Consider the following 254,360-nt stretch of genomic DNA (forward strand, 5'->3'; position numbering starts at 1 on the left):
CAGTGGTTAAAGCAGTCGAACAAGAAGTCCCTTTTCTGACCACGGCTGTATCCTGTATTTTCCAATTATCACCTTTTAAAGGCCAGCTGGGTGCATTCCAAACCATCAGGGGGCAATTCCATTTGCATTGCTCTGAGACAAAGTCATGCTCAAGTACGCTCATAGTAAAGTTCATTACGAGTGGAGAGACACCATCATTGCTTTCATTATTTTGGGAACAGGTTTCCTCATTTTCTGATCCTGGACCCACTTTATTGATCCAATCTTTCGCGCTCTCTCAGCTATGACACCAATCAGAATCTGCACAAAATCAGAGTGCTCAACGTGAGCCACAGGGAAATACACTTCATTACAGAGAAAAAAATGTCTGTGAGGATAAACTAGGCAGTTTGTTATCTCTATATTAGTTTTCCTCTGCCCTTTACTCTTTATCATCTTCATAAAAGCTTGTCTGGTCTATATCTAACTAACTGTGAAAGTTTCCTTCGTCTGGGTCATTGGTGCACATCATTCTTTCTCCTTAATACAGCATATATCATATATATATATATATATATATATATATATATATATCAAGTTTAGATGGACCCCAGTTCATTTGGCATTCAATTGTGATACATTTGACCTTACTGCCATTGTGGGTATTTTTACAGCATAATGCTGTGTCTGTGCATTTGGCACCAAAAGCAGTGGGACGGGAGCATAGCAAGGAAAGGAAAGTCAACAGGAACACAAAAACAGCATTATGACAACTCTCGGTTAACATAATGTCAGATCAAACAGCGTAGCAAGAAAAAGAAGCGGACAATGGGCACCCGTTCTCACTGGTGGAGATATATCTAAATCAGGAAGCTACTGTGTGAATGGAGGTGGGAGAATGGGGGGGACAAAGTACAAAGGCCTGCTTAGAGCTTTCGCAGTGTCATGGCCCCTGATCTGTCCAGACAGAGCAAAGGGGGTGAGGTGTGAAGGAGGAGAGAGACGAGGGCCTCTGGGACACGCACCCACCTCCACACCAGCAGCCCCTTAATGTGCTGTGTCTAATTCGTCCATTTAGGTTTTGGGGTGCAACAGTGCACAGACTCAGGTTTTTGGGCGGCCTCGGGGTGAGGAGCACGGCTATCACCTATCCAAACAGCTGGGGCCCAAGAGGGTAAACAAAGGCCTGTAGGAAGTAGCGCATGGCTGCGGCCGGGCCTGAAAGGCATGGCGATGTGTCTGAGAGACGGTTACTGTGGTCTGACTACAAGGTAGAGGTTTGCACGGGATGGATTATTCCGCTTCCGCACCAAAAAAAATCCGATTTTATCCCGCTCGTGCCATAAACATATACGTTTTGTCCCGTTCCCACCCGCAAAAGTGGTCTACGCTGATTTTTTTCAGTTAGATTCTGTCTCGGTTTCACACACGCACAATGCTTCAGATGTCCAGAACAGCCTTTGCGTGCTGTTATTATTAGATAATTATATTTTGCGGAAGCCCATGGGTCATTTAATTCTCCCGCTTCCCACATACATTTCAATATCTTCCTTCCCTCATATGCACTCAGCAATTTAAAACTTGTCCCGCGCCGCACTCTGTTGCGTCGGGTCCTGCGGATATCGAGGCCGCAAACCTCTACTACCAGCAGTGAGAGATATCCTGTTCCCTGGAAAACGGTTACAAAAAAACCCAAAAGGATGACCAGAAATTCGACAATCAAAAAGTGAGCCCACAACAGGTTTTTCCAGTAATTGTGAACACAAACAGTCCGTTCCAAACACAAGAAAGACCCCCAAATGTTATTTTGTTCCATTTCATATTTAGCGTCCAGTTGCCTTAATTTGCAATTTTGTGATGGGCTCATTGTCAAACGGACAGATCAAAGCTGTGCCAACTGGACTAAGGGGGGGTTGTGGGGACTATAGCCAGCAACGGCATTAAAGGGAAAAGGCCTCAAAAGGCTGTTCCTCTAAAGGCTTTGGTGCCATTCCCAGGTCGTCACTTTCAAATGACCTGGTCTGTAATTCACACGTCTTCATAATCATGGCCCTCCGTGTCGACTGAATACAAATCCATGCGGATCAGACAAATAAAAGGGCTTTGCTTTTTTTAAAAGGCCGGCCATGCCACCACCAATTTCAGCCTATCTGTTTGTTGGGCCGCTCGGGAAGGTTAAACCGTTTAGAGGACCTTTTCAGCTAAACAAACCATTCCCCCTCAACCCTTTCAGACATGAGCACAGAAAAAAAAAAAATGCCGTGGGCAAACTCACGAGGCTGCTTTTCTTTGTTCGGAAGTAACCACAAACAAAGAGCGTCATATGTTCTTAGGTACGGATAAACCAAACAATGCCAATCACAAACGTTTTCTTTTCTTCCTCTGGTAAAACAAGTAGGCCTATTTCAGTCGCAGCAAAAAAGCCAAAAAATGAGCCGAGACACTCTCACCTGTTACTGTTAGATCATTTTGCAGCTGGGGCAGATTCTGATGAAGAACGCTCTTCTGGGGACATTTACAAAGGTGTTAAAATAATTCACTTTGTGCTCTCACGGAAGCAGAATCAGAGAATAATTAGCCTAGTTGTTTGTTGGCACATCAGCTATTAAGTGATAATTAGCCTAGTTCAGAAGCGAAGCGTTTGAAAATGACTGCTTTATCTACGTACTCGTTCCCAAATGAACCTCTATGTTTTGTGTAACAATTAAACCTTCACTTAGACACATCTCTCAAGTCACCAAAAGAGTTAAATATTTCTGACCTAAAGCCCATCAGTTCAAGAGGTGAAAAAATTGAGGGATTTTAAACATATGTATGTACTACAAAAAGCATTTCATATTGGATTTTTTTAGATCCTGTGTAGACTCCTCTCCCAACGACAAAGTGAAACATTGGAGTATGAAACATATGGATCACACAAGGGTTGTCACCAATCACAAACTGGTGTTGATTGATGGGTATATTATGTGGCATCCACAATCACCCCCTACAGGTATATGACAGATATCTTTGTCTCCACAATACGCAGCACACACAAAAAAACACTTTCTATTAGATTTTTTTTCAGAAAACCTACATAAATTCCTTTCTCAACTGTGGATGTTATGTGATTGCAGAGTGCAAAAACAGTAGAACAATATTTTGGTAAAGAGTTTGCAAAATTTAGCCTTGCACTACCCTTAAAAAACATGTTGTTTGGCCCTAGTGTGACGTAACCACTCATATTTAGTGCTCAACCACTGCAAAATTGAAAAAAGGCCAGTCGTCAAGGACTTCCTGTATCACACCCTGAAGTGCCAGAAATAGGTTAGTGTAATGAACAGCATTTAATCAAAAACAATCTAATCAAAGACTTAACATGCATTAACCACAGTGTACTGTGAGTACTACTTAAAAAAACTATTAGAGCACAACACTATTACATTATTGTCCTTTGGCGTCCCTTCTTAATCACCTTAAATGCATGAGGCTTCCCTGCTATTTAAAGAAAAGTATGACATGATAACTCAGTTCAGAAAAAGTGCAGCCAAGAGTTGTTGTGCTCCTCCCAACCCAAGCTGCCGAGCGGTCAGGGAAAAGATTAAACAGACAACAAGGTCCGGAGAAAAAAATAAAGCTTATACGTCACGGTCACACTCATCCCAGGGGTCAGCCTCAGGCCAGACCGTGTTGCAGAGCAACACACGATACAGTATCACAGCTTTCTCAGCACCTTAACATGATGATCCCGTGATTAAGAATGACATGAGCTAAGCCCTGTCTGACACAGTCATCACACCGTTACCATGACGCCTCGGTGCTGACACAAGCTGCGTGCAAAGGGAAACGGGTCTCCAGTCGTTTTAGCAACGCAAACATACAGTCGCGACAAAAGAGACTGTAGTCATTGGAGACTGTGGTTAAACCAGAATGGCATTCAGAGTAATCAAGAATCCTCTGGATTAAGCTAAATCAACAGTATTTGTGGCCTAATGTTTGTTACCACAAACATGTATTTTCACTTGTCCCTTGTATATTATTTTATTTTATTTATTTATTTTTAAAAAAGCTCAAATTTGGGCTTCAGTGAGGCATTTACAATTGATATGAATGGTGTTTAACATTTGTTTTAGAGCCAGACCGATTTATCGGCCGATATTAGGCATTTTACAAACTATCGGTATCACCAGTTATAATGGCCGATAAACGAATATTTCAAAAATAAAATAAAAACGGACGAAACACACTTGAACGGGCAGAGAGAACCAGTTATCCACAAGTGAGATCATCGGTGAGGTGTGTTCATGGTGAGTTTGTCACAATACATACATTGCTTGAATAAGAATTAAAAGAACATCCCCACCAGTTATCTTAACTCAAATAAGCATGACAAAATTTGTGACCACCATGTCCAGTTTTGCTGCTGTTAAAGAAGCCGAGAGTGAAGCGGAATTAGCTAGTAATAATTACGTTATTTGTTACAATGTGACTAAAGTATTTCTTTAATAGCGCGTGACAGTTATAGCAATGAGACCTTGGCCTTGGCCAATCATCTCTCCTTGGCCTGTTATATTGAAAGTATGTTTTACAATTTGCAGTATGACGTTATCCATTGCTAAATTATGGCTCATCATAGACTAACCACAAAGCTAGCTAATGCCACTATCATCAGTCTGTTCTCTTGTGACAATAAAAGAAACAAGTTTCAAGTGTCTACTTTTTAAAATGCATTATCATATTATTTTAGTTAAAACTCATAAATAACTACAAATAACTAATGTTAGGGAAATCTGTCAATGTTTTGTTGTGCGTTTCTGAAATTAAAAAAATATCAGCCGATATATATCGAAATTTTTAAACCGGATTTTTAAACCAACAAATATTTATATCGGTATCGGGCTTCAAAATCCTTTATCGGTTGTGCTCTAAGTTAAAACCACTATTACAATACTATGGCCACTATACATACATATATATATATATATATATATATATATATATATAATTGTTTTCTACAACTTTGTCACTATGACAGTACAGTTGCCATTAACACAAACAGCTTAACATTTATGCCTTTAAATTCCCCCAATCTCTTCCATTTGCAAGTGCTGTAAAGTTGCAACTAGTTTTTCATGTTAATCAACATTATGCTACACAATTATGTTGAATGAGGCATTTAAATAGTGCTTTACGTACTACTGTACACCCAAGGCACTTTACAATCATATTGTATCAATCATATTGATTGAGCTCAACTTGTATTGAACCCTGAGTTTGAGCTGCCCCCTGCATTTAACCGCATCCGAAGAGCAAGTCATCTACCCCCAGTTTACAGCCGAGACTGACCTCCTGTATTCCTGTAAATAAGTGACGTGGCTTTAACGGTGCCCAGATCCAGCCATGGGAAAAGGTTTCCAGCCTCATCAGTCCTTCCCATAACAAAAGGACCACATTTCACTGCACCTCCACGAACAAAGGAATTTGGCCGGTTCCCAATAAGGAACTAAATTACGGAGAATGGCACACTACCTTCACAACTGACCCTTAAACTTAGGGTAAACCTTGTGGCGTCAGAACCAAGCTACACTGCACCATTTCACGGTAGAAAAATACAGACAGCTTTTGACAGTTGTTACCAGTTTCGAGGTAGGAAAAAAAAAGTGCCATCATAAAGCAGGGTCTAGGAAACAGGATAAGCACTCCAGCCAAGACTATAAAACGCTCGCTGGGAACTTGAAAGCCACGCAGGCAAAGTTGAGGTCTGCCATCTGGAAACAATAAACAAACAAAAACTAACCAAACAAATATTGCATGTACTCAGGAGGCACTAACTGTAACTGAACAAAAGGCAGCTGAGCCTGGAAACTAGCATCTTAAGGGGGTCAGTGATGCGTACAGACGCGTCCTACGAGGACAGATTTTTCTCTTGAGTGTGATGAGGGGAGGCGTTGAAGAGGGTAGTCTTTGGCTCGGTCGAGTTCCTGTTTGTGGCAGGATCTTGGCCTTGTTCTAATGAGCTGCAGCACTAGCAGGGCAGTGTTGGCCCAGCGATGTGAACAGGCTCCCATCACGCTCCCCATTAAGGGGCGCAAGTAAACGGTCTCGCTTGCCTGCGTGCTCCCACCTCCAAAGGCCGTACCAGTTCACCCCCCTGGGAAAAGGACAGGATACATGGAACAAGAATTTCAGGAGCAGGCGTTCTGCCTAGAGAGCTTTCGGAAGGGCAGAAGGGGACACAGTGGAGTAAGCAGTAGTTATGATATCTATTCAAAAAAGCTAAAAGTTTTCAGAGTACAAGAATCCTTTGGGGCCCTAGGGATGGGTTATTATGCTTGGCTTGTCGTCCAACATTCTACTAGCCAATTAGTTACTATAAGGCAACGTTCACACAGCAATATGGATGTCAGTCCTGTATCTGAGTCCTTAATACGTTCACACACAGTTTAGTTACGGGAGTGACAACCGCATTCTAGAACCACTCATTTACAAAAAACCCATACATTTTCAGGACTCAATACCAAATTCTTGAAAAACTCGCACTGTACGTTTGGAACCGGACTGGACAACTAGTTGTGTCACATCATTCAGTGCGAGAGAGCTGCTTCTGTGCTGCACAAACCCATGTCTACCGTCATTATTCTTGTTCTAAGTGCAACTCAAATGCCCCGCTTTCCACCTAGATATAAAAGCTGCTGTCGTTTAATAAAGATTTGAAAAATTAACTCGAGGCTTGATTTGACTAGAGTGATTTTTAAGTTTTATGGATGTCGCCGTCTTTGATATTGCTTTGGTCACTGTCACTATAGTTGCTGGTAAGAGTATAAGGGCATGACTTCCATTGCATATTCATACAGACATTATTCAAGACGTTAGTGACGTGTAAGTTGCTGTGCGAATGGAACATTTCGAGACTCACTCCTATATGTGGTTGCCAATCCCAAAATCTGAAAATATGAATAAGTCATGTTTAAATTGTATTAATATATTACACTGGCGAACCCAACTTATTTTGCTAGGTCTGTTGTTAAAAGTACTGATACTTCGGTCGATACTAAAATAAAATAAAAACAATGATATCCGGCTTTCTGCAGTACTAGCCTACAGTTTCTCTACTGAGTACCGCGTCCTACGGTACCTGCTGAAAGCCGGCAGTTTTCAAATCTCTGTCTGTATTTGTGTGAGCGTGCTGTTAAGAGTCACAATTTTCTATTTACAATACGCTTTTGCAGCCTTGAGCACTGTAGCCAATCACAGCCATTTCTGTTGAGTGTGTAAATGCAATAGCCAATCAGAGGCATTTGGTATTCAGAATCTGCTCAATTCAGCACAGTTTGTACCTGCAGTGTGTATTGTTCGATTTAGTTAAAGTCGGCACGCTCGTAAATCATTTAGTTATAACCAAAAAAGTATAAAGTGTATAAAAGAGGCTGTGGCTGAACTGAAGTGACATCAGCTTCATTGATTATAAAGGGAGTAACCTTTCATTAGTATTAACCAAGTCTTACCTTATACCAATAGAGCTGTATTTCTTTGTTTTTCATTTTATTTCTAACTTTTTCTTTGATCTTTTTAATGCAATGCTACTTGTTACTTAAAGTAACACTATTTGAAGGATACATCCTAATGTTGTGATGTGTTATTTACTCATTATTATTAATAGCATTAATAATCATCTGATTTCATTTATTTAATAGTATTCAAATAGTCAAAAAAACTATTAAAATAAAACGGTAACAATAGCTTTATTGTACTGAAATTGGAAGAACCATGAAATGTTACTGGTATTTACAGACTACTTAAATTGTGACAACCCTAATTGTTACATGAGTGGTTGATTGTATTATATCCCCAGTGTGTGTGTGTGTGTGCATATAACATGAAACATCCCAACCAACCTGAATTGATTTCCCCGCTATATCTTGTACTTTTTTTTTAAAGATGCGGTTTCAATTTGAAAAACAGTCCAACTTTTTAAAACAAGACACTTTCTGTTCCATGTCTTGCATATAAAAACTGCATTCGATTAACATAAGGTGAAACTGGCCGGCCTAATTATACAGGGCTTCTGTCTAATGATAACCTAGTGGTTTAAACATTTTTAAAAATACATAATTTTGTACTTCTAGCTGGTACAAATTCACTGTGCTGAATATAAGCATCTAAAGTACATAGCTTCTGACATTGGGACAAACTACTTTCTAGCCAGAAGGTGAAGCTAAATGACACACAAGTAGCAATAGGGAAGAGGAAGTAAGGTGTAATAATTGCGGGAGTGATATTCATAATTAGTAGGTTTTTTTCAGGTTTGTCATTTTCCTAACACATATCTGCTGAAAGCAGAGAAAACTGATTAACTCTCTCCAAATCCTACAGACGTGTGAATACCTGGAAAAAAAAAAAAAATCAGTTTCAGCCAAACCTTGAAAATCAAATTGGAGTGATGGTAATGCATTTATTGCATTCATAGAAAATACTAACCTGCTAATTTAAACAGGCATGGATACTTTAATAAAAGTGCTTGAATTTGCTTTTAGGGTTAGCATATTAAGCATATTGGATTAGAAAAATAATGTCTTTTTTTTTACCTACAAACACGTTTGGCAAAAAATTCAGAATATTTTTTTTTTTTTCCGTTTAAGGAACATTATGCATGTTTATATTAACATTTTGGCAGACCAGTATTTCTGTGAGAACAGCTGTCTTACTTTCTTATGATAAAAAACTGTGTAAAACAGACATGAATCCCTGAGAGAGAAAAAAAAAGAAAGAAAAAAAAAATCAGGACTCGGGAGCTTTGTTCTCCACAAAACACAAATCCCGAGCATTAAAAGCCTGTTATGAAAAAACAAGTCCAATAACCTAATTTTGACATTTAATAGTTACTATAAAATTAACATTTAATCACTCATTCAAAGCCATAAACAAACTTCCTAGCAACATAAGCCAAACGTTCATTTTGGGATTACAATAATTCATCCAACACAGTGGGAAAAGAGCCTTAAACCAACATGAAAATTACAAAAACATTTATAGAAACTACAACTGGCGTTTTAAAAGTCCAAAGCACTTTGAAACGCAGTGAGAGTATACAGCTTGCCCGGGTTGTAAATAAGCTACAAACACTATTCTAATATCGAAGCTATAAGACCGGTCAAGCAAGGTGATATATTTAGGATCGCCAGCGCCACCTATCCTCCAAACACTGTCGAATGCAGGGCTCGAACCTCCTGCTGCGCAGCCTGAACCACGACGTGCACATTTCCAAAGCTAATGAGAAACGGTAGAACGTTGGCTGGCTTGGTGGGGCCTCGCAGACACAGAGAGAAGGAGCCCGGCCCAACCTCAGGGCTCCTATCTCCCCATTTCCATGTGCTGCACCATGGGAAATCTGCTCCTATTATTATTTCTCCTCTTATTGCTTATGTTCTTTTAATATTTAATTCAGTCATTAAAAAAAGGGATGGATATGATTTCATTGCACGCTTCATCGCCGGAGACTAATTTTACTGTAAGTGCTGTTTGCTCTGGCCTTTAAATTAGAACTTAAGATCCGTGTTTCTACATAAAATAAACTGCCTCTGGTGATTTAGGTGGAGAGATAGTAGATTTAGGTTTGGCATATGTCAGCCATACACTTATTCAAATATATGATGTTTAGTAGTTGTATGGTTGTACTTTAGACTAGAACAATATATTTATAGGACAAGACTATACAGCTTATTACCCTTAAAATGATAAATCAACAATATTAAATAAATCACTGATATCATGCAGGATATATCATGTAGGGTATTTTTCTTGATAAGTATTACTATTATTACTTAGACATTTTATAATCGTGGATTTCGTGGAGAATCGTGGAGTCGTTTTCTGGATAGTATATATTGTAGCATTTTAATGTAATGCATTGTTTAAATGAATATTACTATTATAAATAAATTGTATATTTTTTTTTTATTAATCATGAGGTTAATGCTATTTCCAAATATTAACCTAATATGTTTTTATTATTCGGCTATTGCTATAAATGGGTATTTTATTGCTATATAATTTCTAATAATAAATGATATAACAACAATTTATTTTTAAATAAACAAAAAAAATACACATATACTGAAAAAACAAATACAAGTAAAGAATATAAGTGTATTTGTGTCAATAAAATAGGAACCTGAAACTTTTCATTGACTTTCAGGCCCTGCACTGCCTAACTGGTGCGTGACCAAAGGGCAATAATCAAACGTTGCAAACACTGACACCATGGGGACTTGGAGAGAACTGCTTCCACAAACCTGAGCATCTAAACCACTACAAAAATTCCTTCAGCTGCCATCCAAAAACTGATGTATAAGACAGAAAATGCATGTTGATTACGGTTGATCTTGGCACAGCTTGGCTCTCCCAGTCCAGGTGTCTCTCCAGACCTCTGCCTGGAGTATGATGAACTAAGCGTGGCAGACGCTGTGGCAGGAGATCATGCAAGCCAACGCACACACCTCACACTGCAGTCAGTTCACCTGATGCAAGCAGTGACTCAGTGGTCTCTACGTAAACGTTTGCAAATAATTGTTCTGTTCGGTTTAGTCACGCACACAACAAAGTTGTGGAACACCAAATTTTAAGAGCTGTTTTTTTTTTTTTTTTTTTTTGTGAAAAAATGCTGCATTTTTTTCTATTTTTTGGGAGAAAACACGTTAATTATGCATCTAAGTCAAACGAATTTCAATTTTAGCAAACTGGCTCTATGGTTCTCATCATTTTCGTGTCACTCACACGTTTAAACTCGTGTGAATCAAAGGCAAAGTTTCAACATCCCATCGCTGTTATGTCTGAAAACAGTGAATATTCCCAAAACTGTTAATTCAATCCGAGCACAAGCTCGATCGGTGAACCGCACGAGTCCAGGGGTCTGGCTCAAGAACAAGATTCTATTGTTGCATTGTTCACACATTCCTGAAAGGCCATGTTTATACAGATGCGAGTCCACGGCCTATCTGAGGAGCCGCTCTCTGGCCGAGACCCTCCGTTGATCAAAGCATTTAATGCAAGAGCAGAGGCACTTGTTTGGGTCGGTGGGGACTCAGAGCACAAATCTCCATCTGTTGGCCGTATGGACCTTCTCAGTTACCTCCGGGACAAGAACGCTGCTCCGAACTGCCATCCCTCTAACATTCAGTTTACTCAGCTGGCTCCCAATCCTGTTACCTCCCCTTTGTTTTCCCCCAGAACATGTGTTAAGTTAATGCTCTGTAACAAATTTCAAAGGCCCAATTTAGGGGGGTCAACAACAGGTAATAGACCGATATATTGACGCACTGATCTGAAATGCGAGAGCAAGACGGACGCAAAACCGATATCTGTTTTTTTCTTTTTTTTCTGGTTATACGTGAAGTGCAGAGACAAATAAACACGTCTCCCAACCTCACACACTTTATGAGGGAGCGGCATAAATAAATACAGCTTATACTTATTCCACAGTAAAACAACCTCAGGCTTGCTTTGATCACACTGGGTCAGCCGGTTAACCCACATTTCGGTTACTCGGTTCTCTGTATAGTCCGAATTTCGTTACAGTGTGGCTCTGGTTTTCCTTCGTAATTGGATTAAGGCCACACACCTCTGCTCCTGTTACCGGCACCAATCAATGTGGAAATGAGTTGTCAACACATCACTATTTACTCAGCACTCATTTATTTTTCTATGGGATGCCAAAGGCTGCACCTACACTAAAAGGCACCAGATGAGGGGGGACCGACGTCTTTGAACATTTAAAATGATCTGTCCTGTCCTGTTGACTTTGTTCGGAAATGTCACAGTCCTTCCACACACACACACACACACACACACACACAAGGAATATTAGAACAGGAAACAACAACCTAATTTATCCCTTTCATGCGCTGCCAACGCAGTTGATATAAAATTCTAACTCGGGACAAAGACGTATATTTGATCCAGTAGTTTAAAAGCAAATAATATGAACAATTAACTTGATGGCGATGGGCACAGTGGGATATTTTAAGGAATGGCATTTAGCGTTTAATAATAGTGAAAATCTTATTATATAAGCAAAAACCCATCAAGCTTGGATTCCCGAAGAGAAGTTCATTAAAAATGTTTCCTAAATGAAGGCATCTAGAACGGCACCTTTGATTTATGCTAACAAAACCCTCTAAAATCACTTTCCAGCGCTTCCAGGTATCCGAGGGCATTTGCACAGTTGCTCCTAATTGAAAAAGTTATAGTAGCACATTACACTTCATGGTTTTATAACCAGTACTATAAAGCCTTGGCAGGCCTCAAAAGGGGAAGCTGCCCATTAACTTATAGGGTCCAGGCTAGGGAAGTGTAATTGACAAGCTCTAGGCTACTTTCATCACTTGTCGAGTTCATAGCGTCAATCCATGTTTCCACTGGGATGCTGTTGCATCTTTGACATGAGGGTGTTTGTGACATATACCAGTCTGCTTCCAAGCCAGTGGCTCTCGGCTCTCCATAAAACACACACACACACGCTCACGGCCCTTGGAATTGGGTCCAGCCTGTGCAGTTAGCCATGTGTTCAAATTTCCTTCCAAGCCAACTCAGTTTGCTTTGTGGCTTTTGTGGAAGGAGAAAAAAAAAAAAAAAAAAAACACACTCACATCAACTCCCACAGTTATTAAACAAATGGGAAGTTGATGATAATCCAGATCCTATATATGTGTGCTCAGGCAAATTAATTTAACAGCGAACGTGTGAGAAATGCATTCCTTTAGAGAAGCTGAACAAATGGATTTGTCTTCAAGGGATAACAAACATGAACTGCTGGTTTAATTAACAGAGTTAAACACATCCTCCTGGATGACCTCAGGCACCGAAACTATCATTGGACGCACCACATATTCACATAATAACTGCAAATATGACAAACCCTGGCGTGACAGTCACAGTTCACACTGTACATTAGCTGGCCCATCAGTGGAGCGCCTCTGGAAATTCATCTGCTATGAATTACAGCCACCTGGCACCATGTCCTGATGACCAATGCCCAATATGGACAGATTACTGGGACCTTAAAACCATGCCTTCTTTGTAATTGACATTTAAACTGTTTGAAGTCCCTCATTAAAGTCTCTCAAGAGGAATTAGACACAGATGTACCATGTAGAAATACAGTACTAATTTGCTTTAGTGATTTTGACTGGTTGTTTAAAATACCAAAGACAAGCTTGTCGTACCTTTTATTTTTATTCTTAAGCATAGAAAATGTAATGTAATTTAACTCATCGCGTCTGAAGAATGGCGAACACACTCTATCAAAATAACATTTAAGCATGTTTTTTTTTTTTTTTTTTTCGTTTTCAGAGATTTTAGACTGTATTTACATGTTGAAAAGTGTCTTACAACCAAATAAATAAATGCATTCAATGAGAATGCTGCACATTCTATTGAATTAACCACAGGTAACTCCGATAAAGATATATAAATGGTTAAAAAAAGTTCTAGAATAATTCATTATTTTAAGTACAGTATATTAAAGAGAGAGCTGTGTAATATTACATTTTTATTTTTTTATGCAAATAGCTTATTGTTCAAAGGTTTGGGGTCTGTCTGTAAGATTTTTTTTTAATGTGCATGAAAGAAGTCTCATATGCTTACCAATGCTACATTTATTTGATCAGCAATACAGTAAAAACAGTGATGAACAATAATGTTGTAATATATTTTTGTAATTTATTCCTGTAATTTATTATTTATGTAATTTACTATTGTGATGCAAAGCTTCAGCAGCCACTGGTCAGTGTCAAATGATCCTTCAGAAATTATTCTAATATGCTGATTTGCTGCTCAAGAAAAATGTCTCATTATTATCGTTGAAAACAAGTGTGCTGCTTAATATTTTTGTGGAAACCATGATACATTTTTTTTTTAATTCTACTTTGATGAATAGAAATTTCAAAAGAACAGCATTTTCAAATAGAAAACTTTTGTAACACTATCTTAATCAATTTCATGCATTCTCATTTTCTTATAATTGCTTTTTTATTACAGTGATTTGAGAGACTTAAAACAGTTTGAATGTAAATTGCAATAAAGGCATAGTCAGGTAATCTAGAATCAGTATGGCATGCCCATGTATTTATCTATTATTTTAAATAGTTGTGTATTAAACAGGATAAGTTACAGGCAGATCATGAACAGATGACAGGTGTATTAGCAAACTAAGCGCTACTCGACACCTTACTGTCTATTTCTTCTTACATAGCTATAGAATAATTTCAACTCAAAACAATATTTGCTTTGGATTTTGCAAAGTAAGACATGGTCCTGGATCAACATATTTTGTTGATCCTGGATTCCTGTCCCAAAATGTAGTCCTTACCCAATCCCTCATAACTTTTCCCTAAAATCAGAGGGTAATGAAAGGTGAATAGCAGCACTGATGCTAACATTACTTCACCCTTCTAAGCCTAAACTTGACATAAACTGTAAAATTATCCCTTAAATCTGATTGGTTGATTGGAAAGATGTTGATCAAGGAACATATGGTACTTGGTGAAATCACGTTTACCTTTTGATAACGCACTATTCGAAATAGGGATAGAGTTTCCATTCTGCATGTCTGATTAGGAAACAGTCCGTCAAATTGACCAATAGTTTTGAACAATAATAAACCTCTGCTTTCACCAACCAATTCACATTATCTGGTAAGACATGAGCAAACGAGACACATGGAGGATTAACTTAGACGTTAGGCGTTTAATGGCAGAAACAATTCATCAGAAAGAAACAGACAAACTGTTATTCTTGTAAAGGAAAGCATCCAAAAAGGTGTCAATGTCATACTCATAAAATAGCAGTTTTGTCATGTTCTCATTTAATTTTCTCCGCTTGTTATGAATTATTAATGCAAAACCGAACAGTGTCATTAACACACAACGTATAATGTAAAGAGGGGAGAAATCTCCAGCAAGTTCAAACTTACAGCACAGATGCTCTTCTGTGAGCAGCACGTCCTAAGCGCAGCGCCATGTCTTCGGCTTCCTCACATGAGCTACTCTTATTGGCTGCCTGCGTCGTCATGTGTAAAAGTAATGATTTTGATTGGCCAGAGAAAAATGGGTGCCTACATAAGAACCGCCCTTTTCTGATTTAAAGTGGCAGGCAAACGCATTCATAAATATCCCTATAATGTTCCTTTTTTTCTTTTTCTTGTTGAATATTTACTCAGCCTTTTATATACATTTTTTTCCACCTTTTAATGTGATCTATATTATCATGTCTAGACTAGAAGTTAATGTATGTTTGGAGACAATGTTCAGGAAATACTGCTGATATTATTGCTGCAATCTACAGTATACACTGTGCACATTATGGTAAATAAAATATATACATGACTTACTACATTATGCAACTAATGCACAGGATTAATCCAGAACACAATGTGTGGGATTATACCACAATGCAATGCATTAAACTGAGCTTCCATATACAATGTGGTGCATAAAGTAAAATCAAACTTGAATTTTAACAAAACTTGACTCATTACCTAAACTCACTGAGTTGCATTTTTTTTTAACCCAGAACTGGATTTCAATTCAAAATATTTTTGTTTTATTTAAATTTTTATAGTAGAATGTCACTCACTAAATGTAATACATATTACATGACAACAATTTAGGCACACTACTGTTAAAACTTTTTTTTAGCATGTCGTGTATACCGAGTTAAGCTGTTATTCCGTCCAAGCATAGTCTCAGTTTGGTGATGATCCTGGTTGTCATGTCTATGCGCTGACGTGCACGACACCATGACTGTAGAGCACTCCAGGAACCAGCGCACAGCGGTGGTGAATTACTACTACTACCATCAGCCAGGTCCATGCGTGGCAAACAAATGACACGCAATATTTGCCATGATTAAGTCAGCAGGGGACTCTGAGGAAATGTCAGGTTTCAAAAAACCTTTCTCTGACGATATACAGTACAGTATATGTGATGGTTGTGAACAGCATTGCTTGCAGGAGAGGAACGCTGTAAGTGCCAAAAAAATACCAAAAGAAAACAACAACAACTGTGGCACAGTCCTTCATAAGAATCTAAAATAAGTGAGCAAACCATGTCAGGATTTTCAAATATTAAACTATTTGGACAACTTAAAATTGTCTATTTTTAATGAAGATAGGCCTATACCTCACATATAGAATCTATACTACTACACTTATTAATTCATTTGATGCTAACACAATGAAATAAATTGCATAGAAGGACAGAACAGTAATGTAACGATCATACCAACTAAATAGTCTACAATATCACATCATAACAGGTGTAGAATGGGAAATCATAATCAACATATTGCATATAGGTTGAAATTCCATTGATGGGTTCCTTGGAAACTCCCTTTTTCTTGCCCAGTGCCTTTCATCAAACTCAATTGTCGTCTGTTAATCCAGTTTTGATAGCATTTGGCACACTTTCTTTGGATCACAGCAAGATCCACGACTTCTATTCTGGTCTCCCCTAGGAACCATAGAGCCCCCGAAAGAAGCCAGAGTTCGGTTGTCCCAAAAAGGGGGTCTGTGCCGTCTGATGAAAGTCGCTCAGATATGCACACGGCAAAATCATAATCAGACCATTTATTTCACTTTCTATTCCAAATCTGATACAGCAGCACCGGCATTATTTGATGCCACTGTAAATCATGAAAAGTGGATAATGGCTCAATGTTATGATTTGATGTAAGAATATATCGAATGCATATTAACTCTTGTCCGGCTTTGTTCTTTTTGGTCTACACTGGTACAAAATGGACAATGAATCAGCAGGGTTTGGTGTATTGGATGTCTGGTTGATTGGAAATCTTGAAATAGTGCCAAGTCTCAAGCTGGAGATTATGGATGGATGGAAAATCACAATCTAACTCTGCCATTTCATACTTTGAATTCTAGTATATCGGTTTTGATTTATTTATTGTCCTTGCAATTCTGTTTAGTTCATAAAAGTTACTTGGCTATTCGTCTTTGATGTTATTAAAGAAACAAGAATGAGTAAGTGATACAACAGACATCAAAAATTAATTTAATACATGATAAAAATGAATTTAAGTATGTATTTTATGGAGCCTAACAAATGCAAATCACAAAGCTTCAGTGCCATCAATGCTCTGCCAGAGTTGGCGATGTTCACCCAGGGGTACATCCCATCACAGAAATGTCACTGGATTTGGTATGAAACCATGACATTTAGATCTAAGATATCCATTGTGATTTCCAGGAACATTTATTTTAATTATAACTTTTTCAGACACACACATGCAAGTTAATGTTAAAATAATACCTGTATGCGAATATGTATATTCTATATATATGTGTGTGTGTGTGTGTGTGTGTGTGTGTGTGTGTGTGTGTGTGTGTGTGTGTGTGTGTGTGTGTGTGTGCGTGTGTGTGTGTGTGTGTGTGATTTATTTTATGATTAATAATGATATCAAAACAAAATTCAGTAAATTAAAATATATACAATGGTTTTAACACAACAATGATTTGTCAGAAGCACAACATAAACAAAAGAAAGGTATTTTCTTGATATAACTTAACAGATAAACATAAAATTGAATATTTTACAAATTTGAGGAAAGGAAAAAAAATGATTTTTTTTTTTTTTTTTTTTTTTTAACTGGCAAGCAACAGCAAATGAGACTTTCAAAGTTATGTTTCTGGGGTTTGTAGGGTAAGGAGGTTCTGAAACCTGCCAAAACAGTGCTGTGCTATGCAGCGGTAAAGACCTAACTCAAGACAGCAGCAATTTGTGACATTATCACTGTTCATTTATAATGAAGAGCCCAACCCAAATTTAAACCAGGGCAACATGTCACAAACAACCCATGTCACGGTCATAACACCTACAACCTGTAAAATCACGATGCCGAGACTATTTGTGCGTTGCCTTCTCGCATTAGGAATAATCTCAATTTTGGATGAGGTAGAGAGTCCCTTCGAACTGTACCGCCTTCTTCCGCAATTCACATTAAGTATTACAAATGATATCATGGCAATTTGTCACGCTCCTCAGTTCAGTGATGTTTTACCGACTCATTTACTATGATACCTTGTTACGGATCCAGCTGCGAATCAGAGGCTTGTCATGGGGCTTGGGGCAGACCCCCCTCTGCGGCTACCCAATGACCTGGAAGGCAATAGGGGATGCCAGTGCCTAGAGCATGTGCTGCACTGACAGAGCAGCAGGGCTCTGTCAAAAGGCCTCCCATACAAACTTTCCAGATCACTCTGTTTTTAACAGATGAGTAAGCAGCCACGGAGCGAGCCTTCGGATTTGTGAATCACTGGTTTCTTGTTTGGTTCTGGTGGCCCTTTTTGACACACCCTGTATCGCCTGCCTCCGAGGGGGATCGTGCACTGGTGAATCTGGGCAGAGGGGGGTGGGATTGCAAGTGGCAGGGTCACTGGTTGGGTTAAGCAACAATTCAGATATGTGCTTTTAACAGACAACTGCCTGTGAAGGTATCTTGCGAGATTTTCTAGCACAAAGATGGCGATATTGATATGTGCTGGTCTGGAGATGCTGGTCCCATCTGCTCTTTTATTGCATAATGGGCAGCTTAAAATCAGGCAATTCTTCATTTTAGGTTTATGCATAACAAAATATCAGCTTTAACACTAAATCTATCCAGGCATACAGTTCGAACTTCAGTGATTTGAGCATAACTGGCAATGTCACTAAACATTAGCCCCTTGAGGCCCAAAGTAAATGGAGTACAGGAAAGACTCTGAGTGGGATTGTGGTCATTGACCCAGTAGCTGCTTGCAGTCAGGGTTGGTGGACCTGATCTGCACATCAACAAAATCACAGGAAATGCTTTCATGATCGCCCAACCCCCCCACCCATCTCGAAAACAACTTTCTCACCTCATTTAACTAAATTAATGAACAGGTTCAGGCCCATTTCAAACAGAAAGAAAATAAAAGAGCCAATGAGAAAAACGGACAGTTCTGCACCTGCCGCGTTTGAAGTGAATGAGCATGTGTCGCATTTTAAATGCTCATGCATTTGATGGCATCATTTATTGTTTTGCATATGCTTAGATAGCATTGATTGTTGTGCTACTATTTAGTTCTCATGACCTCCTCTTTAGATAAACTCACTTTTCTCATGTGCCGTCTCTCTTTTCTGCTTTTTTTTCCCTTTCCCCCTCCTCTGGTGACCTTCCACTCTCCTCAAACAGACAAGGACAATATGTTTGCTTATGCCATGGTCATGTGATCTGTGAATTGATATGAGTTCATCCATTATTCATACGCAGTTTTGCATAAGCATTTCCCTATCATGCCTGTCACTTAGCCTACATAGTCAAGATTATGAAAGCGGCTCGTCACCGACACGGCCTCACAGTGGTCACAACTAGCTAGTTAGTACAGACATGACTTGCACAGGGGACATGCACCAAATGCCACTCCACTGACCCGTGAACTATAAAAACAAGCAAACAGCGACAGCAAGACATGCGGTGGCAGTATCTGATTATTAATATATTATTGGGGCGAGGAAACATGCACCACTGCCAAGCCCATGGGTAACATGAATTCATTGGCCCTCAAGTGCACGCCGGTGATGAGGGGAAAGGTGAAAACAGGTTATATTCCACTCACTGGACACATAAAAGCAGGTCATGTGACAAATTAGGTCTAATTATTGTAGCCGCCAATGAGGGCTTATTCTGCTCCATATGTATTCTTTGAATTGACACAATATATCTTCAGCTCAAGAATGCCGATAATTGTTTAGCTGAAACTGTCTAATGTAGAAAACTGCATGTAGTGTCAAACAGTGGCGAAAAAATTAAGATACAATTTATATTATAAATACATTTAATGCATTGTTGGAGTTTTAAAATGAGTTTTTAAAACTTTTTTAACCTTTTTATCAATAATGACAATAAAGATCAGGTCATCAAAGGAAACATTTTGGTAATACCTCTATAAGATGCATATATTTTTTAATAAAAAGTAGGCTACATAGAGATTAACATCACAGTAAGCTAACTGCTGCCCCAGTACTGAGGATGACTGGACTACCACCAAAAAAGTTATCATTAAAAAGTGTTTCTCTTGCAATCTACCATGAGTTTAATCTGTCAACTGTGTGAAAATATACATATAGACACCACCCATAGTGATTTCAATCGTTCAATCCTAAATCTGTTGCTTGTTGGCCTGTTAATGTTACATTAACCTTCAAATGGTCTTCGTTTCCTGTTTACACTTCTGGGCTTTGGGGTCTATTCGACCCCAACAATTGATTTATACCAAAAATATACATTTTTAATCATACAAATAATATATCATTTTTTTTTATTACTTCTCATCTATTCAGTAATGCTGTGTTTTTGGAGATATAAAGTACTTATATATACCACAAAATTCCTCAATTCCTGCACCAGTTTGAATATGAAATATTATTTTTTTATGATACATTGCATTTATGCTCTAGTACTAGGCCTTCATTTCTGTGTAAAAATTTTCAGATTTATGCCGTTTATTTTTTTTTGACACATGAAGAAAATATATTTAGTTTGTTTCACATTTCCCATTCATTTCAATGTGAGTTCATATTGACCCCGAAGACCAGAAGTGTGAACATTTTTTTTTTACATACCTTCAGAACAACCGAATCAAGCCCAGTTTTAGTGTGTATAGATAGATAATGTATGAAAAGTCATAAATTCCACTGAGATGAAGGGAACCTTTTTTTTATGAAGTAAAAGTCAATTGGGGTCGTATAGACCCCATGACCCGATTGAGGACTACCATGGCAGTTCTGTTCTGTACGAAAGAAAAGTTGGAAAGCACAGGCATGTATTCCCACATATCAAGGGAAGAAAGGTTGTGTCCAGATGTGCAGTTTATTTCATGAATAAAGGTATTCATAACAGTTTTAGTGCTTCACAAAAGTAAACATAATGCTATAATACGATTTAAATAAAAGTAGTGTTAAATAAATGAGGGACATTTTGTTATTGCCCCATCTAGAGGAAAAAACATTCAGCGGTTTTATGTTACTATAGCTTTTCCTTTTCCTCAAGCCAAACAATGACCAATTCACACTATCCTGACGCGTTTTCATTGTGTCCATCCTTCGGCGAATAAAATAACATAATTAACACTTTAAAGTGCTTAAGGTACCAAATTTGCACGAGTCCCTCTACACACCCTTAGCACTGACTAGCAGGACTGTAAAACTCTTTATGTTCGCACCTTTTTGATATAAATATATCCTCCCACCCTGGGCATAGGAAAGCTGTCAGTAGAACATTTGTTTTCCATTTTTCACCACTGAGGGCTGTTCAGAAGGCAGAAGTTTGACAAGGCGTTAAAAATGTACACCAACACTTACTATATGCCCTTCAGAAAATGTTAGCAGCTTAGCAGATGGGGTTTAATCTGGCACCATTTATTCTCTTCCCATTTTCTCTCATTCTAATCAATGCACTGAGTGTCCACACATTGCATGAAGGTGAGCACTTGAGTGCACTGACAAAGAGAGGTTCAAGATGGAACAGTAGCATCCTGCTAACTTCACTAAATACTTGTAACAGTTTTAAGATGCAGAAGTCAAGAGTATATTTTGGATTGTATTATATTTGAAGTTCATTTGTCACAGTGAAATTGTAAGGTCAAGTTGTGCACTGCATTGTGGGATACAGCATTTCTGTGTATTGCACATTTTGGCGAATGTATAGATTTCTCCTGCATACACAAAATTTGCATTCTGCACACCACACAGTATACAAACAGCATACTGCAGAGACTAATTTGGGGAGTATTTACACTACTCCACACAACCAAAAACAGGAATGGGAACTAACAATAAAAATCCACTTATAATAGATTGCACAATTTTACGAAAAAAAAAAAATTGCTATGTTTATTTTAAAATAAGGTACTGGTTTAGTCTCATTCCAATGTCAGCATATAAAAAGTGGTCTGTTTATATAACCCAAAACCATGTGGTTAAACCTCAGAAGATGTTACATGAAAGAGCTTTAGTCAAGAGGAAAGACAGTGAAGTTGTTGCTATTTTTCTTAAGAAAATGTTATAGCTTTTTTGCTTTATCACCAACCTTAGCATGTCCAAACCAATGCAATATGTTTTCAGTGACTATCAGTCTATCAAGAAATCTATCAGTCAGTACTGAAAGCAAAAAATTGTGTGCTCTAATGTGTTCTACATTTTATTGGTGTAGGGTTGGTTATGTGTATTTTGTAAAACATTTGATTAGACGCATCAGTTAATAAATTGTGTCATCTGTTAAACAGGGTCTTCAAAACTTTAAAAGTGCGAAGTAGCCTACTGAGAATCAAACTATATACATAAAGCTCTGTAAAAAACCTTTACTTAAGTACATACTTGCAGTCTTCAAAAATACAGGAAATATGTCATAGAGATAAGTATTCAAGTTAGCCTGACTTCGTCATACACATATTCTTGTCGGAATATGAGTCTGAAACTTCTTCATTGGGCTTTGATTATGAGGCGTGTCTTAATCGAACCAGGGGAAAAAAAAAACTCTGCACTCAATTGGATAGTCGGTAGACCTACAACTAATCAGAGCAACGCAGTAAGTCAAATACTTTGCATAGCGCAGTTTTCAACTATAAAACTTATTTTAGAAGTTAAATAACGAGTGTTGCTTCTTTTACTTACTCCTCCATGAGTGCGACCAAAAGAGAAACCACAACGACCACAGGCTTTTCATTACGTCCCATCTTCTTAGCGACCGTCAGAGCCAGCTGATAAGTTACGCTTTTGCCGAATCATGTAGAAAAGACGGCAAGAATATCTTTCCGAAAGACAAATGCCTTGATTGCAGTTTTCTGTTTGTCTATTAAAATTAATGCGCTGTCGATTTATTTCACAACAGACGCGACAGCGGAATCTATACATATAAATTCTCCAGCTGCAGTCATCTTAGAGGGAAACCAGTTAAGCGCTCTTTGATAACGTGATGATTACATCCTTGCAGATCATCTGTCCATCATCGTATAAAGCCCGCCATGGCAATTTGATTGGCCCAAACGTTTCTTGTCTGATCATAATTACTCCTCAATGGATCGAGTCCAGACCGAACTTCCCGACCAAAAAATGTTGTGGGGGCGGAGTTCAAGTGCAAATACGACCACAAAATGGCATTGGGACAACCTATAAAGGTCTGTGTCTGTGGAGAGAATTTTGGACAAATTGAGATTTCAGGAACATTTTCACTGGGCTTAAGAAAAAACTAGCACATTTTTGCGTTTAATGCCCACTTTAATGAAGCTATATCAGTTCTGTGCTCGTAAAATAGAGCAAATATGTCATGGAAACACATTTACATTTATTTATTTAGCTGACGCTATATATGTCAGAGGTCGCAAGTACGCGTTTGGAGCAACTAGGGATTAAGTGTCTTGCTCAGGGACACATTAGTGTCTCGCAGTGGATTTGAACCCGGATCTCTCACACCAAAGGCATGTGTCTTCACCTTATGAATTCACTTATATGTTAAATAAAAGTTCAATCTTACTCCGTGTGATATGACGACACACCGTAAACACAAGTCCTACACAGACAAAATGATATAGCACCCTATGAATAGATGGACACACATCTGTTACTTCAGTGTCTGAACCTTCAGAAATGAGACTCGCTATGGCTCAGAGCGAGCCCGTCGGAAGCTAAGCGATCTAGACGCGGGAGATGCCGCAACACAACCGTGTTGAAAGCACCCTGGAACACGTGGAATTCCGCGTGTCATGTGGTAAAGCGGACTGAAATAGATATCACCAGCACAGCCCGGAGAGTATAACCTATGCCCGCTGTTGACCTGATACCAGCAAGGAGAGCACAAAGAGTGGCCGAGTGACCGGGCAAGGCTCGAGTCGTCCAGTTGTCACCCCCTGATGCTGATGTGGTTTAATGAGCGGCGTGCTGTCACCACATATCTCTCCACTGCGTACGCTTGTACAATCTGGCAGCTGCAAAACCTGCTGGAGTTCGTGAAACTCCTCTCTTCATTATTAGATAACCTCCAAGTACATTACGTTCGTTTCACAGAAAATAAACACACTAACAAAACGGATGAGCATTTGCACGCAAGCCTTAAGAGGCCAGTCACTTCTCTACAATCGAATGTTGCCTCAACCTGCCCTGTAACAAGGTCCGTGGATGATGATGTCATTACAGTGTGTATATTACTCTGCTCTTCCGATAGTGTGTATGTATATTACTCTGCCCCCTATTAAAATATTCAATGGCCTCTTATTTATTTAGCCTATTTTAAGAATTTAGCCCCACATGAGCTTATGAAAAATCAACCTGTATTCAATTTAGTGTGGATGGTATTCTCTTTTACCATAATTGTGTAGTTTGTTCACAGAAAATGAGTCCTTGTCACAGAACCTGTCAATTTAGACATGAAAAAGTGTTGTCTCATCCATTTTTAAAAGTTGATAAGCATATTTATTTTGCTAACTATGCACAGCCATATGGTTGCATTTTATAATTAGCATTTAGCATTGTTGACTGTGACTGTCAGAATAGACCCGAGCCCACCAGATGAGTAGGTAAATCCAGGATTATAAAATTAAATACCTCTTTTTGCAGGAAAAGAAAATCAAAAATGGCTGTTGTGATTAAAAATAGACAGGTCACAGATATAAAATAAACAATCCACCTTTAGATTAGTGTTTGTTTGTGACCAACCTTTAGGACAGAGGACAAGTGTGAGCAGACGAGCACAGAACAGAAGACTACATTCATAGAGGTTCAGGGGGAAAAAAGTGCATTTCTGTAGATTTGAAGACGTCTTTACGGACCAGCCTCCACCCTGCATTCCTCATGGGCATCCTCCTGGAAAATGGCATAAGGTTTACAAAACATCATTGTGGCGGTGGCACCAATTACTGTTAATATATGTCAAATGGCTAAAGCAGAGGCTTAGAAGCAGACTGATCACTCCGATAACGCCAACTGTCACTCTGTTAGCCGAAGTGCAGCCCCACTGGAATAATTAGTCCACTCTCTGTGAATAAAACAATATGAAAACAGCCAAAATGACATCCAAAATATGGGCTTTGCCTCAGATGACCTGAAAACAGGCTATCCCATATAGACCGAGTACAATGACAACATCTTCAAACACAGAATTATATCAATATTGATTCCCCATATTTTTATTTTTATATTAATTTCATGGAAATCGAATTGGATCCTATCCTATAGTGAGGATAGTATCACAGTGCTTTGCTTTTAAATAGGAAGAAGTTGTTGGTATTATAACTTAAAAATGAACATAGATTTGATATTTCTTGAACAAATGCAAAGGAAATGAAAAAAGAATGAGAAATTAGTAATCCACTGACATAAAACAGTATAAAAACAATGTCCTATGCCTAAAAGGCTAAGATAAATATTTACAACAATATTGAAAGTACGTGTGAATGTAAAGGTGAATATTAATTGATTAAAATGAAAGCTCTAGCACCAAATATTGTACATACATGCATACAAATTATAGCCGTTTTTCATTAGTAGATTTTTCTACCTTTACAATTTAGGATGCCAAACACAAGGCAGTTTTTCAAATTAAATCATACCTCATATACAGCAAGTTCAAGGATTAAATTAAATGAGAGTGACCTGACCTCACTGCTAAATTCAACATTAATCAGTTTGCAGTTTGAACAATCAATAGAATGCAGATGTTTGAATCTGCAACCTGTTCAAAGGGTTTTGACCAAACAAACCAACACAAATATTTTGACAAAAATAATAAAAAATATAGCTGCAAGCAGCCATTACCGGGGCCAAGCGCAAGAAGCGGCAACATATGCCAAAATGGCAAGGAGTGGCAGACCAACTGCAGCAAGGAGCAATTAAGGGCATTTTGAGAGAACTTTGGGCAAATGGCTAAGAAAATCACATAAACATTAACTTATAAGATGATTTAATGGGTTAAAACTTTCGAACAATAGGTGGCGCAGTTACGAAATAGATGTGATGTGGTCAGAGTGAGGTGACAATGACACATGCAAAGTTTGGTGTCAAAGTGTGAAGGCATTGCAGAGATAAAGCCTAAATAGTAATTTTGGCAGCATGCCTAAACTTTGATGCTGTGGTATACGAAAACGGTTTTGTCTATCATCGTGCAATTCATAACTTTTAGTCGGCACGGTCTGGAGATGATACGATTCAATTTTCGTGAAAATCGGACAAACGGTCTAGGAGGAGTTCGAAAAAGAAGGTTTTTCAAAGAAATAAAGATGGCGAACAGGAAGTTTGTCTGATTATGGAAAACCTGATATCTATGTTTTCAGGATAACCCAACGAATCTATTAAGATCAGTTTCATTGCAATAGGAAAATGTATTCAAAAGTTATTAGCGTTCTCAGAAATTAATTATAACTTTTGACCAACAGGTGGCGCTGTCTCAAAATCTTTTGAGTACCTTCAGGGCATGCTGCTTATGGCACACACTGAGTTTTGTAATATTACACCAATGCATTTGTTTAGTATAGCATTGTATTTCACAAAACTATTGAAGTCAATGGGAATTTCACGTTTTGTTCTATTATAGCGCCACCAAGAGGCTCAGTCCCACAATTTTTTTTATGTGTCCTCAGAGTGACCCCATACATATGTGTGTCAATTTTGGTGAAAATATCTCAATTTGCTTCCGAGTTATAAACATTTATATGAAAAAACACGTAAAAAATGACTGACACATGACTTTGTTTGAATTTTACTACCCCTTACTATCAATATTTTCGCATTTGGGCATTAGCGTATAGTTAACAAGCTATGATTCCGTGTTTCTGGCGGTGGTTTCGTCTCAATCGGAACAGCGGTTTTGAAGATATCGCCAAGTGTTTTTTTCGCGCTAAATCGCTACGCTACGCCATCCGTGAGACGAAACCGGACATATTTGGTATCGTTGGACTCGGCAACGATTCAGGACCTCAAAAATATGACTCCCGTGAAAATAAGTGTACCACACCCAAAGTTATAAGCGTTTGAATAAAACAATTCACCACTAGGTGGCGCTGTTTCGAAACTTCTCAGGCTCCTTCAGGGCATCGTACTGATGACCCATACCGAGTTTCGTAACAATTCGTTCATGCGTTCAAAAAATACAGCATTTTAGCACATAATTCAAAATGGCCGACAGCCAAAATGGCCGATCTGGGAAAATTGGATATCGGTCGACTCGGCATGATGCCCTGAATCTAACGAGACCAAGTTTTTGATTTTTGGACAAACCGTTCAGAAGTTACGAGCAAAAATAGCCATTTTTCATATCTCCGGACCACTAGGTGGCGCTGCGCCGAAACGCTGCATGTAGCCTCAGGTCATGCTTGTGATAACATGTACCAAGTTTGGTCTGAATAGGATTAAGCGTTGCGGAGATACAGCCTCACGTCTGTTTTTGCAAGCGCTACGTAAAATTAGTTTGCGCGTTTATCGACAACGGTTCTTCGAATCATCTTGAATTCCATAACTTTTTGTCAGCACTGCCTGGAGATGATCCGGTGCGATTTTGGTGAAAATCGGACAAACCGTCTAGGACGAGTTCGCAAAAGTAGGTTTTTTGGAAAATTCAAAATGGCGGCCATTTTTTTATGACGGAAAATGACGTCATAGGGTGCGATCGAATCGGCATGAGCTCAGGAACAAGAAGAAAAAAGAATTTTGTTGATAGGCCTTACGGTTCAAAAGTTATTAGCATAATAAAAGTGCAACTTTGGACAGTTGGTGGCGCTAGAGGGAATGAGTTAGAGACACCAAAATTGGTGTATTTAAAGTTGGGACTGTCCTCTATCAGAATGTCAAACCAAAACAACTTTCCCGCAAACCGGTCTATGGGCTGCCATAGACGCCCAGTCGGAAGAAGAATAATAATAATAATAATAATAATAAATATAGCTGCAAGCAGCCATTACCGGGGCCAAGCGCAAGAAGCGGCAACATATGCCAAAATGGCAAGGAGTGGCAGACCAACTGCAACAAGGAGCAATTAAGGGCATTTTGAGAGAACTTTGGGCAAATGGCTGATAAAATCACATAAACATTAACTTATAAGATGATTTAATGGGTTATAACTTTCGAACAATAGGTGGCGCAGTTACGAAATAGATGTGATGTGGTCAGAGTGAGGTGACAATGACACATGCAAAGTTTGGTGTCAAAATGTGAAGGCATTGCAGAGATAAAGCCTAAATAGTAATTTTGGCAGCATGCCTAAACTTTGATGCTGTGGTATACGAAAACAGTTTTGTCTATCATCGTGCAATTCATAACTTTTAGTTGGCACGGTCTGGCGATGATACGATTCAATTTTCGTGAAAATTGGACAAACGATCTAGGAGAAGTTAGAAAAAGAAGGTTTTTCAAAGAAATAAAGATGGCGGACAGGAAGTTTTGCTGATTATGCAAAACCTGATATCTATGTTTTCAGCATAACCCAAGGAATCTATTAAGATCAGTTTCATTGCAATAGGCAAATTTATTCAAAAGTTATTAGCGTTTTCAGAAATTAATTATAACTTTTGACCAACAGGTGGCGCTGTCTCAAAATCTTTTGAGTACCTTCAGGGCATGCTGCTTATGGCACACACTGAGTTTTGTAATATTACACCAATGCATTTGTTTAGTATAGCATTGTATTTCACAAAACTCTATTGAAGTCAATGGGAATTTCACGTTTTGTTCTATTATAGCCCCACCAAGAGGCTCAGTCCCACAATTTTTTTTATGTGTCCTCAGAGTGACCCCATACATATGTGTGTCAATTTTGGTACAAATATCTCAATTAGCTTCCGAGTTATAAACATTTATATGAAAAAACACGTAAAAAATGACTGACACATGACTTTGTTTGAATTTTACTACCCCTTACTATCAATATTTTCGCATTTGGGCATTAGCTTGTAGTTAACAAGCTATGATTCCGTGTTTCTGGCGGTGGTTTCGTCTCGATCGGAACAGCGGTTTTGAAGATATCGCCAAGTGTTTTTTTCGCGCTAAATCGCTACACTACACCAACCGTAACACGAAACCCAGCATGTTTAGTATCGTTGGACTCGGCAACGATTCAGGAACTCAAAAAGATGACTCCCGTGAAAATAAGTGTACCACACCCAAAGTTATAAGCGCTTGAAAAAAACAATTCACCACTAGGTGGCGCTGTTTCGAAACTTCTCAGGCTTCTTCAGGGCATCGTACTGATGACCCATACCGAGTTTCTTAACAATTCGTTCATGCGTTCAAAAAATACAGCATTTTAGCACATAATTCAAAATGGCCGACAGCCAAAATGGCCGATCTGGGAAAATTGGATATCAGTCGACTCGGCATGATGCCCTGAATCTAACGAGATGAAGTTTATGATTTTTGGACAAACCGTTCAGAAGTTACGAGCAAAAATAGCCATTTTTCATATCTCCGGACCACTAGGTGGCGCTGCGCCGAAACGCAGCACGTAGCCTCAGGTCATGCTTGTGATGACACGTACAAAGTTTGGTCTAAAAACGAGTAAGTGTTGCGGAGATACAGCCTCACGTCTGTTTTCGCAAGCGCTACGTAAAATTAGTTTGCGCGTTTATCAAAAACGGTTATTCGAATCATCTTGAATTCCATAACTTTTTGTCAGCACTGCCTGGAGAAGATCCGGTGCGATTTTGGTGAAAATCGGACAAACCGTCTAGGACGAGTTCGCAAAAGTAGGTTTTTTGGAAAATTCAAAATGGCGGCCGTTTTTTTATGACGGAAAATGACGTCATAGGATGCGATCGAATCGGCATGAGCTCAGGAACAAGAGGAAAAAAGAATTTTGTTGATAGGCCTTACGGTTCAAAAGTTATTAGCATAATAAAAGTGAAACTTTGGACAGTTGGTGGCGCTAGAGGGAATGCGTTAGAGACACCAAAATTGGTGTATTTAAAGTTGGAACTGTCCTCTATCAGAATGTCAAACCAAAACAACTTTCCCGCAAACCGGTCTATGGGCTGTCATAGACGCCCAGTCGGAAGAAGAATAATAATAAATATAGCTGCAAGCAGCCATTACCGGGGCCAAGCGCAAGAAGCGGCAACATATGCCAAAATGGCAAGGAGTGGCAGACCAACTGCAGCAAGGAGCAATTAAGGGCATTTTGAGAGAACTTTGGGCAAATGGCTAAGAAAATCACATAAACATTAACTTATAAGATGATTTAATGGGTTATCACTTTCGAACAATAGGTGGCGCAGTTACGAAATAGATGTGATGTGGTCAGAGTGAGGTGACAATGACACATGCAAAGTTTGGTGTCAAAATGTGAAGGCATTGCAGAGATAAAGCCTAAATAGTAATTTTGGCAGCATGCCTAAAATTTGATGCTGTGGTATACGAAAACGGTTTTGTCTATCATCGTGCAATTCATAACTTTTAGTCGGCACGGTCTGGAGATGATACGATTCAATTTTCGTGAAAATCGGACAAACGGTCTAGGAGGAGTTCGAAAAAGAAGGTTTTTCAAAGAAATAAAGATGGCGAACAGGAAGTTTGTCTGATTATGGAAAACCTGATATCTATGTTTTCAGCATAACCCAACGAATCTATTAAGATCAGTTTCATTGCAATAAGCAAATTTATTCAAAAGTAATTAGCGTTCTCAGAAATTAATTATAACTTTTGACCAACAGGTGGCGCTGTCTCAAAATCTTTTGAGTACCTTCAGGGCATGCTGCTTATGGCACACACTGAGTTTCGTAATGTTAGACCAAAGCATTTGTTTAGTATAGCATTTTATTTCACAAAACTCTATTGAAGTCAATGGGAATTTCACGTTTTGTTCTATTATAGCGCCACCAAGAGGCTCAGTCCCACAATTTTTTTTATGTGTCCTCAGAGTGACCCCATACATATGTGTGTCAATTTTGGTGCAAATATCTCAATTCACTTCTGAGTTATAAACATTTATATGAAAAAACACGTAAAAAATGACTGACACATGACTTTGTTTGAATTTTACTACCCCTTACTATCAATATTTTCGCATTTGGGCATTTGCATATAGTTAACAAGCTATGATTCCGTGTTTCTGGCGGTGGTTTCGTCTCGATCGGAACAGCGGTTTTGAAGATATCGCCAAGTGTTTTTTTCGCGCTAAATCGCTACGCTACACCAACCGTAACACGAAACCCAGCATGTTTAGTATCGTTGGACTCGGCAACGATTCAGGAACTCAAAAAATGACTCCCGTGAAAATAAGTGTACCACACCCAAAGTTATAAGCGTTTGAAAAAAAAAATTCACCACTAGGTGGCGCTGTTTCGAAACTTCTCAGGCTTCTTCAGGGCATCGTACTGATGACCCATACCGAGTTTCGTAACAATTCGTTCATGCGTTCAAAAAATACAGCATTTTAGCACATAATTCAAAATGGCCGACAGCCAAAATGGCCGATCTGGGAAAATTGGATATCAGTCGACTCGGCATGATGCCCTGAATCTAACGAGATGAAGTTTATGATTTTTGGACAAACCGTTCAGAAGTTACGAGCAAAAATAGCCATTTTTCATATCTCCGGACCACTAGGTGGCGCTGCGCCGAAACGCTGCATGTAGCCTCAGGTCATGCTTGTGATGACATGTACCAAGTTTGGTCTGAATAGGATGAAGCGTTGCGGAGATACAGCCTCACGTCTGTTTTTGCAAGCGCTACGTAAAATTAGTTTGCGCGTTTATCGAAAACGGTTCTTCGAATCATCTTGAATTCCATAACTTTTTGTCAGCACTGCCTGGAGATGATCTGGTGCGATTTTGGTGAAAATCGGACAAACCGTCTAGGACGAGTTCGCAAAAGTAGGTTTTTTGGAAAATTCAAAATGGCGGCCATTTTTTTATGACGGAAAATGACGTCATAGGGTGCGATCGAATCGGCATGAGCTCAAGAACAAGAAGAAAAAAGAATTTTGTTGATAGGCCTTACGGTTCAAAAGTTATTAGCATAATAAAAGTGCAACTTTGGACAGTTGGTGGCGCTAGAGGGAATGAGTTAGAGACACCAAAATTGGTGTATTTAAAGTTGGGACTGTCCTCTATCAGAATGTCAAACCAAAACAACTTTCCCGCAAACCGGTCTATGGGCTGTCATAGACGCCCAGTCGGAAGAAGAATAATAATAATAATAATAATAATAAGAACCGGCACAGATACAATAGGTGCCTCCGCACCTTCGGTGCTTGGCCCCTAAATATAGCTGCAAGCAGCCATTACCGGGGCCAAGCGCAAGAAGCGGCAACATATGCCAAAATGGCAAGGAGTGGCAGACCAACTGCAGCAAGGAGCAATTAAGGGCATTTTGAGAGAACTTTGGGCAAATGGCTAAAAAAATCACATAAACATTAACTTATAAGATGATTTAATGGGTTATCACTTTCGAACAATAGGTGGCGCAGTTACGAAATAGATGTGATGTGGTCAGAGGGAGGTGACAATGACACATGCAAAGTTTGGTGTCAAAATGTGAAGGCATTGCAGAGATAAAGCCTAAATAGTAATTTTGGCAGCATGCCTAAATTTCGATGCTGTGGTATACGAAAACGGTTTTGTCTATCATCGTGCAATTCATAACTTTTAGTCGGCACGGTCTGGAGATGATGCGATTAAATTTTCGTGAAAATCGGACAAACGGTCTAGGAGGAGTTCGAAAAAGAAGGCTTTTCAAAGAAATAAAGATGGCGGACAGGAAGTTTGTCTGATTATGCAAAACCTGATATCTATGTTTTCGGCATAACCCAACGAATCTATTAAGATCAGTTTCATTGCAATAGGCAAATTTATTCAAAAGTTATTAGCGTTCTCAGAAATTAATTATAACTTTTGACCAACAGGTGGCGCTGTCTCAAAATCTTTTGAGTACCTTCAGGGCATGCTGCTTATGGCACACACTGAGTTTCGTAATGTTAGACCAAAGCATTTGTTTAGTATAGCATTGTATTTCACAAAACTGTATTGAAGTCAATCGGAATTTCACGTTTTGTTCTATTATAGCGCCACCAAGAGGCTCAGTCCCACAATTTTTTTTATGTGTCCTCAGAGTGACCCCATACATATGTGTGTCAATTTTGGTGCAAATATCTCAATTTACTTCCGAGTTATAAACATTTATATGAAAAAACACGTAAAAAATGACTGACACATGACTTTGTTTGAATTTTACTACCCCTTACTATCAATATTTACGCATTTGGGCATTAGCGTATAGTTAACAAGCTATGATTCCGTGTTTCTGGCGGTGGTTTCGTCTCGATCGGAACAGCGGTTTTGAAGATATCGCCAAGTGTTTTTTTCGCGCTAAATCGCTACGCTACGCCATCCGTGAGACGAAACCCGACATATTTGGTATCGTTGGACTCGGCAACGATTCAGGACCTCAAAAATTTGACTCCCGTGAAAATAAGTGTACCACACCCAAAGTTATAAGCGTTTGAATAAAACAATTCACCACTAGGTGGCGCTGTTTCGAAACTTCTCAGGCTCCTTCAGGGCATCGTACTGATGACCCATACCGAGTTTCGTAACAATTCGTTCATGCGTTCAAAAAATACAGCATTTTAGCACATAATTCAAAATGGCCGACAGCCAAAATGGCCGATCTGGGAAAATTGGATATCGGTCGACTCGGCATGACGCCCTGAATCTAACGAGACCAAGTTTTTGATTTTTGGAGATACCGTTCAGAAGTTACGACCAAAAATAGCCATTTTTCATATCTCCGGACCACTAGGTGGCGCTGCGCCGAAACGCTGCATGTAGACTCAGATCATGCTTGTGATGACATGTACCAAGTTTGGTCTGAAAACGAGTAAGCGTTGCGGAGATACAGCCTCACGTCTGTTTTTGCAAGCGCTACGTAAAATTAGTTTGCGCGCTTATCGAAAACGGTTATTCGAATCATCATGAATTCCATAACTTTTTGTCAGCACTGCCTGGAGATGATCCGGTGCGATTTTGGTGAAAATCGGACAAAGCGTCTAGGACGAGTTCGCAAAAGTAGGTTTTTTGGAAAATTCAAAATGGCGGCCAATTTTTTATGACGGAAAATGACGTCATTGGGTGCGATCGAATCGGCATGAGCTCAGGAACAAGAGGAAAAAAGAATTTTGTTGATAGGCCTTACGGTTCAAAAGTTATTAGCATAATAAAAGTGAAACTTTGGACAGTTGGTGGCGCTAGAGGGAATGCATTAGAGACACCAAAATTGGTGTATTTAAAGTTGGGACTGTCCTCTATCAGAATGTCAAACCAAAACAACTTTCCCGCAAACCGGTCTATGGGCTGCCATAGACGCCAAGTCAGAAACGGAAGAAGAATAATAATAATAATAGGAAACGGAACAGATACAATAGGTGCCTCCGCACCTTCGGTGCTTGGCCCCTAATAATAAGAACCGGCACAGATACAATAGGTGCCTCCGCACCTTCGGTGCTTGGCCCCTAAATATTGTCTGTTGTACAAATATAGTTTGATCTTTATATATATATATATATATATATATATACATATATATATATATATATATATATATATATATATATATATATATATATATATATATATATATATTAAACAGCTGCAAATGCAAATGCAAATGCAAAAAAATAAAAAATAATAATATGATGGTTATTAAAAGGTTAAATGCATGCAAAGGAATCAAAGGGACCCGTCTTCATCTCCCAGAGGAGCATACACATTTTCTTAAATAAATTATGTCACTATATGACAAGTAAATTAAGATGCTGTATGATCTTAATTTAACTTTATATTAGGTAAACCATAATTGTACAAGGTAGAAAAAATAATCATAATTTTAACTGTAAAAATGCTACAGCGCAAAACTGTTAATTGGTTAACAAAAAGTTTCCATACTATATACGGTAAATAACTGTGATAGATCGCATGGTACTGTAAAATTATACAAACTCATTGTATAATTTACAGTGAAAACACTTAAATTGACATTCCGACAATTCCCTGAGTGACGCTTCACATTTTATGACTTTTTGTTGAAATAACTATAGTTCCTCATAATTTTCTTGTTTTGTTTTTGTATAGGGTTTTATGTTGAATTTAATGTTAATGTTTATTGCATTTTATTAATTTCATTTGTGTTATCACAATGGTGTTTACTCTCACTGTGCAGCTTTTATATCTAAGTATTAACCTTCTTATAATAGATCTGCTTGTGATGAGCTTTGTTTGACATGTGACTCATCTCTGCTGTGTTGATCCTTGATTGTCAGTCTATTACATAGATACAAAACAGATATCAATACTCCAATGGGTTGGTAAATTAATATTATATCAGATAATGAAATACGGTTTATTACTGTAAATTTTAACTTAAGTCTGTAACATATTGTCTGTAACATTTTTAACAGTGGGCTACTCTCTCTCTCTCTCTCTCTCTCTCTCTCTCTCTCTCTCTCTCTCTCTCTCTCTCTCTCTATCTCTCTCTCTCAAAAAAAAAAAATCCTCTTGATAGATTTGTAGTTCCTATAAAAAAATGTAGGAAACTCCTTTATATACGACACACACAGTGGAAGAATCAAACACATTTTCACATAAATAGGGAAAATTTCTCTGTCTCCCTCTCAAGTGTTTCTCTCTCTCTCTAACTCACACACACACACACTGCAGGGCAGACAGTCGGGGCACGGCTCATCTATGTGAAGCCAGCTGGCTGTGGCGTCCCTGAGAGCCGAGCACTTGTCCCCTGCTGAGTGCAATTGAGAAGCGCAGACCTGCCTTTACTCTGCACACAGCCCAGAGCCAGGCCTGACAGACACTGTCAGTCTGAAACACAGCGACGCAGGGCCCGCAGCCTTATCCCCACTCAAACAAGCAAACATCAGGCCTTCGCAGGGCACTTTTACCTTTGTGTGCTTGCGTGTCCCACACTCCCTACACATTTTTGTTTTCTTTTCTGAAATGAACTCTGAGTGTCGGTTCCCATAAGAGGGAGGCAGCAAAACGGGAGTGCCAAATTTGACAAGCGGCTAAAGGTACGCAGGGCGTCTTCACACGAGTGTAAATAAGTGACACCACCAGAGATGTGCGTCCGAGAAAGCCACGTGTAATTGGTGATGATGGGAATGGACACAAGCCACATGAGACCGCTGACAAAGAACCAGCATCGCCACCAACAAAGGGCTGGCGGGAGAGATGACGGCTCTGAAAGGGGCAGGGCAGCTTCAAAGCCCGCCAGAGTCGTTCTTTTCTTCTTCACACACACCCAGAGAGCCTCTAAAAAGTGATATTTCAGCATATCATTATCATTCAGCCTGGATGAATTCACAGTCGAAGATCAAAAGAACAGTTGCATTAGAGAGAGATAGCGATATATCATAATTACCCCGGGTGGGCCGAGACTCGAATCTAAATGGGTCACATCAGACTATAGGTGGACAACATTACGTTAGAAGTTAAGGTACATTAGAACTGCACTGGGGAAATGTCCAATAACAGAGGGTTTACCAAGGTAAAGCGAGTTGTATTCGGCTGGTCATGTGATCTCCAACCCGGTATCACGACAAGACGTGAAATAATCACGTTGGTCCACTTTGGAAAACGTGTACGGTGTAGATGTCACGGTTTAACAACCTCAAACGTGAAACTTACACGTTTGCATTAACACGTTCCAGTGGAGAGATAGGATGTTGACCTACACGCAATGTAATATGTTGTTTTAGCGTACCTTTTGCTTAAACGAGGAGCTGGGGACGCCGGAAAAATAGACGTTTTACTCATTAGGCTACTTCGTTAAAAACCTGACATTTAGACGTTTTTTTTTTTTTTTTTTCGGCGTGGGTCAAGGCAAATGAATCCTTTTCACCTTGAAAATAATAAATGTTTTTTTGCATTAATAGAACATTTCTCAGTGATCGTCAATAAAACAAAATTCAATTTTCCTCGGTTTAATGAAAACCAATAGGTCGTTATGGCAGAGGCGATTGCCTGTAAAATAGGTCAACATCCGAATATCTCTCCACTGGAGCGTGTTAACGCAAACAAAGACGCAAACGTGTAAGTTTCACGTTTGAGGGGGTTAACCCGTGACATCTACACGTTTTCCAAAGTGGACCAACGTGATTATTTCACGTCTTGTCGTGATACTCAAGACTGAGACAACCTGCTCTAAGCAGAATAAAAATGAGATGTGTGAATGTAAAAAGTTCTATTCATTTCTTTGTGTAAAATTTTTTAATGTCCACATTGAACCTAAACCGACAATTTGGACTTTCACCATGCAGCTCATAAAGCCTGTAAACCATCAGAATTATGCCATCTCCTAAAATGTTATTGGTAAATCAATTTAACTGATAATAATCTCCACTGTTTAAATAATCGAATTAACTATTCAAATAAGTAAATGCTGAGTAAAAGCAATATTTATTTATTTCAATTTAATTTTTTTAATTTATTTTTTTATAAAACATCCATATAAAGACTAATAAAAATTGAGATGCACTTTTTATTCATGCATATGTCACTTGCACATTTTATATATAGCTATATTTTTCCGTATGCAACTTTTTGTGCATTTCTGAATTTATCAGGCAGGAACTCCTTTAAGTGATTTGATGGTACTTGGTTCCCTCTAGTGATCAGAGAAGGGATTATCAAGTTTTATTTCAGTTAAAATGAAAGAACTGATTTATCTTTTTAAGCAGTATGAACCTGCATGTCTTAACCTTCATTTTAGCGTGTCTTGTCTGGCTAAACAAACTACTGTCAATAACATGCACAAAGGCTGCACCTGGTATAGCCATGGCATTTGGCTTGGCATTTTCACATCCATTAATAATTACTGTCATCTGTGTCTTAGGTACTGGACCCCTGTGTAGATGATTGAGACCATTTCACTGAAATAACTGCATCGAATTTGAAATAATACTCAAATACAAATCTGGAAGATTACAGGTCACATTTTATGTAGTAGCCTAAAGTCAAAATTTGTCATGAATGATTAATAAAGTGAAATAATTCACTTTCTTAATTGCTTACAGCATTTTCTTTAAAATACACATAACATCCTGTTTAAGTGAAAATAAAATTAATATAGTAAAGCCTTTTTAATATCAAATCAATTCCAAACTCAAAAGTGATTTGAAATTTGCAGAAAATCCAGTGACTGCCTATATTCAGTTTTACCTGTTTTTCTTAAACTGACTTTAGCTCAAAATCTCAAAATGCGTAATTCCCTCCAAAACGATTTAATCTGTTTCCCCTTCTAAACCAAATAGAAAAAGGTCAGACTCCTAAGAACTGACTTTCATGTTGAGTCTCACGCTGGTTCATCACTTTTAGTGTTTTTAAAAACACTTAGGCTACTGTCACTTGCCAATGCTCGCAAAGACAACTGTCTTTTGTGAGCTTTTCCCATTCAGTCTACAGTATCCATCTATCCATCTCTGTCTGTCTGTCTGTCTGTCTGTCTGTCTGCTTAATCAGATATTTCTAGTGTACTTATTTCTGGTCCAGCATAGATATAATTGGACAATTGTCCTCAGCGTTGTAAACATGCTTCGAAAGGCCGAGGTGATGAGCAACGTGAAATTGAAATGTTTGAGTCAAGTACACTTTACAAAATCGTGCAGCATGGAGTAGAGGGGACAGGAAGAGTTCTTTAACTTTGTGTCTGATTATAATGAAGCATGCAATGCTGACCTACATCTGACACCGTCCACACGAGGCACTGGTGTTGTGAACTGTCTAAACTATATCATAACTGTAAGTGACTGATGATTATGACCTTTTGCTGCTACTAGCAACTAGTGTCGAAACCAGCTGGTTTTCATGCCTTTTATTTGGAATTTTTTTCACTGGCACGTTCCTGGTTGTTATGTGATTCCCTTCCTGCTCATGTGAAAAAAAAAAAAAATGGGGTTGTGGGCTACTATTATGTTTTACCTAATATAACATTTAAGATCCTTAAGATCCAGACATGAACATCTTAACTTACTTGTCATATAAGGACATAATTTATTTAAGAAAGTGTGTATATTCCCCTGGTAGATGAACATGGCCCTGTCCCAAATGTGCCTAAAACACTCGCGGTCTTCCTCTGAGTTTGCACTTTCGCAGGGCAGACAGCAAAAGTGCGTATTGAGGGTGCACATCGTCCGTAAAGGGGGCACCAAAGACCGAAAGTGCATAATAAGTGTGCCATTTGGGACAGGGGCATCATGTTGTGTGCTATACTTTTACTCAATGAGTGTGTTTGAAATCGCCCCTTTACTTTCATTCACTATTCCCTATCCACTAATACAGTCAACTTGAAGGAGTGAATGAAAACGAGTGAGCGAACTCGAACAACGAGTGCACAGGAAGGGCTGCAGCTTTTGTAGTTTGTGGTTGCTGTTTAATAAAAATGTGAAACTTGTCAAACTGGCTCCAGTAGTAATGAAAAGATTTATCTTGAATTCTATCATGGAAGCATGTAAGCTTTTTAAACTATTCAATTATCAATCAAAATGGAATTTATACCTGATATTACGCTGTACCACGTTGGACCAGCGGTTTGAAAATGGATAGATGAATGCCATCTGGTGAAACAAGGGAATTCATTCAGTATAACCCTCACAGTGCATTATGGGTATTCTCTTGCCATTGAGCGTACATCAGTTGTACACTCGTTACTGCACTGCATTGCTGGATTGAATGAGTTGGATGACATACACTATGGTTTCGGACACCAAATGGCTGGCTGCCTCAAATAGTGCAGTATTTAAAATAGAACTCTGGCGCAAAATGAACCTTTGGTCTAATAAAACATCATTACCTAGTCAACCGTTCTCTTAGATTTGTTTTCATGATAATCGAATGTAAAGAGTTTTATCTCTAAAAAAATGTTTAGTGTACAATGCTTGTAATGGGGGCATTTACTAAGTAAAAAGAAATCGCTAGTTAATACCACTAACAAGACTCAAAATAGCCCCACACTAACACAGTAACATAATGAGGGTCCGTACATGCAAAACGAAGCATTGAGAACTTTGTAAGTGTACAGACCGTTTAATAAGACAGTTCACTTTGTGTAATCCACGAACGTCGTTCATACAGTTCAGAAGTTTACTGAACTTCATACAGTTCAGCTCACTAAGCACGACGTTTGTGGTTTAACTTCTTGTGACTGTTTTCCAAAGATGGCTCCTGCCTGTATACACGAAGTGAACTGTCTTTATGAAGTATCTTCTTATTAAACGGTCTGTACACTTACAAAGTTTTCAATGCTTCGTTTTGCATGTAGGGACCCACATTATTTTACTGTGTTAGCGTGGGGCTATTTTGAGCCTTGTTAGTGGTATAAACTAGCGATTTATTTTTACTTAGTAAATGCCCCCAGTACTAGCATTATACACTAAACAGTTTTTAGAGATAAAACTCTTTACATTCGATTATCATGAAAACAAATCTCAGAGAACAGTCGGCTAGTACCAATGTTTTATTAGACCAAAGGTTCATTTTGCGCCGGAGTTCTCCTTTAAGGGTATAGGGTGTGCGATTTTGACCACAGCTTTTATATAGTCCGAGTTTCCATTGTGCCTCGTCTAGCTTTGTGTCGATATATAACCTGTTGTTTGTCAAGTCATGTTTTAAGTTAAGTTTTCCAAGTCTACAGTTTGTATTTTGTTATCACACCGATAAACTTCACCTGGGTTCTCGCTTTCAACTTGCCTTCAAGGGACATATTACAACTTTTGTGTTTTAAAATTATTTGTGTACATTTTTTTTTCAGAGAACAATGCTTTCTATCTCATTTTAATATGAATATGCAGAGGCTCATAGTTGTCTCTGCATATTGAAGCCATTCGTAGGTAGATCTTCTTTCGAAAAAGTGTGAACACTGTGGCTTTGTGGCACATTGTTTATGTCAGAGGTTTGACATGTCTTTTTGCTGAACCAATGATTTACTCAAGATATCTTCAAAGAAGCAAGCAAATATGAAAAATAATGGCTAGATTTGCTGATTACCTTAAATGTCAATAAATATCACTGTCAGTTCGTATTGCCATTAACACTTTCTTGAACGTGCGGATGCAATTGGCCTTTTTTGTTTCTTCAAGTGACCTTCGAAAAGCCTATAAATCAGGTCTGATTAAGGTCATTATAAGTGAATTAACACATTTTGACAAATCTTATAGTAAATTATTACTACAGTCTGATGAACGAATTAGTTCTGGTATGAAACTCTAGATGGCACAGACTGACATGTCCTTAATTTACATAGTGCAGCTTGGTTGCTGTTGCTTCAAATACTGGTAGCAGTGCAAAACAGTTCCACCTCCCCAGCTCCACCTGTAGAGATCTGCAATGGGGATCTGCTATAATCCATGCTATTTTGCAGCAGCAGGAGCATGTGTTAAAGGCTCAAAGTAATGTCTGTGAATGTATTGGCAGCAGCACAGCAGATCTATTCTGCCAAGACCAAATACATTAACAATGCCATATCCATTACCATGCCAATCTCTCTGAGAGTTATCATGACAGAATTATAACGATACAAATGTGTTTAGTAGGCCTATAACTTGTAGTGCATTCCACAACAGTTGCTGTTATGTTCAAAGATTATGTAAAAGCATGTATGGTGCCAGGCTGCCAGCCTATGCTAGATCAAGACCACATGGATATCTTTAAGCAAAATCTCTAGCACGGTTTTTCACCTTTTTTTTGTGTTGTGAAATGGATTGCATTTTTATTTTGTTGTTGTTTTTTACTACTTTCATTGGGAAACTGCTGCCATGTCGAACATGAGGATGAGGTATAGTGCGGTAATAAACCACAGATGTTATCAGCAGCTTGACTTGCTTGCTGGGGACTGCAGAGCTGTGTTTTCATCCTAAATCAAAGTTGCACAAACTCTGCATACTTTGTTTCCGTTTAAAATCGACACCTTGAGCGACTTCTGTTGGTTTCAGAACCGTAGCCTAGCCTACTCTTATCAGTTCAACTGCTGAAAACCTGAATTTTGTAATGTTATGTTGAAGGACGTTATGGAATTCAGATAATGTCTGTAGGCTACTATGTAATGATTGTACAGTACAATTAAAATACAAGCGTTGCTAAGTCTGCAGTCTTAACGCTTTACATCAGAGCGTCCGTTAACCGAATTGATGTCACCTGAAAATCTGATAACATCAGCAATTTTCATTTAACCAGCTGATTTCTGTAAATGACTGTAAAAAACTAAATTTATATTGCAGCACAGGGTGAAGTCAGTAGCCTATACATTAACGACAATTAAATGTATATTAAATTAGACAAATAAATGTAAATTTAATATGAAAGTAACGTTATGTAAATCGCGATCTGTGGCACGGCAGGATTTTGAGCCGTTGCTGGGCGCCGCAAATAGACGCCAAAGGGCGTCGCCGATGTGTGTGTACACTCATAGAGAATAATGTGTTCGGAATTTAAAGACATGGCGCTGCACTTCTTGTGCGATGTGCGACCCCTTTTAGGAAATCGACAACCCGGTCTCATCCCAAATCGTCATATAACTGACGTTTTGGGACGTCTTTTGACCATACGTCAATATTCGCCTTTTTAGGGCCCCCTTAAACGTCGGTAGATGAGGTTATGGGATCCTAACTCTACCCCATACCTAAACTTAACCCTAAACCTAACCCGTCACCTAACTGACGTTAAAGGTAAAGCGTCAGTTGTATGACGGCCCGGGATCGCCATCTACCGACGTTTAAGGGGGCCCTAAAAAGGCGGATATTGACGTATGGTCAAAAGACGTCCCAAAACGTCAGTTATATGACTTTTTGGGATGAGACTGTGTTAAAATCGACAGCGGCCGACACGAACACACACACCTATTTATTTGATAATAAAACCGTAAAGTACGCTAACACTATCGTTCAGGACAGCGCCACTTCTCACAAATACACCAACATGATTGGAGATCAAAGGTTTAAAGCATTAGTTCACTTAAAAAAAAAAAAAAAAAAAAAAAACTTTTGCTGTTAATTTACTCACCCCCTTGTCATCCAAGATGTCCATGTCTTTCTTTATTCAGTCGAAAAGAAATGAAGGTTGTAGATGAAAATATTACAGGATTTTTCTACATATAATGGACTTCCATGGACTCCACCAGTTTCAAGGTCCAAATGACAGTTTCAGTGCAGCTTCAAAGGGCTTTAAACGACACCAGACGATGAATAAGGGTCTTATGTAGTGAAACGATCAGTCATTTCAAAAATAAATAAAACATTTTAAGTTTTATAAGCACAAATGCTTGCCTTGCTCTGTTCTGTGATGCGCGTTCGTGACTCTCCTGTTCGAACTCATTCATCAAAATGAACAAATCTTTTTAGAGTCATTTCATGCATTTTGTTTGTTGAATGCATACATACACTAGATGTTGCCTTGGCTATGGCAGTTCATTAGAACGAATACGTTAGAGCCGCCATCTTGGAACAGGGGAGCCCCTCCACTTTAATGCATCAGCGTCAATGGAGACAAAGTTCTAACGGAAATAAAATCACCATAAATCATCATGAATTCGATTTTTTTGTTTTTTTTTGGTTCGTTCCATGTATTTATCATTGATTCAAGAAAAAAATTAAAACATTTTTTTTTTAAACATTCTTCCTATTTCAGATTTCATTCGTGTGAACATCATACACAGCACAAAAGTACGCCACCATACATTAATTCTAAGTAAAGGCAGAGAAAGCAACGTTACCTTGCTACTTCCTATGTGACCCTGTTCCAAGATGGCGGCGGTGACGTCTTGTGTATATGTATGCGTTGAATGAACGAAATGACTCGAAATGAAATGAATGAACGAAATGAAAAAGATTTGTCCATTGAAGTCCATTTATATGGAGAAAAATCCTGTAATGTTTTCATTAAAAACCTTAATTACTTTTCGACTGACATGGACATCTTGGATGATATTGGGGTGAGTAAATTATCAGTTTTTTTTTTAAAGTGAACTAAATAATTCTTTACTTGGCATGAAAAGTACATGTAAAGAAGTTTTTATCTGATAAACGCTGGGATTGGTGGATATGGAGCAGGCAACTGACCCAGACATAACCAATCACAGTGTGACAGACGCTTAACATAGCACCAACTGCAATGTTTATTTTTTTTTGAACGTAGCCTTCTGGCAGTCTAGCTCGGTATTTTCCATGGTTGATCGAGCCCCGGAGCACCCACGGTCTCGGCGCCTATGGGCAGCAGTGTGTGTGCTCCCTGTGCATGTATTTATCCTCTTATTTTTGAAAAGGGATGTTGTGAGACCCTGCAAAAGTACCTCAACACACTTGTTGGCATGTTAACTGGGTCAGTGCTGCAGAAACAGGAGCTTGTGGTTGTACCGATAGTACCTGAGAAAAAAAAAAAAAAACTATTACTGCTGATGTTCCTTATGACTGTTAATACTGAAAAAAAAGAGTAAGCATTGACATTTAAGAGAACAGCTAAAATAACCACTCTAACATTTAGTATATTTTAGTTGGAATTTCTCTGATCATTTGATAATGGCAAACACTATTTTTATTATTATTAAATTTCAGTTTTATTAAAAAAATATAACTGAATAATATTAAATTGAAAAAAAAAAGAGACATTACACAGATAAAAAATGTTTTCATTACTCCGAGTCACATCTACCTTACCTAATCTCATCTGAGCAAAACCAATCAGGTTAAAGGGGTGGGTTTCTATTGAAGGAAAACCACTTACTAACTTAGTCACATCACTTTCCAATTCAAAGAGAGAGAGAGAATCAAACGTGCTGTGAGTATCAAACATTTAATATTACTTTTTGATCTGCAATCTTTTGGATCACACAAACACACATACTGTACATATGTGAATATTTAATTTTATAGATCATTTTTAAAGATGAAGCATATGCTAATATTTTGATATTGATTTCCTCCTAAAAAAAGTTCTATTTCCCCAAAACGGTCTCAGGAAAATGACAGATCAAACTCGACTGGAATCTCAGACGATGCCAATGAATGACAGCGACACAAACCAGACTTGCGATGTTTTTGTCTACAAGGAGTCTGCTAGGATCCTCTTTCCCATTTTCTACTGCCTGATTTTTGTCATCAGTGTGGCAGGTAACAGCCTGGTCCTCTGGATCACCTGTCAGAAAAAGCAGAAGATGAACTCCACCACGATGTATCTGATCAACCTGGCCATCTCCGACACCCTCTTCACCTTGGCTCTGCCCAGCAGGATCACATACTACATCAGAGGCTTCGACTGGCCATTTGGAGATTTCTTGTGCCGGCTGACTGCCATGATTTTCTACAGCAATACCTATGCGAGCATCGCCTTCATGACCTGCATCAGTGTGGATCGCTACTTGGCCATGCTGCACCGTCAGCGCTGTCAAAGACTGAGGAAAACCAAGGTTGTGCGAGGGATCTGCACTCTGGTGTGGGTTGTGGTTCTCCTTGAGACGTCCCCGCTGCTCTTCAAGAGCACCATGGAAGACAGACCCGGTCATCGAACATGCATGGAGTTCTCCAATTTCGATGGCCACAAGATGGCATACGGTCTTCTGTTTGCTTGCGTCATTGGGTTTTGCGTGCCATTGGGACTCATCCTGTGCAGTTACAGCAGAGTCAGCTGCAAGCTCTACAAGACGGCCAAGGAAAACCCGGTGACCAACAAGTCTGGAAGCAACAGCAGGGCCAAAAATATGATTCTGCTCATTCTGCTGAGCTTCATGGTGTGTTTCAGCCCCTACCACATTAACATCATGCAGTTTGCAGTGAGAAGGCTATACAATGAGCCGTCTTGTGAGGAGTTAAAGACTTTGAAGATGTCCTTGCAGGTAACCGTTGCCATGATGAACTTTAACAGCTGCCTTGACCCTCTTATTTACTTTTTTGCCATCAAAACATACAAGCAGAGAGTGATGAGTCTTTTTAAGAGCTACATTTCCATTTCGGTATCTTCCAAGAGCATGCAGGAGAACAGCAGCAGTAACACATGAGGACCAATATTACACAAAGTAAAATCTGATTGTGTAAACTGCAGAGGAAATGGCTGCACACGTGTGGAAATGTGGTTGGATTGACTGCAGAGACTTATCTTTTTTGGAGCAATTTTCTTTTTTCTTATTACTAAATGGGCTTGAATCCAAGGTATTTGATTTATTTGGGGATTTTTGACCACATTATGATTTTTCTAAGATCACTGACATACTCTTGTCTTTTAACACATTTTGTGAGGTAATACATATTTGTTAATGATTAAAGTGCTGTTGGATTCTCTTTTTGTAACTTGACTTTTTTAAAACAAAGATTAATGCTTATTGTTAGTTTATGTTAGTTATTGCATTAAGTAATTTTAACTAATCAGATCTTACTGTAAAGTGTTACCAGAATAAATAATTACGTGGAAAAGTCCCACATAAAGGTCAAGGAGGCTAGAAACCAATAGATGATTCTGAGTAAGAATGAGTGATGTAGGTGTATGTTAATAAGTACTGATGTTTCTTCAAGCTGCTGTTGAATTCTGCGTTTTGCTTTAAAGATGCTCACGATGTGTGTGTAACACATTGACCAACCCCAATAATTTTCCATTTGGGAATGTAATGCTTATGTAGCTGCTAATTGCTCTAAACAACTTTCTTTTGACCACTTTTTGAATACAAAAAAATTATAATAAAAAAAAATCATTATCAAGTTTTGTGTTTTGTATCATTATCATCTCAAAAAAAACGAATTTGCCCTTTAGTTATCAACCACTGGGAAAGCACAACGAGACTCAGAACACCACAACAAGAAGACACTTATCTAAAGTCAGAATCACATCTTCTTAGAATATCATGGCACTTGAGTCACTCTTTGCAGTTATATATGAAACAAATCAACTGAAACAGCGTTACTACGAAACAGCGATGACTTCACCATCAGACATTTCTGCGGGCAGCAGGGACAAAAAAGCGCACGGCAACACATGTTTGATGGGTGCATGTGGGTGTTAAACATACACATGGCAATGAGGTTCTTTTTCCTGCTTAATTTCAACTGAGCATCAGAACAGGATATCAACATAACCACAAGCACAAAAAGCGTCTTTTTAGCTGCTACAGGTGGTCTGATAGACTTTGTTGTGTATTCCATGAAGCTACGTGTCTATAAAAAAATGCGGAGAATGTGGCAAGCATGTAGCAGCCTACACAACACAAGGATGTAGGTGGCATGTAATGTGGGTGGCAAATTGTCTTTGTAGAGAATATATACTCAGAGTATAATATGAATTTATCAATGATCAAAAATAGGCACAACATATGCTAAAACATGAAATGAGGCAATACCGCAATAATTCCTCAAATTCACACACCATAACCATCTATTTTTCCAAAATGCATGGTACAAGACACTCCTGGCAACAAAGTCAAAAGAACCGTACTAAATTAACCCCTAGGTGGATTTTTGGGTCAATCTGACCCCGTTTTTCATTTTCTTTCATTATCAAAAAAAAAAAAAAAAAACATGGTTCCCTTCATCCCTTCATGGCATGAGGTTTTGTAACTTGTAACTAGCGACAGTATCCATATACACAAACAAATAAAATCTGGGTTTGATTTGATTGTTCTGAAGGTATGAAAAAAAACCCAGCTAACAGGGAACGTTCCCAGAACATTCACTAACGTTCTTTAAAAGTTGTGTAAATGTTAGGACAAAACGTTATTAAAATAATGTTTTCGGAACGTTCATATAACATTATTAACGTTCTTGTAACGTTGAGAGAAAACGTTCTTAGAACAACGTTCTTGGAATGTCTTTATCACGTTATTTGTATTTGATGAACGTTCTCATTACGTTGATAAAAAACGTTCTTAGAACAACGTTATCGGAACGTCTTTATCAGGTTATTTGTGTTTGATAAACGTTCTCATAACGTTCCAGCAACATTATGCTAACCTTAGGATAACGTTCTAACAACATTATGCTACCGTTCCAGCAACATTCTGCAAACATTAAGACACCGTTCCAGCAACGTTAAGCAAACTGGACATTTCCACGTTTTTAGAACATTTTAAATTAACGTTCCCACAACCAAAATGGAACGTTAGAAAAACGTTCTCAGAACCTAACTTTGTTAGCTGGGAAGTCATAAAAACAACATACACATGGTCTTAAACATACACATGCAATGAGTTCTTTATCCTGCTTAATTTCAACTGAGCTTCAGAACAGGATATCAACATAACCACAAGAACAAGAAGTGTCTTTTTTTAGCTGCTACAGGTGGTCTGATAGACTTTGTTGTCTATTCCATGGTATAGACAACAATAAATTCCAATCAAAATGATCCCACAATGAAAATGAATGGGAAAGGTAAAGAAAAAAAAAAATTCTTTTAAATAAAACCATCATGAATATGACCATCTCCACACATAAATAAAGGCCTGGTACTAAAGCATAAATGCAATGTGGAAATAACATTTTCACTTAAAGACACACGCGCACACACAAATACAACCCAACACACTGGTGTGACTGCAACACAACACAAACCAACAGCGATCTTTTTTTTAATAATAATAAAAAAACAACAACAATAAAATCAGTAAAATACAGTATCCAAAAATGTCCACACATAATTAAAGATTGATGCTGATTGTAGAGCAAAAGCAATGTGGAACGAAAATGTTCACTCACAAAAGATGACATGTTTATAGAAATAGGAAAATAAAGTCAATAAATCCAGCATAAATCCAAACATTTGGTACTAGAGCACAAATGCAATGTTTAACGAACATGCTTATGCACATGTACACACACACACACACACACACACACACACCCACGCGCGCACACACACACACACACACACACACAAACTCACGTGTGTTCACTCTTCACTCCTGTTAATATATCTTTATTGCTGGTTTTTATTGTTTTATTATTAGTTTTATTTACTTTTTATTATTAATATCTTATCCTGAAGTTAATGTTTTTAAATATTGAAATGAATAAAATGTAATTACAATCAAGTGTTTTAGTGGCAACTAATCTCGGCAAATGTGTGTGCCAATATTGCAAAAACAAACATTTCAAAAGACCTCAGACAACAACACCAAAAACAACAAATTCTAACCTTTGAAAAATACTTATTTTAATATATTTTATTATGTTTAAATATATATTCACAAAATATATAACAGAAGTTGTGAGAGGAGCAGTTGGCCACATCCAGAAAAATGAATGGATCTCTATGGGCCTCTGTTATAGTATGGTCATAACACACCTAATACACACCTAACCCTAACCAGCAGATGGCAGAATTCTGCCACCTAGAGCAATATCCAGAAATAACTCATATTTAATTTTGATTAACATTAAAGTGTTTTTTTTTTTTTCATAAAAAATACCATTTCATAAGCAAACTAATTTTGTGGTAAATAGGTATGCCCTGAGGATGGTTGTATTACCGAAAGCTTGGCATTAAATTTTGCTTGAAGGACGCAAGTGTGCAGACAATTTATTCTTTGAGTTGTCAAGTGTTATCTGTCTGGCACCTTGTTTGCCGTGAGTGGGGTGAAACTCTTTCATATTGTTAAATAGGTTAAAAAGAGAAGTAATTAACATTTACTCTACAATAATCATTCTATAAAAATAACCCCATAGATAGAAGAGTTAACTGTATGAGAACCAATAAAGGGTTAACCTGAAACTCATGAATATTGATGTTAAAGTGAATATAATTAAAAAATAATTATTGATATAATTGACATTATATTCAAATTCACATCTCAACCATAACGCTCCAGTCCTCAGTCTGAGCAAAGTGGTCTGATATTTTTTTTTTCCAATTGTGGTCTAATCTGTTTCAGATCAATCCATCTATAATTAGTAGATCTACATAAAAACAAAGCAAAGTTTATCATTCTCTTCCGGCCCAAGTGGCCTGTTTTTCACAGAATATGTTAATTAAAGAGACCACTTTTTCCTGTGCTCAGACAGACAATAGGAGCATTATGGTGGAGGCGTGATTGCAGCAAAGAACAGATGAAGAGGGTGTTTACATAGAAAAAGTGCAAAAAACTTTCAGTTCAATTAGTGGTCAGAGAAGGGTGGAAAATATGAATGTAAAACTAAATTATGTGACTTTATTACGTGGAATTTTTTTTTTTAAGATTTAATGGATAGATTCGCTGAGGTTCAGAAGACGTCACAGGCTATGAAGCACTTCTTACCAAAGCGCTCTAGCTTTGCAGCAGATCGCCCAAAACAGCCGTCTGCTTGAAGCTCCCAGCCACAGCCACAGCCTCCATCCTCCGCCGCTTCACAGCGCCATCAAGCCTGGGACCAGATACCATGCTCTTGCTCTCCCCTTCGTGTGGGCCCGGCAAAAGATTGAGATAAACCCCAAAGCCTTAAAGTCTTGCTAGTCCTCCTAGGGAAACAACAGTGTTTAAGTCTCACCACGGCCAGACTTCCACCGAAACTTTTCGCTCCTTCAGTTCCAGAAAATGTGACTGTTCCAGTGCCGGTAGCATGGCCCACTTTCCTGAACACAAATGCCGTTTCCATGGTGATCCAGATATCACATAAACAGTGTAATTTCTGGTATTCCGGCCACAGCCGATGGTGTTATGAGTGTAATAAAAATGTCCACTGCCCAGTGTTCATATGAAGAGTTCAGATGCAAAAGCCTCTAAATGCCATTTGAAATTTTCTTCTTTAATGATAATTTTTATCAAACTTGTATTTTTAAGTTCAGTAATTTCACTTAAATGGCAATGATAATTACCTATTAATTGTTATTTAAGTGAAATTACTGAACTTAAATTTACAAGTTTGATAAAAATCATCATTAAAGAAGAAAATTTCAAATGGCATTTAGAGGCTTTTGCATCTGAACTCTTCATATGAACACTGGGCAGTTCAGGGTTCAGGGTACAGTTCAGGGCTCGCTCAAATAAAATCAACTCATGTCAATTGTCCATTAAATGAGGTGAATGTGCCCACAACCCACAACAGCAGTGCTCACAAACACGCCTCTCTCGCTCTCTCTCTCAGCAAACTGCTATAAGGGAATCGAGCACGGTCAGGCTGCCCGCCACACGGTCGAAACTAAGTTAAAAACCGAAGTAGCCCATCTACTTCGAGCTGAAATGATGAAACTGCTGAGCAAAGGTATATACAGCAGATATTTTCTGGTACAGAAAAAAAATGGGGGTTTCAGACTCATTCTAGATCTAAGACAGGTGAACAAAGTGCTTGTGAAACGCCAGTTCAGAATGCTCACAACCAGGAAAATCCTCACGCAGATTTGTCAAGGAGTCTGGTTTAATGTGAATAGATCTGAAGGACCCCCAAATACAAATAGCATCACGTCACAGGCGATTCTTGAGATTGGCCTTCGAGGGCCAGGCATATCAATACAGTCCTACCGTTCGGCCTGTCTCCAGCACCCCGTACATTTAGATTGTGCATGGATGCAGCTCTTGCATCCGTGAAACTTCGGGGCATGCGTGTTTTGAACTACTTGGACGATTGGCTGATTCTAGCTCGATCACACTCAGAGCTCATAGAACACAGGACCATATTACTCAAACATCTCAAATGGGTGAAAAGTTTGCTGTCTCCCAGTCAGAAAATATCTTTCCTGGGCCTAGAACTGAACTCGAACTGTCTGACACCGCGACTGTTGCCAGAGTGCAGACTGAACATTCATCATGAAAATCCTTGCGAATCATGATTTCATGCGTATCATGAAATCCTTCCACTGTCACACTATAGTCCTGCTCAAAAGGTTTCAGAAAATGCAGTCTCATGACCTCAGCATCATCAGTACTCCAGTTGGGTCTGCTTCACATGCTCCTGCTGCAGTTATGGCTAAAAGTGTGAGTACCACCTCGGACATTGGGCCTCCGGCCTGTTTCGCCTCAAAGCGAAATGCGTCACAGCTCTGAAACCTTGGAGAACAATCGAACAATACCAGTCAGGAGTAAACCTGGGGACTACCTCGAGTGTGCAGGTGGTGTCCATGGACGCCTCCACCTCGGGATGGAGAGTGCTGCACGAGGGCAGACTGTTCTTTGGCCAGTGGTCAGAACGGGAGAAGCTCCTACACATAAACTGTCTTGAAATGATGGCAATCGACAACGCGTTGAGGTGCTTTTGTCCCCAAATAAAAAGTCACCATGTCTTGGTCTGGCTCGGACAGAATGTCAGTGGTGGCCTACATAAATCGCCAGGGTGGCGTCGGAACGCCTCCTGGTCTGGGCTCAGCACAAGCTGCTCTCATTGAGTGCAGCACACGTGCCTGGTCAACTGAATTTGGGACCAGACAGACTGTTCAGAAACAATGTTCCAGCTGGAGAATGGTCTCTGCACCCGCAGATGGCCCTACTGCTGTGGGAGACATTCGGCAGAACGCAGGTAGACCTGCATGCAAAATGCTCTCTGTCCGAAGTTTTTCTCCAAGAGCAGGGATGTGCTGGCCACGTCTGGCCCCGCATGCTTTCCCGCCGTATTGCTCCTGCCTCAGGTATAGAAACGAATCAGGGAAAACGGATGCTCGGTGTTACTTGTGGCTCCGCTCTGGAAAAAAAATAGGCTTGGTTGCCAGTTCTGATGCAGCGGAGAAGCACTGCCCCATGGCCAATACTGACGAGGAAAGACCTCCTCTCTCAGGCCAAGGGCTCAATTTGGCATCCTCACCCGGAGCTGTGGTCCCTGCACGCATGGGCCATCAACGGGTACCCGCGAACCTCCCAGAGGGAGTGTTAAACACGATCACGCAGGCTAGAGAGCCATCTACAAGACGGCTCTATTCCTCAAAATGGTCTGTGTTTTCTGGCTGGTGCAAAGCCCGAGGATTTTCACCCCAAGACTGCCGGGTTACGGAAGTTCTCTCCTTCCTTCAAGAGCTGCTGGATAAGGGCAGAACCCCATTCACATTCAAAGTTTATGTGGTTGCCATAGCAGCATTTATGAAACCTGTGACTGGCCAGTCACTGGGTAAGAACGATCCGGTCATCCGCTTCCTTAAGGGAGCTAAAGGGAGATGAATCCTCCGAGATGCCCCTCAGTCCCCATGTGGGACTACGGTTTTGGAAGCCATGAAAGGTGACCCGTTCGAGCCAATCCACTTGTTGGACATGAAACATCTGTCACTCAAAACAGTGTTTTTCTTATGTCTCTTGCTTCAGTGAAGCACATAGGGGATTTACAAGCGCTGTCAGTAAGCTTGTACGTGTATGGAATTTGGGCCAAATGACTCGAAAGTCATACTCAAACCAAGACAAGGATATGTGCCTAAATCCCTCAACAAACCTTTCAGGGCTCAGGTTATTTGATCTGTCTTCCCTGCTGGTTTACAACAAGGAAAAGGACACAAGCTTCCTTTGCCCAGTCAGGGCATTGAGAGCTTTTGTGTCTCGCTCGTCTGTTTTCAGACAGACTGAGCAGCTCTTTGTTTCATTCAGCGGACGTGCTAAGGGACTAGCCGCATTGAAACAGAGCCTATCCAGATGGATAGTTGATGCTATAGCGCTGGCATACACGTCTAAATACTTGAAGTGTCCTTTAGGTGTTAGAGCACCCTCCACAAGAGGCAAGGCTTTACCTTACAGGATATTTGTATGGCTGCAGGTCAGGCCTCCCAGTACATTTATAAGGTTTTATAACCTATAGGTTCCAGCCTTACAGGCTAAACTACCTTCAGTCTAAAATCAGTATTGTCTGCCACGTTGCTTTGGCTCAGAATACTACAACCGCTTGAGCACCGCTCGCTGATTGATATAATTACTCCATGGGCAAATGTAAGACCCATACTCTTACACAGTCCAGGCCAAACATTTTCATCCTGACTGTGTGGAACACCGTTAATGTGATTAGCTCCCTTAGGAGCTAACTTATTGGGAATGACGCTTCTAGGCTCTCTTCTCAGACTCTTTGTGAGTCCCTGGTAATTATGCACTATAATATGAGCCCTGGGCACCTGCCCTTGGGACTTTGGTGTTGAATTCATGCACACACTGCGTTTTACACTGTGTTCCCCTAGCATGAGATATTACGCAGTACTAGAGAACGTCTCGTAAGAGAACTTACTCGGTTACTAACGTAACATCGGTTCTTTCTAGAAGAGGGAACGATTACTGCGTATCTTTGTGACGTAGTGGGGGCGAAGTGCCCCCCTTGGATCTGACGTCACCAAGGGCCTCCCTCGATAGTCTGCTGCAGTTGCCGCAGGACAGACACCCAATAGGCACGCAAGCTGTCTTGCCTATGTCTGCATGCTGCCACAACGCGTTTTACATGAATTCAAAATTAAAGCTACACTGTGTGATTTTTTTGCCCCCATCTAGCGGTGAAAAGGTATATGACCATGAATATTAGTTTATGTTCCTCTCAATTCCGATTTCGTTTTAACTCATATGGTGGCCAATGTAGTCCAAGATTAACATGGCTTCCAGTTCGACCTCGTCCACGAGTTTTAACTCAAATGTAAACACCAAAGGCGAAGCTTGAATTAACGGGTATGTCCCTCTTTGGTTAATGTACTTTCAAGATGGAGGGGCAACATGGCGACCGACATTAAAACCCCTTACCCATATGTATTTTCAATAGCATATTATACACTCACGAGAATACTTTATTACTTGATTGAAGTAAATATACATTAATGAGCACATATGTTTTTGAAAAAACTAAGTGTTTTTAGCTAAGAATAAGAGAGTTACACAGTGTAGCGTTAAGGATCATTTTTGGCTTCAATATCTTGCGGAAAAGAGGTTTTCTCCTACTCATTCCCTCTTCTAAAGAGAACTGAGATTACATTAGTAACCGAGTACTTTTTACTTTGACACGGCACAGTGCGGATGAATCCAATGTTTGAGGAGAATTTGCAGCTGTCAGTCACCATGCCGGTGTGGATAATAGTCTTTTGCATTTTACAGCGGGTGAATCTCTAGCTAGTTGTCACTGGTGATTGTCGTTTGAACCTTTCTGGATCCGCCATCAAATTGATAAGTTTAATTATATCAAGTGCTGTGAGAAAAGGCTAAATCTCCACCTCCAACATCCTCACACGCAATACAGCCTACTAGCTGAGACTCCTTCTTTATATGGACAGATGTGACGTAATGATGTAAAGACCTGCTTGAATCTCCCACGGAAATCCGCCAGTACCACTGGAATTAAAACCATTATTACAAGCTCACCGCTTTAAATTGATTTTCTCTTTGTTTTTTGTTGTTTTATTAACATTAAAAGGATAGTTCCCCCAAAAATTAAAATTGTCATCATTTACTCTCTCAAGTTGTTTTAAACCAAAATCAGTTTCTTTCTTCTGTTGAAAATGAGTTATTTTGAAGAACATGACCGGCACGGACACACCAGCACGGACATGGACACCAGCACGGAGACCAGAACGGACACACTGGCATGGACACAGACACGGAAACCTGGCACGCCAACCCCAAATTTTTTATTATTAAGTGGAATTTTGGAAATCTTTACTCTACTTTGTCTTCGTAGAGAAGTGTCAGCACTTCTGTTCATATTTTTTTATTCTGTTCATGTTTGTGTTAAAGGATTTTGAAGAAAAAAAAATAATATTAAAAAAGGGAACTGCTTCTGCAGCTATATTGTGGCAACAAAATAAATTAGGTCATGTCATAAATGACACTGTAATGTAAGCAGTAAACTTCTGTACTGTATGAGCGGGCTTGTAGAAGTGATTATACAATCTTTAACTTGCACATGAAATGAAAACACCTCTGCATAAAATAAATACTCAGTATATAAGTCATTTATTATTTAATTTTCAAATTTAATGGCCATAAACTAGCATGTTGTACTTTTATACAAGTAAAATTGTATTTATTGGAGCACTATTACAACTGCTCATCCTTTTGAGTAGGAGATTTGTACTACAAAACCACAACCTGTAGGGGGCTCTGTGTCTACATACCAAAAGATCACAGCCCTCAACCTATTTTCAAACGCTTTTAGTTCAGTAAGTCACACAGACAGTCTGGATAACTTTATAGTATACTTTATGCACACAAAGTACATACAAATATATATATATATTTTTTTATTATTTATTATATTCAATTTTGAAATAATGTTAAGACTTTCATGCAATGAACTGATTATCTACACAGAGCTGTGAGGGGTAAATGGCACACCTCAAGAGAGAGATTATAGTGTGTATACATGGCCCTCTGCAACTGCATGCATGTAGCTGTCTAAATTAATACACACTAAATATAGAGTCAGTGCATCATCTCTGATCATCACACTAAGCAACACTGGAGCGTTACTGCCATCTTGCGACTAAACACAGCAACAGCTAACTTTACAAATTACTTTGGTTACATCATATAAACTCCAAAGAAATGTCCCCTATTCATGATTAACATTGCAAAATCCAAATAAGCTTTACAGATCAGAAAGACACTAAAACACTGTTTACAAGTGGTAGACAATTAGGTCCCTATGTTTATTTCTACTGATTCAGGTGTGTTCACACTTGTAGTTCGCTTCGCTTTGTTTGTTTGGTCTGGACAGGTCTGCTCAGTGTTCACATTGGCATTTTTCCCTGAAAGCAAAGAGCATAGGGATGTATGGGATATGTTCACAACCTGTTTGTTTGGCTTTGATGATGAATATTTCGAAACAGAACTTTCAAAAGCATGTTTTGTGATAAATGTGCTTGTTGTATCTGCGTAGCCTACATACCGGTATGATGATGGTATTTTTGTTTTACCAGCGAATAACTTGTGAAGAACTTATAAAATGTGTGATATAAAATGTGTGATGAAATCAAAACAGTGGCATGGATCCCTCCATCACAAGTCACACACGCACGCACACACACACACACACACACACACACACACACAAATAAAGATCTGCTGCTAGGAGACATGGTTCGGATGCCTGTACCAAACTGTGATGGGCAACATTGTGACTCTGATGAGAAAAAAAAACAAGTAGGCCTATGCTTTAGAACTCTCTCCGTTTTAGGACTGCATCTTGAGACATCATGTCCTGTTTTTGGTTCCTATGTCTTTGGTCCAAGTTGGTCATCATATTGCATTCGAACCGCACCAGAGCTCATTTGGAAGCGAACCACAGACCCAACTTTTTAGCGGTCTTGTTTCACTTGTTTGATGCGCACCGGGGTTTAGATGGTAGCTTTCACATTTAAATGAACCGCAATACCGGTGCAATCGAACCAAACAATGTCAAGTGTGAACACAGAACACACCCAGAAAGACACCAGGAGAAAGATACCCAGGGTCTTTATTTTCTGGTTAGAAATTGGGGGCTGTTCAAGTAAAATAAACTAAATAAATATAAATATAATAAACTTAAATGATGTTGTTATTATAATTATTATATTCAAAATAAATTTAAAATACTGGTTTTGTATGTTTTTATGTTCTTTAAAGAAAGTAAAAATCCTTATTAACAGTTAATTTAAATGCAATATCTTATAATTTTAAAACTACATAATAGTTGCATCTGATTTCTCTTGAATGGCTCATCATGAAGGGAAAAAGGTTGCATGTTGCTTCTCAAATTAACCCTCTATTGCATGAAATATTAATTAGGCATGGTAAAAAATGTTTTGCATGTTTTTATTACTTAAAATGAGCTAAATAACAGAAATAAAATAAAATAAAATAAAAAAAAAGTTTAAAGGAGGTCGTTGGTAAATTGTTGCCGTATGGCAACAATATGCATTCGTGGAAAGTAGCATAAAATCCACTTTTCTTTTCCAAAAAAAATCATTTTTGTTGAACAATGCTGATAACAACGGAACTTGCGACCATAGTTGGCTTATTGCTTTCGGGAAACGCACCCCTGGTCTGTTGAGGTTCCAAGCGAACCGTACCAGTACTGAAATGTGACGCTGAAACACTGAAATGTGACGCTGAAATGTAACGCTGTGACGCTGAAACAGTAGGTCACTGACTGGTCAGACAGAATCGTCACTACCAGCGTCATTGTATTTGCGACCAATAGACATCGACACGGGAAACCAAACCCGCTAGATTTAAATAGCGAGTAACAGCCACCGCTGTTATCGATCAGTCTATAATCCCACCCATTTTAAATTGGTACTAACTGCAGTGGAAAAGAAACCGAGCTAAAGCGAACCGAGCTGTGGTGAGCTGAGTCGTACCACGCAGTGGAAACACGAAGCTAGCCGAACCGTGCCGCGCCGAACCGTATTGAGCCGTACCGAACCGTGCCAGCAGTGGAAAAGTGCCATTATTCTCCATGCAAAAGCATGAGGCCACTTGGATTTTGAAGTCCAACAGTGGGAGATGAGCATTCTCTGGCATCTGGGACTGGTAGTCTCTTCTGTAAAGCTGCTATGCATTTACCATGTCAAGCATTGTGGAATACAATGCGGTGGTACCATTTAATTTCATAATAATGTTTTTATCTCTAAAACATAAGCAAAATTTGTAAACATAGTCTCAGAGTAGATTCATGCTATAAGTCAATGGACTCCATTAGGTTGAATGCACCAGGACGTTTCCATATTTGCATGTAGTTGCCATATGGCAACACATGTATTTTAGCATACTTCAAAAAAATTATAAAATCAAGACTGAATTTAATGTTAAAAAATTAAAGTTTACTTACCCCAGATAGTGATTTAATTTTTTTATTTGATGAAAACTTTCCACAATTCAGAATAAAAGGCTATTTTGGGGAGCCCCAGACAGTGATGTTTCCATGTAAATGTCCATGAGCAAAAAGGACTGGCAAACAGGATATCCTGGTCATAGGACCTCCTAAATTGTATTTTCTTCAAGGTAACCCGCCCTTTTCACAACTAACTGTAGAAACATAGATTTTATATCACAGCTTTTTAGAAAATTAAGCTAAAGTAATCGTTGCCATATGGCAACATTATGCAATAAAGGGATAACAAAGTCATCAGTTTTTCATGTTCATTTGATTAATCGTTATATGTTCAGGGAAAGGGCAAAGCAAAATCATTTTAAATTTATTTTTTATTCAAATATATTTGTGAATTGCTATTCACAATACATTTAGTTCCATCTTTACAAACCCCCAGTGAGCAAGCCAAAACAAAACGTACAGATATTAGATATTAAGATCCTCCTCTAAGAAGAAACCAATGTGCTAGAGTATGCTTTTCTGAATTTAGCTCAAGACTGAGCAGGGCAATCCCTCCTCATGAAAGGAGAAAGATGATAGCACCTACTACCTGACAGGAAGCAACCAAAACAAAATCAGCAACACAAATTTCCTGAATGTATCTGCTAATGAATACACAACCCACTGCAAGGGCGTGACTTTACAACTCAAAGCATATTTATTGAATCATTTCTTGTGTAAAAGGTAACATGCTAATTTGCTGTTCCTGTATTAGAAATACATTGTGAAACTTTTACTGATTTAGGGTTAGCTAAAATTAATTGGTTAATTAATTGCAAGCTTAATTGATTTTTTTGTGTGTTCAATATCTTGTGAAAAAAAAAAACGTTATGTTAATAAACTAGGCTTTAAGTTGAACTATTAAAATGTATTTTATTAACATTACATTAAAAAAAACTTAAGATCAAATAGCATCATTAAAAAACTTTCAAATATCACTTTGCATTAAATAAGACTCAAAAGTTGATAAAAAATGTATTTGCATTTAGCATCTGATAACATCAAATTAAGAAACTGAGAAAATAGCCTACAAGTGTTTGTGAAATTCTGAATTGAAAAGTAAATAAAAGCAGATCTTCAGTCATTCAGCATATACATAGTTCCCACAGGCGAGAGACGCCCGGAGACGCCATCTTTGAGGGCAAAACCGCTGTATTTACCATAGGCGTTTACAAAGTTTTATCAGAGAATGTCGTTTTACAAACAAATATTTATTTCTGTTTATATTGTTATGCAAATCATGAAAAGACAAAGTGAAATAGATCATAAAGAGACTATTAAAACAAGACAGAGAGAGGTACAATGCGAACATTTCATTCATAAATGGTGTGGATCCGTATGCAGTAACGAAGGAAGCACTGAGCACTGATTATGCAACTTTGCCTCAGATACAGTATATTCATGTGTACCACTATCTGGTATTGGTGAGGAGTTTTTACACATGTGAGCAATTCCGAGGCTGGAAATCACTGGAGGCGTACGATCAGATTGACGTGGGGTTGGTTTGTTGACGTTTGCTTAAGTGCAATCAATGGAAAAGTAACTTAGTCATCATAGCGAAGTAGCATGATGCTAATCTGTCTATTAAAAATTAAGCCATAGCCTGCACAACTTAATTCCTATGTTCCCCTTAAAACAGTCACCGGTGCTTTCTGTAATATGCATGTACTTGTGGGCGTCATAGTTCGGTGCATGGATATAAAAATAAATAACTCGTGTGCAATTTAATTAATGTAATGCGGAACTACATTATGCGGGATTTTAGGGACATAATCTGAGATTGCAACGCTGGAATGTGAGATCAAAATGTTGTTTTGTATGTTTTTAATACCTCGTCATTTTCAGGACATTATACAAACTGCAATGTGTTAACTTATATTTGTTTACACTCCCAATAAAACACAACATTGTGCTTTTGTCAAACAAATTCTTGCGTGTTTTGAGTGAGTTTCTTTCCTGTTTATGCTCGCCAGCCATAATCTCCGTCGTTGTTCTGACAAAATCTTAGTCTTCTCACATCCATACGGAGTCTAATGACGGGTATAGTGTAAAATCCCGATTTAACTGAACATCCAGCATGATTTTATCATCCATTGACCCAGCAGGAGATGACCATTTTCACTTTATAGCACGAAACTCATTTCACTTCGTTCAACTCGTATTGCTTCTTCTAATGTTTTGCCCTCAGCAATTGCGCCGGGTCGGCAAACGCCCCGTATGTTGTGACGTCATGAGGGAACTATGTATTGAGAATGAGGAGTTGACGTCATTGTAGAGAGCCCCTCCCCTCTCCGCCATGTTGGTAGGATTCCCACGGCAAAACAGTATTGTTTACGTGTGTTTTTAGCTCAGTAGTAGAGGAGTTTCTCGCAATTCCGCACTGTTTTACCATGCCTGGAAGTCACTGCTGCGTTAAAAACTCCTCCAGTAACTCACACGAGACATATGGAAAACATAGGAACAATGGAATACAGTTTTTTTAGGTTATCGAAATGGACACAGCATCAGGGAGAGTATCTGACGTGGAGACACTGGATTGCATGGTTGGCTGATGCCGTATACAATTTTCACTGTTTGCTGTGAAACTTGCTGTGAAACTAACTTACGTAAAAGTGTTGTTTGAGTGCCTTGTTCATTACTTTTTTATTTATTTGAAATACATGTTAGAAACAACTTGATATGGCTTAACAATATTTATTGAGAACTGAAATATATGTATCCCTCAGGTGCTCTTCGGTCATTTCTGACCGAAAAAAAATATGTTTTGAAATGTTAAAAATCACAGCTTCATCGGAATGTTACGAAACTTGGTGACTTTTATTCCATTGAGTATGTGAACACACAAAAAAAAATAAAAGAGGTCATGATCCGAGCATGCTAAGTGGTCGTAAAAAAAATAGTCACACTTGTGCTCTTCGGTCAAAAATGACCGACCATAGGAAATGAATGGGAAATTGACAAAAACACAGAAACTTTGAGAATTTTTGTGTGTACAATCTACAAATCGGCCACGATGCAGAAAAAAAGTGCTTAGCATTAAAGGGGTGACACTCTAAAACATCAAGAGTGCAAAACAGACATACCCACCCACACACAAACACACACACACACACACACTTTTATACACAAAAACACCAATAAATTGTGATTAAAAAATCTGTTTTTAATTTGTAAAAAATCACTGCTTCATCAGAAAATTACGAAACTTCGTGACTTTTATGGCAACATGTATGTGAACACACAAAAAAATTGAGGTCATGATTCGAGCACTTTAAGTGGTCGTAAAAAAATTAGATACACTTCTGCTCTTCTGTCAAACATGATTTTGACAAAAAAATTGTCAAAATTTTTGAAATTGACAAAAACAACAATCTACAACTTCAAACTACAATTTGCAATCTACAAATTGGCCATGATGCAGAAAAAAGTGCTCAACAATGAAGGGGTGACACTCTAAAACATCAAGTTTGTGATATTGCCACTCACCCATACTCACAAACAGACGCACACACGCACAAATAAACACACACCTATATTGTGTGAGTTTGTTCCTGTAAGGTCCCTTTTCTTTCACCTTATCTTTTTGCATTGCTTTACTTTCTTCCTTTTTTTCTCGTGTTCTGCACGAAAAAATGCGCGAAAATAATAAATGTGCGAAAATTAAAGAGCTTTGGAATGTTAAGTCGCGTCTCTGTGGGGTTCTAACATAGGGTTCTAAAGGCGTTGCCGCTGGTAACCGATAGCGTTAAATGTTTTTTTTTTTTTGTTTTAAGGCTTACATTTTAAATGTTTCTTTGTTTTGGGTGTGGTCAATAAATAAAGGAATTAAAAATATGGGCACAAAACCTGTTTGTCGCGCCCCACTTCCCCACCAGTGGGCTGCGCCCGCGCCCAGCACAGGAACGCAGAGTTAACTTAGCAATGGGGTACCTCCATTTGGTCAGGATTTTTCCTCTTTTTGGCTGGTTTTGACCAACAATGATAAATCGTTGTCTGGCTGCCTTTCAATGTCCTTCTCATCTTTCCATCCGTTACCATGCACTGTCAGCTTTCTCCAACCATTCATACTGCGCAACATCGTAAACAATCTTGAGAAAGCAGGTTATAGGCTACCCTAACAGTCTATGGTTAGGCTATACCAAGTAGCTAGTCGGTGCGGTGGGCGGGGGCTACATACAGATTATTTCAAAAATGATACTATCTTTCTTACTGGCAAATGCATTTAATAAAGAAAACGAACAAAGTTATTCATTCAGGAATATTTCATATTTATTTTAATCTGTTATGATTTTGAGGAAATCCGTAATCCCCGTGCAAATTACGCACATGACCCACTGCCATGACACCCACAACAAAATAAAAAACAATGGAAGCGGTGCATCTAAAGAAAAATACTCCAGCACCTGATACCTTGGCCAAACATTCATGTAACCGTTTCCCATATATGGAATGCAAAACTAAGTAAAATTGCATTTTTTTTTTAAATAAATAAATGGGTGTGTTTTTTTTTTAATAGATTTCCAAAAACACTGGCATAAACCAACTTTATCTAGCTGGATATCCATGAATGACACCAGAAATGACTGTTTTCTGTCCCAACAAAAAATGGCACTGGATACCATGGTAAACATGTTTTTCATAGCTAAACCAACACCCAGTTCTGTGAACTCAGCAAGAACTCCTAACCACAAGCTCTAGCTTCCTGCTGATGTGTTGCAATCTTTTCTTTGCCACCATTATAATGCATGGCATTTTATGCAACTTACATTTTGTCAGAATCTTAAAGTTTAATGCAATGTAGAAAAAAAAAGAATTACTAAAGAAAAACCATATAGTCAAGCTTTGTTTGTTCTGAGTCAGACCATTTAGTAAAAGCAACACAAATGTCAAACTTAAAAAGTTGAACATATTCAGTTTGATCACTGATGTGCAGGCCTGAGAAAGCAAATATTGGCAGTGATTATAATGCTTATTAGTACGTATTACTAAAGTATTAAATGTAAATGTTAAATGTACTACCCCTAGCGGCAATATAACTAGCCCAACATGACAAGTTAGTTAAAGGAGAACTCCGGCGCAAAATTAACCTTTGGTCCAAAAACACATTGGTACCTTGTCGACCGTTCTCTGAGATTTGTTTTCATGATAATCAAATGTAAAGAATTTTATCTCTAAAACCTGTTTAGCGTATACTCTAGTATATGGGCGCATTTAATACCACTAACACGGCTCAAAATAGCCCCACACTAACACAGTAACATAATGAGGGTCCCTACAAACGGACAACATTGGGAACCTTGTAAGTGTACAGACCGTTTATTAAATTGCAGTTTGTTCGTCACATAAAGCTATCATATTAATAAATAACGATATTAATATAACACACGAGTCGTATTAGATCACTTTTATGATACTTTTGTGATGTTTTTTTTGTCTTTTACTATTATTATGTTTTGCGTGACAGCCCCCAGTAGGCTAACGTTACTCATTCACTTTCATTACATCGACAAGAAGAGTCTCCATTCAAAAATGTCCCTTTGTTTTCCATGGGAAGGAAACTTAAAGATTTGCACATGAAGGTGAGTAGTTACTATGTGGGAAGGTGAGTAGTAATGACGGCAGAATTATCATTTTTGGAAGATCTAGTCCTTTAATATGCATTTCAAGGCTGAGATTATGCATCGTCCGCAGAGCTAACATTAGGCTACTTACACAAAATAACATCTAAAGCGCATGTGACGAAGACAATATCTTGATGAACTTAAATATTAAAATAAATATTAAATATTATGAACTTAAAGGGTTAGTTCACCCAAAAATGAAAATTAAGTCATTAATTACTCACCCACATGCTGTACCAACCCCGTAAGACCTTCGTTCATCTTCGGAACACAAATGAAGATATTTTTGATTAAATTTGAGAGCTGGATCAGTCCTACATAGACTGCCTAAGGGACTAGCACTTGACGGCCCATAAAGTCATTCAAGAAAATGTTTAAATATCCCATGTGCCTACAGCGGCTCAATTATAAGTTTATCAAGCGACGAGAATACTTTTTATGCGAAAAAAAACAACAACTAATTAACGACTTTATTTGACTATTCCATTACTTCCTTATGGGCCTTGAGACGAGAATTGAAGAGATTTCCAGAACGCATGCGCGAGAACTGAGATGAGGACGTTCTTCTTCGACTACTTCTTGTTACCGGCTGCTCACCGCTAGTATTACCGCCCCCTACCGTATAAGATGACGTGCTGATATAGCTGGAAGCGCAAAACTTTCTGTTTACAAGCAGAGGAAGACGCGCGCTGTACATACGCGTTTCAATTACCGTATTTTCCGCACTATAAGGCGCATTTCAAAGCCTTTAATCTTCTCAAATATGACAGTGCTGTGCGCCTTACAATCCGGAGCACCTTATATATGGATCATCATCTTATACGGTAGGTGGCGGTAATACTCCTAAGCGGTGAGCAGCCGGTAACAAGAAGTAGTCGAAGAAGAACGTCCTCAGCTCAGTTCTCGCGCATGCGTTCTGGAAATCTCTTCAACTCTCGTCTCAAGGCCCATAAGGAAGTAATGGAATAGTCGAATAAAGTCGTTATTTATGTTTTTTTTCGCACAAAAAGTTTTCTCGTCGCTTGATAAACTTATAATTGAGCCGCTGTAGGCACATGGAATATTGAAACATTTTCTTTAATGACTTTATGGGCCGTCAAGTGCTAGTCCCTTACGAAGTCTATGGAGGACTGATCCAGCTCTCAGATTCAATCAAAAATATCTTCATTTGTGTTCCGAAGATGAACGAAGGTCTTACGGGGTTGGAACAGCATGGGGGTGAGTAATTAATGACTTAATTTTCATGTTTGGGTGAACTAACCCTTTAAATGAAAAATATTTATTAGATTACAGACAGACAGTTATGTTTAAAATAACCCCAAATCTAATAACTTGATAAAGTGCATTTAAACAGATCCAACAAATAAAATGAAGAAAAAACATTATCTGTTGATATCTGTTTGTATAATGTTGGCCACTGAGAGTAGGCTATAATAGAAATATAATTAACCACAAACCAGCAACATGAGACTTCAAGTAATTTGAAAAAAATATATATATATATATTTTCTCTTCTCTCTTCTTTTGGTATAGAATAAAATACCAGTTCAGGGTTCCTCTTTTGGCTGTTGTTGCAGCTAACTGCAGCACAACATATTGCAGGAATTATTGAGACTGTCGGTCGCAAAGATGGGGGCGCAAAGCTACAGTGATGTCACGCGAACCGAATGAATACCTTTGTTTGTTTTGTTTTTTGTTTTTGTTTTTTTTTTATGAACAATCGTTTCGCTTGATAAGACCCTTATTCATCGTCTGGAATCATTTAAAGCCCTTTGAACAATTTGCAGTTTGTACTGAAACTGTCTTTTGGACCTTGAACCGTTTGGTTACCAGTAAAGTGCATTATATGGAGAAAAATGCTGGAATGTTTTTATCAAAAACCTTAATTTATTTTCGACTGAAGAAAAATATCTCAGGGATATCTTCGATGACATGGGGGTGAGTAAATTATCAGCAAGTATTTTTTAAAAAAAAGTGAACTACTCCTTTAAGCTGTTTGACCAGCTGGGTTTGAAATGAATTTCCTCTTACTCACTAACAAGTCCTTGACACTATCGCATGCATTCACTGACCAGCAAGATAAAGTCAACATCATAATGCCAAACGGTTAACCTTTGTCCCAGATAACTTAAAAGCAGAGAATTTGCATCACATTTCAATACAACCTGCATTGAATTTCAAGAAAAGAATCATCATCGTCTGTATTGTCTTTTAGAAGAATCTCACTATAAGGTGACTGTCTTTTAAACTTAAACTGATTCTGTGTCAATAAGTCAGGGCAAAACAAAAAGTGCTTTGCTGACACTCAAAATACGGAGCTCTCTTTTGCTATGAGTTGAAACTGAAACTTTTTAAGTCTGCTTATGATATCAAACAAATTCAACTGTCATTTTGCCAGTCTCTGTGGTGTTTGTGGCCTAAATGATATTGTCATGACAAAAATGCAGCAAGGCATTTATTATAAAATATTTATATTGGCATTTTGTTTTTTTCCACGACTCTAACAGGAACAAATATGTCTACATGATTTTAAAAGCATCGGCTTTGAGTTAAATAGTTAAGCAGACACACTCTGTCTGGTTTTTCATGTGTGTTTGACTCATCAAGTCACACACTGTCCTGTTCTTCTTTTCAGACACAGACTCAGACGCTGGCTCATGAAACACTAAGAGATGTACAGATTAGTACATAGAGTGTTTTATCCAAAGTAACTTACAGCACACTTTTGATATATTCAATCTTTAAACAGTAATATAAAGTGAAGAGTCATGTCATGCTCAAGGGGTTTATGGACCAACCCATGATGGGTTCAAAATTACAACCTTCCCAACTAAAGAAAGCTAAAATAATTAAATATGCCAATGAAACAATATGACTAAGTCACAGCGTAAGTTCAAGAGTTACAGTTCTGGAGCCCTCGGTGGGTGTGAAAAACACCCTGAGACGTACAAAAAAAACATCATCGGGAAATAGTTAACAGCTTTATATGCAGTTCCCTTGAGGTGAGGGGTGATTGCTAACACTTTTGAAAAATTCGTTTTTGAGTTGTCACCTCGGGTGTGCAGAAGCGGCAGGTGCCACAGTGCTTTCGGGACAGGGGTCAACCCATAGACATCAGAATCTGAAGCGGCCTATTTAATCTTTACTGTTTATCACCTGTTTATCTCACATTTAAGAGCTGAATTTGGACATTAAATAGTTAGAACCCAAACTTTAAATTTAGAGTGCAGTGATATTTTAAATACACACATATTTTAGAGACTTTTTTTGTGCAAATATATAAAATGGTCTGTCTAACCAACCACAAATCTATGCAAGTAAAAGGTAAACTCACAGGAATAAATTAGTCATTGCTTTACTTTAGCTGTACCATCCATGAGCATAAGGAGTGAAGATTTAGCAGAAATAAGAAAGATTTCTCAAAAGCCACATCCTCTGAAAAGCCATGGTGACAGCAGCAACCAGTGGTCGGAAATAACCTTTTCAATTTCTATTTCATAAAAGTAAGCTCTGAAAGTATTTTAAACACCGTTAATTTAAAAATAATTATTTTATTCTTTTGTGGCTGTCTTGTCCTTTATCATTGATCTCATGTGTATTACTGAGATTATACATCCTCGTTATTAAGGAATATACAAGACATTTAGAAAAATCCAGTCATATACACTGTTTCATTTGATATTAGAAATTGTGAAGAACAAAATCATGGAATGCAACTTGTATTCTCAACCTTTACGCCACACATTACTACTCGTCTGAACAGCTACTGTAGGTAAGTACAACCACAAAGCAGGCATTAGTGTTCTTTGATTCATCGAAATGTAGTTTTAAGTGGTTGTAGTAAATGCCCACAGGTGCATACTAGGATGATTCGAACTGAACAGGGAAGTCTTTCAAAAGCTTCTAACAATAGAACGAAGAACTGTGCACTTTCACAACTGCTGTCACACTCATTAATGTTGCAAAACACATCATAAAGAATCAAAATCACACATTTTATTTAAACAGATGAAACATGTAACATCCCATTTCACATATAAAAATACAAAGCCAGATTCTTTCCTGCTCATAAATACATGTATATAAATATGTTTTAAAAATAACAATAATAAATATATTTATATATACCAAATGAGTAACCAATAATAAGGGTTATTAAGTCCTGAAGAGTTTCACTTTTTCTGAAACCACAGTGGAACACGTGTAGGATGGCAATTAGCACGTGGCAGTGAGAGGTCCTCGCTCAAATGAAAAATACTGAGAAAAAGAGAAATGGGCAGATCTTCATCAGCAATACAGGAAATTGTCCGTCGTCATGGTTACAAAAGCAGGCTGGATATAGTATTTCATCACTCAGTTGGGGTGTGCTTGAAAACGTGGTTAATGCCGGACCAGGAGGTGCCACTTTTGACACTGCCATGATCAGACCGCTTGACAAAACAGAAGCACAAAAACTGGAACAAAAAAAAGTGTTGGTAAGTACATATGCTTTTCTAATAATCTTTTTTGAAGTATTCAGACTTTGTATATATATATATATATATATATATATATATATATATATATATACATATACATATACATATACATATATATATATATATATATACATATGTGTGTGTGTGTGTGTGTGTGTGTGTGTACATATATATTCAGCTTCCATAGTATAGTATAAGTAAAAATATGAATGCGAATACAATGGAAATATCCATTCTAGTTTGCTGTGTTGCTTCAGAGCATGTGAGTACTGAGTGTACTGGAACATGGATGAAAAGATCCTACTTCTGACTCATTAACATACTCGTGATTAAATCTATGAATAGCAAAGTTACAACTAAAGAGTGGAAAAAAATATTAATTATTTCAGCACACTAAAGCAGTATATTCTTTTTTTTAATGCAAAACTTGGATTTACAATTGAAATAAAATTAAAATATACTCCATAAACACAGTTATTGGCTTTGCAGAAGTACACTAGCCATTACACAATCACCATTACCCTATCACAGAGAATTGTTTTCTACCCAGACATGTTTTTCTTGCAGTCAAGGTCTTTGTGAGGGTAATTCGGGCAGTTGTAGGACTGACAGGAAACACCTTTTGCTGCTCCAATGGAGCACAGTGCTCGTCAGGACGTTTTCGCTGATGATTGACATAAAACTTCAAACTTCCGCACAAACGCGTTAAAATAATTTGAGTCAATCATAAAAACATCATCGTATTGAGTTTGGGGGTGAGCAAGTGCTTTGAAACTGCAGGTGGCTTGAGAAGTTTCCTTTGCAATTTCTGCCCGTGTAAAAAAACGGACACAAAAGGGTTACACTTCCCTTTTGAAACAACACCATGAAACCTGATAGAAGCATTGATTGTGATGTCTCAGTTCTGTAGTAATGTATCTGTTTTCCTTCTTCAGATCTCATAACTGACCCCATGAAGATGGTAGCAGCTACAAACTCAACTGGCAATGACTCTGACATCTGTCCCAACCTGTACGACCATCGTGGTTGGGCACAGTATTTCCTGCCTGCAATGTATTCCCTGATTTGCATTTTGGGACTGCTGGGCAATGTGTTGGCTCTGCATGTCATTTGGCCTAATTTTAAAAAAATCAACTCCACAACTTTGTATTCAGCCAACCTGGTGGTGTCAGACATCTTGTTTTCATTAGCTCTGCCCTTGCGTGTGGTTTACTACGCTATGGGATTTCACTGGCCAATGGGGGAGGGTTTATGCAAAGCCGTGGCTCTGCTGTTCTACATCAACATGTACGCTGGCGTCAACTTCATGACTTGTTTAAGCGTGGACCGTTTCATTGCAGTGGTGCTGCCGCTGCGCTTCTCACGCTTCCGGAAGGTTCAGAAGGTGCGGTACATTTGTGTGGCCGTGTGGGTCATGGTGTTGATGCAGACACTGCCTTTGCTGTCAATGCCCATGACGAACAACGAGCAAAGTGGTCACATAACATGTATGGAGTATCCCAACTTTGAGAAAATCGACAACCTGCCCGTAATGCTCATCGGTGCCGTGTTGCTCGGCTTCGGCATTCCTGTCGTAATCATCCTGGTGTGCTATTCGGCACTGTGCTCCAAGCTCCGCATCCTGGCCAAATCCAATAAACTGACAGAGAGGTCGGGTCGCAGTCGTAAAGCAATCGGCGTGATTTGCACCGTCATTCTGGTGTTCGTGGTGTGCTACAGTCCATACCACATCGACCTCCTGCAGTACATGATCAGAAAGCTGCGGTACGAGCCAGACTGCTCAGAACTGCACGACTTTCAGATCTCGCTTCACATCACCGTCTGTCTGATGAATCTCAATTCATGCCTCGACCCCTTCATCTACTTCTTTGCCTGCAAAGGATACAAGAAGAAGGTACTCAGACTGCTCAGAAAGCAAGTCAGCATGTCCTTCTCGAGCGTGGTCAGGACCTCTCCCGAAGGCTCCTCCAAAGACGTGTTTGGGAATGACAAAATCCACATGAGCTTAAGAAGCAGTCAGAAAGAGAGGAGCAGTGTGCTATTGAGTGACTAATGGCAGCAATGCTTTTGAACTATAAATAACAAGAAGAAATGCAGTTGAGTGACTGTGAGACTTAAAACAACACATTTCTTATACCTCTCTGGATTATTATTTTTATGTTTCAAGTTATCGATTCTCAGATACTATTTTGTGATGCTGTTTAAATATTATTGCACATTTGTCTTAGATCGTGATAGAATTTGTTCTGGAGTTTTTCATTAGATCATTTCAGTATGAAGAAAATAGTTCAAATAACAAAAACACCTACAGTGAAATGATGAGCAACAGCACTCGGTAAGATACCAAGAAACAGTAAACCAGGTGATTCTAATCTGTGATTCCACAGAATGAGATTCCTGTCAGAAATAAACTCAAAATCAATCACTGATTCATTCAGTGATATCCCATCAGTCACTGTTTTTCACAGAAATCTCATCATTTAAAGGTGCTTTTGTGATTTTACCCGAGTTTAAAGAGAATAACACATTCAAGATTAGGATAGCAGAGTAGACAGTACATAGAAGTGAACAATCATAACAACCCCCCTAAAAAAACAATCGTGTACCTTGGTTCTTCCTAGCATAGGTGCCTCCGTTCCATAAACTTGACAATCACACTGACAATCAAGTGTGACATTATCCATTTAAATAGTAGGTGAACCTCTACCAACTAAACACATGAACTTGACTATACTGATTTAGGGGTGAGCGATATACCGGTATACACGATTAACCGGTAAAAATTTGTCAACCGGTATATTTTAAACTATTGTATTGCATGGTCAAGAACGTATATCGTTTACATGAATTTTTAAGTATTGCAGTTTAAAAACAAGTGATTTTAAACCATTGAAGCGCAATTAGCAGCGAAAGAGAACTGAACTGATGAAGCCGCTGCGTAAAAAACATTTTGATGAACTTTTTGATGCCAAGTGCTTTTTGATGCCTAAATGGGTTTGAACGGTTAAATACACACGGTGTGTCAAAGTGACCATGTATTTGTAGGTATAATTTATTGATAATGTATTAAGTGAAGAAAAAGCACAATCCGTGCAGTTGGTCTTGAAGTGACGGTATCCAAATTTACCTGCTGTCATTATTAATATACTCAAACAACAAAAATGACACAATCTCTCACTGCTCTTGATTGAATCATTTTTGTACCTGTAATAAGAATGAATGTATATTCAATGTACATAGCAAAAACTATGCATTGTTTTTTGTTTTTGTTTTTTATACACATGTAGTTTTCCTTTTAATGTTTTTTTCATGTAGGTCTATTTCATTTATCAATGTTTACTTGTCTTCAGTAAGCTTGAGAGTTTTTTAGGCTAGTACTGATTTTTTTTTTTTAATGATATTGAAAATGGCGATATGAATTATGAGATTTCAATATTTTTGATATCATAACCTTATTTAAAGCAAAAATAACTATATTGTGATATATATCGTTATTGTGAAATAAAATTACTCATATTGTGTGATATAAGATTTTTTATTATTTTTTTTTTTATATTTTATTTTGACCAAATCTGTAATTATTTGCAGACCATGCAGTATCTCTGTGGTCCAAAAGGGGGTGCACAAGGGAAAAACCACTATCCTAGTTCTAGTAACTTGTTATAAAGTCTTGTTATAAAGTGCTTTTGTTAGTTTTAGATGGGCTTTAGGCAGCTGGGAAACCAGACGGTTCTCAGCTAAACTATCTTTAACCACAAAGGACCAGCAAACCAGCCTTTTAAGCAGGACTCGTGTAGCCAACAGCTAAAAAAACAAAAACAAATACAATAATAATAATAATAAAGAAAAAGAGCACAAAACAAATCTTGACATGCACTATATCAAATAATAATCCTGGAGATAAAGAGAACATAAGATTCACACAGACACAGGTTCACACAGGTTCGATATTTTCTTGACCATGATCTTACAGCCATGTCAAATTCAGTGCATTTACAACAAAGAGCCATAAGAGGGAGACATAAAGCAAAAAGTCAAGTTCATGAATAGAAAAACATGTCACTTCTTCCTCTTTACACAGGGAACTAAATTGACATTTCAGTGTTCAGTTAGTTTATAATGAAAAACAAATGGTAATATTGCTTAGAGACACGGTGAGAATAATTTGCTTGCTGTACTAAACTGAATAAAAATAATTTTTTCATACAATTGCAGTAAATGTTTAATGCACTTATTGTGATTGGTAGGGTGATGGAAAGTGGTTAGATTCTGGATTGCATCAAAATGCTTGGTATGAAAACTAGCCAAATAGTCTTCAGAAGGGATGTGAAAGACTAGTGACACGAGTGATTTGTGAAATTAGTGACACCACAGACAAAAACAGGAAAAGTTTGAATACCAATGTTATGTGTCTTGACAAAGACCCCAGAGAAGAATTGTGGTTAGCTAAACTTTGCAAAAATGGACGGAAACTGCTGTGTTGCTTCAACCCTCTTTGAACTGATTCTTTTTACAGGAAAGGGGAAACAGTTTGTCAGCTTTTGCATGAAGGCCTAGAGATCCACTGTCAGGAACAGTTAAAAGTTTGTAAATAATTGCATCTCAGCAACTGTAGAAATTGAGTCTCAAATAACAATTGGCTGATCAAAGTACTTGTGAGGGGTATTATTTGGTGCATGATTAGAAACGTATTGTTAGCTAAGATAAGTTAATCCACAATTCCACATCGTATTAAACCTTCATAGAATGCTATCACAAAATACACAATGCATTCAAAGGAGTAACTGTTAGTTCCTTTAAAAAAAAAATTTTTGCTGATAATTTACTCACCCTATGTCATCCAAGATGTCCATGTCTTTTTTTCTTCAGTCAAAAAGAAATTAAGGTTTTTGATGAAAACATTCCAGGATTTTTCTCCATAATGCACTTTACTGGTAACCAAACGGTTCAAGGTCTAAAAGACAGTTTCAATGCAAACTGCAAACTGTTCAAAACGATTCCAGACGATAAATAAGGGTCTTTTCAAGCGAAACGATCGCTCATTTAAAAAAATAAATAACAAAGTTTAAGTTTTATAAGCTCAAATGCTCGTCTTGCTCTGTTCTGTGATGTGCGTTCGTGACTCTCCTGTTCGAACTCGTTCATCAAAATGAACAAATCTTTTTCCAAGTCAATTTGTTCATTTCGCTCGTTGAATGAACCAAATGACTCAATTCGTTCATTTTGATGTGGAACAACAACAATCACCAGACCTTTGTCACCCTCTGCAGGCATTTGTTATAATACATAGCCTAATGTGTATAAGTTGATAATGTTTCTTTTACAGTACATTATGTATTTTAACAGTGTTATTTAATAAAACCATGATTATTTGCTTTTGAACCAATTATTGTCTCATTGTTATTATATAGCTATGTATTTTAAAGGCTATTGTTCACTCTATTTTAGTGATTAATCGTCAAAATAATCAACCAATTACTCGACAGTGTAAGTGAGATAAAACATTTCAAAATCCATTGTTTTGCATTTTGTGACTTTCATGCGAATAAAAACTGTCCAGCCCCACTCATATATTTCATCATTAAAGGGTTCTTAAAAACGTTTTTGCTTCGTTCTCCTGAACTCAGTATCGTATCATCTCGACTAGTAAGCAAAATGTATCGCCACACCCCCACTGTTTACCCATTTAGCCTACCTCTCTTAATTAGGTACTTATCAACTTATTAAAAAAGAAATGGCCATACTATGTATCACATATACATATGACAGCTCCGATCACAGTGTTTCAGTCTAGGACCATATTTGGACAAGCATCTTGACTCAGACTCAATCTGACTTCTCATGGGTAAGGCCTTGACAAGTTTCTATCTCAAATGTCCATGCAAGTCTACAAAATGAGATTAAGTCATTACAGGCATCACTTCTCTAGAGCTATAATATTCACTTCTCTAGAATCTAGAGTATAATACCCTTTATGACAATGGCATATGAAATCATTAAGACTAAATATAAAACCGTTGTCACTCATATCTTCTGGAGAAAACGTTTTTAGCTTATAAGGCCTGTTCTTGCTTATATTGTACTCATATCCAATACATTCCTTTATGGTGCTTATAATCATACAGATCTGAGCACAGGATATAACTGTCAAAAAAGTATTATTGCTATAATACTTCATAGTACTTTTGGTCACCCTTCCCTTTTTTTGTAATATGGAGGAACCGAAAAAAATAAATTATGTGAACTCAGACATTCCTCATTGCACAGGCCTAAAGTTCATTTCTCTAATCTTTCACAACAATCTTTACAAAAAATCCCAAGGTTTCTACTGTAGACATGTGAACACAGACTGTTTGTGTTTGTCCCCATATGGGTAAGTTAAAACTAGTAACTTCCTGATGTGGGCGATTGTCGAACAGAGGAAATGTCAGACAGCGTTATAAAGGGTGAATGAATCAACCAATGTACAGCGTAGGTGTCACATTGGTACGAATATTAGAGGTAACAGTTCACAATTGAGATCATGGCCCCACCATAATGATGGAAAATATGAATGTTCCACACAGATTACAGTGTTGATGTTTTTAAAGTAACTTCTTTAACATTTGGTATATAACTTCCGGCTGAATGTCACAGCTGGAACATATCATTTTTTGGGTTTTGTGTGTGTGTGTGTGTGTGTGTGTGTGTGTGTGTGTGTGTGTCAGTACAACAACAGCAGTTATTAAAGGAATAGTTCACCAACATAAAAAAAGTTGACATGAAGTTTGACACGTTCCTTAAAATAAATTTTCAAAATGCAGACCAAAAATGGCAGCCATAATAAAACATTTTTTCTTTATGAAAAACTCTTCACACAAAGCTGTTTCTTTTCATAATTATGCCTGAAAAATGTATCAGACAACAATCATATTAAAGTAACCTCTTTAGTTACTCTATTTGTTCCGTGATTTTTAAGATGAGCTGCCATTTCAAGCCTACATAAAGATCTCATTTCCTGTTTATACACCAACAACCTCAGCATCCTGTGTTTAATTAAAACTCCTCAACACCAGATGCCTTCTGTTGCCACCTGCTGTGTGCTGCTCCCAAGAGAGCTAATGCTGTGTGACAAACCCTATTTTCCCAATCAATAACCAGCACCCAAACCTGTCACATCTTTACACAGCTCCACCGCTCTCAAACGGCATATGACATACAGTTTGCTTTTGAGATGTATTCTGCACCAGTACATGCATTACAGGAAGTGAAGGGGCTTCACAGAAACCAAAAGAAAAATTCTAATCTAAATAAAGACACTGGCTTCATTACTTCCTCTATCTTAGATCGAAGCTCCGCAGAGATAGTACATTATTACAGTCATCACCCGTACAGCCCTCAGAGCAGTTACGATGCCAACAACATGGATCTCTGAGGTAGGTACCTTTAAATGTTTTACTTTGTCATCTTGTAGAACAAAAAATAATAATAAAAAAACACGATAGGTTTTAAAAACAGCCAATCAGATCTGAAGACAATGCTGTAAGTCAATTGTGTTTTTATACAAAGTTAATCTAATAACAAGGAGGCTGTTTATCAGCAGTATGTACATTGACACTGCACAGATGTTTGAGAATTGTAAAAGTAGCATTCCTCCTATTTCCTTCAAGTGGTGCACTATATTGATTAACAGTCAACATTTTGTTATTACTTTTTTGTATCTTAAAACTCATATTTCAGAAGCCTTCAGAATTTTATTTCAAAATTTCCTTTCTCTTTTTAAGACTTTTTGATGACTTTTTGATAATTTTTTTTACAAACCCTCAAATTCAAATGAAGAAAAAGTGATTAAATGGAGTAAATAGAAAAAAAGATGTACAGAGTAACTTTCTGTAATTATAGTGCACCTATAAAGTACTTACATTTAAGTACATGTACAGTATAAGAGAACAATATGTAAAGTTTGAGGAAAAAAGAGGTAACAACCAGGAGAATTAAATATGTATAATAGAACTAAGGGGTACTTATTCTATTATTATGAGAACAATCTTACATCTGGGAGCAATTTAGCGAGAACATACACTGCGCACCTTTTTGTAATAATTGTGTACCAATACATACATTATCTGCTTTTTTTTTTTTTAAATCACAGGGTACATATCTAAGCATTACACTTTTTTTATTGCAAAGGTGCAGATGTTTAAGTTTGGGCTTACATGTTTCAAGGCAAGAAAAGCTAAGACTATTGTAATTGTTTTTAAATACTGGGAAATATTTCTTATTTCATGTGGTTACAGGGTGAGTGGTGCTTGTATAAGAAATAAAGGTTTCCGAGACAGTGATATAATAACTACATGGAACTACATGGAACAAGAGGGTAACAAGCACCACTTTAATTTACAGCCTGCAATGCCACAATACCCAGTAACTACATGGAACAAGAGGGTTACAAACACCACTTTAATTTACAGACCGCAATGTCACACTTACCCTGTAACTACATGGAACAAGAGGGTAACAAACACCACTTTAATTTACAGACTGCAATGTCACACTTATTATTGGACACCACCATGCTAACCCATTTACAGATCTCAGCAATTTAGAGCAAAATTGTTGCCAGATTTTAATTATCAAAAGTGATTGCCTATTTAGTGACATTATGAAATAGCCTAGTCTATTTACCACCATATTAGTTCTGATACCAAATAAAGTCAACTTCATAAATAGGCATTCAACTTCATAAATCCATTGTGAACATATTTTACTATTAAAGAGAAGTAAATGTATAATTAAAATGTCCATAACACAAAATCATTGTCGAGCCACAACATTTTCAACATAACATAGTTTGACTTACTGCGAAGACTGCTGCATAGTGGCAGCGACTAGCGTCTTTACCTCTAACAACACTAAGAGAGAGCTTACGAATGGTTAAGACCAACCTTACGAAAGTGTGACTTACAGAAGATATACTTAGCGTACGAACGTGTCGGGAATCGTGCCATGAGGTTAAGAGAGAGGTTAAGGAATAGGTTAAGAACTACTTAGAGATAAGAACGTTTTGGGGAACCGGGCCCTGGTTGTTATCCCTTTGTTACCCAAACTTAAAATATTGTTCCCTTAAACTTATATTGTAAGAACTTTATACACTATAATTACAGAAGGTTACACTGTAAAATTGATTTAATTACGCAGTACTTTCCGGGCTGTAATCTAAAGCGTTACCAAATAAAATGTAAAGACACATTGTAAGAAATAAAGTCGCAACTGCAAGATATTTGGTCACAAGTATTATAAACAGAACACGACTACTAGATATAAAGCTTAAATTGTGAGATGTCAACGCATTCTCATCCTTTAACGTCTGTAAAGTCGCAATAGAAAACATACTCGGTTACTTGGTTCTCTGTAGAAGAGGGAACAAGTACAGCGTACTATCTAACACCAGGGGAAAACCTCTTTTGCGTGTTGCCATAATAGGGGCACTTTAAACATCACTGCAATCCATTGAACCCACTGTACGTCTATTTTTGCCAAAAATAAAATATTGGCACTATAGTAAGGTAAGGTCTAAGGTATATTATTTTGTTTTTAAAAATTGTAAGGCTTCTATTGTTAAAAACATGGAAAACCCCTGTTTTTTATTGTTTTTTTTTTTGTTTTTTTTTATGGTCAAATCAGGTAAACCATCATGGATCATAACACATCTTTGACCGCCAATATGGAGGGCCACGTCCCAAAAGTGTACCGGACTGTTAGCCAAGTGTTTTATGGCATTATCTTCACCATAGGCATAGTGGTCAACCTGACCGCTCTCTGGGTCTTTGCCTTGACCACTAAAAGACGGAACTCCATCACCGTATACATGATCAATGTTGCTTTAGTGGACCTGGTATTTATCTTACTGCTGCCCTTTCGAATTGTCTACTACAGTCAAGACTACTGGCCCTTCGGGGACGTGTTCTGCAGGATTAACGCAGCACTAACAGTGCTCTATCCCTGCCTAGCCTTGTGGCTCTTCGCTCTCATTAGCACAGATCGCTATGTGGCCATAGTGCAGCCGCGGCACACCAGAGAACTAAAAAGTGTTCGCAAAGCCTTGCTGTCCTGTGCAGGAGTCTGGATCATGACCCTAGGCAGCACGGCTCCGCTCATCTTCTTGGAAGAGGACCCAGACCGTATCCATAACTATACCACTTGCATCAAGATGCACGACATCATCTACTTGCGCCGTGACAATCCCGTCCACTTCGCACGTATCATCTTCTTCTTCCTGGTGCCGGTGAGCATCATGGTGGGCTGTTACATGATCATCGTAGAAAACCTTATCCACGGCCGCACGTCCAAACTGAAGCCCAAAATCAAGCAGAAGTCCATCAGGATCATTATCACACTGATTATTCAAGTGCTTGTGTGCTTTGTGCCTTTCCACATCTGCTTTGTTTCCATGCTGCTGGCCAGTGGTGGGCAGGGTTACAACACCTGGGGGGCCTTCACCACCTTCCTGATGAATGCGAGTACAGTGCTGGACATCATACTCTTCTACATTGTGTCCAAGCAGTTTCAGGACCGTGTGATCAGCGTGATCTTGTACAGGAACTACCTGAGGAGCGTTCGCAGGAAGAGCCGTCACACCAACAGCATTCGCTCAATCAGCAACCTGACCAGTGCCATGATCTGAACAATAATACCACAGCTGACAAAAACAATGTACACGATGTTTGTAACTAAATTACAGAACAAGATTCCAATTGCAGAACAAGATGAACGATTATCAATGCATGAGTCAAACTAAATTATGTTTTCCAAGCAGAAACAAATCATTCTAAATAGTGATATTGCTCACAGTAACAGTAACTTCTTGTCTGCAGTTAACTCACATGAGATGAACCACATAAGTAACTTCATTGGTAGTGGCTGCAATGAATCATTGCTCATTTGCATGAAGTTAAACTTTTTTTTAGATTTGCTGCCGTATATGCATCACCACCCATCACTAATTCACTTGTGCATGTGTGAACAAGGGGACAAACTGATCTGAGCTGCTGTGTTTCATGCTGCAAGCTGTGTCTGTTATTTTTAAAACGATATATATATATAAATTGGGAATGTTGTTGCATAATCACAGCAAGGTGTTTGAAATAGTTCCCTTTGTAAAACTTTCTTTGCAGTCTCAGCACAATCTGTGCAAAACATGTAACTCTCTTGCAAGCATGCTTTCATATCATACCTAGTAGTATGATCTTCAGAAACAGCGTATGTCTTTGATGAGGTTAGTTCAAAAGGAGTGCATACTAGGATATTTGGTCCTTTCAGAAGTGTAAAACGAGATACTACCTTTCAGTGTGGAATGTAATGCGCATAAAATTTCCCAAAAAGGGAAAAGGTTATTAAATTACATAGCAGCACTTTATTTTTAAGAATGTAGTTATCAAATATATGTGATTAGAATACTAATTTAAAACATTCTGCACCATTTTTCTTTTAACAAAAGTTGATCATAATGAAACCAAACCGGCCTTCGGTAGAGCGCAACATTAAACTTGAACTGTTGGTTCCCAACCATGTTTAATACTACACATTTTGCATGTCTCCTTATATTAATCAAACACACTGTATTCAACTCATCAGCTCATTGGAAGAGATTTTAAGGCCTGAAATGTGAGTCATACAAAGGAGACATGTAAAATGTCCTGTGTTGGGTATTCCCCTTATTAAACGTGGTTGACCGCTGCTGTGTAAGGCACCAGCAGGTGGCACTACTGACCAGGGCACATTTAGCTATATCATCACAATGCTTTGTCTCAATATCACCATTAGGTGGTATCATGTAATGTAAACAAATTACTTGAAAGTGGCATTATATCTGCTGATAGTTTTAGATTGTGATGTTTTCAAATAAGATTTTCTCTTTGTGTTCTTTAATCTTCCTTTTATTGTGACTGGTGGACTGATTTATTCTTTGAGAAGCTGATAAATCATGCGGTGACATGCTATATTCCTTCTAAAATTGTTTATTTTCTCATTCTGTTGTAATTATTATTAATGTTTGAAGCTTTTGTGGCGTATTAATTGAGAGACTGTATTGAATATTTGCAATTTTAAAGTGCATGTCTCACTGCAGGACCATTTATTATAAAAAAGTGAAGCCCACCCCCACCCATAGTGACCACTTGTGACTAATCATGGAGCTTATACGTTCATATCAATTTTAAAGTCAACTCTGGACCTGTTATGCATCAAATACCAATATACCTAATGGATACCCTGCACTTCACTTGATTAAGCATAATTATTCAATTTCATACATGTATATTTTTTGTACTGTAACTGTTAAAGGGTTAGTTCACCCAAAAATGAAATTTCTAATCACATGAACAGCGTCAGCCAATAATGGGCTGTCATTCTGACATATAACCCAGAAGCACTGAACTTCTGGTGAACAAAATAAAAGACGGACACAGAAGAGAAGACATTTTTAAATAAAGTCTTCTTAACATTAAGGTTGAACCACTGTAGTTACATGGACTATTTTAACAATGTCTTTACTACCTTTCTGGGCCTTGAAAGATGCAATGATGTTGTTGCCCATTTGGGGCACAATGTAACCTCTCAGATTGCATCAAAAATATCTACATGATATATCATATGAGGGTGAGTAATTGATGACAGAAATGAAATTTTTAGGTAAGCTAACCCTTTAAATCACCCTTTTTAATAACCCTTTAATTTACCCACTCTTAAAACTGCTGTCTTAAGTAGTCTGGCATGACAACTTCTGGGTGGGACCTGTTTGGATGAACAATGAAGCTGTTTGCAATGGAGCAGCAGTAGACATGTTTCTGAAACTAGTTTATAAAGCTCTTAAATGTATATAAATTTCTTACATCCAAATGTATAGTAGCCTGAAAAATTTACTAGCACAACTTCCATCTCAAATAGACTTTGATATGATGAAGTTCGTGCTTATTCTGCTATCTAGGGGACACCTGTGTTAACTTGAGGGGAACTAACTTCATACATAGGCTACATCCACTAAAAAAAAAAAAAATGCCTTTGTGACTAGTTTGTTAAAAACAACTGAAAAAGTGAAGTTTATTCTGAGGACAACCCTAGCATTATTTGTTTGCAGATGCCAGCTGAATTGATATTTTTAATGTGGCTTATATGTCCAAATACTTTTTGGGGAAACTTTATACAATCAGCAAAATGATTGTTTCAGTTCCTGTCATGGACAGACTGATTTGCCTAAAATAACAATATCACACTACTGTAAGATGTGCACTGCAAACATTAACACACACACACACACACGCATCAAGTTAGAGACAGACACTCTCTGAGCAACTGCAGTCTTCTGTCTGGCCCATGTGATGAATTATCTGGAAGCTTTCTCAGTAATTTAGAATCTTCATAACAAGTGCTTTTTCCATAGGAAAAATTAATGGAAACAAGATTGTCTTTCATTTGAGTTGATTTAGCCGCCTCGGCAGCCAGATGTCTCTCTCTGGGAATAAAACAGTCGGTGCTTAAACAAAGCCCAGCAAAAAACTACCTTTTTTCTGCCGCTCGTGTTACAAACAAATCAGCCAGCGCACAATGGCCATCTGTTTGTTATTTGATATGTGTGAATACATGTTGTAATGACTTTGTTTGTGAATCAGTCAGTGCACTGGAACACACGAGAGCTCTCCAAGTGGCGGAGTGTTTGGAGCTAATCATATAATTGGACACAATAGTCAATGACAAATGGAGTTGCATAGAGCCAGCCAGCTGGGAAGTGAATATATAATCATTGTAAAATCATATCATTTTGCATATTTGAAGACAGCTTAATAGAGTTTGCTTGTCAGCACACTATCAAGTGATCATCAGAGTGGGCCCGCAGTATGTGTTTGGTGGGATATTGCTCTGCAGCGTCTCCGGTGACTTCAATGGAATTGGTAGGGTGTTGTTTTATGCCTCAGCTGTTGCAGTTTTATATTGTGATATGGGAATTATAATGGCATTCTACTGTTCGTGACCACTTATACCAGAGCCAAATTCACAAATCATATAAAAAACATGACTAGAACTGGTAGTGTCTGACTGGCTTCCTCAGACCACTCAAGGGGAATGGGATTCATGTGTATGGCTGTACAGTGAACATGTCTTAGGACATGTCGTGTTTGAACTCTAGATGTGTACTAAAGAACTTCACATTAAAAACTATCATCACAGTGCTCTTAAAGAATGAAAAAAAAAAAATAGACACCATTTTTCGTCAGACATATTGGATTTGTTTGCCCATCCATCAGCTCATAATGATGGAAGTACTACTGTGCGACACAATTGAAGGCAGATCTGAATTATGGATGGGTAAATTTGTCAGTTCTTAATTTTGAGTACTGGAAGGTCTCAAAAACAAGTACTTAATAATTTGGGAGTTTGCAGTCTCTGTCATGGAGATAACGAAAATATTCTAATTTAAAACACTGTAAAGAAAATGTTGTGTTTTGTTTAATGTAGACAAAAAATATGACATGAAAATATGTCTATCAAAATATGACAAATAACAGATAATCAATAATGTATCAATGTTTTCGAAAAAAGAAACATCTAAAAAGGAATAACTGCATGAGGTTAAGCTGAAGAGTAAGCACCAATAAACTGAACCCCATTGACCAATCTTAAATAATATTAATCATACACCCTTTATACACAATATAAACATATCATTGCAACTTGTACTGTTACTGCTAGCCAGAAAGTGTTGATCTCGTTGTGGAAGGACTCTTCCCGTAAAAATGGGCAGAATCTAAGCAACTAAGGCACAAAAAAATTCACAACATGTTATACTCTTGTCGTTATAATACACATCTTGTGCTTCACTGTATTATTATCTACTTTTATAAGGTGATTGCAGAGATCCTTGTGCATTGACAAGGACCGATTTTAAATTAAACATAGGGCTAGTGGCCTACTGGTGGAAAAAAAAAAAAAAGATGATGATTAAAATAACACTGCTGGATTATTCTGAATGCCTAGACCTTGCAGTTGATTGTAATGATTGGAGAAGACAAGCATAAGTCACCAGAGAAATCATTTCAGCAGAAGATCCAGTTATGACATTTTGAAATGTCGTTAAAAAAAAGAAACATATGCATGTATGACTCATGCTCGCACTCACACTCATAGAAGACTGTGTTGGGTTAAAGACATGTAATGGAAAGGCACTTCTCTCAGTGTGTGACCCTCTTCATGCTTTGCTTCGCTAATGTTGGAGGCTTCTCCCCTAAGCAACATGCAAAGTGATAGGAATTTAGTCATAACCCGCTAACTGGCTAGTGATTATGCATTACCCATGGTTCATTCTCACCTGCATTCAAACCCTGAATATACATCTGTATAAAGGCCAACACCAAGCACGATAACTATAGATAACGATGAAGGTAACTATATATGCGTCCACACCAACCGATAACAGTCTTTTTATTCTAAGCATGCGCGTGCCGACGCTGCGGTTTCAAAGTAGCGAAAATGGATGACCTGCTGCTGCTGCTTTGCGAAAAAGAAAAACAGGCGCTTTACACGATATCCTTAAAAGACGATATCCTAAAAAGAGTTCGGAGCGCATCTAAACAGTGAATCTAGCAAGTCTAGCGTAATATCTAACAGTGGATTTAGTCAATGATGGGATAAAACCATCGCCCAACACCTTTATGTATACAATGCCTTTTTCAATGCAACTTCAGCAATTGTTAACTATAGCGCTGGATAGCCTAACCTGAGGTAATGTGTTACACTATGCTAAACTGCTTAATATCTCATTGTGAATACTTCTCACCGTTTATTCCCAGGATACGACCGATTGCTTTTCATGTATCCATCTTTTTTAACGTATCCTTGAAAGAAGATTTGACTGTCAAACAGTGGAGGATTTTTTTGTACCTCGACGATTAACTTCTTATTATTATTACTTAATGGCGGACTGCAAACAACTTTTAGGTGCATACTACCACCTACTGTACTGGAGTATGTATCATCATGTCATTTAATAATTAGTTAAATTCTATTCCACAACCTTCCCAGACAGCAAACTGACATTGAATCAACGTGGAAACGACGTCTCTCATGACATTGAAACAACGTTGATTTGCTCATCGAATTAACGTTGAACCAACGTCAGACGCGGCATTCTTCAAAGCTAAATTAAATCGAAAATTGGTTTGCATTTATAACGTTGAAACAACGCGTTGATTTCAAGTTGATTTTCCGTTAGTTTTGAAAGAATGACGCATCTGACGTTGGTTCAACGTTAATTCGATGAGCAAAACAATGTCAGATCAACGTTGTTTCGATGTCATATTTCCACGTTGATTCAATGTCAGTTTGCTATCTGGGTTGTGTCTTTTAAAAATTTAAAAAGTGTCTTCCTGGTAATTCTTATATCCTCTCCCTCTCCTTCCGATCCCAGTATCCCTAACAGATTCCACTCCCGCCCTGTCTGCTGAACATTATCTTTAAACACCCGTCTTTCCACCTCATTCAATCTACTGTACAATATTATGTGTTCAGCATCTTCTTTAACACCACAGTTCTCACATTTCTCACTATTCCTTTTGCCCATTAAAAATAATGTGCCATTTAGTCCTGTGTGAGCCTTGTCATTATAATTTTCTTCTCTCCTGTTTTTTTTTCCATGTAATTTTTAATACTGACAGATTTTTGTATTTTATTATATTTCCTTCCTTTCCTATCTTCTTCCCACCATTTCTGCCATATTTCAAGCCCTTTCCTCTTAACCACCGCTTTTCCTTCACCTTTTCCTAGTGGAATTGTAACTGTTATTACCTTTAGCAATGCCTCTTTTGCCAGTTTATCTGCAATCTCGTTCCCTTTTATCCCCTCATGTGCTGGTACCCAACAAAACTGAACATCTATGCCACCCCGATGCAATCTTAACAAACGATAAAGTTCTATTAGTAGATCTTCTCTGACTGATATCATTGACTGGATGCTTTTTTATGATAGCTAAAGAGTCTGTGCATATTACCACCCTATCTGGTCGCCTCTTCAACCCACTGCAATGCAATAATGACTACTACTACACTGTAAAAAATTTGGAGTAGGATTTACTTGAAAAAACCTTGCTAAACGATCTCACTCAGAAAATGCTAGTACATTTACAAAGATTTGCCAAATAAAAACCTAAACATATTTATCAGTAGCTTTAATTAGAAATCTTTAAGTTAAATTTACTTGGAATGTGGAATTAAGTAAACTTTACAAAAAATAAGTAATTTTAACTCGGCTTGTAAAAGGTTGATTAATACCGATTTCCTTTGCCTTTGTATTACATTTCACTAAAACAATTATCTTGAATTTTATTAGTCATTTATAGTATGTTCTTTACTTAGATCATCTAAGTAATTTATATATACATCATGTCAGACTTTAAGCCTTATGTGAATGCAAACACCTCAATACTTGGTAGACAATACACAATGGTGGTAACATTTGATGGATCGTTTTTGTGTTTGAATGTGTCGTTTTAAGCAAAAAATTTACTCGAAATGTCACAAAATGGCAATTTACTAATACTGAAAACAAAAATCAATGATAAAACAGTGTAAATACAGCTGGAAACCAGTGAAAAATGAACCTCATTAATTATTCAAGGTCCAGTGCATGATGGAAACCCCAGTATCAGAAAAGTTGAGTAATTTTTACTTAATTTTATTGAGTTGATATTACACTTTCATTTATACTCGCTTGAAATAAGTACTGATATGGAATTTACTTAGTTTTTTTTTTTTTAAATTCTTGCCTGAACTAACTTTTTCAAGTAAATTACATTGGGTTTTTTCACTAGTATTTACTTCACCAAAAAATCATTTTTACAGTGTATTTCTGCTGCATATACAGATAATCGGGCAGTTAGTCTTTTGGAGAAATTTATTTTAAAATCTGGAATATGAATACCAACTCCCACACATTCCTGTTTATTCTTGGCTCCATCTGTATAAATCTTTAAATAATCAAAATAACTGTTTCTCATGTAATTGCTTGTTTTAATTCACTTCCTCCATTCTCCATTCTCTTTTCTTTTCCACGATATTAATATCTCGACGATTAACTTCTCATCTGCCATTTTAAATGCGCAAGACCTTTAAATCAGAATGGATTCTGATTGGTTGTCAGTGTTTTAACGTTGGACATCTGGAAAAAAATAGTTCTGAAAGTGATCCCAACGATATCGTTCCTCATATCTTTATCATTATAGTTGTGGTGTGAACTCTGTTATTCTTTAATATGGAGAACGATTTTTAGAATTATATCTTTATCATTATCTTTATAGTTATCGTGCTTGGTGTGAACGGGCCTTCACAGGTTTCCATTATTAATTTATTAATACCATTATTCAACTAAATGTACCAACATGACATCATGACGTTTGCATAAACATACACGCCACTTTCGAGTCAAGTGGCGTGTTATCTCTACGCATTTTGAGCTATCCGCTTGTATGCGCGCTAAGCCATTAACGGCCGAGTGATTCCGCGTGTCTGTACACACCGTCAAATGTCTGTGCGAAACGAAGCAAAATGTAGCTCTACTGTACATCTGGGGAGCGATCTTTTTTTTTTCCTAGGATGGTAAGGGAACATTCATAAATGCCATTGAGGTAAGTCCTTTATATATACAGTAATAACGTTATAACGTTATAACACGCTGAAAAGTGATTATGCGTCTTGATAGCACGGCAAAAATGGAAATACGAATTGGCGTGTCATACACACGCTACTTCATGAGATCAGTCTGAAATGTACAGTAAAGTCTTTTTTTTTTTTTTTAAAGTGTATCTTCGTATTTATGCACTTAAATGTTACTCAAAAGTGCCTTGCTATATCATTGGGGGTGGGGTGGGGGGGGTCGTCTGGGGAGACTTTAGCCCCATTGTCTTCCTAATATTCGAAACAATCATACCTTTAGGTACAACATCGACAAATAAAGATTTGACAATGCAGATTACTCTCATAAGAACTCATAAGTCATCTAATTTCCATTTTTCACTATGTGGTCGAGCTTTTGAAAATCTGGTTTGAAAATTCCAGGCATCCCCAAACAGAATCCCCCCCCCCCCACGTCTTATCCGAAACCATGACAAAAGTGGCATGTTGGCCTAATGAATTGAGGTGGATAATGGTGTTTGAAAACGATTGGATGGTGCCCTTCATTATCTCTACAGCCAGAAATCTCAGAAAACGCCTCATGCGGTTCCCAGCGGTGCCTGTGGGCTATTTACCCTCACTGGCTTATGCATTAAGATCTTGTCTGGTCAGAAGTGGGGAGAAAGACCTTGCGCTCTTTAATCTATATAATAAGGCGTAGTATCCCTGAAAGAGTGCGCTCAATGCAAAGAAAAGTCTCATTGACCCGTCAGTTAGTGGAGGAGAGGTGAGGAAAACACATGGCTTTGATTACAGCGTCGGCTATTTTATCGGACAAGTCTGTTGCTGATTCACACAGAGAGAATAGCAGCACCATTAGAGGGCATAAATAATGTACAGTCCTTTTTCTACACTACTCAGCTAAGTGCCTTGAAACCTTGGTCTCCACTTGTCAGGTTTTTCAATAGATTAGGACAAGATTTATTTTAAGTCCGTAAAGTAGCATGTTCCTGACAGCGTTCAACGGGGATCGAGTGTTACACGCAAAAGCACAGCGGCCTGGTTTAATTGTAGCACTGTGGAGCAGACAGGTCTCATGTCGGATTGGTTAAATATTTAATTCGGTCTCACTTAAACTTCCCCATGATCCATCGTATCACACTAGCGGAACTCACAAGGCGGAATTACAACAGGGATAAGAGACATGAAAGTTGTAATTCCAAACATAGCCCTTGCTAGAGCTTACAAAGAGAGATTTGTGTTAAGAAACAGATCAGAGACTTCACCCTGACTTTTTCTGTCCGTCTCTCTTACTCGCTGAATTAGTCTTTTTCCCACCCACTTCTCGCTATCCGTTCCATTCTTTCTCCCTCTCTCGATCCACCCCCCTCTGTCTTTGTTACCCGACTAAAGTTACAACTGAGAAAACAATTAAATCCAATTTAAAATTCAACTACATGTCTGTGTCATGCCTCATTATGGGAAGGTTTTTGGTATTCAAAATAATTGAAACCTGACGCGTTAAGTGCGCGGGCTGACTCCCACTGCAGGGCCTAGGGAGCCTCAGACAGAAGAATGATTGTGAGGGAGAGAGAGGAGAGAAAAGGAGACCACTTCAGTGTGACAGCGCAGGGCAGCCTCGTGTAGGGATCTGACAGCGGGGAGGGTTCTTGTGTGTGCGTGTCACGTAGCGGCCTCCGAGAGCTCAATTACAAGATTGATACTCAGAGAGGAAACTTCATTTTGCTTTACAGATGTCGACACCGCCAGAGAAAAGCGAGGTTGTTGTTTAACATAAGACGGGTTTGTGCAATGAGAATAAGCCCATGTGAAACTAAGGGACCTTTTATTTCTCCATCATATCAGATTTCATTTTTTTTTAGGATTTAGTCTCACAAAGCCAGACTTTCGACTAATAGTATAAAGTCTAGACTTCATTGCAGCTTATTCGGGCCAGACTGTCTAACTCACATTTAAAGGTGAAGTATGTTTTTTTTTTTTTTTTTATGTTAAAACAACACATTCTCTAAACCAGATCACTGACTATTATTAGTATTCCCCCAAAATTGTAAAGATTGAGCCCTCCAGACACCATCAAAACATTGCCATTCAGCTCTACTTATAGCAAGAGTTTGGCATTCAGCTTTGGTTACAGAAACGCAAGCCATAATTCGCTTCATTTAGACTTGCATTTAGTCCTTTAGATTAAACAGGCCATGAACACGTCAAAGCGAGTTGTGATGCTACACCTTACAATGGCCGCTTTAATAAAATGATCAGCATGCACCCATTCAGAAAGACAAATGTACCAGTTTATATTGTTTACTTTGATGAGTCCAGTGAAGAGAGTCACAAAAGTGTTAGCTAACACAATTGTTTACTCATGAAACGCAGCAAACAGCTAAAAATATTCCTAATATGTTGGACCCTTTATTGGAAGTAATCAACTTTTACCTTTTGGACAAAGAGCAAAAGAGGTGTTTGCAACATTCTTTGAGTATATGCTTTATATTTGTAATTGCGCCAAGTGGCACTAATTTGGCATATTTCACCTTTAAAGTGACCAGCCACAGCTCGTTTTATTTTAGGTGGCGACCAGGGGCACCATTATTTGTATTAGATTATACAACAATAGACTGAAATGTAACACATTAATTAAAATAGTGGCCTCTGGGAATGTACAGAAAATTGTGTAAAATGAAGCAAAATATGTACAGACTTTTAAGTATTTTGATAAAAAAAAAAAAAAAAAAAAAACATTAATATGATCATGTCACATATTATTAAGTTTTGACTATTAGGCCTAAGTCACAAGAAATAAAACTCACAAGTAGCCAATAAATAAATAAATAAATAAATAAATACAAGATATTAAAAAAAAAAAAATAGCAAAACTCGGTTACACTTTAGAATCCTGTTTCTTACTGCATAACTAATAAGGAAGTACTGAAGAACTTATAAGTAATTCTTTATTAACACTACTGTTAAAGGGATACTTCACCTCTGGAATCCTCCTTATGTGGATTAAAGAGAATAACTCCCAGAATGCACTTGCTTCGCTGCCCTAGGAGGCCACGACTACTAAAAGACAGTAGTTAAACAAAAATGTTTTCAGTTAAACTGAAAATGTTTTTCGAGAACACCCCAAATGTCCAGGATTCGGCTATTGCATTGTACAGTCGCCATTCATTATGTTTACTGTGGCGAGCAGGACGAGACTGAGGGCCAACGGGAGAATGGCGCGAGACCGGTGGTGTGATTACCGATGAGCGACACCTGTGAGACGAACCAGCCTTGTATCTTTCGCGGAGGTGTGGGAATTTTCTTAATAGTGTTAAAACACACACCAACCCTTAATTAGTATATAATTAATAGTAGATCTTCAGGAGGTATGACAGAATTCGTTAGTTATTGATTTAATAACTGTTACTTAACACAATCAAAACATTGTATTAGTTAACACATCTTCATTAGTAGTTATGAAGAAGTAGTTAATGAAGAATTCCCTAGTTATGCAGTAAGTAAGAAACAGTTTTCTAAAGTGTAACATCGGCAAAAAAGCAAATCTGAAAAAATCTTATGCATGGCATCTAACAAATAATACCTTATATTTACATTAACCATAAGCTGTCATATGCAACTGTAATATTATTGAATACAGCACTGAAAATAACAACAAAATTGTAGCCATTTACTTCAGAGCTGAGCTCACAGCTCGGGTATCACATACAATTATGAGTTTGCCACTAGTAACGACATCACTCATTCATTTAATGTGCACGTAGCGCCTAATTACGATATTTCCAACTCTACTTGAAGGCCACATAAGGTTTACTGAAGTCTCGTTCTGATTGTGATGTTCAAAAGAAAGCAGTGCCAGACTGCATTTGCATTTGAGCATCAGCCAACACTTGATGAAGTTCTGAAAACATCTCTGTTTCGTTTCAAAAGACCAAAGGGCCATCTCTATATTTTCATCTTAATTTGATTACACGCCATCCTGTCTCTGTGAATGATCTGTTTTGCCTCAAGAGGATCTTTTAATCACTTTTCTCCCGTAGTGTTGTTCCTCTAAACATGCCGCAACTGTCTTGGACCATTCCCAACCACACTTGATTGAGTGGTAAAAAGACATTTGGGAGAAACTCTGTGCGTGCACGTGTACGTGTCTGCGGCTGGCTTGTACGTCGTCAAAAGAACCGACAATAGTTTACAGTGTCTCTACAGAAATGCTCACCGCCTGCCTGGTGGCGGAGATGCTTTTGTCTCCTGTCCTCCATTAAGAGAGCCATAAAGGTAGTGAGAACAGATGGCGGCTGGCCTGCTCTGTCCTGCATCTCCCCGCAACTGCCACCGATCCTTTGCGTCCATTAATCTTCTAGTCCGTATTCCTGCGACACAACTATATTAAACAACTCAAGAGAGAGAAAAAGAAAAAGAAATGGGGGAGTGAGCCAAACAAGCCAACGCAGCTGTCAGGAAGCCTAGAGTGAACCATCAGTCCACAAAAACCTCTCTAAACGCTTCTGTAAAACAGTGCGAAGAAAATCATTCCGCCTTGAACCTGACCCTATAAAAGTGGTATCCATGGCCAGCGAAACAATAAATGCTCATTAAAAGGCAGCTGCCAGTGCTGTTGAAGACTTCACAGGCCTGGCTGGAAAACACAAGCACATCTGATTCCAATTGTAATTGAAGAAGACAACTGTTTCCGCCCAGGCTGAAGCTGGGGAAATTTACAGTACTGATGGCAGGGCTTGTTAGAGGCCCGACTACACAGTAGCTGAGGCCTGTTAAACACACAAGTTTGGCCAATGTGGTTTAGGCTTTTTTTTTTTTTTTTTTTTTTTTTACTGCACCGTTAAGTTCAGATTGATTCATTATTACAGACAGCAGGTTTTAAATTTCAAATCCAAGTACAAATAATCCAATGCAACATATTCTCTATCATATTTTACATTTGTGCATTTGGCAAATGCTCTTATCTAAAAGGACACGTGCCAGAAACAAACTCTACACAAGCAAATGAAATGAAAATTGGTAATGAATGCAAGCCAACAGTAACTCCATCATATAGACAAAGGGTATGTGCACAACACCCCTAATCTCTGTTACATTTCTGCTCAGAGCATCACTTCTGATCAAATGAGTTAGAGTTAGACTATTTAAATGTCCACAACGTTACAGCTACCTAACAAGAAAAATAAACCCAATCATATTCGGCCAGAAAAAAAAAAAAAAAAGAAACCACAGGCACCAGTCCAGTGCTTTGCAGTGTGAGGGAGGTGGCCACTCTTGATGAGCTTTCTCTCCATCAGCATGCTGAGCTAAAAATCTGTTGTCTGCGGCAGTGGCGTGCAAAACACATTAATGCGTTCTAGGCCACCGTGATTTTATGAGAGACAAATATTTCAGAACGCAGCTCTATTTGGTCCCCTCTGCTGCATGTCCAGAGCAGTCAGTGGCTAAATTGAAAAATCAATTCCAATTTAAATGATTGGAATAAAGAACTCCTGGAGTCAGAGATAAAAAGGCTGTCTTTTCCTAGATCCCCTTTAATTGGAAAGTCATTTCTTCAGGGTATTCTAATGGTTCTCAGAGAAGATTGCAAAGCAAAGTTGATGAGCTGGAGGAGGGTTAATAGCTTCTGTATGTTTTCCTGTGTGTCTGAATGCCTGGATGTTCAGAGGGTTTACATGTTGTCCTCACTCACCCAAGGCTTCCTTTTGACAAGTGGACAAAATGAAGAAAAATCCCTGGATCTAGACGGATCCAGATTTGCTCTCGTCACACACGTGCTATTCACTATGTGTGTTCAACTCCTACATTTTGAATAAGGAATTACTTCACGACCGCTTAAAAAAAAGTTTAATCCGGTCCATGTTGTCATTATCACGTGACCTACCAGTAACTTGTGTTGCTTCACTGCCATTCACAAATCCTTGACCGTGGCCTCGTCGGTTAGTTAAGTGTCCAGCGTTTGCACACATCAGAATCTAGCTGGAAGAAGTAGCCTATATGATAATTCACATACATTTACTGTGAATTCGGAAATACTTTGTCACATACTGTTCTTCAAGTAGGCATATAAGTGCAGTAGACTGTGAAACGGTTTAGAAAAGGGCCAAATGGAAGTTGCATGTGCATATTCATAAATAAACAAAATGAAACACCCAGTTTATTATCTATATCTGACATCGCCTAACTGTTCATTGGTTGTATCATTGTGCAATCTGTTACAGGTTGCGTTCAGTATCAGTTGGCAGAGCACAAAGTGCTAACATGAGCAGTTGTTATTGAAGAAGAAATAATGGTCATTGAAGCAGGGCTCTATAAAGTAGATTACAGAGGTAGACAGGATATTTACAGAGGTCAAGAGATTGTCTATGTCTGCGCTGGAGAGGTGTGTTGGTTGGTTGTGTCGGGGGAGGGGGGTTCACAGAGGAAAAACACACAAGAACTCTGGTTGGTTTCATTTCCTGGGAAGAAAGGAAAAGTTAAAAGGTGGCCCCCGAACAAATGAAACTCAATTTCACGGCACATTATCCTTCCCTGTTCTCTTCTCCTGGCTTTCATTTTCATTAAGACCACAGACAAGCATAAATTAATAATTACTGCCCGAATGTCTAAATGCAGGCCGCTCTCCTGTAGCCTTTCATTTTCCACTGTGGCCTTGCATGTTCATGCTTGCAAAATGTTAATTTAGATAATGTGGCCTGCCCCTTGTCAGATAATTCTGTTTGGTGGTTCCACTAATACATAATGGTCTTTCTGATTAGATGACATTAAGTCTATCTTGTGTTCAATCAAGCCTGTACGATTTCCTTCCTCGCCGACTCAAAGATGAGCAGATGAAGAACAGTCACATGGCTGGTGAGTCTTTGATACGTTTTTACGTTATGAACTGTGCTGAATGTCAAATGAGGATGAGTAATTATGTCTGACCACTAAAATCTGAAATAGGCATTATGCTGCATCCCAGACTTGCGAGGGAAATTATTGTCTAAAATAAAATAAAAGCATCAACAAACCCAAAACTTAGAACTGGTTTAGATAAAAGTGGGCAGCTTGTTCAAATGCTATTAGCACTATCTTTTTTATGACCTGAATGAAAAAAGCATTATTCATATAGTTAGTGTTTTAATTTGTTCATTAATGCAACTTGCACATCAGGCGTCCATTGTGTTTGAAGACTCAAGGACCTGGAGGTCATTAATATTATAGTTCTGCTTCTCGAATTTGATTAGCAAAGTGGCGTTCCAAGAGCACTGAAAACCTTTGACTTTTTAATATTTGTTTAAAGGCCATTGCACACGGAGTATGAAATTTTCGTATGCGTTTTTTCGTGTTCGTCAGCCTACAAATTCGTCACACACAGAAACCTTGCACACGGAGTCCGATGCATATTTATTAAACCTTTGCGGGAAACCCCCCCCCCGCAAAAATACAAAAATGAATTCGTTAAGCAGATAGTACAGCTTGTTGCCCTCTCTCTTATTGAAAAGAGAATAAAAATAATTGCGTTTGCGTCAGCCAATCCTGAAATTGCGCCGAGAGGAAGCACCTCCTACATTAGTTATCAAATTGGCTGCTCAATCACACCTTTTAATCGATCCGAAATTTCAATCTGATTGAAAGCGGAGGATTATTCCTTTCATAATCCAATCGAGAGAAGAGAACACTTGATCGAATTGAAAACCGAAACTGAAAGCACTATTCATATGTGCAATGATGAGCTCCAGCTGGCCCTGAATTGTCAAAAAAACTCTCAAAATGCTGGCTGTGGATGCGAAAAACGCAGAAAATCGAACCCGATCCGAATTTTTTTATGACGGACGAAAGTTTCGGAGGCGTTGTTCAAGCATGATTGACATAACGTGAGGTCGATTTTTTTTTTAACGTGCGAAAATTTCGGATGCGAATTTCGGACTCAGTGTGCAATGGCCTTTACTCTTGTCTATTTGCGCATCGTTTTTCAGTGACTCGTTATATTAATACACCAGTAGGTGGCAATAAGTGACTGACAACAAGTCAGAATTTCTCCGAAGCATTGGCTGCGTCCGAAATCGCATATTCATTTGAGTAGGTACTTATTTTGAATACGTAGTATTTACTTTGCGAGCACTTAAAAACATGTTTTATATAGTATGAATATGTGTAGTTTGAATGTAATGCAGATGTACTAGATTTCCCATGATGTCATAGTGGTTCACTGCCATTCACAAATCCTTTCCCAAGTGTCCATCGTATGCACACTTCAGGGTTCCTCTTGTCTACTCTTTTATGAGTACTGTGAATACGAACATACTTCTTTTCTCACATAGGCTTACTCTTTTTCACCCACTATATAGCACCCAGTGGTGCTCATAGAGTGCCGAAGTTACTACGTCACTCTGTAGGCCAAAACGCGGAAGTGAGTTAGCATTTAGCACTCCCGGTTCCCTCGCTCTAAAGCCTATGGGATTTTTGAATGATTTTTTTGCTAAATCGCCTGAAATAAGGTCTGTGGTGAACAAAGGCTCTAAATGTTTTCACGTTTTGATCTATGACATAAAACACACGGTTATAATCTGCTTGTGGTTTTTTAAACTCTGTGTGTTTTTTAAAATCTTTATATAGGCTTCAAAATGTATAAATTTTGGATTAACTTGCAAGGGTCACAACTCTTTTTTAAACACAGATCTTATTTTTTACGATTTTCCAAAAGTCTATGGGGAAAATGCATAGCTTTTCGACCGAGGGAACCCATGCGCCGCTATAGCTTCTGAGTTGTCCTACAAAGTGACGTCATCATTTCGGCACTCTATTGCTGAGCCAAATTACGCCCAGCTCCCCCTCTCTCGAAGTAATGGGTGGAGCTTAATCTAGACCAGCTCCACCTGTGTGCACCTAATGGGTTTTTTAATCAGTTTTATTTTGATAAACATGACACAATATAACATAGCGACAACATGAAAAGACTACTGTTATAAAACTGATTTACTGTTATAGAATGATTTACTGATATATAAAAAAAAAAACGATTTCTGAGTTTTAGTGGAACTAAAGGTGTGATAATAAATGTGAAACGCACGTGATCGTTGTTATGCGGTGAATCCGGCGAATTGTGGAACAGCTGTGTTGTCATCAGAGTCCTCCGGCTACTCTCGAATCGCTCTCGCGGTATACGTCACAGATGTGGAGTCAGCGCTGCATCGAGTCGGACAAAATTTCTAACCGCCATGCACCGACCGATCTGCGCAGAGCTGCATGAAGTCGAACAAGCCTTTTGTTGAACCATTTATAGCTCCACTGATTACGTAAAGCTCCACCCATTCTCTGCATGGGGAAGCCTCTTGATTCATTTAAGAATGAAACAATATGAAAAAGTTATTTAATCATTCTCAAAAAATGATTCTTTCAGAAACATTGATTTAGTCAGGAATGCCATTACTGTGTTTGTTTTGCATCTAAAAAACAGGTGAAAGGTCATGGTACCAGTCTTTGAAAAGTAAATAGCACTGAACATGTGGATTCATTGCAGTTACTGTATCTGCACAAAACAAATCGACCGATATTATTATCTTGGGTATGGTGGTATTAGCAATGAAAAGACTGGGAAATAATCACCTGGAGGATGTCTTTGCACACTTGACATTAGAAAAGCACACACACACACACCAAAATGATGACACTGACACGGTCCATGTTTGGAATGAGCAACGCTTGTTATAAATGTGCTCGACACGGGACGCGATTACAGCACCCTGGATATTTTGGTCTTTGTGCCTCAAAGTCATGTTCTAACTGAAATGAATTTATTACAATATGTGCAGTGATATGAAACATCTAGCTGGAGGGGTGAATCTCGCTTAAATAGCTGGGGCAGAACAAGACATCAAACAGCTCATAACTACTGTATATTTCTGTCTGAGAGAGAGGAGAAACAGCATATATATGAAACTCAGAGAGCCAATGCTGGAGCTACAATGCTGATCTCTGTCTACTAAAATACAAAGCAGGAAGACAAAAAAAAAAAAAAAAACACACACAATTTGATAGACAGCACATTTGTGGCTTCTTACTGCATCAAACCCTAACAGTTCAAATTTCACCGGTGAGCGACAGAAACCTTTTATGCTCGTGAAAGGGCCAAACTAGAATTACAGTCACCATTGATTGCCACTTTATATGTAGTTTTTCCAAGGTTGATAGAAACTTTAACCTCATTTTCAATAAAGAAGAAAAACATGAAACGTTCCAGACCTTGAATTTTTACAATGCTGTGTTGAATTATGCAGTGACCAGTCAATTATTCATCTCGAAGCCTCTCTGTTACAGCCACGCTTTCAAAAGCATGCAAAATGGACCTGTGCACGGCCGTGCTGTGTCAACACATTTCCATCAGAATTGCTTACGACAGGAAATTGTCATTCAGTGTCAATTCTGCCTAAGCTTTTATAAATTTGAAACAACACTAATATCAATTAGCTGCATTGCATCGGAAAACAGTTTCCTGAGCCAAACAGTTCTCATGGGTCATTTCAGTTGTGCACTTCTGAGCTCTGCAACTTGAAGACGCAGGCTAATGTTGTGCTGCAGTATTTAAGATGTATGAAACTTTTAGAAATATGTTCTGGTCAAGCTCAGGCGTTGTATTAGTCTAATTGTACAGTAACTTGATCATTATGGCAAAACAATGCAGGGACGTGCACAGGAATTTTGAGGGGCAGTTGCTCTGACCTGAAAAAAGGGCACCCCCCCCCCCCCCCCTCCTCCTCACGGGCTATATGAAGGAATATATTCAGTTGAATTTGTCACCTTCCAAATTGCCTTATCTGGCCGTGTTTATGTCCAAACGCAATGCCTCATCTTATGGTCTTATTATTATTTATAAAGATTGCAAAATGTCAGAGATGAGACAAATGAGCAAAAGAGTTCCTCATATTGTTGTTTATTGTTTTTTTTTAATTATTATTATTTATTTATTTATTTGAAAAGAAATAATCTGGATTGAATGGAAAAACTCGAAAAAATAAAAAACGCTTAGATTTCGGGAAAAAATACAATCCTTTTTTGGCAATCCTGAACTCCCCCTGGGGCCCTAAGCAAAATTCTGCTATGGGGCCCTACCTGATCTGTGATGCCGTGAGCCATGTAAACCATTTGCCATTGCCACTCAATACCGCCCAATACAATCCTCCCTCCTTTAAACAAAACAGTCAAAGAACAAGTACAACAATATAGAACAGAATGAGGTTCAAACAAACAATATTTACTGAATAAAGCATTTTTATAGAATGTTAAGATAACAAGTGAATATTAACGTAAACATAAATAAGAAGAAAATAATAAAGTACAACCCTGAACTTTGGCTTTTGGGATTAATTTTGATTCACTCTACAGCCTGGGTATTTTTCGGAATCATAGCCTATGATTTTTTTTTTTTTTTTTTTTATGCATGTTGAAGCAAATCTTGATTTATTGTTATTTACTGAGGGATTTGCATTCATATTGACCAGAATGTCCAGCTAATCATCATTTTAAATTCAATATAGCCTATAAATCAATACTCAATCAATGTCAATTGCCAATACATTGGTTTCTATCTTGCATAATTAGTGCAGTTGTTTAGAGTTTTTAACTACACTGAGACTAGATAATCAGTGTCTTTATAATGTGTACTTTGATTGGGAGTGCCATCATTCACGTATTATACAGTATTTCTGGTCTCCACATTTCTGCTTGAAAAATGCGAGTTTAATTTCGTGCATGCGCATATGAACGCAACACACGCGACGCGGTTATGTTTTCCGAGCTGTAGTAAACAAACACTGTTGTTGCACTTTGTCGTTTATAAAAAACAAATATAAATAAAAACAATAATAAATAATGGTATTTTACTCTCACTTTTGTCAGGCAAAAAGTGATGCAAGAGATGCACTGCCTGCCCAGATCAAGACAAAACCATCAAACTTTGCTGACATCAAACTAGAGAGGAGAGAACACACGTTTACCTGACTGCTGTTCCCGCAATTCACTCTCATGTTTTTCTTCTTCCTCTTTTCGTGACGAGAAGGATAGTTTCGCTTCATTTTGTCATGGACTTCGTACACATTTAGCGCGCGACACGAGGCGCGGCCTGAGTAATTTGCGGTGCCTTGCCATACACACCGGTCGCATGCAGTCTATGGTCGCGTGCGGCACTGCAGCCACGTAAACAGTTTGACTTTCCCTTTCAGTGCCCGAATGGAAGTGAATGAGGCTTTGCGATTTTTATATTATTTTTTTGTCTAGGCCTACGTGAAATTCTACATCCATTGTACGATTTTTTTTCCTCGGAAGGGCAACCTGAGTCGAGAAAAGCATATGGGCAGTTGGCCGGGCAACCTGAGCAACCCCCTGTGCTGCACGTCCCTGAAACAATGAAATAAAACAGAATTATTAAAATGAAATTTGGCAAAAATCACTAACAAATTGCTCAGCATGACCTTAATAAAGGGTGTCAACTTGAAGGTAATCTTGATTTTGGTACTTCTATGATTTGATTTGATGTTTTAAAATGAGACAAACCAGCTAATGCAACAGAAAAACATGATTCATCAAATCCATTGCTAATAGTTAAAGAAAGATGTTAAGATGTCAAGGAATTGCCTTTTTTTCTTTGATCTAGATCTAGAAAGTGGAAAGGGGCAAATTTATGAAATGCTTACCGATTAAAATGATACCAAGAAGACATGTTTGGTTTGAACATTTTGATTAGATTAAGTAAAAATGAATAGGTTCATCTTAGAAAGAGCCACGGACATTTAAAATTATTGTGATATTAAAAGAAAACTCATATGATTTCCATCTTTACAAATTGTGATTTAATTTATTCACAACTGTATATGATGGAAGCATGAAAATGCACTGCATGACACGAGTGACCCTGGTTGGCTCAATCCTAACAGTTTATCAATAAGTAATTAAATTATACAAAGAGATGTAAGTTTCTTCTTGTTTCCTTCTCTCTCCATTCACATTTTGAATATGTGGCGTTTCCCAGGAATATTGTGCCCATTCAGCTGGAATGAATGAAAGATATTATTCCTCAGTCGTGTGTTGTGTAGAGCAGTGTGTTCACTGTACTAAGCATGAGTGATTTTATACTGCTAGATATTGTCATTGCTCAGTAACACATGTTTTACAACTCAACCATGAACAATTTTGATTGCCCTTCAGATTAAAATATAAGCACACAGCTATACATAATATCATACGTGACGTTCTGCAGCTGAAAATTTACAATCTCTTTATTAGGATACAATTGGAAATGCTTTTTGGACTGAACCAGAGTAAAATCTGCATTAAACACATTGATGGTAAAGTCACACCACAAACAGTGTGTATTTCTCTCTGAAGTTGTTTACAATGACAAAGTGATTCATTCGCAAAAGAGCTTAGTCTAATAATCATTGACTCACAAATATTTTATTACCATATATAACACCATAGAATAGAAAACAGACACACACTCATGCAACTTTGCACAGATACACTTCAGTGCATGTGTGCAGAAACGCACTCGGACATACACGCGCACTCTCGCGTGCACACACAAACACACACACACGCACACACTCTTACATACCATTACAGGAGACAAGATCAGAAAAGAGGGAAAATCACTTTAAAACATGACATCCTTTCAATATTTGTTTCCTTTACTGCCATAGAAAGAAATAAGGAACAATATGTCCATAAATCTTGCTACAGTGTTCACATCACATAAAAAGAAACTAAAAGGCAAGTCCTCATTGATGAGGTAAAAGATACGTTAACATGTAGTTTAACACAATAAACATTGGAATTGTTACAGACTGAGGACAAATGTGTGACAAAATAATGTCTATGATTATAGTATTAAATAGCTGCCCCATAACATTAGATACGTCCATCTGATAGAGGATCCTTTCAATGCATATATTCATTCTTGATTATCCAATAAGTGCCTCATCACCATCATCATCATCATCATCATTATCTACTTGGTACAATAAACGCCTGAAATATATAATTTAATATATTCAACGTTATCATTAATTAGCACAGTGTAATTTTAAAGTCATCTGGCTGAATTGTTTCATTCTTTATTCAAATGTGATAGTTTGGGATTGCTATGATAACTTGATTTTTGTTTTCTGTTAAATGTGTGAAGGACTCATGTGGATGTTTGCAATCTTTGCTGGCAATTGTTAAACAAATCTGTCAAATGATTTGAGAATCTTCTCAAACATCTTTAAAAATAAGCAATAAAAAAATTAAGTCTATAATCGTTTAAAAAATTACTAGAATTCTGCAATTTGCACACACAAAAAATTATTCACATGAGGCAATTATGAATAATTATCTTCCAGTTACCGTCCGCTTTTATCTAGATTAAAAAAAGGGATAAAATTATTATTTTTATTAAAATTCTGTATTTTTTTTTTCGATGGGAACCTGTTGCCTGTTATTGATATTGACAAGCTTTTGAAAAGAATAATAATTTTTTTTTTGTTTAGTATGACGCATTAAATACTATTTAAAGGGGGTAATCACTGAAAATAATACACCAAATTGAGTGTAATAATGATGGGTAATATTTGGCTATGCAACTTTTCCATAAACTGAAGTTGAAATCAATCCATACACGCTTCAGATTCAAAATTTAGCAGTGAATAAGACAGTAGCATTTATCAACTTTAACTGGATGTGAGTGAAGAAACCCTAAGTACAGTACATTTGTTCAGCACAGTTAAGTATTTATTGAATAACATGAATTCAGGACAACACATTTACATGCCTGCATGCTTCCTCACCATAGTGGCAGCGAATTGAAAGAATGATGGCTCAGAAACAAAACAAATCTATAAATTCAATATAAACGTTGGCATTGTTCTTCTAATAGATCTACTGCATACACAATACCAACTTTTAACATTATATACAAATACCAAAGTGAGTGAGTTAACCTATCTTCTGTATATACAATAATGATAGAAATGAAACTTGATTGTTTTTTTCTTCTAGTTTAGAAAACATTAAAAGCAAATATTAGTCGTTTCTGTTGATCAACATATATTCAAATTCACATTTTCAGAGGTTCTTCTCCAAGTTTGGATCCTTAACATCTTGGCAAATAGTTATGACATTGATTTATGTTCTTTTTTTTTCTTCCTTTTTTTAATACAAAACAAAACCTCTGAATCAGATTTAATTTTTCGAAGCTTTTTCGCTGGTTTAAATACAGTATAAAAAATCTTCAGTGCTGTGAATTTGTTGTAAATATTATCATCGAGTGTACCAAATGGTACATTTTACTGTGCTCAAATTGTCACCTTCGCCAACTCATCATATCCATTCCCACATCTGGCATTATATAACGTTTATATCATTGAGAATAAGAGTCGTAATACTACATTCGAACACAATTCGTCTTCCACATCGGGCCAAGCATAAACCCTTGATGCACCTCTACGAGCGATTGACCTGTTTCTGTAACTAAATTACCCTGCGAAGGGACTCTGGAGAATCTTCATACGATACACGCTGCCAGTCTTCAACACCATGCTGTTAGTACATCACTGTGGTTTTCAGAAAGAGTCTTCCATCTGCTATTGATAGAGGGAGAGACACAGTAAGTATACAGAACAGAACAGAGACGAAAAGCAATGATAAGTAACAGTGATGCAATGCAATTGCACAAATTACACCTTGTGAACCCTGGATCAATGTATGTCACATTTAAAGAACATGATATTGCCCTCATGATGTAAGGCACTTCACAATTGACACTTTATATGCATAATTGGAATATTACAAAAATAGCAGCCTTTATTTTGTAATTAATTTTTTGACATGTATGAGCTTTGTCCATTTCCAGCGAACCTTCATTGGCAAGTGCATGCCTGAATAGGTGGCAGGTCTCTTTGCCTCTTCCGGTAAAATCATCTGTTAAGCATGCATGGCTCAGAAGCTTGTTTGACATTCATTACCAGAACATTTCCTCTGTCCGGGAATGCTGCATCACTGCATTTAAGGAGTGTTTTCTCTCTTAGTCGGTGCAAATAAAATGATATTCCGATAAGCAAAAGTTCGGACTAATCGAGGTTGCTCCGTGTTGGAATTGGTTGAAACGAGATTTGATGTGACAGATACTGTATCCACTGTACACACACTAAAAAAAATGAGGACCTAGGAAGGTTGTGCACTTTACATAATAAAGTTTACTTATAATAATTGTGTTTTTTGACTTGAAATGTTTCTTTTCTATTAAGGTCTGAGTAATTGTGTCTCAACTTAACAGTACAAAATCCTAACGCATTGTCTAAAAGTAAAGTAAAAAAAAAATTGTACATCCAGAGGGTGGCAGTATAGTGCGAGACAACTGCCATTTTGCCCGAACTTAATTTTATTGTGTTCAATCTGCTTAAATATATGTACAACTTAAGTTTACTTAATCCATTTGTGTTGGATTACATGATTGATTTGTGTTGCATTAACTGAAACTGGGCAGTTCTTTTAGTTCCCAGCATGCTTTGCATATGGTTAAATTAAGAGAGAATAAATGGTAAAATTAAGTGTTATGTTTTTTTTTTGTTTGTTTTTTTCGAGAAATTTAGAAAAGGAGAAGACTTGATAGTGTAATAGTGTTTAATGTTAATGTCATTGGAATTATTAAACCATTTAAATTACAGTGGGTTACCATTGTGGAGAAGAGTGGAGCATTTTGTTTGGCTGTCGACTGATTTCAATATTTTCTATTGATTTGGAGGAAGAAGCGTAAATCTTAGCATTCAAGATGCTATGTGCTACTGCTAGCAAATAGCTAGCTATAGTCTATCAATTTAATTAAATGAAATATAAATGGATGAATTAATATAATAAAATGCCTCAATCATGCCAGGAAGCCTTTAAAAATTCAGGTTGAGACTACTTAAATTGGGTAATTTAAAATTACTTAATTCCATGATGTTGAAGTTACATGAACAAATTATGTTTGTTTAACGTAATTCAGTTATGTGGAAACTATTGACAAAAAAAAATAATAATAATAATAAAAAAAAAATAAAGCCAACATATAACTTTTTTAAGTGTATTTGTGTTGCCATACTATTTATATCATGCCTTTTTGGGGGATTGCACAGAGATAACACAGATATAAAATCATTTTGATTTTATGTAAAAAAAAAAAAAAAAAAGAATAAGTATTTTTTTTCTTCTACTATTAGACATACATTCCTAAATCTATGCTTTGTGATTTAATTTAACTTTGAAATTTATACATATTGATTCATGTGAATCCAGTAATCTGATGAACATTGATTAATTGCAGCTTGCGCATGGAGCTGGAAACATGCCTTATTTTGTATGCGTTTTGCCATTGACCCGGCTCAGGTTTAAAAGGGCTAATATTGTGATCTTGATAAATATTGAACATAATCATTTCTATCGCTCTAAGCTCACAGGGCATTTTAAGAGCTTCATCCACATTATCTACCTCATTATATAAATGCTATATACATATTTATTCAAATCGTGATAAATGCATGTGATTTTGATTGCCTTCATTTATCAGATTGCACCATATTTGGTGCTGGAGACAGTATTTTGAAATCAGACAATAACAGCAAACCCTAACCCTAACCCTAAAAAACCCAAAACTATTATCCTAAATTATTTAGAAAATATACAATAAAAATATTAAAATACCAGTCAAATTTAAACAACATGCAAAAAACGACAACAAAAACAAGCAGAAAGCTAATCTTAAATGTACAAATTAGCATATTAATTCTGGGTCAAATGGAGTGTAGCTAAACTAGCGTGTGCAGACAGTGACAGGAATGTTTCTTGAGTGGAAAAAATCGAATGACTGCCATGTTGTTTTATGAAAGAACCCCTCATTAAAATATGTTAAAACTTTGGCATTTTTATATTCAAATCAAGATGAAAAGTTCATTAAAGAGGATAAATATTTCATTAGATACTAAATAAAACAAAGGAATTTTTGGCTTCTCTCAGCATAAAATTCCTTTGAAAGATTAATTAATACATGTAAATTATGCAAATTATGCCCATGCAAATATTTTATGAAGACAATTAAGGGAACCATTAATTACTGCCTTTTTTGCTTCAGTGACATTCATTCATTTAATTTTAATTTCACTTTAACTGTTTTGATGTTTAATCTTGCAACAAAAAAAAAAAAAACCAAAAAAAACTTTATCTCCCCTCACAGGGTCGTGTAAACTTGCAGAAAACATCGAGAGGCGCGTGCTGAGCATCGGGAAGAGATACCGGGGAGATATTATGTTCGGTATCAGAAGGAATTAGTGGCGAGATGTGCTCCCAGAAGCAAGGAGCCAGGAAAAACAGTCAAGCTTATTCTTGGAATGGATTCAAAACACTGGAAAAGCAATTAATAAACACAGACAGTGTTAATATAGCAGAATTACAGAGTGTGACAAAAGACAAATAGAAATAATTAGTTCTCTGAAATTATGCTCTCATTATTATTATTTTTTTTTCCCAACAGCCAAGTGCTGAAATTATAACACGTCTCGGTTTTCTTTTTGTATACAGATTGGAATAGAATTTTTCCCTCATATGCAAGTGTAATTTATCAGCACCCTTTTTTTATGTTTTTGCCATTTAAGAGTAATTATGCCACACTGGTTGTAGTCCACAGTAACCATGACATGAACACAGAAATAATTGAACAGACACGCTATTTTAATACATACACAATTCCCGTGGCCAGTTTTTTAAGTCAATTCTTCAAGGGCACTGACCATAAAACCTATGAAATGATTGCATCTTGAGGAGCAATAACTACAGTCTTGTCAGTAAAAACTGTTTTTCTCCAGATCATATGACCTAAATATCTTAAATTTCCCAATATGTCTGCTCAAAGGAACTACTGACTAAATCAAGTAGTGATGAACACGTTTCTCTCCCCTCCATGCTTATTCCAACTTTAGCAATTAATGCTGGAAAATTATTAATCTTTAGACATGAGAACCATCATAATGCTAATGACATTATACGCTGTGAAAAAAAAGAATAATTTCCTGTTCATCAAGTCAATGTCACTCGATTTAGTTGGGCAAAATCATACTCCTTGCACTGGATCTCCATTTATTTTTACTAAAAACTTCCTTCACACACACACACAAAAAATTAACTAGGCTAATCAAACTGGGTTACGGGGCTTTTACTTGCGACGGGGTATTAAAATGCCATTTCCCACATTTCATAGCAATTTCCACACACTATTTTCAAAGGGAAATTGAGACCACTCAAGACGACGTTTTTTTTTTTTTTTTTGTATCACATGTGCTGCTGGGTACAATTAAAATAGACATCAGAGCGATGAGCGACTTAACACTTAAGGTGTAGTTAAAAGAGTGTGACTGAAACGTTCGCAAATGGACACGTGGTTTTCTGTGAAACGATACCAGACTAGACCGGGTCCATAAATACCCATAAACCAATAAAGTGCGTGTGTATTTATTTGAGTGGGTGTGTTGTGCTCCACTGTGGGTCATCTTCAGATAATGAAACTTCTTATTATGCTCATTAAATTGGATTGGCCTCTGAGGTACACAACAGAAAAGGTCTTACTGTCAAGGGGGTCTATCTTCTATTCAAAGATTCTATCCATATAAAATTAACCTTTACCTCCATATATATAATCTGTCTATTATAGAGTAGGTACATTTATAAAGAAAGTCAAACATGTACAAAACAAAATTGGACCCCATTGACTTTCATTGCATGAGAAGAAAAAATACATTTTGTGCTCTACAGAAGAAAGAAATTCATACAGGTTTAGAAGTAAATGATGAAATAATATAACATTTTTTTTTTGGTTGAACTATCTCTTTAATAATATTTTAATACATCCCTGCTGGTAAAAACTTCAAAACAAAAGTACAATTTTAATTGACTCAGTGGGCTTGTTTAATGTTTAATCTTCTCCTCGTTCCTAGTTTAATATCTCATCAAACTCCTTCAAATCTCCAACTCAGCAAACCATGCCACTGTCATAATTTCAAATATTTTCTCTGTCTAGAAATGTTTTCTTCACAGATCTTGACCTTTGTCTTGAACTGTAGGATCTGCGGCCCAGATGGCAGGCTGCATGCATGAACAGCAGGCCGAGTTAAAGCGAGGCTCATATACCGGAGCTGAGCCCAGATTTATAGTCTCTTGAAAAACACGTACCTTGTATTGTCCTCTCAGCATCTGTTCTGCCACTGCTGCGGTCAGTCTCTATCTCCTGGGTCAACGAGTCTGGCAAAATGAAAAGATAATGACGATTAAACATCCATGACATCTGTGCTTAATTAGGAAAGTTTTCTAGCCTCGTTTTTCGTGACGGGTGAATGTGCTCAGCCAGATAGCTCGGGTCAGGGCAACGTTTTGACCAATGGATGAGCAGTGTTATGAATACTGAACAGGGAATTTCGCCACATGTTACCCTGATCTTATAAATCTTGCTTGGTACAGATGTAGACTATACTTGTTTCATTCAACATTTGAAACCTTTTAGGATGTAATAAAAATGCAGTGTTATTTCAATATTATTTATATGCTTTTCTAGAATTTAAAAATATCTTGAATCAGCTTTTTATGTTTAATTTTAATGTTTGTTATGTGCTTTTATAATTTAATGCTATTTTCACATCTCTATTCCGTTTTAATTATTTTGATATTAGTTTTAGTCATTTTAGCACTTTTTATTTCAGTTATATGACAAAGCAGCATTTTAATTTTTTTTTATGTTCATACTATATTTATATTTTATTTTATCGAAGCATTGTTTAATTTAACAAAAAAGATAAAACATTTAGTGGTTTTGATTTAATTTTAGAAAATTTAACAACACTTTGCTCAAAATACTTTGACAGCAAACACTCAGAATGAACCAGATTTGGAAAAGAAAATGCTTGTTTTTATGTTTTTTTTTTTTTTTTTATCGCACACTTCATCATATTGCAAAGCTCTCACATTTTAAATCAGCTTATTATACAGATTTTTTTTTTTTTTTTTTTTTTGCAGTTAAAAATGTTATCATGACCACTGTTTACAGTACAATTTATCCCAAACACACTTTCTGGATAAATGTGCAAGCTTCAAATCTCTTTTATGATTGCATTTTTTCTGCTTCTTCATAATATTATTTTACTTAATATTTGATGGCCATATATGTTTCTTTTCTTTTCCTTTTTTTTTTTTTTTTGGTCAGTAGGTGTGTATTAATTTGGATCATGTAGTCTACCGGGTCACTATCCCGAAATAAACCCTTGCAATGAACAACCCGATGTAAAGGTTTCGTTTTGTAGTAATCTGAAGCATATGATTATTCTCAGCAAATGAATCAAATATATTTGACATGAAGTGACCTTTATCAACATTGCAAATTCCATATCTAGGAATCCACATGAAATGGCAAAAATACACCCTTTAACAAACTGAAGTATGTCAGCGTTAGACAGGTAAGTTGTCTCACCATTGAGTGATCTGAGACTTTCTGTGGGTGATGTCTGTTTCAGGGTCTGCTCCACCTGCTCTCGTCGTTTAGACTCATACTCCAGTGCCTCCTGCAATTTCCTCTTCGCTTTCTTCTCCTTCTTCAATCGCTTCTGAATGATCGCTGTGTGCAAAGAACGCAGAAAAGCAGCAGTCAAGGACCCCAGTCATTTGCAGAGCTGGATTAAAGGATGGAGGGCTGGTTTTTCAAACTCGGTCAGTGAGGAAATATTCATAGAAAAGTTGCAGCTGAAAAAATGTTCAATGAGAAATTGACTGTGTCGTTAGCGAAATAATTGAGCCAGCGATAACCTGGATTAACCTAGGTTAAAATGCCAATGAGACGAGGTTAAGGGAAACTTTCTGTAAAGAAGGAGAGGAGAGAGGCACGCTGAATATTAAACAGAAGAAAGCTGGAGGGTTGTAGGCACATTTATAAGGAAACTGGCTTAATAAGCTCAATTTGATTCATTATGTAGGATAAATACATAGAATATGAGACTATTAAATCACACTTAACAATACTTTTGTGCAAAAACACTTTTTTTAATCATTTATTGATGCCAAAATTGTAGATTCGTAATTATATGTTCATGCAATAATAAAGTAAAATAGAGTATGTAACTAGAGGCCATCTGTAATACACATATCACTTTTAATCTCAAAGAGAGTTGAAAATTATTAGCTAAACTATTATCAATCTGTAGTCCAATCATGGCCTTCCCTCGAGAAATATTGTGGCTCATTTAGAAACATATACATTACTTATTCATATTTCCATGAGTTCAACCACATTCACTCGATTGAAAGCTTTGTGCAGTATATCTTTCATTTTCATTGTCTATGTATGTAGTTACTGTAATGTACTGTATTCCCAAAAGCATGTCTGCACACATAATCAATATGTGCTTTGTATTGATCGTAATGTGAATATGCCTTATTCTGCTCGATTTATGACCTTGTCTCTATTACTTTGTTTTGTGTGCTTGTAATTAACAACTGTGTTTGTAACATGGATGTTCAGGTTAATTTAATGCCCTTTTGCACAAATTGTTCTTTTGGGTTTTGGAAAGATGTACTTTTTTTGTGGGTGGTTGGTTTATGGCTTATAAGCCCAAGACAAAAAAAGGCCACCAAAAGTCTCTGATGAAAAACTGATGGCTAAAATTATTTCAGTCACATGATCCTTCAGAAAACATTCTAATATGCAGACTTGAATGCGGGAAGGAAAAAAAGTAAAATTTTGAGCAAAAAGCTGAGAAAAACAAGTTTTTTCAAAGACGACATCCAGGGGTGCGTTTCCCGTACAATGACGTAGTTCACTGTTTCACTACCATAGTACCATGCATCGTTGGAAAAATCAACTAGCTAGTTACGACTGTTTCCCGAAACCCACTGTCGCAAAATATCGTTCAACCCCATTGGTTTGGCACGTGGTGGAGTAATAACTACTCTTAATGAAACTGTTTGAGATCCAATTAACGCTAGATTTGTTAATATAAATTACAGACATGTCATCTGAGGACTATGTCTAATTGTTCTCAGTTATCAGACTCAATATTTGGCTCGTTCTTACATAGTAGAGCACGTTCGCACATCCGCACTCTTCAAACACGTTACGTCAAAACGTCAAATTACGTTTGTATGTATTCTAAATAAAAGGCACGGTTGTACTGAATGTCAGCTTGCTTACTTTGCTCAAGATAATGATTTATTACCTCCAAATGTCATGCAATATAGAAACGATGCCTCTAACTACAGGTTGAGAGCTGTCGTTCAAACCATATAACTTTGCGATGCTGTTTGCGAATGTCAGTTGGAACGATGGTTTCGGGAAACACCGAATCGTTAAACTATGCAGATAACGACGGAACTTGCGACCATAGTTGGCTAACGATGCTTTCGGGAAATGCACCCAAGATTGGATTCCGAACGATGTTCAAAATATAGATGAAGTAGATCGAGTCTATAAACACCCCCAAAGCTTCCACAGTCCTATGCCTTCTTGGGTTGACATATCACTCAGTAGGCTAACATTAGACAGTTTAGTGCTGTTTAATGTTGATGGTCGCATTACTTTAACACTAGAACGGCCACAACGGTCATTTTGACCGTTTTGAATTTTATATCTACAATAACTTTGTTGAAAAAAATAATAGAATCCTGCTGGTACCTGACTTTTCCTAAAATTGCCTGTATTTTCATTTAAAATGATTTTCATATAAATTAAGTTACGTAAACGTAAGGCAAAACAAAACAAATGAACATATTTACCTATTTCGGCCATAGACGGTCATATTGACCGCACTGAATTTCGCGATATTTTTTTTGTTAAATATCCCGCGGTTGATCGTGGTCTCTCTCTCAACTGTCAACAGAAAGGTCCGTCCGGTCACCTCTGTAGTGGTGTTTGCTTTATAATAATTTCTACATTAGTTGTTGATCAGAAATATGCAAACAAAACCAGACTAAAGTTATCAATACTTGCGTTATAGGCTATATATCATCAGAGAGTGATTCAGAGTCAGAGTTCACATCAAGGAAAAAGAGACGGCTGCTATCATCAGACACGGTGGATCCAGATGTTCAATTCATATCGGATGATCTTGGTGAGCTCTGCTGCCCTGTCCTGCGCTGTTTGTTTTGCTGCATGGGCTGTTCACTAGTTCTGCTAGTCCTATTATTATTATTAGCCTATTGACCGCTTCGCATATCGTCACATTTTCGTCATAGTTTTTGTCATTCAAACCTAGTTTTTATTTAGTTATCGTCTCGTTTCCGTCTTTGAAAAAATGTGGTTGACGAAAATAATTACGAAAATTATTCGTCAAAGAAATAAACACTGTTTTGAATCTAACGGTCAAAATGACCGTTTGTGGCCGTTCTAGTAGTTTTGGAATTCTGGCACTTCTAGTGTTAAATATGCATCTGCTTACATATGTATCGCTTGTTTCGGCTTCTTCCTTACCTGTGTTTTGATCAGGAGATTTTGTTATCTTTCATAAGATGTCTAATACCATATAACAGTGAAAATGGATGCCAGCCGAACTTAGCCCGCCCACAACATTTGAGGTCGGGAAGTTTGGTCTGAACTTGAACTTTATTATTATTATATTTCATTAATATAGAGAATTCAAGTTCAATCGATAAATGCATAAATCAACGAGCATGCAGTTGTATTTGTCTTGATAGACCAGTAGAACATAGAAGAAGAAAAGTAAAAAAAGACATAGGGTGAGGATCTTAGTACAATAACATAAAAAATTCCAAACGGAAAAAAGTTTCATGGCATTTCTGTCCGTCAGTTCGGTGGAGCAACTATGCTTGAACCAGAGCTGTTCGGCCAAATCAAACTGTTCGGGCGGGCTTTATACGATCATCAACAGTAACGTAATAATCCACGTCACCAAAGAGGGCTCGGGTTGAATTCCTTTACAAGAAAGAATGGCTGCCGCTGAAGAATTGAGATGTGTAGATTCTGCCATTGCGTCTGTTATATTGACAGTGCATTCATTTTAAAAGAGGAGCAGAAAACCGCAATCAAGAGAAGTCGCTCTGGTTGTAGGTCTATCCAATCTAGTGCAGAGGCATTTCCTTTCCTGGCTGAAACGCTTCATAATCAGAGCCTAATGGAGCAGTATCAGACTCATATTCTGACTATAATCTGAGCATGACGACGTCAGGCTAGGAAATTTCCGTCAATGGCGGAGAAAGAGTTTAGAATTTGTTCCTATGACTTAATTAATTCAATTGTTGTAGTAAATCGTGGTCAAATTGAACTAATATGTTTGATTTAATTAAAACAAGGGAACAAATTATTCCAATGTGGCCACAATTTAGTAAAATGGGACAAATTATTATAACATGCACAGGGCACTGGATTTACTTAAAATAAGGGAACAAACATTTGGGACATACAGTCTTATTTGTGGGAACAAATTGATAATTTGTGGCCACGATATACATACTGTTTTTGGTCCCGCATGTCAAACCTGGGGGTCGGTATTATGGTGGTTGCTTTTGCATTATTGCAAAACTTACCCAGAGTACCTTTAGTAACTGCCTAGCAATCTTGTAATCACCTATATTAGCATTTGACTAGCAATACCATGAAACGAGCCACAACGACAGCAACACACATTTTACTCAGAAATGTATCTAGTTATACATTTTATCACATAAAATTCTGTTGGTTTAATTTTATAGATAAGTCCTCAATGTAATTAGTCCAACTGAGAATACTTTATTAAGCTGATTAAAATAAAGCAGTTGACATTAAAAGATGGGACCTGTTATATTTTTGTAGTGAGACAAAAATTCCAATTATAAATATAACTGATGGGGCAAAATATAATTTCTAAAATAGTACCGTAAAAGGTTTTGCCTTTTTTCATTAAATTGCTCGGTAACGCTTCCTTTTACATTCCAGTTACCCATGTAAATCCTATGTACTTATTTTAGTAACTACAATTATGGGTAATAACTAGTACTAACCCTGAACCTACCCCTAAACCTACCCCTGTTCCATGTACTTATCTTATATTATCCAGTACTTTCTAGGTAAGTACACTGCAAGTACTGTACTGTAAAAGGAAGCGGTACCAATTTCTCTATAACCAAGAATCAAACTACAGGTGATATACAAATTGTGTGTACTCTTTGTTAGGTTTGTGTGTGTGTAATACACACCTCTGTTCTTCTGCTCGACAGCCAGTTGTTTCTCCAGGGTTTCTCTGAGCTCTCGCTCTCTAAACAGCTCCATCTTTAGCTCTGTTTTCTCCAGCTGCACTTGTTTCTCCTGAGCGCGGGCGTTATCAATTGCCACCTTCAGCAAACCCTTCAGCAGCAGCAGGAGACAAACTCACGTTATACAAAGTCCACACACACCTATTCAGGAGTCAATCAGCTATATGAATGCTTTATTTTTCATACAGCAACATGTCATGGACACAATATAAGCTTTAATTAAACTATAATTTCTGTTTGTCAGTTTGTGAAGCAGAAGATCGTATAAGAGCGATCAAATCTTGAACTTAACACCAGCTTTGTCTCAAAACAACACTTAAAAAGGTATTTGTCGTGCAAATAGCTCGGTGACCATTTCAAAACAATTATTCCCTGTACACATGCAATTAAGCCAAATGCAATGGGCTATATCATACTAATTGTTCCTTCGTATGACCCCAATTTAGACTAAGTTGCTTTATCTCAATTTTCTGCTTGGGTTCGTTTTGTTGATTTGTGTGTGAATGTTCAATCAAAACATTACCCTGAAATCATGATTAAAGATGACTGACTGAACTGAGTCCTGCTAATTAACAATGGGGCCGAAAGCAACGCGATAGATCTGATGGCCATATCACAAGAGCAATGAGCAAACCTCTCACTCCCCTTACTGTACCCACATCATTAGTCTCAGAGGTGGTGTTAATCAACTACATTCATCTTTCTGACTGGGTCTCACTTGCATGCCAACCACAGTGGTGATCAAGGGAGTCGCGGTGAATATATGCGGCTGTGCATTTGTTTTGATGGGGAAAAACATCAGCTGGAGGAGCACCCAGAAAACTAGTATATTAACTTTTTTACACACCTCCCACAGGCAAAAAAGGCACATCTTATTAAAAGTAATTGTTTTTTGATGCATATTATTCTAACATGCTGATTTGGTGCTCGAGAAAACAAAAAACTTCTTATTATCAATATTGGAAATTGTTTGTTTTCCTCTTTTGAAAGTTGCTTTGAATAAAAGTATCTTCTAAATAATTAAAGGTAAACAGCATGAATATTTCTTACAGTATGAATGTTTGACTTAACCTCAAGCATGATGCTAATATCGCTGCACATCAGCCTCCATTCACAATATTTTCCAGTGGCTTTAGACTGCCATAAATTGTGATAAACGACTTGATGTGTCATCTCCTCCCATTATGTGTAATCTTCAGAATCACTGGTGTTCACTGTGTTATGACACATGACGTGATAAGATCGTGACATGTGTCAGCTGGCCCGTCCACAGTGGGCTAAAATAGATCGTTACTATAGCAAATAGCAGATAGCCTGCTAAAATTCAAGGGAAACATTTTATTGGAATCATATTACTCAATTATGACCTCTTTTTTTTACTTTTATAACTAAATACTGAGAAGTCCAATTCAACAATGTGGTTATTGAACATTTATTTCAGATAAAGTTTCTTTGAATGTCTTATACTTAAAACTCAACACTCGATACCATTTTCAAATGTCCATTTGAGGGAAATTGAGTCTTACCCTGCCTGAACCAGCCTGAAAGCCTTTGTTGGTCCCAACATAACACATTTTTTTGTCGTCAATCATTTTATTAATGCTTTGTGAATAGTCTGACCAATTTGACCAATTCACTAATTAGTAGTTAAAAGACCATCTGAATCAACCAGTGAGAACTGGATCAAGTAAGTACTTATTTCACCTTCTGTTAAATATCTTCTGACAGAGAGGTCTCTCACCTGGATGTTAGTCAGAAGGGTCTCTATAGACGACAGCCCATCAGGGAAGAGGAAGGGTGAGGGGAATCCTGGAGGTAAAGTCTGACCTGCAAACGACAGCCTCTCATAGCCGTCTCTCGCAGTCGGCGTGCACATGGGGGTTTCTTCTGGTGGCAAGCAGAGCAACATACGCATTCAGCACAACAGAAGACACAATTCATGTAGTACTGTGCTGTAAAATAAATCATTATTTTCTTGAATTGGTGTTTATACACCCAGATTGTTTGTGAGATGTAAAATTAACATCTATACAAGCATGCCCAATCAAGCACATATGATTGATAGCCCATTCTGTCAGTGTCACGCGGCACTCTATTATTGATGCTTCTGTATTTATAGCCGCTATAAATGCTTGAGAGATTTTACATACAGAATAAAATGAGAGGCCCTTCTAAGAAATAGTCATTTGCATTTTTGGAAATTATGTTTTTCTCGGTAGCATCGAGGGCATGGATATGTTGGGAGACAAAGCCCACCCGTTCCATATGGCACGAAAACTCTCTGATAGGAAAAAAAAAAAAAAAAAAATTGCACTCAAGCAGATGCATATGGCTAGCTGAGATTATCAAGGGCCCTGGCTTCTCAACAAAGGCCATATGGCACAAGGTGGTGAACCCTCATTGACCATGTTTCAACACTACTGCCGCCCCCTGAGCAGACTGGCAATGCCATTCTGGGCAAATGAATTAACTCCCTCAAAGGAATCGGTGCATAAAAAATCAATATGATTGGAAGAGATTCAAGAGGAACCTGGTAGAGCAAAACAGAGGAGGAAAATAAATATCATTTATTTTCTTTCAGTCGATGGTTGACACTTAAATGTGCAGGTGTAAAATGTCACAGGTGGGGCTGCCGTTAAAGCCCTCTGGAAATAAAAGAAAAAAGGATTTTATGTCTACCAGACAAATAAAAACAGGGGCTGGCACATTAAAGAGTATATATTTTATCACCTAGTCCACTGGGACTTCCAGCTGAATGTCATAAGGAGAGAAAACGCTGGGATGAGCACTGTAAAGCATGTCTTTACAAACAGCTTTCCAAGATTAATCACCATGTCAACTTATTAAACATTATGCTGGTAAATGAAAGGAATCTGAAGTACCTTGTGTTAGAAAAAAAAAAAATGTAATCCCCTTTATAGTGTAGTAAACAGTTACATTTACATTTATGCATTTGGCAGACACTTCAATCCAAATCCATTTACAAAACATGCAACACACTTTAATAGCATGTGTTTCTTGGAATTAAAACCCATGACCTTGGCGTTCCTATTGCCTATTAACACATGCACTGCAATAATAATAAAATATGTATCTAGAGTTATTTATTTATTTTGTTAGTTGTTAGTATTGGGGGGGGGGGGATTTTTCAGTAAAAATGATTTTAATTCATTATTTAATAATTCCATGAATTAAAGTTGCATTAGTAATCTACAGTCTAATGACAATGTTTCAAACACACACACACACACAATGATAAGCTGCAGTCTACTTTTCTGATTATTTTTTTCATTATTACATATTATTTTCTATATTATTTGTATATTTGTATATTACTTTTTTCATTATTAAATAAAACATATACATTTTTTTTTCAAATCTGCCATCACTCAATTTGAGTGAACTATAGTACATATGAAGAGTTCAGATGCAAAAGCCTCTAAATGCCATTTGAAATTTTCTTCTTTAATGATGATTTTTATCAAACTTGTATATTTAAGTTCAGTAATTTAACTTAAATAACAATTAATAGGTAATTATCATTGCCATTTAAGTGAAATTACTGAACTTAAATATACAAGTTAGATAAAAATCATCATTAAAGAAGAAAATTTCAAATGGCATTTAGATGCTTTTGCATCTGAACTCTTCATATATTTTATCTTAAAATTAATTATATACATGTTAAGATTTTGTAAAATTCAGATGACACCAGGGAGGCTTTAAAACTAAATGAACAAATGCTTCAATTAATTTGCTGTAATAATATATTGGATGATGCATCATTCAAAATTCATATTTAAATATGTTTTGTTGTATATTATTGATATAGTTCCCGATCTTAAACCACTGGGCTACAGTTCTACTGTACCTACCTAAATTAAAAAAAAAAAAAAAAAAAGTTTTCTAGTTTAAGTATTAAAAGTATATTAGTTGCATCTGAAAGAGAATAGAATGAGTGTGGACACTGAGCAGATGTCCAGAGGGTCTGAAATGTAAAGCAGATTCCTGCTCACTTCCTGAGAGCAGCCACCAGTGCCCGTCAGTGCCCTGATGACATCATCTGTCATTCATCAGTTCCGTTAGGGCAGACCTCTGCCATCTGCTGCACGGCCAATCATAACTCTACATCTCTCTCCACACACACACATGCACGCACAGGCCATCAAAACTCCACATTCATCTTAACAGCCACAGCCTTATACAGGCTATCATAGGCCTGCATCCATCACTACAAACACGTAAAGGCCTCATAACCTCCTGAATCCATCTCCACACACACATGGCCAAACATGCACACACAGACTATCATAACTCACTTTAAACCACACAGCCCTGCGCTGACACTATCTTCACGCTGTCATAGCGGGCTGCCAATCACAGCAGAAGTGTTCACAACATTCTGTCTGCTACAAAACGAGAAAACGCACAGGCCATGTCACCAACAGAACACAACACGATGATTCCGGCTGTCTAAATGGCAAGAACAAAGAACAATATCTCAATAACACGTTCTATTGATGTAACGCATCATGAACGAATTGCTAATGCCTTTTGATATATAGTTTAGTTCAATTTATCAAGGGATGCACAAATATATGCGTGTACCATTTTGAGCATGCTAATTTCCCCCATTTTTACATTACATTTTTCCTGTCATCTAACACCCACTTAATGTGCAAAACACTAATAATTTAACTAAATTAATTTTTATACAGTATATTTCAATGCATAGATTCACTTCATGACTTTAGTAGATAAAATATTCTAAATGAGAAAATCTGTAAAAATAAAATAATATTTTTTTTTTATATTTAATTAAATACCTCAAAATTCTTGTTTATTCATTCAAAGCACAAAATGGTATGGGATAAGCTATACATCATGGTTTATACATTTATTTTAAGTGTTTAATTCAATTAATTATGGGCAATATTTTTATTATATTATATTATATTTTACAAGATACAACTAATTATAAGGTCATTACATCATTTGTTTTAAATCATTATATACTAGTTATTAAAAAGCCTAGAAATGTTATTTCTCATGCATTTTAGTTAAACCCCAGAATGAGGCCCTCATACAGAATTAATACGTGTTTATGTGACTCCCTAAATCAAGCACAAACACGGCACGACTTGAGGAGCCCCTCTTCTGCCATCAGCATTCACTAACGCCAGCCAAGGCTTGGTAACAGCTGGTCCTACATTAATTAGTTTAAAGTATTTATTTCAACCATCTCCGCAGCAGATTGCAGCAAAACATAAGAGATTATTCCGAGCATCTGCAAATGCCCTGGAAACATTCAGCCAACCAACAGTTGAATATCAGCCGCCACTATTAAGACTTTACGATCCGAAATTCTTGGACGGAGGAAAGGCCAAGAGGAGTGCTGTGAATCCATTGAGGGTCTCCACCAATCTCTCCCTGATTTAACAAGCATTTTACTCAAGATCATTACCGACAATGGGCGGCCGTGCATTTGCTCGTAATCAAATGTTAAAGAAAAACTTGTTTTAATGCTGTTCGATGGCATAGATTTGTGCAATCATTAACAGATCATGTAAACAGAGTGAATTTTATCAATTTGATGAAATTATTACATCACAGACTATGCTATTTATACACAGTATGTGTTTGTCTCTTTGTCTCATTTATGGCTCTGATTCTTTGAATGCCAAACATGTAGCGAAAAAGCAAACGAGAAACAATACAGGAGAATTGGATGTCAGAAGCCTGTATTTGGTTTGCAGCCACCATAGTCCTGGATTTGGTGTTGGCATTAATAATACATCATTGCTTAAACCAACTTCTGCTTTAGACTCAGCAGGACCTCGCCGCAAACACAATACTGGATCACAGGGTGGCTCATATTGCTTTGTTACTAGGAAACAATCTGTCATGCATTAGATAGCAAACAGCACATTTCATCTCAAATGACCAATTCAGCTCTCAAATAACTGAAATTTGCCGTTTTTTTTTTTTTGGTTTTTTTTTGGTCAGTCTCCATTTACATTTGCCACACTTGAGTGCAATTGTGTCTGTGAGCATTCTCTTGTTTCTAGCACTCCATTTTGCCCAGGCTTTAGTTGTTTATTTCCTGCCATTGGTCCAGAATCATTGACTTGGACTTAATTACAGTGCCAGACGCCAGCATGATGAAGAGAGCGAAGGAGAGAGCTGTGTTTTCCAGGTGATATTTCTCCACCGGGGCTGCCAGCAGCAGCTGTGACAGGTCCGTTTGCAGCTTTCTGCCTCAAAAATGAAATCCTTATGAAATCCTTTTAGGTCAGCCGTGTCACAAATAACATTTCATGTGCAACTGTTTCGCTGGATAATAGGAGCCGCAAATAAAAATGGGACGCTGTAAATACGACGCATTTGGAATGAAATGCCATAATTTAAAACAACGCACATACTCACAATGACATGTAAACATGTGTGCACGCACACACACACACAAACAGGCGCACGCTGTCCCTCCCTCTCGTGGCAGCAGTGGGAGTCATTGACAGTGTTGTAGCAATGATAAATCACCTTTCCTGTTAATTCTCTCAGTCCTCATGTGTTGTGCTGCTAAAAAAGGGGCTCAGAAATCAACTTGACAAAACTATAAATGTAAAAAAAAATATCACTTGGAGGGATCTGGGCTTATCTTCAATTTACATGTTATTAGATTTGTATTGTGAGCGGCTGCGTTGAGGAAAAGGGGAGAGCGAAAAGAGATGTTTCGCGATAAGAGAAGATAAAACGTCTCGAACCACTTTCAAAAGCTTTTGATATCTTTGACGGAAAGTCATGACAAGGAGAGTGTAAAGCACTCGACTGATTTTTAATATGATAGACAAGGCACTCTGCGATGAATTGAGTGGAAACCTTGGGAAATTTAGCAACATTCTCTCAATAAATAGCTTTAATTGACCTTGGGAGCTGAAAATGTGCCATATGTTGCAAGTTGCAGTGTTTGAATTGAGGTCCCAGTGGACCTTTCAGCTGATTTCTCCAATGAAGGCACTGAGCCGGAGGAGGGAGAGAGAGAGGGGGAAAAGCATTGCAGCATTTGGCTAGCCAGTCACTGTGATATATTGACAGGTGAAGCCTGTGTCCTTGCAAACCTGTGTTCCTCGCAGCAGGAGAATTGAATGTTTAAAATGTGGAGGATGTCAGTTCCCCTCTCCGCTACCTACAGCAGACAATTACATTTTATTTGACCTGCCAATGGGGCTGAAGAAGTTGCCTCCTTCCAGGGGAGTGGTTATGACCTTTCAGTCTCATAAATGGAGACAACAGTGCATTACACAGAGGTGAATCTTTAAAACTGCATTGTCTGCTCTCTCTTCTGCATTCCATTAAATATTTCAACAGCAAACTGTTTTTATTGACCTAACCGAAAGTGGCCAGTTTGAATAACCTCTTTGAAACTCGAAAAAAACTAACTCTAAAAAAAAAAAAAAACAGAATGATGATTAAATATAAGAGAAACAAGGATATTTTAGGTAAAAAGACAGTTAGGATGGAGTCTGTAGTTCCATCCGACCCTGTTTCCCTCTCTCCTCTACCACTGCTTCCCGTGCTATCTTGTCCTGTCCTAAAAAATAAAGGCAAGGATGCCAAAACAAAAAAACAAAAAACGAAACAAGATATTTTGAAATGTTAGAGAACGGCAGAGAGCGATTTATATGGATAAAAATAATGGATAAGAAAGAAGAAACTAATCACTGCTTAGTATACAAATATTATGATGAATTTCAATTGAGGTGTCAAATAGGATGCAATTTGAAATTGAAATTCAAGGAATTGGAAGGAAGTTATGTAACTGTAATTTTACCAAGGAATTCAGTTCATCAAAACAAACTCTAAATGTTTGATTTTTTTAAGCTTTAAAGGTGCAATGTGTAAAAAGTTGTAATATCTATTAACCAGAAATGCAATGACATCCATAACTATGTTTTCAGTGTAGTATAAAGAACTTACTTAATATAAACCGTAATGTTTTTATTACCTTAGAATGAGATATTTACATCTTCATAACCGCAGACACCCCCTTCTATGAAGGTCAACTTATTGTGACGTCATGTTTCTACCGTAGCCAAACGCGAACAAACTGCGCTACAGAGCATGTTTCGTCACTACCTTGAAAAAGAAGCAGCAGAAAGCTAGAAGCTATCCAGAAACACCGTGAATAGTGACTTTTCCCTCGTCAGTGGTGTAAAATATGTAGCTTGATTGTTTTATGTAACTTAGTTCTTCTTCCTCGCTGTGCTATGGCTTTGCTATGTGGGGATACATGTGCTGGTTACGGTCGTGAGACAGCTTATTAGTACTCCTGTCACTGACCATAAAACAGTGCGTTACAGGAGTCACCAACCCGTCGATCGCGGTCGACAAGTCAATCTTGGAAGCATTTTAAGTTTCAAAAACAGAGAAAAAAAAGCCTATTGTGTGTAGTAAATGGTGTCTATGAAATGCAGAGGCGCACAAAATTAAGTTTCCTGCCGCCAGCACGTATCTCTCCGACAGATTGCATTCGTTAGACAACATAGACGCGCGAACACACAGAAGTTGACGGAACATTCTCGCCCACCGTATGTTCGTTAGAAGGTAACCAACAACATTGTGCGAACACACATCGTGATGGAGAAGGGAAAAAAAACTTGTCTAACATTTTAAGCTAGAACATCTAATATATAGCCCATTGTATACATTATTATTGATGCAGTCAAAAACTCTACAACCACTTTGCAACAAGGCCAGATTGAAACTTTGGCTCAGTTTGGCTTGCTTACATTACCTGAAACTATAAAGGAAATGTTAGTAGGTATGGGAAGGAATGAAGATGTATTTCTTCATTTTATTTAAAATTATATATTATACTGTATTAATAGTCTTTCTAGTTACATTAAGGCTACATGTATTAAAGCAGAGTGCTCTGGGTAATATTTTATATCCTGTCAAAACATACATTAATCATTGCCATTGCATTTGTATTTTTCAAAGGTGTCAGGGAAAAAGCAAAAAGATATGTGTTCACACACACACACACACACACACACACACACACACACACACACACACACACACACACACACACACACACAAACACCTTAATATTCTAATATGTCCATTTGTTCACAATGTCCAACCACACAATAAATCATTATACCATTTCGACTAGACACATTCAAAATGCAAAAAGTTTTGCTTTTCCAAACTGTTTGGAGCAATTTGTTATATTTTTGTATATTTTTGAAATATAACATTAAATAGTAGGCTATATTTGATGTGATGAATTGCTCTGTTTATGAGATTTACCAATTGTTATAATTTCAATTTGTGCTGGTTATTATGAACAATGGGTCAAATCAGGGGGCGGGGCTCAATTGAGGCTCCTCCCCCAACCACATGTGATTTGACTCCAAGATCTCACTTGATAAAACTTGAGAACCCTGGCTTTACACGTTAACCAGCTCAGCCACTGTAAGAGCTCACATTAGCCAGCTAAACTTTTACTACCCTTGTTGGATAGTTTCATGTTTCTTCTGCCTCGTTTATCCCTCCCTATGTGGGGAGAAATGTGCTGGTTACATTCGTGAGACAATCAGCTGATATTATATTATAAGACCCTGTCTTAGACAACCATATGTTTGTCCCGTTTTAGCCACCGTAGCTTCTTTGAAAGGGAGGGGTGAGCAGTGGGCTGAGCCCTTAGTGCAACTCGCAACTGAACTGCTAGGTGCTGCTAAAATCTACACACTGCACCTTGAAAAGCCTTGCATATTTAGGTTATGTTTGTCTTATGATAGATGGATAGATATATAAAATCAGGAAATATCAGCGATTGCAGGACAGCACGTGAAAAATATCCCATTTGTAGCTAAGCTTTGATTTAAAGCTTTGGTTGGAACCTCTAAACCAGATGTTTGAGGGATATCAATACATCACTGCCTTCCAAGCAAACTGTAACTAGGGTACATAACAAAACATGAAAACAAGAAAAAGACAAAAGCAATGAAAGGGAAAGCAATTCTACCTTGACAGCATGTGTACAGATGTAGACCACAGTTCGAAATGTGTGCTGTGATCCGTAGTGGGCAAATTCCATTAGAATGACTTAAAGGTGCATATGTTGTGCATATGGGCACGGTGAATACACACGTGTTACAGGATTGTTACAGCTATATCTACCGCAGAACCGCTAAGCCCGCTCACACCCACTTGGCTTTGCTCTTTTCTGCTCTTTAATTCCGAGATGAAAATTAGCCATTACCAAATTCTTGCTGAGAGTCAAAGTCAAGTGCTGGTGTCGGCCGGCCCTGGATTAACAGGTAACATTTGACTTGGAAAGCCTTATCGCTGAGAAATGCACTGTGGTGTTTCTCTCTCCTCTCTCTCTCTCTCCACTAATGTTCCCTACACTTAGAGATTAAATCGCTTGCTGCACAAACCCATTTGAGAGCACAAGGAAGGTGAGGGGGATAATCAGCACAGGCACTGGGCCGTGTTTCCTAAACGCGCTCCCAAACATTACTGTGCACGGGCATAAAATTAGCGTCGGGACCTTAAAACGCTGACATTTCGCATGACTTTTGGGAAAGTGACACCATCATATTTTCTTGTAGGATATCATTAAATTTCAACTGCCCTGTGGCAGAGACTTTCCATTAATAACCAATTCTGTGTGTCACTCTGTGCCCCTCTTCTGAAATAATGAGTCCTTTGGTTTGGCTTAATAAATTGAAACATATTCTCAAGGCCACGCTGAAGACAGCCGCACAGATGGGCAGGCGAAGGGGAGGAAATCTTCATAAATCCTTAACTGTCGCACACGGTCAGGGATAAAACAAAAGCAGCCTTTATGGTGAGCAGTTCACCACCAGAGGAAAAAAAAAATAGAGGTCTTGTGTAGTTGCAATAAACTACAGCAAACTGATAAGATTATAAGACACATGCACAGAGCATAAAATGATTGTTAGATCAAATAAAACTTTCTATTTAATTTATTTATTTATTTATTTTTAACAGCAATAAAACTTTTGGTCATTTCCTACTTTAAAGTCCCCGTGAAATCAAAATTGAACCTATTTACTTTGTTAGCGCATATTACTAGTCTTGTGGTGAACAATTAATCCGTGCAAGTAAAAATATATTTAAAAAATGTTTTACCTTGGTAATCTTTAATCAAAATCTGAAAAGTTACTTCCGGTCTGGAACGGTTTCTTTTTCTGATGACATAGGTTTCACAGTTTGGGTGGGGAAACGCTTCCCCTCAAACCGTTAGTTTACTATGAGCGAGAGATGGAGAGGAGGAGCGCTAGAGTACAACCCTGCCCTCTGTTCAATATTCCGTTTCACTTGGAAATACGTCACAGCACTGGAGAAAAATCGTTTGCGACTTCCGGTTCACGGGGACTTTAAAGATCTGACAAAGATCTTTTAACAACATCAACAATCACTATATACTTTGAACCAACATACTGTAACAGGCGAGTCTGATAATGCATTAAAAAAACATTTTTTTTAAGAATTTTGTGGTTTTGTGGTTCACTTGCCCTCTTCACAGCATGCAATAGGGCATGAGCTGCATTGTTTGATTTTATTATTTTTCTATTCTTTATCATTTTGAAGTGTGCTTCATTTAAACAATTAATATCAACAAGGTCCAAAGCAACATTGAACCCCATTGACTTTCATTGTGAAACATTTTTTCAGAAAATTTCCTTTGTGTTCCACAGATTGATGCTTTGCAATTTCATGTGCAGTATTGTTGCAGACATCTTGTTTTCTGGTGATGGGCCATACAGCACTGGCAAGGCAAAGAGTCTCTGATGCAAACCCCAGCAGAAGAAGATATCTTGTCTTTTTATATGGCCTGTGTCATATTTATTGCATAAAGGTCAGAGTGTTCATTTGTTCAAAGTCAGCGCTTTTCCACGCTCCTCCATGTAATAAATGCAGAGGGGATGTCATTATCGGACCGCTGAGGATTAAAGGCTTGACTGCCTGTGATGACTGTATAAAAAAAAAAGACCCTCCACTACTTTTGTTTCTTCAAATGAGCGACCTACAGAAAGGCCGCACTCGGCATACAATGACAACCATCCTTGCCAAAAACAGACACTCCTCAAAGGTGGATGAAGCTTTGTTGCACGAGGATTGCATAATAACCCAATTAATAAAAGTAAAGAAAAATGAGTAAATAATGTTCTCAAAGGCCTTTGAATTAATTGGCTTTTGAGGAGCAAATCTATTCAGGACGACTCATATGTAGTGGAGGGTATTGTTTAGGGTCTATGTGGGGGGAGATGAGCACTAAGGTCTGGAAATTAAAGATGTCTCAGTTTAGGGGCTGTTTACACGACACCATATTCAACTAAAAATGTAAAACTTTGTTTTGGCCGTTCATTTACAATGCTGTTTTGGGTGCCTGAAAACGCAAAGTTTTAAAAAAGTTTTCAAAGTGCATGTCTCCGTGTGAACAACAAAAATGTGAATCTCTGAAGACGATGACGTCATGACGTCCATGTGTATATCGCCATCTAAAGGCTTGGAAGAAGAATACAGCATTTTTAATCGTTTTAACAGGTCCATGTGAATGGGGATCGTTTTGACAATGGTGTTCTGTACACGTAAAACTCAAAGGAAAAACATCACTATTCGTTGTGGGATACGTTGTTCATTGTCGTGTGAACATACCCTTAGAATGAGTCCATTATTGACCACCGAATGCTTACTAGTGCACACCCCGAAAGCTAGATTAGCCCACTACAATCACACAGTGGAAGCCTTCTGCGCAGTCTAGTGCTAATCATCTCTAGAGATAAGTCTGTCTGGACATCTTGATTTATTTTTGTTAACTGGAATTGTCCTCAGCTCACATCTGTTTGAATTTTCTCTTATTCTATCTTTTATAAATGTGCACATTGCTGTCCTGACAGAGAAACAAATGTGTTTCGGTGCCGATATGTAAATGCCTTCCACATTTTACACGCAATGATATTAGAAATTCAAACAAGGAGTAAAAAACCCGACATAATCAAAACACTTTGATAGAACAAGCACTCGAACACTAAGAAACAGAAGATAGTCTGTGGACTGATCACAGTGGAGTGCGTTCCGTCGAAGACAGGCGGACATATTAATGTGATTCGCAGCAATCCTACAGGGAATGAGGATGTTGGGGCGACAATCGACTCTGGCACTAATCCAGGCTCTATGTACTGAGCCGCTTTGGAGACAGAAGATGAAAGACAAAAAGAAATGTAAATGTAAACTTTTTAAAAAGCAGAGCTTAGGAGCCCCCCATCTGACGCCCTCTCTCCGTGTATCTCATGCCCTCGTGAGCAAAGGAAAATGGATGCAAATCCATTTGCGTCTGGTTCACAGCTATAAAAAAAATACTTAGGATTTTTAAAAGCGGGTGATGTGTTAAACGTGTGGAAATCTGTTTTGATAACATTATTCATAACACTGGCTTTGCGCAGCTTGAATTAATAACACTCCATTTACAGATGGAAGAAAGCTGGCATGGTATTTCCAGTTAAAGAGATTAATTTTTAAACACCTAATTGACAGGCTGGGGTTAGGCGGGATAAGCAACAGCATCTCCGGGCCTGTGGCTGCAAAGTCAAGGTGACTGGAACACTTAGGCGAGCTTTCAAATGCTGGAAGAGAATTAGTCTTCCCGCAGTTTTTCTCCACCCCCTATTCTCTTTTATTAGGAACGATTTTGTTCACAGTGAAAGGATATAACAGCCCTAAGTATCCGTTGATAATTATGGAACAGTGAAATTGTAAAATTTGACACACTTTGCCCTAAACTCAGCAGCTTAATAAGAGAGCTGCATTACGGTGTAAGTGCCCCAATATGACATTAAAGGGAAAGTTCAACCGAAATGATTTATAACACTTACTCTCGCTTGTCTCGTTCTAAACCAGTATGTTTTTTTGTTTTTTTTTGCAGAATACAAGAGAAGATATTTTGGAAGTCAATGAGGTCCAAACAACAAAACTGAATTTGAAGAGTTCAGATGCAAAAGCCTCTAAATGCCATTTGAAATTTTCTTCTTTAATGATGATTTTTATCAAGCTTGTATATTTAAGTTCAGTAATTTCACTTAAATAACAATTAATAGGTAATTATCATTGCCATTTAAGTGAAATCACTGAACTTAAATATACAAGCTTGATAAAAATCATAATTAAAGAAGACAATTTCAAATGGCATTTAGAGGCTTTTGCATCTGAACTCTTCATTTCCAGAATTTGGGGGTGAACTGCAGTCCCTACAAGTTATAATGGATGTACAAAGTGAAATCTGCGTTTTATGTCAGTAAAACATATTTTGTGTTACGTCTGGTAAATCTGCCTGTGAACATGATGTTTACAAAAACAAAAACGTGCACAGAAAACAATGATCTTTGAGGTATTTAATTGTTGTGTCTGAAACGTCTGGGTCGTAGAAAGTCAGGGTCAACCTTACCTTAACACAACAGTTGTTCTTAAGCTTTTTGCATCTTGAATTGCAAATTAGCATAAACGGCATTGCTAATCGTTACATTTCGTTTGTCCAAGGGCAAGCAAATGATAAATATGTTCACAGCAGTGGGCATACCGTTAAGGGCAGATGCTAAGTACAAGGGATATGTACTCAGAATTCACAAAGAGACTGTCCGTGCTGCACAATGAACCACGTTCATTCTAATTGCCCTTGTAGCGCGACACATCAAGAAGCTCACTTGCAAACTGAGCGAAAGGAGAACGGTGGAACTACCAGTGCAATCAAAAAGCGAAGCCCTAACCCTTTAGGCCAAGAGCTGCATCTTTCCCTTTTTATCCGAGCAGGTGTCTCTGCAGCACATTGCTCCCTTTGAAATGAAGGGTAACATAAAACGGCCCTGGCGTGTTGTGATGGACAAGGAGATTTCACCTTCTCTAGTGAATGATAATACATTATTAAATTTGCCTCTCTGCTCGTGAGATACTCTTAGCTGACCACAGCATATTTATCTCTCTATCTAAGCCTTACATCTTGGCAGGAGAAAGCATTCTGTCACTTTTAAGGCATTTCAAAGATTAGAAAGAACCACTCGCTTTTCAACATTCCTAAAAGCACTGTCTTTCTTGTGGAATGTGATTAGCAGTCCATGGTATCACGTAATGGAACATTCATGAGGGAGAACAAATATCCAAATGAAGCGCCATGTCCTGGAGGGACGGCCCACGTTTGCATCATCAGCACTATTTGTTTCGCTGCTCACAAACTTGATTGATCCTCTATTGAATGTTTTTTTCTTTCTTTTCGCACCCCTTCATTTCGACAGAACACACTGACAAGTTGTTTGATCATACACCGCGATTGTCTGCCAAGTCACATTTCAGATCCCCATGGCTAATGATCCAGCCTTTTGTCTTAGGAAAAGTCGGCCGAGTCAGCACAAGCCTCAGTCCGTTTCACTTTTGAAGCCAGAATCTCAAGGACACTTAAAAAGGCAATAGAAAACATGCTTGGAAAGCAAGTATGTCTGATGAAAGGAGAGTGCGCAAGTATACCATGATCAGACATGAAGTTAAAGAACCGGAGGTGTGTTGTAAGTAACATGTTTGCTAAGCAAAAACCAATGTCTCCATTCCATAACAACGCAATGATGGTGATCATAAAACTCCTGGACTGGACATTTTCTGAACTAACTACTGTATTCCTCGCTCAAAAGTTTTGGCTGTGTAACATTGTTAATCCGCATAACACATTACAAGAAATGCTTCATACACAATCAGATGGGTTTTTTTTTATGGAGTAACGATTTACAACGTTTTGTATTCCACCACAATAATTTACAGGATATTTAACAATAAAAATGTCATTTTAATTACATTTCTTCTAACCGTGAATTCTTTCAACTGTGACTTCATTTCTAACAATCTTAAAATATGTCACAATTACCAGTTTTATTTATTTTAGTTTATTTTTTACTCTGAGGCAGAAATAGTCTTCCATAGTTACAAGTAACTTCTTGTTCATTTTTTGTATTTACAGACTACTACAGTGGAAAACATCCCACTTTCCATCATGTTATATGATACCACATGAATCAAACAGCATAATGTTTACTTTGGTTAAAAGGTCCACCGAATTAGTACAATTTCCTACAGTACGCTAAGTGAAATTAGCCAGATTATTTCTCAAGCGTTACGCTCTAAATGAAATAAAGCCTCTGTCCTTAGGGTTTGAGAAGACAATTACATCAGCAAAGCAATATAATGAGTTTTCATTCTTGCACTGCAAGAACAATATCTAATTCTGCAAGATCCAAAAAAAAAATAATATATATATCACTGTAGATTTCCCCACTCCCTTCATGTCTATTAAATTTAATGTCATGAAACTTGAATATCCAACATCTTGCAATGTTAGCTCATCTGCAAGTAACAAAAATATACATGGAGTCAGACTAAACATAAAAGTATAAAAACATGGTTTTTGTACACCACTTTTTTAATGATTCATATTTTTTCTCTTTCATTTGAGTTTTTAAAAGCAAAAGACTTTTATTTTCGCATCTTTTGATGTTCTTAGGGATGAGGTATTTTATGATGAAATCATATAATGGCTAACACATGCTTTACCATTCACTGACCAGCTGGCAAATTATCGGAGTGATACTGCGGCTGCCATGCTCCATTATTCATATGACTGCATCTCTGAGCTTGTCTGTTTGGCCAAATCAGATCCGATTATTCCACACACATTTAATGCTGAATTCAGACGAGGGGGGTGTATGCATCAATCACTCGCATAACCAAAGTCATGATGTACTGTCAATAGAGAGACTCAGTGATGGTACAGTGTTTCTTCAAAGTCACACAATATGCTTGTGATGAGGATGTGGTCATTTACGTATTTGAATACTGTGGTAACTACGAAAGGGGGAAAGGGTAATAATCATATATATAGACTTGTAAAAGGAAGGCATCTGGATTATTTGAAGCAAGTGATGTTTTATGTAGACTTGGAAAGAAATTATTTTTATGATCAGGTGAGATAATTTTGACATTTTTTAGGACAACTTTAAGTATTATAAAATTTTGCCTTACTAAACATGCCATGCGACATCAATATTACATTGCCACCCATCAATGTCATCTTATATGACTCATATGTTGTGATCAATAATGCAGGAATAATTTATGTGAGAGCAGCTCTCATTTGGTAAAAATAAACATCTACCATTCCTTTGGGCAAGTGAAACTGTTTGCAGTTATTATCCTGTAAATTACTCTTCTAGTGTTGTTATTGTGCGGCGCTAAGCTACAGCTCCCGCCCATATGTAGATATATTCACGAGCGGCTCCCCCAAGGAGAGGAACCATGTTAAATGTTTGATGTCCAAAATGAGTTTACTGCCAAAGGCTTTAGAGCCTTTCAAATTTCCTTGTTTGTCAACTACCTGCTGTTTCACAAGAGCAAGGCTTGTCAAAAACAATTCTGACAGATTCCCTTTGTGAAGCAATTCAATTAGTCCAGACTTTATAATAAATGTGAGCAAACTGTTCGCTTTTTTGCTTCACTTCAAGGTAAAGCGCTACTTAAAGCACTCAAAAATTCTACTTGCACAGATATGCTGGCAAAACTTGACAGAGATGAAGGACACCAAAGAGGTGCTAACAATGTGTTATTTTATAGAACTTTTTAATTTATTAACTGAGAGTGATAGCATTGAGTTCTTAGATTGAGTTCCTTATGAGTGAATCATTACAATACAAAAGATATTAACAAAAGATATATTCATTAATGAAACAATTTAGTGTTTATATGAATGAATCATTGAATCATTCAGTCAATAGTTTTGTTCAGGTTACTGTCTGTGAGTCTATTACTGAATCATTGACTAAACTGATTTATTCAAAATGCATTGATTCATTAAGGAACAAAACAAGAGACTGCCTTTACGAGCGAGTCACTGAATAATTTATAGATAAATTCATTCCTAATTCATTTAGGAACAAAACACTGATACTGTGTGTTGGTCGGAAGCACAGAACGATAATGCTTTCACTTTTTGGGAACTAGTTTTGGAACAAAAATACACAACAAGTCTAAAATTTAAGCTACTTACAAATTAACCTCTTTTTTATTGAACTGTTCATTCGTTTACTCAAACAGATTCACTAGGTCCTGATTTATTCAGGAAGAGGAACACTCATTTAAACATTAACTTGAAGGAATATCACATACGTTTAATTATAACAACAGCACTCTTGCTTGTGTGACACTGCTTAACCAAAAGGGTTAACACGTGAAGTTATATTCTAACTGCACGAGACACACAAAAAAACGTCCCAAACCTGTATCCTGCTCGGATACAGGTGACGTAAAAACCTCAATCGTAATATTTAGCACTGAATCGAAAGTGCACGACGTAGCATTAATTTAATGCTCTGCCAGCACCATAAAGATCAAACAAGTGGAGAAATATCATTAAACCATTGGAATGTAATCTCATTTGTCTAAACAAACCGATCCAATGAACAACCCTAATTAAAAAGCCTGCCATAAACAAAAGCAGGCCAAGCCAGACCAGCCCCTCCTATTTAACAATGGGACACATTTATTTTATTAATCTAATGCATCATGTATCATATCATTACAGTTCAATATATCTATCATTAATTTTATTCCCTTCACTTAAGGCTTTTATTGGGATTACTTTGGTTATTAGTTGGTCTAATGTATTGGTTACCTCCAGATCCGACGCTACGATCTCGCTCATCTCGCGGCATAAACCTGTGCGTGTTATTCAAATTGCCTCATTTATTATGATAGCTTCCTCATGTAAATTGTGCTGACTGCTCGCCCTTGCACAGTCCTCATTAGACTAATGAAAACCTTCAAACGAAAAAACTAAACAACCTGCCAAATAAAGGTCTGAGGTTATTATGAAAATTACAACTCTGGGAGCCAGGAGAAGCTCTGTTCATTAATTCATGCTCAGCAAATTGGTAACTAATTTAGTTGCACTCCTCTGCATTAATGGATTATTTTATAAAAATGTTTTCCACAGCCCGAGACCTTTGCCGCACACGTTAGAGAGCTTTGGATTCTAATCAAGAGGAGTGACATATTAAGCATGCCAAGCGTCTGAATGATAATGCAGCAGCGATGCAAATAGACAATGTGGATTTTCACTCGGTCGGAGAGAATCAGGACCAATCTAACTCAATTGATATCTTAAGGGGCCTGTGGAACCATGGCGTGCCGGGGGATTAGACAGATCCATCTCCACATCTCTATTGGGGAACGACATAGGAAAAAATAAATCACGCGTACTGTGATAATGTTATCATAAACAGGCCGAGACGTCAGTGGCCACGCATAGTACACAATCAGTCACTAGAAACGTGAGATCGAGAATCAACAAAACACATCGACCGCACACACCAATCCCCCTAAGACCCACACAGAAATCTCATCTTCACCCCCCCCCCCCCCCATCACACCTAAGGTCTGACCTGTAAATTCATATAATCATGCTAATTACTTTGATTCACAGGCTTGGTCGGTCTATGGGAGAGAGCTACACAGCGCCTCCTCTCCGGGCAGATCCAGCAGGGGATGTGCAGCCCAGTGATTTCCACCGTGGTTTTAATGTCATTATCACCCTCTCCAACACTTCCCCAGCCCTTCATTCCGCCTGGAGACAATTCTCAAATCTATTATATGCATCATTTTGTGTTTATGCAAAGCATATGAGAGACCAAGACCAAAGTAAATAGTGAAAACTGAAAAGTACAGAAATTTGTCTAATTTTTAGCAGCCTCCAATTTTATACTTATGAGCTGGAATTTTGTTTGGATTTCATATAGTAAAATAGCATCTGGGAATCATAAGCAATGTCTAAATTTGTGTTCTTAAAGTGTTTAAATGGACACTCCCTCTGTGTTTATTGAATTATTTTTGTTCCGATTGTAAATTGATCAGGTTGGATGGATTTTCAAGTCTAAAATATAAAATCTGAAAGATTTGATTGAAGGATCATGAAAAAGTTATTGTACTCTTAGCAATAAAGTACTATGGCAGTACCATGGCACAGTGATATTCTCAATGGTAATGTTAAGGTACTAGACTACCTTTCAAAAGTTTGGGGATAGAAAGTTTATTGAAAGTGTATTGTGCTTACCGGGGGAGCATTTATTTGATCAAAAAATACAGTAAAATCATTAATATTATTACAATTTTAATATATTTTATGTTTTAATATATTAGAAAATTCAATTTATTCCTGTGATGGCTGGTTGAATAAAATTATTAATTTCTTAAAAAAAATAAATAAATAAATAAAAACAGTAGTAGAGTAGTATATATATACTGTATATATATCCGCTACTAGCTACATGCATGGCTAGAGTATAGTGATCACCATATTTCTTTACTAATCTATTTAATAGTTACTATTACACTTACTTAAAAAACCCATTAACATCCAAACAAACATTTTTGTACCAAGTTTTAAGTATAAAAGAGAGATTAAAGGATTAGTTCACTTCACAATTAAATATTTCTGATAATTTACTTATCCCAGTGTCATCCAAGATGTTCATGTCTTTCTTCAATCGAGAAAAAAAAAAAAAAGGTTTTTGTGGAAAACAAAAAGGATTTTTCTCAATATAGTGGACTTCAATAGGGTACAACCGTTTGAAGATTTACACAATCCCAGCCAAGGAATAAGGGTTTTATCTAGCGAAAAGATCAATCATACAAAAAAAAATAATAATAATAAAAAAACATTTATACTTTTTAACCACAAATGCTTGTTTTTCACTTGCTCTGCGATGCGCCATGCATTACGTAATCACATTGAAAGGTCATGTGTGACACACAGTAGGCAAAAGTACTAACCTACTGTTTACAAAGTGAACATGCAAAGACTAAGTCAAGCGGCATTTACAAAAAATAATAAAAAATAAAATAAAAGGTAAAACAACAATGTCGGAAGATTGGAGGAGAAAATGAGATGGGGGGTTTCACCCTACCTTACCTTTTTGAACCAGAACACATGTGACCTTTCAATGTTATTACATTATGTGCATCGCAGAGCTACTGCAAGATGAGCAATTGTGGTAAAAATAATTATATATATATATATATATATATATATATATAAGATAAAGAGTCCCTAGTCCTTGGCTGGGATCGTGTGTAGAGCCTTTTGAAGCTGCTCTGAAACTGCAGTTTGGACCTTCAAACCATTGTACCCCATTGGAGTCCACTATTTGGAGAAAAACACTGTAATATTTTCCTTAAAAACCTTAATTTCCTTAATTTCTTATCGACTGAAGAAAGAAAGACATGGATGGCCGTGGGGGTTAATAAATTATCAGGGAATTTTAATTCTGAAGTGAACTAATCCAGTGTAATATGAAAAAACAAAACAAAAACAATAACAAACAAATAACGTTTCACAGACCTTTCCATAAAATAAAACAATAAAGCTATTTCGTTTTGTTGATTTAAGTACTGAACTCTGACCTTTCTCGAGGTGCATTCTTTTGGCCTCATGGCAAATGTCGTGAGTTGCCAGGTCGCCCTCCTTAGGCCCGGGTAGGATGCTGGGAGACAGACCCAAAAACGCCTGGTTCATCGACAGTCCATTCTGATGCACAGCTTTGAGAGAACACAGAGACACATTATTCTCATCTCCACACACTCTCAAATGACAACGCAAAACACCTCGAGTGATAAATAATGATTCTAGCTGAAAAGAGCCCTCATCGTCCAGTGGCTAGAGAAGGTGAATGTGTCCTTGGCTTTCAACTGTTTGTGACTTGTGGTATACCTCATCTCCAAATCAATGCGCCAGTCAATCAAAATTGACACATTTGACACTCTGCCTGGCAATTTGTTTTTTTTTTTTTATGAATTAAGAAGCCTTTTACAAAACCTTGTGATTCACTTCACTGGTAGAAATACATAAAATAAAACAATCAACGGGTTCCTAAAAGTGAAAGTGATTTAGCATTTGTATAATTTAATAAAATGTTTCAACTACAAAAACTCATTGAAAAACATATTAATTAAATGAATTAAATAATGTGTTTTGTTTTGACAAAAAGAGAGCTGGAGCTGCATGAACTCCACGAGTTTGTGTAAAATCGGATTATGTTGATTTGAGTTCACATGATTTGTGACGATCCAACAAGCATCTTGAGCTTTAATGGAAGCAAGAACATCTGACCATCTGTACAGAGTTGTTCAAATGATTAAAGGTCACACACACATTTAATGATTTGATTTTGAAATGAGAAGCCTTATTTTATGACTAAATGCCTTATAAGTTCTCTGTTCATGAATTCTTTAAGCATTTTAACAACATATTTCCAGGTTCAAGCCCCAGCTTTTCAATGTAACTTTTGGAGCTCAAACACGTTTTTAATCAAAACAAACAGTTACTCGTTAAGACACCGTTTCCAGAATAACATCATAAAACATGGTAGCATTTTTCAGAGATGACAAGAAACATACATACAGGCTCTCTCAGTGATTAAGGATATTGTTTTTATTTTATGACACAGCTAATGATGAAAACATTTGAGGTCTGTCTTAGCACAACATGAGCCAGAACCAAACTTAGAGATAGTTAATATCTCTTTGCCATCTGTTGAAAACAACAGAAAGCGCGAAGGAGAGCGCACATGTGCTACGCTCTTTACAAGAGGCACATTCGGTGCGGTATTTAGCAGCTCTTGAATGTATGCGCACCAGTGTGCAGAGATCCCGGGAAAGACGAGGGAGAGAAATTGAGAGACAAAGAGAGTGGGAGAGAGATTTATGAGGTGAACATACGCATTCTGTCGGAGGAGCTCTCCGTGTGCGCGGGAGAGCTGGAGACGCTGCTGCTGCGCTGGGATGAGGGACGGCTCCCCGGCCTCCTGCCGTCTTCCAGAGAGGGGGCAGGGGAGGGACTGTCGGGGACCCGTTCCTGCACAGCCAACAGGAAAAACAAACACAGCCAGGGCGGCCATTACATGACACATTCCTTTCAGCAACACACCTCTATGGACACACAAGCGTCCATGCTTTTCTTTTTTTTTTTTTTGAGGCAACGCCCCCCCACCCCTTCTCTGCATCCTTTCCTTGCTTTCTTCCCAGGCTATTGTCTGACAGACTGTTCCCTGCAATGCCGTATGAAAGCACGGATCGCGCACCACCCAGCCCCCTCCACCTTCCCTCAATGGCTGATGAGAGATGTGCAAGACACAATGAGAGAACGGCGCTGTGGGTTACCTTAATCACTGATGTCACCATTCGAGATGGGGCACTCTGTCCCTGTGCTGCGGCGGCCATATTGGCGATGGTGCTGAGGTGGTTCATCTGACTCATCGCCATGGTGACGGATGCGGGAGGCAGGCTGACAGGGATCAGGGGGTGGGGCATCATCATAAACGGCAGTTCCAAGCCTAAAGATGAGAGGGGAAAGTAGCTGATTAATTAATCATTTCTGGCATTAAGTTGTGTGCAAATGGAAGACACGTGTGCGACAGAAAAGAAAGTGCACCGCTGAAGAAGAGAGGAAGATTTAAAGGAGAAACGCTATGAATTATTCACACGTGACCTATCGTGCGAGCGGCATGGCTTACAGAGTAAATATTCATTAAATAATAATCGCCACATTAGATAGTGTATTATATTAAAGCTATTGACGACGACGACGACAAAAAAATATAATTGCGGCATATTTTCAATCCATTATGGTCATTAGAAACATAAATATTCACTTTTGTTTTTAATAATACATATCGCTGTTAATAATAAATAGCGTTCTGGTGATTACAGTCATAATAATTGTGAGATTTAAACTAATCTTTATAATGTTGGGAAAGGGAAAATTATGGAAATATTTCACCATTAATAGTAAATGCATTCAAAATATCAGGCAAACATGAAAGGCATTAGTTAAAATGAGCAAAAATGAGTCAATTAAAACTAAGTGTGTATCATGAGATGCCTACAAGCTAATTACGAGTATTTGTGCCAGAAACTCCATTACTCGTATAACAGATTTTTCAAGTCCTTGATAGTTACACGCGATTGAAATAATTAAGACATTCAAAGTATTTTGATGAGGAAAACCAGGTCCTGCAGGAGGACATGTGATTGTACTGTTAAACTCATATATAAAACTAATGTGAACTGAGCTACATTCTTAGACAGTGATTAAATGGGTAGAAAGGAAGCTGTTCTGCTTTTTCAAAGGACATATGCACACAAATAAGGTCACAGCCTGGTGTGTGTCCCTGAACTAAAGACCCACTCACTCCCACTCCTGACTTTGAACTAAAGGATCAAAAGTAACTGAGAGAAATTTCAGTCTCGGGCGGTCAAAGGCACCACTCGAGCGCTTGAAAGAAAACTTGAGCGTTCGCAGTATATCGGATCGAGCGGGCTGCCCCGTGCTCCATCCCACACTTTCCCGATATCGCCTTCGCTCAAGGTAACGGGAGACACAGAGGGATAATCCAGTGAGTTTGTTTTTGTGTGAAATATCAGTGGCCAAGGGCTGTGAGACAGTCTACATCAGAAAAAAAAGAAGAAAAAAAAACGAAAAAAGAAAATGCAAAAAGGGGAGGATGGAGGGGGTCCCTTCAGTGTGAACGCTCTTCGGTGAAGCATTGTGCATTTCCATAAGAAAGATGACCAGCAGAAGCACAGGGAAAACACATTCCCTGACATTAAAAAGGAGGCTGAGATTAAAAGAACGAGAGGCCAAGCAGCACCTTGTAAAGGCGTCTCTCCTCGAGTGCCGAGTCTGAATCAATTACCACTCGCAGGACCGGACTCAATTAAAACCTGCCACGGCGCCAGCGTGTGATTGCAGGATACTTACAGCGCCATGCCGAAACAAATTGAGAGAGGCATTCATGCACGTATCTACCTTTCAAAGCTTTCGAGAGCCGGATTGAGTGCCAGCGCGCCTTTGTGATTTGCTCAAGAAGATCTGACTGGATTTCAGGAAATCAACATTTACAAGAGAGGGGAGAAACGTATTAAAGTCTGATATGACTTTGCTTTTGTCATTTAAATGGACGTCCTTTATCAGCCTGGCGGTGAATGATGTCTGTTGTGTTGACCGACTTCCACAAAGCAGAACTCTGCGTGTGAGAGCGACTACGGGCTTACAGTAGCAGACTGCTCTCGGGGGCCTAATCTCTCTCTCTCCCCCCATCCCACCTCCTTTCATGTTCCGCCATCCTTAAGTGATGTTTCAGTCATAATGGCCCTTTGAAAACCATAAGAAAACATGATACAAGCTAACCAAGGTCCACCAAGCCTTTTCAGACAGACTGAAAGGCAATGAACTGTGGATGGCTGATGAAGCAGACGCATTGTTCATCAACTGTTTTTTTTTTCCTTCTTTGTAGTTTTCAACAAATGTGTCTCAAAACAAACCTCTTTAGACACTATCAAGGCTTTTTTTATGATATTAATAAATTCACTTTGTCAATAAAGATTATATATATATATATATATATATATATATATATATATATATATATATATATATATATATATATATATATATAATGATTTGTGTTTCGTCAAGTCAAACTTTAGTCCTAAGGCTACATTTAGAAATTATATAAATAAAATGTATAAATGCCATAGTCTCTATGGCTGTATTCTACTTGTATGTGGGAAAATAATGAAAGCTTCTTCATAATACACAGACACACACACACACACACACACACACATACATGATCAGCACTCCTGAAAGGCCTCTTAGGCAATTACATTTGAGGACCAGAACTAACTGTTGTATAGACACACACATTGGTATTAATATCATTATGAGGATATTCAAGACATAATGATTTTTATACTGTATATCTCCAAACTCTAACCCTACAAAATATAGCCGTCACAAAAAAACGTATCGGACTTATCAAAAAATATCAACATTTTTATCAAAATATCTGAACTCTGCATGAATTAGGAACTGAGATATTATTGTCAAACAGATGAATTTTGATTCCAGTGGCCCTTAAAAAAAGAGACAGACTGAAGCAACTATTCTCTGGTAAAACCTGCATTATCCTGTGAGGGTGGAAGCTTTCCCTTGACAAAAATTAAACCAGCTCCTACTTGGCACTTTATTATCTCTTCAACTGAGTGATTTATTGTTTGTGGAATGAAAGCAAAAGAGGAGGAAAATTACATTTTCAGCAGAGCCAGGGCTTGTTCTGCCTCTACTCCTCTATCCTGGAAGAGCTCACGACAAACAATAATGTCAGCTGTAATTGATCTGAGGTCGCTGGTTAGCCCTCCAGTAAAAGCCCACTATTTAAGCGACAATCCGCCCTGCCTGCTCCTCAGATGCTGTCTAATGAAGCTGTCCATCTCTGCTATTTACCTTCTCTTAAATGGAAGAGAAAAGATGTACTGTAAGAAGCCCAGCCAGGGAAGATTTGCTTCCCTCCTGTGAAATAGGACCTGCAGATGCTGTTGGAATGTGTAATTGGCTGAAGAGTCGGAGACGGGGGTTCCAGCGCTAATTAAATGACTTGTTTCTGGCCTATCCATCTTTGTTTGTGAGCACAACGCGACGGAGCAGTGTGTTGTAAATGCTCTTATTTAAACAGACGTTATTTTGCTCGTCCCTTTGATTTGAGAGCCAAAATCTTACGCCTTTTGAAGTAGATGTTGAATCAGGATAACAATTTAAACTGTTGGCGTTTCAGAATGGCAGATTGTTATTTTTCGAAACATAGGAGAGAGGCCGCACTATGCATTTGTTCTTTTTCTTTGCACAGATGCGTTCCGGCACGTGCCTTCTTCACTGTGCAACAATGTAGCCAATCTTATATGCCCACACCCATTGATACACCTATATTAACACCAACCAATAATGTTAAAGTGATAATCACTCCAATAATGTCACTAATGTTTCTAAAAGTCCATTAATGAAAAACAATGACTGTTATACATGTACAAAAATGGACGTACAAAACACATATTAGTGTTCCATTTATAAGAAACAACTTAGTGAAAGATCTTCATTCATCCCATTCGGGATTCATGAGTTTAAGTTAAAAATATACCAAGCCTCTCATGAGTGAATCCTGCTCCTATCCTCACTAGATTTTGTTATTTTTGCAATACCCTAAAACTGTCAAGGCTTTTGTCACAGGTTTCTCATTCAAATAGCAAACCATTTTACATTTTAATTGTAAACATATAACTGGCTATTCATAAACTCATTCTGGCTATAACAAAGGGCCTTAAAGGAGTGGTTCACTTTAAAAAAAAAAAACCTTCATTTCTTTTCGACTGAATAAAGAAAGACATGGACATTTTGGATGACATGGGGTGAGTAAATTATCAGCAAAAGTTTTTTTTTTTTTTTTTTTAAGTGAACTACTCCTTTAAACCATAAAAAAAGTGTATATGTAGAGAATGTTACTGGAAATAAACGCATAGGTGCTTCTTAAACAGACACACTTCTATGGTAAGGGTATAGATTGTTTTCTTTTTCCCAGAAGGCATAGCTAGTCAAGGCTGTTAAACGCTGTAACTCATTAAGGCCCGTTAGAGGAAGGTATTTTACTTTGAAGTAGCCACCCACGGTCTTTCTGTGTCATTGAGAAAAACTTTAAAGTCTTTTCTTCCTGTTTATAATCTTAATGCTAATCATAAAAATAACATCTTGAATTTGTTAATATCACCCCCCACCCCACCCCACCCCCCAAAATGATAATAAAAAAGAAACAGACCTGTACACTATCAACAACAATGACGGAGCGCTAAAAACACCCCCAGATGCTTGAGAACGTGATGTGATCTTTAGCCACAAGAACAGAGAAACTGCATCCCGGCATGTGTAAAATAGGGATTTACTATACTCACTCTGAAGTGAGAATGCTTAATAAGAAACAGAGGGTAAAGAAAAACATCTATTACACATCTATTGTGAGTGTAAAAAATAATGGCAACAAAACATCTCTGGTTTGATGAGGTAGCATAATTACGTACACCCGCAACCCTCCACAACCATCAAAGCAAACATGTGGTAGGGATTACGGAGGAGACAGACAGTATTGTTTTTATTATTTATTTATTTATTCTTCCTTCAGGAGGATAAAGACCTGTTATGCAAGCTGGCTGCAAACAAACATGATTTTGATATAGAATAATATTATTGAAGTGTTTTTATATAAATCTAAATGGCTTAGAAATTAGCAATAAATAAAAACAAAATATTTATTCAACAAATTCATTAATTTTTTTACTTTCATTTTATGCATATTAAAGGAGCTATATATATATATATATATATATATATATATATATATTAAAGGATATATAAAATTAAAATTAAAGGATATATATATATATATATATATATATATATATATATATATATATATATATATATATATATCCTTTAAAGTATTTTCTTCCTGTTTATAATCTTAATGCTAATCATAAAAATAACACATTGAATTTGTTAATTTTGAATTTGAATTGATTTTTTTTTTTTTTTTTTTAATTGACCATTTTAAGATGTAGATTTAGATTTTATTCATGCTGGAATAAAATAAAATAAAAATAAAAATAAAATAAAATAAAATAAAATAAAATAAAATAAAATAAAATAAAATAAAATAAAATAAAATAAAATAAAATAAAATAAAATAAAATAAAATAAAATAAAATAAAATAAAATAAAATAAAAATAAATTAAAAAAATAATAAAAGATAAATAAAAAAATAAAAAATAACATAAAATAAAACAATAATGCAAATGACAAGGCTATGGGTTGGCTCTTTTGTTTTTTGGTGTACACCACAGTTGGCACCACATATTAACTGTGATCTTGTGGTCTGCTTAACACAATTACCAGTATGGTACGAGATGCCTATACACAGGCTTCAGGACACATCACTGAACAAACACCCAATTTCGATTTGAATAAGGTTCAGCTTAAATGCATCCCGGTATCACTCTCCATAAACTACTGCTGGTTTAGGGAAAGCATAAGGGAGCGAACATTACCAGCAGATGTTTCCACTGAGGGTACAATATATTCAAGTCCAATCAATAACACCCCTCCCTGAGGGACTGTGACACCCAGGGAGAGGAGGGGTGGGGGGAATCATTTTCATCAGATACTGAGCAAAGGGTCCCGTTTAAAAAAGATTGCTTTTGGTCAATGGCAAGCAGTTGTCATTTGACTTGGACTCTGAAATGAAATGTATCGAACGGTGTTATCAATCACGCGGTGCAGGAGTCCATGAGATGGCTTTCCAACGGATAAGACAGCCTCTTGCATCATCTGTTCTAATTACAAAATTAGCATCACGTTGCAAAGGCTGAATCTTTGCCTGATTCTGAAATTCATTGTGAAAGGAGATTTGTTATGTTTGTCATGGCGCTTTAGTCTTATGTGCTTAAAAGGACAGATCTCCCCAAATGGAAATAATGTCATTATTTACTCATTCTTATGCATTTCAAACCTGCATGACTTTTTTTTTCTTTTATGAAAAAAATATATTTATGTATACAACATAAATCAATGGGGTCCAGTGTTGTTTTGGAGCACATCAACCTCATTACAGTTGCAACATTGCTTTTCACAAGAGACAGAAAGTGTGTCCATTTGTCCAGCAAAGAAAGATTACATGGAGAGAAAGTAAAATAAAATAAATTAAAATAACATTATATAATTAATAAAAAAATATATATATATTTTTAATAATAATATAAAAATAAAACTGTTTTATTTTTTCAGTAAATAAAAACAGAGTGATATGAGAGAAATATCCATTTAAAAAGAAAAATGTTTCATGTCTTTAGTGTTTTACACTTTGTCCAGCAATTTGAGATAACATGGAGAGAAAGTACTTTATCTGCTTCAATTGTGTCTATATTTGCGACTATTTCCTTTTATACTAAAGACATTTAGTGGAAACATCTGACACAGACGCAACCTTTAAGTCTCCTGGTCTCCTGAGTTGCTAACTTTTCTACAAGGAAAGAAAAGTTTCTTACAGCGCATTCAGATTTCCTCTGGGTCACTAACAAACGTTCAATTGCACAGATCCTTGTATTTCATATGTACTACGTAGGCTAAACGCGAGCTACATTCTGTAACTTGAGGCAGTGGGATGATTTGTTCTGGCAAGAAGCCTGAACCAGAGTAGGATTGCTAGTCTGGTTGGGGTTAATGGGGCTCCAGGCATGATTGATACCTGTGAGTGATAATGGCCGCGCCTTCATTTCTCATGTTCTAATTGCTGCAATGTTATTATCACTGCAATAATCATGGCAATATTCCGATTGCAGCACATCCCCTCTGTCATCATAAGACACGGCGGTTACGCATCACACGCTGGTTTGTTTCTCCCTCGTAATTGAGTGCAGTGAGATGACCTATCGGAGGAATATTCTAAGCAGTCAAAGCGCACGCATCTTTCGCATTATGGTCCCCAGAAGCTTATCGTGTGTGAAAGGTTGAATGTCATTTATTACATGTATCACATTTACACCATGTGACATTGTCTTTTCAAATTGCGCAGATCTCTTCCTCCCTATATTTGCCTCCAAAGGTCACTCAATTCCACTTATAAATGCAACCTGACAGAGATTAGTAAAGAGGGACGGGCAATGCACCACGTCTCACAACTGAATCAAACGGCTCCAAATTAATTCATCCAATTAATGAAGAACGAGCTTTAACGTTGATGAGGCCCGACAAGTAAACCGGCTACTTATTTATTTCATTTACTCTGCAGACACAAATATCTGCATGAACATGTGCCACGCTTATGCCGGCTACGCTCACTGCAGTAATGTAGAGCTGTGCTGCTTTTCAGAGATGATAGAGCATGATACGGATCATTAGAGAAATAATGTTTAATCAATTCCCATTTTGTAATCTGTTTCTGCAGTTGTAGGCATTTGTGTACACCAGTGCTTTGCACATTTTTTTGCCCCCCCCACCCCCCGCTTCCCCCCTCCAAAATCATGCATATTCAATTTCATGCTGATGCTTAACTGTCGATGCAACCGGAATTAAAACAAGCAATTCGACTTCATTAAAAAAGTAAGTGATTATCGAGTTATCTTTTTGAAATTCTATTAAAATGTGTGACGCTCTCCACTTATCTGTCACCTGCTTCCCAGGAGCACAACACACTAATAGAGGCACTCAGAAACGAATGCCCAGGAGAGGCTGCGTGTCTCTGTAAACTCAGCCCTGGTTCTCATCCCGGTCTCAGAGCTATTACCAATGCTTCCTGCCTTCCCATGAAGAGCCCTGCTGATGTTTGAGGCTAGACAAAACAGCATTCAACAACGTAAACCGACACAGGTGAGGCGTTTTTGAAGAAACTTGCTATCTGTAATGCTAAATGCCTATGGTGGAACTCAGAGAGTAATAAGGAATGAATCATCGCCCTGAATTCTGTTGTTGCGACTGTTTAGTGAACATGTTTTCACAGTTTAGCTGCGGGCTGGTTTCAGCAGACTTCTAGGCAATATATCACATTTTCATACTATATTTGTGGTGATTTAATTTAAGCAACATCATGAATGTGATTATGATGATGATTTTATAGGAACTTTATTTGTCCAGTAAGTTTCTTGAAGAGAATGTCATTAAACTAGCTTCATGTGTCTCAAGAATTGCAAGAATGTTTCTGATTGAAACTTTAGCAAAAGCAAAAAAACGCAAAACACCATTAAAGGTTTAATGTGTAAAAAATGTGAGTATCTATTAACAGAAATGCAATACGACATCCATAACTGTTTTCAGTGGTGTATAAAGAACTTACTTAATAAAACGTAATGTTTTTATTACCTTAGAATGAGACATTTATATCTACATAAGCGCGGGCACCCCCTTCTATGAAGGTCGACATATTTTGTTGTCATGTTTCTACCGTAGCCGACAGCAAACAAACAGCGCTACAGAGCACGTCCCGTCAACCTTGAAAAATACCTGTATTTACTTCCTGTTTTCGGTCAAAGTCCACAGTAGTGGATTGTCGAGTTTGTAAACACGATCATTGGTATCTAAGCAATAACCCGCAAACTCGACAATCGACTACTGTGGACTTCGACTGAAAACAGGAATTAAATACAGGTATGTGCGCTGGCTGATTTAACATCATTTTTATTAATATCTTTCACATCTACTGCAGTCAGATTGACCGTGGTCACTCTTAATAACATTACTCACATGGCTGTGAACTTGTAATGACAAATCAAGGATGTCAAGAGCCTAAAAGCAGGTTTAGAGCTTGCCCCATTGAAGTCAATAGGGTGCGAATTTTAAAAAGAGGATAACACTGTGTAGGCAACACCAATTTTTTATCATTTTTGTCTGTACTGACAGCACTCCAAATGTACAAAAAAATTAGCTCAATGTTAAAATTGACCGGAGTTCTCCTTTAAGTTCATTTCTTTGAATCAATTCAATTAAATGATTCGGAACTCTGATAAAGTTTAAATGAATCATCATTCTTATTAGTCAAATACATAGAACATACTTTATTTACATTTCGTTTTAGTAAAGATTTTGAATATATGAAAAATACCATGTGGACATTTGAATGACGATTCAAATACAAATACAAATTCGAAAGAAATTGTTGAGTTTCAATTGCATAATCACTCAAATGAAGTCTTTTCCCTATCTTGTGTTCATTCAGTGAAACAGTGTCACTGTATTTTAGTTGTCGCATAAAACAATTTGAATCAACTCGGCAAGTAAAAAGACCCAGAAAACATTCAAAAAACCCCACTTTTTAATGTAAATATAGAGAAAAATAAAAGAAAATATAAAAAGAATATCATTTAATTTTTATCCGTAACATAATTTATAAAAAAAAAAAAAAAAAAAAAAAGATTATTTATAACTATTTCACCTGACTTAGAGGCATGGGAAAAGAGAGGAAGAAAAAGTGAAAGTCAAACAGACAAGACTCGATTTAACCAAAACTTTCTGCTGTTTGCCGTTTGTCACGTTTACCAGTGCGAGGCCGGCAGATTGAAAAACAAAGCGCAACCCTTGTTGGATTTGTCCTTCCACAGTGTGGGATTTATTATTAGAAAGGACATAAACAGACTAATTAAATCACAGCAGTCGAGGCTGAGATGACAGCTGGTGCTGTGTGTGACCAAACAGATCCCTATCAAAGAGCAGGAGGCATTGCTCACTCAATCCGTCCTCTATGGGGAGCTATTTTAAGAGGCCCGGCATTGAGCACGAACGCTTTATGCTAAATGAGGGCTCGATGTACAAGCTGGCTGATTATAAAGACGTGACACGCCCCGATGCATGATGGATGTGCGTGCTGTAAAGACAATGGGTTTAGGGTCTATGTTTTTTGATAGGTGTTGAGGAAATGTGACAGTGCTCATCAGAAAGATATCACACTGCCACCGACTTCCTCTGTGTCAGTTAAAAGCGCAGAGTGCTCGACGCAGTGATGCATTGAATTTATGACGAGATCGCTCTTGACAGTGTAACAAGTACAATAAGAGGCACGAGTCTCACAGTTATTAATGTGTTTGGAGGCTTATCCATATGGTTAAGTGCATAATAAGACTGCTTCAGAGACGGTTCGTTCCCCTTTGAAGTGATTCTTCACCGAAAAGGGTAATTCTGCGCTCAAATTTATGCATTTTGAGTAATTATTACAAGATTTAAAACACCACTGGTTGATTGGTTGCACATGTGAAACCACCGATGAGAAGAAAATATGGTTTTAACAAGTCAATAATGGCAAGTGCAATGAAAACAACTTAATCAATGGCACTGCAACGTTTGCAAACAAGAGCTTGAATTATAACACCAATAATTGATTCCCCTCCTCCCCACTGTTTTTTTTTCCCTTTCCCTCCCGTGATGTCATTTCCAATCGATTCCTTCCCGTGTACAATGATGAGAAGTTTCCCGAGTTTGTTTTTTTTCGCTCTGACTCTTTCACCCGCTCCACCAATGGAAATTTGCAAGCTGCACTAGCAGCTTAACCAAAAAGGATTAACTCCCATATCCAACCGAGAACACAGATAATGCTCGGTAATTGGTAAAAAATGAAGATGAATGGGACAGCAAGATAAGGACCAATTAGCTCCTCCACGCTTACAGCTGCGGTCTCTCTACAGATCCATCTCCTGAGTGCTGGCCTCCTGTGCCAGAAGAAGCCTGGCGGAATTAGCGGCCTGACCTCATCGATGGTGGGAAGCCCACCCATCATCTCCCCCCATCACTTTCAATTCTGTCCCAAACATAGACACCTGTCACCGGCCCTGACGTGACAGGTTTGCGCTCCCCCACGTCCCCCAAAATGCTAAACGCGAGGTCTGGGCCAGGTCTGAGCACGCTAACTTGCTAAATCAGAGAAACCCACACAAGCATGTGCGCACATACATGCCTGAAAGTTTGTCGCTTATTTCATTATGGCAGCATCATCTGGTTGGTGATACACACAATTCCCCCATCTAATTACGGAGAGGATTTAAGGTCCATTAACGTTGCCGTGGCAAGGAATCAGATGCAAAATGGCACCCAGTGGCCACCAAAAGAGGGATTCTTTTCACCTCCTTCCATTTCTTAACCTGAAGGCAGCAAATGAGTCACAAAACGGGAAAGAAAGATATAAAAAATGAATGAAAAAAAAAAGTCGAACAATTCATCATGCTGAAAAGGGCAGGTGTTGGTTTTGGTTCAGGTCTATTCAATGCCCTAGAATGGATCACAGTTTGCTTGTCTTCCAGGCACATGTTTTGCTTGGTTTGTGATCTTGAATTGTGCCGTTTCCTGTGCCGTGAGTCAATGGAACAATCCACATTGTAAGAGAAGGGAACCCCCCACCTCCTTGAAAAAATGCTGGGGAAGAATCAAAAGGGAAGCGAGCGCTAAGCTTAATCACGTTCACCACCTCTTCTCTCGCTTAGGCTGTTTGGCTATTTGGCTCCAATTTGAACTGGCTGACTGTTTTTCTCTCTGTTTTTGTAATTAATAATAGTGATGCAAGCCGGCGAGAGTGATTGAGCTGAATATTTAATGCAGAAGAAACATTAGCCCATCCAATTTGCATCAACATCAACAAGTCCGAAGAAGAGTACAATGTCCTTCACACACTTAATACCAGCCTGTCTCTACTTCAGACTAAATCTATTCTGCTCTAAACTGAGAATCTCAATTAGAATATATATCATTGGAGGAATAGAGTGTGTGTATATATTTAAAGTACCAAGCAACCATCAACAACACCATTGCAATGCTGGGAAACTTTCCCCCCTTACAAATATACTACAGCAAATAAACATGCACACACACGTTGGTATACCTATGATTGTTAGGAAATTCCATATGAGTTATGCTTTGGGGTTTTTTTTTATACTGTACAAACTGTATGTTATATTCCCTTTATATTACATCCATTACCCAAGAAAACTTTATGCATTTTTATATTTTTTTGTATGTTTTTTTTAAGCCATTTCAATTACAAGGATTCAGGAAATAAAGTAGGTTTATGTGATATACCAGTGAAATACCCATGTCCTTATTGAAATTGGTGTGCTCATAAATTCTATAAAAACACACACACATAAACACCCTTAATAATAATAATAGTTTGTATGATGATGATTATTGTTATTGGTGGTGTTGCCCCTAGTGACATTTAGAAAAATAATTACACTTTCATGTAAGTAAGTGTCTCTAAATAAAACATCATAGCAAGATGTTTTAATATAGTACTTCCTGCTCATGACATTGTTCACCCCAGTCTAGAGTGTTTAACTGAGTTCCTCTGCTCTGAAGTCATCCCTATATCTGTCAAATGATTTCAAACTCTGGACTCCAGCTGCAAAAAAAAAGCGCGCCTATAAGCAGGACATAATAGGCATTCACAGCCCAAAACCATTAGAGCCAATCACGAGGCTCAGAAAGGCAGAAGTCAGCAGAGCACCGCAGCTAAGAGTTTATTTTCACAGTTGTGTGTTTTCCCTGGCACTCTTTTAAAACACCCCGATGCGATATCAGTCTCTCGGTTCTCTGGCGAAATGACCTTTCCGTTTTAATGTAGTAATGATCCGGAGCAGTGAGGGAATTCGCTGGGAGACGGGAATGGAAAACACTGTCTATTTCACTTAAAAACCTAATTTATGTTGCAATTAAAGGCTGAAAGGAGCTTGTTTCTCCCCTCTGGCTGGCTGAATAGAAGAAGCTATATTTCGCCCTCTTATCATGCGGGTGACTCCTATTGGCCACCCCGTCACAGGAGAGTGCTCGATATAAACAAGAGATTGCACTGACATCCAGTAATCAATATTAGGATGGCTTCAGTACCAAACATCATTTGTCTCGGGCCTCCGTTCTTTTGACCAAACGAAGCATTAATTTAAATCATAAATCTGGGAGTGATTTAAATCCCGGAATGAGAGGCCCGCCTGCCTTTAATGATTTATTTTCTACATTTCTGCGAGCGAGAGATTTGTCCATACGCGGTGACAGGTCACCTTCAAACGCCAGAGGTAGACTGTTCATCACCATGCAGACTAGCATCTCATCGCTGCGAGTAAATATTAAAGTAAAAGAATCCAATTGATTGTGGATGGGCCGGAGAGGCGTCTCAGCCATATATTTCACTCAGGGCTTCTAATGCCTCTCTAGTTTGGCTCCTTCGCTCACCGCTGGGCCTGAAATTATTATTCTTCAGGGAGTCTGCATGCTCAAGGTTACAATTTAAATTGTAAAAAGATAAAAACAGTTTCTTATTAGCCCCATTGCCGCAGCCTCGCCTATTCCGATTCGCATTTATCTTTATTTCGGTGACCTCGCGGCCCCCCGCCGCCGTTCGCAGTTAGATGACCTCAGCTCCGCGCGGCTTCCTTTCGATAAATCTGCTTAGAGCGCACCGTGTTTTGCCAAAACTCCTCGTGTCAAATGCAGCTGGGAAATCCTCGACGCAGCATGGATATTCACAATGGAAATTACACACGCACAGTTCAGCTCTGGGATTATGGTAACTGAATCATTTGTAATGGATTTGTGGTTTAATATAACAGTGTAATTTCCACAAAAAATGGCTTTAAGTAATGTTGCAAAGAGAGAGAGAGAGAGAGAGAGAGAGAGAGAGGAAAAAATCTGAATGTATCTGAGAAACGATTAATTGGAGCGGGGGACATTCAAAACTAATTTTCTTCACCAAATTGAATTAGCAGCTCGCTTAATAGCTATTAGCTTTGGGATAAAGTGCTCATGGATGCATTTGATGTGTAGCTACTTTAAAAGTGCATTACCTGCTAATGATGAATTTGGAATCAACCAAACAAACTGACTGCTCAAAACAAGATTACACAAAGCTTTCTAGTTTTCTTACAGATTTGGTATGGTTTGCCGTTTGATCTGCATTTAAGTGAGCCTAAAAACCTATTTTAAGGATTTTGCATAGATAAATAGAATTAATAATGTTTACTTTGATAACAGCAGTTTGTTCTTAAAGGCATAGTTCACACAAAATTGTCATTCTAAAACTGTAAACCTGACTTTCTTTTAGGGAACAAAAAAAAAATATTTTTCATCTAAACATTTTCATTTATTTTTGAAAAATGTGGACCTTTGATCTACTGACTTTTATTGTGTGGATGTAAACAGTTTGTGTTTCAAAGAAGAAAGAAAGTCATTCAGGTTTGTAACAACATGAGTGTCAGTAAATAATGGCAGTATAACTATAACTGTCTATAATAATGTCTATAATAAAACTGTCTAAATAATGACTATAACTTTAAGGGATGAAAATTCAGTCATCATTTACTCACCCTAATTTATTTATTCTGCTGAACACAAAAGAAGAAATTTTGAAAAATATGGGTAACCAAACAGTTAATGGGCCCCAATGACTTCAATATTGGAACAATTCATTTTTGGATAAATGATCCCTTTAAGTTTACAACTCTGTTCAAACTGGCATTGAAAGCTTTGAGTGCTTCTGGTCAGTTTCTGGTCATCTGAGTGAACACTAAATAAAGGTGTAAATGGGGTCCAAAACATTTTGTGAATGCTCAGACTACGTATATGTGGAGGAAATGGAAAACACATCGCATTCTGCCCTGATGAGTCCCACCAACTCATGTGCCAATCAAAAACGTGCCAAAATGTGCCTCTAAAAAAAAAAAAGAAAACATTCTAGTTGAAAATCTGGAAAGCACATACATATGCATGCACAAGACTTTACAGAACATCTACGACATGTCTGATCATTGGTTAAATCAAACAAAAATGTCTTATTTTTCTTCACTTTATTAATATTTAGTATTAAATAAGGCACCCTCCCCTCAAAATCTGATCACAAGCAGTCGCAGAAGACACATTTGAGAAGCATGTTACTCCCAAGTGTAAACAGCCATGTGTCTTGCCTGACCACTTGTGACGGGTTGCGAGACGGCTGTTAACAGGGCCAGCATTCAGTGCTGGTGGATGGTGACTCACCCACACTAGAGCTGAGGTCTCCGTTCTCTGAGTCGGCCACGTGCTGGGTGTTGCTACCATGGTAGCTGCTCATCACCTCCAGTTTGATCTTCTTCACCTTCATGGCCTCTGCAATAGCAGCGTTGGTGGCGGCCGCAGCGGCTGCAGCAGCGGCTGTGAGACCTGCAGGTGGAGGACAGAAAGATGGAGTCACTGCATCATAAGGATTCAGCTCAAATGGACCTAAAACAAAGGTATGATCAATAAATGCTTCAAGAAAAAAACATTGTGCAGGAATTTCAAGGAGAATAACATGAGAACAAGACGTTCCAAATTTTAAAGGTGAAAAAATCAATTTGAAATAGGATGCATTAAATTAGTAAAAAAGTGACAGTAAAGACATTTATAGTGCAGGAAAAGATTTCAAATGCTGTTCTTTTGAACTTTCTATATCAAAGAATCCTGAAAAAAATGTTTCCACAAAAAAAAAAAAAAAAAATCCCAACTGTTTTTTAACATGTTTATTGAGCACAAAATCAGCATATTAGAATGATTCCTGAAGGATCATGTGACACTAAAGACTGGAATAATGGCTGCTGAAAATATAAAATATAATTACATTTATATTTACATGTCTGAAAAGTTATTCCAAATTGTAACAATATTTCACAAAATCACTGTTTTCACTGTATTTTTCTGAATAAAAGTTGTGAAGAAAAATTATACTGACCCCAAATGTTTGGCTGTACTGTATTATAATATTGTGTCTAAAAAAATAAATATAAAAATAAAATAAAATAAAAATCGATATTCATTTCGAAATTTGCTAAATATAACATCATAAATGTATCCTATTGTGTTTAAATATTACCTTTAGTGAGCATCAAATGACCGCAAAGGTAATCTAAATGTAAAAATAGAGGAAATAAACATGCATAATTAAATATCCAATATCAATACATGTAATAAGGCAAAAGAACAATTTTACACTCATGTTATTAAAATCACACATTACTTTGAGTAGTGCTTTACCTCAGAAAGAAGAGGGAAAAACTGCTTTTTGCTCTATAACAGTTTGACGGTCTTTTCTCCCATCACTAGCCTAACTCAGTCTAGCACCGCATCTTAACTAGAGCAGATCATTTGCATCCCATCACCGACAGTAGCTTTGCTGTTTTTGATTACACAGCTGGCCCTATAGGACTGATGCAACATTTTCAGCTGGAAGCCTCACTGTCATGTACGTCTTCTCTTATTTCCATCTCTTTTTCTCTCTAAATGCAAAGATGACGCCGTTGAGCTTTGAGGGTGACAGATGGAGTCAGGAGAACATATCAGGACTGACATGTTGCCATGGTTTCTGTTTGTAAATAAACGGGTGGGGATGTACGACAAAGTGAAAACAAACACTCTGTAACAGTGGGAAACCGAAGAAGACGGGCTCAAATATGCACAAATACATAAATAAATGTCTGTAACATCTCAAACGGCAAATCCATTGTCATTCCCTCTGAATGAACAGGAACGCTGCAATTCAAAGTCTTTTGGCTCCACTGGCAGTATTACATTTTTTTTCCCCATTGTTTGATTTGTTTAAAAGGAGCACAGTGGAGATGGAGAGATTGGATAAAGAACTGACTCGCTGTCATTTACTCTTTTTCAATGACAAAACACCTGAAAGACTCGCAGAAAGTAAAAGGAGGATCCTTGAAAGAGACCTTGAATCCATGAATGAAGATTAATGAAACGATGTGAATGCTGGAAAAAAAGGCTCAGCTTTGATTCATCCAGTGTTCAGTGAATCCTGTGAACGCAGTCTCATTTTATACGTACATTGTATTGAAAATGGTTACAGTACAATAACCTCATTTATGAGGCAAAGTGGATTCTGGGATAGGGGCTGAGCAACGTCATGTCACTACCAAAAAATATTAAATATTGTGATTTTTTTTTTCCTGTTTTAATGCATCATTTAAACAGATCTGTATCCTGCATATTTAATGATTATTATCCACTTAATTCATTTAAAATGAGTACAATTAATTTCAAGATATGCCAATTAACTACTTGCATATTAATGTGGAAGAAAATAACCCCCAAAAAGTATCCTCAACATTATAGGTGGAAGATAAATAAAACACTGAATAGGCAATACCGAGTCAACTGTTGTATGTTTTCTTCCCATATCATTACACATAAGCCTGTCATTTGTCGCTAAATTGACAGATATAATATGTCGCTTTTTAGCAAACTTATTAAAAAGATGCAGTCAGTATTTAAAATTCTTCCAAGATAACAGCCCTTAAAATCTCCAAATCCTCTTATGTACCACTAAGTGATACGCTCATAGTTTGGCTTTTGTTTTTCCCCATGTGAGGGAAGCCAATTGGCAAATTCATCATCACTAAAGTGTCACTTTCACTGACATGACTCGACTGCGGCCATTTGGCCACTGTCTCTTTTCCTGAGCGCGAAGAGAACGGGAAAAAGAAAGATATCGAACATGTGGCTTTAATACGCCACCTTGCCTCCCCAGCAGCAGACAAGCAGATGGTGTGGACAACACTGCATGCCACCGGCTTTCTGGGCTTGTTTGCATTTTAAAGTACATCAGTACCATATTGATGTATCGTATACATTGTGTCGGAGTGGCCGCTCTCGTTTGCTGTTGTATATTCATGCCTTGCAGCAGCAGAGGGGATCTACTCCCCCCCTCCACTTATAATAAATATGGCCTCCAGTCGCACCGAAGGTCAATCTTCATTTGCGTCTAATGGGAGAGAGTCAACTGTTTTCTAAATGAGATGTATGCATAGAAGAGAAAAAGAAGAAAATCACCTTCCGGTTGCTTGTGTGAAAACTCGGGGACCAGAATTTTAACTTCCAACAATTAAGCAAGTGCTTCAATAATGCATTAAACATCCATCATATTCATTGATCAACTAAAATGGACATGGTGATGCGTAATGTCCTGCAGGTATGGATGTTATCAATAAACAGCTAAACACAGCGGCTCCCAGCTGGTGGATTGTGACCCAAAAATGGTAAAGTCAACGACTGCAAGGAAAATAAACATATGTTTCTACGAAACAGTAGTTATGATAGCAAAATAAATAGTTTTTTTCAAATTCTGTGGAAAGACCAATTAAACTTCAAAATTTAGGACAAATTGATTGTATCAGTCAAAAATGAATAAATGAATAATAATAGTAATAATAATAAAATGAATCAATCTTAAAAAAATAAAAAAAAAAATCAACAAAACCATACAAGCAGAAATTAGATGAAACACGGCCCACATTAACTATTGGTTTACTCGCAGCAAGGACAAACATGGTTTGAGCCAACCATGTTTTGGAGAAAATATATAATTAGATAACAACTGTGAAATACATTGATATGGAAATAAATAAATACAATTTAATTTGTAAACCATTCTGGTACTTCACTGAGCCACTACTTGACGTACAATGTAAAATCTGAAGCAGTCAAAAACCAGTTGAGAGCCACTGCTACACCTACAAGCTACGTGTATTGGTCCTCTTCTGCATTATCATTCACTATTGTTCCAGAGAGATAGTTTAGTTCATTAGATCGCAAGCAACATCCATCATAGGCTACAAGAGGGTTTGACTGACATCAACATCAGAGTACCCATCCACAAACTCTTCTTCACATCAGCAACAAGTCCACTCGTATAGGGCCCGTGTACGTCTGAGCATCACAACGAGCAACCCACTCCTTCTTCAATTAGCATTCATTAGTATGCCAAGCACCAAGAGCAGATCGCAATGTTTCGACTTTTGAAAGTCACCTTTAGATTCAGACCCACATGTCTGTTTTTTTTCACAGACACAAGGATCTCTTCAGCCACATATTAACAGCCGAGCATGAAAGAGAACGAGCGGGCAGACGGGCGCAAGACGGGGGCGTGGGGAGGAGACAAATAAAGAATCACTTGGTACTGTCATACTGCGCACAAAACAGCAAATAATAGAGATGGGGTCTGATCGTAGCCCTTGGAGCAGCTGTCATATTAAATAATAATGAAGGATCTATTAATATGCAAAGGAACCAGCAGCAGACTGGCTTAACGCTGTCATGCCTCTGAATATTGTCAGAATGTTCATTATTAATTAACATGCGGGCTGCCCCATACCTGCTCAATGTCAGAACATTCTTACAACAAATAAGAAATGTATGTGCCTCCTTCCACTAATAGTGTAATTAAATTAAGATCAGATTAACTTCACATCAGTACACAAAGAGTGACTTAGCCAGTCTTATGATAAGAAAGTGCTTATCTACTGACTCAATGTTGCGCGCTCCTAATAGAGATCAAGGCTAAATGTGACTCAGTATATTTGCAGAAACGAGCTCCGTTTCAGTGACTATTGAGGACCGATCGCGCACACACAAAGCGGAGGTTGTGCCAATGAGGACTGGGTGAATGAATGCATCTGAATTGTTCTGTCTGCATTAGAGCCAAATACAGCACATCAATTATAAACTGCCGACACTCGGTTGAGGAGAGTCACATTAGAGTTGACTGATCTGTTTATGACAGTGTAATCTTGCATCGGCGTGAAGGCCTCATGTTTCATTAACCTCTTTTTGTGTCTATTCTCCCATTTCTAGTTGATTGTGTCCATAATGACAGACTGATGGAACGATACTCTGACGCCATTACCTGAATAGCTGTAAAACACTGTTCACTGTACATTAGACAATGTGTTTTCAGTATATATAACGCTGTATACACAAATATGTATATGTTTTCTATTTGAATATATTTTAAAATGGATTTTACTGGCAAAGCTGAATTTTTAGCATAATATCTCCAGGTAGTGTCACATGATCTATCAGAAATCATTCTAATAATGACTTTCTTTTCAAGAACATTTCTGTGGTAAAAAATTCCAGGATGATAATAAATGTTAAAATAACAACATTTATTTGAAATAGAAACATTTTGGTGCATTATGAATGTTTTACTGTCACTTTCGATCAGTAGATTACAATCTTGCTGAATGTATTAAGATCTTTTTAAAACAGTCTTACTGACCACAGACTTTTGAATGGTATATGTAAATGATGTCATATTAGAACTCCATTTCATGGTTCTTATTTCTGTCAAATGACTTGTAAGATTTCATATTTCTGGTGAGTAATTTCTGGTCAATATAACTGTAATCTGAGACCAACAGTGAGATAAAAATGGCTCCATTCTCGCAGTGTAACTGTGGTGCTAAATGACATGCAACTGGAAGGAAAACATCTCAAGTGCTGCATTAAGAGCATTGTGCACAAAGGCCCTGAACATTTGCCAATATTAAAAATATACTCTTTTATGATGAAGTTACATCAACAACGATACAACCACCACTTCATGCTGTATTGAGTTGTTGTCTACATTTGCTCTCCCAATCCTGGTGCTGGTCAAGATATCTGGGATCCAAGAGCCGAACGGAAGCAACTCTCATTGGATCTACTCATTGTATGCCGCTTCATCAAACAACCGAAGAACCTTACAAACTTGATTGTATAAAATGTTACTTTCTTCAGATGTTTCAACCAAAATGTCAAGATCAGAGCCTCTCTCATGGTTTAAAGGCCTGGATATCAAAGGGTTTTTGTCATGGTTTCTCAGGACTAAATAAGAGAAGACTCTCATCCTGGGCTCTCCCACTGGCCTTTAAGTTCATGTTTCTAAACAAAACACTGATAGGCTGACCTCACTCAAACATAAAGGCAGGGTGTTCCTACACATTTTCCATTTCAAAATTCCACTTCAGACTCACACTTTCAAACTTATCTGTAGATGTTCAGGCCATATTTAACATAAATGGTTCATACAGCATTTTGTTCAGCTTTATCAGCTTAGGTTTATAGTAGTCAATTGTAAATATTTTTATTTTTCATTGATTTTTTCGAAGTGACAACATACAGAGCCACTAATATAAAAATATAAAAAATAATAAAATATACAGATTTTTACATGCACACGAGAAACTTGTTTTGTGCCCCTCGAGAAACGATTCATATGCATACGTGTTACTTTTTGCATGTTTACACATTTCAATTTTTGTTTTATATATACTATAACCATTTATTTTGTTCATCACAGCCATTTTTTACAGTCTATGGTCACTGCCATCTCAAGGCAATGTCCAATTTAACGCATCCTCTGTGGCGGTGGAGAGAAACCATGACGCAAAATGGGTTGATGGCATTTTCTAAGTTCAAGGGTCTATAAAAAAGACTGATATTGTTTTAAAAAAAAAAGTGTTCAAAATTTAGCTTTTCATATTTCAAGGCATTAGATCTACTTTAGGTCTATTCTTCAAATCAAATTCCATACTTTCAAAACTGCCTAGGGACACTGTAAAGGGACAGTTGGATGCAGTTTCCCAAGCAGAATGTTCTAATGCTACAGTGGCATTATTCAAGTTGACCAGTTCTTTTGCCAAGCTGAAATTTCAATAGTTCCCTCCTCAGAAATATCAGATTGCATATCAGATTGCAAATGAAATAAAATACAGGAAATAAATTAGGTTTGTGCATAAACTATTTTAGATTAGTGCCTCGTTCGATTCAAGTATTTACCTTTATATTTTAAGCATTTGACAGAAACTTTTATTCAAAGCAACACTCCATTCAAGTTACATGTTTAATGCATTCCCTGTAAACTAGACCCATGACATTGGTGATTATAGCGCTATTGCTCTATTATTTGAGCTGAAAGCTGAAATTTATAAATTAAAAAATAAATAAATGAAGAGTTCAGATGCAAAAGCCTCTAAATGCCATTTGAAATTTTCTTCTTTAATGATGATTTTTATCAAACTTGTATATTTAAGTTCAGTAATTTCACTTTAATAATAATTAATAGGTAATTATCATTGCCATTTAAGTGAAATCACTGAACTTAAATATACAAACTTGATAAAAATGATCATTCAAGAAGAAAATTTCAAATGGCACTTAGAGGCTTTTGCATCAACTCTTCAAATAATAAAATAAAAGTATTGTGTTTTTGAGATGTTTCAAAAGAGTGGCGGCCAAATTCACAAAATATATTGGTAAATTAAAATGAAAATACAGAATAAATATAATTTAAATGTATTTCTTAACAATTAATTAAAATATATATCACTTTAATATATGTGCCATCATGTAAAGTTGGATATTTCATAACTAAAAGCACATGAAAGTCATATTTACAAGTGGGAAACTGGGAATTCTTGAAAAATAGAAAAACAGATCTAACAAACAAGGTGCTGAAATAATATATATATATATATATATATATATATATATATATATATACTGTATTATGTGTGTGTGTGTGTATATATATATATATATATATATATATATATATACTTTATATATATTATAATATAATAAAATACACTCACCTAAAGGATTATTAGGAACACCATACTGATACTGTGTTTGACCGCCTTTCGCCTTTAGAACTGCCTTAGCAGAACTGCCTGCACAGTGGTAACAAGGCATGATGGATCCATGTTCTCATTCTGTTTACGCCAAATTCTGACTCTACCATCTGAATGTCTCAACAGAAATCGAGACTCATCAGTCCAGGCAACACATTTTCCAGTCTTCAACTGTCCAATTTTGGTGAGCTCTTGCAAATTGTAGCCTCTTTTTCCTATTTGTAGTGGAGATGAGTGGTACCCGGTGGGGTCTTCTGCTGTTGTAGCCCATCCGTCTCAAGGTTGTGCGTGTTGTGGCTTCAAAAATGCTTTGCTGAATACCTCGGTTGTAACGAGTGGTTATTTCAGTCAACGTTGCTCTTCTATCAGCTTGAATCAGTCGGCCCATTCTCCTCTGACCTCTAGCATCAACAAGGCAATTTTTCCCACAGGACTGCCGCATACTGGATGTTTTTCCCTTTTTCACTCCATTCTTTGTAAACCCTAGAAATGGTTGTGCGTGAAAATCCCAGTAACTGAGCAGATTGTGAAATACTCAGACCGGCCCGTCTGGCACCAAAATGGCTTAAATCACCTTTCTTACCCATTCTGACATTCATTTTGGAGTTCAGGAGATTGTCTTGACCAGGACTACACCCCCAAATGCATTGCAACTGCCATGTGATTGGTTGATGCTTTCAATTTCATTAATGGGAAATTGGTGTTCCTAATAATCCTTTCTGTGACTGTATATTATCCATAATCTAAATATAGATCAGTGAATGAAAGAAAGTCTGTAGTGAATTATAACGAATAATTTTGGATCAATGTACGAAACATTCACAATTCAAGGTTTGCATTATGTAACAAATATTTAATTTTGATATAATGTATAAATAAGAAATGTTTAGAAATGTATAATTTGCATAGTTTGAAATTCAGTGTAGTTTAAATGTATTTATTTGGGTTTATTGTTAACAATATAATTATTCTTTTTTTGTTTCCATGTTATGTTTCCGATTTGAATTCGTGACTGCAACAGTGGCTGAAACAGAGGTAGAGTTTCCCAGGTGCACTTAACTCTTTCCCCGCCAGCATTTTTGAAAAAAGTTGCCAGCCAGCACCAGCATTTTTTATCATTTTCACAAAAGTTGCATGGCCCCCCTTTGCAATGAAAAAATAAAAATAAAAACACAAACAAATGGTTTGGTTTAAAAATGATAACTATATGGCTGTGTGTTAAATAATCGCTCAAGAATCCACAAGAGAGATTTAAGTTAACTGTACATTAACAAGGAGTGAACCATAACCGAATGAGTGTGTGTTATTAAAAGATGGCAGGACAACCGAGAGCACGATATGTAAATCAGGGCCCTTTCTTGTGAGTGACTTCAAAGCAGCTACAATGAAAACCAGCCATAAATAGAACAAAAGCATAAGAGTTGCTCCAGGCCAACTGAAAGCACAAACGGTTGTTGTTGATTCTTGTGGCGATAAGCTTACTTTAACATCACGACGGCCTATATGTACATTTAGCAGTGAAGTGGATTTAATCGGGCTAATTAAAATCCACTCAAGGCAGAATGCAACATCTACTATAATAATCTGGAAGAGAACAACTCTCCACTCCAATTTATTCAGGAGCTCTGATTGCACAAAGGGGGTGGGGGGGTTCAGGGAGGACTTGCTGGGAAGGGAGAGGGGTCGGCAGGCACGGTCAATGGTTCTGGCTGGTAGTTTGGGTGAGGGCTGTCAGATTTTGCAGTGTGCCATTTAACGGATGTGCAGCGGGTCGCTACGAGAACGGGCCGGGGCGTGGGAGGAGGTCTGCGTGAGTTACCTGTGGGGGGAATGATTCCCGGCGACATGAGGCCTGGCACAGAGTGCGGCATGATGTGAGGGTTCTCCGGCGATGTCACACTCTGGGTCCGTTTCGGAGGCCTCCCGGGTCTTGAGCTAAAACAGAAGTGAAGTGGCGGAAAGGGGGAGGTAGAGGGAAGTGGAGAGAGAAGGGGAGGGGTGAGGGACAGAGGTTGCCGTTAACATTCGGACCAGAACGCAATTCCATCCCGAAGAGCTAACATGTACTGTAAATAAATTCCTTTTCAAGGACAGTTGCTTTTTGCTGCTCGACATAATAGACTTCCATAACTAATTAGATTACACAGTGAATTCATTTCCTTTATTGAAGATCAACCACTTTTTGATGCATAATTCATAACCCGCACCTCGTTACCTGCCCTTCTGTATTAATATCCCTACACTATTTGAATTACCTCGTTTGCATATGCTAAAATCTGGCCATGCGGCTTTCGGCCTGGAAATTACATGTTAACTTGTTATAATTATTGCAGTCAGGCCACTATTGATTTATGAGACTTTTAAAAACTAAATATGTGTAGTTCTAGTAATGAATGATATTCTACGGTTCTTTCGGAAATTAAAAAGAAAAAGGCTGCCTTAGGAAACGTTCTGCTTGCTTGATTTAATAGGAGTCGTAGCTGGAAGCTGGTGTGACTGAGTGATTCAGACCTGTTGTGCGTTTATGATTGAAACTTTTATTACTTGAAATGAGTGACCAAGATCACACAATGATTAATGACGAAACAATTGCCAAATCCGACGGAGGGAAAAAAAAGCGACCCTCCGTGCTGATTGTCAGATATTTTTCACACAACATTACAACGTTAATTTCAGCAACAACAAAAAAGTAGCTTGCTTAATCTCAAAGATATATTTCTTTACAGAGAGCATCCCTAATAAAATTGTGGTTGTTACCAAGGGCGCTTCAGCCAATGGGAATATTTCTCAAGACTTTACCTATACCAAACTACATACTACATACCAAAAGCATTAAAAATATGATGAGTTGGTCAACTGATATATGTAGCATTGTTTCAATGACAACTACACATCCTGATACACAAGACCCTCCATTCATGTTCATCATTAAACCAAAACACTGTAAGAAGCAAGCAACCAACCAACCAACCAACCTTTACGTGCCGCCATGTTAACAATTAAAATTGCTAATAAACAAACAAACAAACAAACAAATGCTCCTGCTTTTGGTTGTTACCAAAGAAAAAAGCTCATTTTCAGGACATTGCCTATATTTCACAGCACTTGCGTTACAATGGCATATCAGAACATGATTGAAAGAGACCTTCATTAACTCAAGGATTCGTTCTCTGCTTTTCCAGTGACTAAACAGGGCCTCATTTTCATGGCCAAAAAAAAAAAAAAAAAAAAGCAGAAGAGTTGACTACAACCCAAGGCCAAAAAACTCACTTATTCATGTACCACCAAATTCTGTCATGTGCATCAGTTTAGTCCATTTACAGACTGAGCAGATGAGCTGCATTTCATTGCGTTTTATCATGTTTTATTCCTGACAGGCATGAAATTGAAACGGAAATTCTTCACTTTGCACACTAAAAACAAAAGAGGCCATAAACTGCTCAGAGTTTTAGCCATGAGAAAGAGCATCACTGGATATAGTCAGGCCTGGGGCCATTCACACTGTAAGGAGTTTGAACCATATCAGCCTGTTCAGATGTGACAGAATCATTTCCACATCGCATCATGCAACGGAAATAGAGACATCATCTACTTCATACCTCATATAAATGTTCCAGTAGGGATTTCACACTTATCTTAGGTTCATCTTTAGGAATTTTTTCAATTCATCTTTGCATTGTCCCTTCAGTGTATCAAGACTATCACTTCAAATATACTGTATAGCACTTGTCACAAGAGAGCTAAAAAGACCGCGGCAACAAACAATCACATGGCCGACCCAGAGAATGCCCTAAAATGGAATTTCTTGTCCTATAGAAACACTTCTTTGATCTTATGTGGGAGATCGCATGACAGTTTTGCTGTCATCACTTTCAATGTACTGAGCTTAATTATTTATGAAAGACCTCAACAGACAGCATCTGATGGTAAAAGCCTTCTTCCCTCCACACTCAACAATGCCAAAAGCAGAAAAAACTTGGACAAAAAAATGGACAAAATGTCACATCAACTTTAGCTCCAGGAAGAGCAGGGGATTGTGAACAAAGCAGACGTTTAACCTGCGGGCTGTGGTGGGATCTGCTCACGGAGTGTTTACACCATATCTGAAAAAGGTAGTATAGAGTCGAAGAGGAGAACAGTGGCTTTTTTATAGGATGTAGCAGCAATATTTTAACTTAACAATAAATATTTAACAGGACAGTTCATGTCATTTCTTTCTTTTGCTGAACAAAAAGGTTTAATACATTGCAAAAAGCAGCATAAAAGTCGTAAAATTCACAGTACTCTATTTTTTTTTTTTTGAAGCCACACAATACCATTATGTGAGGAACAGACTGCAGCATCCAATTCATGAACAAATCATTTTCACTGAACTGATTCAACCAGTTGACAAAAGCGGTCTGAATGGTTCGTTCATGAATCAGACTGATCCAGTTCTTCAGGACATTGAATAATATTTTTTTTTTTCCGTTCACTTACAGAACTGTGAGCCGTATAGGATACTTTATATTCCTTTTATTGAGCCTTGTCTCATTTTGAAGCTCCTTTTGAGCTCCAGTCCCCATTCATTACAGTTGTATGGAAAAGTATATTCTTTAAAATTTTGTCAGGAGCTTGAGTAAATGATGACAGATTTTGGTTACACTTTGTTTGACATGATAATGACAATACAAAATGACAATACATTTACTTATAGTCAGTTGTGTCTGTTGGGGGACCATCAAAATAAATTGTTAGCAGATAAGAGCGTATAGAAAGTTGGTTGGCATGTAGTTGAAAAATTACTTATAGTAGTAGAATGCCTAAAGCCATTTTCATTTTTGGGTGAACTATAGCTTTAAGAGATACAGGCCATACAGCATTTTTGTTGTTGTTATTAACCATCGTTATTTTGTGCTGCTTTTTGATTCCTTATGTGTGTGTGTGTGTGTGTGTGTGTGTTTGGCCTGTAATAACCATTATGGGGAGAAAATACCCACACAAAGATGGCAATATCTGAAATCCTTATACTTGAGGGGAAATGTTTTGGTCCCCATGAAGAAAACGGTGTATAAATCATACTAAGTGATGTTTTTTGAAAACGTAAAAATCCAGAATGTTTTCTGTGATGGGAATGTTTAGGAGTAGGTTCAATGTTAGAGGGTAGAATATACTTTTTTCACAGTATAAAAATCATTGTGTCAATGGAAAGTCCCCATAAAACACAGAGTGTGTGTGTGGTTTGTGTTTGGTCAATTGCTTGTATTTAATTTATGACACCAGATAGCATTTTGAAAAACAAGTTGGAAACAAAACTGAATCACATCAAGTGTTTGAAACTGAAATCCCCATCATGCGACAGCGCGGAAGGTTTTCACTTAAAACAGCACGGCCTGTGCTCATATGTTCAAGAGGACACTGCAGTCATTTAGCTGAGATATGCATGAGCATTCTCTGCTGTTTGTCGCTTCTGTAAACAGTGATTATGGGGCCACTGAGGACGGAGGGAGAACAAGAGCTGGACCTTCATAAAAGAACAAGTACAATTTGTCATGTGCTGGATGTTGAGTCCTTAAATAGCCTAGCACAAAAAGTCCTCAAAAGTAGGCTATTAGAGCACAACAATGGTTCATGAGATCCACTTGTGTCTGAGATATGCCCTGTGCACTCCACTACTGGATGTCACCACTACCAAACTTAGTTACATCCTTTTTCCTTTTCATTTTTTGAGGACATTTTTCCACACAATGGTACAAGCAAGGCTATCCGTGACGTTTTGCTGAGCGCGACGCTGACAAATTCAAATAAACAAGATTTTCACCCCTAGAGGGAAAACGCAATGTTTGCTTGCATTCATTTATTAGATAAAGCTGAGTGGTTTGTATTACTCAGAAGGTAAACATTTGAAATTAGCTGCAAAATGCAATGCAGACACAGCCAACCAGTTATTAATGAAGGGGGTTACAACCAGGGTGCAAATTATGGGAGGTGGGGTATTTAGGATTTGACCATCTAGCCTCAAAGGATGTGGTAAAAAGAAGGTTTAAATGGTCTAATAAGCACTTCAACTAAACAGTTTTAGTTTTGAGAGCGTCCGAGTATTTTGTGGCACGGATAATGTGTATATACCTGTAGATGTATGCTGTATATGTGAGTGAGTTCTGCTATATTTCATTAACCTTTCAGCACAACAACCAAATAATCACCCAGCAATCTCTCTTTATTGCTCATATAGCCTATAGTTAATAACAGATTCTGAATCCAAACTTAGGATCTTTTATAGACTGCATTTGCCCGAGGCCAAAAAGTGGCAAATTTGTAACAAATGTTGGAATTCTCATTTTGTTTTGCATTCATGGCGAAAAGAAAATAAGAGTGAACTTTCACTGAACCATGCTTCCCTTTAATGGACTTGGTCCATGTTGACCCAGGAGTTCACATTGGAACATGATCTCCTCCGTCCCACCACACTGAGTAAGCAATCAGATTAAACCCATGAAACATATGGCCATCTCACTTCCAAAATACAAAGGAAGCAAATAACTGAATTCAACTTATCAATGTTGTTTCTTATTATTTGTTTATTATCTGTTTCATAAACAGTGGATCCAAAGATATTTCTTTCTTCCCAAGTCATTGGCTAAATCACTATATATATATATATATAGTCACACAAAGTGAACACTGGATTGAATGCAATTTTCTTGAATGCAACTTATATCCAAAGACTAGTGTAAATAATTTCCTCTCTGTATTAAAATAGAGTTTAGTGTATAACAGACATCATGAACGCCAGTTTAATTATAATTTATTCAAAAGAAAATCAAAGACCAATATACAGTAATTGTTCCATTACGTACAGAATAGCACACATAGTGTATAAATGTCTAGCTAATGATCTCTAATATCTAATGATCTAACTTGGAATCAGTCTAGAGTCAGTTTGAATATCTTAACAGCAAATTAATTTACCTAGTTAAGATTTAATAAAAGCAGTTTAACGCAAAAATTTGGTCATTTATGAGACAATGCCATTGACAGAATTTTTCAGTTTTTTTTTGTGTTTTAACACTTATATGGTTGGAGGCGCTATTATACATCTTCTAAAAGAGTACAAAACACAGGTGAAGAAGAAGCCGAAACAAGCGATAGCATATGTAAGATAATGCGACCATCAACATTAAAAATCATAAAAACTGCCTGATGTTAGCAAATGAAATGTCGAGCCATGTGGGGATGTGGGGGTGTTGATGGACTGATCAAGATGTAGTCTTTGACAAAAAAAAAAAAAATATATATATATATATATATATTTCTCAGCTTTTTGGTCAAAATTTAGCTTTTTTTAGCCTGGGAAAAGCCAGAAGTTAGTCTGGCAAAGAGGACATTCAAGTCCATTTCTAATCCATTGAAATGGCGGCACCAATCAGAAACGTTGGGACGGGCTTTACACGATGATGACAGCACAGCGACGGAACTAGGAGTGTGGCGGTTAAAGTTGAACACCGTCATTAGAACTCTATAACCGGCAAAACCATGTTATTAAAATATATTTTTTCACAAACATTTTTTATCATAGAGAATGTTTAAATCCTAATATCAGCTTACAAGGGAAACGGAGACGGAGTTAGGGGTGCTTCGGAGGCTGCTACTGCTGGAGATGATTCGGGAGAGGTCTGTGCATCCCCCCACAAGAAGAGAAATCTTGGAGATCTCTTTAATAAACGGAGGTCTGAAATTTCTGCCCCTTTACCGATCAGAGCACGTGCTGACATGGAATATAATCGATGCGTCCGCACGAGCGCGAAGGTGCATGCTGCAAAAATGACACGTTCAGTGTGCAAGATCCCATTTCGATTGGCTGTGTGCACGGCTTTTTTGGTAACAGCGCGTCCGAGGATGAGCGACTTCAAGTTTCACCACATTTTTATTTATTTATTTGCTTGTTTAAAACCAGAGGCTATGTTCTTTCTTTTGACATTTTATGTTCAGATATTCTCTGGGACATGAAAATTTTGTGTAAATGATAAAAATAAAAAAAAAAATGCTGGTGATGGCTGGCAACTTTTTCACACACATTTAAACACACATTTGAGAAGCACACGGAATATATTTGGTCAGTATTTTTCAGACAGGTTTGTGGACCTCTGGACCTAATGGAGACACATTTTGCTGCCAGCTGATGAAACGTTATCCAGGAGTCAATACATGTCTCGCTCAGGTTTACAGAAAGAACATTCCTTTTTGATTCGCCTCAAATGGAGCAATTAACCTTTCCCGTCTTCCTTTTGTTTGTCATTGGGAAAGGTAAAGATGAAGATATTTATTCCATTTACTTGCAGTCAACCAAAACAAGCGGACAAATCACGGCATCTCTGCTTCTGTAAATACAGACTCCTCCAGTAGCCCGCCAATCAGGCCTTATAAAATATTAACCCAATGTCATTGCCCTTTTCAAATCTCTCACCTAGAATTCCCTAATTGTTCCCTTTCTTTATCTCACCGAAGCAAAGTGTAAATAAATTAGCAAAATAGCTTTTATCAACCTGAATAACCTTTTAACTGAAGGATTATCAGCGGTTTATTTTTCATTTCTTTCTGTGCGATAGCAGCACATGCCTCATTGATTAGTTTGCTGAGGTGGTGGCCAGCAGAGAAAACAAGGGCCTGATAACAAACCGAGGTCTCCGCACTAACAATAACACACTACGCTCAGATTAGGCCCCCTGACTTTGCAGCTTTATTCGGCTTGATTAGATGGAATGCTGGCAGGTAAAGCTCTTCCATTTTACTATGCAATCTTTGTGCAGACTGACTAAAAGATCGAAGCATATAACTCTATCCAATTGATCATATTTAGAAAGATATTCAATTTAAACTACTGTACACTGAAAGGACAGACTTGAAACTGAAACATGAAACTAGGTCAATACATTAGACTGGATAATCAGAATTTATGGACTCTAAATGTAGTGGCAACAATTTAAAGGGAAACATCTCCTTTTCTGTTCCACAGAAGAAGAAAAAACAAAAAAACAACAACAGAATTGTACAGTTCGATCTCCTTTAAGAGTAGTTCTGAGATATTAAGCATCAAAGTTTTTACATTCCATCTGGCAAAACTGTTATGTAGTATACTATTATAGCCATCACCCTATAGGTACATTGAGGATAGAATAACAAAATCCTGGCACAATTGGAAACAAGTGCCTTTAGTATGGACGGATCACAGCCACTCTCATTTCATCGCTGGCTTCAAATGTCCAGCCTTTAGCTCTGTGTCCAGGCTACAGAGCTAAGGGCTGGGTTTTGATTGGTCTGTCCGTGTTCATTCAGGGTTTTGATTGGATATTGAAATAGAACCTTAAAATCATAATCATAATCATAAACTCGGATTATGTTTTGTGAGATGGAATCTTTTTATTTTATGAATAACTACAAACAAAATATGTTTTTTTTTACAAAAATAACACCACACAGGCATTAATAAACACCTAATGGATCAGATTATGTCATAAACTCAATTTCAATCAAAAGTGGACATAGAACCGTATAATTCTTAGCTCACAAATATTATGGGTATGAACAAACATGAGGGTGAGTAAATGATGACAGATTTTTTATTTTTTTTAACTATCCTTTCACTGCACATCAAACATGCTTTTTAAAAGCTCAAGACCCCCATTGAAATGCTATGGCCATCATTGCATTACTAACCCTAACACTAACATTCTTGACTTTGAAAACCACTAATCATCTCTTTTATTCCATACACAAACCGCCAGCATTAACTTCAACTTCCCTGGAAGTTTTCAACAAGGGTCGCAGGGAAGCAAAATAGTAGAATCTGCAGTGATATCTGATATATAGCAACACAAGTGGCTGTCTCAGTCACTTACACCTGCACACGAATGGAACGCTAACAGAAGAGGTCAGCCGTTCCACAGGCACTCCTGCATTAATCAGTGCTGCCTCAGATTTTATCACTCTCTTTATTTGCATCGAACTGTTTTTGCTTTATCGCCACCAGCTCTCTCTCTCTCCTTCTCACACCTGTCACCCTCAGCCAGGTAGACGCCTTATCAGATCAGCATAGATGGATTATGTGTAAGCACTTCATATACAGCAAAGCATTTTATAAGCAGGAACAGCTGCATCCGTTGGTAAACGGTGAACTTTACTGAGGAACAATATATTAGATCAAATGCAAACAATCAAAGGGAGCAGTTACCCACACTACAAACTACAAACAGCGGACCTCTCCTCCCCAGACGTGTTTTTCTGCCCGATCTTTCAACAGTACCGCGCCAGGCATAACATTTAGAGATACAGAGAGTGCTCAGGTTATAAAAGTGGCCTTCCTGCTGCTTTTGTGCGCTGCACAGTCTGATTAAAGAGCTTCTGGGCAGGGCAATCAGATTGCACCACTGCAAAGGAACTCGCAACCCACTTATGTTCTTTCCTTGAGTTTTATTTAGATGGCCGTGTCCTCATGTAAAAGTATGCAGAATATCTGGCCATAAAACTTTTTTATTTGTTTAAGTTTGTGAACTATCACAAATTTTTAACGTGCTATTCATAGGAAACTTTGCTTAATGTGAACCATGCCTCAAAAAAAAAAAAAAAAAAAAAGAAGATCTTAGAAAACCGAAGATCAAGAATTGTTGACTTGGTCAACACCTCCAGTCTTATTGACTGGACCGCAGGTTATCTGACTTAAGTTAGCTTTTGGAGAGCTCATTGGGACTTTTTCCTTACCACAAGTCTGTTGTTGAATTTGTCAAAACATAATGTGTTTGTCTATTTTTGACGGAATTGAAGTGTAGTTTGCAAAAACATCACAGGTCAATGTCATTTTAGAATAATAATTTTCAAAAGCCAGATACAAGGTTATTGACCAAAACATGGTTCATGCTTTTCCAGAGTGTGAACCATTTCTACAATTGTCTCATTACTGGCTGTACACTCTAAAAAAGGCTGGGTTGTTTCAACCCAATTTGGGTTCAAATATGGACAAACCCAAACTTTGGATTAAAAATGCAATTTAAAAAATTAACCCAATGGCTGGGTTCGTCCATATTTGACCCACAATTGGGTTGAAACAACCCAGCCTTTTTTTAGAGCGTAGTTTTTAGGTGTTTGAGGGTTTTTCTTTTTTATTGTTGTAACTTTTATGACCAGTTTATCCATAAATGCAAGCAAATCCACAGGGTTAACCCTGGACTGCAACTGCAAACATGACACTGTTTGAGATAACTTCATACTGGAGGGAGATTTCAGAGGGAAAAAAAAGATCTGAAAGCAAGATAAACTGCTGATTATTTTAATGCATCATTAATGACAAAAAGCCGATTTCTTAATTGCATACTATAATTGTGAAGCTTAAAATTGTTTTGTATCAGTACTATTAGCACTAATAAGGAGCAGCAGGCCTGTACATCCTGGGAACTGATGTAGAATGCCTAATTGGTTGACTTTTCCGTGCCTAATGGACGATTCTCTTAATTAAAAAGACACTGCAGAAAATGTTATAGATCAGATACGGCAGAGAGAGGGGGGGAAAGTAGATGCAGTTAATCAAATGTATTAAAATGAACAGTTCCAGGAAAGTTAAAATGAGATGGCTAGATATGATTTCCATCGCAGTATTTATTAATTTCAGTCCCTTTGGTTAACAAAACAGTGCTGCGCTTATCTTCGGAATGGTGAGGAAATGCTCTCCGTGATCTCCCTTTACCACGCAGAACTGCGACACATATGAAACAAGTCTTCAAAACAAGGCTTTAAAAACTTACTAGTCAGGGTGCCTTTGAGGATATTTAATTAAAATCTAATCCTGCATTCATTAAGGCTCACATAAATTAAGCTGTCATTCATAAGATTTATGGATTCTCATTTGCATATTGCATACAATTCATCAATTACTCAAGTATGAAAGGAGCACATTTCCCTTGGAGCTGCCTGCTGCCCTGCCAGCATTTGAAATGAGAGAAAGAGCGATACTGTCAGGCATTCGAAACAAACTTTCCCCACAATGTCTGCCTCTTGATTAATCTAATTTCCAAGGCATCCTTTTACAAGATTGTACACAGTCCAGCTGCAGTTTTCAATTATATGTCCTGTCCTCACCACTAACTTTGAATGGGAGATAGATGTAGCGTAGGGCAAGTATCCAACCCCGGTCTCCTCCGCATCACATGCCTGTTTACTCCGATCTTCGTAAATTAAAAAAAAAAGGGAGAGAGAGAGGTGTTTTTAGAGGCAGATGGAGTCTGCAGGGAGGGAGAAGGGGGAAATGCTGTAATTTTATTTAGTGGGATGTCAGACGAAAGACTCGGTTTGTAATAATAGCATATTTCCTGTCACATTTACATCCGCCGTGCTTTCTAACAGAGGGAGGCTTCTTCCAAACACATTAACCGACTCCCTCTTGGAAGAGGCGCTCGGCCACTGTGGGAGAACGCCGGCATGGAGGAAGTGCTTAAACCGAGTCGAGCGTGAATACTTCTAAGATAAAAGGTCAGGCGAAAACAAACAGATGACTTGCGAGGATGAATAGAATTAATTGAGTCATTAATATGCATGGCTAATAAAGCTCGAAAAAATTCTACGTGGAGAACGAAATCATTGTCGACTATTCTCTCTTAATGGCCCATATTTTCAGCTTGAAGGGATCTGGGACGTGTACATATCAATCTCGGAGAGGGGGAGGATGGGGGGGTGGGGGATTCGACAAACAGGTTGGGATCACCTCGGTGCCGATTGTTAAAGTCAGACAAAGCAAACAAAGCGAACTTGTTCTAGAGAGGATATTAATTCCCAATTAATCCCAAATTCTGGCAGAGGAACAGACCAGTGCAGCAAGTGAAAGTCATCTTGAAGGGTACTTAATTGGTTCCCCATAGTAAAAGAGCTTGATAACAGAGATCAAGCTGCAGTTTATTAATCCTTCCCATTGTCTTATGAAATTGTCGTCAAAAGTAACTTCAGATAGAGCCAATAGTTAAGACTTTAATGTGCTTTTAATATTAACAAGATGAAGCAATTAAGAGGCCACAAAACAATAGCACTCTCAGACTGATGCATATTAATTCGGCAAATATGATTTCAGAATCAATACGATTATGCCACACAAAAACGAGTGCCTGCCTCTACTGTCACAAACACACACACACACACAGAGAGAGATCTAGAGCCTTTTTTTCCCTTTAACTGAGAACAGTTGTCCCACATTACATGGAATTATGTTTCATAAACATCCATGTTTTGCATTACACGCATTTCAAATGGCATTTCCGGTTGTTCTTTGACATTTCAGTCACCTACTGACTTTCCAATGTCATTAATTCAGGCGGCCGCAACTAAAACGGGCAACTGACTAATTATAACCAGAGCAAATATCTGGTACTGTGCAAGACGTAGGATATGAGGTCTGTATCCTCCCAGGGACAAACAAACTAAACGCCAGGACTAAACAGGAAGTCCTTAATGATTAACATTAATTGGACTGTGGAATCGGAATCCTGTGTGAAACATTAAACAAAATTTATCCACTGTTTATACTCTTTCTGCTTTCTTAATAATTAATGAAATGTAAATATTCCAGGGAGTCCAGAAGTGATCTGTGGTGGGAGAGGAAGAGCGATGTTTACACAACGGCACGGCGAGTCTGCGTGGCAGAGACGATCCGCCCTGTCCTCCTCCTCCTCCTCCTCCTACACTTCTAAATACTGTTTATGCAGAACGAATCATCCTCTGTGACTCCCAGATCCTGATCAATTCCATTTGAACGCTGTTTACTGTGAAAACAAAACAATTGACCCCACAAAAACGGCTCCTGCTAACAGAATCCCTCGATTCGCCCCTGCTAAAACGAAATCAAGGCCCGGCTGCTAAACGCATGTCAGCCGCATCCGTCTGCGTCTCTTTGATCCTTCAGGACGAATCACCGGCTGCGTGCGGAGAGCAAACAACCAGAACCTTTTAAGACAGTTGGAGGGAAAAGCGCCCCACCCAGTCAGGAGACAAATCGAATGTGGCACGTACAAGTTTACTTTCATCCTCGCTGTCTGATTGCCATCAACTGCCAAATGTGCCGTAATGGCAGCAAGGCCCGTGTCGTTAAACCCACAGAATGACAATTATTTCAGACAAGCTTTATCAGGGCCCGTGACCCAGCCTCCACCGCGCTAACTAAATCACTCGTTTTATTCCTGGAAGCTCGCGATTCCATTAAAAAGCTTCATGAGGAGGTAAGAAAAGTCCATTTAGGCTCAGCGTGAGGGCAAATAGTCCGACTCAGCACATCGTGCGAAGTCTCCACACCACCTGATGATGTAATTCTTAATGCATGGCCCTGGTCCACATAAATCTTAAGCGAGACGTCACATGGGATTTTTTTCCGTCCCTCTTTGCTATCTCTCTCTCGGTTTTATGATGAATTGTTTGCAACATCTCTGCGACTAAAGCCTTCAACCTCTTCAAACCGCTGCCTCTAATAACTCGTCGCTATGGGGGTGTGGGGGGGGGATGCGCATGACAGAATGATGAATATCACAACAGACAGCTCCAATATGGTACAATTTTAGCAGATCAATATCGCACTGCAATATAAGAAAAAGCAGCAGATATTAGTCTACACAGTGTATTACAGATGAGGAACATCTATGCTCTTTACTCTCGTGCCAGACCCTCGCAGATATTTCGAGCACGTCTCGTACTCTGCGCCACGCATATCGAAACTAATCACTCTGTGGGTCGAATGGGCATCTGCTTAAAATTAGTGTGACGTGCCAACGTTTGAGTGACTTCCGTGGACAAGGTTGCTTAAACAGACATAAACTATGGCGAGGTGCTAGGGTCCAATTATTTATGAGAGAGAGCAGAAATATTTTTCACAAGCTGATAATGGGTTTAAGGAATAATGTTGCATGGATCTTCTGCACTATTAGCTAATACAGAGTAGACTATGGAGGACAATATGGTTTTCAAGGATGAAGGTATGTCCCTCTGGGGTTGACAAATGCGCCGGAGTCATGAACTGCATAGTTTTTTATAATGTTTTCTTAGGTCCACCTATTGTTATCAAGATTTTTACATTAAAAAAAACAAACATTTAATTTAGAATTAAAAAGCTAAATTCTATATCATTTTCTTTCGAACAATCTGTTTTGATGGGCGTGCCACATTCAAGACTTGAAAGTAAGAGCCCTCTGCTATGATTAGGTAAAATTTTTACAAATTAAAATAAGTTTGTGGAATTGTTTTGAAAACTTCTGATGTTCAAAAATATCTTGTTACATAGTTGAAACATTTGCCAACAATGTGAAACATTTATGTATATTACATGCTTTATAAGTCTTGGTTGTGGCAATAAAGTTTAAGTACTTAGAGTTACTCAACCACAGTTACTGTAAAATCGACAAAGGCTGACTTACGGTGTTTTGTGTAAATGGGATTCTGAATGAACGTACATAGTTCATCCTTTTCAAAAGAGTGAAAAACGTATACATTGTCATTTTCAGAGTCATGTTTTAAATAAAAATGTAAGACAAATTGAATAATTTACAGATGAAAATACAGAGGATGTCACTCACTGAAGCTTTTATTCAGGATTTCAGTGAATGGCTTAGATCCAAACAATAACAAAAGCAGTGTTCTCTACGTGTTTTCTTCCATATACGATAATCCAGTGCATAAATGGGGAAGCAAATGAAAGAACAGAAAACCACAACTATTCAGTTTGACTGTTGCGCTACAGTATAAATACTCAGTACATCAAATGATCTATATCAGACAAAGCAATAGTGACACATGATAGAAACAGTTACTCACAATTGTGTGTTGTGGCATTGCTGTCGGATCCAATGTAAATGGTACTGCATCATCTTTTATTTTTAGTCTGTTTGAAAAAGCCTGTGTCGAAGTATGTCTTGTTTAAAAATGAAATTACAGTAAAATGAAGTAAACAAATGAACAGTGTCTTACTGATAAGATCTGACTGGAACTTTATTAAAAATAAAAGTTTATCTGTGTTTTCTTAATGTTAGGATCACAATGACAATGAAAATAATGTGATTTTCCACAACTTGGCACTGCAAAATGTCTTGTAATCCTCAGAAGTTTGAATCTGTCTTTTATTTATTTTTTTATTTATCTTTTTTTTTATATGACATGCTAGGTGGGATAGGACAGCAGATAGATAAATAGAATGATAGGACAATAGAACAATATAGATAGACGGACAGATAGATAGACGGACAGACAGATATAGATAGATAGATAGATAGATAGATAGATAGATAGATAGATAGATAGATAGATAGATAGATAGATAGATAGATAGATAGATAGATAGATAGATAGATAGATAGATAGATAGATAGATAGATAGATAGATAGATAGATAGATAGATAGATAGATAGATAGATAGATAGATAGATAGATAGATAGATAGATAGATAGATAGATAGATAGATAGATAGATAGATAAAACCAAATCCCATACAAATAAAACAAATAATAAAAAATAATATGACAAATGTTTTCCTCCCTTATTATTTATCATGTATGTGAATTCATAAAATTCACAACAGCATGGTTTCCATTCTAACGAGACACCACTGACCATATTGCAACAGACTGTCTCACTCTCACTCCTATCAGCAAGACAAGTAAGATGGTCTGGGGGCAAGAGGGGGATTGCAAATGTTCATAATGCATAATATCTTCTCTCACCGGGGAGCAGCAGTGGGGCCCCTGAGCTGTCACCGGCAATAGGGCCCAGCCATTGTGAGAGCTCAAGGTTCGTTAAATACTATTAATGGAACACAGTATCCGTTGTGCGGCGAAACTTGTCAGCATTTCATTAGAGACTGATAAACATATAATAGAGAAGTGTCAGGCCCAGAGTGGAGTGTGTGACAGGCCGGCGGGGGAAGGATTTGGAGGATTTCGCCGCTGCGATCATTCATTCCCATGATCCACTGCTGACAAACAGAATGATCTCGACCAGCGCGGGACATTACAGGGAGGAATGAGACCCAGACTGTCTGAAGTGGGGCTCGACCCACACATAAAACTACTACATCAGACAATATGTCATGTTCCTTTTGTTTAAGCATCAGAGCTTAATCAGTAGGAATATTGAACTTTTTCATTTTGGTCCAGCTGGATTAAAGAAAAACAGCGGCTTTGGGATAATCATTCTTAAGTAATGTATTTCAATTAAAAAAATCAACTATCAACTTTCCTGCAGAGAATAGCTTTTTTTTTTTTTTAAATATGTTGATTTAATATATATATATATATATATATATATATATATATATATATATATATAGTATTATTTTTATATTATAAAAAAGTAAATCGTACTTATACAAGCTCATCTAATTGCTTGAAGATTGCTGTTTTACCACAAAATGAATTGTAAAACATGGGACTTTTATACCTTGTGCTGATGTATAATACAGAACAAGACACTTGAGCCTTTTACACCATCAACAATCGGTCACTAGAGCTGTTAATCAGTTAATCTATTCTTTTTCCCATCTTACGAGAAATATGTAAAGAAAGATAATTAAAAACGTGTTAGGTGAAAGTCCAGCAGCCTTGCTCCGAGTGTATGTTCTCACAATGCACGCTTTGTTCGTCTTATTAACCTTCTCGCTACTCAGCGTGCCTATAAATGAAATCTTTAGCCCTTTACATGTGAAATTAAAACTGCAGTCCCCTGAGCACTTTTAATTATTCCTCTTCTGAAAAACTTCCACTTTTGTCAGCCCGCTTTATTAGCAAGGCAGCCGACTCCCTCTCTCTCTCTCTCTCTCTCTCTCTCTCTCTCTCTCTCTCTCTCTCTCTCTCTCTCTCTCTCTCAAGTCTGTCATGGTTCACTCCTTTGAATCTCTCTCCTTTTCCCTCTATTCTTCCAGCAGGCCTGTTAAATTCTCACCTTGCACTGCCCTTGTCATCAACCCGATGAAGCACAAAGCTAGGCAGCGAGGGAGTGTTTACTCATTTCCCCAGCACATTATCTATCACATTAATCACAGGCCCGGACCTTCTGGACACAGCGGTCTCCTGCTCTGCCCTGGACTCTCATCAAGCCTGACCATCCCTCTCAGTGCAATACACACACTGAACAGCAGCACTGCATGCCAGTAAGAGCGCCTGTCTCTTTATACAGCAGATAATGTTAAGAAGATAGATAAGAGTCAAATGCCCATGTTTCTCTTTATCGGTTAATAATCAGTGAAAAACACAAGCTGCTTGACATAAATATGCATGATAAATGAAGTCAGTGTATCCAATTAACTAAAATTAATTGCATGTAAATTGCATCTGTAAAGTTTTCCCTCTTTTTTTCCCCCCGAAAACAACACTCTTCGCATATGCCTAATGCCTCAGCGTTTCTGCGTATGGTTGAACATTTTTTTAAAAGATACAGTACAGTTCACCCAAAAATGTGAACTTTGTCATCATTTACTCACCCTCATGTGGAACACAAAAGAATATCTTTTTATTTTAGTTTATTTTGTTGTTCGTACAAATAAAGTCAATGGTGTCCAGTCATTGAATGAATTACCACTTTGGTTACACTTTATTTCGATAGTCACTTTAGATTTTCTACTAATTATAAGTAACTTTTCAACTACATGTCAAGTAACTCTCAAGAGACTATTAGTATATTATAGTAGACTGTCAGTAGACTGTTAGGTTATGGTTTAGGTGTTAGGCTTTGGGTTAGGAGAATAAGTTGACTTGTAGTTGCCAAGTTACTTATAGTCAGTTGAATGTCTGTTGGGGGACCAAGAAAATAAAGTGTTAGCAGATATTAAGCTGACAGTCTACATGTAGTTGAAAAGTTACTTATAGTTAGTAGAATGTCTAAAGTGGACTATCAAAATAAAGTATTACCCACACAGTCATTCTAGACAAACAAGTTCTTCAAAATATCATCTTTTGTGCTCCACAGAGCAAAGAAAGTCATACAGGTTTGTAAATGATGAGAGAATTTTCATTCCTGTGTGAACTTTTCCTTTAAAGAATTAAACTTCTAATCTGCATCTGCGTCCAAAGGTACAATATCCTGTTCTTTTGGACGTGTCTGGCAGCAGCACTGTCCAAACAGATAAACAAATGTGCCCTCGTATTGAACCGCTCCGATTTGAACATTTCCTTTGAAACTGATGTGTTCCAGGCTCTTCTAATAATGGCTGCGGACACAGAGTGTGAGGCCCTGAAACAAGAGCTCTTTAAAGCTAGGAAGAGGATGTTTTAAGAGATGGTTAGCCACAGGCAAGAAGTCGGCCAGGAACTTGTTTGTGAAATACATGCCGTCACAAGTTCTAATGAGGTTATGGTCAACATTGTTTTAAACGATCTGGCTCTTTCTCTCTAGTTGCGCAATTAACGTTTCCGACCGGCTCGAAGCCAAAGACCCAGCTACATTTGAAATTCAAATAACGAGCAATGTAAATAGTTTAGAGAGCGAGTTTACCAACTGAACAATGGTCTGTTATGAGACTCAAACGAAGAGAGAGAAAAAAAAAAGGGACACACTGGTGTGGGGATGGAAACAGTAGGGGGTGAGATGAGCCAACACAATGTGGCCCTTCTCCTAAAGCAACTTGTTATCAGGCAGAACGCAGAGGCTCTTTCAATCTGCATTTAAATACATTTCATTCCAGCCGCTCATTTGCATTAATTTCTCCCATTATATTTGGAAATGGCCAAATGTCTAGCTGACACAATGTGGGAGCCCATCACCACAGAGAGAAGCCCCACACCTGATGCCAATTTAGGACTCCTGGATCTTTTCAGTGCGCTGGCCCGATCTGACAACTCCGGTTCTTTGCAGTCCAGAGGACTTTTCAATTGGATTTGCTTGCGGTGACAAAACTGTTTCGCGCTCATCTGAGAGGTTTTCCCCCCTTTCTCTCCCCCTCGCGCTCCTTCTCTCCCCGGCCGTATATTTGGGTGCCATGGGAAAACCGGTGCCGAATGATTCTCAGTGGCTTCTGATTTCCACTATTTGTTCAGCATTAGAGCCACTTATCTCTCAAAGAAAAAGCAACATGTGGAGAGAGAGAGTGACAGAGCGAAATACAGCCTCGCTAACAGGACCATTGTGAGCTAAGGATCTGCATTCAAACACGAGGGGCCCTTGCTCTCGCTCGCGCTCTCTCGGCCGCTTTCACACAGACTCGGTTTTTGCTGCAGTCAATTACCAGTGCTAATCCTACCCGCAATAGGGAGTAAATATTTCATTACTTTTTTCAAATAAACACTCGGTGTGCACCGCTGAAGTGTCATCCACGAATTGGAGAGAGACGGCCACTTCTGTTCTGTGGGGGGAAAAAAATCCCCAAAAAAACTTAGTGTTTGAGTGGGCTTTTTGTTCCTAGAGCAAACAAAACAGAAGCGAAACGAGCGACACTCAACCCTAAAACATTTTAGCGGATAAAAAAGAGAATTGTTTTCTTTTCCTCGCTAAACTAAACAGTAGAAGCGGCTCGGTCAAAAAAAAAACCTCCACAGACACCGTGTCATTCCCATCGGCCAATAAAGCCTGAGCTGTCTTGGAGGAATTAGCGGCCTGACTAAAAACACAAGGGGGGGAAATGACAGAGGGATCTTGGCGCTTGGTGCTCATTAATCACTGCAGCGTCTTTGACCTTTCATTTGCCAAGGGCGCTGAGGGAGGAGGAGGCGGGTGGCCGGGGCACAGGAGGGAGAGAGACTGAAAGAAAGCGACAGAAAAATAAAAAAAAGAGAATGACAAAAGTCCAGAAGATGCCACTACACATTTTTAATGAAGAGTGAAATTAATCAGCTTCGCGGGTTGCTAAAAGAATCCGACGGCCTCAAGGAAACAGAAAGAAGGGTCTTAGCTGCAGGAAAGATCACAGACGTCTCTAAAAGAATCACAGAAATGCGTGAAAATCAAAGGTAAAAGTGGCACAGGGGCAGAAACAGGAATATTTTTAACTTTAAAAACTGACAGCAATGAGATGAACACAACGAGAGTCGGGGAACGCAACAGAGGCACATGGCCCGGGACCGTTGTGCTGTCGGGCTGGGGGGTGGGAGGTACATGTTGATTTTAAGTGCAAGATAATGAGACACATGGGCAGACACAAGCTGCAGCTGAAATGACAGCGAGTGCATTGCTCCAGAAATAAATGTTTTCACTTAAGCTAACATGTGTTAGGATCCACTACCAAAAGCCTTTTTACCTAAGCGTGTAAAAGCCTGTGAGCACAAGCATTCCATTAGTGTCACAGTCAAAGGCCGAGCCGTCCCGCAAAAGCTCATTTATATCAAGGCTGAGGTCATTCTCTCCACATCAGAGTCAGATGGGCCATATGGCCAACTCTCAATCAGAGTAGTTACTTACTGCGGGCATGTGTTCGTGTTCATTAACACTAAGGTAAAGTATTGAAACAAAGTAGAAAGTAATGAAATTATACACATTTATCACTTTAAAACCAAAGCAACGGCAGTAATTACAACTTCCAGAGTTTCAGTCTAGCAAACATAGATTAATGTTGTTGCTTGAGACAAATACATATATACTGTAGCTTTATTTTTTAACGCTAATTGCGGTTCAAGGTTAATTTAATCCGCCTATTTCTACCTCTGAAGTGCTTGCTCCAATTTAATTGCCAATTTTTATTGCTTCAGCAAGGTTTTAATTGAAACCAATAGGGATCTAACAACAACTGTGACATGTTGGTGTCTGGGGGAAAGCTATAAATATGTGAGAAAAAAAATATGTGCATTATTAATGTGATTTCTTAATGCATTATTGCAGAGAGCTGGGCAGGATTTCTTTATTTCAGGCAAACAAATTATAATTAGTCGCCACTTTAAATGCAAACTCGATAATATGGTTAAATGACATCTTGTCGCAGTGCCACACCTGATCAGCTGAACGGCAAACCTCAAGCATTATTGGCATGGGTGATTTATTGGGTTATTCTTGCATGTACAGAAGAAATCAATTGTAATGGCACTGTGTCTGAGTCTTTCTTAACAATGAAAGGCATTATGTATTCGAAAACGAATAAAGGATCGCATGGCTATTGACCCAGCAGTAAACGTCATCACAAGTCCTTGGTATCAAATTCTGCATAGCAGCTTTGGCAATTGACACTATTGATTTGGCGCATGCTAAGCATTATTGTTGGATCTCAAGCTGTAGCCTTGTTTGGGGCACTTTGCACTCCTGCAAAACCCAATACAGATTTCCATAAATTAGTAATGTTTTTATTAACTCATGTCTAAAACCAAGCTTAAGCTAAAGTTGGTATAAAAATAAGCCTAACTGCTGAACCATGCCATTTTAACATCCACATTCTTTTTTAAAGGATTAGTTTATTTTAGAATTTAGCTCTGTGATACACCACACACAGCCCATTCTCATCCCAAGGCGTCATCTAATTGACGCTTTTGACCATGCTTCAATATCCGACGCTTTAGGCACCCTTTAGCGTCAGTTAGATGATGCTTTCCTAGTGGTCTAACCCTAACTCTACCCCAGACCTAAACCTACCCACATCATCTAACTGACACTAAGGGCTCTATCTTGCACCCGGCGCAAATGACTTTATGCACAAACGCATGTGTCATTCCTATTTTGCACACACGCAAAGCGGGATTTTTCCCTCAAAAGATGCATGTCAGTAAACTAGGAGATGAACTTGCGCTGCCTGGGCGGATCGGCGCGAAAAGGAGGCGTGTTTTGGCACAAACATTCCCTTGTGCTATTTTACACTTCCAGAAAACAATTATGCCACTGATCAGAAAAAAAAAAACTGGTCTAAAGTCAGTGGCGCGTTGCGCGTTGCGCGTTGTTCATAATGCTATTTTAAGCGCGCATGCTTGGCCATAATGCAGCGGGTGCATAACGCGCATAGACTTTGATTCTCTCATCAACACAGATGCAGCAGTTTTTATTTTTGCTAATCATACATTATAACAAGGAAAAATATTAACACATGAGGGAAATCATTGTGGTTTACATGAAGATGAAAAAAACGTATTACCCATTTTTTAAGGCTAATTGTACTCGTAGGCTACTAAAGGATCAGACCTGTTTGCCCAATAGTGGCAAGAAACATACGTATATAATGTTTAACCGACACTGATGTGCAAGAGTTTCTCCCATCCCCATACAACGTCACTTCTTTTAACTGCCCTGACAAGAACGTCGGTCTCATCGGCTGTGAACGCTCCTGGCGCGCACCTGGTAAACCCGCTGTTATAATAACAATCCGTCATGGAACATGCGCACCTGTTCTTAAAGGGTATGTTGGATGGCGCTCTGATTGGTTTATTTCACGTTACGCCCAAACCACACCTATGAATAATGAAGCTAGACCAACCCCTTGTAGATTTGCACCAGGCACAAGAGGCATTTATCCCGCCGGGAAAATAGCAACAGCGCCGGGACCCGCCCACAAAGTTACTTGCGCTTTGCGCTTTGACACTTGCGTTTCAGATCGTTAAAATAGGGCCCTAAAGGTAAAGCGTCAGTTAGTTGACGCCTTGGGATGAGAATGCGTTGGCACACATTATGTAATTAAGTTGAAAGTTCATGCGTGTTCCGGTTCAAAAAGGTATTGTAGAGCGAAAAACTCCATCTCATTTTCTCCTCCAACTTCAAAATTGTCTGCCATTGTTGTTTTGTATCTTTTATTTTTTTTATTTGTAAATGGTGTTTGACTTAGTCTTTGCACATTCACTTTATAAACAGTAGGGCAGTACTTCCACCTACGTCACGCTTGACCTTTCAACGTGATTACGTAATGCGTGGCGCAGAGCAAGTGCAAGACTAGCATTTGTGGTTAAAAAAAAAGTTTTTTTTTTTTTAATGACCGATTGTTTCACTAGATAAGACACTTATTCCATAGGTGGGATCATGTGGAGCCCTTTAAAGCTGCATTGAAACTGCAATTTGGACCTTTAAGCCATTGCAGTCCAGACACAGTCCACATACCCCATTGAAATCCACTAAATGGAGAAAAACCCTGAAATGTTTTCCTCAAAAACCTTAATTTCCTTTCAAATGAAGAAAGAAATACATGAATATCTTGGATGACACGGGGGTAAGTAAATTATCAGGAAATTGTAATTCTAAAGTGAAATAATCATTTAAGACCCAAACATTGTAATGTGGGAAAAGTATCGATAAAAGGATAGTTCACCCAAAATGATCATTCAGTAATCATTTATTCAAACATGTTATACTGTACAGCCAGACTGATGGACAGATAGACAGACAGACAGACCTCAAACCAACAGAGAACACCAGCAACTCAAGCCTGACATCTGTATAAAAACAAAAATAATCTGCTGTCAGCAGAATGTTCAATGACTCCTATCACGCCGGAGCCAAGAAATTCTGTGAGGATCGGCTGCGATGATCGGGCTGTTATTCTGTGTTCAGTGGATTGGAATGCATGCTAATTAGCATCAAAAATGTGTGTCACCGCCCCATATCTTCACCAGGAACATACCAAAAGGTTTCCTCAAAACCGAGTTTAATAAAGTCTGTCGGAACGCATAATGACAAGTCAACAAAAACACACGTTTCATTACGCAGGTCGTGGGAGGTTGTGTATTAATGTCACGGTCGTGCATGCGTTAGTCAATCGAGAAAGGCTAAAAAAGCCAGATAAATATTTTACTTGCAGTACACCTCTGCATTATTGATGTAATTGTAATCACAGGCGTGAATACAGTGGGCGAGTGCAGGCTTTGACACGCCGTAGCGAATACACCTAAAATGAGGGCTTGTGTTACAGTGGAAATTCACACAGCGCATTGTCTGCGGTTGTCACTTCAATCTGGACCGTCTCAAAATCCTCCAGCGCTAAACAGAAGCAAGCCTTTCCCTTTAAATAATTGATATTTTCTGATTAAATGTGGCAGTTCATAGATAATGAATTCTTTATGGCGGTGCCTTGAGCTACTCCACTGCCCCTGCTCCTGCAGACAGCTTTATGGAACCTGGTGCCCAAATTTTGAAAGTTTAACCTATGTAGATCAATGTGCTTCCTTAAAAGAGTTTAATAAATTAAAGTGCACGGGGCCCTTTTTTTTCCCTCTGTGAGCAGAAAAAAGCTGATGAGACAGGTTTAGTTTAATCTCAGGCAATAGAAGTCATTAACCATTCTCCTAGGAATTAAAATATAGCTTGCCCTTTTCTTCTCTCACTTATCATTAGCATCACTTTAATCTCCCAGCGTTTCACACTGCTATTTTAATCATTACTTACTGCCTTTTGACAACTGAAGAACATGCCTCACTCTCGCTCAGGCAATATCCCCATTTTAGCTGACAAAATGTAGGACATCATGTAAAAATATCCAAATTTTCTCTCTCTTCCTTTCCAATAACATTCATAGCAGAGTCCTTGGGAAAAAAAAAGCCAAGTGTGTTTGTATCAAAACAGCAGGGTGAAAAGAAAGGAAACAAAAGTGAAATGAGAGATTCAGGCAGAGTGGAGCAGGGATTAGGGGGGATGTGACAGTATTTGCATTTATCACGTTGTTTAAATAGATCATGAATTGCATGTATTCTGTTATGTGGGTCATTTGGTGAGCTGGGGCCATCCATTTCTTTGTCCTTGACTCAATGAAATATACAGAAAAATTGCCTTTTTTTCCCGGACGAATATAAATCAAGAGTTATGCACTGTCTTTTAATGTCTTTGACAGATATAGGCCATGTACTCTAACTTTGTTTCTGCTTTTTTTATGCAACGAGGTTGTAATTTTGTCGGGGATGGGGGGTGGGGGTGGGGGGGGGGGGTAAAAATGAAATATGAATTAAAACTTGGGCATTGGTCTTTACATTGCATTTAATCTATCTGGACAGGCACTGGAAAAATGCCAGTTGTTTTCCACATTCCCACACAAAAGTAAAGAAACATTCTCCCAGGATAGAGTTTATCACTTCCATCTGACCTATTCAGAAGAAATAACAGCAACACCACATTACATTAAACTAGACATTAACCACATTAATGTAATCTGACATTGTAAATGTGATGACCATATTGCCACACCAAAACTTAAAGGGACGGTTCACTCAAAAATGTTTATTCTGTCATTGTTTGACTAAAACTCGTGTCATTCCAAACTCGTATGACTTTCTTTTGTCAATGGAACAAACAAATATATTTTGAGAAATTTATTTTTTGTCCATACAATGAAAGTCAATGGGTTTCAATGTTGCTTGGTTCCCAATGTTCTTTAAAATATCTTCTTCTGTGGCCCCCAAATGAAAGAAAGTCACAAAGGTTTAGGTGCTTAAATTATGACAAATATTCATTTTTGGGTGGACTATCTCTTTAATCTACCTCCTTAAAGGGATACTCATAGTTGAAAAAAAATATATATAATATGGAAGTCAAAGAGTCCAGAAACTGACTGGTTACTGATATTCTTCTAAATTTCAGAAAATCGACTGGATGGATTTGAAAATGGTAAAACTCAAATGTTTAAACCTGAGGGAGTTGTAAAATGAGCCTATTTCCCCCAAAGTGGAGTATCCCTTTAAACAACAGAAAACTAATCTGATAATCTACATTTCTACATATTTAACTTGCTTTTGATGGCTCTCATATTTCTGATAAGAAACCTCCAAATCCCTAGATTAGTGCAAATAATCCTAATACCATTTAAATTGAACTCAAAACATGACTTGAAAATATTTATTGCATTATTTCTAATGTGATTCTCAATTTTATAAACCACTCCAAGACATCGACAAAAACAGAAAATGAATAGTAATCAATAAAAAGCCTACTATTTTTTGCCCCGGAAATCACTGTAAAACCCCAGTCACTTTTGAAGAGAAACAGAAAATTGTTTCTCCTCGAGTTGCTCTACAGTCGAGACAGCAATGTGTCGTTTTTGATCACATGCATAAAGAGAAGTATCTCTCCCCCTCATCCTCTTTGAAAATCAACACCAACTGGAAATGGTTGAAAACAGTTTAAGAACATTTTAACAATCCAATCCCTTGTTTTACATCAAAAAGCAGCCCAAATCATTTCTGATCTCTATCCAAGTTCAAAGGCAAACTTAAAGTGATCCTTCAAAGAAGCATGTAATCAAAGACGCACAGCTGTTAAAACAATCTTTTGTTAGTTCATTGTCTTCAAACCGACTCTTCACAGATCCATAAACGAAGGTAAATGGAATCAAATAAGTAACACTCCATCTCTGTTAAGTGGGAAGCTTTGGTGTCTGGCTGCACAATATTTCTTACGAGAGATTTATGTCTATTTACGGCAGCGTGAAATAATACAATAAACAAAGTGCAGGCTTGCAGTTCGGCGCAAATTAAGAGGTTCAAGCTGAGGCTTTTTGACAGATAAAGCTCTCTGCAAGGGGGGCTGCGCTTTCGTACGTGTACCAGCCTGCAATATGAACCCATCTGAGATATGATCAGATTCATTTTGACAGCTAAAGCCCAGTGTTCTGCAGATAATTCCCCTGCACACAAGTCATATAATATTTGTATGCTTTATTCAGCGAAGGATGACGTTTTCTTCTCGTCTTTTTCCTTTTAACAATACCCCTGTATATTTAGTCATTCGGTTTTCTTCAAAAGAGCACGGTAGGACCCGGTGAGAAGTTGCTATCGTCTTATAAAAATGGACTGTAGAGGAATTTTAATGCTGTCTGAGGGGGGAAATGAACGAACAGAAAGGAAATCGACTTAATTTTTAATACACTTTAACACCTTGCTTTAATCCGACGCTAATGTCCATTGTCAAGGGTTACCGGAGAGATATCGCGAGCACCTGTCAATCAAGAGCTTGGTCAAATTAAAGCACAGTTCCATTAAGTTACGAATGGAACCTGGAGGTCCGCTGTGAATCAGTCATATCACAGCCACTGTTATGCTTATTACGGAAAAACATTAGACTGACCTTATTAGAGCTTCTGTATTTAGATAATACAGGGTGGCCTTTAGCCGTACACATGTAGGTAAGTTACGGCCAATGTGTTTTTATCTTTGTAATTGAAGTTGAAAAGTCCTACTTTTTATTTCTACTTTGAAATTTTGTTTGGTTGTCTTTGTGGACATGAATGATTCATACAGATACAATGGCAAAATACTGAACATCACTAACCTGAGTTGGGGAGTTGGGAGTGTCATCACACAGGGATGCCAAAGATGCCATGCAAGGAAGAAAGATAGAACAAGACAGAGTTAGTGGACACATAATTAAGAAGAGTCGTGTTGAAATAAAGTCGAATCATCTCAGACTCTCTGTTTTACCATACATGTTGCTGCAAGAATCCCACTGCAAAGGAACATGTAAAACATCTCCCATGAGGGTAGCCAGAAAACTGGCAGCATCTCTTTTTGAAAGCCAATATTGGCACCTTTCTATGAAGTCATGTGAAAGAATAATTCACTATAGCATAGAAGTGCTCAATAAGAACAATTTTCAACAAAACAGGTGTACTGCACTAAGATACACAACCGTGAAGTCTTGGGGCCAGTATATATATATAATATATATTCAGCAAGGATGCATTGAATTGAATTGACATGACAGTAAAGACTTTGTAAAGACATTGCTTCAAAAGATTTCTATTTCAAAATAAATGCTGTTCCTTTCTATTCAAAGAATCCTGAAAAAAAATGTATCATGGTTTCCTCAAAATTATAGTAAAACTGGTTTCAACATTAATAATAATTAGAAATGGTTCACCAAATCATTATATTAGACTGATTTCTGAAGGATCATGTGACACTGAAGACTGGAAAATTCAGCTTTGCCATCATACTGTAGGAACACATCACATTTTAGATACAATAAAATAGAAAACATTTATTTTAAATTGATATAAATATTTCACAATATTACTGTTTTTACAAATAAATGCATGCATGATCATGATACTTCAAAAACATTGTAATAATCCTAATATTAACATTAACGGCAATGTAACTGCGCACTGAACTGACCTCTAAGTTTCAGAAAAATGTGATCATCTCTTAAACAACTTTTTCTGATGTCACCACTAACAGTACGCTGGATTGAATAACACCATGTACTTGACCAGTTGTGACAAACTTGCATTCAGTCTGACTCAATTCACTCGAATCCTGTTTCGCTTTGGATCGCGTCACATTTCGGACGTAAAATGGCTTGCGAATGCCAATTCACGTTGACTTTAACAGATGGAAATGAATGCCAAGACTTGTCTTTTAATAACGGTCTATTTAAAATTTCCCCATGTATACGTCAGTTTCCCTTAACGTTTGGGTACCATAAATTAAGTCCTGGTTAAGTGCATGCCATTAAGCTGTTAAATTATTTCGCAGCAGTGCACCTTGACTGAATTTCACATTGACGACTGTCAGCAGCACACAACGCTGCAGACAAGCAAAGTAACTTCATTTGGAATCCAGTGTGACACTGGCCTAAGGATAAAGTGCTTCTCGTTGTGTTAAGATGTGACCACTGCATAACAACAGAGAGATGGGGACTTTCAGGGACAAGCTGTCCCACCTGTTAAAACAAAGTGCCTGACACGTTCTCACCGATAGATTGTATATACAGTATTGTTGGAATAAACAAGACAATCGTTTTACTCTTTACCAAATGCTAAATGTATTCCTGTGTGTGTGTGTGTGTGTGTGCTTGTGCAAGCCTCTCTTTCTGGCTAGCTCCATCTGGAAGATTCAAGCACTCGGCGGCTGTCACACAATAGGGAGACCAAAGCCTGCTGAAGGATAACAAATGACTTCATGGCAAAACAGCTATTGAAATTCTTTCAGTATGTGGCATTAAAAAACAACTGAACAAATAGAGATAAGGAGGTTAGTAGGATTTGAAATGAGATTTCTCTCTCTCCCTCACACTCTTCCCCATCCCTCTGTTAAAAAGCTAAACAAAACAAATGGAGCTTATTACTGCAGATTACCTTACACTGGACAGTTTCACGGTGTGGGGCCAACTGTAAACAATGTCTTTCTCTCTGCTTACAAAGTATGTGCCATTTATAACACTGAGCAATCATAGCCACTGTGTGGCTAGATAAAAGAAAATGTATGCGGGCCCTGCCATTTGAAAACACAATCACTTAAGACTGTTACCACGTGTGTTACCATAGCAAACACTGATAAACTAATTATTCCCTGCTATACAGCTTATAATATTGCTGTTTAAATAGTGCCCGGGGGATTGGGAGGGATTTTAGCATGTAGGCAAGTGGCAGGAGGGATTTCAAATCAGCACAAGGTCACAAATTAAAGGCATAGTTCATTTACTCACCCTCATGTCTTTTCAAACTTGATTTTCTTCTGTGAAACACAACATTTAGGGGGTTGTCCATACAATGAAAGTCATTGGGGTTCAGAATTATTTTGGACCCCATTGACGTCTATCATAAAGACCAAAACAGCTCTTCAGAAACGGAATAAGTTGGAATGGCCCGATTGTGCGTAAAAGATTTCTTGGTTAACAATGTCTTTAATAAAACACAACAGTCACATATGGACAGCTAATGAACTGTGTGTTAATGGCTACACGTACATCACCACTTCAGATACGTTCTATGGCAAATGCGGTCGTTAATCACACCGCAGGGCGTTTCTGCACCTCACACCTCTCTCAATTCAATACGAAACTTTCTGGCAACTTCCAGCGGTCTGCAGCAGCAGCAGCAGCCGGGGGAAGATAAATAGCGTCGGACATATATTCTGTTCATTTGCCACTCTCTTTCCTGTCAACAGCCAGCAAAAGCTCTCTCTTGCAATCAGATGTATGATTTATATGCGGCGCCGAGGTGCAACAGGCTCTGAGCATGGGTAAAGCGGCGGTCTCTAGATTTATCATCGGCCCAGACCATCCAACAATCGGGCGTTAAACAGAACAAAAACCCATTCCAAATAAATTCCCACTGTATTTGTGTGCTGATTTGATTTACTGGCCTTTGGGGAGGCACCATTTGGTAGCGGCGAGAGCGTCGAGAGGTAGGTGGTGCCGGAGAGAGAAAAAGAGGAAGGATTGGGGGGGGGGGGGGGGGGGTGCATGTGCCAGAAGTGTTTATTGTGTCAGGTTGATTTATTGAGTGAGCTTCATTTCACTGAATGTTCTCAAAAATTTATTTCCCTAAAGGCCTCACAAAGATATGAACAAGCCCGCATCCACATATGTCATCATTGCCCATTTTACAGAGTCAGGAGATTTCTTTCTGAAGAAGCGGGGAGGGGGGACACCAGGGCACCTTTCCATCTGTGTCTCACTGACGACGCTTCTTAAAAAAGAGAATCTAAACAATGGTAATACATTCCCAAACTCTAAAAATACAAATAAAAAGTTCCCATTTTCACAAGGGTACTCAAATGTCACTGAACTTCACAGTATTCTCACAGGTCAAAATACGCAACAAAATTCCAAATCAGCCACGTTGACAAAATGGCACTTAAATCCAGGAGAAGAAACAAAGATCCCGTTTCGATGGCCGGGTGGCAGAGAGAAAGTGAGAGAGAAGGGAAAACAGTGGGAAAGTAAAGCAGATGGCGCTGGCCTTTGATTTTCCAGATGGCTGTCCTGACTGGTGAGCACAGTGACATCGAGTCGTCTCATTGACATGCTGCCTCCACTGCCTCCCCATCCGCAGGTCTCTCTCTCTCTCTCTCCCGGGCACCACTCGCCAACCTGGACGCTCTGGTTTCAGCCTGCTGCCCGTTTATTCGATATCGGTAACAAGACGCAATTGTACATGGCATCTTTTATTTAAAGAAGCAAAAGCAATTACTATTGCAATGCCCGAATGCAGCCATCACTAATTAGGAGACTTAATATAATGTTAATATTAGAGGTAAAAACACCCGGTGCATAACGAAATGAGCTATTTGCTGTTTTGCAAGGGAATAATTAACACTGACTGCTAGTCATTTTTTTACGACTGTATACATTCAGACGTCTGTGTTTATTAGCAAGCAAATAAGTCCCGCGCTGCTGACACAGACAAACGGTCCGTCAATCTGCGGCCTACGATTAGCATCCAAATTCATAAAATATGATCCTTCACCCTTATTTGTAAATAAATCTCCATTTCAGCACAAGAATTGGAATATTAAACAGTTGCAGGCTAATTTAAATTGGACCAGCGAGGAGAATTAAATGCAGGTTGCCTATTCCATGACCTCGCTAGAACTTCGTATTTTTTTAGGGTCATATCATCATTACCATAGTGCAAGCACAGAAACGACAAGTCAAAATTCCCTAATTACTGTGTGTTTATTGGGGGCCACAGGCCTGCGCACAGTTAATGAAACATCACAGAGCAAGCCTTTAGGGCCCAGGGGAGACAGGCCCTCCATTGTAACACTCGCCGTTCTGCTTTTCCACTCTGAAGGCAATTAATTGATCCTGGAGCCAAATTTTATAAGGCATTCGAGGACAATCTGAAAGCGCATCAAAACGTCCTTAGAAAATCAGGATGGGGATAATACAACACAGCAATCTGGGCAAAATACAACCAGCGTGAAGTGCCCATAAGGTGTTTAAACCTACTAATGACTATGTACTGTGATGAAGCACAAGCACAACACCTGATTACTCCTAATTGGGGCAAATACATATAAACAAACCTATAAACCAGCTAAGACTAGTATAAATGGTTCGCTTAGAATAGCATTATGTCTTGTTGAAGAAAATGCAGAACTCTCAATTTATCAATACCTTTGCACTTCACACACAATAAAATGAATATCACATCTTTTTATGTTTTATGGGGACATTCCATAGACATAATGATTTTTATACATATATTATATTCCCTAACACTTCCCCTAAAATGAAAACCTTCTGCCATTTTACGTATTCAGAAAACATCACTTTTCAGTATATGATATTATATAACCTGTTTTTCTCATGGTGACCAAAAAATATCCCCACAACTGCAAGGATTTCAAATATTACCATCTTTGTCTGGACATTTTGTCCCCATAACGTATGGTTTACTTGAACCACATTGTGAAATGCACTGTGGACATTTTAAATGAACCTTTTCTGAGTCTACAAGTACACAACTTAACAATTATTAGTTAATGAGACCCATTGACATTTTGTTGCATTGTAACTTAAAGGCATGTATTACAAGAACTAAAGTGCATATCACTCACAGAATCACTTCCAAGCTGTTTACACATTGACTAGCCCATGAGCAGACTGCCATACCGTATCCATCTCAATCTCTGGCCTGGCTGTTACCCTCACAGAGCAGAGAGCTGAAAGTGATTCCCAATTGTTGTGATGTCAAGTCTGAGTGCAGACTATTGATACTATAAAAAAACATGTTGCAAGGGCTAGCAAGTGGCAGATTGCTTTCTCCAAGCCGGTTTTAGATCTGTATAAGTACAGACAGGGGCCATGGTCTCTTCACTTGGGACTGGAATGAGAAATAAGTATTTCCGGCAGTATTCAGTTGGCCGCAGAAACAATTTGCTGTGGGGAAAATGGGATAAATGGACTTCGCTAACAGATAGCAGGCTAAAAGGGGGGCTAATGTTGAAATCTGAAATCTTTTACAGGATTAGGCGAGTTGAACAGCTGAATTATACTAAAGTGAAAAGTCAGAAGACAATGGCAACAGATGAAGACATTTCCTCAAGACATATCGATTAAGTATAATATTAGCTGCCAGTTAAAGGTATCAAATGTCTCGTCACTATTTCAGGCATCTTAAATGCAATGCTTAACTAAGCTACCTGGGCAGCAGAATTGTTATCTCAAAATATCAAGCTTCCAGAGAACTGCGTAGAATGTGTGTTGACATCACATAGTGAAGAGGAACTTGACATGGGAGTGTTTCAGCCGTAAATATCTAGAGGTTGCGATACAGCATCTATATTAGAGCAGTTAAGCTAGGGAGGCGTCACATGGACATGCTTTGGTGTGCGCAGCATGAAGATATTAGAACAGGTGCAATACGCCAGCATGTATAAAGCTGATGACAACTATCATTGCTAACAGGTCAGTTACTATAAAATCTCCTCCTGCAGGTGAAAGGGAAGTGGTTTAAAGGTGCACTTTGTAGTTTTTAAAAACGTTTAATTTAGTTATACACAAAGACTAACAATTTTGAAAAGCTTTATTAATCAACATCATGTCAATGCAACAAAATCACTAACAAAAATGATCTATAAAATAACATAAGTCTAGTTAATCATGATTAACTGAGAATGGAGCATTGATAACTGAAACCGAATGTTGTTGCGTTATGCTGTCACTAGGTGTCAATACAAGAGCGCGACATACTGTAAAAAAAAAAATGGAAAATCACTTGATTATCATTGTAATTGCCTTGTCCTAATTATCAAACGTTCTCTATTGTAAAAGTTTTCAGAACAATCTAAATAAAGGGATTGCAGTGTCTTTGAGAAGTCGCCACTGTATAGCGAACAAAGCAATAAGAGCCAGGCTTGATCTTGGGTATGAGCTACGAGAGGCTGTTTTCTCCACTTGAGCGGAGCTGATTGGAGGTGGAGGATTCACAACGCTGGGACTGATTTCCATAAGAAGGGGAGGACGGGTTCTTAATGGGGGTCAGTGACAGGGCCGGAGTCGAAATTGGCAGGGGTGCATCAATTAGCGTGCGGGCAAAGCTCAGGCTAACGATAAGGTGAGTGGATGGTAGAGAGGGGTAATCTTCATTAGAAGCACATGAAAAATATTACAGGCTCACAAAAAGAGGCAAATGAGAGGGTGGCAAAGGGCATGATAGAATCATACTCGCTCTTCACAAGCTCATTCCAGTGCGTTATAGCGCAGCGGTTAAGGGTTTAACATCCACGACTTCGAAGGGACTGTTAATTAGAACATACAGTAGAACATCATTCTCGACAAAGACATTTTGAATCTCTCAACATGGAAATATGATTCTATGGAGGCTTCGGTTTAAAATAGTTAAATATTAGTATGACTCACTCAGTGGAAAATCTGAGGCACGCTACGAGCTAATAATGAACATACAAAACAATAACACAAGCGTTTACAGAGAAAAACATGTAACCAATTGTCTATAAGGGTGTTCTGGATGATTTCTCTCCAGAATTCAACACGATTAAACAATTTCTGCTAACAAGCAGTTTTTTCTTGTCGAAGAAACATTATCAAACGAATCCGTCATCAGCTTGTTTTGATAATGCTGATAAAAGAAAAGCGCTCTGTTTACCATGCACACAGGCCTTTGATATTCAACGGCTCTGGCTTAATAAGGCAAGACATTAGTGTACACATGTAAAGTGCGTTCATAAATGTGTGAGAGGAGAGGCAAGCTCAGAAGCAGAAAGGAATTTGATTACACTGTGTCCACCTATCCAAATGAAAACCCATCATGTGAACATTGTGCAACCAAGCAGACACTGCAGCTCCAAAGAACATCCAGGCAGCTGTATACCATTTAAGTGCATATTGAGAAAAAAAAAAAGAAGAAAAAAAAAAAAACAATCTGCCCTATTGAACAGTTTCATCCCCACAGGACAAACAACCATGCCACATTATCCAGGAATTACAGTTGTCTCCTGTTTAGAGGACTAGAAAATAAAAAAATAAAAACATTTCATGAGCCCCTAAACCTGTAAACAAAATCTTTGGAGCAGATAAATTTGAAACGCCACAATGCAATTAAAGCCCAATTCGATTTGAGCATGCACAGTCCATCTGTCAAAGAGAAACTGAAGCAGAGGAGATCTGTTATTAGTGAATTCCTGCTTGCCTTTTGGAAAAGTCAGATGTTCTCACAGATGCAAAACACCAATCGAATTATTCGCCGAGCTAAGGTGCTGTACCGCTCAAAATGCTATAGCTTCGCCAAGAATGTCATCATCCCACAAAGTTCTTTGTGCAAACTTTTCCCATTAATTATTACATCTTTGGAGATTTGATTCTTCATGCTCTGGGGAATCATTGTGATGTTCTTGGTTTAGCTGAAATATAAATGTCTCCCATAATCCTATTTGTCCACTTTAGAATCGGGAAGATAAAAATCTTTATTATCTAGGGGGAGGGTTCAAGGGACCCCAGCTCAGTGCTTTCAGCTTGAAATGCTATCATCTTCAAAGGTAGAAGAGGATGTCGATTTAAAATCAGAAATGTATCAGGGATCTCTACGCTCCTTAAAGTACAATACATCTCCGCTGATTAAAATACATCAAAGCCTCGTCATTCGTTCCTCTGAGCAATAAGGGTGGATTTTAATTGCAAAATGTTAAACCTCACAATTAAAGGCTTTGTGCTTCTTAAAGCTAGCCCAAACAGACTACGAAAGAGCAGCATACAAATGAGCCGGTGAGAGGGAGAGAGAGAGAGAATTAAATGATAGCATTAAAAGCGCTCTGTTAAATGATAACGCTGTACAAGACCAATCACAGCACGCACCGATAATGCTACAGTGAAATATGTCAACAGATTGCACTTTCACAAGCTATCATTTTTCTCTTAAATTAAACCCGTCCCTTTAAAGGAAAATACATGCTCGAGTGGCTAAAACAGGTGTCTGTTTGCGAGAACACTAGCATGGCTGCCAATAATAAGGAGCTCGACATGATGCGACCCGGCTATAAAAACAGTTCATCAATTTACAGTCTACAGCCATGAAAAGTGCTATAAAGTTTTAACCGAATTGCTGCCATCAGATTTCAGCAGGTTCACAAATGCAAAACCTACCAGCCAAAACTCTTATTTAGGATTTATGACAAGTAAAACTATGAACCACAAAGTTAATGCAACCAAAAAAAATAAGTATTTTGGGGTATTTTGGTATATTATTTTTTAACTTTCGTATTCAAAGATTATTTTTTTGAAGTTGCATGACTCAAAAATGTTTAATGTTTAAATGGCCTGATGGTTACTGTTTGCCAGCAAAAAAGAGTGTGCACCACTTGATTAGAACTTTTTGTACAACCCTCAATAAAGAAGAAGGAGAAGACTTTACATAATATAATAAACTAAAATAATAAATAAAATGAAATATTCAAACAATGATGAACGCTATACAGAAAAGTATCTATCTGCGAATTCCCCACAAACCCATCATGCAGCATTAATTAAAAGCCTATGATAGACACGGCATGCTTCTAACAAACCTATCAACAATGAAATTAGGATTTGCTGGCAAAAGAGCATTCCAGGGTCCCTCAGAGGGACTAATGAAAAACACTTTCATGGCTAACCCATCAAAAAAAGCCAGACTGGAGGAGAGCGGGGCAGCGTACAGCTCCAGCAGCAGGATGTCATGTGAGGGTCTGGAACGTCCGACCTCTCATTTCATCCTTTAATAAAGTCGCACCCAGGTGGCCTTGATGCCTTACAGTTGCCTGGGGCTTCCGAGCGCTAAACAGGAGCTTTGCTTAACATCATAACCCTCCATCCCTTGCTTCCCTGTTTTCCAGCATAAAAACCTGCATGCTTTGTTTTCCATTTCATGTCACAATTTCAAAGTCTGTTATCAAGATCAAAACGCTCCTTAATCTCACTTGGTGAAACTTGTTCCATTGCCTCACTGATTGACTTACAGAGCACTCTAACGGCAATTGTGAAATGATGAGGTGAGGAAATAACTCAACTAGGACCAAGACTGTGGGATCGGTTTGCGGTAAAGGCATTGGGGAAGTCTAGGGTAAGATGACTTGTTTGGAATGTTGCAACTCTTGGCTGCTTAACATAAATACAAATCTTAAATCAAAATTAACAACAACAAAAAATAAATCCCAAAAAAGGGCTGTAGTACATACTTGCATCTGACAGACTGATGTGAAACTAGCCTAGAGGTGGTCATTTTTCAACCTGCTACGCTAATTCGAACACAAACACTGAGAGAGGCATGGGATTTCATTGTGCAAATGAGATGCATGTAATACTTTCATAACTTCCTGTGCGAAAGGAGCACGTTGGCCAAGCAGCCAGAAAAACATTCAGGTTATCAGAATTTCTGTAGGCCATTTCTTTAATTAGCGCTCACAATTTGCGTTCAGATAATGTCAGGATTGATGAATTTTCTCTTGGAATGATGACAGAAAGTTAAATAAAGTTCTCCTCGGGCTCTGCGCCATTCCAACAGACAGAATTAATGCTTATATTGACAGATGAAAAGATGGCTGTCTGGTTTACTGCTCATTCAGACAGTAACTTAACACCACGCACACACCCTGTCAAATCGTGGCTTTATGCTGTAATTGCAGAATAAGGAACCTGCATTTTCAAACAACGAACGGAAAATTACATTTATTCCGCAATGTGGATGCAGCTTCAACCGTTTCCTGTCTTTGATTTATGCGTCCAGGTCTTTCACAAGTTTCAAATTCATCAAAATGGCTTTCGCTTTTTCAAACACCGCACTCCTAATTAGAATTATTGTAACTCTGACAAACCCTGGACAGAGATGCCACTTAACTACCTCGTCAGACCCTGGACTCACAGCCTGAATACAGATTCTCCACCTGTCCGCCTTTCCGTATTGTTCAAACTTTTCCACCATACACCTATTTCCCCAGTGGGAAGCAGGTGGTAGTGGAGGTGTTTACGGAGAGAGTCTAACTGACAGCTGGCGGGAGGAGACTCAAACAGCTGCAGACGAGTGGAAAAAAAAAAGGCGCGCGAGAGAGAAGGCAAACAGCTCTAATACCCTCAGGGTTGTCAACTCCAATCCCCCAACCAACAATGCTTTTAACCAAGCAAACAGAGGAAAAACTGTTGCAGTCTCAAGACATCAGAGTCTTCCACAGATCTCCCTGATCTTGGAGCGATTTTGCAGGCTTGAAATGGGCGAACAGGGGAGCTTAAAGCAGGGAGATGGAAGTTAAAACGATCTGACCAGCTTCATTAAAGTGTTCAGTTACTCTTATGTCAAAACAAAAACATAAAGTATTACATTTACAGAATGGTGAACGGGAAACACGTTCGTGTTCATTTCTCATTTCAAGGTGGAGGGTAGCATCGAAACACACCAGATCAGCTTGTTTACTGCTTTGTTTGGTTCTGCCAAGGTTATTGGAGACCCATTCCAAATTTCCTGAGGCTGAAGGGAAGGGGGTGGTGGTGTGTTTGGCGAGTGGGTGAGCGTTGCACGAAAACCGAGTGCATGCAGATAAATCACTTGAACAGATCAAAAGACAAATCAGCGGCAAAAGACAAAAGATGCTGACGAGCATAGAACAATAGAAAATGTGAGACGTGGGGATCACAGCAGACGGCCACAGGATCCAGCTGTAAAGGAGACTAGCCGGTTTTTTTTTGTTGTTGTTTTTGTTTTTTGTGTGTGTGTGGTGCGCTAGGCAGATGATCCTTGACAAGTTAACCGAATGCTTCTGATTATATAGACGCGTGACCATCTTGAAGTTCACATAGGGTTGTGCATTTAGAATTGAGGAATTGCTTTTCTTATTATTGTATGTCAAATTGAACTGAATTGGCATGACAGGAAGAAATGCAGTTCATATAAATTAATACATTCATAGAAGATAATACATTATGTGAAAAGTTGTATAAGATATTAATACAATATTCTTTAAGGAGAATTTCAAACATTCTGTAAACATTTCAGTCACTTTAATTCATTTAAATTCTTACTTTCAGTTTCAAATTCAAACTGAAATTCTTCATCCTGTTTGCTACCTCAATTCAATTTCAGGGAAATTTAAAAGTCATTCTCGATTCTATTCGATTCTGAATAGAATTAAGAAAGAGGTTAAGAATTAAAGATAAATTACTTCGTAAGAAGTTCATAGGATTGTTCCAAAGTGCAATTATTGAAGTTTTCAAATATTTTCTAAGTAAGAACATCTTACTTTTCATTAGAAGAAAATTACAAGCTTTGGTGTTATCTGACTCGTTTGTCATCTGAAAAACACCTCAACAGCCGTTGTTTTGCGCAGCCTGCAGATTACGTAATACATATAGTAAGCATGCACACTATTTTTGTCACTACAGAGTACTCATGAACATAGTAATAGCATATACATAGCATATATATATATATATATATATATATATATATATATATATATATATATATATATATATATATATATATATATATATATATATATATATATATATATATTAGAACAATTATGAAAAAAGAATGACTTCAGGGGTTCACACATGCTTTTCTATGGATGGTTTGCACACCACATAAATGTACACAATAAATGTATTGCCAACAAATATACATGAAATTGTTTGGGATGTACAAAAGCATTTCTTCTTTGGAAACACCAGGCTAAAAAAAGCTAAGCAGAAAAGCATGACATAGTGAACATCGGACGCTAATTATAGCACCATTCACAGATACCACTAGAATAAGTAACATATCACTTTTATGGGCCATGTTCCCCTGCCATTTACGGCCAGAGAAAAAGACGAGGCCATATGAGCACAACCTTGAAATGAAACGCCTGCCGTGGTTAATCATATTCAACTGTAAATTAGCTTTAATAATACATTGACTTGTGTATTTTTCACGCACGCACCACTTTAAGCAGTTAGCATGATGCATGCATTGCAGACAAGTGCAGGGCCAAAAAGAGATGCAAACTAGTTTAATCAAATGGAGCTAAGACTGGGTCAGTACATTTCCCTTATAGATTTGGATAGAGGGTCAGAGACACTTTTAGGTGTCCGCTAGTGGATTTGCATGAATGTAAATTTACTCTTCTGGGTCGCGGGATAATATAAATAGCCCAGAGTTCCTCAAGCCGTCTTGATTCTAAACAGCAGTTGTTGAGAACAACTGCTGCAATGGTGAAATTAAAGGGGGATTGCAGGGGGGCGGGGGGGCTCCTCTTGCCACAACAAAGGAAGGAAATCCCACTCAGATTTGTACTTCTCTTTTTTTTTTCTACCTTTAGCGGGTGTATCAGAGAACAAACAGTGCCTGAAGCTGGTAGCCACCTGCAATGTATTCCTTCACCCCACCCCCATTAAAATCCTTCACAGAAATCACAATTTAATAAATCACCCCAGAGTCTGACAGAGTTTATCTCAAGGGGTCGCTTTGACTCGGGAGGAGCCGCTAGACAGACAAAGCCTAGGCCGATAAGATGTGAAATTAAATACAGTTAGCAGTTTGAAACAAAGGAAGAAATGTGTCACGAATCACGAGCCACTACGTAATCACCAAAAAGCTTATTGCTGAATAAATGGCAGAGACGGGAGGTGATTCATTTCAGTTTGCACACATTTAACCTCATTTGCATGCTTACTGTCAACATATCTCACTTCCTCCGATCCGTTCAAGAGCTTTCATTAGGGCCTGAAGTTGACATCCTTTTTATTGAGGCATGGCATATAAATCATGTCCGCCGCAAACCTGCACATCTTGATCGGAGATCTTGCTCTATCATGTTATGCTTCCTTTTAAACACATGACAGGTATGACACCAGTCATCGTTTAAGGTAAGGAGAGAGTTATGCGAGCACGGTTTATCTCTGTGTGTACAGATATCCTCACTTAACGTGTTGAAATAGAGATATTTACTGTGACAAATTCACTACATTAACAGAGACCCAGTTAAAAGTGAATACTTACTGTTTTCAAACAGGTTTTCCGAAATCTGCCAATGGTTGAACAAACCATTAGCCCCCAAACTCACTCGCTGCTATGTTGACTGGTCAATACATTCAAAACAAAAAGAGCAGAGTTGTGAAAGTGCCAAAGCCAAAAAGTTTATACTTTTTGGAGCAGTCAACCAAACTTTTGGAGCAATTATAAATGGCTTACTCAACACTCTCTATTGGCAATTAATAACAATTTTACATTCAATTGGAGAATTCATTTTCATGCTATCTGCTTACAACGCTATGAGGGTTATGTTTACCGTTACAAAAAAAATATGTGCTATAAGTATACTTCTTTTAAACTAAAAATAAGAAAGTATACAATCAGTCTACTTTTATGCACCTCTCAGAAAAAATACTTAAAATTACACTTAAGTGTACTTAACTAATACTGACAGAAAAGTCTAACGTTGCGTTCAAACCGGACGCGAATAGCGCGTCACATTTGCGTCTACCACGTCTAGTTTGACGCTTGACCCCTTTGTGTTGATTTGCGCGTTAAGAGTGAAACTGATGCACGTAAATTTCGCTTCAAACTTTTGGCTTTTTTTTAATACGCGCGTCAGTTTCACTCTTGACGTGCGAATTAACAGAATTGAATTGACGCGAATTTGACGCGCTACTCGTGTCAGAATCGAAACCTGTCGGTGGCCATCTTTTTTATGTTGATTGAGCATTCATCGAGAGAGTCACCGCTCTGTATTTTCTCTGGAGAGCAGAACAGCGGCGTGGGGTTCATCGTCGCCGTATTTGTGTCCACCGGACCCTTTAGAGGCGAACCGTTTGGCGAGTTTCACCATTTGCTGGTTTCAGGAGCTGCGCTGGATGACGGCCATTGTCAGCGGTACTTCCGCCTGTCCCGCGTTCAGTTTGATGACCGATTGTCCCGCATCGGAGCGAGGATCACCCTCGCCTTCATCCATCTAATCTGTCATTTGTCTTGATGATACATAGATAGCTAGGCTCCTGATTTAGTTAACAATGTGCGAATTGACACCAAAGTACAGATTTTTCAACTCGGGCGGCAGACGCGAATGATAACGATGTACTGAAAACTTAAAAGTCGCATTTTCTCATACTGTACAAGCAGATCCCGGTTCACACAGATCTGTGAAAATGAATAAAAGCTCTGTTAAGCATGCCAGGCCAGTAGTTGGCAATGTGTCACCTTTTTCACAAATTCAGACGATAACGGTATAATTTTCAAAAACTTGCACTTTGAAACTTGTTTTCAAAAGTTTGCGCTTTTACGGCCCTAAAACTCATAAAAAGTTTTCCATTTTTATTTGAAAACGGTGTCGTGTGAAAAGTCCCAAAAACAAAGAACATTTATTTAGCAGTTTAATTTAATAATTCGAAAATCTAATTATGTTTTTTTTTTGTATTAAATACTTTCCAATAGATTTTTTTCTCAGTATTTGATATACCTATAATTGAATATGTAATGGCATATACTGTATGATATAACAATTATCATGGAACAGAGAATCGGATTAGAAACGGCACAACAGGGTTAAAGTGTCTCTATGGGCTATATGCACGCATAAGTTCCGCATTTGACGTAAGGATGCTCGTCCATTTCCGGTTGTGTAGATTAAAGCGGAGGAAAACCGAGGAAAACGGGATTATGGCAGAGTCTTCAATATTTACTGTTCTCCCGTCTTTGAAACGAAACGTACATACGTTTAGATGTAATTTTATATATAGTTATGTTTATTTAATATAATTGTAAAAAGAAGCATAAACACAACAAGGGGTGTCTGTTTTATCTGTTTTTGTGACTAACGTTTCATTAGTATAACCATGGAGTATACAATTCAATATAAATTCTCGGTATTGCATTGGACATCATGATCGGCGGAAGTTATCGAGCATCCTTAATCCTTCACCGGAAATAACGCCGTGCATAGAGCCCATTGTTTTTGTCCGGTAACGCATAAATTTCCTCCTGTTTTTAATTCAGATGGTTTGTATCCTTCAAATGGATCTTATCATGATCAATGTCAAGATAAAAGACTTGCACAAACTGTCGAAATAGCCAAACTTAAAGTTGATATTTATAATTAATAAATAACCAAATTTCAACCTCTACTTGGCCCTGGGGATATATTGGCAGACCACTAGCTGTCTGAGATAGAAAAATATTAACATAAAAAATGGCATGATCCACCTTAACTTTACAGAGGTTAAAAATAGGAAAAAAAGAAAGTTCCAACAAGACAACTGTAGGGCACATTACATGTCAACTAGTGTCCACAGCTAGAATACTAATAGTGTGTTGGTGTGCTAGCAACTACACTAATGAAAGAGGTGAGTTTGAGATTTTCAATGAGCACTTTGGCCCTGTCTTTTATTAATAACACTCCAGGGTCCAGGAGGCCACGAGCAAAACGGTGGGAACAGGCTGACCCGCGGGCCACGCCTAATCTGTCCCGATTCGGTCCGCGCCACCGACGGCCTCGCTTGCTATCTGTTTCTCAAACTGATGCCTTCCTGCTGGGACGGCGTGGCTGGAGAGCTGTCAGCGTGCTGCCCTTTCTAGGGCGCTGCGCTATCTCTGCCTGCACCAGTCCACCGTGGCCTGTTGAAAAGAGCTGTCATAGCCTCGCAAGTCTCTGACATTCCTATTGGCTTGACCCTGACCCTTTGAGAAGCGCACCTTTAATTATCCTGTCTCAAATCTCCTTCCATGGCAAAAAACGAATATACATATCATAGCCGTGAGCATGTGTGCCATTCTTTTAAAGTACGCATTTGAGGGCCCCACTCAGAGCTGCAACTCTTGAAATAATATAGACTATTTGGAATGTGACTGTGAGACTAGCAAGAGACACAGCTGCCCGAAGAGCTTCTTTTATCAAGGGAAAATTACATAATGCCCCAACAACTTCCAGCACAATATACTTAAAGTACAAAAAAAGCACAGAAGACATAAATATGATGTATTGTTTTAGCTGCCCTCCCCAGTATCCTCCAATTAAACATCCCTGTCACTGATAGAAGCGTAAAGACACTTTTGATCCGTGTAATCAGATCTGTGAGCTTGATTTTGTCTCACATTCCTTTTCTGACATTTGAAAGGTCAAGAGTGAGAGGACATTTGATAACTGCAAAATCCTCATACTCCATTTTACAACCTTTAATCTGTCTTCTCGGAATTGCTAACATATAATTTTATCTTTGGGAGGAGGACTAGAGATAGACGAGGAAACTGTGTCTGTTCACATTTTGTTCACCATAAGGTGAAGCTTTAGGAATTTGCTGCACTGAAGACAAAGAGAAAAGAATCGGATAACGCTCTGGCCGCAACAAAAGGTCAAGTCGCTACACAAAAATACATGCTTGCTAAAAGAGCTAAACTGCTGTACCATAAATAATCAGTGAGACAAACTGTTTCTTTTCTCTCTCTCTTTCAGGAAACTGTGCATTGTCAACACTGCAAATGTAGCGCAGCTTGGCCCAAATATCACACAAAGAAGGGCGCGATTTGTTCTGAATGCAGATCATGGACATGACAGTGCATTGTATTGTTTTCATTGAGACACACTATTGACAGTTGCCATTTTTGTTTCACCAGTGAAAATAATTCAAAACAAATATAAATGCTGTTGCGCGTCTCCAAGCAGCACAAAACAGCAGCATTCATATACAAATCAGTGTTTTTTTTCAATAATGATACAATGACTCAAATCAAAACAGTTGAACAAGTGTGAACAAGAGTGAGTTTGAACGAATCTTTGAGTGAATGATTTAATAACTCACTCATGAATACGATAGTCATAGGAGCTGAATTCAAAAGGTGGCGAAAATGAGATCCAAGCGGCAACGAGCACTGAAATTTGCCTTTTCTATTATGATTCAATTTTGCTAAATTGACTTGATAGGCTTCTTTGCCTGGTGTCTCAGCTTTGTCAAAGGCCTATCATGCTTTGAGCTCTGAAAGAGTTCCATCATACATTAGTATAATACTAATTAATTAATTTTACCATATCTTTTTATGTCAGATATAGTGTCAGAATCAGTGCTGCCACCTACTGACGTGATGATGTAACTGGGAGAAAATCACTAAAATACACATCACTAATTCAACGACTGAAAGTCTATCTGGAACACAAACAGATATATTGATATGTAAAGATTTATTTATAATGATTTGATCATTATAATTAATAAATAAACTACCCAGAGGTGTGTAAATGTCTGTATATATATATATATATATATATATATATATATATATACACACACACACACAAACACACAAAAAGCTTCCACTGTGCTCTGTGTTCCCTTCTCCCTTCTTGGCAGGACAGTCTTTCCCATTAAATAAGTCCTATTCCACTTAATGGCAACCTAGGGAGATCTGCAGCGCTTGAAAGCACCGGCACTTAACACTTTGTAGTCAGAGAAAACGTTTTTTTGATCTGCTCGTGTCATTTAATCATCCGTATTCTACCAAGCTACTCAGAAACAATTTTGCAGGATATTAACTTCTGGCTAAACCCTGCTTGTGCCATTTGTGGTTCCACTCAACCAATGGTCCCGTGGGGGCAGGAGCCCTCCTCACAGCTGTAATGAGCTTTACTGAGCTGAATAAAACAGTTAATAGAAAGGTAAAATCAAAAATGCATGAATCATGAAATATTAGCCAGATCCCAATGAAAATGGCTCTGGTTAAGTAGACATAACTGTCTGCAGGGTTGTTGGGCGGCTTCAGAAGTGCAGGAGACAGTTTAGTAGCTTACTGAATGGTTATACCATACCCCCTCCATGTATAAAGTTACTTAAGTGCTCGCCTGCAGGGACAACCATGTCAAATCGCATTGAAAATAACTTTGAGGAGCAAATTGAATGTATTAGCTTAAAGGGAGCTGATGTCTATAGGGACCACTGACACTTAATACTGAATTATCCTAGACAAAATATATTGAACAAAAGTAAAGTGATTCACTGTCACTTTTGTGATTCACTGTCACCATCCACCCCCCTTCCAAAAAAAAAAAAAAAAACAGTTTCAGTTGGTGAGAAAACCTACTTATTACTTGGTTGGCACCCACAGAATACACAGACAGGCAGTGGCATCCCATGAAAACCATTTTTGTTCCATTACAAAAAACTAGGTCATCCTCTCATAATTGTCAATCATGCAATAAATCTTTCTGTGCCGCAAATGAATACTGCACTGGGAATGAAACAAAGCTTATTGGCATGCGATGTCAGCTTGACTTAATTCATTCTCCTTTTCAGCTGAGCCTATTCATATGTGAAGTTTACGGATATCACACTGCCTGTTCCAGAGCGGGATAATAGATGTGGACAGACACATTATGCTTGGAATGCTGTATTAGCACAGCATAAGCTGTCTGAATGGAGACACAGCTCACAACAGAGTTTAAAATGTGAGACCGGATCCACAACTAGAATAAATTATCCTTCTTTAAGGCACTTTGGAAGAATATTCTCTCTCCCGAGCACATGAATGTAAATATGTAAATGTATGAACAGCCATGAACCTAGTCTACAATGGCTTTGAAATGAAAGCAGAACTTTCAAGGGAATCGATTTCTCTGAATCATCTGTTCGTGACGTCATGTCTTGAAATAAATCCACATTCAGAATCATTAGTAACATAATCCTTTCGGATACAAGTATGAGCATGGGATGGGCAAAACTTTGGCATTTCTTAAAATGAACAGAGAAAAAATGGAAAAGACATTTTTCTTTGTGAAAAGACAACAAAATATCATGGGAAAGAGATATTCCTTTTCTTATTCTGTTTAGTTTCTAAATGAGAATAAATGAGAGCAAAAGACCTTATTAATCTCATAAGCATCTTCCCTAGAGTTTTAGGGAGGAAAAACAATAAACAATATCCCAAACTGTGCAATAAAAAGTACGAGATGTGCTCAATATGAACATTTTCCATAAAATTCTTATAAATTATGTGAGTTATGCAATTCACATTAATTTTACAGTTACACATACTGTGCATACATTAAATATATACATTTTTAGCATCTAATATTTACACTAAAATGTATACTGAAGTATTCCCTGAGTTTTGTTTCATTTTTGTGACGTGCTCCAGAAAAACAGTTCATGGAGACGGCAGAAAGCACACCCTGTTTGTTTTCTTTATTTTATAAAAGTTTTATTTTGATTGTAAGTGGAAACAAATAAAAGTAGACATTTTACAGTTTCAAATGAAAAACGCATGGGCACTTTTGTCAACCCCAGTAAATATATTTCTATAATTCATTTTAAGATAAAAGATATATGGAAGAACTATAAAAGAGCCACCTCTGAGAAATATATATATTTTTATGGTTTGATCCGTCTCCAACCTGGTCTCACACGCAAAAAAAAGTAATAATTTGTATGAGATGGTCGCACAAACATTGTACAAAAACAACCCCTTACCCAAACCCCAAAACTAATGTAATATGAAAACGTTTAAAAGTACTTTTACATTTTTGTAAGATCTAAGGTGATCTAAGTTGTTATGGCGCTTTCACCATCTCATACGAATTATTCCAAGTGTATATGAGAGTGTGTTTGTGCATGTAATTGTGTCTGGTATATTTCCATCACACAAAGGCTTGAACACAGTGTCTGCTACAGCTCTGGGCTCACCATTTACCTTCTCCTGCCAGGTGTCGTCAGTTTACAAATATCTGATTGGACAGACGGGAAATGCAGTGGTACGCCTCCAGCAGATGAGTTTGGTGTCATGTCTCTCTGGAGCAAACTGTCAGTCTTTAAGAAGAGAGTAATAATAGCCGGGTACCACAGCCACTTGCTATGGAAAAAAAAAAAAAAAACGCTTTCTTTTTTAAAGCGAATAGCTGACATTCGAGTCTGCAGGAGAAACTCAAGCGGACCATCATAGAAAGAGTTATCAGAATGCCTGTCTCACTGGACTTAGACAACAGCAATGTGAGAAGCTCTGGATAGCTTTCAAAGGAACAACACCTTTGTTTGCTGATAATGAAATACAGTACAGCCCATTGAGGGTTTCGGCGGTTTAGGGATTATTATAAGAAAAAATATATATTTCCAGTTGTTTTAAATGGGCTGCATTGCAAGTTGAGATGTTTCCCCTGCAGAGAGTTGCGTATTATGCGTCGCTCATTCACTTTGGCCTTCATTGGCATACCATGATCGAGCTACAAGGTCTCTTAACCGTTTGCTTTGTTTTCATAAAGAGGCTACAGACGCATTTTAGAATGATTCATACATTCAAACGTGGGAGGAGCACAGTCGCGCATATCTTGACGCTTGTATAGTTACATCAATGCAATGGACGAATTAAAAGAAATAAAAGCTACTAAAGAAAAGATGATTCCTCAAAAGGTGAGATACAAACACATCAACAACCGCATCAATATGGGCAACATATGGGATCCTCAGCGGCAACGAGCACTGAAATTTGGCTTTTCTATTATGATTCAATTGTGCTAAATTGACTTGATAGGCTTCTGTGCGGTCCGTGAGGATTCCAGCTTCATAAGAGAGGCCTGGTGTCTCAGCTTTGTCAAAGGCCCATCACGCTTTGAGCTCATTCTATTCTCGAGTGTCATTAGCTGTGGGCCAGGTAAAGATTAGATAACAATCAGAACTTTATGAGATACCTTTAGAGGTGTTAGGAGTCTTTTGTCCCACTGCTAAAAGAGGAATGTAGATGAAAAAACACGGATAACTTCCTCTTTTCTTTCATTCCTTTGAATGATCTTACTGGATAGGGACTCTTCTGTTGTTTCGGAAGCACAGAAACGATGTAAATGTATTTTTTAAGGAGCAAAAAAACTCTTAACATGCCCTGTTAAGCATATTTCATGGATTATTTATGAATTACTAAACATATAATTTATGGCGGAGTTCTGAAGCAGTTTTATCAAAGGTAGGCCTACTTTAATTATATAATTCATTTTTGCAGGAGAGCTTGAAGTGAATTGAATTGAGAGCTCTATTTATTTTGTCCTAGGAAAAGTGTCTCTAGCTCTCCAGAGCCTTTTGTTTTCATTTAATGGAGTTATGGTGCTCTCATTGCGCTGTAAAGTGGCGCTTGTTCTGACCTAAATGAAAACAGCCTCGAGACCTCAGCAGTCACCTGTCCTTCACCGCAGTCCCGCCAAAACCTGCTGACCGCATCTCATTGACGCCGTTTATGACAGCGGTTCAAACTTAAATATCCAGCTTTTGCTGTCCTCTTTCAAAACCAGAGCTCATAAAACATCCATCATGACATTCCTTCATTTTATAACAGAGTAAATATCACTGTACAGGGTAGATTTCCCATCATTCACTTTTATCACAGTAGAGTAGGACAAGAGGAGGCCGTTAAGTTCAAACAACGCAGATATTTCCGTGATAAGATGAACAAAGTTTATATAGGAGGAGATTCATCATTTGATATGATCTTGAAGTCAGGGGGAAAAACAAGAAGAGGAAATTTCTGGAATCCCAATTGAGATTGATTCCCTGAAGTATTCTTCCTCTTCTTTTTTTTTTTTTCTCATGTCAGCTTCAACACGAAAATGAAGCCAGGGAAAATTAACTCCTGATACGGATACGCTGAATTAGACGGTAAAAAAAAAAAAAAAAAAAAAAAAACTTTAAGGATTCCGGCCTTGTCATTTCCAATTTTCTGCTCTTTGGACATGCTTGTATTCAGATTCGCGAACATCCACTCGGCATATCAATCCTAATTAGACAATCTGGGTCCGCGAAGGATGAGAGCCGAGTTATTTGCATAATTTAATCATAAATACTCAGCGATACATATTTCCAAATGCATTTGTACAATCATCTTTCTATCCTTAGGGCAAAAGTATTAATATGATTAGGCAATAATTCTTTAAAAAAGGAGGAAAATAGGAAACCAGAAAGTGCACTCTCTTTTTAAACTCCAGCTTTGGGCTATATGAAAAATTAATTAATTTCTGGGGAAAATCAATTTCTTTATGTGACCATATTAGACAGAGCCGAGCTAAGGCCCGGAATCGCTCTCCAATCAAGAAATCTCATCTGCTCCCTCTAACTTGTGTCAGTAGTGGTTAGCGTCCCTGCGTGAGCGTCAGCGGTCTGCGAACTGCTTCCTAAATATGCTGTAATGTGGAAGGGATGGTGGCTAAAGACATGCCAGGGCTCCGAGTCAGAGAGCTCATAATGCATTGCTTTTTCCACCGGCAATCTGTCTCAGATGTGACTTTGGTGGCTAGTGTCACCGTCCTGTCTCATCTCATACTTCTGGTGGTCAGGAAAAAAAGAAACCTGCAGATGATTTGACACACTTACACTTGCTTGTTTGATTTGAGACTGATTGATGACTAGCGCCATCACTTACGGTCACCGCAACCTGTTCTAAAAATCATGAACGTCCGCAATTCGCGCAATTAACATTGCAATTGTTTTAAGGGACAGGTTTACTCATGTTGTTCCACACCTGCATGACTTTCTTCTACAGAACACAAAAGAAGACTTTTTTTGAAAAATGTAAATGCCAAACAATTGAATTGTAAATGAAGAGTTCAGATGCAAAAGCCTCTAAATGCCATTTGAAATTTTCTTCTTTAATGATGATTTTTATCAAACTTGTATATTTAAGTTCAGTGATTTCACTTAAATGGCAATGAAGATTACCTATTAATTGTTATTTAAGTGAAATTACTGAACTTAAATATACAAGTTTGATAAAAATCATCATTAAAGAAGAAAATTTCAAATGGCATTTAGAGGCTTTTGCATCTGAACTCTTCAAATGTTGTTTTGGACCCCATTGACTTTCATTGTATGACAATATTCTTCAGAATATGTTCCGCAGGGGGAAAACAAGATTTAGAACAACATGAGTGTAGATAAACTGAGACAGATTTTGGGTGAACTATCCTTTTAATATGGAGGTCAAATGTCAAGAACAAAATTTCTGTCATCGAAATTTAAAGCGTGTGACGGCTTGAATAGAGGAAATAGGAGATCTTGAATAGAGAATTGAATATTTTCCTAGAACTGTTTCAAATGAACCTCAACTGAATAGAGGTATCAAGTTTCTTTTAACAGAGTCACGTTCATAACAAGCTCTATCTTCTGCTGTCTCGTCTCGCAATGACGACGGATGCCAAGAGCACAGTTAATTTGAACACACGTGGCTAATCCCATCAAGGAAAGCTCCAGTGACTCACGGGGAACGGAAAAAAATAAAAACCAGATTGTTTATCCGCTTCATTTTCAATCCATCAGCACTGATCGCAAGTGAGGAATATGGAATCATGTGTATGATTTGTAAGAAAGTGCTACAATGAATCTGTGATTTTAACAAGCCTTTTAACATGCATCCCCTCCACACACACACTCACACACACACACATCCCCCCTCAACTCTTTCATCCTAATCAGCATCTGTCTCTCTGTTTTTTGAAGTTATTATCGCCTCAGCTCCCTCTTGGATGTGGTTGCTGGGTGACGGGTATCTTAGCACCCACTCTGACTGGGAATGATTTGAATTCGATCCAAAGATTTCCCATGAGTACCTGTAAACACATCCGTGCCTTGTCGAAAACAAATATATCAGAAGAGCACTGCAAAGAGAGTGAGAGGGAGGGGAAAAAAGAGCGATAAAATCTGCCACTGTGTGTTAAGACGCACCCCTGAGTGCTAAACAAAATAATGACGCTCCTCTGTAAATATGCCAGTCTGTGTTGTACACAAACAAAAATATTTAGTCAAACCGTGATGCTCCTGTGACTGAACTATAAAGGTAAAAATGCAACTAAAATATCATTTAAGACCTAATTAAATGAACACACTTGAGGACATACTCTTTATTCATTTCAATTTAATTGCATTCAATAGTATCCATTTAACCTTCCATTGTTGACAACAACTGTCAATTAACCGCCTGGGCCGTACGCATCCTGACAAACCCTCCAACGTAACAGCTGCCTCAGCACTCACCTCCAGCCCAACCGCCCTGGTGTTTCAATAACCTTTCGCGAAGAGTTCAAATGTCGCCAGGCGGCAAGAAATGGACAAAATAAAACGGAAAACAAGTAGCTGAAGTATTGCTTCTCACGGGGCAGACTCATAACTTCTATGGAAGCAGAGAGATTACAGCCCCGTATCTGTTCGGCGGCAGAAGGTGCTCATTAATCTGGGCCGAGGGTCCCCGGGAGAACGAGGAGGGGGGAGCCGGAGGAACACGTCCTCATGCGGAAGGGAGAACGGGGCGAGTCTGACTCCGCTTCGTGGGGAATTCTTTTAACGTGAGCAGACAAAGATGTAAGGCCGCTGTTATCCCGGAGCAAAGAGGATTATTAGCACTTCTTCAGCACCCTGGAAGCCGAGCAGCATGCTGGAAAAGTGAGCTCGCTAGTGCTTAGGCCATTTTATTTAATTATCTCTTTTTTTTTAAACAGGATTGAAACACATTGCAGGCCGGACTCAAACCTGACCTCTTATGCTGTCAGCGTACGCACAACCCATTGCACCACTCCTCTCTAAAGTTCTCCAAAAAAAAAAAAACTAAATTAATATAGCGAAACATAACATTCTATCATAACTATCTAGACTGCTTTGACAAAGAAACTATCCTTCTATAAAATCCAAAATATGAGCAAGTAACAGCCCCCCGAGTCACGTCCATGCAAGAGTTATGACTTAGCGTGCTGACCTTCCCCGTAAAGAGAATCAAAGCAGATGTAGATACATTAAATCCACACTGTAAATAAGAGTCGGTGTGTTTGTGTTCCATCCGAGCAGATACCTTTGTCCATACAAATGATGTAATCCTCCAAATGGGAAGCAGACATGGAGGAGGTGATTGATTTCAGCATAACACCGGCAGTACCAGGTGCTTTCAGAGACAATTACAGGCCTCTCTTTGCAGCAGTAATAGGCCAGCACTTTAGCGTCATTAAAGCAATGTGTAGCACTGCATTATCCTTTAACCCCATCACTGACCACTCTCTTTCCCAGCCCCGAAGTTCAAACCACACACTCCATCACCTCAGGTCCCTGGGACGGGGGGCCGCACGGATTGAAAGCAAGCACAGGCCCAGAAGGAGCTCGTACAGGCAGCATGGGAAAGACTGCGAGTGAGCAGACTGCATCTTTAGCACCGCTGCTGGACAAACACACACCGCACTTGACATACAATCTATTTTTATTTACATATTCCCCTAAATGTGTAAATGTAGATTGCATTTTTAGACAATGCTTTAATTTCATTATTTACACTAATACGAAATAATGCAATGCATTTGGTGTTAATCTGCAGCTGTAATTATTGCATTAAGAAGTCCAATATATGCATGACAAGAAAGAAAAAATATATATATATAATTAATAAATTATTGCATATAATAATTGCATATATATATATATATTATTTTTTATTTTATTTTATTATTATTTTTTTTGCAAAAGTACGTGATGGTGTAATAACGTGTGATTTAACAAGAGTTTTTAATCTGCACTCACACAGAATGAAAGTGGCACTTGTCCAAAAAAGAAAATCATAGTGTTTTTATTTTTATTATTATTATTATTTTATATATACTGTATATTAATATTATGTTGGTGAGAAATAATATCATGTTACAATTGTGGACATTCAGATCTAAAAGATTGATATTAACATCATGTTCAATGTCGAACATGTGCCTGATCCACAATATATATTTTTTAATCATAAAGTGATTCATTAAAAAAAAAAAAAAGTTGTGATTTATTGTTCAGTTTTTGTAGCACTGCAATTCCTTATTACACATTATCTGAAATTATACAACACTTGGGATCGAATTGCTGCATGCAAGGTGTTTTCATTTCAGATGAGCTGTCAACACCTTGACATTTTTAAATTAGCTTACTTTTTCTAGTAATTATTGGGCCCATTCACTTGATCACTAAAGGGTGACATTAAAGTTTCAGGGCGAATTATTCACCGATGTTACAAGCTGTAATTGTTTCCTGTGTGATTTTGTACCTTCAAGCACTGTATCACTCCTGCTATTAAGTATACAAGCACTTATTGACTATGATTTGATTTTTCCCCAGAGGAAGAAAAGAGTAGAAAGAAATGTCTGACAATAAATACATAGGAGAGAGCATCTATTATAATAATGCTGACCAACATGCTTATTTAAACCTGCTCAAATAACAGAAAACCAAATAATATTTTCCTCTTATGCTCAATATTGCTTACAACATGCATGCAGGGTGACTTAAAAATGTGCAATAAAAATTAAGTATAAAAATATACAACAAGAAAAAAAGCTATCGTGTTACTTGTGCATGATTTCCACAAAACATGTTTGAGCCAACTGTCATATATGAATTATTAATTGTGGTGAATAGTTAAAGAAAAAAGAAACCCTATTTTGCACATGTACAACACTGTTTGCATTTATTTGTTTGCAATTTCAAAAAGTTTATTATTTATATAAGTTACTTATATATTATTATATAAGTTACTTTATAGTATTCTAAAATTAGTTGCAAGTTTTTCTATATATTATATTTTTTTTAATGATATAAGAACATGTGTTTCTTAAATGTTTTTTTTTTCAACACCTTCGGTTTAGCAAAGATCCATGTGCTTATCAAGAACTTCTTAAGAATAAAGTTATTGATGCCACAATAGAAATAACAGTAGCCTAAATAAACTACAAAAAAGTTGTTTTTTGAACTTAAAACAATTGCATCCGACTGTACAATTATTTTAAGTTCTAAGTGGAACATATTTTAAAGCGTAAAGACAAATGTGAAAGTATTTGCAAATGTTCCACATATTAGGCTACCGCACATTACATTCGTTTTACTTTGTACTGTATGGTTCGCTTCACTTCTCTATTGATTTGGAGCCCTAACAGAGTCGCACTTGTTCTGACCTGGCATTAGTGCAGTCGTTGTAGAGGGTCTCGAAGTCTTTTCTGGAGATGAGTTTGCATCGGTTGACACCGGGCTGGATGGCCCCCAGTCCGCGCAGGATCCGGACCTGCTCCACGTTACACACCACCGGCGTGATCTCCAGCCGCTTAAGTTTGGTGTAGACGGTGTGCAGACCCCCGACCAGGTGTTTGAGAAACAGGTCAAACGCCTGGGGCAAGCAGATGAGCTCATGTCCGTCCACTGTGAAAGAGGCCACCTTGGCGCCCCTAAGCTCCACCATCCGACACTCATTATTCTGCGGGGTGTTTTCAACTGGGGACGGGGTCGAGTACACGGGCTTGCCGGCCAGTGAGATGCTGCTGGTGTTGGAGCTGAGCAGATCCGTGCGGAACAGATTCTGGGTCGCTGACTGAGAGGGAGACGCAGAAGTGGCCGAGGGCGAGGATGATGATGCTGCGGTCGCGGAGCATGATGATGATGATGCTGATGATGCTGACGAAGAAGTTGAGATCGGACACGGCTGGACCAGAGACGACTGGGGAATCAGAGCAGCCGGTACGGCCATGGTGTTTCTGCACCTATCAAATAAGTTCAGACGGGAAGGAGAGCCAGTGTGCAAAAGTAGCGCAAAGAAGAAGAAATCCCACCCGGGTGCGCTCCGCCGACGCGCGAATGGATGTGGAGAAGTGCCGTGCTGAAATTAGGGCTCTGAGAAAGATTGAGAGAGAATGACAGGAAGAAAATGAGCAGAAAAGTGTGCCTCTTCTCGGTGGATGAGTTGTTGTTGTCACAAGGTACAGAGAGGGAGGAGCCACTATCAGCCCTTTGAAACGGAGCACAATCTTCTAATGCGACCCTAGTGGAACAGCGTCCGGAACATTTCCAGCGTTTACTTACAACAGCCGTCGTAAACTCTGGATGAAACCTGCGCCTCTTCTAGGAGTGCTCTCCGAAACTCAACTTTATAGCCACGCCGTGCTCCTCTGCGTCTTATGTTGTTTTACTTGAAGTTGTCATTATTTTTTGAGTGAGCTGGCAATAAGCAAATTTAAAGGTAAACATTATAATTACTTTCATTAATAAATATTTCTGGAAAATAAATAGCCTAAAGAAAAAAAAACAGCTGTTTATTAAATGATCTGTTAACATTTTAAATTAGTGTGTTATTGATATTAATGCAAGTTATTATCAATATCACTATACAAAATAATGAAAGTATAGATGCAGAAAGTGCTGTCCATTTAACAGCATCAGGTGAGGTACTGGAGTGGGTGAGTTGTAACGCCATCAGTTTAACTAATTAGAAATGAGCTACAGGTGTGAAATTACTTCAAACTTGAGCACCACCCTCCTTAGGTGACTGTCCAGAGTTATAAGAGAATTCACAGGATAAAAAAAATGGAGGTAAAGCGTCATATCTGGATTAATCTGATATGCAGTCAGGTTAATGCATGTTACATGACAGAACCGGCAGCCTATCATCTGAAATAACAGATTATATTGTTATAATTTTATATGGTATGCCATCCAGACAAGCCTTTCATTTAAAACAAGAAAGACTAGAAATAATCATGTGTGAGCAGACAAGAGAGGCTGTGACACTTGAACTGAACCCAAAATGTGCATAAAAAGGACACATAGCCCACATAAAAGTAACACATGCATTTTTTTTTTTACGTTATAGCTTGTGTTTTTATATGTGTTTCCAATTTGAATTTAAGTTTTAAATATGTTTTCAAATTTTAAAGACATTTCCTGTGGCATTTTGATATAAAACCATAAGGGGAAATTTCTATGTGTTACTGTACAAACCAGCACAGTTAATTTGTAATGTATGGGAATATTATGTGTCTTAAAATTTTATATGGCAGGATGATACAGATGTTGAAACACAATGTGTTAGAACACTCCCCAATATACACTTTTGACATATTTCTAAAAATGAAAAGACCCCCCAACGTTCATACTAGCCTTTTGTTTTTTTCTCACACGTCTCATTTTGCAACTTCACATATGTATTTCTTCAAAAAAACAGATTCAAACATACGTAACTCTCCTACAGCAAAGAGAAAACTATGAGGAAATTCACAATGCCAGAACTATCTATCCGAGTTAACTAAGAAGTTCAAGTTGATCTGCTTTAAGATAAGCAGAATGCCATTTCAGAATTGTCATTCAGGCACAGAGGTAGCATGTAGTGTAAAAATCAATACCCGCTTAAAATTCATAGCCAGACAAAGTTGCCCTTTATGTTGCTAACCTTTGTTTAAATATGCATCATATTAAGATTTCATTAAAAACAATGAATGTCATGATAGTTTGCCAACAATTTTTTCATGTTAGCATGGGGTTAACTGCAAATGATGGCCATAAAATTCTACAAAAAGAACTGCTTGCAGACATTCGTTAAGAGAAGAATGATGATAAGACAAAAAGGCATCCACAAACACCACAGGACCTCTATGATGTCTCCGATTCAGAGTCTCTTAACAAGCTGGGTGGGCCTGATGAATCAAACTCCCATTAGAACAACAGTCTTTCAGTAGACAAACAGCAGGATGCACAATGCAGAGAAAGTTGTTCAATGCATTCTAACCTCGAATGTTCAATTAACTTTTATTGGTTAAATTAACAATGTCTGTAATCTTTATGTATTGGGTAAATGCAAGCATCCTGGCAAGAATTTCTCGTGCTTTAGAAGAAGCGATGTTCATTCTACATTGCATCATTATTCAATGAGCCAGGACTGAGAGGAATGCTACATGATAACACAGTCCACCTGAGAGAAGTTCAAGCCAACAATAATCAAGGTTACATACAACAAAGAACAGCTTGAAACAGCTGAGAACGAAATGTTAAACTGTTTTAATTAACTCCACTTTAAGGTCAACAGTATAGAAATAGCACGCCCACCTCAATTAGACAGTCATACTTAATCTATTCTCTCACTTAAAACACAATAAAGTCCCATTAGTTAGCATTACAATAAGCAATACATGTATTAAACTTTCTTAACATTAGTTAATGAAAATACAATTGTTCATCATTTGTTCATGTTAACGCAGGTCCGTTAAATTATATTAACAGATAACGACTTTTAATTATAAAAATGTATTTGTAAATGTTGAAATTGATAACAGCTTTAGAAGTATGTAACTAATAGTATAAAGATAAAAGTTATGGGTGCTTATGCTGCAAAAAAATATTTTCAAAATGTTGTTATCACAACATTTTTTCTTTTTGTCAAATCAACTTAAACAATTTATTTAGTTGAGATAACTTATTATTTTGAGTTTCTGATGATTAAATTAATCTCCTTCATTGTATTAACTCACTTTTTACAGTTCAATCAACTTAAAATTTTAAGGCAACCAGGTTACTTACTTTTTTAAGTTAAACCAACACATTTTTTTACAGTGTACAGTATATATGCGCACACACACACACACACATACACACACATATATATATATAGTGTATACAGTAGATAGATCGATAGATAGATAGATAGATAGATAGATAGATAGATAGATAGATAGATAGACAGACAGACAGACAGACAGACAGACAGACAGACAGACAGACAGACAGACAGACAGACAGACAGACAGACAGACAGACAGACAGACAGACAGACAGACAGACAGACAGACAGATAGATAGATAGATAGATAGATAGATAGATAGATAGATAGATAGATAGATAGATAGATAGATAGATAGATAGATAGATAGATAGATAGATAGATAGATAGATAGATAGATATCAACGCATTCTCATCCCAAGGCGTCATATACTGATGCTTTTGCCAATGCCTACACATCCAACACACATGGTACTCTTTAGCGTCAATATAACACGACCAGAGTGTGGGTAGGTTTAGGTCTGGGGTAGGGTTAGGGTTAGACCACTAGGAGGCGCCTTCTGGCCCATATATATCAGCGTCTCATATTGACGCTAAAGGGTGCCATGTGCGTTGGATCTGCATTGGCAAAAGCGTCAGTTTATGACGCCTTGGGATGAGAACTGGCTGTATAGATACACATATAGTTTCATATATTAAATATTACACATATATTCATGTATTGAAGCATCAAAAGTTCTTACTGATTCAAGATGTTCCTTCCATAAGGGAAAAAGTGTAATTACAGAATACCAATGCGTTAACAACATTGGCATTTGCACTGTTAGTGCTCGAAAAGGATCCATCAGGAAGGCAAATAGATGACATAAATGCTACCATAAATGCTACAAATTAAAACAATCTGACCGTTTGATCGCATTGGATAAAATGCTCAATTATCTTCTGAAGGAGCATAAAGGGTGTTCTTTGTTTCTATTCTTTTTTTTGAAAATGACATTTAAATGGTTTCTAAATAGTGCTTGAAGTTAGTCAACGAGATTTATGTGTTTCTTCCATGTGTTTATATGATATCAGAGGCCCATGATGACTGCTGGGGGATGACATGACATCGCTAATGAGGAAAGGCCCATCGCAAGACCACACGCACAAGAGTTTGATGGCGTTGCAGTGCTGATGACTAACTCCTTCCACTTTGTTTATGGTATTTGTTACAGGGAACACACAGAAAACATCAGACATACATGAACCATCAAACAAGCTGACAACAGTACATCTACTTTCTTTCCTAATCCTCAGCACTCCGGCTAGAAGACGAACGAGTCGAGAGGCATCTGGGAATAAAGTGGGTGCACAGAGTTTCTGAATCACCATAAAGCTTCTGTAGCAGTGTTTAAAAGTAGAACTACGATATGACTCGCGTATGATCAATGGCACTGTATATTGTTTGATATAATAATTTATTCAGCCTATGAGGCTTTGATAAAACAATGTTGAAAAGCAATTTAAATGAAATTCATTTAAATGTCAATTCTCATGGTTAGGATTTTTCTATAATTGGCTATTTAATTAAAATAATTTTCACAGTCATTAATACAGCTAGCAACTTGTAGTGCTCTGACATGTTTTAATTACATGGTATTAACAAAATTGATATGCTTTAGAAAGCATGGTGAATAAGAAATAATTACACCAATCATACATCATCCCCCTTATGGACATTAAGAGTATTTCAACATAATTGATGAACTTTGAAAAGGGAGATAAATAACTTTAATTGCATAAAATGGGCGTACCTGGTTCAAATGGAAACAGCCGTCATCGCATTGCAACGTATTGGCAGATTCCACTAAGCGCAAATCTGCTCGCCGACTCGCCGATGAATAAACACGACTTCCATGCAGTAAATATTTGGGTAAATCTGAAAGTGCGGTACGTCTGTCTTCTGACTCACGTTCATTACTCACATTGTTCTGTTTTGGGGGGAGGATGCAGCTTAAAATGCTGCTCAGACAAACAGAGTGCAGAGTGAGACAAATACTTATTGATTTTGAATATTTGTCTCCTCAAGGTCGCATGCCATTGACCCCATCCATCCGGAGACGCCCCCCGCCACACGAATACACACACACACACACACACACACCATGGCAGAGGGCAGATGACAGAGTGGTCACAGTCAGTTCATACCATCAGCTAAAAGTGTCGAGCATTAACGTCACCCATGGGTGCACCTTCTGGGTCAGCGGGAGAGATTTTAAATATCAATTTTGCATTCATAAACCTGTAAAACAGAAATGACAAGTTTAAAATAAAATACAATTAAATAATTATATATATATATATATATATATATATATATATATATATATATATGTGTGTGTGTGTTGGTCTATCTGCTTTCCTTTCCATTCATTCCGTTAAAGAAATGACATATTTTGCAGGTACACAAAGAACAGGGTTAATACAGAGGCTCCCAATTAGAGCCCCCTCATTTAGTAGACGTCTGAAGGAAAACTTTATGACAGGCAGTTTGGGACTGTCATTAAATTAGATGTTGTGAGAATGATAGCACACTTTCTTTGCTTAATGAGAATGGAGTTTCTCCCCAGACTGGAATTTTCTGAGTTCACTGCTGTCGAATGTTTCACAAAGCGAAACTATGGCTTTCTTTGTTGTGTTCACATTACAGATGAGATCAGAAAGTAAACAGAGACCAAATGCGCTCTAATAAAACTACAGATCTTCTAGCCGGCTCATTTCCATAAAGCAGTTCCTGCGCAAATCAGGTATGACCTTCAGAGACATAATTAAAGCAAATATTTTTAGTCCCTGATTGGAATGTTGCATGTCAATACAAATTGTGAAGGAACCTTGTAACGGAATGCAGATTTTGTTGTTTATAGGATGTATGGAATCTGAAATGATAAAAGTCTGTAATGCTGCATCTGAATTTGAATACTACTCTCAAAGTAAATGGTTAACACAGGTGATTAATTAAATATATATATATATATATTTTTTTATTTTACCTGTAAGATTTACACAGTTAATCCATTTAAATTACAAGTAAGTCTCATTTATCAGTAAAATGATGAATAAAACACTTCAAACCGATTTAACATGAACAAATGTCAGTAGCACTCTTTGTTCGGAGGAATTTAACTATCAAAGCTTCACATAAATTATACATTTCAGATACATTTCAGATAAATGCTGCTCTTTTGGACTTTCTATACAATGTAACAAAAATAATTGTAATTTTAACGGTAAAAGACTGTAAAAATGCTACAGTGCAAAACTGTTAATTGGTTAACAGAAAGTTCACATACTATATACGGTACATAACTGTGACATCATTTTACTGTAAAATACCGTTAAATTTACAGTTTTTGAAAGTGAAAAAGAAATATTTTTGTTGAAATAACTGTTTCCTCGTAATTTTCATAAGTTATGTACATTAGGGTTTTATGTTATATTTAATATTGTTCAATTATTGTTTCTTGCATTTTTTTTTTGTTAATTTCACATGTGTTACCATGATGGTGTTTAATGTTTGTGTGAATGACACTAAATATTATCCTTCTAATCGAAGACAACTTCTGATTGCTCATGTAACTCTCATCACTACTGTAATGATTGATGGCTGTCAGTGTATTACAATGGTACAAAACAGAAATACAATTTTCAAAAGGTTGGTATATCAACATACTTCAGAAAATGAAATACGGTTTATTACTGTAAAGTTGATTACAGTTTTAATGTATTTTTGAGTTACGGGATTTATACGGGATATACAGGATTTTTTATTTATTTATTTATTTTTTTACCGTGTACATCAAAGAATCCTGAAAAATAATGCACACGACTGTTTTCAACATTGATAACAATAATACATTTTTCTTGAGCAACAAATCAGCATATTATAATGATTCATAAAAGGATTGTGTGAGACTGAAGACTGGAGTAATGAAGTAATGAAGAAAATTCAGCTTTGCCAACACAGGAATAAATTACATTTTTTTAATTATTCAAATAGAAAACAGTTATTTTAAATTGTAAAAAAAAAATATTTCACAATATTACTGTTATACACACACAGACAGACATTATATGTATATCCTAGCATAAACTTGGAACGCAGCGGTTCATTATGTGCATTAGAGATATGCTGCCATGAAATAATTATCAGATGTCAAGCTGTTCTGATGCTCAGACCCATTTGTGCGGTTGTTATGATGATGCCATCCTGCCTTACAACTCTCTCTCTCAGTCTGCGTGCATCCTGTCTACAGATATATCTGCAGATCTCAGGATTCACTTGGAAAGATGCCAGCCGAGTGTCTTGTGAGCTGAGCTGGCAAAACGTCCAACCGTATGTAAAATACTGCCCCTCTGGTGATATCAGTCTTTAAAAGAGAGCTAATTTCATTTTTTTCAAAAGAAGCCGCTTGATAGCCGCACAATTACTCAGCGGTGCCCCGTACCCCGTTTAAAGGCGCACAGACTTTTATATCAGGCGAGAGATTTGTGGATATCTAAATTGGAAGGTAAACCTGTATAAACAGTAGTAATTACCGTGCCATTCACAGGGCCTGTTGTGCTCGTTCGGCAACAGCCACAGTGATTAAAATGAATCTCCATCGACTTCTCCATTAAATTGCTGGCAGTGGCGATCCTTTGACCTTTCCCATTGATTGAACATAACAATCACAATTCAATTGTAATGCAAAGAGAACATTTGTTATAATGTACATGAGATGCATGAGCCATTTCCTAGAGGGTTGAGGTAATCAATGAAGTGACTTCGAAAGGAACCCGCACAAAGACTCATTCTAGTCAGAATCCGCGGTACATATCGAACCCGACGTTTAGCCGTCGGCCGCATTACTCGATACATTTGGATCCTATAAAGAAACATATTGTGCATCCAAAACCCTCGGTGTCATTTTATGTTCGTAACAATAGCCCCAAAACTGATCGGTATGGTCCGTTAGAACGCCAAGCCTTCCCAGAATTCACTGCAGGTGGCACAGAGGTCTAAGGAAATGATGACAGCTGACATTTGCCTGAATTCTTGTCTGCAATGTTCTCTGCACATCCACAGATTGGAAACACCGGTATGTGATGCGAACAACACGCCTGGTTATGAAACACTTTTAAACTTGTGATTACTTGTACGTAACTCTACTCCCTCCCTCTGACCAGGAAGGAAAAAATACCCGGCTTCTAATCAGCATTTAATTCTGATTTTAAGAGCAGTGCTAGATCATGCATTTCAAAAACGAAGAGTTTGTGAATAATGTCCTTAAGGGAATCTGCCGAATTGAGAGATTATAGTTTACACGCACATTAAACAGATTAAACCAGTCAGATCTCAAAAGGCAGTTTATCTAATGGAGAAAATGGAGTATGCTAATTGGGTAAAGTCTGGTGCTGAAATTACACACACAAGTTCTTCTCACCGAGTGTAGATTTAAGGGTAAAGTTTGATTAAAATCGCAAGGCTAATCAGGGAAATAAGCTGCAAAACATTCCCCGAACGAAAGCGTGCTCGCCACACAAAAAAGTAATTGTCTCGAAAAAGTTCTGCGATGACAGATTCAATTCCATTTAGTAAATGTTTAATAAATGTTATACAAACACGGCCGCCTATCGCACTGTATTCCGAAAACAAAGGGAAACTTTAATTGCTTTAATCATCCCGAGCTTTGACGTTGTTATTGGCTTTAAAAATAGCAGTTAACAGTAACTGTCTTGTAAAGGAAATTGAACCACATTTGCAAAATGATCCCCAATTAAGATATGGCCATCCAGACCAGCAACGTTGAACCGGGGTGTTGTGTCTAAGAAAAGCAGTCGATGCCACACAAAGCTATTTAATTAGCCGAAATGCCCAAAGAAAACAGCCAGCCTTATATGTACTATCGCTTTAATCACATTTAAAGCGATAGCATCCCTTTTGAAGATTCCAGAGCACGGATGTGTTCATTAACAGATACGAGGTAGTTGCTTCTCACAGAAATGACACTTAAACGTCAGGAAGCAAAACAGAAGCGTGCATTTCTCTTCCGTGTCTTTAGTGTTCACTAATGTGTTTCAACATATAGGGCAGTGCTACCTTTAATCTGCACTAAAGGGAAATAATGCGTTTCCTGCCTTATTTACCATGCTTGCTTAGCAAGTGCTGTACAATTAGAATTGTTAATAGATTGAGTAAAACAAAAGGACTTTGAAGGTGGGAAAGTGCTGACATTATTTCACAGGGGAAAAGCACCTCTGAGAAAAAAAGAAAATGAATGTAGTTTCCTGCACTGTTCTTCAATGAAACACCGCTCCCTCTCATTAGAAATGCCATAGAAGACATAAATCAAGGACAGTAAAAATTTCACTGCCTCCGCGATAAATTGCGCACTTTGCGCGTCGGACAGCAACTGTGTAAACATTGTAATTTCGCTTGATTCTCGTTAAACGTATGCAGACTTTTACAATCCATAAACAGATCTGGAATAAAAGTTAATAAATGTCAAAATTTGCATTCTGGAAAAAAAAGAGCATCTTGCTGCATTTTTGCAAATATCAATCTATGAACCTTTCAACATTTTGTCAGACAAAATGCTAATTGTACCTTTAGGAATTTGGGACACAGTGACAAGAAATGAGATGCCCTGTCCTTTTAGATGTGGAAATCAACGAGGGTAGCATACAGAAACCCTCGCCAAGGCAAAGCAAACACCGCCAGACACGTTTTCTATGTGGAATTATCAGCGCATAATGACACATCTCTCTTAGATAAAAACTGCTTGATCAATTCATGAATTCACAATACTGTAGATAGTCAAACTTTACACAAATTAAGTACTGCAAATACATCAGATCTATATGAATAGCCATGACTATCATTATTTCATAAATACAGTTGTTTTGGATATTTACGAGAGCACTGTATCCGGTGAAACTGAGAATACAAATTGGTGTCAAAATTTCAGCACGCTCAGGTTTCTTCTTCATCCGTCTTCCCATCATTCCAACACTGAGGCTAATTTAACAAGGGAGAATTAAGAGTGTGAAAAGTGCTTGCACAAAGGTTTCCATGTTATTTGCTTGGAATTGATTTGAACACTTAAACAGAATCCTAACTAAGGGCTTATGTGGGCCAGGCCATCTGCATTTCACCGTAAACACACGCACATATTGGTTTACGGATATCTATCGGAAATGCCAGCTGAAGCTAGCAATGTGTTTCCAAACAAAGCATAATTTGTTTATTTTTACCCAACAAACATGTTCTACAGCGTCCTTATGAGCGATTAGCAATGTTGTTCTTCAAAGGTCCTTAAGAAGAGTTTAATGCAGTTCTTGCCCGTCCTCCCATTAATCCAAGCTCAGTTAAGAGTCTGCCATCTGGATGTGTGTTCCTAGCGATAAATATGATTTAGAGTTGATTCAGACATGTTCCCCGCACCGTGTGTGTGTGTGTGTGTGTGTGTGGATTTCAGAATTAAATGGCACAAACAAATGTGGAGAAGAGAGCATATGAATATCTCTGGTTTCAGAGCTTCATAACAAAGCCCCACCCTTAATTACAGCCTGTAATCATTCTGTGAAACACACATAACAAGGATTCATTACCGTCATAGAGCCCTTGGACAAAATATCTCCTGATGATTGTTCAGATGATTGAAGGTGTCCATGCAGGTCATTCTGAAACAACACTTAAACTATGTTGGGATCAAGTTATTTCGGTAATCAATATTATTTTGTGAAATTGTAACTGTATGTGTGAATATCAGATAATGCTGGATCTAATTACCTTCCTTTTGAGCTTCAGATGTTGTTCAGCTGTGCCAAGCAACAGTGACCTCTACAGGGATTGAAGATGGAAAACTCAGATACACTTTTGACTTCCTGCAGTAACCTCCTCTAAGGGGAAAACAGAGGATAGGATCATTAAAAAGCTATTAAAATACTAAAAGTTATTACAAAAAAAAAATACAAAGTAAATCAAAATCTAAAACTCAAAATCAAAAACTATATAGAGAGTAAAAGACACGGTGTACAGTAATGGGTAAAACAATCAAAATAATATTAAAAGCCTCTTCTTACCCATTTATGTGGCGTACTTACAGTATCTAATGTATAATAATTAGGGCTGTCAAACGATTAATCGCATCCAAAATAAAAGTTTGTGTTTACATAATATATGTGGGTGCACTGTGTATTATTACTATAAACACACACACATGCTTGTATATATATTTTCATGTATATACTGTATATAGATTTATATATAATTTATATTTGATATAAATATAAATATTTTATATATAATAGTAAAATATTACATTGTTAAAATACATAGTGCACACATATATTATGTAAACACAAACTTTTATTTTGGATGTGATTCTTCGTTTGACAGCCCTAATAATAATTTATTCTGTAATAATATAAGGTAATTTTTCAAAATATTTAATCAAAGTTAATTTATAAATAAACTAAAAAAAAAAATGTCCCGACAATATTTAATCAAAACTCTTCTGAATGACAGTTCTGACAAGCATCTAAAACAATTCCACGTTATAAATAAATAATATATATAAATATATAGCACTTTTATAGGGTCCAGTTCTGACTATTAACAAACTATTTGCCTCAATTACTGCTTATTTATAGTTAGTAAGGTAGTTTTTAAGATATGGATGAAAGTATGTAGAATATAGTCATGCAGAATAAGGCATTAAAATGTGCTTTAACAGCCAATATCTTAGTAATATGCATGCAACCACACTGTAAAAAAAATGATGACAAATAAGTTATGACAACATGTTTTTACATTACAAGTTTTTAATTTAAGTTTTTTTTTTACTTTTATACAACATTAAACATTTTTTTAAGTCAGTTTAATGTTATTTAAGTTAGTTGTACTTTAAAATTTAAGGCAGCAACTTAATTCTATTTTTTTTTTAATACAATTTAGTTAATAGTGAGAATTGGACCCAAAAACTAAAGTGTTACCGCAATTCAACATTATAAATGAATAGTATTTATACCATTTTCACAAAATGTTATCAAATTAATATTGAAAACTGTCATTGACAACTCATTTTTGGAGTTGTCGTGAACTATTGTTTGGTACAGAATAAACAAAAGGCAACTTCTGTTCAGGAGAAGATCTCCCTGAAGGCGAAGTCTTGGACACATCCAGGTGTAACGGAAGCAAACCCAGAAAGTGTTGCCAAGACATTTCTCCTTCGCTTCTAAACTATAGCACATGAGGACAAAGTGTCTTTCACAGAGAGTGGGGGTAGAAAAGAAAGGGTGCCAAACAACACTAGGCAGAGCCAAACGCTGTATCAAGCAGGAGGAATGACCGATGAAAAGATAGGGGACAAACCAAAGAAAGCAGACCAAACAGGAAAAGCAGGCGAGCAGCAAATGGAGGGGTGTAGCCCGGGCCGACACAGAGCGTATGGTGGACGCTCACGTTGCATGTATCTGCTTTTGTTTAGTGCAGACTAGAAAGCACATTTTTTTCTCTATCTCATAAAAACATTCCGGTAACTTTTCTCTTTGTGGTGCATATAAAAACATAAATAACATTTCTAACTAGCATGTACCTAGCAAGGAAATCACTAAGTAACCTATTTAAGATGAAACCAGAACGTGGACATATTCGGTGCTGATTTTTTTTTCTTCTTCATTGTACAAAAGACACACATGCCATGTTGTGCCTCATACCCTACTGCTGCCGAGTTTTCTTTTATGCATTCACATTCAGTTCGGCAGCATCAAATCCTCCAGAGAGCCAGCATTGTCCTCTCGCATGTCCCCTGGGTTTCCCATCACATAGCTGCATCTCTCATGCACAAAATATAACACCCAGAAGATCCAGCGGCAAGTGGGCTCTTTTTAAACGCTCGCACGCAATTTGAGGAAGATTAATTAAAATGCCATTAAAGCCACTGCTGATTGTGTTGATTCTCAAAGACTTTGCAAATTATTCCACTTTTACTGAGGCCTTAAACAAACAGACTCAATAGCCTTTCACTGATTTCTCCCTCTGAATAATACGCATCTGTTATGTCATTATGCACAGAAATAAAAGGGACACACACTTTCCTCGGTGATGTGGAAAGAACGTTTTGCACAGAAGATCTGCGACTGTAGTTTTACAAATATATGAGCACCGTGGTTTCATGTCGGCATGGTTCAAGCGCTTTCAAAGGCCGGGGTTTGCTCTAGTGGACTTGAATGTGTAGTCTCTGGTGCATAAAGTGAAACACAAGGCCTAGTAATGACGCTCTGTCTAATAGGATACAAAGCCTGAGGCATTAAGAAAAAAGCGTGTTCACCATGGATATGAAAAAGTGATTCTTTTTCGTATACTAATATACTTAGCCTGTGGAAAAAAAATGTTTTCCAGTTTACAGAACCTTTTGAGTCACAAATATTAGGAACATGTTGGATCAACATAATTCCCCAAATGTATTTCCAACTAGTCAAAAGTTGAAAAATATCGCTGAAATGTTACGTTTCAAAAGTTTCATGCACAGCAGGACAAAATTATGGGATTACGGTTTCACCATCTGATGACTTTTATTTAAACCTTTGTTATATATATTTGCTGTGAAAGGCGGTTGCACTATCAGAAACAATTAAATATAGCATTCACTATTCAAATTGTGAACTATTGTGTTAAAGGAGTAGTTCACTTAAAAAAAAATAAAAAAAATAAAAAATTGCTGATAATTTACTCACCTCCATGTCATCCAAGATGCCCATGTCATTCTTACTTCAGTCGAAAAGAAATTAAGGTTTTTGATGAAAAGATTCCAGGATTTTTCTCCATATAGTAATGGACTTCAATGGGAACCAAACGGTTCAAGGTCCAAAAGAGAGTTTTAGTGCAAACTGCAAACTGTTCAAAGGGCTTTAAATGATTACAGACAATGAATAAGAGTCTTATCAAGCAAAACAATCGCTCATTAAAAAAAAGTTTAAGATGCTCATTTGTGACTCTCCTGTTCAAACACGTTTATCAAAATGAACAAATCTTTTTTCATGTAATTTGGTTCATTCAATGAACGAAATGAACAAGCTGACTCAGGAAAAGATTCATTCATTTGGATGAAAGAGTTCGAACTTAAACTTTGTTCTTTTTTTTTTAATTGGGTGATGGTTTCGCCTTGAAAAGACCCTTATTCATCGTCTGGGATCGTTTAAAGCCCTTTGACCAGTTTGCAGTTTGCACTGCAACTGTCTCTTGGACCTTGAACCGTTTGCTTCCCATTGAAGTCCCATTGAATATGGAGATTGAATATGGAGAAATCTCCATATTGCCCATGTTCCCATTGAATATGGAGAAAATCCTATGTTTTCATCAAAAACCTTAATTTCTTTTCGACTGAAGAAAGAAAGACATGGACATCTTGGATGACATGGGAGTGAGTAAATTATCAGCAAAGTGTTTTTTTTAAAAGTGAACTACTCCTTTAACTGATAATTTGTTGAACAATTAAATTATGTTGTTGCCTTAATAAATGTATTAAATTAATGAGGCATCACATTTAGTGCATATATATATATATATATATATATATATATATATATATATATATACATATATATATATATGAACTAAATGTTTTCTTTTTATGTTCATTTTAAATAATAATATGAACTTAAATTAATCAGACTTTACACTACATATGATATATTTATTTAGGATGAAATTCACAAGAACCATCTGACTTTCCAATGCTAAACAAAGAAAAAAATAGAGAGGACCATTCAGTATGGTCCATTATGGAGTATGTTTGATTAAAACCTCAGTTTAGTAACGCCATTTAAAAACAATTGCTTTTACTGGACTTTGAAAACAGCCGAACTATAAGTAACTTTAAAACTACATGTCAACAATCAGTAATGAGCACACTTTATTTTGATACTCCCCAACAGACATTAACAGACAAAGTAGCTTTGCAAATACATGTCAACTTATACTAACCCAAACAATTTATTTCTAAAGAATTTCTAAAGTCATTTTTGTTGTTTGTTTGTTTTAGAATATTCAATAAAGACTAAAAATCGAATCTAAAATATGTACCAATAGATGAATCCAGCTCCTTTGTTTCGTTATTTGAAAGCTCGCGTATCACTTTCCAGTCGTGATACAAGCACACTCCAAAAGTCTGGTTACCCCTACAAAACTCTCTCAGAGGATTCGAAACTCTAAGTTCAGTCTCATTTCCTGCTCAGCAGCGGCGAGTCCTCGGCTCTCTGATCTTCTCTAGACAAAATGAGACGCAGCAGCTCGAACAGAGGGAGCCGGGCGTACACTATTCCCTGCGCTACTTGAATAGATAATGCTTCTCTTTACTTTCTTTATTCCTTCAAAACAAAAAGCATCAGAGGCCAAATATTAATTCTTTCTGTCACCCAGCAAAGCAAGGGGAGCGCGACGCACCCAGCATACCAGCTTGTGTTTTAGCATGATTAAGGCACACATAAAGGCTTTTCGCAGGCTGCTTTGAACCTTGCCATTGAATTCTTTGTTTTCTGTGCATATATTCAAACTTATTCCCCCGCACTGCTGGAGCCTGATCCTGAAAGACACCGTTAATGAAACATATAACAGGTAAAGACAATGGGATTAGAGCTATCCTAGCGCAGAGCATCTCCATCCAGGCTGGCAGATTCGAAGGAACACCCCCCTTCTCCACGCCAATGAATCTCTTTTTAAAAAATGCCAATAGTTGTGATTGCTTAAAGCTCGATCCTTCAGCTCCATAAAGATGTGCGTGGAAAGAATCACATCAAGGAATGACATTGACAGAGGAACTGCTGACTCGCATCAGTGTTTGTCTTTTGATGTGAGAGATCAAATCGATGTACACACTCTCGTCGAATGCCACGCCGGGAAGGGGGAAGATGGGGATTAGCATTTCGCTGCCCCGAGTGGTGAAGGTGCCTGCTTGCCTTAAATCATTAGTGTTTATGTCTGCATGCACAAAATAATCAGGTTTTACCCGTTTTCTTGAGGGGAGCTTGAAGGAGCATTCTCCTGCGCGGAGTGAAAGATCCTCTTCGCTTCCTCAATTATTAAGTGGCTACTTGGGAAATATGGAAACATTAGCAGGTGTGTAAAATTTTAAAAGATTAAGTGCTTCAAAAGAGTCACCCACGGGAGAAAACAGGAATGTGAAACTGCTTTGGCAGTAACCAGGCGGTGAAACAAACGCTTGAGCAGAAAATGGTTACAGGAGATACACTGCCAAGAGTTAAGTGCATTTCTGAAGTTAATGCAATATAAATAGAGAGAAATGAGAAGGGTCCAAATGAAGAGTGGCTAACGCATTTCAAAACCTACAATACACTTCAAATACACATTGTCCTAAAAGAATGGCCAATATCACCCACTTATTCCCAGCAGCGCGTCTTATTTTTATATTGAACGGGACTTATGCAAGTCAGTTCTTTTGAAAAATCAAGCAAAAGACATTGGACCTTATTCACGTTACAGACAAAGACAGCATTTCTGAGCAAATCATTCATAAAACCATTTGTATGCGAACTGTCACATGTAGGCTACTTAAAGGAGTAGTTCACTTTTAAAAAAAACTTGATAATTTACTCACCCCTATGTCATTCAAGATATCCATGTCATTCTTTCTTCAGTCGAAAAGAAATTAAGGTTTTTGAAGAAAACATTCCAGGATTTTTCTCCATATAATGAACTTTACTGGTAACCAAACGGTTAAAGGTCCAAAAGGCAGTTTAAATGCAAACTGCAAACTGTTGAAAGGGCTTTAAACAATATCAGACGATGAATAAGGGTCTTATCAAGCGAAAGGATTGCTCATTTAAAAAAAAAAAAAGAACAAAGTTTAAGTTTTATAAGCTCAAATGGTCGCTTTGCTCTGTTCTGTGATGTGCGTTTGTGACTCTCCTATTCGAACTCGTTCATCAAAATGAACGAATCTTTTCCAGAGTCACCTCGTTCATTTTGTTCGTTGAATGAACCAAATGACACGAAAAAAGATTCATTCATTTTGATAAACGAGTTTGAACAGGAGAGTCACGAACGCGCATCACAGAACAGAGCAAGGCGACCATTTGAGCTTATGAAACTTAAACTTTGTTGTTGTTTTATAAATCAGCAATCGTTTCGCTTGATAAGACCCTTATTCGTCGTCTGGAATCGTTTAAAGCCCTTTGAACAGTTTGCAGTTTGTGCTGAAACTGTCTTTTGGACCTTGAACCGTTTGGTTACCAGTAAAATGCATTATATGGAGAAAAATCCTGGAAAGTTTTCATCAAAAACCTTAATTTCTTTTCGACTGAACAAAGAATGACATGGACATCTTGGATGACATGGAGGTGAGTAAATTATCAGCAGAAGTGTTTTTTTTTAAAAAGTGAACTACTCCTTTAAGTTTGACAATTGACCTACAACATTTTTTTATGTAGGATTTCCACATAAATTTGCTCTGCTTATTTTATGTTATGTATGTCTGCAATCCTAATACTCATAAATCAAATGATATGAGTATTATGTATGTGTCTGTATTGTGTATTGTTTAAAATCTATACATTTTTATGGCATTGAATTCCTTCATTGTGTGTTCATCTCTCAACAAAAAAGTACTTATGCCTGCCTATACTCCAATCAGACGACTAATGATCGTATCAGAGTGTGTGACAGAACAAAGTTGTTCAGAGTTTGTGCAGGAGTGACTTTGCGGTTCGAATGTTGCGCTTTTCTACTCTATTTGAATTCAGAGGGCTCGCTTGCAACTCTAATGATCAAAGTTCAGAGGGGAAAAATCTCCCGAGTGTAAGTTATGAGGATGAGACGAGCAGAGGAAAATGCTTTGCTACCCAGCTTTGAACACTTTTACACTTTCCAATAAGCTTTGTTTTTTAATTGGCTGAAATTAATCTTAGGGATGTAGATGCCTGATTTGCATTCATTAAAACTCAACCAAAGAAGTCATGCTTAATTCCAATCAAATTTGCTTAATTATGCATGGCGAAAGAATCCCAAATGAGCTGAGGATTTTTGTTAGCGTTCCTTTTTTTTTTTCTATAGCAAATAAAAAGCTTTTTTTCTTTTTGTTTCCTATGGCAAATAAAATGTAATGAAGCTGTCTCTTTGTGTTCTGCTGAACGTTGAGGAGCTGGGCCGCGGCACCTTGCGTCTTTGTTGAAAAACAATATTATGGCTAAAGTAATTATAGGAATCTGCATTTTTCATTGTTAATTGTGGATGTCAGCATCATTAATTTTAATTTACAGCGGGCAATAAAATTAAGAATACTTTGTGCTGATGTTTTAAATCATGCCCGTGAAGGCGATGCATTATGCAACTTAAATTTCAAGAAGATATTGATTAGGGCAGATAGCCTTTTCTATGAATCTTAAACAGGCAGATGCGAGATAAAGCCTGAGGTATCACTTTCGCTCGCTGTCACTTCGCCGGACGAGGGAAAGGACATCCATAGTCCCTGTGATGCTACTTTGGCAGTGAAAAATAAGTGAAGCGAATGAAACGTTGAATAAATATACAGGAGAAATAAAAAGAAACGCAGAGCTCATTCTATAAATTGTAAGCAACGTCACTTGAGTGTAGATTTAAAGACTATTTATAATGTCAAAAGTACTGTTGCAATATGCACAGTGAACATTTGTATGCCCTTTAAGTTAGTTATTCAATTTAGTTCAACTAAATCTCTGAAATAAGTAATAAAAATGGAAATATGTAAGTGTGTGGTGCCACAAAAAGATGGCTTAAGGGGAAACATGTCATATCTTAAAATATTTCAATCAGTGTGCATTTGTTTCAGCCAGGCTCCCATCCATATGTCCAGTGATCTATGTTTCTTCAGCTACAAAATATGTGCGACTGGCAGCCTAACAAGAGCACTTTAGGCTGTCTCTATTGTGCAGGAACAACACAATGTGCTTGCACCAACACCATTTGATTAATAGCCTCTTTTCTTCTTTGGTGTACAGGATATATCCAGCTGCAAGGAGCTTTGGAGCATTGTACTTTAAAAACAAAGGAAGAATAAAATTGATCTTTCTGGAAGCAGTAATCAATGAATAGTTATTTCCTGTGTCATGCATGTTATTTAGACAGACTTATCCAAAGAATTCCCCTTTCTACTTCAAGAATAGCAAGGTCTTGACAGTAAATGAACTGTAAAGGGTGGAGTTTTGTTTAATGTTTTTTAGCCTAAAAAGGGTTTATAATTTGAATTGGTTATTTAAGCAAGATAACTGTTTAAACTGGCAAAAACACAAAAACAAAAGATTTTAAAGGGATTTTAACCCCTCATTTTTTTTTTGTATAATTTAAACTATTCACTCAAGTTGCTCCAAAATATACGACTATTTTTTCAATCATGACTTTTACCTAAACATACACGCCACTTTCAAGTCAAGTGGCCTGTTATCTCACTGTAAAAAAACAACGCATTCTCACCCCAAGGCGTCACCTTTGACCATGCTTCAATATTTGATGTTTTAGGCGCCCTTTAGCGTCACTTACATGACGCGATCCTACGGCGTCATCTAACTGACGCTAAAGGAAAGCGTCAGTTAGAGGACGCGGTTAGGTTTAGGTGTGGGGTGGGGGTAGGGTACACGCGATCCTAGGGCGTCATCTAACTGACGCTAAAGGGCGCCTAAAGCGTCAGATATTGAAGCATGTCCAAATGCTTCCCAAGGCGTCAGGTGACGCCTTGGGAGTGAGAATGGGCTGAAAAAAAATATTTTCAAGATTTGTTATTACAACATTTTTTCTTTTGTCAAATCAAATTAAATACTTTATTTAGTTCAGATAACTTATTATTTTAAGTTTCTGATGATTAAATCAATCTCCTTCATTGTATTAACTCACTTTTTTCCAATTCAATCATCTTAGAATTTTAAGGCAACCAGGTTACTTAATTTTTTTAATTAAACCAACAATATTTTTTTACAGTGATACGCATTTTGAGCTATCTGCGTGTATGCGTGCATGTCTACGCCGTTAAATGTCCGAGTGATTCCGCGTGTATGTACACGCCGTTAAAAATGTCCGAGCGAAATGAAGCGATCTGGTGAGCGATATTTTTTTTTTCCCTTGGATAGTAAGGGAAGACTCATAAATGGTATTAACCCCAGTGACGATTAGGTTTAGGGATGGGGTTGGGGTATAGGTCATATATTTATACAGTAATGTAACGTTAACTCAACGGTGTTCATAAACACGCTGAAAAACGATTATGGAAAAATGGATTTCCAAAAATGGAAATTTCAAATTGGCGTGTCATTGGCGAAAATGAAAGAACATATTTGGCTTAAGGTTTCAAAATAATATTTCAACAAAACAACATTGGACCACATTATCAATGTAAGGAGAAAAAAACAAAACGATTAGCATTTTGATTTTTGGTTGAACTATCCCTTGATTGCCTGAAATTGTCAGTTTTTTCTTTTATAAAAACAAAAACATTACTGCCAAGGAATAACAAAAAAGACATCACAGCCAAGTACGGTAATAATTGCCATGTTTGTGGTCCCTGGTTAGATTTATGTCTAGAAAGATTTGCCTGTGCCTGTTCTGCATACAGGACTATTATATCTCGGGGGTGATTGTGTTGCTATCACAAAAGCTTCTCTGCTCGATTGTTCTGTTTGGAAGTTGGAGGGCTGCCCGTGGCCTTTTTTTATTACTCAGGCAACTCCAACTATCAGCTCCATTTTCCTCTTCCTGCTTTTTTCCTGTCAGACACTGAGACAAGTCACTCCAATGTAACAATGAGGGTGATTTCATTTGACTTATCACACACACTAACGGCTAAACCAGCTGCCCGGACTTTAATCCAATGCACTTCCTGCAATGGATTTCCTAAAACAGGCAGTAAACAGGCTGAAACTATGCTGTCATTTCTTGAGAGCAGCAAAAACATTTCAAATTGATTATTTTACCTGTTGCCCATACGTCCCACTGGACCACGAAGAAAGCAGGCCTGCCATAATAGCACACCAACCTCCACGTTCCCCCAATGCAAATCATGAGACAATGGTGTTAATTCAGCCATGTGATCGCTGAATACCGCAGGGGCATTAAGACAGGAAACCATACGGACGTGTAGCGTTGGCATACTTCTGAGGGGGGAAAAAAATAGCCCACATGGTTTGGGAAATGCTCTTTTATTCATACTACTGTCCTTCGTTCTCCCGAAGGTTAACACGTAGCCATTACTTCTATTGTATTGCGAATGAGAGAAAATAAGTCACACTGCTCTTAAGGGATTTTCCTTTCTCCATTAACCATTCTTTTTCATGAGGGGCTAAATCATTGACATCGCTTTAGGCTTTCTGGTCAACACGGTTGAATATAAAAGACTGGAGATTAATTCAGCAATCTGTGACATCATTGTGTGAATAATTCATTCTGAAGGCCAGATAAGAAATGATCTGGGTGGAAATTAATAGCGCTTATTTAATAACATTCTCCCACGGATTCTCGGCACTACATGACGACGGCGCTGGAGTAGCGGAAAGCGGGTTCAAAAATCAAGGCGGATGATTCATTCGCACTCCTCTGGTAGTTGAGTTTGATGGATCATTCTTAAAAGCATCGTCGCTAATCTTCGGCTCCTCTTTTTTTAGGTTATTCACAGATCAGTGAGTTTTCCGGCTAATCCGGGTTTTGATGCTCCCCTGTCTGTGTACATGGTATTCATCATATCTTGACAAGAGGAGTCCTTCAGACAACAAATAACCTTCAGTAAGGGGACGTGAGCAGTAGATGTGCAGTTATTTTGGATATGTATCACAGAGTGGTAAGAACACAGCAGGAGATGAATGGTGTCCTTGTTGGCAGTGGGAATGGACCCCTTTTTCGGTTCCTCTGAATAATCATTCTGAACCCTAGCCATGCCTTCGACAACTTAATCAGACAGCCTACTACCTGTAAAGTGGTTGGGCTGATTTGATTGCCATTTTTATTGGATCTCCCGCCCATAAATCAAAGCAATGGGGACGGTTCTACAGACATGACCACTTGTCATTCGCTAGTAGCCTTGGAAACATTGTTGCGGGAGTTGTGCAACTGTCAGAGGGGTAAATCAGACTTTGGAAATGTTGCCCCTTCGCCAGAAGAGCGTTATGGTTAGAGTAAATCATCTTGAAAATTGATGTCACTTTGCCAAAGTGGTTCACCTATCCCTCGATGGGGCTCTGTCATCCTGTGTCAATGTCAGCACTTTCATCTTACTTTCGAAAAAGTGTCTTTTCCACATGATGGGCGACTAAGGGATCGCTAAACTGCAGAGGAGAACTTTTCGGGAACAACACTCTTTAGAGCTTCTCAAATTTCATCCCTAAAGGAGCGGTGTAGCAACAAAAAAAAAAAAAAAAATTATTTTATTCAACGTTCCAAACCCAAATGCTGTATTTTTTTTTCTATGGTGTAAAAAAGCTGAAATTTTGAATAAAGTTAAGAAAAAAAAAAAAAAACTTTGGCCCCAAATAATCTGTAACCCTCAGCAAACAAATTTAGGTTCTAGGAACATTCTGGGAACATTAGTTTTTGGTCGTTTTGGTTTTTGGTTAGTTTTAGTTTTCCAGATCGTTCCTAGAACTTTCCCTTAAGGTTAAGGGTACGTTCCCAGAACATTCTCCTTACGTTATAAAAATGGAACCTAAAACTAACCTACATGGAACATTCCTATAACGTTCTTGTTTGGCTCCCAAATAATAACCTCATGGGACCATTCGGGAACAATAGGGGAACGTTCTGTGTTTGCTGGGCCAGCAGTATTTGCGTCCACACAAATTACACACACAAACACACCGACAAAAACAGTATCTCCAAAATTATGATTATTTTAATTTTTGGGTGAACTATCCCTTTAAGAAAACAAGATATGAAACTGTCAGATTTTTTTTTATTGTATAAAAACAAAACAAAAAAAAGGTTTACACACTCCTACACTTTTTCTACAATCTTTTTGAATGCCATTATGCACTGAAAAATATGTCAGATTACGGAAGCAAAATTGAACGTAAAGGGCAAGTCATGGTGACTATTATAATATTAATTTAAAAAAAACACTAACTCCATAAAACGAATAAAAAAGTATTAAAATATCAAAGGGGCTCTATTGAGATGTCCATTCCGGTAGTGTGTCAAAAGTGAGAGCGCTAATGATATGCTAAGGATTGAAAATTACCATCTCGGATATGTCTAAACCAGTAAACTGGTAAACAAGCCTCCTGTTAGGAACAGGGATGATTTGAATCAACAAGGGTGAACAGATATGGATACTCCCTGCATTAGTGTTAATAGGAATAGATTATGGAGGGATTTGGCGATGTGACCTTCAGTGTACTAATTGAAATAGTATTCAGAGTCAGCAGTGGAGTAATCAAGTTAAACACAGAATCATAAATCATCATGAGAAGCCCTGTCACAACTAAGCCATTAGCCCCCTGTTTTTCATCCACACACCCTCATGGAAATATCTGCCACGCCGCTCCGTAGGTTAATAGGAACAGAAATGGCATTTAAAGTCTATTTGGATCAAATGTACTGTGCGCCTGAAAGTAGAACTTCGCTAATTTGCAGGTAATATGAATTGATGTGGTTATGGTATGGGATACTTGAGCAGACAGTGGAGTTGGACTTGGGACTGCTGGGAGTTCAGACACAAACCATGCAGTTCATTTCGACTTTAGCATACAGGATTCAACAGGTCGTCCTGCATTAAAAAAGAAAAGGATTTTGAAACTGACAAATGATGAAATAAAAATATTTGGTAGTCATTATGTATTAAAGTCAGCATAAAACGGAAGTTGCAACAGTCGTTCTGAGTACTCGAATCGGAGTGAAACAGCTTCTCGAACAAGAAAAAATGTAGGGCGGGGCTTGATGTTGTTTTTCGGGAATTGATTGGATTGTTGTGGTTTGCAATTGCTGTGATCTTATGTTCTTTTGATTAAAGAGGGTATTCAAATTAAAAAATAATAACCTGCAAGGATAAATCATGTTTCATGAATACTACAATATTCAATTAATTCCAAGAAGTTTCAATTTAGAATTCATTATGACTTTAAATAAAATATTGTACATGTACATTCGGTTTAAACAACGTACTGTACACTGTACAGTTTTCCCAAACTGGGGTTCATGATGGAACTGCAGCAGGGTTTTGAGTTAATAAAAAAGCTAATAATAATAGTAATAGATAAAAGACGATGAAAATAAGACACTTAAAGGGATACCACTTTTTTTTTTTTTTTTTTTTTGGAAATAGGGTCATTTCACCATTCCCCCAGAGTAAAACAGTTGGGTTTTACCGTTTTCTAATGTATTCAGAGTTTATATATATATATATATATATATATATATATATATATATATTTAGAAGAATATCAGTAACCAGACAGTTTCTGGTCTCATTGACTTCCATAGTAGGAAAAAAATAAACTATGGAAGTCACTGAGACCATATACTATCCAACCCGATCTCACGGGAATTCGTACGAATTTTACGAGGTGGCTAATTCGTAACAATTTGTACGACCTCACTCGTACGAATTAGTACGATTTAGCTAAATCGTACATATTTTACGAATTAGCCAATTACGAATGACGAATGACCTACCCCTGACCCCGCCCCTAAACATAACCGTCACGTGGGTTTAAACAAATCGTACAAATTTGTACGAGTGAGGTCGTATGAATTAGTACGAATTAGCCACTTTTGAATCACTCGTACGAATTCGTACGAATTGGTCGTGAGATAGGGTAGAACTGTCTGGTTACTGATATTCTTCTAAATATAAAAAAAAAAAACGGCTGAATACATTCGAAAACGGTAAAACCCAACTGTTTAACTCTGGGGGAGTGGTAAAAAGAGCCTATTTCCAAAAAAAAGTGGAGTATCCCTTTAATAAAAAAGATGACATTTTTGTTTACCTGCAAGTTGTTGAAATATGTTTGGCTGACAAAACCTGTTTTGGAATCTCTGCACTAAAGAAAGCAAATCCATCGGAGAGAGGCAGGTCTGGCTAAATAAACTATGACGTTCAGCGTTTGTGGTCACTTGTGCCAAACCTAATGCATATATAGCAAAACTCTGTGATTCTGGGTGGTTTGTCAAACTTCCTCTAACATCTTTATCGATATCAACAAGTACTCTCCAAGCAAATAGCTTTTTAATTGTTGCAAAATGAGTGAATTAGATACTAAACAGTCGGTTAGCGTCAATGAAACGTCTTTCACAGAACAGTGACCACCAAACTTGCCAGAACTCTGATAAGAGGTTGAACTAGAATGCTTACATGGCATTAATCAAACAGCTACGTCTAATTAAACGGGTTTAAAACACGGCTTTTTTCTAAATGTTGCTCAGGTATTGCAATAATTTTTGATCACCCAAGCCTGGAAGACAAATAATTAGAACTGCCAAACCATTCTGATGAGTGATGTCAGCAGCTCGGAGTGACCTTCCCACTGCTAATTAATTTTCATCCCGAGAAAAAAAAGACCCTGTTGTTGCACATTATTAATTGAGTTCATGAAAAGATGCGGCTGATTAATTTTTGTTGATAATACTTGTCATTCCAGGGAGCGTTGGTGATCATTTTATGGCTTTTTGTTTTAACGTTCCTCAAAGTTAGTCCGAGTCATCTGCAGTGCGATTAATTTGTTCCAAAGCCAGAATCACTGGGCGAACTGCCTTTCGAGTTCATCAGAAATGTGTTGCTTTGCTTTTGAAGTGTATTTACTGTATGCCAGATAAAAGCAATGAGTTACTGGTCTGCCAGCCAGGTCATATCAGAATCAATGACAAGTAAAAAAAGATCACGGAAGCGGTCAAAATCACTTATCTTGTGTTAAAAACTGCAACATTTGCATATACTCAACTTTTTGTGAAACTCTGAAGTATAGCAAGTCACTTTACCTTACATTAGCTGTGAGGAAAAGTTAGTGAACCTTTTTGAATTATCTGGAATTCGGCTGAATTGGCAATAATTTCCAATTACTTCCATGCAAGCTGCCAATATCATAAAGCTGTACATATTTCTATAAAGCTCTATCTATAATAAAGCTATATTTTCCTGTCACAGATCACTATAGCAAAATGGCTAGTAAAACATTTTTCTATGATCTTGATTGTTTAAATCATGTGGCACAAATAAAATCCATAGAGGAGCATATAGCTCCAGACATAAGCACCACAGTGAACCAGAGAATGCAGGTTCAAGTCTGGATTGATTTTTATGACCCGATCCCCCTTTCTCTTATTAATTTCCTGTTCAGTCTAAATCAATATGTGAGGTATAAAAAGCCTTCCAAAATAAATGAAAAATAAGATCAACTTAGTAAAAAAAAGATCAAGTGACACTTGAAAAGCCATTCATAGAAAAGGAGAATTCCACAAGACACAAACTTTCTTTCACAGCAGCATGGTGTCATCATAATCGTCTCATAATGTTGTGGGTTGTAGGCACTCACAGAAATATTAGAGTTCTCAGGAGGCCTTTCTCCATATAAAATGAGTCCCCTGCTCAGAAGGGCTGCTATTCTTTGATAAGGTATAGCTGCAGAATGTTGTAAAGAAAACCATTATGAATTGATAATACTGAGCGCAGACAGAAAAGTCATTTATCTGAAACGTCTCACAATTGTCTGTGAAATGCAAGATGTCATTGAGCTGGTGAAAATGTGTCCCCTAATGAATATTCTGACAATTTCCAAGCATCGTGTTTGACGGTATAAATTTGAATAGCATAGGTTGTCATTGTTGTAAAATTACATAAATAGAACAGTAATTATACAGGAGAACTGTTATATTTCACTGCTTTATGTTATTATGCTTGGCATAATAAAACAATACTTGAGGACTAATAAACAGAATTCTCTATGTAATTTCTATAGCGACATACTGTTTACAGTTAACAACACTGGCCTTAGTCTGAAGTCTTAAAAGTGCTCCGAATATGATGATTTAAACTGGATAAATATTCTTTAATTAAGCCTCATGTGAATTAATAACACCTCAGTTGGAGGGAAACATAGACTTTATGGCTTTACAATATTAATCCACTGGTTTGTGGTTTACCTTAATTGTCATTCCCAGAGAAGCTTAAAACACAACAACATGCATTCAAAATACTTGTTGTAAGGGGGGACGCTTCCTTGGTTCTGGAAATCCCAATGTGTTTTTCCTCAAAAAAGCATATAGTATTGTTTGCAAACTCAGTTCTCATTGTCAGTCTGTCCTGTAAGTTTGGGAAAGAATCAATTTCTCTGTAGAAAAAAAAAATCAATAAACCCGCTGTTGCACAATGCATTAAAACAACTGAAAGCACAGAATTAAAAACGACTTTAACTATAGCAAATACACAAATTATTAAAAAGTAAAGTAATGAAATCACATACTCACATATAATGCTGATGTCTTTATTTGACAGTTTCGCAGATTTTGTAAATGTATCTCTATCTAAATACAACAGTTATAAAAGTTGTGTTAACTATGACTTATAAAAAAAGAGAATTTTCATTTATAATTAGTTTTATATAAAATAATAAATGTCTATAGTTCTATTTAAAAAAAAAACACACACACACACAGTCTCACTCTAAACAGTCAAGACTTTGAAATGCTAAAGAGCTGAAAAAAGGAATATAAGTATTGGCGAGCAATCTAAGAATCTAAACAGAGGGGGTATCAGGGGATTAATGACTGATTGCCATTCATCTCTTAACCTGAAGGAGATCGGCTGCTTGAATCGGTGAGCATATGGACAGTGCATCTGTTTTTGTGGCGACTTGAGCGATTCTACGTCGAGTACAAAACTAGGATTCTGTCCAAATCAAGAGTAAGTTGTCCCCACCTGATAAATGGTGTATGCTTTCCAGATTGCATTTTTAACCATTTAAACTCAATGAATCACTAGTGTTCAAAGATAATGTTTCAAGTTTTTGTGGGCTTGAAGTGTGGGCACATTAAAAAAAAAAAAAAAAACACTAGCAACAACAGCACCACCACATATTTTCAAAGGCTGCTTCCAGTTAGCAATGTGTGTGTCTTTGGAAACATTAATTAAACATTTAAATTCATTCATTCACTCAGAAAAAAAAAAATAAAAAAAAATAACCATTTTCATTTTTCTCTTCTAACATAAGTCCCAGGACAAACTTGAGCTTTCTCCAAAACAATAATAGCTTTCAGCACCACCCACTGGTAAGAAATGTCCCATATAAATACTTTGCCCAACAGGACTGTGGAGTCACTCTGAAATGATATTCTCACAAGACTGTGACCCCCTGTCATTTCACCTCTCACTCACCCCATCAGAGAGCATTCAATCATCTGTAATTGTGATCACACATCACCCTTACAAAACAACTGCTGCAAATGCAATCTATAACTGGACCCGAAGAGGGGAATGGAAATCCCATTCCTGGGAGCTCTAAAACAAACAATGTGTTAGTCCTATCAGTAACCTCTATCCTGAGAGGACAAGGTTAACATCGACACTCTGTGAATTGGTGCAACCCAAAATAACAATCGCACCGAACAACACAATCAAAGCATTCCCGCTTTCCCTCATTGTTTAATTTTCTGTTTTTTATCTGCGATATCTCCCAGCGTGCTCTTATCTTTGACCCTCAGCTTGTAGCTTTGTGGCGGCTTCCCTTTTAGATGGCTGATGACCTTGGGAGGGATGTCATTAAACCCTGACCCATTTGATGATCCCCTCATGTGGAATACATATGCCAAACGGGAGCTGCTTTCACGCAGCAGGGGTGACGTGAAATCCTTACAAAAATATGACTTGACACACTTTATCAAATGGGGAAAGATGAAGACAAAACAGCTGCTGCTGCTGTCGTAAGCAATCTGACCGTGATTGAATAAAAGTGTCAAGAAAAGGGCCGCTTGATGGTCTTTTGTTCTTTCCCATCCAGGTTGATGTTAGTTTGAGCTGTCAGGAGGGAATCACAGCTGTGTGATTTATCAATACTCCAGTGACCTTGCAGCCGCCGGAGGATGAGAGCGCAGCGCCCCCCCTGTTTGAAATCTTGCTGAATGCCCAGAAACTATCCACATTTTGGGTCTGCATGCCAAGTGGCACATCAGCCAAAGAAGAAGCGAGAAGAAGCGAGTTTGCTTGCGGATTTCTTTGAGATTTGCAAAACACTCAAAGTAAGAAAGAAAAAAAGATGAAAGAACAACAGTTTTTGCACAGCATTATTTTAGCTATGAATATACTATCGTTCATACATTCATGCTAATTTATACAACTTAAGTGTATGAGTGTATTATAGAAGTGTATATAGAATGTTTTTTTTTTTTTTTTTTTTTTTATGCATTGAGCCATATCCAATTCAGTAGCACTTATACACTTACATACACTTTCCATTTTATATTCTGAAGGTTTTCTTATATTCTGAGTGGAATTAATCTGTATTATACAGAATTTTATTTAAAAATATGGTGATCCCCATATTTAGATAGATGGTGGCCCAGTTGCATAATTGGTTATTATCGTTCTTTACATATTGAATTACATTCAATAATTCTTGTTGAATATATTTTATGAGCTTCTATGTAAATTGTTTTAATGTATGTATAAGTATTGTTGATAGTCTGAATGTATTTTATCGGTTATTACATCTGCCCAGTGACTACAGTTGAAAATTAGCCAAGATGGCTAAACTGGCACATTTACGCAAGCGTTTATTAATGTGCATGGTCCCTGTAACTTTAAACTGATTAAATAAATAAATAAAAAATCGTGAAAAAAAAGTGTTAGCGCATATTTAAATGTAGCATTTCAGAAAACTTGTAATACAAACAAATTGTATTAAAAGTAATGATTTGTCAACTGGGGAAAGTTTGGTGATATCTATTTTCTTTAACTACATTTTTAACCCCATTCACCTGTAGTGTCTTGGCTTAACTTTAAATAATTTATTAATCACTTTAATAAATAGAATTAGCTTTAATGTAGTGTTATCATAAAAAAGATGATTGTATACTGTATACTGTATCAAACAGTTTTTTTACAGCATGCAAACCCTACATACTACACCCATTTTATTCAGAGAAACAAACACAGACTATTTAATATGATCATCCTGCTGCTATTTTTTTATTGTCTTTCCTATTCTGATGAATGTGTCTTTTTTTTTTTTTTTTCAAAGGACAAGCATTGTTATGATGAACCAGATGTTATACCAGCATTGCACATTCATTACTCCCATAAACCCATCTGTGGAATAGATTTTATGCAAATTTTTCTCAGGGATCTGCATAAATAAAGTTCTAATTAATACCTCTGAAGAAACCTCTATACTGTTTGATACTAAAGTGTTCTTAATTATGAAGGGAAAGGTAAGATGCCCCTAGGTAAAACTCAACAAATGGATAGCGATCAAGAAACATGGTGAGATTTGCACTCCGGACCTTTTGTTCTTATGTAGTGGAATAATAATTAAAATAATGCCACCTAATGTATGACCTGCTGTGATCATTTCTCATTGGATGGCTATTGGATAGATTACTGCTCACAATATACTAGCCTGCGTGTTTAAATAGTGTGTAAGATGCTTAAACTGAGGGGAGAAATACAGTATTTATATAACTTATATCTGCCACACAAATATATTTTTGTCTATGCCAGATAAGGTTTAATTTATTTAAATATATAATATACACTCACCTAAAGGATTATTAGGAATCAATTTACCAATATCTATTTAATACAATTATCTAATCAACCATTCACATGGCAGTTGCTTCAATGCATTTAGGGGTGTGGTCCTGGTCAAGACAATCTCCTGAACTCCAAACTGAATGTCAGAATGGGAAAGAAAGGTGATTTAAGCAATTTTGAGCGTGGCATGGTTGATGGTGCCAGACAGGCTGGTCTGAGTATTTCACAATCTGCTCAGTTACTGGGATTTTCCATTTCTAGGGTTTACAAAGAATGGTATGAAAAGGGAAAACATCCAGTATGCGGCAGTCCTGTGGGCGAAAATGCCTTGTTGATGCCAGAGGTCAGAGGAGAATGGGCCGACTGATTCAAGCTGATAGAAGAGCAAATTTGACTGAAATAACCACTCGTTACAACCGAGGTATGTAGCAAAGCATTTGTGAAGCCGCAACAAGCACAACCTTGAGGCGGATGGGCTACAACAGCAAAAGACCCCACCGGGTACCACTCATCTCCACTACAAAAAGGAAAAAGAGGCTACAATTTGCAAGAGCTCACCAAAATTGGACAGTTGAAGACTGGAAAAATGTTGCCTGCTCTGATGAGTCTCGATTTCTGTTGAGACATTCAGATGGTAGAGTCAGAATTTGGCGTAAACAGAATGAGAACATGGATCCATCATGCCTTGTTACCACTCTGCAGGCTGCTGGTGGTGGTGTAATGATTTGGGGGATGTTTTCTTGGCACACATTGATTAAATGCCAAGGCCTACCTGAGCATTGTTTCTGACCATGTCCATCCCTTTATGGTCATCATGTACCGATCCTCTGATGGCTACTTCCAACAGGATAATGAACCATGTCACAAAGCTTGAATCATTTCAAAATGGTTTCTTGAACATGACAATGAGTTCACTGTACTAAAATGGCCCCCACAGTCACCAGATCTCAACCCAATAGAGCATCTTTGGGATGTGGTGGAACGGGAGCTTCGTGCCCTGGATGTGCATCTCACAAATCTCCATCAACTGCAAGATGCTATCCTATCAATATGGGCCAACGTCCCTAAAGAATGCTTTCAGCACCTTGTTGAATCAATGCCACATAGAATTAAGGCAGTTCTGAAGGTGAAAGGGGGTCAAAAACACAGTATTAGTATTTAGTATGGTGTTCATAATAATCCTTTAGTTGAGTGTGTGTGTATATATGCAGAAATGATGGCTTAAGTGTCTAAATACATACAGTGAATCTAAGAAGTGTGTCATATATATATCTGATTGCACTCAATTCCGAACAATTTCCCAGGGTACACTGGGAAGTCTATTTAAAGAGGTATTTGTATCAATACTTCTCAAAAAACCTAATTCATTTTCCCCTTAATTCACTAGGAATGCACACCATGTTTAACCAGATGCCTTTGGAGCAGTGCATTGATTGGCAGGTCTGTTTTTTCAACAGACACTGATGACTTTAATGGTGAAGGTGCCCCTTTGTTCAGATTTTATTGACTTGAGCCAGAAGAGGCTTAGCTTTATCATAGTATTCCACATCAGTTTCAGGGCTTAACCAGCGCATTTCACATGACAGTGAATAATACTGTTGGTCAAATAATTCATTAGCACAACAATAAAGAGAATAATAATGGGCAAATCTGTGCGTGTACTTGAAGCCGAAAAGAGACGAGTGAAGGAAAGGGAGGGGTATCTAACGGAGGCTAATAGAGACAGCTTTGTCGTGTGATTAGTGGTCTGCTCTGAAGGAATCTGGCCAATGACTAAACAGGAGGAGGTGTGGACAGATCAGCTAATGGCTGGGAATGTGGTGGCTGAAGAGATACCAGTAACTTTTTTACTCTCTCATACTTCAGCTTGTAATGTTTTTTTATTCATCATGGCCTGGTTTCACAGACAGGGTTTAGATTAAGCCAGGATTAGGCCATAGTTCGATTAGGACATTTAAGAAGCTTTTATAAAGTGTCTCGGAAAAACTTGAGACAAAATGGCAACAATGGCACTGACATAACAAAACAATGGCACTGACATATTTTAAGATATACGTATCAATGCCAGTAACTGCTCTCAGTTGAAACAGCTCAAACAGTCTGGGAATAGGCTTAAGCCTTGTCTGTGAAACCAGGCGAAATTATTTAAACCAAAATAGAGCTTCTAAAATATGTTCATAAGTAGAAGTGAAAGAGGGATATTCTCATGGATAGACATCATAGATATTCTGAGTACCAAAATCATAAAAAATATATACAATATAGTAGCCCAAAAAACATTTTTGGATGCTTAAATTAACACCACTTCATTAGAATTACAACGCCAAACCAAGAAGCATCCGTTTTAAGAAAAATAACCCACTTTTCCAGGAAAAAAAAAAATATGGATCCACAATGTCAGCCGATGTTAGATTTTTTTTTAATATTATATTTTGAATTCTCATTTTTCTTACTTTTGCATTACCTAACGATCACTTCAAATATTTATTTAAAGAAAACTAATTACTAATTTAAGTGTAATCTTTAGCAAAATAATATATATTTTTTATACAGTACATTATAATGTTGTGATGCCTAAATTCACTTGCAGCATGATTAATGATTAATATTAACTTGCAGCAAAATGATTAATATTAGTCATTAGTGCTTCTATTTTCAAGTGTTTCAAATTTGAATATCATTCATCTTATCAGTCATAACATGAACAGAATTATTGACTTAACAGTATTGGTGTATCCCTAAACCGTTGGGTTTTAAATCGTACAACAATAGATTTAGTTTAAGCCTTGCCAGTTTCACAGGCAAGGCTTAAACTAAACTGCATGTTTGAGCTGTTTTAACTGAAAGCAAATTGTACTAACATATCTTCAAATATCACAGTGGCTTTGTTTTGCCTAAAGATCATCAGTAATGTTTATAAAAGCTACTTAAATCATTGTATTCACTAAGGCCTACACCTGGCTTAATCTAAGCACTGTCTGTGAAACAAGGCAATACTGTTTAAAATTGAGACATATATATATATATATATATATATATATATATATATATATATATATATATATATATATATATATATATATATATATGTGTGTGTGTGTGTGTGTGTGTGTGTGTGTGTGTGTGTGTGTGGTTCCTCTACTAGGACACCTGTGTGAACTTGAAGGGATCTGACAGCTGGTTAAAAGTAATTGCAAAAATGTCTGAGAAAGACAGTCCTGAGAAAATCATTTGTTTGCAGATGCCATTTGGCTGAATAAAAGAATTAAAATGAATGTAATTCAAGAATGTCTTATTTGTCTAAATACTTTTTGGGGGCAGTGTATTTCAACACATAACATCTGTTCTGTAGAGTATTTTTTCCTGCTCCCCTCCAATCTCACAGCTGAATAGAGGCATAATGATCTGAGTCTTCAGTGAATATTACAGCATTATAATCTTATTCGTTTGATGCAGCAATTGGACAGATGTTCTCTTTTGATTTGACGCTTTTTTTGGTTACAAAAAGTCCTCCTCCATGAGGCTTACAAATATTTACCCATGTAGCAGCGTGAAACTCGTTATCCCGCGTAGATAAGCTTTGTATGTTTGTGCAAAGCATTGCTATGGCGTTCCTTAATTGCTTCAAACATACAAACCGCTCAAAGACATAAATGCATTGTTTTGAAACAATGTGTTAGTGATAAGCGCACAAATTTAGCTCACTGTTTCAACAATTCAATTATGAAACTTTCTCAAGTGGGTATCAGTGTGGCAGAGTGGAATTCAATGAAGATTTAGATGACTTTAATGGTGGTTTTCTTATGTTTAAATTAAATTGTACGTTTTGTACAATGGAAAATGTACGTTGTGTTGTGTTCATAAACGTTCAAAAAAAAAAAGTGTAAACAAAATTTTGTTTGTTTTTTAATAATTTTGTTCTGCATGGGGAATAAAAATGGCAATTAATAGTCCATTTGCACATTTCATAAAATTCCAGGCACAAACCTCGTAAAAACAGCTCTATCTTAGGTACCTTGCTAATAAAATCTTAGAGACCAGAATATCACTACAAGACAACAACTTGTTCCTTTGAATTTGGATACACTTGAATTCCCATATCATTATGTTCATTCCAGTGTTCAACAAAAAAGCAGCTTCTGCTCTCTCTCTCGCTCTTTATTTCTTTTTTTTTTTTTTGAACAAGGAATGGGTTGTCTAAGAGAACACCTGTAAGAAACAGAGGCGTACCTGATCCAACCGTCCCGACCAAGTCAATAAGCAATTATTTCAACTGAAGATCCACCACTGTCCACATCAAACGCTCTGCATTCCTTTGGCAGATTAGCCCAAATTATCTTTTATTATTTTGGCCTGCATGGACGAATTGAACTCTATCTGGTCCACATTGCGATGAAATTTGAGACAGCTTGAATGGCAGTGGTATGTTTGGAGTTTGGATAATACTTACCTTTTATGAAAGGGCCAACGGCAGCAGGAGATTAATAACTGAACACTGAGTGCCTTTCACTGATACCATCCCTCTGGTCGTCTTGTAAAATCCTGTTGAGAGGTTAAATTAAATTGCTGTAATAAATGTTTGGTTTCAGCCACGCTGTATCATTGAAAATCAAACAAACACCGACAGGCTTCTGTGCGATGAGGATCAGTGAGAGAAAATGAATAGATGAGGAGTGGAGGGGCATGTAGGGAAAGATTATGTACATTTGAAACAGACTTGTCTTCACTTAAACATTAATTAAATTGGAGCTAGAGAAACAATTATATTGATGAATGTTTTTGAAGCTACTGTAATTAAATTAATCCATTTAATTAACAAATTATATTGAACTTTTCCTCAGAGAGCAACATTAGTCTTGTGTTCTCTCTTACAAACAAGCAAAAAATAATGTTGTGGAAATGATTGCAAAGAACAGAAGGAAATTAAACTGTGTCAGATACAATGCAGAGACAAAGACAAACCGATGAAGTGTGTATTGTCTTCTGTTGTAACACAATCACGGATGATTGTGACGCACGGGGGAAAACATAATTGGATGAAAACTTTTTCATACCTTAATGGGCTACTCTGGAGAGATCTGGTTCCCTCATTTGCAAATTAAATTTGATAGCATTCTGACAGTACATCGCAGCCCCATAAATATATTTAAATCACTAAATTATTACAACAGCTAACATTATGCTTAAATAAGCAGTTCAAATACTTTAGAAGGCTCACACTTGGATTCATTATTGTGTAGGCCTACTGCATCAAGAAAATTAATTAATATAACATTCTATATTTTAGAACTATACTGTAATACTACACTGGCTCATACAGCATGTACATATTGTTGTTGTTGTTGTTACTATTAGTATTATTAATAATACAAATAAATAACAGAATACAATTTATCAGAATAGAATATGATCCTTTTAATAGCAGAAAGTGTTTTTTATCCATGAGATAGATCTCAGATGATTCTTTGTTTTACGACTAAACAATGCCATCTAGGGGCATCAGGCTGAACTACAGTGAGATTGCCAACTCTGACAAAACCCAGATCAAACCAAGATCGGCCTAGTTCAAATGTTCACGATTTCATGTCATCAAAAAAAAAACAATGGCAGACAAAAGCCATTGTGCTATATGTAGGCTAAATCTAGGCGGTATTAATCAACATTTCGGCACACAATAATCCCAAAAGTGACAAAGCAAACATCGTAGAAACACAAACTGCGACGCAGAACTACAAACTTTTCAATAACATAGCAGGTTAAATTAACTCACCCTGCGTGAAGTTTTCTCATTTTGGGTCTCTTTGGATGTTGATTCTTCTCAATCAATTTGGATGTCCGTCGGACCTGTTTAAACAGGAGTTGACCTGATTAACCACTTAGGGAAATGAAGGGAAAGCTATATATCCGTAATAATCTCTCTAATACCTATTGTCGTAGAATCCCGAAACACACTGTTCTGTGAAAGGAAAATCAATGGAGTAATGCGCTGATTTAACTGTTTTGTGTAAGCTAAGCTTAATCTTCCTCATATTTATATTACATATTTACTGTAAAGTGTTTTAAAATATTTGGTGTTTACTATTATTATTATTGTTGTAACTTATTTTAGGCCCATATTTCACACTTCAGTGAGTTGATGACGTCATGGCCGTGATTGGATTGGCGCACGTCGCTTTTTTCAATGATATGCAAACGTCAACTCTTCCTTTAGTATGATCAACTTTTAATGATTTAACAGAGACATTTTTATGAATTTCTTAACTCATGCTTAAATAGATTCATTATTTTTCTCTTTTTTTGTATATTTATTTATTGTTATCACATAATAGCTACATTGTGTAATTCACAAATTCCATGCAACCAAATTGAGAAATGAGTCTAACATAGTGTGTGGTACAGAGAAAGATCAAACGAGTAGAGTTTAGCATACAAATCTCCTTTTCAAAAGCCTAAGATTGACTCTCAAAACAGCTTTTGCCCTAATTGCACTCAGGGTACATGCTGTATTTCTGATGATTGCAAAAGGCTCTTTGATACTTCTGCTAAGCCAACATATTTGTTTGTTTTTTTGTTTTTGTTTTTTGCTATTCTACTTATGTTATTTCTACAGTGTACAGTTTTTTACTGTATTTTCTTATAGAGTGGTGTAAATAAGTTTGGACACCAATGGACAATGGACATGGACACCCACCAAAAGAGGAATAAAAAATAATCTTTGGGAAATTGATCTTAATGCCTTAATTAAAAAATGTTACATGTTAAATTTCCATAGAGTCAGGCAGAATTTTATTTTTAAAGGCCAGTTATTTCATGGATCCAGGATAAAGTTCCCTTGGCCTTTGGGATCAAAATAGACCCACATCATCACACTAGCTTGGCTGCGCCCTCCTACGTACTTCCGCTCAATGAAATGTACTAGAGTCTGGTTGAACCAGGCTATCATCACACACCCTTCACCATGAGATTGGCATGGTTTTATTTCAGCCTAATAGCTGGTTTGATTTGCATTAAAAGAGGATCTTATGGAAAGTACCCCATGCCAATCTAGGTATGGATATTATCCTGGATCCATGAAATAACTTACCTTTAAAAATAAAAATCTCTCTTTGAGAGTAAATAAAAAGACTCTATGGGAATTTAACATAGGGGTGTCCTGCCTTATGCACCTGTATTTTAAGAAAATTGGTGTCCTTGAAGGTTGGATTTTTCCTCGATTTTCTAATTAAGGCATTAAGATCAATTTCCAAAAGATGATTTTTCCCTCTTTTTAGGCAACTTTAGCATGGGTGTCCAAATGTATTCACATAACTGTACATATCTACCGGTAGATTGCGTTTAAACCCATCTGTCCCATTGGTTCCCATCATACCTAAAATTTAACACAAGTACAGAACAAACTACAATGATGTTTAGATGTCTCAGTGGTGCTCTGCACATTTCTTCAAACAGTTTGTACTTGTTTAATCTACATTTCCCATTTTGAGAAATCCTAAACACCCGTGCATGGAAAAAGCCAAAGGTAATTTACACATATCACTCTATCTTTTTTTTTTCTTTTCTGTCTGTGTAGTTCACATGCAATATAAATACATATATTCACATGGATTAAGTTTTATTCAGTACCATCAAGCATTTAATATTATCTTAAATAGCTCTTTCAGTAAGCCACTCGTAATCCCACTCACAATGTGGGCTTCCTGACACACCACACCCTCTAAAACTAAACTACAACTTCATACTTGACTTTACTTTTTTTTTTTTTTAATCACAGAACATAAATGCAAGAGCTGATCAATACAATCCTTTTTCAGAAAACCTGCTCCTGTGCATCATGACAACATTTATTACGAGCTTATGAATGTTATGAATGTGAGGTTAGAACAGAATTTATTCGCATTATACATGGCTGATGTTTTTATATGATTTCAACTTGGAAATTAAAAACAATAAGAATTCACAAACTCAGATTCTCATATTCCTATCTGTGGTAAAAAAAAAAAAAAAAATAGCCACGTGAATTTCACCTTATTAGTCTATGTACAGTAGATGCTTACTTCAGATGCTTTGCATTTTCAAAAGTCTGGCATCTAATTGTCTGAAATATTCGGAGTTATAAATGACGTGCAACATGAATTAC

General features: G+C 37.7%; 5 protein-coding genes and 1 long non-coding RNA gene across 13 annotated transcripts in view; 4 read left to right on the forward strand and 2 right to left on the reverse strand.

The window, feature by feature from the left end:
- The window catches only part of clybl (citramalyl-CoA lyase), a 62,705-nt gene extending 47,698 nt beyond the window's left edge, over window positions 1–15,007 (reverse strand). The window contains exon 1 of the mRNA XM_039655268.2: window positions 14,927–15,007. Coding sequence (XP_039511202.2) covers window positions 14,927–14,973 — 47 coding nt within the window. The 5' untranslated portion in view covers window positions 14,974–15,007. The remainder of the gene's footprint in view (window positions 1–14,926) is intronic.
- Window positions 15,008–44,694: 29,687 nt separating this feature from the next.
- Window positions 44,695–46,704, forward strand: LOC120467065 (G protein-coupled receptor 183). Of its 2 annotated transcripts, none has more exons than XM_039655831.2 (2): window positions 44,695–44,794; window positions 44,950–46,704. In XM_039655831.2, exon 2 carries the CDS (start codon window positions 44,979–44,981, stop codon window positions 46,008–46,010), a length of 1,032 nt encoding a protein of 343 aa, XP_039511765.1. In that variant the 5' UTR covers window positions 44,695–44,794; window positions 44,950–44,978; the 3' UTR covers window positions 46,011–46,704. The 2 variants fall into 2 exon arrangements, with proteins under 2 accessions (XP_039511765.1, XP_039511766.1); XM_039655832.2 differs by having other exon boundaries at window positions 44,734–44,794; window positions 44,975–46,704.
- Window positions 46,705–68,528: 21,824 nt separating this feature from the next.
- On the forward strand, window positions 68,529–71,724 carry gpr183a (G protein-coupled receptor 183a). Its single transcript, XM_039655830.2, has 2 exons — window positions 68,529–68,791; window positions 69,730–71,724. Exon 2 carries the CDS (start codon window positions 69,747–69,749, stop codon window positions 70,845–70,847), a length of 1,101 nt encoding a protein of 366 aa, XP_039511764.2. The 5' UTR covers window positions 68,529–68,791; window positions 69,730–69,746; the 3' UTR covers window positions 70,848–71,724.
- A 4,229-nt stretch (window positions 71,725–75,953) lies between these two features.
- gpr18 (G protein-coupled receptor 18) lies at window positions 75,954–82,314 on the forward strand. Its single transcript, XM_039655842.2, has 2 exons — window positions 75,954–76,209; window positions 78,458–82,314. Exon 2 carries the CDS (start codon window positions 78,468–78,470, stop codon window positions 79,455–79,457), a length of 990 nt encoding a protein of 329 aa, XP_039511776.2. The 5' UTR covers window positions 75,954–76,209; window positions 78,458–78,467; the 3' UTR covers window positions 79,458–82,314.
- Window positions 82,315–100,080: 17,766 nt separating this feature from the next.
- On the reverse strand, window positions 100,081–215,892 carry dachd (dachshund d). 6 transcript variants are annotated; one of them, XM_039655380.2, is made up of 12 exons: window positions 215,130–215,892; window positions 161,475–161,590; window positions 153,067–153,099; window positions 152,217–152,378; window positions 136,996–137,168; window positions 136,555–136,690; window positions 135,241–135,375; window positions 115,457–115,599; window positions 113,659–113,806; window positions 108,950–109,093; window positions 107,662–107,730; window positions 100,081–103,046 (listed from the first exon to the last, which is right to left on the reverse strand). In XM_039655380.2, the coding sequence occupies exons 1-12, from the start codon at window positions 215,693–215,695 to the stop codon at window positions 103,006–103,008; spliced, it is 1,866 nt and encodes a 621-aa protein (XP_039511314.2). In that variant the 5' UTR covers window positions 215,696–215,892; the 3' UTR covers window positions 100,081–103,005. The 6 variants fall into 6 exon arrangements, with proteins under 6 accessions (XP_039511314.2, XP_039511315.2, XP_039511312.2 ...); XM_039655381.2 differs by having other exon boundaries at window positions 100,081–103,043; window positions 115,457–115,602; XM_039655378.2 differs by having other exon boundaries at window positions 115,457–115,602.
- A 149-nt stretch (window positions 215,893–216,041) lies between these two features.
- Window positions 216,042–221,484, forward strand: LOC120466775 (uncharacterized). Of its 2 annotated transcripts, XR_005620036.2 has the most exons (5): window positions 216,042–216,184; window positions 219,570–219,696; window positions 219,792–219,837; window positions 221,185–221,281; window positions 221,399–221,482. It is a non-coding gene; the product is annotated as an uncharacterized LOC120466775 (long non-coding RNA). The 2 variants fall into 2 exon arrangements; XR_016169282.1 differs by having other exon boundaries at window positions 221,185–221,484.
- The last annotated feature ends 32,876 nt before the right edge of the window (window positions 221,485–254,360 follow it).

The sequence above is a fragment of the Pimephales promelas genome, chromosome 7 (genome assembly GCF_988280905.1).
Source record: "Pimephales promelas chromosome 7, fPimPro1.hap1.1, whole genome shotgun sequence".
NCBI classification, from domain to species: domain Eukaryota; kingdom Metazoa; phylum Chordata; class Actinopteri; order Cypriniformes; family Leuciscidae; genus Pimephales; species Pimephales promelas.

Excerpts from the sequence above, each read along its gene's own strand:
- gpr183a (XM_039655830.2), top strand. The coding sequence starts at position 69,747 with ATGAAGATGGTAGCAGCTACAAACTCAACTGGCAATGACTCTGACATC.
- gpr18 (XM_039655842.2), top strand. The coding sequence starts at position 78,468 with ATGGATCATAACACATCTTTGACCGCCAATATGGAGGGCCACGTCCCA.
- dachd (XM_039655378.2), bottom strand. The coding sequence starts at position 215,695 with ATGGCCGTACCGGCTGCTCTGATTCCCCAGTCGTCTCTGGTCCAGCCG. Across the intron at positions 107,731-108,949 it reads AAGTCTCAGATCACTCAATG|ACTCGTTGACCCAGGAGATA; the intron begins GTGAGACAACTT and ends TCATTTTGCCAG. Across the intron at positions 103,047-107,661 it reads TGCTGAGAGGACAATACAAG|CAGATGGAAGACTCTTTCTG; the intron begins GTACGTGTTTTT and ends CTCTATCAATAG.
- LOC120467065 (XM_039655831.2), top strand. The coding sequence starts at position 44,979 with ATGACAGATCAAACTCGACTGGAATCTCAGACGATGCCAATGAATGAC.